General features: G+C 41.1%; 29 protein-coding genes and 1 long non-coding RNA gene across 44 annotated transcripts in view; 14 read left to right on the top strand and 16 right to left on the bottom strand.

The window, feature by feature from the left end:
• Window positions 1–16490: 16490 nt before the first annotated feature.
• tmcc1b (transmembrane and coiled-coil domain family 1b) lies at window positions 16491–31821 on the bottom strand. 4 transcript variants are annotated; one of them, XM_063474064.1, is made up of 9 exons: window positions 31735–31821; window positions 27627–27800; window positions 25415–25458; window positions 22543–23320; window positions 19837–20256; window positions 18145–18629; window positions 17928–18063; window positions 17508–17846; window positions 16491–16888 (listed from the first exon to the last, which is right to left on the bottom strand). In XM_063474064.1, exons 4-8 carry the CDS (start codon window positions 23140–23142, stop codon window positions 17532–17534), a joined length of 1956 nt encoding a protein of 651 aa, XP_063330134.1. In that variant the 5' UTR covers window positions 23143–23320; window positions 25415–25458; window positions 27627–27800; window positions 31735–31821; the 3' UTR covers window positions 16491–16888; window positions 17508–17531. The 4 variants fall into 4 exon arrangements, with proteins under 4 accessions (XP_063330134.1, XP_063330135.1, XP_063330132.1 ...); XM_063474065.1 differs by having other exon boundaries at window positions 16491–17846; window positions 22543–22805; XM_063474062.1 differs by having other exon boundaries at window positions 16491–17846.
• Window positions 31822–36930: 5109 nt separating this feature from the next.
• LOC134627101 (proline-rich transmembrane protein 3-like) lies at window positions 36931–40742 on the bottom strand. Its single transcript, XM_063473032.1, has 3 exons — window positions 40580–40742; window positions 39318–39811; window positions 36931–38988 (listed from the first exon to the last, which is right to left on the bottom strand). The coding sequence occupies exons 2-3, from the start codon at window positions 39793–39795 to the stop codon at window positions 37349–37351; spliced, it is 2118 nt and encodes a 705-aa protein (XP_063329102.1). The 5' UTR covers window positions 39796–39811; window positions 40580–40742; the 3' UTR covers window positions 36931–37348.
• Window positions 40743–42471: 1729 nt separating this feature from the next.
• LOC134627716 (transcriptional regulator QRICH1-like) lies at window positions 42472–50688 on the top strand. Of its 4 annotated transcripts, none has more exons than XM_063474067.1 (12): window positions 42472–42575; window positions 43716–43975; window positions 44059–44127; window positions 47159–47296; window positions 47400–48206; window positions 48572–48731; window positions 48913–49067; window positions 49173–49287; window positions 49769–49877; window positions 49974–50125; window positions 50214–50304; window positions 50391–50688. In XM_063474067.1, exons 1-12 carry the CDS (start codon window positions 42569–42571, stop codon window positions 50578–50580), a joined length of 2253 nt encoding a protein of 750 aa, XP_063330137.1. In that variant the 5' UTR covers window positions 42472–42568; the 3' UTR covers window positions 50581–50688. The 4 variants fall into 4 exon arrangements, with proteins under 4 accessions (XP_063330137.1, XP_063330139.1, XP_063330138.1 ...); XM_063474069.1 differs by lacking the exon at window positions 42472–42575 and adding an exon at window positions 42622–43052; XM_063474068.1 differs by lacking the exon at window positions 42472–42575 and adding an exon at window positions 42622–42814.
• A 348-nt stretch (window positions 50689–51036) lies between these two features.
• On the bottom strand, window positions 51037–55356 carry LOC134627718 (pseudouridylate synthase RPUSD4, mitochondrial-like). Its single transcript, XM_063474070.1, has 6 exons — window positions 54887–55356; window positions 53926–54133; window positions 53746–53839; window positions 53096–53246; window positions 52909–53006; window positions 51037–52145 (listed from the first exon to the last, which is right to left on the bottom strand). Exons 1-6 carry the CDS (start codon window positions 55296–55298, stop codon window positions 51945–51947), a joined length of 1164 nt encoding a protein of 387 aa, XP_063330140.1. The 5' UTR covers window positions 55299–55356; the 3' UTR covers window positions 51037–51944.
• Window positions 55357–55668: 312 nt separating this feature from the next.
• Window positions 55669–59070, top strand: LOC134627720 (WD repeat-containing protein 82-like). The gene is made up of 9 exons (XM_063474073.1): window positions 55669–56062; window positions 56200–56300; window positions 56387–56453; window positions 57556–57655; window positions 57993–58109; window positions 58211–58366; window positions 58473–58542; window positions 58618–58760; window positions 58860–59070. Exons 1-9 carry the CDS (start codon window positions 55902–55904, stop codon window positions 58890–58892), a joined length of 948 nt encoding a protein of 315 aa, XP_063330143.1. The 5' UTR covers window positions 55669–55901; the 3' UTR covers window positions 58893–59070.
• A 21226-nt stretch (window positions 59071–80296) lies between these two features.
• Window positions 80297–86151, top strand: LOC134627721 (twinfilin-2-like). The gene is made up of 9 exons (XM_063474074.1): window positions 80297–80321; window positions 81120–81197; window positions 81299–81477; window positions 82822–82917; window positions 82995–83099; window positions 83455–83580; window positions 83764–83914; window positions 85766–85887; window positions 85984–86151. Exons 1-9 carry the CDS (start codon window positions 80297–80299, stop codon window positions 86149–86151), a joined length of 1050 nt encoding a protein of 349 aa, XP_063330144.1.
• Window positions 82704–86387, bottom strand: LOC134627722 (uncharacterized). The gene is made up of 3 exons (XR_010093932.1): window positions 86344–86387; window positions 85976–86125; window positions 82704–83064 (listed from the first exon to the last, which is right to left on the bottom strand). It is a non-coding gene; the product is annotated as an uncharacterized LOC134627722 (long non-coding RNA).
• A 4574-nt stretch (window positions 86388–90961) lies between these two features.
• LOC134627719 (cytokine-inducible SH2-containing protein-like) lies at window positions 90962–92921 on the top strand. The gene is made up of 3 exons (XM_063474072.1): window positions 90962–91218; window positions 91784–91940; window positions 92055–92921. The coding sequence occupies exons 2-3, from the start codon at window positions 91802–91804 to the stop codon at window positions 92558–92560; spliced, it is 645 nt and encodes a 214-aa protein (XP_063330142.1). The 5' UTR covers window positions 90962–91218; window positions 91784–91801; the 3' UTR covers window positions 92561–92921.
• Window positions 92922–96550: 3629 nt separating this feature from the next.
• Window positions 96551–100699, top strand: LOC134627724 (rho-related GTP-binding protein RhoA-B). The gene is made up of 5 exons (XM_063474077.1): window positions 96551–96651; window positions 97598–97755; window positions 98024–98144; window positions 99722–99852; window positions 99947–100699. The coding sequence occupies exons 2-5, from the start codon at window positions 97600–97602 to the stop codon at window positions 100118–100120; spliced, it is 582 nt and encodes a 193-aa protein (XP_063330147.1). The 5' UTR covers window positions 96551–96651; window positions 97598–97599; the 3' UTR covers window positions 100121–100699.
• A 416-nt stretch (window positions 100700–101115) lies between these two features.
• Window positions 101116–108163, bottom strand: LOC134627723 (transmembrane protein 43). Of its 2 annotated transcripts, none has more exons than XM_063474075.1 (12): window positions 107973–108163; window positions 106166–106300; window positions 105928–106062; window positions 104260–104354; window positions 104128–104177; window positions 103970–104039; window positions 103819–103889; window positions 103598–103725; window positions 103436–103510; window positions 102214–102315; window positions 102008–102125; window positions 101116–101920 (listed from the first exon to the last, which is right to left on the bottom strand). In XM_063474075.1, exons 1-12 carry the CDS (start codon window positions 107988–107990, stop codon window positions 101718–101720), a joined length of 1200 nt encoding a protein of 399 aa, XP_063330145.1. In that variant the 5' UTR covers window positions 107991–108163; the 3' UTR covers window positions 101116–101717. The 2 variants fall into 2 exon arrangements, with proteins under 2 accessions (XP_063330145.1, XP_063330146.1); XM_063474076.1 differs by lacking the exon at window positions 107973–108163 and adding an exon at window positions 107790–107936.
• An 803-nt stretch (window positions 108164–108966) lies between these two features.
• On the top strand, window positions 108967–112642 carry zgc:112334 (uncharacterized protein LOC619199 homolog). The gene is made up of 11 exons (XM_063474080.1): window positions 108967–109118; window positions 109695–109802; window positions 109894–109990; window positions 110093–110227; window positions 110311–110509; window positions 110594–110725; window positions 111400–111499; window positions 111588–111759; window positions 111860–112004; window positions 112087–112141; window positions 112238–112642. Exons 1-11 carry the CDS (start codon window positions 109074–109076, stop codon window positions 112379–112381), a joined length of 1332 nt encoding a protein of 443 aa, XP_063330150.1. The 5' UTR covers window positions 108967–109073; the 3' UTR covers window positions 112382–112642.
• Window positions 112459–118203, bottom strand: ndufaf3 (NADH:ubiquinone oxidoreductase complex assembly factor). Its single transcript, XM_065470852.1, has 5 exons — window positions 118075–118203; window positions 115890–116085; window positions 115709–115775; window positions 114277–114377; window positions 112459–114159 (listed from the first exon to the last, which is right to left on the bottom strand). Exons 1-5 carry the CDS (start codon window positions 118164–118166, stop codon window positions 114040–114042), a joined length of 576 nt encoding a protein of 191 aa, XP_065326924.1. The 5' UTR covers window positions 118167–118203; the 3' UTR covers window positions 112459–114039.
• A 458-nt stretch (window positions 118204–118661) lies between these two features.
• On the top strand, window positions 118662–130028 carry LOC134627726 (NCK-interacting protein with SH3 domain-like). Of its 2 annotated transcripts, none has more exons than XM_063474078.1 (13): window positions 118662–118996; window positions 119871–119983; window positions 120067–120277; window positions 122494–122569; window positions 122703–123295; window positions 125378–125548; window positions 126031–126117; window positions 126997–127135; window positions 127236–127316; window positions 127535–127663; window positions 127866–127955; window positions 128059–128231; window positions 128481–130028. In XM_063474078.1, exons 1-13 carry the CDS (start codon window positions 118826–118828, stop codon window positions 128703–128705), a joined length of 2259 nt encoding a protein of 752 aa, XP_063330148.1. In that variant the 5' UTR covers window positions 118662–118825; the 3' UTR covers window positions 128706–130028. The 2 variants fall into 2 exon arrangements, with proteins under 2 accessions (XP_063330148.1, XP_063330149.1); XM_063474079.1 differs by having other exon boundaries at window positions 122706–123295.
• Window positions 130029–131317: 1289 nt separating this feature from the next.
• On the top strand, window positions 131318–146951 carry LOC134627729 (mitochondrial carnitine/acylcarnitine carrier protein-like). Of its 2 annotated transcripts, XM_063474084.1 has the most exons (17): window positions 131320–131448; window positions 131524–131637; window positions 134825–134917; window positions 135017–135144; window positions 135252–135342; window positions 135511–135628; window positions 137755–137833; window positions 143128–143387; window positions 143495–143530; window positions 143604–143743; window positions 144177–144283; window positions 144957–145110; window positions 145211–145312; window positions 145409–145483; window positions 145601–145666; window positions 145797–145935; window positions 146386–146951. In XM_063474084.1, exons 2-17 carry the CDS (start codon window positions 131533–131535, stop codon window positions 146508–146510), a joined length of 1818 nt encoding a protein of 605 aa, XP_063330154.1. In that variant the 5' UTR covers window positions 131320–131448; window positions 131524–131532; the 3' UTR covers window positions 146511–146951. The 2 variants fall into 2 exon arrangements, with proteins under 2 accessions (XP_063330153.1, XP_063330154.1); XM_063474083.1 differs by lacking the exons at window positions 143128–143387; window positions 143495–143530; window positions 143604–143743; ... (5 more) ...; window positions 145797–145935; window positions 146386–146951 and adding exons at window positions 137921–138030; window positions 138372–138496; window positions 140228–141098 and having other exon boundaries at window positions 131318–131448; window positions 137755–137827.
• Window positions 146952–147767: 816 nt separating this feature from the next.
• si:ch1073-335m2.2 (msx2-interacting protein) lies at window positions 147768–164882 on the bottom strand. Of its 4 annotated transcripts, none has more exons than XM_063474086.1 (15): window positions 164643–164882; window positions 163251–163565; window positions 160444–160917; window positions 160135–160289; window positions 159363–159563; window positions 159065–159216; window positions 158851–158976; window positions 158623–158736; window positions 158420–158533; window positions 158236–158336; window positions 150841–158047; window positions 150484–150549; window positions 150187–150381; window positions 149948–150106; window positions 147768–148835 (listed from the first exon to the last, which is right to left on the bottom strand). In XM_063474086.1, exons 1-15 carry the CDS (start codon window positions 164723–164725, stop codon window positions 148704–148706), a joined length of 9594 nt encoding a protein of 3197 aa, XP_063330156.1. In that variant the 5' UTR covers window positions 164726–164882; the 3' UTR covers window positions 147768–148703. The 4 variants fall into 4 exon arrangements, with proteins under 4 accessions (XP_063330156.1, XP_063330155.1, XP_063330158.1 ...); XM_063474085.1 differs by having other exon boundaries at window positions 160444–160920; XM_063474088.1 differs by lacking the exons at window positions 163251–163565; window positions 164643–164882 and adding an exon at window positions 161644–163237.
• A 1942-nt stretch (window positions 164883–166824) lies between these two features.
• fblim1 (filamin binding LIM protein 1) lies at window positions 166825–173082 on the bottom strand. Its single transcript, XM_063473034.1, has 8 exons — window positions 172891–173082; window positions 172213–172594; window positions 170543–170703; window positions 169691–169778; window positions 169434–169603; window positions 167944–168122; window positions 167658–167778; window positions 166825–167500 (listed from the first exon to the last, which is right to left on the bottom strand). Exons 2-8 carry the CDS (start codon window positions 172568–172570, stop codon window positions 167390–167392), a joined length of 1188 nt encoding a protein of 395 aa, XP_063329104.1. The 5' UTR covers window positions 172571–172594; window positions 172891–173082; the 3' UTR covers window positions 166825–167389.
• A 3197-nt stretch (window positions 173083–176279) lies between these two features.
• Window positions 176280–178032, bottom strand: LOC134628201 (transmembrane protein 82-like). Its single transcript, XM_063474970.1, has 6 exons — window positions 177957–178032; window positions 177784–177856; window positions 177506–177698; window positions 176972–177389; window positions 176499–176683; window positions 176280–176412 (listed from the first exon to the last, which is right to left on the bottom strand). Exons 1-6 carry the CDS (start codon window positions 178030–178032, stop codon window positions 176323–176325), a joined length of 1035 nt encoding a protein of 344 aa, XP_063331040.1. The 3' UTR covers window positions 176280–176322.
• Window positions 178033–178521: 489 nt separating this feature from the next.
• Window positions 178522–188789, bottom strand: slc25a34 (solute carrier family 25 member 34). The gene is made up of 6 exons (XM_063473035.1): window positions 188715–188789; window positions 187559–188320; window positions 184028–184093; window positions 181714–181866; window positions 181483–181617; window positions 178522–179563 (listed from the first exon to the last, which is right to left on the bottom strand). The coding sequence occupies exons 2-6, from the start codon at window positions 188099–188101 to the stop codon at window positions 179393–179395; spliced, it is 1068 nt and encodes a 355-aa protein (XP_063329105.1). The 5' UTR covers window positions 188102–188320; window positions 188715–188789; the 3' UTR covers window positions 178522–179392.
• Window positions 188790–190227: 1438 nt separating this feature from the next.
• On the bottom strand, window positions 190228–197270 carry fbxo42 (F-box protein 42). Its single transcript, XM_063474089.1, has 10 exons — window positions 197087–197270; window positions 195903–196185; window positions 195664–195780; window positions 194955–195089; window positions 193801–193954; window positions 193582–193692; window positions 193143–193239; window positions 192925–192981; window positions 192727–192843; window positions 190228–191846 (listed from the first exon to the last, which is right to left on the bottom strand). Exons 2-10 carry the CDS (start codon window positions 196177–196179, stop codon window positions 190812–190814), a joined length of 2100 nt encoding a protein of 699 aa, XP_063330159.1. The 5' UTR covers window positions 196180–196185; window positions 197087–197270; the 3' UTR covers window positions 190228–190811.
• A 1924-nt stretch (window positions 197271–199194) lies between these two features.
• Window positions 199195–203980, top strand: LOC134627732 (SUZ domain-containing protein 1-like). Its single transcript, XM_063474090.1, has 4 exons — window positions 199195–199644; window positions 201265–201314; window positions 201487–201756; window positions 201872–203980. Exons 1-4 carry the CDS (start codon window positions 199594–199596, stop codon window positions 201981–201983), a joined length of 483 nt encoding a protein of 160 aa, XP_063330160.1. The 5' UTR covers window positions 199195–199593; the 3' UTR covers window positions 201984–203980.
• Window positions 203981–204792: 812 nt separating this feature from the next.
• Window positions 204793–210548, top strand: necap2 (NECAP endocytosis associated 2). Its single transcript, XM_063474095.1, has 8 exons — window positions 204793–204930; window positions 205777–205877; window positions 207768–207872; window positions 208106–208187; window positions 208643–208751; window positions 209163–209307; window positions 209410–209494; window positions 209623–210548. The coding sequence occupies exons 1-8, from the start codon at window positions 204836–204838 to the stop codon at window positions 209666–209668; spliced, it is 768 nt and encodes a 255-aa protein (XP_063330165.1). The 5' UTR covers window positions 204793–204835; the 3' UTR covers window positions 209669–210548.
• Window positions 210549–212149: 1601 nt separating this feature from the next.
• On the top strand, window positions 212150–237371 carry LOC134627735 (rootletin-like). 2 transcript variants are annotated; one of them, XM_063474093.1, is made up of 37 exons: window positions 212150–212285; window positions 217300–217426; window positions 217503–217645; window positions 218908–219099; window positions 219180–219257; window positions 219350–219441; window positions 221789–221954; window positions 222056–222162; window positions 222250–222477; window positions 222709–222799; window positions 222879–222965; window positions 223050–223235; window positions 223483–223682; window positions 223789–223971; window positions 224288–224432; window positions 225251–225397; window positions 225689–225919; window positions 226748–226941; window positions 227021–227148; window positions 227243–227412; window positions 227504–227683; window positions 227884–228018; window positions 228133–228276; window positions 228618–228856; window positions 228940–229099; window positions 229204–229371; window positions 229473–229896; window positions 230165–230328; window positions 230429–230549; window positions 230761–230924; window positions 231323–231538; window positions 232360–232584; window positions 232671–232820; window positions 232961–233161; window positions 233726–233857; window positions 235100–235273; window positions 236602–237371. In XM_063474093.1, exons 3-37 carry the CDS (start codon window positions 217511–217513, stop codon window positions 236698–236700), a joined length of 5856 nt encoding a protein of 1951 aa, XP_063330163.1. In that variant the 5' UTR covers window positions 212150–212285; window positions 217300–217426; window positions 217503–217510; the 3' UTR covers window positions 236701–237371. The 2 variants fall into 2 exon arrangements, with proteins under 2 accessions (XP_063330163.1, XP_063330162.1); XM_063474092.1 differs by lacking the exon at window positions 212150–212285 and adding an exon at window positions 216690–216957.
• Window positions 237372–237458: 87 nt separating this feature from the next.
• mfap2 (microfibril associated protein 2) lies at window positions 237459–243466 on the bottom strand. The gene is made up of 9 exons (XM_063474096.1): window positions 243371–243466; window positions 241617–241678; window positions 240195–240242; window positions 239782–239808; window positions 239622–239687; window positions 239464–239505; window positions 239302–239389; window positions 238590–238663; window positions 237459–238160 (listed from the first exon to the last, which is right to left on the bottom strand). The coding sequence occupies exons 2-9, from the start codon at window positions 241645–241647 to the stop codon at window positions 238057–238059; spliced, it is 480 nt and encodes a 159-aa protein (XP_063330166.1). The 5' UTR covers window positions 241648–241678; window positions 243371–243466; the 3' UTR covers window positions 237459–238056.
• A 1259-nt stretch (window positions 243467–244725) lies between these two features.
• Window positions 244726–249200, bottom strand: sdhb (succinate dehydrogenase complex, subunit B, iron sulfur (Ip)). Its single transcript, XM_063474097.1, has 8 exons — window positions 249070–249200; window positions 248311–248444; window positions 247727–247812; window positions 247150–247286; window positions 245780–245896; window positions 245581–245682; window positions 245371–245493; window positions 244726–245250 (listed from the first exon to the last, which is right to left on the bottom strand). The coding sequence occupies exons 1-8, from the start codon at window positions 249139–249141 to the stop codon at window positions 245170–245172; spliced, it is 852 nt and encodes a 283-aa protein (XP_063330167.1). The 5' UTR covers window positions 249142–249200; the 3' UTR covers window positions 244726–245169.
• Window positions 249201–249294: 94 nt separating this feature from the next.
• On the top strand, window positions 249295–252901 carry mrpl20 (mitochondrial ribosomal protein L20). Its single transcript, XM_063474098.1, has 4 exons — window positions 249295–249651; window positions 249800–249910; window positions 251673–251750; window positions 251832–252901. Exons 1-4 carry the CDS (start codon window positions 249565–249567, stop codon window positions 252003–252005), a joined length of 450 nt encoding a protein of 149 aa, XP_063330168.1. The 5' UTR covers window positions 249295–249564; the 3' UTR covers window positions 252006–252901.
• Window positions 252902–253502: 601 nt separating this feature from the next.
• On the top strand, window positions 253503–260737 carry atad3 (ATPase family AAA domain containing 3). Its single transcript, XM_063473036.1, has 16 exons — window positions 253503–253791; window positions 254301–254377; window positions 255664–255765; window positions 255878–255937; window positions 256019–256088; window positions 256185–256350; window positions 257145–257214; window positions 258039–258194; window positions 258276–258332; window positions 258414–258539; window positions 258629–258753; window positions 258884–258935; window positions 259028–259098; window positions 259235–259402; window positions 259848–259956; window positions 260060–260737. Exons 1-16 carry the CDS (start codon window positions 253596–253598, stop codon window positions 260450–260452), a joined length of 1998 nt encoding a protein of 665 aa, XP_063329106.1. The 5' UTR covers window positions 253503–253595; the 3' UTR covers window positions 260453–260737.
• A 1201-nt stretch (window positions 260738–261938) lies between these two features.
• Window positions 261939–263569, bottom strand: LOC134628202 (transmembrane protein 240-like). The gene is made up of 3 exons (XM_063474971.1): window positions 263484–263569; window positions 262206–262402; window positions 261939–262072 (listed from the first exon to the last, which is right to left on the bottom strand). The coding sequence occupies exons 1-3, from the start codon at window positions 263567–263569 to the stop codon at window positions 261939–261941; spliced, it is 417 nt and encodes a 138-aa protein (XP_063331041.1).
• Window positions 263570–265297: 1728 nt separating this feature from the next.
• Window positions 265298–270157, bottom strand: ssu72 (SSU72 homolog, RNA polymerase II CTD phosphatase). Its single transcript, XM_063474099.1, has 5 exons — window positions 269889–270157; window positions 268917–269060; window positions 266659–266798; window positions 266439–266557; window positions 265298–266227 (listed from the first exon to the last, which is right to left on the bottom strand). The coding sequence occupies exons 1-5, from the start codon at window positions 269966–269968 to the stop codon at window positions 266126–266128; spliced, it is 585 nt and encodes a 194-aa protein (XP_063330169.1). The 5' UTR covers window positions 269969–270157; the 3' UTR covers window positions 265298–266125.
• An 891-nt stretch (window positions 270158–271048) lies between these two features.
• Window positions 271049–273200, bottom strand: fndc10 (fibronectin type III domain containing 10). The gene has a single exon (XM_063474100.1). It carries the CDS (start codon window positions 272806–272808, stop codon window positions 271804–271806), a length of 1005 nt encoding a protein of 334 aa, XP_063330170.1. The 5' UTR covers window positions 272809–273200; the 3' UTR covers window positions 271049–271803.
• Window positions 273201–273367: 167 nt separating this feature from the next.
• Window positions 273368–277021, top strand: part of LOC134627742 (olfactory receptor class A-like protein 4) — a 4243-nt gene continuing 589 nt past the window's right edge. The window contains exons 1-4 of one of the 2 annotated variants that reach the window (XM_063474101.1): window positions 273368–273455; window positions 273579–273677; window positions 276070–276269; window positions 276357–277021. The exon at window positions 276357–277021 is cut by the window's right edge and continues 589 nt beyond it. In XM_063474101.1, the coding sequence (XP_063330171.1) occupies window positions 276183–276269; window positions 276357–277021 (752 nt within the window). In that variant the 5' untranslated portion in view covers window positions 273368–273455; window positions 273579–273677; window positions 276070–276182. The other variant, XM_063474102.1, reaches the window with a different exon arrangement.

Genomic DNA, 277021 nt, shown 5'->3' on the forward strand with positions numbered 1-277021 from the left:
TCCAAAATAGCTAGAATAAAAAAAATGGGTTTGTGTATATAAATTAATGTGTCTATTGTCATGTATTGATATATGGCTATGTCTTAAGGTGATGACTTTTGAACCGGATGTTGTTGTCCGAGGGAGGCCCTGTTAAGTGGCTAGTTGTCAGATGGACGGTATTCAATAAAACAAGATAAAGACCGTGCTTTATGTCCTGATTTAATTCAGAGTGCTCAGCCTAATTTAGTAATAAGGTGGGCACACAACATCTATGTTTTGATGGGTGATTCTGTTGGTTGGTTTTCTTGTGTTTGCCTGTGGTGCATTGGGAGTCATCTGCCGGGTATTTAAGGAGCAGCGTGACAGCTCTCAGGTGTCGGATTGTTGTCTCGGCCTTAAGTGGTAAATCATCAACCGGCTTCTGTGTACTACTTTGATTTGCACGACATTCACGAATCGTCGTGTCTTCTGCTTGCGACCCTCACTGCCGAGCCATTCTCAGTCTGGAGCTATCCTGGCTAAATCTCCATGCTACCTCACTTCATCTCTTCCAGACCTCATCCTCCCTGCTCACCTGCGCTGCCTGGGGTCCACATCGTCCCCACTACAATCTCCAGCCTTAAGTACCTCGCCCAAGCGTCTAGTAAATGTGTGGCAAGTAAGCTCTCTAACTTATTCCTTGTGCAGTCTCTCGTAACTCCTTTGCTCCGTTTCTACAGGTCGCTTAACTGCGTTTCCTCCTTTTCCCCTCCAGACAGTTCGAGTTCTCTGTTCAGACAGAACTGTCATGTTTGTTAAACTGAACTACAAACATTAATTGAAATCCTGAAATTCAGGATCTTTTTCAGAGCCAGAGGAAACACTAAGTGACTGCAGAGATGCGGTTTTCATAAAACACCTATAAAACAGGAAATCAACAAGAATACACAGCAGCCTTTAATAATAAACACATTCATGTAGAAACTGCATCTTGTGACTACTTGTGTTTTCTTTGTCTAATATTTACATTTGTTTGAAAAATAGGAAAACCGGAAGGTTTTTACACCACTGTATGTCTTTGTAAACTACCACTTCTTGGGAAATGACAGCAATTGTTGAATATTAAAAACAGATGAGATCTGTGTAGGACATCAGAGGGTTGTAACCAAGTAGAATATTAATGATTTCATGTCAACCTCAGCTGCAGCCTTGCTCACCACTAGCACATGCTGGGCTCAGTGCAAAACACTGTTAATATTTACAACTCTTACAAAATGGCTTACTAAGAATTTAATCATAGCTGCACTTAGGGCTGCTCAATTATGGCAAAAATGATAATCACGATTATTTTCACTGAAATTGAGATCTCGATTATTTGACGATATTTATTTAACAATAACAATGTATTGAATAATGGCTTTAAAGATGTCAAAAAATAATATAAAATAGTGTGCAAATACTGATAACAGTGCAAATGTTTGCAATATAAAAAATAAATGAAAAATGTAAACATCTGTGTTTAGTGAACTTCAAAATACTGCATAATACTGGTTGTTCACTGTGTTAATTGAGCAGTGGTCTTTGGCGAGGAAAACGTTACCGCGTTTGTGTCTCTGGGAGCTGGTGGGATATTTAGTCGCGTTGTACAGGGTAGCGTGAATGGAAGTCTGTGAGGATGAAGCAGGTGTTGTCAAGAGTTTTTTCTCTATGTTCCTTCATTGTTTGATCGTATGTCACTTTGTGAGCGGTCTTCAAATGATTGAATAAATTTGTAGTGTTGCTCTGTGGTGCAGCTACGACACGTAGCAAAGTTTCCACACTATGTCTACTTGATCCACGTCTGACTCCGCGAAACCATAATGTTTCCACACCACTTAAGTCGTTTTACTTCTCTTTTCAACCAACGGCATTCTTTCTTCAGCAGCCATTATCCTCTCCTCACCAAATAACTTCTGCTTAGCTTTCCGAGCTTCCCTCGGGTCCTCTTAATTGTTGTGACGCGTGTTCGAAACGCAGAGAAGTGCGCTCGATTTCCCACACGGAGCAGCGCGAGAGGAGGAGCTAATAATCGGCTCAGTCATTTTTAATGATCGTTGAAAGCCCAGATCGTAATCACGATTAAAATTCGATTAATTGAGCAGCCCTAGCTGCACTGTGACTTTATTCACATCTTCTGGCACAGCTGCACTCTTATAACCATCACTTCTAATAATTTTGAATTTTAATGGACAAACAGGTTGAAATACAATAAACTGAACAGAAATTCAGTCAAATTAATCAGATCAACTACAAGAAAAGATGGAATAATTATACAGCGACTAAGGCGCACTTTGTAAAAATATGTCAACTTCAACATTCACTAGCAGTTTAATTAATGTTTTATTAATTTCAAAGTAGCATCATATACACTAAAATAGGCTATGTTTCTCTTTGACTTACGTGTCATATTCTTTCTTTCACTGCGAGGTGACAAAGAGTAAGGTCCACTTTCCAAACTGTAATCACAGCTGGCATCCTTTTGTTGAGCACAATGTAAATGGCTCAAAAAATCAGCAACTGTGACATAAAACCGGCAGGACCTCTGTTTGGTTTTTCTGCTGCTTTCCTTCGAGACAGCTTCATTTAAGACCGGACGACTTGCTTCTCCAAAGTACAGATTACATCTTGTATCGTCTTTCACAGATCCAGGCAGAGAGCAAACAATGAGAACAAATTCCCCATCAAAATGCTGAACACTCATCTCTGGTTTTTGACCTACATGAAGATCAATGGAGTGTTATTAATTATCGGTCACGTATTCTGCATGTTTTACCAGTACAACAACAACAACAGTGGTGATAATTACAAATGTCCTACTGTAACAGAGGCTTTCTAAAGATGACGGTGTATTAAATGATCTAATAACAGGAAGAAGAGTCTCTTACTTTGTATGGTGATGAAGGATGGGTCACTGTGCAGTGAAGGAGAATTCACAGATCCATATTTCACTGTGTAAAAGCATCTGACTTTGACCTCAGCAGGTGATCTCTGATGTGACATTAACAGCAGTTCAGTTCCTGTCAGTGTCTGTAGACACGAGTCGCCTTTGTTACCTTGTTGCTCCCCGGTATAAAAATAACAGTGATGAACTGAGGCAGATGCTGGTGCCTGACAGTGTAATGTGACTGAGTCTGTTTCTGAGATCACTGATGTGCTCACTGTCAACGTTGGTGAAGGAAGAGCTGAAAGATTAGAGGTAAAGACATGTATTAAATATTTAAAAGGTTATTATGGCAACACTCTGAATAAGAGAGATTTGTTGTAAACAAACAATGTGTGAAAACTTTGTTCAGTTATTTGCAGACTGTATCAGTTCATATGATGCTAAAAGAACAGTTTGAAATTAAAACTGTAAATTGCAGACTGACCTTGGACTTGATACTCATGAGAGGAAACTGTCAGAAATAACATGTCTAACAAGGGAAATGCATGTGTTAATAACTGGGTATTAACACATATGTAACATTTAAACAATTAAACTGTTAAAGTTTGAGTTAGTTCTTGCTCAGAGTCTGTATAAATGCAGATTTAATTTAATCCAAGGAGAACAATAGTTTCTCGATAAAATAACCTGCATAGAATCACCAGCCATGAAAAATGTAGGTTACAGATTATTTGCAAAGATGACCCTGAGTTCATTTATGGTGAAATCTACAGAGAGTTAACTTACTCATGAGGATGGCAAACAGCAGGTGTCCAGTCATGATGAAGCTGAATACTGCAACTGCCAAATTGAACAGAGTGATTGTCATTTTGCAGCACTTGTTCACACTAAAAAGACAGGAAGCAACAGCACTGAACAACACCCAAAGGCCACAAAGCTGCAGCTTTCAAAAGTATCCATACGTGTTTTACTGAGAAACAAAGAACCACAGCAGAGGGGTGAAAAGAAGCTAATAAGATTAGCACATTTGAGCATCATTTACTTTGAATTTGTGTGGGTTAAAGGCCTCACTATCTGCACACATGCAAACATTATATGCTCATGTTCAGCTGTAACTGTGCAATCATTTCCACAACACTCTGACCATACTTCAAATCTACATTTCATCTCCAAATTTTATTCTCTGATGTTCATCTGTATACGTGTTACCCTTCATGTTGTATTGCTGTATACTCTTGCTTTATAGTGAGCTGTAGCCCTGCCGCTGTGGGTTCCCCATCACACTCACAGTCTGAAACAGTTTTCACACTTTATTTTACTTGTATATTCGACTTAATGATTAATTTTTTTTTTTACACTATATTTTCAGATGTTAGCCAGTCTCCTTAATTAAACATGAGCCTTCTGAGTGTCAGATGCAGCTGTGGCAGTGGGCCTCTCCTGGCACTGCCCCTGTGCTCCACCTCTCTATGCAAACTGCCACTACAGGTGAATTTAAGGTAATAGTGTGAATCGCTAATCTTGTGTTGAGGACTTCAACACAAGATTATGTGATGCATAAATAAAGAGGAAACCAAACTGTTACTGTGGAAAATAACCAGACTTGTATCACTTGCATTTATTTTCAAAGCATTGCAACACATGAAGAGTTCATAAGTTAGTTCATAAGACAGTAAAGCACTCTATATTTTATCTTTTGTATCTGCAGTTACCTGATAAACCTGTTACCTGATAGTCTGCCTCTTTGCTGAGCAGTCTAAATTTTTTTCTTGCATCATATATAGATACATTCAAAGTTTCAGAGATGAGAGGTCAAATCAAATTTACTTCCTGCTCTTTAGCTCTATTAAATAAATGTATTTAAGACAACACTGAAGTCACTATGATGGTTATTACTGAAATAGAGATCATTTTAACACCTCTACAACATATCATGAACATCTGCTTTTGATACAGACAAAAGTGCACACTAAACAACAGTTGAAACGATGTTCAACGTTCTCAAAAGTTGGACGTAGAAAACGACACATTCAGAAAGCGCTGCATTCACTGAAAACACTACATCCAGATGAACAGAATAAACTGAATACTGAAATAATGTTGCAATCATGACTACAGACCATGATCAACATGATTTTTTTTAACCAACTTGCAACCCAGAGACAATAACAGAGCGCTCTACATATCCAACATTTAAGACATCTCAATCAATGGCTCATTGCAAATCATCAGCCGCTGTTTTAAATAATGTCTGTTTGATATGTTATTTGTGTTTCTTTTGTTGTGTCTGTAGACATATGAACGCATGGAGACTATAGTTCATAAGAAGGTGGAGGAGAAAAGATGCAAAATGGAGCCCTCTACACTGTATCTTTTACGGTTACTGGAGCTGTTGTTTCTCTATGAAATAGACAAAAAAGAAATAAAGTCACATAATGTAACGGTGCATGCTGCATGCAAATTCAATGAATGGATGGAGAACTATTAAATGCAGGAGTGGTTAATTAATTTTTCAAGGGACCACATGAGAAATTGGGACTGTTGTGAAGGGCTGCACCGATAAGCTGGACTCAGTTGTGTTTAATACTAATTTTATCCCATTATAAGCTTACCACAACAGTCCCAGTGTCCTGTGTGGCCCCAGAGGAAAATTCATAAAACATACTCTGACTGGAAAACCCATCATGTCACCACTCCATTGTGTTTTCAGAGGAGCCACTGCTGAGTTTCTGAAGTCCTCAATATAAACATATCAAAGCCATTTTTGTTTGTAGGCATTTCTAGACCCAAGGCTGAAGTCAAGCATGAACTCATCCTCACCTCAAACATTTTTACACTCATCACAAGTCTGCCTCTGTAGTCACTGAGCAATCTAAATTTGCTTCATATGTAAATTAGATACAAAGTTTCAGTGATGAGTTGTGAGTACAAATTTAGTTCCTGTCCTTTTTCTCTAGGATGTAATTTTATCTATGAGAACACGGAAGCCACTGAGGTGGTTATTACTAAAATAGAGGTCATTTTCGCACGTCTACAATGTGTGACACACATCTGCTTTTGACACAGACACAAGTGTGCACACTGAGATAGCAAACAATAGTTGTTCAACATTGTGCTATCAGTCTAAATTTGATGAATTCTGCATTGAGCATTGATATTGTTTCTTAATCAGTTTTGCACCCTCGGATAATATTGAGATAATATTAACAACATGACCGGAGAACTTCAGTAGGGGAGACCGGGGATAGTTGTAACGTGGGTCAGTTGTAACACTTCCAATTTCTCCAATCAGGGCAAAGTTTCAAATGATGTGATTCATCTTGTGCATGCACAATTCAGTTCTGCTATCACATGTGAAAAATCAGCACGTTTTGTCAAACACAGACAATTTAACATGAAAAAAAGTAATTTGTATGCCAAAAAGTAAGTTTTTCTACTTTATTTCAATTTCTAATAGCATTATCTGCTTTGCAGTTAAACTCATCAAACTTAAATTATGTTATTTGTATGTCTATGGGGATATATTCTGTGTAGGTCTTTAGTGCTAATGTTTTAGCCGTTGGCTGTAATCTTAGCTAGTTCATGGCTATAGGAGTCTGGGTCAGTTGTAACAGCAACAGTCTGGGTTAGTTGTAACAATAATGCAGATGTTACAACTTACCACACTATTACTTTAACTTATATTAAACAAGTTGGGGCAACGACATCAGCAGAGAGAGGTTCACTGGTTGCCTTTGTATATGCGGTTAATGCCATTGGCAACACAATTCCTCCACTGTTTGTGTTCCCACACATACATTATGCAGACCACTGTGTCAGAGATGGACAAGTAGGAAGTATTGGTAGTGGAAATAAATCAGGATGGGTGCAAGAAACAGATTTCCTCATCTTTCTGAAGCACTTTGCAAACCACACCAAGGTAAGCCATGATAAAAAGTAATGGAATTGCGATGCTGGTGCACAACTACATTTTTTCAGCTTCATTGTTATGTTCAAAATTGGTGCAAGTGTTGTAGGTTATAATGCCCACCGAGCCAATGAGGCCAAACTCAAGGAAGACCAACCAAAATTAATGAAATATTCAGTTGCAGAACATTCCATCATTTGTCTTTTTAGGGGGGTTGGAATATGTTCAAAAGCTAGATTTCTGCATTCTGTCACACACACTCATAGCTACATAAATGGCTCTAAGTGCATTCATGTGTTGAATAAACAAAGATTACATGTTAATGTTTTGTCAGTACCCTTATTTCATTGTGTTACATTTCACCCCAGGACATGTTACAACTAACCCAGACTATGGGGTTAATTGTAACATTTCACTCTTTGTGTTTGAGACCATACCATGCAATGGGTAATTGTGCTGCAGAGAAAATAGCTGCACTATTTAATAGCAGAGACATGTAAATACTTTGCATTACATTTTGAATCCACTACCTTAAAAGAGCTCCAAGCTACAGACAGAAATGTCAAAAATGTTACAACTATCCCCGGTCTCCCCTAATAAAGCTAAACAGCAACAAAAATAGGGCGCATCTCAAACACTGGCTGATAGCAAACCAGGTGTGTGACCACACAGAACTCATTTATGTATTTATTTTTGTTGTATATCTTTATGTCTTTGTTCATTTTAATGTTTTATGTGACCTGGCCTGGGACTACAGATATAAATCATCAGTTTTGTTATAACCTGGCATCTTTTAATTTTGGCATACTGATGTCCATCAACATGCAATTATCCAGTTAGATAAAGAAAAACATTTCATTTAATCAATGCTGAATTCTGACATTGTTTAATCACTTTTGTGGCATTTCAACTCATATTAAAAGGCAAATTACTAACAATACTCAATACTTCAGAGTATTGTACTTCTGTATCTACAGCCAGGATAAATTGTGTAATGATGTTGAAATATATTTATCCTCATTAAACTTCTTATTATTCATTTAACTCGCGTTAAATACTTTTTAGAATATTTTATTTAGCTTGAAATTATGTCTGGGGAATTTACTCCTACCTCTGTGATGTCCTGCCTCCATCCAGCCAAGACTGTAGCTTTGAACTGCATATAGCTAAAGGAAAATTCTCTGTGTAGTGCATTTGCACCAACTACAAAAGAAAATACAAAAACACAATGTGAATAAAGCACGTGAAATTTTAGAAATCTGTCAAAAACTTGTTTAAAACTAAAAATGATTAAATTCACATCTCAAAAGCTAATTTTGAGCATAACAATTAACCACCTAAAACAGTTTATTTTACTATTACAAATATCATGTTAATTAAAGAGGTGCAAATGGTTGCATAAAGTGCCAAATACAATCAGCAAAGATATGAATGTATTAAAGTGCGTTTCAGTCCCGGGGTATCGTCTCTTGGTCATAAATCCGTGACTTTTAAATATTATTCCCAAGTAAAATCTACCAAGATTAAACCGTATTTTTGTCAACGAGAAAATCTCGATCAACCAATTAAAGCATACGTCACTGTTGTCACACCGTTTTAATGTCGTCTTGCTATCTGTGCATTTGAAGCACTGCTTGGATGTTTTGACTCCGGGTGAGGTGACAGGATTCAGTGATAACACATTAAGAGAAGTTGGATGAATCCGTGGTGGCTTTCAAATCCTAATTTACCACACCTGGTGCGATGCGGTTCACCTGGTCTCATTATGCCGGAAACAACTGCATAAAAACGGAGACAGTTGCCAAATAAAAGGAGAGCACGCATATTTTAAGACTTTAGCTTGTCTGCCTTTATTGTGTCCTGTTTTTAAATTTATATTTTAGTGCAATGCCTCCCAAAAGGCCACCAGCGCACTCCACTGATCCGTCCGATTCGTCCACAAGCGAAGCGTCGGTGGATGAGAAGCCGGAAAAGAAATCAGGTCTGTGCGCAAAAGGCGAAAATCTTTAAGATGGAACGAACTTTAAAAATTACATGTAAATTTACTCTGCGTAGATGCTGCGCCTCATCCATCCACGGCGATCATGGTGAAAGAAGCACTTCAAGCGTTGGACTCGCGCAAAGGGGTTTCATCCCAGGCGATACTGAAGTATATCACAGAAAAATACCCGTCGGTGGATTTGGCGAGACTGAAGACTTTAGTTCGCAAAAACCTGAAGAAGGGAGTGGAAAATGGGACGCTGGTGAAGCCTGGAAACTCCAGCGCGACTACGGCCACGAGGAGATTTAGGGTAAGAGGTTACATCTGCAGCTGCGTTCAAACGAAGAGTTCAAATGTCATTGACGGGTTTCGTCTTTATTAAGCTTGCACCGAAGACGAAACCAAAAGCCGAAAACGCAGAGTCCAGTGTGAAGAAGTCTCCAAAAGCAACCAAGGATGGAGCCAAGAAGCCCAGCAAAGCGGGTATGAATGACCGTTAAACCTCGAGTGAGCAGTAATTTGAGCTGTTACTCGGTGTCTAACTCGTCATTTCTTACAGGTGCCACAAAGAAAAAAGACGCTGAAAATGGACAAACTAAGTCTAAAGAGGTGAGCGGGCGCAAGTCTGGCTTTAGATGAGAAGTTGGGGAAGTTGACTCTTCATGTATTTAAGAATGTGGATGAAGCTCATGGTAGTTTACATCTATATTCTAAAGTTGCAAATGTTTAAGATTTGAAGGACCCTCAAAATATTCTGGAAACTGGTCAGAATGTTACTTTTGCAGAACTATAAATTTCAACAGAAATGGAAACGAGGTATCTGTACAGCCTCACTAGAAAAGAAATCCTGGAAAAAATCTGAAATTGCACAATAGACTTGAGCACTTATTTTAAGCCAGATGTAGCAAATTTGGTGCATTTTATTTGCATATGACTTGATTTGGAGTTTGTTTAATAATTTGTCAGATTGTTCATCTTAAAGGGAATTTTCTGGCAATTGCATTACAATTCAGGCTTTAAGGGAATTAAAGGCTTGGTAAAGTGTCCTGAACATGTCAGTTTTCATAGGATCTCTTATTTGTCTGGTAAAGTAGTTTACATTCTCTCCAGTGTTCATAAAATTCTGTCATTCAATCTACCGCTGTCTCCTAAATTCCCCTTTTGCCTTTTTAGGAGTCAAAGCCTCCCAAAAAGTCAAAGGATGAAGAGGCTTCTACATCAAAGGTTGCCCCAGCAAAGAAGCCAAAGGCTAAAAAAGCTAAACCGACTGGGGATGGTGAGAAACCTGCTGACTCAACCAAAACTAAAGCAAAGAAAACGAAGGAGTTAAAGCCTGGAAAGGCCAAGGCTGCCAAAGCTGACAGTGCAGTGGCTTCGAAATCAAGCGGAAAACGAGGGACAAAGTCTGCAGATTGAACTTGTAATTCTAGACTGTTTTTATATCGTTTGCCAAATAAATCTAAATTTTTAGCTCAAGTGCATTTGAGTATATTCTAATGACCTTAATACTTGACTATACAAGAACTGAACCCAAGCATTGCAATTGTATTGAATCTGGTCCCTAATTCACTTCAGACCTGCATTTGTACTACTGAAGGTCTAACATGTCCTACAAAGAAAGAAACCTGACAGATTTTTGCACTTGTGAGTTTATGACCGCAAGTCTATAATGCTGTGTAACCTGGTTACAAAATAAAAAGGTTGTTCATCTGCAAACATTCTGAACTTAAAGTTCAGGTGGCGGCTTTCTGAGAGTGAACTATATTTGCACAAGTCTCAGCAGACAATTGTGTAACAAAGCTGACCTAGTGGGCTCTTCACCAAACTGAGTCACTGTTTCTATTAATCGGTGCATGTCCTCCTGAGACTGAATATGTTGACCATCCTCAGCTGTAGATTCATTCCTGTGTAACTCTGACTTCACTGTATGGGCTATTGCTTTCTGTAGTAAGACGCATACACTAGATTTAAGTTTCCATACACTGCAGTAATAAAGATGACAGAGTGGTGTCTGTATTCATTTTTATTTGTTTCCAAGATGTTAATTGCAGAAGGGTAAACGGTGATACTCTAAAATAACATCCCAGTGCCTCCACAGGAAAGACAAAAGGACCAGAAAAAGCAGCGTGCAAAGCATTCGAAGGGCTGTCTTGAAAAATGGGGCCACCCAGCTGCTCACTGTGGACATCAGCACCAAAAGCACGGTTATAAAGGCTAGCGATACATCGATTAGTTTTTCAAGTACTGTCTGTGCAGTGGGATTGGCCCATGTCTCTGGATGCCCTGCATCCTCTTCTTTCTGCTGCTGCTGCTCCAGCTTGAACTGGCGTCTCTCACAAGCCTCCAGCACCTCCTGCAGGCCAGAGACAAAATTGAGGTTTTCTAATGCCCAAGGAGAAGAAGTACAGTTACAAAGCCAGCGCTAAGAAGATGCCAGGCCCTTAATGTGGTTAAAAAGGGCCTGGCATCTTTTTAGAACTGTCAGAATCTGTTTTGGTTTTTTGTTTTTTCTGAGGTGGAATAGTAAAGAGTAAATCTGGATTTTTTTTTTTTTTTATTTTGTACAGAAAGGAAGAATCAACACATCAGTTAAATACTGGAACAACTTCTCTTGTCATGGGAAAACATTATTTGAAACTTACATAAAAATCTTGTGTTGCATCAGAAGACCGATCAGTACTCTTCTCCGCTGTGGCGGCTAACTCTTTTTTCAAGTTCCAAACGTCATTCTGATACTGCTCTGTCAAGTCAATGAAACGCTCTTCTAAAGATTCCCTTCTGCAAAACATAACACTACATCAAAACAGCAGATGGTTTCAGCCTACACAGCTGTATAGAGTAATATAGTACCTGTTCTGTAGATCTTTAAGGTCCTCAAAGAGCAAAGAGTAGTCTCGTTGGTAACTTGCATTTAAGTTTTTAAAGTGTTCCTCAAGTTGGCTTTGGCTTTCCTGAAGCTTAGCGATGTACTTCAGTACATCATCAAAGGCCTCACTGTGGTCACAGGTACACTGGCTTGAGCTACTGTATAAGATATTGAAAGAGACATTTTAGTCAGATTTTGCACCACAGTTGCTGAATAATTGGACTGAAAGAAGATGCAGAGGCCTCCTGTTTGTTACTAGCAGTATTTGGATAACAGCGTGCTTTCCAGATGACTGCTGTAACCTGAAAATTGGTCTGCCTCAAAGTGGGCCTCTGTGGGGTGACTACATACATGAGCATGCTTTTTCCACTTACAGTAAAAAGCAATGAGCAGTGTGTCCTTACTGATAAAAATCTGTCTTTTACTGCTGTTTAAAATAATAAAACAATTTCTTTTAAAAAAAAGTGAGACGTAAATTAATTAAAGTGTTTAAATTCAATGGGGGGGTTTTTTCATTAGGACAAAAATTCATTTAAAACGATTTATAAGCACTCATTTTAGTGTGGTGTCTGCTTATAATCTACTGTATAGTATGCTTTATTTAAAAAATCCATTATGTCATTGTTAAGTTGTGCTGATAAAATGGGAACTAACCTATTACAAAAATGACTGAGAGAATAAAAATTCACCCAGAACTCCAAACCATCATCACAGTCGATCAGCATCATGCCAGGGCATGAGTAAATGTTGTTTCAAATATCATTTCTAGAGTGCATGAAACATCTAACAGTTGTGAATGTTAATATGCAATCACCAGCCATTTTATTAGGTACACCTTGTAATGGGTTGGACCACTTTGGGCTAAATTCTTCATGGCACAGATTCAGCACAGTGTTGGAAACATTGTGTGAGGCTATCATGTCAACATGGACCAAAAACTCTGAGCAGTTTCAGCTGTATGTTTATGATGGGAATCTCAAGTTCCTAAATAACCTTTCTTCTCATTCTGATGCACTGTTTGAACGTCAGGAGCACGACCTGAACATGTCAACATGCTTACATTGTTAAATTTGCTGCCATGTGATTGGCTGAGTAAATATTTGCTGTGACCCTATTGTAAATCAGTAATCTCGAAGATATTTTTATTTATTACATTTCAAGAAACACCTGGGCTTGTACAGAGCATAGAGGATAGAAACAAAGTAACGATCCTATCACGCTAGTATCAATCCGATACCAATGCCAGCGTTGGTATCGGTATTATCTGCCCGCCTCTCACCGGGAGCTGTCGGCTGCTGCTGCTCAGGGGCGGATCTAGAGAAATTTTCTTAGGGTGGCATGAGGGTGGCAAAGAAATCAAATGGGGTGGCAAAATCAAAGCCTTTTTTTCCCCCAAACACATATGCAGGTGGTTACATTTTTCATATAAATATAGTCTATAACTTAATTATTGTCTGTAGCCCACATAATTACACACTTTAGTTACATAAAACATGTGAGTTTTGATTTTATGTACTCTATAGCCTGTATGATAAATAAATATGTAGCCCAATAAGTATAAAATCCAGAAAGCTACACAACATGGGGCGGTTTACAAACACAGGTCTAACTTAAGTTTCACACTGTTAGAAAACAATCACATTGTTACATGCTTAAATTTCACAAAATGTCAGAAATCTGCACTGTCATGAATAAAAATTTAAACCTAATTTTTCATGATTTGTTGGATCAACCCACTGAGGTCTGAAATACAACCGGCCATTTTTGAATCCTTTTGAGTTTACGTTTGTAGTTCACCCTCAAATTGTTTCATTTTATTTTTTTCCCCTTGCCTTGTTTGGTATCATTCTTTTAAGCCCAACTGAATTTAGTTGTTTTTTCACTGACATACTGCATTAGTATTACTGATCTGAAATCACACAAAGAACCTAAAATCCTAGTAGTATTTTTTACTGTAAAAAAGCCACAGACATGTTGGGTAAATTTTTATAACTTGAAATGCAAATATAAATTGTACATTTGTAAACATATACAACTATTTATCTAAAAATGCAGCCAATACACCTGCCGTTTTTTTCCTTTTCAACAACCATTTAAAAATATTACTAAAACTAAAATGAGAGAACAATCAGGTGTTGCAATAAGATGCCCCACAATTGATGTGTGCCAGTAAAAAAATGTTTGTCCACCAAAAGACAGAGAACAGCACAGGGATAAACCTGCAGGCCTGACAACAGGAGGTGTATCACTCCGCTGGTTTTCTACTTAGAAACAGTGTTTACAAATGTGCCTTAGTGACACTCACTAGTGCCCTCACTGACACACAAAACAAAACGACTACACAACAGAACAACTACACAAGACAACACAACACACTAAGTAAACACTCCACACTAAACGTCACAAATCTCCCACATCTAAAAGCTCTCTCTCTCTCTCTCACTCACTCGCTCGCTCTGTCTCGCTGCCGTTACCGTCACTCCCAAAACTTTCCCCTCTTCCTAAACAACCAAATCCCACGTGTTGACTTTTTTTTAAATTGGTGGCGTGGTACATTTTTCCACCGACAGGAAAGAGGTGGCTTTTTCCCTTTCTTTACTGTTTTCGCGCTGTCCTTAGAAAACGCTTAAAACACACACAAACAAAAACGTGACGACAGTATTTAGAAAAAAGCGTGGCTTATATATATGATCATAACTCTGGATTTACTGGCCTGTAATTAAAATTTAAAAACATTGAAGTCCGAACTTTCAATGTGGGCTGAAATAGAGACTCAGCGTGGCTGCAGCTTGTTGCTATGACAGCTTACATCAGTCATGTGATTTGGAGGTGCAGCGTGTCCGTGGACCACGGAGGGTTAATAACACTCACCTTCCTTCCATTTCCAGAGTGTAACATCCAACCACCTGTGTAAAATCCGAAATTCCCATGGTGTTGTTCAAAATGTGCTCTGGCACAATAATAAGCATCGCTTGCTACTGAAAACAAGAAAAAAGCCGATCCTGCTATGGGCTGAACCATTTGTTACTGGTGGAGGGGGGGAACACTATGGAATATATTCAGTTTTAGCATTTATATTCACTGTTGACTGTAACTACGCTCAAACTGCTATCTTATTTTAATAAACAACACTGTGATATGCAAAACTGGGGTGGTACTTGGGGTGGCAAGGGATCATTTTAGGGTGGCAGTTGCCACCCCATGCCACCCTTCTAGATCCGCCACTGCTGCTGCTGTACCCCGTGTGTGGCCTGCAGACTAACACCTAACACACAGTAACGGTCTGTGCTTACACGGCGATAAAGATCCCTACCCCCCACTTGAATGTAGTAAGAACATCATTTTTGATGACTGTGGAGTTCTTCCTGGTTATATTGGTCGCTTCATGCTCACCTGGCTTCAAGTGACATCGTGGAGTCGTAGTCGGGTGTCAGTGACCTCTCAAGCGTTGATATGTTGAGACATTTGTCACCTTTTTAAAAAAAAAAAAATCCAACTGCTTTGCATGTGTTAAAGTTTAGCGGAATCGAAGCGATAAATGTTGTAAACAGTAAAACGACGTTGGTGCCCAACGTTCACTTTGCTTAACAACATGTAAAACTGTCAGAAACAGAAACGTTCACGCTGATTCAGGTTTGTGAATGTCGTAAAACGATCTGCTATCCGGTGTTTCAGGTTCAGTAAGTTTTCTGCAGTTAAATAAAATCTGTGGTAGTTCAATAAAAGTCAGAAGTTGTTTTGCTGGGTGCAGCTAAAGGTCTGAAGAAGGAGGCAGTTCCCAGCTCAATTTCACCTTCATCCGTAGTGAACAGAGAAAAAAGTTTTTAAAACGACAGCAGATTTAATGGATTGTGTGGAGCATCTGTTGGCTTTGATGTTTTTTGTTTTTCTGCACACTCTCGACCCTTTTATGAGACGATGAGAAAGGTTAACATATAACTGTTGATTTGATCTTCATTGCAAATATCTTATCAGCCAATCACACGGCAGCACCTCACTCCACTTAGGCATGTAGACAGGCTCCATATGAGCTGCTGAAGTTCAAACTGACCTTGAACGTAGCATGATTGCAGGTGCCAGAATTATTTCAGATACTGCTGATCTGCTGGGATTTTTCCAAACTACAGCAGCAGTAGACCACACCGGTGAGGAAACCAGAAACTGAGGCTACAACTCCACACAAAATGTGACAATGGAAGATTTAAAAATGTTGGTGGGTCTGAGGAGTCTCGACTTCTGCTGCGACACTCAGATGATCAGGTCAGAACTGGTCTTAAACAACATGAAAGCATGGCTCTATTCTGCCTCGTATCTACGGGTCTGGGTGGGGATGGTGTATTGGTGTAGGCAGGGGTGTCAAATGGGCCTACTGGCCCACTTTGTAAAATGTGAAGAAAGGCATAGATTTTGGACTTTTAACTGCATTTTTAAAGATATGTGAATCATTCCATGTGTGGTTAAACTTCTTTACACTGGCAGAAGGAGAATTTCACCGGTCCAGCCTACAGAGGGTCAAACACGGCTTTATGTGGCCCACGATGTAAACGGAGTTTGACATCGGAGTTTGACTGACGGCCCCCTTAGTACAGGCTGATCACTGTTTAAACACCACAGCCTACCTGAGTAATGTTGCTGACCATGCCCATCTTCTCATGTCAAAAAGGTCAGATCACCTGAAACCAGTTTGTTGATCATGCCAGCGAGCAAAAGTTTTTTTGTGTTTTTTACCTTAGTATTATTTTGACTATAACCCTCTTTAATGTTAAAGGTGTATGACCCCATAAAACAGATTTTTATAGACAACCGAGGATGAAGAGAAGTTAGACTTTCAAGTTCAGTTTTTAAACAGCAAATTTATTTATCTTTAATTAAAAAATAAAAAACAAAATAAAACCCAACTAAAAGTATTACTATTTCATTGTCACTAATAGAAACAGTACGGAAGCACTGAGTCTTTGAGCACTTTAACCGCTCTTCAAGTATGTTAAATGAGTTCATAGATGATTCCTCTGCAGTGGAAAAACCACCAGGATAGTAGGGTCCGGTTTGCATGATTGCAACTCCAAGCACAAAATTTCATAATAGCAATATTCTGGCTGTGCCGTTACCAGTGTTACTGACTTCACACATCCAGTAAGAAACAAGAACCCACATGTGTCTGACCCAGAGCAATGTAGCTGATGTGCAAGCACCCCGTTCCTTAGAGTGTAGTGAGCAGAGAGAAGAAGTGTTGGTCATAAAAGCTGAAATCTGAAAAGATAGAGCAAAGAGGGGAAAAAAGCAGACGGAAAAAAAACTGAATTACAAGAGCAGAAAAAATAAAAAGTACAAAAAAAGAGAGCTTGGGCGACTATGACTGCAGAACACTGTAGGCTCATTACAGTTAAAAAGAACATAAAAATCCATCAATCAGCTGTATTAAAAATAGCAGTAACTTCAAAACAATACCACTTGAATCAGTTGAAAAGTAATAAAACTCTGAATAATATTTTCTTCTGTGGGGAAACAATGAAAAGTTTTCCCACATGTAAACAAATTCACTCAGAAGAGAGAAATCAAGTGTGCAGTTCCCTCAGCCCCCTCCTTCAACTATGCCCCGTTCACCCTTTTACAGTATGCTCGTGCCACAATTGCACCAGATATAGAAAGTCCATATCAAACATCCAGCCTTTTCTCTCCGTATCCACTCGTATTCTCCTCAAAACGTATTTCATAGAGCAGTAAAGTGACAGACAGCTTTGTAATCCTCCTGAGTGTTTTGAGAAGCTGCTGGAAAAAGAAGGACTGCTGAGATTCATCTCCCCACATGGGCCAGTGTCATTCCTTTATTATCGCTTTCACACCTCCGGTCCCTTCATGTTTAAATTACCTAAATGCACCTTCTCCAGGCCGGTCATCTGGGGTGCAGAAGAAAGCGATGCATATACTCTGAAATGGCATCCCAGTGCCTCCAGAGGATGGCGAGGATAATTACGAGGAGCAACGTAGAAAGCGTGCGGCTGCGGGTTTTCATCAGGGGCACGACGCAGTTAGCCACTGTGGACACAAACACCAAAAGGACTGCCATCACAGCTAGCAGCACATTGATTAGTTTTCCAAGAAGAGTCCGCGCTGTGGCATTCTCCAAACCCTCCAGCTGCACCACCTGCTGTTGCTGCTGCTGCAGCTCCATTTTGGAAATGCGTGTCTGACAAGCCTCCAGCGCCTCCTGCAAGTGAGAGACAAAAGAGTCGGTGACAGAGCTCTAATAAGGAAGCACACGTGTTCTGTTCATCCAAGCGATGTTTACCTGTATGTCTCTCGCTCGTTCATAAGACTGATAGGCGATCTTCTCCTCCATGCTCGCCAGTTCTTGTTTCAAGTTCAAAATTTCATTCTGGTGCAGTTCTGTCAAGTCATTCAGTTGTTCTTCTAAACGTTCACACCTGCAAAGCAGCACATTTCACAAAATGGTACAAGTCCTTCTACATAAACAGACTACACTGCAGAGCACATGACAAATCTACCTGTATCGTTCCTCTTGCAGCCCCTCCATGATCATGGTGTAGTCCCGCTGATAGTGGGCTTTTAAATTTTCAAAGGACTCCTCGAGTCGACCTTGGTTTTCCCGAAGCTCTTGGATCTCGTGGAGTATAGCATCAAAGCCTGAGGCTTGTGCATGATCAAGGGTGTTGCCCTTAGAGCTGGGGGGGCCTCCTGGGGCACCAGGGGTGCTGTTTGCTCCTGCAGAACCAGAAGTAGCACTAGAGCAGTCATCATCACTGGGATACTTTGGGCTGGATGGTAAGGCCCCTGTTCCAAGTGCCCTTGCTCCCCCAGGACCAATGCCCTCATCTCCTTGGGTTTCATCGAGAGAGTCCTTCAGAGCTGCGATGTTATCAGCGCTGCCAAACTTGTTACGGATGATGTTAGCTATTTCTTTCGGCTTGGACACCACGGCTCCAGCTGCAGAATGAGTTGCTTGAGAGAAGCTGGAGAGGCCTCCTGTTACCTGTAGTGAAACAGGATCAAGTCAATACTCAAGAATGCTTTTGTGATATACTGTAAAAAAGCTCTGGCTACATTAAACACCAAGTGTATTGAGACAGTTTGCAGAGCACACACACTTTTCATTGGCACATCTGCAGATCTGTGTATGACTGGGTCAATCACAAATTAAACAAAATTTTGAACCCTTACCTGGTGTGTTTTCAAGTTGAGGTGAGAGGTGATAAACCCTATCCTAACTGACATTGGTTAGAAGATAGAGTACACCTGAACAGTTCAGCAGTCCAGATAATCACAGATAAATCTGTGGACGTATTTTGAATTACCCATTAACCCATTAATTGGCTGTAACCAAGGAACCTCACACGACCACAGGGAGAATGCAGACTCCGCACAACAATTTAATTTAAAAAAAAAAAAGTTAAAAAACTGAAGACTAGTCAATTTTTTTTACTTCTGCAGCTCTAATCTACGTGGCTGATTTGTACAACTGCACTGACACTTCCAATGGCATCATCAAAAATGGCTAAACCAGGTGAAGTGTTGCAGCAGATACTCAGCAAATGGTCCACATGTTCGGTGAAGCCACAGATTAAGATTGTATGATGTTTGTTATCAAGTAAACTGAAGGAAAAAGGCGACAAATATGTTACTGCAACACTATCAGATGGAGAACTTGAGGATTGATGCCACCAGAAAAATAACTAGTCTGTTGTTCATGTTTATGCATTTCAGTCTTAACATTGAGCATTGTCCTCTGTGTGACCTGGGAGCTGCTCTGAGAAAATTCACAAAGGTTTAATATAAATAATTAGTATGGAAGGTAAACGGTAACCACTACCACTGTACTCCTCTACATCGAGTCACATATTTTACCAGTTATTCAACAGAGTTCTGCTTTTCAAGAAAGTCAACAGTGAGAACAACGACTGGCAGTATGTGCAGTAAGTATGTAGTATTTACATGCAGTGATGTATTTCAGGTAAATGCCACAGCACCTTGCAAGAGAGCAGAATGCGGAGGTTTGTCTTATTTGGTTGAGATAATATGAATTTTAGTGTTCTGTTGTCAGGGCACTTTTTTAAGGCATGAGTGCACTACAGGAGAACGACTTGGACAGGATGATTTCAAAGCTTTGAAGAGCTATGAAAAAAAATTACCTAAAACTTTAAATGACGCTTAAAAAAAACAAAAACAAAAAAACCACAGACCTTGGCTCCGACGTCCTTCAGGCCCTGATGCATGTCTCGCAAAACGTCTTTGGGCTGGCGAGGGATGCCGTTGTGCTCCACCTCTCGAAGCTTCCGGTGGTAGTGCTCAAGCTTCCTCTGCAGCTGCTGGATAGTCTGAGCCGACTTTTGGTTCTTCTTCTCGAACACCTGTTTGATGCGTGCACTCTGCTGTTTGTCAGCATTATTGGCCAGTTTCAGGTATTCGGCCACATTGTCGTCACGTGCAGTTTGTTCTATCTTGATTTGTTCTGTGAGCTTGAGGATCTTCTGCTGCAGTTGGGCAATGGCCTGCTTGGTACGCTGGGGGTCTGGGGTACTGTCAACCACGTCATATCCATCTGCGCCGTATGGGAGGGCATTCGGTGATATAGCAGGGCCAGATGCATCGTAACGATCAAGCTGTTCAAGAAAAGTGGAAAGAGGAAAGTTTTTAACCACTTAAAACATAATCAAAAAATTTAAATCACTGTGCCATAGTTAAAACTAACCTCCTCGTTTCATATAGTGTGCTAAACGGATGTGTTTGATCAATTTAGTAAGTCCTGCACTGAAAGTGTAAAAGTATCAACAAATGCACAATTTGTATAAATGGCAACATCATTTTTTATACATTTCTCTAATGTCTCTTGATCACACCATTTCTGTCCAATTCAAAATGACAAAACTGCTCCTGCTGGGCCAATTTTGTAGTTTTAATCATCCTATAAACGCTCAGTAACCTGTGAATCGCTCCTTTTAAACTTGAGATTTAATTTGCAAAGATTTTTTTAGGCCATAAACTGGCAACACTAATCAGCACTAACTGAAGGTATACAAATGACTATTTTCACCTACTCATGCACACACGTTTGCACCCTTCAGAGTGATCTGTAACTACATATTCACAACAGCAGAGGGCGCCTGTCAACAAAATTCCACCTTAACTGTCACTGCCCAGCTCCAAATCCAGAAGGTCCAAGTAGAATAAAATAGGTAAATAGAAGGAAAGAAAAATCATTCAAAAGGCAGCAAGTCAACTCTTTGCAGTGCTGCTATGACAGCAATTTAAATGTTCCCCCTGTGACGTGCTTTAGTTACAAAGTCCAGGACAAGTAACCCGACTCCACAAACTAACACCCTCACCCTGAGGCCACGGGAGAGAGAAACATTAAATCTGAAACAGAAAATCAACAAACACGAGAGCCAACACCCATGACTGAAAACACGACTGCAGCCAACTAAATGACGTAAACCCAAAAAGGTGATGCAAGGTTATGTTATCTAATAACCTGCAAAACAGGAAGACTACTTCAAATTCCAACTGCAGGGTTGAATATACTTGAAATGACAAGGGTGAGGCGTAGAGCAGCTACATAATAATGTAACATCTTCTACAAAGCTCGTGTTTTATGTGTGATCGTAACCCTATTCCCATAATCACAATAATCTTCTGTAACAGCATAAATAAAGTTTTTATATTCATAAATCATGAATTTCTCCTCCTACATGATTTCTGAATCAGTGATCCTGACTGGTGTAGGTTTGTATCCGGCTAAAAAAACGCTTTCAACACACCTGCCGACTATAAAGGTAAAGGACTGCAAGGCTGATGGATGTGATGTTTGGCCACATGCAAAAACTAGCTTTAAATTTACAATTTGTTTATATAAACTTCTTCATCTCAAACGGAAAACTCATCCATTAACCTGAATTTGTGCTTCATTTTTAGTGTCTACTTCTTCTAAAAGTAAAAAACAAAGAGATTGAGAGATTTTTTTTTACTGTCAGCCATAAGCAGACTTTAGCTGAGAGCTGCTGATTACAAGTTACCGGTCCAAAGGTTGTTTTGGGGGGTTTTGCCAAATAATCAATTTAAGAGTTTCCCGCCATATTGAGGTCATGCAGTCTTTCATAACTTTACTTAAATGTCAAACAAACAAGTTTTGAGTTTGTTTAGCCCTGCAAGCCCGCTCTGACCTGAAGTACACTCGGACAGCAAAAGCTAAATTTAGAAAGGCTTAAAGCACATAGTGACCAAACACTCAAAGGCAATCTCTGACCTTCCACCGCTGACAGCTCATCTCCCCATTCAGCAGCTCATCCCTGCGCATCTAAAGCATTAATGGCCTCTTAACAAGTTTGTCCAACTCATTTAGTTTTGACATTCCTGCACACAAATTAGTGCATGAATCAGTTTGTGTTTATTTTTAAAATGTAACTGTTTATTTTTAAATAAGCCAAACAAATTAATCCTGAGTGCAAAGCCTTAGTATTGCACCTTGATTCTGAAGGTTTAGACCTCATCTCTATATGCAGTATAATGATGTCAGGTTTTGCAATGAGAGTTGTACTTCACATCCTGTGCTTTCACAGTACACTGCACATATTTGTATGTGGTTAGAGGTGAGTGTCATTCTGACTTCTGGAACTACAGTTTCCATCCTTGAATCAGGAAATGTCTCATTTTCAAATGAGAAACTAAGTATAAGTAAAGACTCTGGTTCTATTTTTGTCTTTCTACATTACAGTTTGGAAAACAAGCATCTTGACAAGTAATACTACATTAACTGGAGGCAGATCCTGAACCAGCTATAACACACTATTACTGACGTTAAACACTTTTATTTACTGGCAATTATTTCAGTTTAGACTTTTTAGGGCAAACACGCCAGACTTTATCACAAGAATCAAAACTAAGACTCTCACCTTGTCGGGCTCTTCAGTGGAGTGGTAACCAGAGGTCAGCAGCATGTCAGCCAAGGCTGGGCTGCTGGGTGTGTCTGTGGTCGAAGAGGAGCGTGGGCGTCCAGCCTGCAGCAGGGCTTCATGGGTGCTGCGCCGGTGGATCTGTGGGCTACCTTTCTGGGGAGGGTCCCCAGTGCCGCCCGCCTTGCTGCGGCGGCTCTGCAGGCTGGTGCCTCGCTTTATCATTGGTGGACCTCGGATCTGCTGCAGGACACGGCTCAGAGCTGCAGGAGGGGCGGAAGTGGCAGGGGTGTCAGAATCCAAAGGGAGGGCCGAGGAGGCGGGAGTGTCCCCTACTTCTGACCCTACATCAGCAGGTTCGGAGGGAGGGGCGCTTGCGCAGGACGAGGCGGAGTCATGCGGGGAAACGGAGGAGCGTCGGCGCTGTGGCTGGAAGAATTGCTTCAGGCCATGGCCCAACGCTCCCATGTTCTCCAGGGCATTATGGGTGATTTTGGACAAGCCGTGCTCTGACTCCGACGCCCTCCTGCCGAGCTCCGGCTCCGCTCGCCCTCCTGCGTCCGGCTCCTCTGGACTCTGCTCACTACTACCCTGATCCATCTGAGACCTCCAGTTTCACAGTGAGGGTTCTGCTCGGGGTGTGCAGGAGACTAGCTACGCCCCGTCGACACCCCGCCCTCTGAGAGGCAGGTTGAAAGCAGGGAAGCAGAGGGGATGGCGCTCAGTTGGGCCTTTTGAGTGGGCATGCATCTGTGGCTTGGCTCAATGTCATGCTTGTCTACCACAAAAGGAAAATAAAATGTATTATGACATGCAGCAGTGAGTGAGGAACATAATAAGCAGCAGAAGAATAGGAAACAATACTAAGCAACAAAAAACTGGGTTGGCACAGACATGACCTTTTTTTCTGCAGTCAACATGATTCTTAGTTAACTTTTGTTCACAATTTGGATAAAGACAGTAGGTACCCATTTCGGTTCGTGCTGGGCAGATGTACTGGACGTGCTGGTATACCAGTCGTAATTTTTAGCATGATATTAATTTTTTAAAATGCCACTGTTTCGGTAAAAAGACAAAACACCCTCTGTGGCTCATCAAGGGGTTTAAATGTGTTATAATATTCAGATGGGACCTGTGGTGACTGAGCAGCCTTCCTCCTCACAGTTATTATCAATGAGGCACTTGTTCTCGTTGTCCAAAAACACAGACATGCGTGTTAATCTATCGTGTTTTTCTTTTGATCTTATTTGGTGAGATGTCAAATACAGCAAATGGTTCATAAACACTGAACAACTGAATAATTAAAACTTATATTTATTGTTCTTCTACTTGTTCATCATTTTGAGATCTGCTACTAAACTTAATATATATAATTTGTAAGGATTCGTGTTATAAAAATAATTCCCAAATGCTATTTACATTTAGATGCTGATAATCCTGGTGCACTAGGTAGTGTCATCCAGATTGGTTAACACATCCTGGATGCTATGATTATTCTATTAAGATATGATGTAAAAAGCCATATAAGGCAAATATTATTACCCTACAACTAAAGCTACGTTTCCCTGCTTCCTTGTCAAAAGGGTTCGTCACAGCAGGCAGCGCTGCATGTTTGATTTGGCACAGCTTTACGCCGTTTGCCCTTCCTGACTCAACCAAAATAGGAATTTGTGTCTCCAGCTGGAATCGAACAGGTGACCTTTTGTGAATGTGAATGTGTAAACCACTACACTGTGATTAATAATCTGCAACTAATCTGTGAATCATTTACTATTTCTCACATTAACAGCTAAATGGAATGTAATTACAGCTAACCAGGTAGAATAACAGTGTGTGATAGCTGCAAGGGCAATCTGCCACTGGTCAGAGGACGAGAAAATACTAAACTGGAGACACATCAAAGTAACTTGTGACCAAGAGAGACTGTGAATGTTCTGTTTGGATATTTGGTGTTTTAAAAATAAAACTGACAAGTTTGCTGTAATTTGTGCTCATGCTAAATCTCCACGGAGCCGAGCTCATGCAGCTCCTCTGTGTTCAGTAAGGCAAAGCAAACTTGTTATTCGAGGGCTTTTCCTGATGACAGCAGAGCATGTGCCACAAAACTTGGAAGAGTAAGTTTGAATGGAGGCTGTGGCAAAGCTGCACATAACTACACTTCAATGGAAATATTAATGCAACACAAAGGGACATTATATGTAACCTAAAAGCACAACCAGCACCCTGTTAAGGATCAACTCTGTTTAAGTATTTTATTTTTGCAAAGAGATCCTAAAAGTAGATTACTTACGATGATATGTAAGGGGGAAAAAGCACCAGAATCACCACCAAAAAGTTATACCGCATGTTTCATGTCATGACTGTGCCAACCCAGTAAAGCAAAAACATAAAATCTACAAAATAAACAAGTTTAGGTACAGTTTCTGAAATGCTCATATCTGATATACTGCACATGTGCAGATAGTGTCCATTCTTTATTTTTGCCCTTATGTATAAAATCATTGAATTATTACATTTCAGAAAGTGTTCCTTACAGAAATAAATAATCAACGTAACTGAGAATGTTCAGATGATGCTAACAAAGAGACCACAACAAACTAAACGTAAAATAAACATAAATGAAGATCTAAATGGAGAGTGACTACAATCTATTTCTCAACTGAGTAAGGTGCTCCACGATCCACAGCAGCCTCCCCACTTTGCTTCTCATTTTATGAGAAGGCTACATCCTGTAATATAGAGGGCCACTCCAAGTGCTCGGCTTTTAAATGTCAGTTTGTGCTGAACACAGCTCTTTGGGTTTATCAACATGAAACGACACAGTGAGGATGAGAGCAATAGAGAAGGTTAGATAGTTTGTAAGAGAGCTTACCATCAGCCCAGCCTCTCCTCTTCTGACTCACGAATCGGGACTGGCTAAATGAAGCAGAAGCGCAGACAAAAGAAAAAAACATAAATTACAATATTCAAACAACAGGAAAAAGAGAAAAAGAGAGCTGAACACAAGCCACTCAGTCACTAATGAGTGGAATGATGGATATGTAAACCAGCACTGCAACAAACAACTTAACAGCATCCAACATACCGCCCACCGGAAAGCGTCAACAGCCTAGTGGACCTTTGGTTAAAACCTTTAGACCCTGACAGTAAGTTTATGTTTAATACGCATTGTTACTGTTGAATAACAACTACTAGATATACACTACAACAGCAAGACAAGACAACAGCTCATGAATATGAAAACATGAACGCAGCTCAGAACTGCTCCAAGGAGCTGTCACTGCACAGCTCATCTGCAACACATACGAGACGGGGGGATGTAAGCCTTAGCGATTCCTACTTAAACACTTTTTAAATCATTTGTCCTACAAGCTCCAAACCAAACAGCAGAGTTAGCACTACACAGTCTTCTTTGTTTGAATTCATGGGCTTGTTTTGACAATAATTAAACTCAATTATTTTTAAGTACAATTTTCAAGCATGCTGATTTCTTATATCACTAACAGGCAGTTTAACTGGTCTCGCGCCGTGCTTCTGCATGCTTCAAGTATGTGAGATCACGGTCTGTCCCTAATCAGAGTGCTTATGAACAGCAGAGGATTACCAATTAGAGGGTTTGATGTTTTCTAAATCAAATATTCACTTGCTACGTTACGCCTTTAATACATCTTTCAAAGCATAATAACCAAGGGAACATTACAGTCGACGCTGCATGTCACTAAGGCTGTGATGTGGTTTATTTTGCAGCAGTAACTTTATGATGAGCCGTCAGACAGTCTGTTTTGCGAGACACAATGTACCGTCTGTTTCATCGAGCCATAAAGAAAACATCCAAGGCTTAAAGTGATTGAGGACGAGATACTTTGCAGACAAACAGAAAAATGATCCTTTGAGTCAGCACAGCTATGTATGTATCATTTAACAAGTCAGCAGAGCAAACCGGCCCAGAAAACCCTTTGAAATGCTCCATTAGTGACACTGTGACTCATTGCATGCTGGTCCAGCTTTTAGACCTGCAGCGTCTGAGAAGAAAGCTCATTGTTTAAGAGTAGGTGGTGGTGAACAGTTCAGTAACGAAAGGAAGCTCCTTAACCACTTCTTGAAGAAACAACACATTAAAACGCTGCTGTTTAGTTTTAAACTAGTATCTTGGTTCACTCCTGTTGTTGCTCTTGGTTTTCGTATCTGCTGCTTCAGCTCAGAGGAGCTACCTGCTCATAGAGGTATTGAATACTATATTTATCTAAATAACAACATATCCAACAGATTAAAGCATAAATTTCATCTGATATGAGAAACAGAAGCTCTTTGACCACACATTATTACTCTGAATCGCTTAAAAGACTCGTGTGAAGACAAATATTCGACACAGATGTGGAACAACGTCCTACATCTACAATAAAAGTACAAAGGCATCTGAGTCCTCCAGGCTGAGAGCAAAGTGTTCTCTTTGAAGTGGGTCAGCCAACATTCGCCCATCACTCTGTGTACATACAGAGCTGCATGGGCACATCATCTACATGAGGTACGTTTTCACTGCAGAAACTAGCGGCAGGCACGAGGCAGCTCGAGGATGAATGAAACCACAACAGAGGGAACATCGTTCCACTTCTCCTAAATTAGCGGTTTTCAGGAAAGAAAAGGTGGTTAATTGACTTTAGAGAGTTTAAACCAATGCTGCTATGATTCATTTTTTAACCACTGAAACCAGCTGTTGTTGTTTCAACCAGTTGTTGTTTCAAGGTAACCCTGAAACGACCCACAAGTTCCTACACCAGAAATATGCAAGAGGCGTTCCTGTTAGGAGCATGTCAGCAAGTCCTTTTGGAGCTGTGTCTTACTACTGATTACTCTTATTCACACTCATTACCAAAAACTAGGTTGAATGCATTAGTTTATTCCTTAATTTAACTGGGGATAGAGATAGATAAGTGAAAAGATCCAATTAGGATGCAGAAACAAAAATGACTCTATTTAAAAATATTAGAATTATCCAATCTAAACTTATTTTTAAAAACAACTGGCTTCAGACTGACAAAAAGGGCATTCATTGCAGCAGGAGTGTACTTGGTGATAAGACATACCTTCAAATGTGGTCATGAGCAATAGATCTATTCTATTGCCACAGAAAAAGACTCAGTAATCCAGGCAAGTATCCAGCACTGCTTCCTCTGGGTACGTTTTTCCAAATTCAAACTGGCAGAAGAGCTGTCAAACTTCAGTCAACTGTTTCCGTGGACATTTAGAAAGATCACATGCTGCAAAGAAAAAGAAGAAGAAAAAAAACAAGCATTAAAAAGAGACGTAAAAGTGTGTACTAATGTGCGGTAATAATCAAGCAGTTACATAATCTGTATTATTAAGACCACAAGCAGCCATCCTCCTGCACTAAAAGTAGAGTCAATATTTGGCACCAATAATTAATTATAACAATCTTATAAAGCAAAGCTGTAATAGGGTGTTCTTGCAGTGCTGCTGAAATTGATGTATGAGGATTTAAATTAAAAACCACAAGGATTGCCCCTAACAGCACAAACAACAAACCAAGGCCATTTAATATCCGATATTCAATCCACAACAAATGGTTACAGCCATCCCCCCTATGCCAGGAAGCTCATACAACTCTTTGGATGGCAAAATGAAAACATGTAGTTTAATTTTGTAGAGCGCAGGGCCCCCGCCCCCCTGAGGACTTTTAGCTTAATTAACTGTGTAATGTTAATTAATAGTGCTGCATAGCCCAGAGGGATTATGTGCTGGACAGGTTTACGGAGGCAAATCTCAAATAAAATAATGCCACACTGACACAGATGTAAACATCGCTGTCTGTAAGAATAATCTGCCACAATCAAAGCACAAGGGGTGAAAAGGATCTGTGCTTACTAATAAAAAAAAGTCTCCTTTAAATATACTACTGCACCAAAATGACCCTGTCAAGACAAAAAGGCTCAGCTAAATGTATTTATAGCACTAACACTTATTTCAATTCGCTTCAATGAAGTTAAGAGAGGTAAAATCAAACTGTACTGTGCTAATGTTTTTTTCATTTTCTCAACCAGAAAGGTGGTTGAGTACGTTTAAGCTCTACCATGAATTAATAATGGTCCCCGGCATGTTTCTGTTGTTTTTGTTCGTGTAACTGTTATTGATTGATTTATATCACCTGAACAACTCCTCTCTGCACTCATTCTTCATGAAATAAAGGACGGTAGGAAAAGAAAACACCCTGACAAAACCACGTAAGCCGCCCGTCATTTACCCATCACCACACAGCCCCGGCTAGGTAATTACATTACTCGAGGGGTTACAGGTGCATTCGGTGTCATTACATGTGAGGTAACTGTAGTAACGCCTGTACTTAAAAATTGAAAAGGAGATGCTGTGATAAACTAAATTATGTATGTACATACTTGTCTGTATGAGTGCCGTTATTGAGTTACTGCAAATAGTCCGAGCCCAGCGGTTTAACATTAGCCAGAGATAAGAAGAGGATGGAATTAGCAGCTCGCTAGCTTATATTCGTGGGTCCGGGCTTTAAAAAAAAAACTACTGTTGGACATTTTCACAAAACAATCGTGAAATCTACGGCTTTACTTCAGAGTGGTACAAACCGTTGTGCCAGCTAAAGTCAGAAAACATCGCTGTCCCTGAATTGAAGGCTTGGCTGCTCCTCTGGTGGCTAACCGGGCAAGCTAACGTAAGGGAGCCGGAGGGCGTTTATTTCACTCCACGGTGCACACCGGTGTTGGTGTTAAGCGGAGCGAGGTCATGCTTAAAATTCATGATAACGGCACATATCGCAGTGTCAAACACCTGCCCACATCACACCTGAGCTCACGTGAAGCTCTTTAAAATGCAGTCAGTGTTTTACAACCTACATACAGAAGCCGAAGCTCTTTACAGCCACAATATAACAATTAACTTCTCAACAGTTTGTGTTGTTTTTGCCTATTAAGGAGACCTGATTGATTTAACAGTGTGTGTGTATCCTGCAAAGGAACAGAGAGTAGGCTAGCATCACCTCTCACTGCTGCCACGCCTTGTAATGTGGCTTCATATTAAAGTTCACCCAACATCCCTGATTTGAATGTATAAACCAGAAGATGACCGCTGTGTAAGGTGACACGTGTTTATGACAGGCTCTCCAGTGATAGCAGCAGTTCTGCAGGAGTTTCCCGTTTTCAACAAAACATAGCGTTAATGCACATTTAGTAGCTGTTTTATTACACCACATGGCTATTAATGTCATTATTACAGGTTATTTTAGAGCCTTGTCATACACTTACACTCACAAACACAAACAGAAACACAACTTCTTCCCAGAAGCTGTAGCACTGCTGACCTCTGTCACTAACTTATGTACATCTATATCTTGTAAACTTTCCTTTTCACTTGCTGCTATCCTTCTGTCTCAGATCACCCGTGACGTTCATCTCCACCCTGCCTGCACACGTCTTCTTTATCTCTCTTGTGCACTTTCAGGTGCTTTGGATGGTTGACCTCAGGTATTTACATTAACACCTTCACTATCTTTACTCCTTGCATGTCACCGTTCCACCTGCCTTCCTCTCATTCAAACACTGTATTCTGTCTCACGTATACTGACTTTCATTCCTCTTCAGTGCATACCTCCAGCTCTCCAGGCTCCCTGCTCTCACTACAGATCACAGTGTCATCTGCAAATATTATAGTCCATGGAGACTCCTGCCTGACCTCGCCTGTCAACCTGTCCAACACCACCGCAAACAAGAAGGGACTCTGAGCTGATCCCTGGTGTAATCCTAACCCCACCTTGAACTTACCGCACACCTCACCACTGACTCACTGTCCTCGAACATGTCCTGCACCACACTCACATACTTCTGCGCCACTCATGACTTCCTCATGCAGTACCGCGGTTCCTCTCTTGACACCCTCTCATACAATTTATCTAGCTCTGCAAAGACACAGTCCAGCTCCTTATGACCTTCTCCACACTTCTCCAAACATATATATTTATTATTATTTATTATATATATATATATAATAAATCAACAGTATGTACAGTATGTAATGCACTGATGTGCTCAATTTTTGCTCAATTGCACATGTTCATACCGCTCATAAAATATTTCTACGTATTTCTATCTAATTTATGTGCATCAAAAACTGGTAAATCACTCTTTAAAGTGCATTATTCGAATGTTAATAAGTAAATAAGTCATGTTCAGTGCTAACATGCAATATTCTTGCCCAGTCTCATTGCTTACATCCTTCAAAACTACATATCTTTATATACATTGTGTGTACATATATACACACACGTATTTATGTTTTATGCACCATGTGAGGGAGTATAGCTATAATTTCATTATGCTTGCATAATGACAATGAAGCCTTATGCAGCCATACCCAAACAACAAATAGGCTACCAAGATACTGAGTCATGAACACTGGAAACTCTCCTGCCATATGAAATGTTACCATCAAAATCCATAATAGCAGAAATAAACTGACAGCACCAGCACCGGAGAGGGGGAGGCGGGGACGGTCCCGACAGGTGTGAAAATCTCGAACACGTTTAGATTGGAGGTATTGGGTGGCCATCTGTCACCTACTCCCACCAGGCTTTCTTAATCACACCTTCTTGTATTTCATGGTGGCGTATTTAGTCCTCGCAGAGCAGCTTTGCGTTAGCTAATACTCTTTGTACCAGGGCTTGATGGACAAAATCCTTTAGTTTCAGCTAAATGTTATATTCCTCGAATATCCCGACTGTTAAAAAAACATATACACATACATGTATCGTCACTGAATCCGGCTGGGTGTTGTCCCCAAAGTTGAACCCTGACGAGTTACAACATGAGCAGTCAGTTCGCTTTCCGTGAGCATACACATGTAAATACACTCCACATCGCCCACCCTGAACACCCTGGCTGGTAAATCAGGCGCTTATTCGCCGCCTGACCACTCGCAGCTGTCAGTTAGCAGCAGGCTGGCTAGGCTCTCAAAGCTAAACAACATCGCTTCAGCCATGGTTAGCTACAGGCAGCAAACAGGCTCATCGCCAGGCGGCAGCGGCAACCGGATAATTAACCCACCAGCCCTGGAGTGCCTGCTCGCCGGGCGACAGCACGAGGAAACACGTTTCATTCATACGAGGCTTCTCACATTTAAAAAAAAAAAATGTGTGTTTTGCGGGTATCAACTTACATGAGCGCTCAGAGGATTGTGTTGATGACCGTTCATTTCTCCCGATGGTGGACACTCCCACGGTGACGTCAAATAGCGTGCTCGACGTCAGAGCAGTGCCGAGCTCTCTGCCCATCCATCGCGTGTGTGATCCACGCAGGTGAGCAGGTTGACTGCTGGGTCACACGTCCCTGACCTTGCACTGTTCAAGTGAATGTTTTCAGGTGTGGCTGCATATATTTTACCTTAAATTTAACTCAGTATTTTGTTTGGGAATGTTAGGGTCTGTATTTTTACCCTGAATATAAACTTAACACAAAACAGTATAGAAACCTGGTCTATTATTTATCTGTTCTAACAATGCTTCTTTTTAAAAAAAAAAAAAAATCTTACATCATTGAAAAAAAATGTTTATTTCCCTTTAAATGGAGCCAAATTTGTAAGGCAAATACATTTGTGGTTTGAGCAGCAGAGTTTAGTTTGTGGGTTGCATGAAAAGTTTGTCAAAACGTCTCTCCCAGTGCCAAACAGCTTATTCTGCTACTGACTCCTGTTTGGTGTCATTTATTGGATTGGATGATTGAAGGTTGAAGGAAGAGTTTAGTAATTTATTCATTTAACAAACAGGGGCAGAACTGTGGAAGAACCATACACAGCCACAACAGCCTGGCACCTCCTCCTCAGGCTGGTCATTAGCTTGGTCACACACTGCTGTGGGATGGCATCCCATTCTTCAATCAGCATTTGTTGCAAGTCAACCAGTGTGATTCTGTTGCCAAAAATTTGAAAGTAGTCTCCAATCAACCCGGCTCTATGGGGGCAAGAGTTGTCATCTCGGAGGATAGAATTTAATCCCAGACTGTGGAAATGTGCGATTGCCATTGATTGCAGATCAATTACCTCTCTCTCTGCATCTTCTCCACACTTTGACCCTACGATCTAATTGCTATAGGCCGACTCTGGGCTCAACACTGAACATAATGTTCACCCACATGTTCAGGTACAGTGCACATGTTGCCAACAACCAGTCCTGACAAGGACCAGAAGCTCAAAACATTAAGCTGTTTGGTATTGGCACAGAAGTTTTGGCCAGTTTTTCGTGGACGCAACCAACATACTCAAGTCTGCTGCACAACCCACAAATGTATTTTCCTTACAGATGTGTCACCATTTCAGGTAAAATAAACAGGTTTTCCAGTGGCATAAGTTTTATTGCCAAAAAGCATTCTTCTCAAAGAAAGACCAAACACATATTTCCTTACTTTTGTGCTAAATATATTTAAATGTGACTGGTTAATGACAACATAGATGCAGAATTTCAGTTTTGGGTTTAACAGTCAGTTGAACTAGAAGATAAATTTAAGATTATTCCGTTATCAAACAACATTCATGTTGAGAAATAAGAATATAAAGAAACCATACAAGTTAACTTTACAGGAATATCTCCACATCAAAGGAGACAGATGAGGTGGTTAAAACACTCAGGTACCTCCTAATTAAGGCGCCTTGTGTATGTCCTACTGTGAGGGCACCTAGAGGCAGATCCAAGACACGGTGGAGGGATTAAGTCACTCAGGTGGCTTGAGAATATTATGGGGTCCCACTATAAGAGCTAGAGGATGTGGCTATGGAGAGCGAGGTCTGGGTATCTCTGCTAAGGTTGCTGTCCCCCTGACAGGCTCTGAGGTAATTAAGTTTTACTGATTCACAGCAACAGCTGTCTGAAGGTGCTTTATATTGTAAGGTACAGACTCTATTGTTCGGAGAAAACCCCAAGAATCAGACGATCTCTAAGAGCTACCTCTTTGCAAGAGTGGGAAGGAAAAATGTTCTTTTACCAGGACATAACCTCTGGCAGGGGAGCGGCAGCCAGTTGGGGAGTGAGGGGAAAGAGAAAAGAATAAAGGAGAACAAAGTGAGACAAGGGCCAAAATATACTACAGGAGACAAAAAAAATACAGTTTAATGTCACGCAGTATTGGTGTATAAACACAGGCTGGTGTACAGAGGTGAGTGTAGAAGAAGTGCTCAGAGTGTCATAAGAGGTCTCACAGCAGCCTAAATCTATTGTAGCAATTGTTCAGGGTCACCTGATCCAGTCCTAAATGGTTTATCGAAAAGAAAGTTTTAAACTTAATCTTAAAAGTAAAGGTTGTGTCTGTGTTTCAAATTCAAACTAAGAGCTGGTTAGAAGGGAGACGGGCCTGATAGCTGAAGGCTTTGCATTGAATTCTACTTTTAAAAACAGGCCTGTAGCCTGAGAGCAAAGTATTCTGTTGGGATAATGTGGTTCTATGAATCTACCCTGAATGTGAGGGTAAAGATTTTAAATTAAGCTCTGGATTTAACAGGAGTCAGTGAAGAGAAGCCAATATTGGGTAAATATTGTGTCTCTTTCTATCCCTCGTTAGTACTTTCTCTGCATTATTTTGAATTAACTGAAGGTTTTTCAGGTAGCTTGTAGAACAGCCTGAAATAAAGGGTTTCAATAGTCAAGCCTAACTTTTTAACATAACTCATAGATAGGGTGTTTTTAATTTTAGTGATGCTGGTAAACTAATAGCTAATACTAATAACTTTAGTGAATCTCTGTTTCTGCATCTCATACCATCATCAGGTGAATGTTTGATTTGATATGATAAGAGCACTGTGTTACTGTCGCAGATATTAGGACAGGCAGACATGTTTATTAGTTATTAATATTAAGACCAAGCTAAATGACACCATACATGAGTATAATTGTGATTTGTTGTAATTTGTTTTAATTGTACTTTTAACAATTAAAAAGCATCTTCTAGTGACAGGTCTTAAACAAATTCAGTCAATGATTGTGTATCTAGTTTTGGCCTCCGATGATAAAGGAAAGGGCAAAGAGGAAACACGGCAGACAGGCTGATACTCTCTGAGCAGATGGAGCTGTGCTGGTAAGAGGTGTGGCTGAAGGATCAGGAAATACTGGCATGGCAGCCTCACGAGGAACATAATGTCATTACTTGTAAGGGTGTGGATAATAAAATGTTTGAGTCAAAGGCTTCTGAGCGGTGACAACACTGTTGTTGACATGGTAACAGCAGTATGTTGAAGGACACACCACAGGCATCTGGTTAGTCTGAGTGTTCGGGTATTGTGGTGTGGGTTTCTGGATTTACAGGTTTAAGATGCTCGGCAGTTTGAGTTTGATCCTTTGGAGATACGAGCAGTTTGTTAGGGAATGGCAGAAAAGTATATTGAGAAAATACTAGAAACACGCAAGTGGGGAACTTATTGGACTTGTGATCATTTGTGGCCACAGGTATGGTTACAAAAACCACAGTCATGGAGGAGGGGCAAGAGGATGAGGTGGGGTTGTGGGATGGAAAATTCCAGGTCCCACAGGGAATTGTGAGAACAGAGGAAATGGATATTGTGGATACTATGGAGAGGCAGTTCACGTCTGGGAAACAAGACATGAGGCCTAAATGAGAATGCAGAGTAGTGAGATGCAGGCACTTTTTAGTTTACAAAGCTTGCAACAGTACCTGAGGGAAGCTACGGATGTAGTAGGGAATACCATAAACATGTGTGATAGGTAATATTTGTTGGTATGGGAACTACATATTGTGGAAACACTGGGAACTGAGGGTACTGAGTCTGCTGCAGGACCTGACCACTTTCACCAGGAGGTGCGATTGGTGTTGTAGTAGGGTTAATGTTGGGTAGCAAAAGGCAAGTAACCAAAAACTCACCATCCGCTCATAAAGGAAGGAGTGAATATTCTTTATCCTGCAAGGAAATAAACTGAGTAAATGTTTGTTTACAATGTTTGACCACAAGAGGGCCCATCACACCTTGATCTGTGAGCACATGCATCAATTAGAAGGTGCAGTAAATGTCAACTGTTCAGAAAACTATTTAACAATAAATCCACAGATGCTACACGTGTAAACACTCCAGTAGTTTTAATATCTGATTATTAACCATTAATCATTTTTTTTAATCTAGTGAATCTAAACTCAATATTATCAATGCATATTCAATATTCATACACTAAATGAAAAGTGTTTGATTTAGAATAATTAGAATATTAAATATATTCAGACTTTTTGATTTTATTGATGTGGTCTGCTGGGTTTTGTATGATCTATTCCAAATGAATAATTTACATTTTAAAATTAATCATTAACAAATCTTTTGTTTAAAAGTAAACAGTGAGTCAGATACAACAGACTACGATTAGTTTCATGAACATAAACTTTAATAAGACAGATGTGAGATGGTATTTAGGCTAGTGAAGCTTACCATGAGTCTAATTTAAGTCACTCTGATGGTCACATTTGAATGTCAGCAAATTTTTAGGTTAAACTTTAGTAAAATGATCTCAAAGGTAATCTCCAGAACCACCCCCTTTTCAAACTGTTGACCAATCATTCACTGCCATGTCAACCTGTAACGGGAGAAGTCTTTGTTGTGTATGATAAGCATGTACTGGACTAATCAGCTCTGTTATCCTGTTTTTTGTGTTTGTGCACCGCTGAGAAATACGGCTACTGAGAGTAGAAATAAAAAGATTAAAATATTTATGAGAAAAATAACCATCAAGTTTGTGATTTAAAAAAGCTAAATGTAGGTTTAAAAAAGTACCAAATTCAGCAGGAAAAAAAACTCAGAAAATTTCAAATGTTTCTGAGGTTTTTTCTTGTAAATGTACCTTTATTTCATCCTGAATTTACCACTTTTTCTCTGTACAATTTTTTTTCTTGTCAATTTATGACTTTTTGAATATTTTGAGTTCTTCCCAATAGATTCGCCTGTCACAGCGTAGCCTGTTAAAGACATTTTTAATTTTCCACTTTTTTTCTAACATTGGTAGTTATATCAAACAATTCAAGCTAAATAATAACACAACTAAATGCTACTAAGTTTAATTAATTCCCTTTTGTTCGGGGTAATTACCCACACCCATGTCTAAAATCTAATGTTTAAATTCTATTCCTTTTTTCACCTCTTCTCAAAATCTTCTGTTTCTCGGTTTTTCAGCTTTACGTAAACCAGTTTTCAGTGATCTAAACATCTACTAAAAGATTACATCCTTACACCTCCATGCTGACTGCCATTATTATGATTTGAATACAAACACAAACACACACACAAACACACACACACATATTTGAGCCAAAGTCAATAAAAGTAAATTTGGTATGATGTAAAACATGGTTAGCACAAAATTTATTCTTTCAATTTCTAAATTTATTGTTGATCATATTATTCATATAAATTCAAATTGATTTACAAACAAGACAGTAAAAACATCCAGTCACTATTGGTACACTAATCAGATGCCAACAGATAAGAGATGGTAACTTGCTGAATTAAAGGTCATCTGTCCTACATACACAAATAACACTGACAAATAGAACAAAACATATTAGACCTTTATTATTATTAAATACTCATATTATTCACTAGGAGAAAAAAGTCTGACTCAACAGATTTATTTAAGTGAAAGTACCATCATCTTCTCAAAAACATAAAGATCATATAAAAAGTGACAAATTTCAGGTCATACTGACTGTATTTTTGCATTATTAAACCCACCCATGGTAAACAGTTTTTACTAAAAGAAATATGATAGTTTATGTAAAAGAAGTTTATGTCCTTAGAGGTCTGTGACATCGTCATCTGACCAGTAATGCTGATGCATCACTGCAGAGAATTCCTCTCTCATGTATGCAGCAGCTGGAGACTCACTGCTGCCATTATTTTCAGATGCAGCACTGGGTGACTGTACTGGTTCTTTGGCCTGGAAATGGTCTAGAGATGCCGAAATGGACTCCGTGTCCATCCAGCCGTAGCTGATAAAGGCTGGAGGGAAGGGTTTTAGACCACCGTCTTCATCATTGGTGCCCATTGTCCATGAGGGAGGCGGAGGTGTGAACAGACTCCCTGCTACAAGCTGTCCGTGGTGAAAAGCATTGTCAATGCTGCGCCTGAGGTTAATAGGAGATGGGGGCCGCATGTCAAACTCTATAAGTGAAAGAATACACTCACGTTCACCAACTTTTTGCCACAGCAATGCTGCCTGAGAGTCCGAGCTGCTACTACCAGGATCAGACTTGTGCTCTGATATTTGGGTGGATGTTCGATCGTCATATGGGGACATTATGTTGTTGCTGATACCTGCTTTTGACAGATTATATTTGGTCCAGTTATTTGGCATCAGGTCTTCCCAGCTTGTATCTGATTTTTTTAGTGGGACTTTCCACACAATGGCTAACACCCTATCCCAAAAGCTTTTATCCTCCATTCTTTTGAATGCCTCCACTCTGCTCTGCACATGGTCACCCCTTGCGTGACCCTTAGATGGAGTCCAGAAGATCCAAGATCCCAGGACAAGCAAAGAGAATCCCCAGGCTAACTCAAGGAGTCTCGCCCAGAACTGACTCAGCCACCAGCCCCAGCCAAAGCGCCTCCAGTTTCCCAGTAGCCCATAAAGCCAGAAGAGACTATACATCTGAAGGCTGCAGCATAGCACCCCAAGGAAAGCACACCCTGCTATGACTCGCTTTCCACGCCTCTCGGCCCTCTGTGAAGGAGCCCACTGTGGCAAAGAGGACCTGAGAAAGGGTTGCAGATTGGAAAGGGCCTTTGTGAGGATCCCCAAGCAAAATGGGAGGCCCCAGCAGAGGGAAAGGGTCTGTAGCAAAAGAGGGACAGCAGGGGTTAAAGTTAAAGAGTATAGATCGGCTACAAATAATGCAGAGCAATGAAATATACCAAGCCCTCCAACCACCCATGGGTGCTGCAGCTTGAGTGGGAAAAGTAATAAATTTAACCCTTTCAGTGTAACCAGAGCGAGAGCAAGCTGCGCCCACAGAAGAAGCTGCAGAGGAACATTATGTAGCGCTGACAGAGTGGCATGAGACAGAATCTGACGGGTACCGTAGGGGTCAAGTATGAGGAGGATGGTACGCAAAGAGCCACCCATGATTAGGAAGCTATTTGCCAGGATCAGGGTGTAACAGAGGGGCCGAGGAAGCGTACATGCTCCAGCCGTCCCCAAAACTGCCAGGCAAGCCATCAGCGAGAAAAGGCTGGCAGACCCAAAGACGTGCAATTCCCAGGCAAACGCCAGTGTGCGCCTCATGTCATCCCAGAGCAGACTGGTGCCATTAAAGTTTTTAAGAACAATACACGGCCCAACACCCAGCACGCAGGGGCCTCCAGGTTCTGAAGGTTTATAATTTATCATGGAAGTAAACGCACTGGTATGGAAAGGAAGTTTAGGGCGGTCTCCACCTGAAAGAAAGAGAAGATTTTATATTTTTAATTAAAAATAATTTCATGGTGAATTTTTACATACTGTTAGTCCGATTACTAGCATAGTTGCACAGCACGCAGTGTCACAGACAACTACATGGAACCAAAAGATCCAATATCAATCACTTTTACTTTATTTGCTTTTTAAATAGATTTAAATATTATTTTTCATACAAAAATGTGAAAAGACGGATATAATTTTATACTAGATTTCACTGTGACCACCTGATAATTTAATGCAGTTAAAGAAAAACGTAAAGTAATGCACTATGTGTGTTACTTCACTTGCATATCACAGCTTTACTTACGAGTTGGGAAGTTGTGTTTCACAGCAGAGGTATGACTCTCTTGTAAGCGCTCTGCTGTTATGTGGCCGCCTTCCAGCAGAGCTCCCTCTGAGATTACGGGTACACTGGGGTGAGTGTTTCCTGTAATTGAAGTATTAGCTTTGTCAGCTCTTTGGTCCAGAGGCCCTGAGTGGTGCAGGCTGGGTTCTGTCCCCACTATGATTCCAGACCCAGAGTGGGTTTCTTTGCTCAATGGAGTGACAGCCTGATTGATGAGTTGCTGCAACTCCGTGCTGCCAACACTATACCGGCTGCCTTCTACAGGGCTTTCTGATTGAAAGATTACTTCCCTGGCCAAGCTGTCCAGGCTGCTGTTGTTTCTGGCTCCACTTTGAGTTATTTGGACTGAGCCAGAGTTGGACGGTGAATGCGAAGACTGAATAAGGCTTCCAAGTGAAGAGAGGGACACGGTTAGTGTCACAAAGAGCAGACGCCTCATTTTTGACAGCCAAGATCTGTAGAGAAGAAAGAGCGAAAGCACTGAAACACGTTTCCATGCATTCAGGTTCCTAATGTCCCTATCACTAAAATTAACAGTCTAAAAATATGCTTTACAGTTTTTCTGAAGCTAACGCAAAACTTCAGCCATCCAAGATAATGAAAAGCCTCTTTTAATAAAAAGTTCCTCTTTTTTTGCCACACTTTCACAGCAACTAAATAATCAGAAATTCCTTTGGTGAACACAAAAATGTGTACTAAAAATATTTATTGATGTCAAGATGGCTAAAACTTGATTTTACCTTGAAATAAACACTGAAACACTTTCTTCACAGCCATTATGGGGATGTAAATGATTATGATGTTAGCGCATCATGTAGGCGTTAATGGTAGAAATATATTTAGATTCACACAGACGAAATCTTATGTTTCAGTTCTAAATGACAATATTTTCTACGTGTAATCTGGAGGATGTGCACCCTCTACAATAAATGCACATTTGAATCAGCAAAATTACAACACAACTTTGGAAAAACTGTTCACAATATGAGTCAGTCGGACCAAAAATATAAAGTAGCCATTTCAGTAATAAATCACGCATGGTAAACAAGAGGTATCTAAATGCAATTAGAAAGACTAGAAAATGCTGTGAATCCAGAAAAACTCTGAAAAACTGAAATATTTTACCCCTTCATAGTTCAGTTATGATTCAGGCAAACACAAGTATAAAACACACATGACAACACATCATTCAGCTGTTAAATCAGTCTAACTCATTGACTTACCTGCGATCAAGTCTTATTTTCTGCTTTCTTTTTAGTGCATCACGGGTTGTGCTGCATCTCTGGTAAAAGTATGTGTAAAGCCTGATTTCTGAGGTGATACACAAGGTGCATCACAGTGAACCTTGAACATAGTGACTGGCGTGCTCACAACTAACTAACGGCTTATTGCACCTGCTGGTTACTTGGCAACTTTCCATCACTATGTCGCTAGTAAAACAAAGACCTGATTACCATGGCCCATTTCTGGAGAAAAAAAGTTGAATAAATAACTCCTGTTTACTGTTTGCAGTGTTCATAAATGAAGGATTTTAAAATTAAAATCAAAGTGGTAAATGACCGACTGTTAATAACAACCTACAAGCCTTCTGTTTTGTTTTAACGGCAGCTGTTTAAAGGTAAATCCTTCTCAAAAGGATTACATTAAGATTCTTACAGTGGCATAAAGTCACCTGCAGTGATAAGCCAGTAAGTCACGAGCCAAGTAAGCTGTTTCATGCCAACTTACTAGTTTATTATTTTTCCAGAGTATGCATGTGAAAGACTTACGCTTTATGATCAAATTAGGAGAGTGTTAGTCACCACTCAGATGAATCCTGTGGTCTTTTCTCTATCAATAATGGATCAGCTTTCTTTCCTCTTAACATCCACCATGGTGATAGTGTTCGGGCTAGATTTTGCTAAACAGGCAGATTTTCAGAAACTAGAAGATGTTACATTTAAAATGAAGATTCACTGCATTATGACTTTCTTTTTTTTCCATGAACCCTCTTAGGTCCAAGTCATCTTTGCTGACAGCCCCGATTTAGCCTCAAACCATAAACGTAACCCTGTATTTTGGAGAAAAGACAGTATATATTATACTGGGAAAAATAGTTCTGTTGCATACGTTAAAATAATTGTGTCCCCTTACTGCAAAGAATTTGGACATTTTCTTTTTAATTTACATCTTCTAGGATCATTGCTGGTGATGAGAGACCTCACAGGGTTAATTATAATAGAATTTGGGCGTTTTAAAGTTTATAAACAGGGGTGGACATTTAACAAGACCTTATCCTTAACCCTAGATGTGTTGCCAACACCCTGGAGGATGTTAAGCAGTTAAAGAAAAATGTACACATACTGCATAAACGCTGCCATAAGAGAGCCCTTGTAGAGTCAGAGATAGTCTGCAGCGAGTGTGGGAATTAACTCTTTCCTATCCAGTGTGTAGAGGACACAGCCTATGCACACAGCGCATCTGTCTAGGTCCACCTTAAGAAGGGCAAGAGGCAGTTTGTTGTGGAGGGAACAGGGGGAGGCCCTCAGTAGCACATGCCTGGCTCTTTAAGGCAGACTGGGGAAGTTAGAACAAGTTAAAGGCACATGCATTCATGTTTACCAAGCTTCAGGAGAACCATCCTGGAAGAAAATGTTTGTGTTTATTTAAAGTCACGTATCTTGATTTCCAGAGTCAGAGGAAATAAATTAAACAGTTAATAATAAAATAAAATGATTAATCAAAAACAGAGATATCGTAATATAAAAACAGTTTGACCGAAAATAATAATTTTAGTAAGGAATCCCTACTAAAATATTTTTAAACATTTTTTAATCATAATTATTGAAAAAGTGATAACAAAGGCCAATTAACCACATAATGTGGCCAATATCTATCTACCTAATTTAAATCTATACAGATCCTATTTTTCTGTAATATTAGAACAGATACTGTTCTGATAGTATGACAATAATAAGTCATTATTTTGTCTGATTTTTAAATAAATCTTCAATGAAAGGAGTGGTACTGTAAAAAAAAAAGGCTGTCTATTTATTGCGATCATTCAAACTGGCTATCTGTGTATATAGGTTCTATCATTTCAATGCAAATGAACCTGTTTTAATCTGAGAGACTGTGATTATCTTGCACTGCCTGGCTACAGTTGACCCACCGTTACAGATGAGACATGTCCTACCTTTAACTACACAAATGTGGTTGCACTTCTCGTCCAAATGTCATGTAAGTTTTCATAACAGTGCTGCTCTTGCTACCGGGATGGGAGCTGCAGTTATCAGCCCGTTGGTTGGCAGAGCAGTGTGGAAAGCAGCCGCGTTGTTTTCGGGGCCTATACTTCCGTCATTTTATGTCTCACTTGGTAAACAGTGTGTGGGGTTTTGTGCGTGTCGCTGAGTGGTGTTTTTTTGGACATACGACGTGGGATTTCGCCGCATAAATAAACCTGCGCTTTGCTGGAAGTGGTAAACTTTTAACACAGCCCGGAGCTCAGCGTGAAATAAGCAGACGTCAGAGAATCGGCCAATGGTTAAATTTTATCTCCGTGTAATCACGGCATTGTTTTGCGGGATTGCACAGCTGCTAAAATGTGCTATGTAGCCAAGTAAATGGTATGCCGGTGGTAGCTGTTAGACGTTTATCGGCTTTTTGGTTTTAAACACCGTGCCTTGGCGGAAACAAGAGGATTTCATTTTATTTAAGGTAGCATGACAGGATCCAGAGCCGCCGAGCTAGCTCGCTAGCTAACGTTAGCACAGTGGTTAGCCAGCGAGGTGTTGCTGTATTGAATACAGTTCGATAGACTCTATTATGAGTAAAACTATAGCCGTGTTGTTTAAGTTACGGCATAAATTATATTGGTATTCAACAGTGTAGAATGCAGTCGGCGGTTGCTACTCAGTGAACTATCCATATGGGTTGTGGCAAAACAGCGCCTAGCTAACATTGTTAAGCTAGCATGCTAACAACTAGCTGTCACATAAACTGTCAATATAATGAAACGAGGCACTATTGTTGGTGCCTTGCTTCATTACTTCATTGCTATTTAACCCAGTTAATCGCTCATGGTAAACATTTAGGTTTACCTTTCAGCTAATCTGTGATTGCAGTGTTTTTTAATTGTAGGAAAAGTTGATTTAAGCAAAGCACAGTCATTGTATTAGCTCCAAGCCAAATGCATTTAACATAGTAACCCTAACGTTCCCAACCTTACTGACAATCATTTAAACTGCATCATTTTACTTGTATGTAAGAGAGAAAAGCTGTCTCTCATCATTTTACATGAACATTGCAAATGCAGCTTGTTTAGGATGTAATGGATGTAACTGTGCTCTTAGAAGTTTAAAAGAAAAATCTTCTTTCCAGGTCCAGTGACGATGAACGATCAGGAGAGTGGGGTGGTCTCCTTTGACGAATATGTGCGACAAAAGGCCCGCACTGTTCCTCAGCACAGGATGAAGGAGTTCCTGGAGTCTCTTGCCAAGGGCCCAGAGGTGCTGCAGGAGTTCAGCCAGCAGGAAGGGGCAGCCACCAGCACAGCCATGGTGTACCATCAGCAGGGTGCCAACTGTGTTTACACAGACAGCACGGAGGTGGCAGGATCTCTCCTGGAGCTGGCCTGTCCAGTAAGACACTTTATATTGGGTGTTGAATTATGTTGTTACTGTTGTTTGGTGGTTTGCAATTACATGTACATGTTTTATAACAGGTACAGGTGACCTCAACAGAGATGTCACCCCAGCTGCATCAAGGATCTGAACAGCAGCTTCACGTGCAGGTTAGTTTCTTCTTGTTTCAGCTGCTCTTTTTATTGGTTGGATCATCTACCTCCATCTCACCCTATCCCTAGCATCCTCCTCTTTCACACAAACTCTCAAAGTTTGCATCCACACTGCTCAACCTGAACTGGCCCAGTGATATATTCATTTCTAATCACGTCCATCCTGGTCACTCCAAATACAAATCTGAGCAACTTCAGCTCTGTGACCTGCAGTTCCACCTTGTCTTACTGTCAGTGCCACTGTCTCCAAACCGTACATCAGAGCAGATCTCACTACCGTCTTTTAAATTCTTGTTGTTCTGTCACAAATCACCCTGCCACTTGTCTCCATCCACTCAACCCTGCCTGCACTCTCTTCTTCACCTCTGTTGATTTGAATGGTTGATCCTAGAAATTTAAACTAATAGATCATGATGTCATTTGCAAACGTGGTCCACAGAGACTCTTCCTGCCTAACCTCATACAAAAACATAGTGTGTTTAAATTTTATATAGCCGATTGTCCTCTCAGTCCCAGCACACCACAATTACTCACTAGTGTTTGGGTCATTACACAGAGACCAGAATATGTTACAAATTATTAGTTACTGTTTTAAAAAGCAGTGCGTTATTTTTGCATTACTCCATAGCATAGCCTGATACACTGTCACACATATGAGAATGCATCTATGTTGACATTAAAAACCTGAGGTTACTAAGGATGTACCAATCCAGCTTTTTCCCTTTCTGATCTGACACCTTCTTTGACTGTGAGTCTCTGCTGATGTACTGATTTGATCTCAGTGTTAGATTAAAAAGCTGTATTTCTCACTGTGAGGAAGAGATTGAAATAAGGGTGGATGATTATAGATTCAAAATTTATATCGTGATATTTCATCAGAAAATTTGTGATAATTTTGGTGATATAGAAAAAACAATACAATTTTTTTTTAAACACTTGCAGTCAGCAGCTTTTTTTGTAAGTGTAAGTAAATGAAGTGCACTTTCTTACTGAAATGAAATTTGAAATGTGAATCTGTTAAAACAAGGTGGCAACAGCATTACATTCAATGACTCAGCATACGTCAAATGTAATCACAAAAGTAGCCAAGGTAGTGTTTCCATGTAAGTTTGTATAAACATATAAAATAACTGCTTAACATTTGAGTTTCTCAATAACTAAAGTAGCTTAACCTCCTCAAACACCTGCGCAGTATTGTCACATAATAAACCTGAAAACTTTTTTTTTTTTTTTAAACCCGGGATGTTTTTTGTTGTTGTTTTTTTTTCTTGGGTTGAGCTGTTTAAACACCTGCAGGTGATTAATTCGGTAATTTCTATCCACCATTGGCTCTTCCTGTCATAGTGATGCTTAGTTTGAGGCATTTGTTTACTTTTGGGTTACACGTCAGGAGCTGCGAGCCTCTCCTCAAAGTTTGTCCACCTTTTGCAGGAGTGGTTTTCTGGAATATTTGAAAGGTAGCTCCCTTTTTACTAAATCTATCAGAGGCTGACATGTTGCTGTTCCTCTCAGACATGCCTGGGTTTTTCTCCTAGTCCTACATTTGAAAATGTAAGTGTGAGACATTGCTGTAGCAAAAGCATCAAAATATGACACTCTTATAGCACATAAAATGTGTACTGCTGTTATCTTTATCAGCTATAGATGCGAATCATTTGTATGAAATGAGGTCATACTCCACTTACGTTTTCATAAGTTTTGAAAAGGGTTAGGGTTAAAAACAGGTTATAAATTTACCGGATTTATGGTATTTATTATTGAAAAATGACAAAGGGAGGATAAATGCAATGGGGAAAATAAGAAATATATTCTTGTTCATTTAATCTATTTGCACTGGACTGGAGTCATTAGGCTGCAAACTTCATCGAGAATGAGACAGCTGGAGTGAAATGAACTTTAACTGAGTTGATCACATTTTAAATTATAATTATATCATAAGTTTAGTAAACACTCCTAAAAAGTGTTACACAAAACTTTCCATCTTGCATGACTGGACAGAGCATAATGAGAGTGAAAGTAAACAAGAGGAAATTAAGAGAGAGAAAGTGATAAAGTATCACTGTCATCGTGCAGACTTTTCAGTCGTGTCTCACTTTGACCGCATTTTCCAGTTAAATAAATGCTTCTGCAGATGTACAGATAGAAATTGTTGGTGTAGCAGCATGAAATGCCCCCAAACCTTCCTCCATGCTGTGTTAGCTGTGGCGCTAACTGCTGCTGTTATCTGGTAAAGTAAACAGAAAACATTGTAGAACTCAAAGGAATGGATCGGCTCATTGTAACCCATACTGACCCAAAAAGCTGGATCGAGTATTGGACTGATATCCAATCCAAATATCAAAGCAGTGCGTTCTGAGAGGCTACAGTCAGGCTCACTGGAAGGAATCCCTTTCCTACTGAGTACACACAGAAGATCTTTCACTTAGTATTTAAGTATGCATACAGAGCCAACAGGAAATGTGAAAACCATGCAAAGGAGCACTTTACAGAAAAATGTTGTGGTCACAATGATTCTTCAGTAGGAAAAGGTGCAGGTGGAAATGGAGGATACATTTCTGACTGGTTATACTGACTTGTACCATCACATTCTAGTCCTTCTGTGCAATAAAAATTAAAGCAATGTAAATGTATTTAATGTAGTTGGAAAGAGGGTGTTTGCCTGTTGTGCAGATAATTAAAGACCTTGTAGCACAACCACTGAAATATCTGTTTGATTAGTAGCAGAAGTTAGTTCTATGAAGTATCAAAGCCAAAAAAAAGATCAATTTTCTCTCAGGATTATGGTTGCTGTTTCATGTTTGTTCAATTCACATTAATGTCATTAAAACAGGATCGGTCACCTCAGACATGGGTGTATCTTACTGAGACTTTAATGTATAAACTTGAGACCCCTTATGACTTTGATAACTGTTGTGTTGTTCATAGCAGAAATGTCAAAGAAAAGTATTTCAGTGTGTTGATGATACTTCATTTCTTCATAAGGTTGCTTACAAGTCTGTTTGTTTTTCTCACACTCCCTCTGTGCCAGGTTCAGATCCAAGAACAGCAGGGCCAAACAGTTGGCCAGGTTCTTCAGGTGGCCTCCCCCTCTCAGCAGGACATACAGGGAATCTCAACAGCCCAGCTTGTGCAGGCAGGAGAGCTCACAGAGGAGCAGCAGCAGCAGGTAGAGGATTAACTTCAGTTACGTCTATCAGGTTTTACCATTTTTCCTCATTTAAACAAAAGAGAAAAAAAACCAAAAAAAACATGTTTACTGTGTTTCACAGATTCAGGCTCAGTTGGTTGCCGCCGTAGCTGGAGGACAACAAATCCAACTGTCAAGTGGCCAACAAATCCAGTTGCAGGGAATGCAGCATATTCAGCTGCCTGGGGGACAACAAATTCAACTTCAGGCCGGCCAGCAGATTCAGTTACAGGGTGGGCAACAAATCCAGATCCAGACCATTGAGGCCATGACTCCTGCTCAGCAACAGGACTCTACCAGGGAGGCAGAGCGGAGGCCCAGCACTATCCCCACTGTTCTCCAACCAGCCAAGAAGCGTAAGATGGATGTTCCCCTAGCTGTTTCGTATGCTGTTCCACAGGGGCAGCAGGTGGCTACAGTTTTAGCCATCCCTCAAGGGCAGCAGCAAAGTTATGTGTCCCTACGACCGGATTTGCTCACAGTTGACAGTGCTCAGCTGTACAGCACTACAGGAACAATCACAGGTCCCCAAGGTGAGACCTGGACCATCCCTGTGTACTCCACTCCACAGCAGCAGGGTGTAACTCACATTGCTATACCACAGGAGACGTATAGCACAGTGCAAGTAACTACCGCCAACGGCAAGGACAAAATGTCCCCAAATTCCACATCGAGATCTGCCGATGTGCATTCGGCCACCACTGCAACACAGGAAGAGATCGTGCAGACCCTCTTCCCAGCACAGTTCATGAACGGGAACATTCATATCCCCGTGGCAGTGCAGACCGTAGGAGGGACATACAACACTACACAGTCAGTGCAAATATGGGACCCAAATCAACAGCAGAGTCAAGGGGAAGATGGACAAGACCAGCAGCTCCATCTGCAGGTTAGAAAAGACTCAGTCTTTACAGCTGTACTCTGGTCCTTGATAATTATGGCTGGAACTAAATTTGCCCTGTGCAAATCAAACAGAACAGAACTGATAATTGTTGCTTTGGTCATAATCATGATGGTGTTTTCAAAAGTTCATGTTTATTTGTAGTCTTTTTTTTTTCTTACTGAATTAAGAATGTGAACTAGTTTAACTATGACTAGTTAATACTACTAATCGTAACAATACCATGTTACAACATAATAGTATTATCATACTATGAATTACCATCATGTAATTAATAAGGTGTGTTTAACTCTGCTGCCATCTTTCTCAAAAACAACCTTTTTTTTATTTTTTATTTTGCTCTTCTACTGCAGGGTCAAGTAGCCACTGAAGCTCAGGGCGAAGCACCCACAGAGATTCTGGTTCCTGTGTGTCTAAAGCCAGAGGAAGGGCTGGAGGTTTGGCGCCTTTGGGTGAAGAGAAAAAATGCTGAACTAAGCAAACGGGAAACAACAAAGCTTGCGCCCATAGGACGTAAGTAGGCCTGGTACAGTTGTCTCAGTAACAGTGAGCTCTTGCTGAAACCAGAGGAAGTCATAACATTTTGCTGTTAGCACTCTGTGTAGTACGTACTGTTATTCTTGGTCACCTAGAAGTAAAGTCAGTTTTATACTGCTTCTCCAAACGTAGTGTTTTCTGGTATTTCTGCGTTCAGGTCGTCAGCCCCTGCGTTTTCAGGAAGATCTGGTATCCAGTGCAGTGGCAGAATTAAACTTGGGTCTTTCCCTGATGACACAGGAGGCACGAGGATCCGAGGACGAACAGTTTGCTCCCGATGTCCTGTATTATGTTTTCTTGTGTATACAGAAGGTTAGTATCCCCATACTCAACCACAAAGAGGCAGGAAGAATAAAACTAAGGCTGAAATTGCTTAATAATCTTTTCTGTGTTGGTTTTTTTTTTTCTTTTTTATAGTATCTGTCTGAAAATGGACGTGTGGATGATATTTTCAATGATCCATATTACACTCGATTTTGCGAAAGTTTACACAAAATCCTGCACGACTGGAAACCCACTGTGCATCCTTTAGGTAAGGCAGAATCCACAATTTTGTAATTGTTTTCGATATTCAGGCAACATTTACATGTATGTAAACACTCGACAATGGGCATCTTTGACATTTGGGATCTTTTCTGGCATGATTGTCATAGCAACAACCATCAGTCATTCACAAGATTAAAAGAGCTCCAGTTGCCTGTTTGCATTAGCCATGCTAGCTGCACTTTACTAACCTTATACATATATAACGGGCTTATTGCTCACGGCAATGATCAGCTTCTGCATTAGCAAAATTGATTGATTAGAGGGTACTGCATGTGCAATGTTATTTGATTGGCTGACACGTGGTCAGGAACAGTTAACAGCATTTTTTCTTGGCAAGGACGAGCTAAGCAGCAGATCAACGATTTAGTTCGGCATCACATCATCCTGTTCAACGTGACGGAGATGCGCTGAAGCCTGAAACACATGCATGTGAATCCTGCCGTACTCATGGTATGTTTTCCTCTTAGGTTATATCATCCCAAGTCACGTGACAGAGGAGATGCTGTGGGAGTGTAAACAGCTTGGCGCACATTCACCTTCCACATTGCTCACAACTCTAATGTATTTCAACACTAAGTGAGTAACCATTGAATGGCCCTTATAGTCTTTTATCCTCTCTCTAATCGCTCAGAGTCGAATACCGAATATGGTACAATGTCGTATTTGTTGCAGGTATTTCCGCCTGATAACACCTGAACAGCACATGAAAGTAGCTTTCTCTAAAGTCTTAAGACACTCAAGGAAGAACCCAACTAACGCCAAGGACAAAGCAACCAGTATTCGCCTTCTCAAAGGGCAAGGCCTACACAGTGCCGGACAAAAAGGTACTCTCTTGCTCAGGTCGTGATTAGCTCAGTGTTGGATAGCAGTAATGCCCGTTGTTGACCTGTTGCTGTGCACTGCATCATTTAGGAACCGATGACATGTATGAAGAGCAGATCGAGGATCCTGCGAATCCTCTTCGTTGTCCCATCAAACTTTACGACTTTTACCTCTTCAAATGGTGAGCAGCACTTCAGCTTAGTAGGATTTATGTGATGATTACTCTTCAGTTTACACCCCCAGACACATGCTTACTTTCTTTTCCAGCCCACAGAGCGTTAAAGGACGTAACGATGCGTACTACATGACTCCAGAGCCTGTCGTTGCACCAAACAGCCCGATGTGGTACTCCTCTCAGCCCCTCACAATTCAGCAGGTGGAACAAATGCTGTCTCGCATCATCGTGGTCAGAGAGATCCAGGAGATCATCGGTGTTGTTCCAGAAAATTTGAGCTAGATTGAGGACTTGGCTCACAGGAACTTGTTCTCCAGATTGTTGACTATGCAGTATCCATCCTGACTATTATCATCGATGGCCATTAAAATAAAGTGGAACAACTTCTGAGGAGAGTATCATGATTATGCTCATCAGATTCATAAATTCTTCTCTTCTTATTATCTCTGTTTTTGACCGGTGGGTTGGACTTCTCGTTCTCTTGGCTGCCTTTGTAAGATATCACCTCTGTAACTTTTGAACCGGCAAGTGAGCAAGATTTTAGTCTCTTCTCAGCTGGGCAGAGATGATACACGTTCCTGTACAAAGTCAGTCTTATAAATGATTAAACAACTGTAATCTTTTCTTTCTTAACCTCACAGGCTGTTCACATCTTAATTCTCTAGTACCACTAGTAATAATCTTAAGACAGTTACAGGGACCAGTGCTCACAACTTTTTTTTAAAAAAATACATTTTGGACCATGTATGATAAGTTTAAATCTGAAAAACTTGTGCCTGTTTTTTCCAAAACATAATTACATGATATTGCTTGTGGAATAAGTTAAAACTCAATCATTCACATGGTTAAGTGCTACAGATCGGTGACAAATTGAAGGCAAAACCAGTGTGTTTCAGTAAGATGGTTGCCTGTGCTGTGCTGCCTCTTTAACTCAGCTGTAGTGAAGGACACAATTTTTCTTTATCTAGAAGATATCCTCTAAATGGGTGTTTTAACCATGTTAGTGGCCATGTTGGCCCAAACTCCCCCGCAGGGCACTTTTTGTTTAAGATCCGGTGACTACAGAGGTCATAGACTGATTCATTATTTCATCCCCCTCCTGCATCCTGGGAGATGCCACTCGGGTCACTGAAGCATTTTAACATAAGATTGATGTGAGCTGAGACGTACTCCCTCCTTAGCATAACAGAGCCACCTTAAATTGTTGGATTTTTCCTTTAATTTGTCACCTATATCTGTACATTGTAGTCATTCAGGAGATTTTTCTCAGGATAAAACTAACATCTGAAACACCCATCAAGGATTTTTGCCAACGTATTCCTCCATGTATGTGTGTATAGTAGGTTATTAAACAATATATGCAGATGGAATCTTTGTAGTAAGAGTCATGTCAAGCTGAAACATAATGATTATTGTCTTGTAAAAAGAAAAAGTGAGCTGTGGGTCTTTTTAATAATGATGCATTTGAATGGTTCTTATACAGTTCCATAGCATCAGTTTTTTTTCATAATTAACACATCTGTCCACTATCACACGTATTAGCGCTGTAGTTACACATCCTGGTGTTCTATTCCACATTTAAATTACATTCCTGTCACAACCAGACAGGGTTGGACTGTAAAACACTGAACAAAGCAAGGGGATGATCACATTTGTTTTTCATCTGGGAGCGTTATATGCAGTCGGCCCAGTGTTTGGGTGAAGTATTTCGGTAGCGGGCAGGACACGTTGACGTCAGCTTGGCTGCTTCCTGGCATCGTCAGCTGTCGTGCATGTAAATGAAGAGGAAGGTGCCGAACCTTGCTCTGTTCAATCCCAAGTTTTCCCAACACACGTTCTGGTAATTTCTGTGGAAGGAAATGTATTATTTAGTCATCATTTGTGACAAAATAGAAATCAAATTCTTATACATGTTAAAAAAAAGAGACTGATCATCAGCCTACCCAACTGAGGGTCAAACAAAAGCCATGACTGTAAATGTGCACAATAAAACAGTCAAAGAGGATCTGGGAGGTACAGTCAGAAAGCCTCTCAACCCAGTGTTATAGTTAAAATTACAATTAAGTAGCACGAACAACCACTAAGGATATCTCAATGTCATTCATAGTTTTTAGAAAGTGACATTGGTTAAGAACCATATGCACCAACATGTCAGCAGCTAACAGAGATTAAGCTGTGGATCCTTAATCACTATTCTATATTTTTCTCTTCTGGGATTCCCAGCAAAACATGCTGAAAAGTATTTGAATCCATTCGTCACATATTCTCATATTTCAAATTTCTACCTGTGATAGATGCCAATATATTTACGATTTTTCAGACATGTAGAAGAACCCCTGCCCACCATCATGCCCATCTGAGCTCGCGTTATGAAACTTTGTGTAGCATTCAGCTTGACATTATTATGGATTTTTTAATGAATATTATGGATTTAATCACTTTTGCAGTAAAATGTTTTCCTACAAGAAATCATTGCACGTGAGAGATCTTTGAGAACATGACAAACTATGCTGAACTTTGTTCTACCTTCGGTAAGGGGTAGCTCAATAATTGAGGTCCTTTTGGAGGTCTTGCTTCATCCTGTTCTCTGTGGGACTGTAAACATCTTACCTGTGGTGCCAGTTTGCTCCAGTGGGAATATTTGTGGTCACCAAGAATGGGACACCCCAGTGCAAAAGCCATATGAACCCTCATCTGGTGCTTCACTCCTGTGAACACAATGAAGCAGAAAAATACCGAACTTGTGCCCAGGCAGGTATTTGGGATGATTTTATTTTGTTCACATGTGCACTGTTACCTGTAAAAGGCTGGAGCTCCACAAGGCTGCAACCGCTGCTGCTGTCCAGGACTCTGTACTTGGTCACTGCTGGATGAGCTTGGCGATGACTTCGGACTTTGGTTACACCATCACCTTCGTCGTTCAATCTGTACAGAGGACTCAAAGCCATCTGAAATCAAAGATGTTATGAGACTGTGGAAAATGCACACCATTATTTAAACCAGCGGTCCCCAACCTTTTTTGCACCACGGACCGGTTTATGGCTAACAATATTTTCACAGACCGGCCTTTAAGGTGTCGCGGATAAATACAACAAAATAAAACTAGTGCCAGTACCGAAAAAAAGAAGATTTATTCATAACACACGTGAAAAGACCCAGGAAAACCGAGTTAACGATAAAAACGATAACAAAATAACGCTGAAAACCGATAAAAACCCTGAAAACCATACATTTCACACCTGAGCCTCAACTCTCGCGGCCCGGTACCAAACGATACACGGACCGGTCCGAGGCCCGGGGCTTGGGGACCGCTGATTTAAACAATAACTAGTAATTTACTCAAATGCCCTGGACAACAAACCCAAACTAATAAACATACTAATTACTAAACTAAAAGCAGTGCACACAAGGATGTTTACAGTAATGATCATACAGAAGAAGAGGCACCTTATAGTGTGGCTGAGGACCTGTGACCTCTCTCTCTATGATGGGAATATCAATCAGACCTTCAGATGGCACAGGAACACCAACCGTGATAACCCTGAAGAGGAACAACATAACTAACATGCAGTGGGAGTATTAGCATGTACATTATTTATTTAATCCTTATCAGTTTCCCCTACTCACCAGTACTTCCTCTCCACTTTGTTATTTCTATTCAGAGCGAGTACGTGCTCCACCACTTCATCCCTCCTGGCCAGCAGGAGAGTTCCCGTTGAGTCCTTTTCTAGACCCAGACAGGGAATGAGCTGAGAATCAGACTTCATCTTCATCCCATCCATCATTTTGGAGAGAACAGGTAGCACAGAGGTGATGGATGTGACGTCTGAGTTATCTGGGAGACAGCAGCAACATTACATTTGTGGTGCCAGTTAGACATCCCAGCTTCAGTGTGACAGCTGACATTTTTCATGGTCATTCCAGCTGTTCTCAGTAATGATGCTGCATGTCTCCTAACAATAACAATAACAATAATAACAATAATAATAATAATAATAATAATAATAATAATAATAATAATGATACTGAGCCTGTTTAAGAACACCTTAATATGTACCACCATAAAATATGCTCTCACCACATAATTTTTCATACACATGTTTAACTGTTCATTAATACAAATATCTAATTAGATAATCACATTCATTTAGGCATGCAGGCATCAATAATGGTCAAATAGTTCGGAGTCATGATCAGAATGGGAAAGAAAGGTGATTTAAAAGACTAAATGTGGCATGGCTCTTGGTGTCAGACAGGCAGGTCTGAGTATTTTATAAAGTGCTGTTCTGCTGGGATTTTCCCAATCATCTTTCGGGTTCACACAGAACAGTACAAATGGATGATGTCAGATGATGTTTTCTTGGCACACTCTGTGCCCTTTAGTACCATCGTTTAAACACCACAGTCTACCTGAATATTGTTGCTGACCATGTCCATTGTAAAACACCATGTTACAAAGATCTCATATTGTTTTTTTTAACATTACAATGAGTTGATTTTTATTTTTATTTCAAACCGAAAATAAAAACTTTTTCAAACTTCTTGTCAGTGTAATCAGATTAAAGAGGACAGCCCAGTGTTGGTTTACCTGCCACAGGGACACCGTAGGGTTTGTTGACGATCACTACATCCTTGTCCTGGTACAGCACGCTTCTGTGGAGGTGTTTGGCGAGCACGTTGGGGTGCACATTTTGTAACTGTACACTGAACCGTTTCAGCTCCATCACCCTCCTCTGCTGGGCAGACATGGGAGGCGCTGTCTCTCGGGTCTTTGACTTCTCTCCTCGGATCTTACGGGCCAGGTCAACGGCTCTAAGCCGGGGTTTGTCATCTGTGTCGGAGCCTGGAGTATGGTTGGCAGCGGTGCTCTGACCCCGGGCGAGGGACGGTGTTGTCTGCGGACACTGGCGGCAGGTTGTCCGGGGTTTGACCAGACAGAAGAGCAGATCCAGGCCGGAGCTCCGGTCAAACACACGTGCTAGTCTCCCACAGCTGTTCATCACGGCAGTGTGTGAACCTCACAGACCAGACGGCGCACACGAGCTTGAAAACACAAGCATGAACTCTGAAGCTATTAAAAAATTTCCGGGCCAAGCCTTTCAGAATAAAAGCATAATTTCATCCATTCATTCAAATTAAAATAATTCCGACATATTAGACAATATATAGATAAAACCAAACGACAAACGATATAACTATCCGTTTAAATGCTCTTAAACATTAAAAAATACACACTGCGTAAATGTAAAAAAGGATTCCGGTAATTTCCGCCTTTCTCTCAACGGGTGTATTTGTTAACTACGCTTACACGGCCCGCCAGGTCACAACTGCAAAATATTATAGCTTCTGGAAAGCACCGCCCGCCTGGTAGATGAATAAAACTAAGTCGATCATAATATCCGGTTGTTACAAAGTTGCATGTTTTCTGCTGTGAATTTTTGTTGTCGTAATGCAAATACAAGCGCCTTAGTGATCTAATGGACAGAAGATGCGCATAGCTCAACCAAACCGAAATAATGACCAGGCTTCATTAAATCTCAAACAGGAAGCTGATGGAGTGTTTTTTCTCCTAACGTATGCTTTCTCGGTAAAAGCCTGCAGCTATGAAGATCACAGACGGTGTATTACGAAGTTTCAGGGTGGCCAGGACTCATCGAAAAAACGAAGAGAAGGTCAACTGCGTGGACTACAGCCCAAATGGTGAAAATGTGATAACAAGCAGCGACGATGACCGCATACTGCTGTATGACATGCGAGATGGAAAGTAAGTGGCAGCCACTGTAGACAGTATACTGTATATGATAAATAAGATCATTAACGTGCATCAGTGCTCAGTTTTCGTGTCATGTCCGTACAGGTGACTGCATTGTGTTAATTTGTTGTTCTTTGTGCTTTTCTCAGGTGCAAAAGCAACCTCTTCAGCAAAAAGTATGGAGTAGACCTCATCCGCTACACGCATGGAGACACAAATACAGTGGTCTACAGCTCCAACAAACTGGATGGTAAACACTTGACGCCATGCACAGCAATGCAAATACAGTTAGTGGTCCATTTTGGAAAATGAAATATATTTTGGGATATTTTTCAGATACCATCAGATACCTTTCGCTCACTGACAACAAGTACATCCGATATTTTCCAGGTCACACTAAGAGGTGAGTAAAGCAAACACGCAACCTTAATCAACCACAACTGTAAACATGTAGACTGGTATTCAGTGAAAGCAGACAGTTATATAGTATGCACCCTATATGAATACAAGCCTACTAAGTAAATGGACATGCTTTTATTTACTGTAACCAGACTAAATAGAATAAAATGTAGTTCAGTGGAATTCTCATTTTCTACCTTTCTGGAGCTGTTTGTCCAATGTGCTCATAAAAATACAGAAATATACACTCAATGGTGACTTTATTAGCTAAACCTGTTGAACTGGATTTTACTGGAAATATCTAATCAGCCAGTTTCATGGCAGCAACTCAATACATTTAGGCATATAGACATGGTGAAGGTGATGTGCTGAATTTCAAACTGAGCATCAGGATGGGGAACAAAGGTAATTTCAGTGACTTTAATGTGGCATGGTTCCTGGTGCCAAACAGGCTGGTCTGAGTACTTCTGATACTGCTGATCTGCTGGGATGTTCCCACACAACCAACTCCAAGATTTACAGAAAATGATCTGAAAAAGAAAAAAATTCCAGTAAGCAGCATTTCTCTGGATGAAAATTCCTCGTTGGTGACAGAGGAGAATAGTCAGACTGCTTTGATCTGAAAGGAGAGAAATAGTAACTCAAATAACCACTCGTTATAACCAAGTTATGCAGAAGAGCATCTCTGAATGCTCTCCAGACATTTCTGTAGCAGATGTCCTAAAGCAGCACAAGATCACACTGGGTGCCACTCCTGTCTGCTAAGAACTAAAAACAGTGGTTACGGTTTATATCGCTAAAATTAGACAACAGAAGAAAAACATTGCCTGATTGGATGATTCGCAATTTCTCCTGCAAGTTTGAGATGTTAGGATCAAAATTTGGATGAAACAAAGCGTTGCACTCAAATGGCCTCCAGAGTCACAGATTTCAGTCCAACAGAGCACTTTTGGATTGCAGAGAAATTCAGATTCTCATTATGGATGTGAATATAGTGTGCATTCCTGAAAAGCTTGTTCCTGTCTGGTTTTCCTTAAAGTAATTTTGCATTCAATAAAACATTAGCTCAATCCTGATCAGTTAAAACCAATTTGTTTGGGTTTCAGGGTTACTGCTCTCTCCATGTCTCCGGTGGATAACACATTTATCTCTGGGTCGTTGGACAAGACTATCCGGATCTGGGACCTCCACTGTCAAAACTGTCAAGTAAGTAGTTTGTCATTTGATTGGAAATTTTCCATTTCTTCTGCCATTTGTACACATTTACAAATGTGTAATAACAGCTACAGCAATAGAATAGTCCCTGAGTAGTCTTGACCACCAGAGGCCTCCAAATCTCTCTTGGATCTGCTCAGACATAATAAATCTATGGGCAATACCAGAAACATAACCTTGCATAAATATAAGGAGTAAATAAACACCAAATGGAAATAAACACATAAATATGAAAACATGTGATGCAGAAAGTGGTCATTATTGAGGACTCATTTGCATATTTCTTGAAAGTTAAGACTTTATGTTGCACAATCTCTCTGATTTTCAGGGTTTGATAAATCCACTGGGGACACCTCTGTGTTCGTTTGACCCTGATGGGCTGATATTTGCTGCAGGAGTGGATTCAAAGACAGTTAAACTGTATGACTTTCGTGCTTTTGACAAGGTACAGCTGAGTCCATTAAGGGTTTCTGTTTGTGTTCACATGCATTCTTTCCAAAAGCCTTAAATGAAATTCTTAATTATCTGAAAATCTTCCCATTGAAGGGCCCGTTTACCTGTTTTGAAACGAGGTTTAATCGCGTTTGTGACTGGACTGGACTCAAATTCAGTAGTGATGGGAAGCAGATCCTCATATCTACAAATAAAGGGATTATTGGAGTCTTGAATGCTTTCAACGGATCTGTGCTGCACACTTTTTCCGTAAGAGACATATTGGAACAAAAATACGGAATTGCATCTGTTTTTATGTTTATATAATTATTTTTAATTATCTGCTGAAGCCGTCCCTGTCTTTCCTCATTTTAAGGGCTACAACAACAGTAAAGGTATCTCACTGGAGGCCTGCTTCACACCTGACTCGCAGTTTGTCATGATTGGTAAGCTAAAAAATCTCAAACTTTAGATTTGAGCCTTTTCCTTTAAGCTTCCTATTAATACTCTGGTTTTTCCAGGCTCAGAAGACGGGAGAGTTCACGTTTGGAGCACAGAGAGTGGAATGAAAGTGGCCGTGCTGGATGGGAAGCATCCAGGACCCATCAGTGCGCTCCAGTTCAACCCCAGATTCATGACGTTTGTTAGTGCCTGCTCTAACACGGTGAGAGCAAGCCTGTCTTACCAGCGTGTCATTGATCTCCTGCTGGAAAAACTGCTTATTGTGCTCATTTTGACTTTTTAAAATATATTTTCTCAACAGACCTTTTGGCTCCCGTGTCTTGATGACTTGTAAAGGCATCAAAGATCACCATCATGGAGTGAAGTTGGACCCTGATTTACAACCATCATGACCCAGAAATATTTTGGAAAAATGTTATGTTGTTCCTACCATTTTTTTTTTCAGATGTTTCATTTGCTTTTATTAGCCTGTTTTTTTTAAAACAATAATAATAATAATAATAATGTTTTTATTGATGGTTTTATAATAAACTGGTTTAAAGTTATATATTAAAAAAATCTTGTTTTTTAAACTTTGTCCCTCATCCCTTATCAAACTTTTGCTAGGAATGATCTGAATTCATGCAAGTGATTATATTATTATTATTTTCCTCTGTATTAACCAACAATATTAGAAGTATAACGATAAGCTGAGAAACACTAACAAGTGAGAGTTAGCTGGGATATGAGTGTGAAGTCATTTTTGCTTGAAAAAGATTCTTAGTTGATTTTCTGTGTGTGTGTGTGTGTGTGTGTGTGTGTGTGTGTGTGTGTGTGTGTGTGTGTGTGTGTGTGTTTACAAATCCTGTTCTTCTTTACCCTCGCTTAGATCCTCGTGGCTCAAATTCAACAAGGTGCTGGAAACGTTTCTTAGAGATTCTGGTCCATATTGACATGATAGCATCATACAGTTGATGAAGTTATATCAGCTGCAGTTCCATGATGTGAATCTCCCGTTCCACCACATCCAGAAGACACTCTGTTGGATATCGGTTGGAGATGGTTTAAGCTTCATGTCACGGCACATTATCCTGCTTGAAGCAGCCATCTGAAGACTGCTGCTCAGTGCTGTCACAGTCTCCTGCATGGGGTGGGAGATGTTGTCTAACAGGGATGATAGCTTAGCCACCATTCTCCTGTCACTCAGGAGTGGGCCCTCCACTCCTGAAGACCTGAGTCTCTGCAGCAGGTACAGCCTGCTCTGCCCTTTCTTGTAGAGGGCGTCTGAATTATGAGACCAGTCCAGTTTATTGTTCAGATGAACACCAAGGTACCTGTAGCTGTCCACAGCCTCAATGTCCATACCTTGGATGTTGAGTGGTTGCAGTGGGGGATGTTTATACAGGGAGTCATGCTAAATAAAGCTCAGTTTAAGTTAGTCAGCTTTTCTTAAGTACTGCTAAATGGTGATTAACATCATTAATGTTTCTTAATAACATTCAAATTAAATAACGCTCTGAAGCACACTGAATGTATTTGCATGTTTTATTGTATAATTTGCCCCTATAGGAGGAAGATGAGGCTATTCTTGTCCAGGCTCAACTGAAGAAGCAGCAGAGTCCTTCTTCCAGAATAACCCAAACTGCTTTCTCTTCTTTCTCAGAATCAGTTCCTGCACATTTTTGTTCTGAACTTTGAGGTCTGTCATCTCTCTGAAAAGTGCGTCATGCTGGACTTCAGGTTTCTTACACCTTCTAGTTCATTTAGTGTTTTTGTGTTTTTCTTAATGTTTTTCTCCTGCAGTTCTTTGTTTAACCCATGCCTTGTCTCTTTGCTGTTCTTTGTGATGGATGGCTTGTAACTCTTCATGTCTCTTCTGTAGTAATTGAAATGAAGACTGTATGTCTTTATGACTTTATCTTGTCATTGCTTCTCCTGTATTTCCAAAGACAAAGAGGAGTTGAAAAGGGTGCAGAGAGAGTTGAGGGGACTGATAAGGAATGGAAAGGATAGCTACAGGCAGAAGATGGAGAACCAGCTTCAGCAAAATAACGTTGGTGAAGTCAGAACCATCTCAGGCCACAAACATCAGAACTCTCTGCCTGGGAGGGATGTGAGGTGGGCAAATCATCACTGAATCATTTCTTCAACAGATTTGATTCAGCCATGAGGCAGTCTCCAACATCGGCTGCAGACTCACCCACCCCCACTGCTGCTGTTCCACCTCTGACACCTCAGACACTTCACACCTCCTCTATTCACCCTGCTCACTCCTCCCCACCCCCAACAATAGCATCCAATACACAATCAACACAAGGCTCCAGCCTGTCTCTCTCAACCACCCAGGTTAGGAGGGAACTGAGGAGGATTAAAGCCAAGAAGGCAGCGGGCCCAGATGGCATCAGCTCAAGGGTCGTCAGGTCCTGCGCGGACCAACTGTGTGGTGTGATGGAGCACCTCTTCAACCTGAGCCTGAGGCTGGGAAGAGTCCCACAGCTCTGGAAAACCTCCTGTGTTGTACCAGTGCCAAAGACTTCACGCCCCAAGGATCTCAACAGCTACAGGCCGGTGGCTCTGACATCCCACCTGATGAGGACCCTGGAGCGGTTGGTCCTGGCTCAGCTTCGGCGCCTTGTGAGCTCATCACTGGACCCACTTCAGTTTGCCTACCAGCCTGGCATTGGAGCGGATGATGCCGTCATTCACCTCCTACATCGCTCCCTCGCTCACCTGGAGACCGCTGGAAGCACTGTGAGAATCATGTTCTTTGATTTCTCCAGTGCCTTCAACACTATTCTTCCCTCGGTTCTGAAGGACAAGCTGGAGAACTCTGGAGTGGACCATCACCTCACTACCTGGATTTTGGACTACCTCACTGACCGACCACAGTATGTGAGGACTCAGGGCTGTGTGTCGGACAGGGTCGTCTGCAGTACGGGGGCCCCACAGGGAACGGTTCTGGCTCCGTTCCTCTTCACCATCTACACTGCAGACTTCTCCCACAACTCCACCCAGTGCTTCCTGCAGAAGTTCTCTGATGACTCTGCTATAGTCGGCCTCATCACTGATGGGGACGACAAGGAGTACAGAGGACTGACTCAGGACTTTGTGGACTGGTGCCAGCTGAACTACCTCCAGATCAATGCCAGTAAAACAAAGGAGCTGGTGGTAGACTTCCGCAGGCACAAACATCCTCCACTGCAACCACTGAACATCCAAGGTATGGACATTGAGGCTGTGGACAGCTACAGGTACCTTGGTGTTCATCTGAACAGCAAACTGGACTGGACTCATAACTCAGACGCCCTCTACAATAAAGGGCAGAGCAGACTGTACCTGCTGCGGAGACTCAGGTCGTTTGGAGTGGAGGGCCCACTCCTGAAGACCTTCTATGACTCTGTGGTGGCCTCAGCCATCTTTTATGGTGTGGTCTGCTGGGGCGGCAGCATCTCTGCTGGGGACAGGAAGAGACTGAACAGGCTGATCAGAAGGGCCAGCTCTGTTCTAGGATGCCCTCTGGACCCAGTGGAGGTTGTGAGTGACAGGAGAATGGTGGCTAAGCTGTCATCCCTGTTGGACAACATCTCCCACCCCATGCATGAGACTGTGACAGCACTAAGCAGCTCCTTCAGTGGGAGACTGCGGCACCCACGGTGTGGGACGGAGAGATTTCGCAGGTCTTTCCTCCCCACTGCTGTCAGACTCCACAACAAAGACTTTAACTGATCAAACACACACATCCACAAATGTGCAATAACACTAAGTGCAATAATCTTTTCTGGCATCGTTGTATTTTTACTCAGTTGTATATAGCATTTGTATTCTATTTTTATCTTATTGTATATTTTATTCTATTTTATTCTACTGTATATAGTATTTTATTTTATTCTATTCTGTACAGTTGTGTACTGTATTTATTCTTATTTTATTTTATTCTAATTTTTGCTTCATAACTTTTGCACTGTCCACTTCCTGCTGTGACAAAACAAATTTCCCACGTGTGGGACTAATAAAGGTTATCTTATCTTATCTTATCTTATTTCAGTGTTCGCGTACTGGACTTGGTTGTAGAGTGCTTGTAAATGGCTGTTTTTGGTCACCACTTCTTGGATTCGTCACTCTATATCACTGCATATTTTCTCAAGTTGCTCTTTCTCTTCCTCAAGTTCAGTGTTTTTGTCCTTCATGTCTTTGCAAAACACTTGCAACTCTGTATTTTTTGTTTCAAAGTCTTGAGGAATATACTGCATTTCTCTTTGGGTTTCTTCCAGTTGTTCCTTCTCTTTTAGCAGGTCTGAATTTTCTTTGAGTTCTTTATCAATCATTTTTTGCAATGTTTCCATTTTTTCCTCTGTGTCTTTGAGTTTGCACTGCATCTCTTGTGTGGACTGTCTCCTGTTCTTCTTTGTCTCTCAGCATTTGCGTGTTTCTTAGGAGGGCTTCATCAAACATTACTTGGAGGCCTTCATTTTTTTTTTTTCAATATCTTGAAGTGTGGATTGCATCTCTTGGTGTATTGCTTCCTGTTGCACCTTCTCTTTAAGCATTTGTGTGTTTCTTCTCAATGCTTCATCAGACGTCACATGGAGGTCTTCATTTTTCTTCTCTGTGTCTTGGAGCTTGCACTCCATCTCCATGTATTTTTCTTCTTTGTCATAGACCTTGTAAAAATGTCTCTATGTTTGATTTTCCTTTCTTTTTTTTCTTTTTTTTACCTCTTTCTGCAGTTGTATTTTATTTTATTTTGTTTAAGTACAAGAATTACCAGTAAAGTTTCTCTATTTTATCTTTATGTAAGAGTTGTTATCATTGTTTTTACAACAATATAACAGATAATGCAAATAGATATTTGTTTTATAATATATAATTATTAATACTATTTGTTGAGGACATTTTTTAACGAGTATCTTTATTGTTAATGTATTTTATTATTTAATAATCAGTTTTAATTCAAATATCCATACAATTAATGTTCCTAATTAACCTACATAATAAAAACTGTGTCAGCCACTGGAAGTAGTCTTTATTATTTTACATATCTGATGTCATTCCAGCTCATTAAATAAGAGAAACATGACACACTGATTACTGATAATTGTAACATTTCAAATGTGCTGTTATAATGAAATATAAATTCATTCAAATATGTTTTTGTGAAAATAAATAGATACACAAACACAATCACAACAACACAAAAAACATTGTATATAATGAGTCTTAACTCAGATGTACTTTTAGATCAGTTGTGTGTAACTATTTTAGGTCTTCATGCTACACTAACTTGTTATTTAAACACAAAGAAGCAAGTTTCCCTTTTCAGCAGCGATCTTATGACTCATTTTAATGACTGGACACATTTTTATTTTCAGTGATAATCACATCATGGAAACAGCACGTATAGAATCATTAGTCAAATCTGCTGAGAACAGGTAAAATGTGACTTTGCCGCAGAACAAGAAGTTGAAGTTATTGTCCTGGTTCCACTGCAGTAGTAAGTAGTTTCTGAGGGTTGTTCATGCTCTTTTGCTCTGCTTGTGTTAAAGTGGTTCCTGTGGTTTTCCTGTGAAGTCCCTTAAACTGGAACATCAATCTTTACAAAGTCAGACTTTCAGATGTGTTCTGCACAGTCACAATTAACCGCTTCATCATGGCTGGACACCTTTTGTTTGTCATGTTCATGTGTAAGTTAAACTTCTTATAGCTTTTCTATTGAAGATGTTCAATCTATAGGTTTTACAGTTTTAATGGCTGGGGATTTTACGTTGTGCTTTCTTAAAGCAACTTTATTTGTGTGTCTTTCTGGTGCTTCTATTTTTTTTATTTTTAATCGCTAACTAACGTGTGGAGTCCAAAACTAAAACTTTCTCACCAGGATAATTTCCTGTGATCTTATTTGTTTGTATTACTGAGCTTTTAATACGTAATAATATGTGTATTGAGTACATTAACAGATTTTCTTTCCAACAGCTTTTGTTCATGAGATTCAAGCACAAGGTGAGTCATCGATGTTCCACTTTTCACATAGATTTTCTGTGACTGCATATTTGTTTTTTATTTAAACCTAAAATTACATTCAAGTTCATAATAATAGTCATGAAACTGAGTATTAAATATAACAGGTCTTTACCTCTGATTTTTCAGCTCTTCTTCCACCAACACTGACAGTGAACACAGCAGTGATCTCAGAGAGAGACTCGGTCACGTTACACTGTCAGGCACCAACATCTGTTTCAGCTCGTCAGTGTTTTTTCTACACTGTGAGCAAAAATACTTCCAAAGCCTTCTCATGCTTGCAGAATTTCACTGCAACAGAACTGCTGTTAATGTCCCGTCAGAGTTCACCTGCTGAAGTTAAAGTGAGATGTTTTTACACTGGAGACCTTAATTCAACATCTGCTGACAGTGAACCATCCTCCATCACCATACAAAGTGAGAGACTGCTCCTCCTGTGACTGGATAAGTTATCATACAGTGTGTTAGACATATTTATCTTTATAAAGCTTCATGTTTTCTTTCACAAAACTTTTTTAGGAGTGTTGTTCTTACATATTTTCTTACAACACCAAAGACAGCACACAGGAATCTCAACATGACCAGTTACAGTTAATTACAAAATGTGTTGCAGTTCAGCTTTTGTGAACACCAGTATTGTTATTGTTGTGCTAGTAAAACATACAATATTCTTGTATATTAATGGGACTCTATTAATCTTCATGTAGGTCAAACACCACAGATGAGTGTGCAGCATTTTAATGGAGAACAAGTTCAGTTCACTTGCTCTCTGCCTGGATCTGTGAAAAATGATACAAGATGTAATCTGTACTTTGGAGAAGCAAGTCGTTCAGTCCTCACAGTACCTGTCTGGAAGAATAGCAGGACAAAAAACAAGCCGAGGTTCTGCCAGTTTTATGTCTCAATTGAGGATTTTTTGAGACATCTACATTTTGTTCAACAAAAAGATGCCAGCTGTGATTACACTTTGAAAAGGGAACCCAGGTCTTTGTCTCCTCGCAGTGATCGATACAACTTAACAGGTAAGTCGAAGATAAACAGACTTTATAGCACAGATGCTACTTTAATTAATTAAAATGATGAAAATGACTAAAATAAAAGTATACAAAGTATTTTTCTCTAAAAATGTTCTGCGGTTGTTACTCTCAAGATTTTCATTTCGTTTCACTTTGTTTATTTGGACCCTCAGTGCAAATAAATAGAACTGAGCTTTGATGTGAAAAAGAGTACGTCCAGACTTGCAGTCTCTTTGAGCTTTGATGATATTCTCAGCATAATAGCATGCTTACAGTAGAAGTGGGTAACAGATATAAAAATATGAATATGTACTGATAAATGATCAGAATTATAATATTTTTCACTGTCAGATTCAAAATCGAATTGAATCAAATTGATTGGAATCGGGGATCAAATCGAATCGGGACCTTGTGAATCGGACTCAAATCACTTATAGAAATCAGTGATGATACCCAGGTCTAGACACTACTAAATATTTCAGTATGGGAAAAAAATGGTCCCTCGCCTGACACTCCCTTTGGGACAGATTTGACATTTAATGAAAAAGTAAATGTGTTTTCAAAAATTTTTAAATCACTTTTGAATTGATTGCATGAATAACAAACCTTTATTTGTACACAAATCCATTTCCTTTTACTGTAGCTATTCTGGAAAATGAATCACTAAAGATCAACAAACCATCATCTATCATGACCACAGGTAGGACACACAGTACACGTAACTAATAACCCAGAGCATCATCACACATCACTTCTTTATTTCTTTAAAATATCTTTAACATTTTATTAAACATTTATGGAGCAGAATCAAGTCTCAACAAACCGAGTACTTCAACTTCAGTGAACTCACTATCATGTAAATAAATTACTCACGTGCTAAAATTAGAAAATATTTTTTCTGTATTAATGTAAATCTGCTCAAATGAAAGATGAGCTGTTTAGTTTTTGTGTTATATATTATTTTTCAAACGAAATATTCTGAAGACTGGAGAGTGAAACGATGTCTAACAGTTCAAACACTGCTAGAATACTATGTTTAACATTGTTCTCCTTTAAATTATAGAAAAGTTGGCAGACATACACCAAGAAACACTGTTTTTGAGAATTCTTTTCTTTTAGCACTTCATGCCAAATACTTGTTTTCAATAAGGCAAGGAAATAAATAATCAAGAATGTCAATACAGAAAATATGTGGCATTATAATATTTGCTTGATATTTTTCTATCTTAAAGGATTGCCTGCTTTTAATCTGAGCTCTACAACTGGTGTGAACACTCCTGTCAAAACAACTCAGTATAAAACATCAGGAGACAATACAACAGGTGAGACTTCATTGAGTGCATCAATAACACTTAAGGAAGAACTGTAAAAAAAATAAGACATTCAATTCTAGTGTTGTTTTTTTTTTTTTCTTTCTCAAACTGAATGTTCTGAAGACTGAAGAGTAAAACAATGTCAGAAATACACCAGGAAATATTTTTGTGAGTTCTTTTCTTTTGGCATGTCATAACTTTAATTCGATTTTAATACAGAAAAGAAATTAAAAAGCAAAGTGTTGTAGTGACATAATATTTATTTGATGTTTTTCTGTCTTAAATGATTAGCTACTGTTAATCTCAAGCCTACAACTGGTGTGAACACTCCTGTCAAAACAACTCAGTATATAACCTCAGGAGACAGTACTACAGGTGATGCTTTTTTGAGTGCATCAATAATGGGAAAATAAATAGTTGTGAAAGTTTGAAATGTCCCAGTTTTATTACAGTACGTTCGACAATGACCTATTGACCATGCATACAGTGAGTCTGATTAAATTCTCAGCATGCTAACATGATCTGAGTTCTAACTCTAAAATTCTGATGTTTGGTAGGAACAGTAAAAATTCACCATGTTCAGCATCTTAAATAGCTTAAATAAAACAGTACTTTGTAACCAGGGCTATAGCTGATGTTGAAAAGAAGTTACTAACTTTGCTGGCACTTAATTATAAACCTTTGGTCTCCAAGATTGATGCAAATGACCAGATACATTTTATCTGTAGATATTTTTGTGTGTTTAATATTCATTATTCTAATTGTTGCCATTCCCTAATAAGTACTAGTTTACCATTGCATACCAAATAAAAACTAATACAACAGTGCAATGTCAACTGACCAGCTGATGACAACATTAGGACAGAAGTGTTGATTGCATTGCTAAACAGAAAACACACAGTTTTTAGTTTTAGAATGATATATGTTGTGGTGATTGTGCAAATATAAAAAAAAAAGATGCAAAACCGCTCAAATGATCTAAGACATGGAAAATATACAGTGGGTAAAATAACGAGCTCTCTCAAGACCTTCAAATATTGGTGTTCAATAGTTATTTTACCCACTGTATATATTATTTCAAACTGAATGTGCAGAAGCACAGAACCTGAAGAATTAAAACCATGCTTAATCTGTTGCAGCTTTAAGTGATTGAACACAAATATACACCTCTACATACAAAGCTAACAGGCCCAAATCTTCTTTTCCAAACAGATTCAAACAAGAATGATACCACAGTGAAAGTCGAAGGTAAGACACACTGCGTAGACATCCATAATATTACTTATACTTTCACTCACTCCACTGTTACTGCTGTAACTTTGTCAGATAGCAAAGTATCTTGTGTTTGAGTTACAAGTGAAATTTGTTTGTGGCTTTCAAAACAGAGTCATTATGGAATTTGGCAGCAGCTGTGACAAGATATGGAATAATTGTGGGCTTCATCCTACTGGTACTGGGGCTTCTAATATTCAAAAGGAGAACTGGTGAGAAATACGTTAGTTCATGTGTTTAGAAAAACGATTTTTCAGTGTTCAGGTGACACATATTGAAGCACGCTAATAGCATTTTCCATTTTATTTTGCCTTCAGTGTATCAAGCAATGTCAATAAATAAACAAATATATCATTAGATTGCTTCAGAATCATCAAAATTAAAATAAACAACTCAGTTTTACACCCACTACCAGTGTCATCATCAAAACTCAAAGCTTTTGTTAAACATAATTTCTTGTATTATCTCTGTCATGTCTTCTGTAGCAAAATTGCATCTATGTATTATCTAGATCTAGAGTGACAGAACCCTAGATAGACCCTGGATTCTTAAAGATTCTTAAGATCATAATATCAAATCACAACAAGTCACCTCAAGGCATTTTATATTTTAAGGTTAAGACCATAAAATAATTCAGAGAAAACCCTGACAGTCAGCTGACCTACACGGACTTAGAAGAGCAATATAACGTATACTTATAAGACAATATGCATGAACCCAAATAGAAACTTTGTCTTGTACTGTGTGTGTGTGTGTGTGTGTGTGTGTGTGTGTGTGTGTGTGTGTGTGTGTGTGTGTGTGTGTGTGTGTGTGTGTGTGTGTGTGTGTGTGTGTGTGTTTAATGATGAATGAAAGCAATAATTTTTCAATGTTATTTTCTTACCTGCAGTTGAGCAGAGCCTAAACTTGCAACAGATGAAAAATGAAGATGTAAGTGAGACCAGGTGTAGTACTAAATATGTTTTCTATTTGGCTTAATCATTGCCACAGACTTAAAGGACTCTTACATTACTGTCTTTCTCTTCTAGTCTGACATTTACCATGTGTACGCCACCATCTCTGAGGAAACAGATGCACCAGATTCACAGGATACGATTTAGAGCATGCTGGACGCACAGTGAAATATTTTGGTGATTTTGTCAGTAAAGTGTATTTAAAGGGATTTAATTCATGTAAAAGTCAGAAAAGTTTTACAGGTAGTAGATATTTTCTTGCAAATAGCCTTGGACTTAAATTGTTGTAGATACTTTTTTCTAAGGATAATTGGCATGATCATGCAGTTTTCAGCTTTTGCATTTTTAATAAATGCTTTTAGATCTTCATTATTTTTGTTTTAAGTAAATGTAATTTGGAAGATGATAGTCATAACATCTGAGTCATTTCCAAACTTAGAACTATGTATACTGTTGCCATATAATAAGATATGCTTCTTCCAAATTGTCCACCTTTTAAACAATTGCTGTTTTATAAAATTAGCTAATAGACTATGTGTATCTATTTTAATGGTGTCATTTGCATTTCAAATTGTGTTATTCAACAGTTTTTTAAGGTGGGATGTATTTGTTTTGTGTTAACCTTCTAGGACCTGGCGTCCACATATGTGGACATCGCATTTTGGGTTATTTAGACCAAAATACTCAATTTTGCTCTACAAGGGCCTGATATCCACTTACGAGGACATTATACTGCTGCAGTTCTATCAAAATTTTAAATGAATATCCTCATATGTGGCTCTCATTTTTCTTAAAAACAAAATTAAGGTAAAAGAAAAATGTGGTAATTCTTTGTTTTTACATTCATCGGGCCCCAATATGCCCAAATATCAAAGAGAAATTAAAAATGCATGCCGTGGAAGAGTTCAGGTCTTAGGAGGTTAATACAAACTAAAGAAGAAAACAACATATTAAACATGTATCTACAAACTGTCAACTGACAACACAAAATGTTCTTCCGAAATCTGCCTGGAAAAGGTCAAAGGATTTAACTTCATGTCCTTTTCAGTTTTCTCTTGGTATTAAAAAAAAATTCTTGTTTTTTTTTTTAAGGTTATGTTGACACAGTTTGAAGTAAAGTAAATCTTGACTTGAATCACAGGTCTCAGAAATCGTGGATTTGAATGCGCAAAAATGTGTCTTCCATTTAAACCCTGTACTATTGCCATATCACACTTTGGAATGGAAAACCATATTCAGGGAAACAAAAATATTTATTTTGTTTATATAATTTATTAAAAAACATAAATAAACCTACTAACTGTACTCAGTAAGAGACAGAGTTGCTATTTTATTTTGTACCTGTTGTTTCTTAATTTTTTAAATAACTTTCTGCACCTGGTTACTGTGTGTTCATTACATATTTAAACATGTATCACAAACACTTGCTACTGTATTATTGATGGAGATTATACATACAACAAATCTTCCCAGACAATCAGGTAATCCACATCACTTTTCATGTTTACATGAGCAGCCTGAAATTCCTCTTTTAAAACATCTGTCACAGCCAGAGAGACTTTCACCATAGATAATATATAAGAATATGTACAATTTATAATCCTGTGTATATGTTGCTCTATGACTCTTATCTTTAATTTAGTTGTTAGTCTTTTGTTACGTGCTGTGGCAGCCCAGAGGCTTGTAAAAAAAATAGGGCATATGTGAGACCTCACCAACTGCACTTTTTATGGCTAACCACAGAAGACCGTTTTAGGTTAAAGGACATCATAATTAAAATATACAAAGAAAATATTATAATGTAGCTGTTACTACTAGTACTGTGCAGCTGCTGCGGTTTGTTTGCAGGGCACACTTGGCTACATTACACCTGGTACATTATAATTTATTGTATTGTTGTTGATGATACTTAGTAGCAACACAAGTGACAAAGTAATACAGATTCCACAGCAACAGGGAAATAACAGGGGGAAGACCTGACATTTACATTCAGCAAATACAGATGCATTTTTCTGGTTCTGGTTTCAGTTATAGGAAATCTTACTTTCAAATACAGTACAGTATGTAATCTTTAATTTTGCACTTCTCATTCCTGATTACTACATAAACTACCACAGCTGTTCCAGGTCCTGTTAACAAAATCTTGTGGCTGTGCCCCTATAAAACTATAATATATCAGCATGTGTTTATGTTGCTCTTTGACTCTTATCTTTAATAACTTTAGCAGTTAGTCTGTTTTTTACATGCTGTGGGGCCCAGAGGCTTGTAAAAATAGGCAACATGCAACATACAACTGCACCCCACCTCACCAACCAGCTGCAGTTTTTGGATAACCTCACAAGACCATTTTAGGTTAAAGAATATGATGGTGAAAAAATACAGGAAGAATAATGTACTGTAGCTGGTTGCTACAAATACTGCACAGCTGCTACAGTTTGCTTGCAGGGCACATTTGACTATAGGAGGCTACAGTACAGCTGGTTAGATCCAACCAAGGTTTAACTGTTAAAGACACTCATATATTGCCCAATGTCAAGCATACATTAGGTAATATGTGACAAAAAGTAATATAGATTCCACAGAAACAGATGAACGACCTGACATTTACATTTAGAAAATACAGATGTATTTTTCTGGCTCACATTGTAGGAAATGTTACTTTCAAATATAGCAGAGTATGTAATCTTTCATTGTGCAGCTCTAATTCCTGATTATTACACATAAACTACCACAGGAGTTCCAGGTAATAGGCCACAGCATCAAAGATGATATTTAAAGTGTTTGCTGGAGACATAAAGTACGATTGATTTCAGCCTTATAATGTAACACGTTAATGCTAATCCAACATGTAAACCCAATATTACCTTATTATTGAGAGCTTAGTACCACTTTAAAACCAGTATATAAATATTCTCATGCACCTCATGCACAGATGTTTGTATTTTATTGCCAACAGGTTATGGTCTTGTTAACAAAACAGTACAGCTAACGTACCCTACTGGTCTATTTAAAAACTCGTTATGTGAAGGTTTTGTGATATTAGGAGGAAAAATCAGAACTGTGGTATAATCGTGTGACAATATATACACCGTAGTAGTAATAACAAAAAGACTACTGTACTATCAAGTTTGTGTACTGTATGTTGAAGAAACATAATTAAAAGTGAATGTATGCATAAGCAACACAAATTATATAAATTATATAATGGATAAAAACACATTAAAATCAGAAATATTTCTACATGCAAACACAGAGTCAAACACGCGCTCTTTCTTTCATTCCTGCATAAACACTGCTATGCACACATTTCACAGTAGGAGAACCAAAAGATTAAAGAACAGCTAACCTACAAAAATAGGTTTTCAGTAGTCGTTTAAAACAAACCACAGATTCTGCTAACCTCAGCTCGTCTGCAGATAGTAGACAAACATTCTAATCTAGTCATCTTAATTTAACTCCCCCTGTGGTGTGTGATATTAATAATGCACACACAGGTACTTTCAAAAAGCTGCTATTTTTTGCAGCTTTGTGACCTGTATGTGTTGATGAAGTACTGATACCTGCTGTGGTTTTCCTGTGAACAACTTGTGCACAACAATTCATGACCTTCGGCATAGTCAGACGCACAAAAAGATCCTACAAAAAAACACACATGTAAACTAAGGCCTTAAATAAAGAGGGGACAGAACACTCAAGACATTTAACACAGAAACGGTGGTAACACAGGAGAACAGGGAACCAACCTCAAGGAATCGACTAAAAGTAAACTATAGAAGTCAAATATGAATGAAAACAACTTAAGCAAAAGCCTAATATTGGACAAACTCAAAATTGTGAAACTACAACAGAGCAGGTCAAAAACAGATTAACAAACAGCAACTGAAAGTCCAAACCTGACATTTCTGGATTCAAAACCTAGTGAGGATCCACTCATGGCCACACTCTCTGAGGAAGCCGGCACACAAGCCCAATTTGTATACCATTGGGATTTTCTAGGTCCCTTGTGAGCCTTCCAATTATTTTGTCCTTGTTCAAATTTCAGCTTTTGTCCCTGTGGGCTCGAGGAGCTACCTGTTCATCAAACCTACCTGTTTAAGCACCATGGTTGGGCTCATCTCTGATGGAGATGACACAGTGTACACATTGGAGGTAGAGAATTTGTTGCTCAAAAATAAACTGACCCTAAAGATCCTTAAAACAAAAGAACTCAGATTTTATTTTATGCAGTGATTATTCTGTCTTAAATGAGGATACTCCATGTTCCTTCCACCTAACATCTTATTAAATAATTTACAGCCTGGTTATAGTGACTCCTACAGTATTGTGACCTATGAGTTGACCACTTTGTTATTTTTGAAATGCCCAATATTTTTCAAATTGATATTTTGCATGATGACCAAAAACCATTATATTTCACCAGGATCATTCAGTTTGTACCTGTGTTTTTTTTTTACCTGTGTTTGTACCTGGAAATTTATTGGACTTTTCAGAAATGAAATGTATTTTTTATTTAACTTTATGAATTGCTAGAAACTGTGGTCTGTTTTCACTGTGGTCATAAAGGGATGGACACGTAGCTGTAGCCCATCTGTTTCAGGATCCAATGTGTTGTGACTTCAGAGATGCTCTCTGCATCTCTTGATTGTAACAAGTGTTCAGATCATCTTGACCATGCTTGCATTACTTGACAGGCGTGCCTAACAAAGTGGCCAGCAAGTGTATACAGACTGGAACCATTTGGTTTAAATGGAAAATGTGCAAAATGGAGACACAAACACAGTGGTCTACAGTCATCGCTTGTTGCCATGCACAGCACCTCAAAAACAATTAGTGGGCTATTTTGGAAAATGAAATATGATTATAGGATTTTGTTTTTCTAGATACCACCTGATACCTGTCGCTCACTGACAGCAAGTGCGTCCAATATTTTCCAGGTCACGCTAAGAGGTGAGTAAAGCAAACACTCAACCTTTATCGAACATAATGGTAAACATGTAGAGTGGTATTCAGTGAAACAGACAGAGCTACATAGTATGTACCATATATATAAAAACCTTACCTACTGAATACATATATTTATTTACTGTAAGTATTTCAAGCCTGGTGTCTCGATACCAGACCAGATAGGGTAGAATTCTCACTTTCTACTTTTCTGCATCTCTTAGTCCAAATATGCTCATAGAAATATAAAAATATGTAGTCACTGGGGACTTCATTAGGAACACCTGTTGAATGGGCTTTTAATGTAAATATCTAATCAGCGAGGATACAGTTTGCACAACCAAAAATGGACAACAGAAGAAAAAGTGTTACTTGGTTGGACTCAGTTCAATTCAACTTTATTTATACATTTATTTATACAAACACCAAATAGAAAATAATCACATACATATGAAAACACAGAAAGTCGTCTTTATTTATGACTCTTTTGCATATTTCTTGAAAGTTAAGAGTTTATGTTTTGCACCATCTCTCTTTGTCACGGTCCTGGGTCAGTGACCCAGTGTTTTTGTATCATTATTGTACTTTGATTGTTTATCTTTTCTAGTCTTTTGGTTTCTGTTTCTGTGTTCCATGGTTGCTGTTCCCTCCTAGTCAAGTCCGCATCTGTTATGTTTCCTGTTTTACTTTGAAAGTCTGTGTATGTAAATGTATTGAGTTTTGTGTCCCCTGTCTCGTCTTGTCAATTACTCCCAGCTGTGTTCTCCTCCTGTGTCCCATTCCCTCGTTATCCCTCTGTGTATTTAAGCCTTGTGTTTGCCTCTGTTAGTTGCTGGTTCGTCTGCGTTATTTCCCTCTGTTAACCTGTGTACTTCCCTGCATGGTCTCCCCGCATCTCCCTTTCGGGTCTGTTGTTATTAGTTGTTTCCTGTTTAGGCTTCACTCAGGTTCTGTTTCATACCCACTGCATTTCTTTTTATTTCACCTCCCTAATAAACTCACTCACATCTGAAAGCTGCCTGCATCTTGGGTCCTTCATTAAATTCCACAAGCCGTGACACTCTTATTTTCAAGGCTTGTTAAATCTACTGGGGACACCTCTGTGTTCGTTTGACCCTTATGTGCTCAAGAAGTGGATTCAAACACAGTTAAGCTGTAAGACTTGTTTACCATTCTAATAGTGTTAACAAAAAGATCAGGCCTAGATGAACAGATTCATGGCGTTCCTCAACAATGATGCACCATCTGGTGGCAGGTGGCTGCATCACATTTAGGACACAATAATTTACCAGCAATGGATGTCAATTAAAATTTTATAAATTAGATTAAACGACTAGTAAGTCTGGTACCAACTAATGATAACAGTGATGATTCGTTGGCCAGTCAACTTGTTGCACATACCTACCCTGTAGTATTGCACATTATCTTGGGTGGGTGTGTATGTGTGTGTTAGTGTGTGATTATATTACTATTAACATGTTATTACCTTTAGAGTAGTCCAAGTGTTAAAACATTAGCAGCCCAAACAAGAGGCAAATTAGCTGAGGTAGGTTCTTAAAAATCCCATTAAAATACCTCTATCAAAAATCATGTTAGTAAAGTCTGAATCAAGGTAGAGAGGATTTTGAGAGGTGGCCAAAGTGTCATCATTTCCAGTCAGTGCAGCCAACAGACCCCAGGACTCCTCAATCTCAGAAGCCTTTCAAAAACCAAACACAAGCAACACATGATCAATTATTAGACAATTGTTCTCTTAATTGTCTTTTAGGATCATTGTCCTGCTGTGTAATTCAAGTGAGCTTCAGCTTCATGGCACAAACTGATGGCCAGACATTCTCCCTCAGGATTTTCTGGTAGAGAGCAGAATTTATGTTCACATTCATTAAAAGTCATCCAGGTCCTGAAGCACCAAAGCAGCTCTCACCTCAAGTACCAAAGTCTTGGAAATGACTTTGGTACTGACTTTGTTTCTCAGCTGTTTCTTTCGTTTCAGGGATGATGTGTTGCTTTTTGAGATCTTTAGGCCTAATTCATTTTGTCAGACAGATTCTATTTAAGTGATTTCTTGATTCAGCAGTTCTGGCAGTATCCAGGGCTGCCTGTGGCTAGTGACATTTGAACTTGAACTTGAACTCATTATCTGCATGGATGTTTGGAGGACAAAACTGCATTCATTGTGTCAACTTTAGCAGGAGATTAGTATTTACTGGAATAAATATAATATACTTTCACAGACCATGGTGAAGATATAGTTTGTAAGTGCCAAAACAAGACCAAACACATTCATTCAGTAAAACCTTCAGTCAAACTGTGTGGCAACTATAAGCTAAGCAGTTAGCAATAGCAAGCTAACTTCAACTAATTTAAAACAATGAAATGAAACAAATTCAAACACACACTCATTACAACTTTTTTTACCTACCTTCCTGTTTTTTTAAAGAGAAAATGATCCTCCAAAAATTGTTAAAATCCAAGCAGTTAATGTTTTTTACTCATCTTCATCTTTTCCATGACAACAGGGAACATTTGAAGTGGGCTACTGGGCATGTGCAAGCCCAAGCAGTTTTTCATTGTTTTGGCAGCCTGGGTAATGTTTAGGACAGCGGTCCCCAACCTTTTTTGCGCCACAGACCGGTTTATGTCTAACAATATTTTCAACGGCCGGCCTTTAAGGTTTCGCGGATAAATACAACAAAATAAAACCGGTACCGGAACCGGAAAAAAAGAGGATTTATTCATAACACATGAGAAAAAACCCAGGGAAACTGAGTTAACGATAAAAACATTTTAAAAAATAACAATAAAAACCCTGAAAACTCTTGCAGCCGGGTACCAAACGACTCACGGGCCGGTACCGTGGCTCAGGGGTTGGGGACCGCTGGTTTAGGGGACTCCCTCCTTCTACTGCTGAAGTAATGTCATTGTTTCCTGTATTGTTACTTGATTGAAAGTTACAGGACTAAAAAATAACCACTACAATCAACAGTGACTTAACAGTTAACAATGTTTTTTAAAAGCTATTAAAAAAAAACATATATTCTTCATTTCCAAGCAAAGTTAACTTATTAATGTAAGTCAGGAAAGTATGTGTGTGTAGTTGGAGGATTTCCCCATTCACAGCATTATATTTCGGGAGAATATTTAAATGAATCATACAAAAAGATTTAGTATGATTTGCTGCATGCAGTCCAACACGAAATTTAATCCTGAAAAAATGGTATTTTGGTTGTGGGATCTGTGATAGTTGAAATTTTTTATTTATTTGAATTCAGAGGGGGAAATGTTATCAGAAAGAGTGCATAACTGACGGGTGGATGGGTCAAAGCTGTGAGCACAGTGCTAAAACTTTGTTTACTCTTTCCTGTAACTCAGTCCTCACGCTCAGTGATAAGAGCTGTCCCCTCGCTCCTCCATAATAGTACTCGTATTTTATTGAAACTAAGCAGAACTGAACTGTAGTCTGTTTCAGTGTTTTAGTCGCATTTTTATGTATACATCTCTTCATGTCTCAGCAGCGACGCAGGGACAACTCTCGATCTGACAAGAACAAATGTATCTCATTAGACAATTTATTAGGTACACTTTGCTGGTACCAGTTTGGACCAACATTTCCTCAGAACTGCATTAATTCTTTGTGTCATACATTCTTGGAAGGCGCTGCAAACATTCTGTATAGATTTTGTCCATATTGGTGTCACACAGGTGATGCAGTGTATTAACTGCACGTACATGATGATAATCTCCCATTTCAGCACATCCCAATGCTCTAATGGACCGAGATCAGGTGACTTTGGAAGCCATCTGAGTACAGTGAACTCGCTGTCATATTCAAGAAACCAGTTTGAGGCATATTTGAGATCTATGACATGGTGCTTTATTCTGCTGGAAGGAGATGGGTACACTATTGTCATAAACGGACAGACATGGTCAGCAACAATACTCACACAGGCTTTGGCATTTACACAAGGGTCAATAAGAAGCCCAAAGTGTGTCCAGAAAATATCTACCATACCATTATATCACCTGCCTGAACCATTGACACAACGTAGCATGAATGTTACAGCAGAAATCAAACCAGACAAGACTTTTCCAAACTTCTATCAACTAATTTTGGTGAATTTGAGTGAATTGCAGCCTCAGTCCATATTCAGAGTTTTCTTTTCTTCCCAGAGTGATAGCTGGTGTGGTCTTCTGGTGCTGTAGCCCATCTGCTTCAGGGTTCAATGTGTTGTGAGTTCAGAGATGCTCTCTGCATCTCTTGGTTGTAAAAAGTTGATCCAATCATCTTGACCATGTCTAAGAGCTTGAATGCACTGAGTCACTGCTATTGAATTAGCTGATTAGTTATTTGCTTTAATGAGTTGTTAAACAGCCATGCCAAGTTATTATGTCTGCTCTTCTCTTTCTTACTGTCTTTGGACCAGTGAAAACTCTGATGTGGTTCTTTTCTCCCTTTCTAAGGAGTCCTTGGCCCCCAGTTTTTTATGAAACCAAGAAATAATCCAACCATAATTGGAAAGATATATAAACAAATCTATATACTAGTACCAATAATTCTTACTTTTAGTAAGATCGAACTTTCTCTAAAGTAAAGAGTAATAATAACAATAATAATAAGATCCCAAAAGTTGCTGTTTTATAATTAAGTATTGCATTACATAAAAAATTAATTTTCTTTTTTTTTTTAAATCCTTCTGTCGATGTTTATTTGATGTTCATATTGGAGGTTTTAACAGTAATCATACAGCACTATAGTGATAATCTTAGATGTTATTAATCCCACTCTGGGGAAACTCAGCCACACGAGGGACAGGAAGAAAAAGAGATTTAGAGACATATTCGAAAAATAAAACTAAAAAAAAGAAAAATTGTGTACAAAAAAGGCAAATGATTATCATACAAAAACTGACAGGTGGATGGGTCAAAAAAATACACAGATTTTTATGAGTACATAAAGTGCAGTGGGAGAAGAGACACAAACAGATATTTGTGTTGTTACTTTATTGATCTGTGAGAGAAATGCATTCAGCTTTTTTCTGGTTTTATAAGTGGGTCATTTTTTTTTGTGCACATTAAGTGTGTCTCTCTGAAGTCGAGGAGGGGGGGTGGGTGCTGTGTTAAATAATGTATAGATGCTTGGGTTCTGTACTCACCACTGAGTGAATAATGGATGATCCCATCACAGGTAACCTCACAGGTACACACTTATCTTTCTCTCACCCACCTCTGTGTGTGTGTGTGTGTGTGCGTGCGTGTGTGTGTGTGTGTGGGATGCATGTGTGGAAGGCGATACAGAGGTAATAATGTATGATAGTTTAAGCATTTAACACAGTTTTACAGACTTAAACAGCTTTGTGTGTGTGTGTGTGTGTGTGTGTGTGTGTGTGTGTGTGTGTGTGTGTGTGTGTGTGTGTGTGTGTGTGTGTTACTTTGGTGAGCTTGTTAGTTCCCACATCCTTTTGTTCAGACCATTCAGGGACACTTAATATTTGGATCTCTTCATTTTACACCTCAGGATACTTCTGTCTTCTCATCAGAAACCTCATATTCTCGTGTTTTAACACTTAAGGTTGCTTTATGTAGCTGCCCTATTCTCCCTGTTCAGCCTTTCATTGGTTTTTGGAGCTAACCTTGCAGATCAAAGGCACAAAATATACTGTGAACACCTGAGGCCCCCACCCTCTAAATTCTTAGTCCAGGAAACAATGTTGAAGTGTTGCGGTCAGATTCTTGCTTGGTGTCACATTTCTGTGACCAGGTGGCTGGAATTTGAGATCATGCGTCTGCTGCAGCTGATCAGCCGCTCTTTGATCGAGTTATCAGTTGCTATTACATGTGGCAGCATCTGAAAATGCGGCACTGACCCCCGACGTCATGTGTGGTGGGTTTCTGCAGAGCCCTCCCGCAGGGTACAGTACAGGACAGTATGTGACCTGCGAGAGGCTCCCCCGCCGAGACTATTAAAGTTGTGGTCATCGATACGCAAAGAGTTTTAGATCAGTGGTGAGGGTGGCATATCCCCTGACAGGCACGTTATTACTCATCAGCCACAGTTCCGCAGATTGTATTTCAAGTGTTAGGAAGCTCCTGAGTCACCCTCAAGGCGTTTATGTCACTGGTGCGCGTGGGTCCCTCCGTCTGCCATCAGCTCAGCCTACCTGCTGAGCAAGAAGAGCGAGGACACACTGTGACCTGGACCTGGTCCTTGTTGGATGAGAGGAGTGTGAAGCGGTGAACACTTACTGCCAAAAGATGTCTCACCAAACTGGAATTATTGGTAAGTTGTTTATTTTTTTAAATATAAACTGTGCGTTTAAGTTTTATCCCAGTTGTCCCTGAGCTCAGTTTGAAAAGCTTTTTAAATGTTTTTTTATTATCAGACTCTGAGCTACACTGCTGCTAATAACACATCTTCACAGGTCTGCTGATGTTTTTCTGCAAAAAAAATTAAAGATTGTTCTCAAGTGATCGCTTAGCTTCTTTAGGCTAATTTATCCTGTGTTATTATAAAAGTATGTGCTAACATTTTTAATTTGTTTTGAGTCATTTAAAACGTATCTTTACCTTTGTGATGTCAGTGCTAACAATGTTTAGCACATTCAGGCTCTTATAGTTGAATCTCATGCATACATTGCTTTTTATGTGTGTTATGGCTTTTGGTAATCGGAGCATGAAGGTGGGCAGGCTGACGGAAGCGAACCTCTCTCACCTTTCTCACCTTTCTCACCTGCTCTTGCATCATTAATGAGAGCGCTGTGTTTGGTAACCATGGTGAGAGAGAAGGAAAGGACATAACAAACAGCCAAAGTTTGAGTTTTCTGTGATGACGCTCGATCCTTAGGCTTTCCAAATTGGGGGATTTATCGACGATGGTCGATCAGATCCTTCAGTGATTCTTGGGGAGCACATGTTTGCTCTCTGAGTCACTGCAGGTGATGGTGTGACCATCTGGCGGTGGATCAAATTTTTTCCCTGAAGTAGAGTTTCAGGTTGTTACTTGGTCAGCTCTGTCTCACTGGCTTTCAACCACCCATCCTCAGTTTTGACTTGTCTGCCTTATATCTGGTTACTTAAGCAACATCTGAGCTGAAAGATTTTTTGGCCCGAGCGAGGGGAGGTGCCATCAGAATCCTGAAGATTATTATCAGAAACGGTAAAAATTGAATATTTGTGGCATTTTACAGTATTTGATATAAGTGAGCTTTCATTAAACATCTCCAAATCTTGACTTTGTTCACTTTTTTCTCTCTGCAGAGGAATTGGTGCTACATTCATACAAAGAGCCAGCCCGGAGCTGGGACAAGGATTACGACCAGTTCCTGCTTCCTCTGCTCACGCCTCTGGAGCCTTGCTACATCCTCTACCGCCTGGACTCCAAGAACGCGCAGGGTTATGAATGGATCTTCATCGCATGGTCACCTGACCAATCACCAGTATGTGTGCAGCACATTTAAGAAACCATCACTGTAGGCTAACATAAAAGTAGGACGGTGTCCTGTGGAAGAATCAAAATAACTTCATGTTTAGTGGCAAAAATGTCTTAATATTAGTTTAAGTTGAGGCTAAAGTCAGTTTATGCTTAATGTTAGTGAACACACATTGAAAATAGTTTTTTTTTTTTAATATAATTTAAGATCAGTAACATATCTGTGTTGTTGCCTTCTCCAAAAGATATTAGAATCAGAGATATTATGTTTTTTTAGTTTGTTTTTACATTTTGTTTTCAATTCAGATTTATTTAAGGTAGTTAACAGCAATTTCTTGACTCTAAATTAAAAAGGAAAAAAACAGCTCAGAGATCATCTAAAAAGTAAGAGAAAGGCTGTCTGATTTTATTCTCTTTTACTATTACTTTTTACTTAAAAATATATATACAAATAATCATCTTTAGATTTTATTTACATTTACAGTTTCTAATTTAATGTGATCGTGGTTGTGAGCCAAGATCTTAAACTCAAATTTAAATTGAGCACAGAAAGACTTCTTATAGTGGTATAAAGCCTCTGCACATGCTGAATATAACCGTTTGAAATGCCACACATATGTCGGATTTGTAGGTTATTATCCCAAAATTATTATATAATAAAAGGTTGGTATATTTTGTCTTATGGATGTGATTTTTTTCCAGTGGCAGAAACAAGCTTCCATACATGGACAGGATGTGTGCAATATTGCCCACACTATCACTTTGGAGTGCTGCAGGAAATGTTTCACGTTTATCTTAATTTTTAACATTTTTTAATTTCTAAAAATTAATCATAATAAAAATAATAATAAAATGCTAATAAAATGATCAAATAAAAATAATATGATAATAATAATAAAAATCATGTATTATTCCTAAACAAATTACACTATAATTAGTTCAGTAAGAAAAACAGCTGAAAACAGAAAAAAAATCACACATGCTAGTGCAGGACCGCTCTCCCACATTAACTCTGATCAAATCAATACAATGGAAAAGAGTTTGATCGCTCAAGTTGCCCCTGCTAGAGAATAAGAAACTATTTTTTCTAACAATGTAACTAGAACTTGTTAGAAAAAAACAATTATAATATCATTTTATTATTATTATTGCGTGACAATAAAAATGACACCGTTTAGTAATAGATTTCTTTTTTCTTTTTCTTTAATTACAAATTGTAATCAAACTCAGTTATACAGGCTTTTTTTCCCCACTCACAAATGCTTTATTTTTGAAAAGAACCACTGCTACAGAAAACCAGTAAAACTGTGTGAAGGTTTTTTGTCGCTGTGTCTGTCCTGGTGTTCTCCAGGTGAGGCAGAAGATGGTGTATGCAGCGACTCGTGCCACACTGAAGAAAGAGTTTGGAGGAGGTCACATCAAAGACGAAGTATTTGGGACAGTGGAGGTCAGTATGGGCCTTCCTGCATAATAACTGATGGCCTGCCACTCACAACCAACCCATTGGTGTCTCTGTGTTTCTAGGAAGACGTGTGTTTCCAGGGATATCTTCGCCACAGGTCCTCCTGCTCCTCCCCAGCTCCTCTCACAGCAGCTGAGCAGGAGTTACAACGAATTAAAATCACAGAGGTACAGACAGGCTGTCAAAGCTATATGACTCTTATAGTTACGTGAGTTATCTGTGCTCATCCTGTGTGTTTTTTCCTTGCAGGATAAAGTTGTGTGGGTACGTTGATTTTGTTTTCATTATGATAAAAGAATTCAAGTATGTTTATGGTAAAACTTTATTGTATAGTGATTTCAATACTGTTTCTTCTGTCTGCAGGATGAACGCAGACGAATTGGGACTCCGACAGCGAGAGCAAGGGTTTGTGAAGTCTTCGGCATAGACATAGATTGTTTTTTGATTTTGTTTTTTTGGGTGATTTAGTTGCATTTCATGTGAGGAAGAAGCAGTGCAAATATGTTTTTCCCTCCCTTGAAGGTAACAATGGAGTTTGGCTTGGACAAACGGGCACAGACTCTTCAGGGTCTTGCGTTTCCTTTACAAGAAGAGGCCAAACGAGCTCTGCAGCAACTCAAGCATAAACGCATCAACTACATCCAGCTGGTGAGCCCCCATAGAAAATATTTATAGCTCATTAAACAGTGAATATTTACATGTATACAGTAAAAAGTATACAACATATATTTGATAACAACATCTAAGGGTGTGTTTTTGCCAGTGAAACTAACTGCACGTGACTTGACCCCTCAAAAGTAATTACATTTGCTTGCGTATATTGTGTTGCAGAGGCTGGATGTAGACAGAGAGACCATCGAGCTGGTTCACACTAAACCTACAGAAATCCACGAACTTCCCTACAGGATTCCCACAGATTCACCTAGATACCACTTTTTCATCTTCAAACATTCCCATCAGGGCCAGCAGGAGGAAGCTCTGGGTCAGTAAAAACTCACTGAGTTCCCTACTCATCACGCACTGTCTGTGACTTATAAAGCACTAATTTGGTGCTATAAAAGTGAAGGGCAATGAAAGTATCTTACAGAGTTCACACATATTGTTTTAACTATCATCACCTCCACTTTTTTCAGGATGTTAGTCTCTCCTAACTTCTTCTAATTCTTGTTGAGTGACACCATGTGGTTTGCCAACCACAAGTTAAACTGTACATAAAGACTGGCTTTAGCTATTGTGACATCATCAATTGGTTTGGGGACCATTATTTTGAAGCTTTGAGGTCATCCAGGTGAATTTCTTTTAGCTAACACTAGCAAGTTTAGTTAGGCCTCAGTCACACGGGTCTAGAGACTGGTCAGTAACCCCATTGGCAAACTCCAGGAGGCTGGGGAAAAATGCATACTCTCCAACGGGTTGGTTGCTGAGTGGTTGCTGGGTAAAACTGGTCGCAAAGTGGGTGCTACACCAAAAATCTCCTTGTGATTGCTTTGGTCCCCCATAGTTTGCATGAAAGATGCCAACTCATCAACAACCACTACCTATATGCCAGAGTGATTGATTGATTGATTTTAAACACAAAAATAAAAATTACAAAAATAATTAACAAGTGTGCACAGTACACATATAAAAAAGGGCACTGAATTGCCACCAACAACACTGCACCACTCAGTTTATTCACTTCACAAATAAGTGTTTTTATAGATACTGACAAATCACATTTGCTGTGTAATGTGAACTCTGCAGTGTCCTCAGGTCTGTGGGGGATTTTATCATCTTTCGCCTTGTTGTTTGGTTCTGTTGTTTATGTTCTCTGCTTTCACTGCCCTGATTTCAAGTAACAGGCAGCTGTGAAGAAGCTCTGATAAGGCCAGCACCAATAAGCAGACACAAACAGTTAGAATTATGAACATTGATGACCGAGCTAAAGATATAGCAGCTATTTCTGTCAGCGGCTGGGCCAAAGAGCTAAAAAGATTTGAGTGTTAACTTGGATTTGACTAGTCCAGTCTCCATAACAGCTGCAAATGAATGCCTGTTTTGTTCCAGTACACGTGTAAATGAATTACCATTGACAGTGACAGAGGAGATATAAGCTTGTGTGTCTCCTTTTCATGCGAAACCTATTTAAAGACATTGTTTGTTTTATATAATCAGCTGCCGAGCTGTTAATCTAGTTTTAACCTTTTGTACAAGCGATTTTTATACTGAACAAATGAGCTGGAATTATTCATTTAATTACTCTGAAAAGCAGTGTGGGGTTAGCCTCATGTGTGCTTAATTATAGGATGTTCCAGTCGGATCTACAATATGTAACATTTGCAGCTATCTAGGCCTGTGTCTCTTTTTATTTAAGACCCACTATGGTCTTGCGCATTTTCATGTCATGAATGATGCTTATGTACAAATGAGGAAATCAGAGTTTGCACAAGAAGTATCATTTATCAAGAATAATATTTGAGTAACTTTTTTCTACTCTTGGACCTGTATGAAACCAATAAAAGGAGGTATCCTTAATATGGTCACATCTAAAAAAAAAAAAAAAGCACAGAGGCTCCAAACCTGTTTGCAAGAGCCAGCCAATCACAATTAAGTCAGCCTTAAAGAGACAGGAGCTTAACCTTGTTTCAGATAGTAGATATTCCACAAGTCCCAGTGTACGATCAATAAGAATGATTTTGAACTGAGAATCGCACTTCTCTAGTTACTCTAGTAGAGTCCAGCAGTAAAAATATGAGCACAGTACGTCATCTATAACAGAAAGTAATGAAGTAGCTAGTGAAGCTGATTGTGTGAGGCAGAAAATATCAACAGATCAGCTTCATCTTTGTTTCAGTGTTTATATACTCGATGCCTGGGTACACCTGTAGCATCAAGGAGCGGATGTTATACTCCAGCTGTAAGAACAGGCTACTGGACGAGGTGGAGAGGGACTACCAGCTGGAAGTCACTAAAAAGGTACAGCTCTCCCACAGAGACGGTGACAAATAATCTGTAGTACCACTGTCACTGTGTAAACTGTCTAATGACTGTCTACTCTCCATACCTGCTTAGATGGAGATAGACAGTGGTGATGGTCTGACAGAAGACTTCCTGTATGAGGAGGTGCACCCCATGGAGCATACTTTAAAGCAGGCATTTGTCAAGCCCCGTGGACCGGGAGGGAAAAGGGGCAACAAACGCCTCATCAAGGGTGCTGGAGAAAACGGGGAAGAAAATTAGACATTACACACATTTGCATAACACAAGCACACAACACGATATCTAAGAATTGACTTGTTATTTGATTTGAATTTATTCATGTCTAGTTTCTTAATCTAATCATTTTTTTAAAGGGGATGCATCATCATCATGAAACTGTAAATTCTTGTTAAAAGTCATTTTAAATCATGCAGCAGACATTATAAAACTTACATTCCATTGTAGGTTTTCACTGTGCAGCCTCATCTCTGTGTAAAGCTCTAAAAATAGACAATAGCAACATACAATAACATGTAAAAGTCTTGGGCCACACGTCATTTCTTTAGATTTTGGTTGGAAGGAGTCAGGCTTTCTGCAGGTCTTTTAAAGTTTTTTTTCTCTCAACACTGAATGCTTTTTCAGTTATTTTGCGTCCAGTCCTTGACCATTTTCAGGAGATTTTTTTTAACTTATTTGTTAAGACTCTTAACACTGACCTATGAATCATTTGAATCATTCAAATATATAATTAAAAAAACCTAAGGGGTAAAACAGTTTTGTTTTACAACAACAAAGAACTAATTTCTTTAGTTCAAATCTATGAAAGACGTCAGCTTAATAGGCATAAAGCAATCTGATTCTCAAATAGCTTTTAGCCAAAATCTTGGCTTATCTCAACATGGTGTGCAGTGTGTCTGTAAAAACGCTGATAAAGCGGAACAAGTGGAGGATAAATGTGGCTTAAAAACTACTTTAAAACTATCAACAGCAGATGAACAGTCTCTGAAATTAATTTCCTGAAGAAGTGGGAAAAATTCCAACAAAGACCTGAAACATGACCTGAGAAATGCATCTGGCCCTTCAGCTAACCCTTCTACTGTTCACTAAAACCTCATCACAAATGCTCTCAGTGGAGGGACGGGCATCAAGAAAGGATTCTTAAGGAAGGGACACAGGGAGAAAAGGCTGACATATGCCACATTACACAAGAACTGGACAAAAATCAGTGACAACAGGTCTAATGGAGTGATGAATGTAAGTGTAATATTTTGTTCAAATCATTGATACGTAGTACTAATAATGAATAGCATTATGTTTATTGTTATTGGACATGCATAATGAAATTGGATGCAACAGATGTAGAGAGGAGGTCAGGAGAGAAGTACAACAGCTAAGGGTCTACAGCCATCTGTAAAACATGGTGGAGGCTCTGTCATGGTTCAGGGGTGTATTTCAGCCAGTGGTGTTGTAGATCTTGTCAAAATGAATCCCAGAAACACCGGAGATGCAGTAAAAGCATACCTCAATAGAAAAACACAGTGGATCACTGCCGGTCATGGATTGGCCTCTCCAGAGCCCAGACCTGATAATTATTAAAGCAGTGTGAGATAATGTTGACAGAGAACAGAACAAAAGGCAGCCAACAAAGAAAAAAGCTGAATGTCCTTCAGAACTATTTCTGAATACTACTTAAAGAAAATACAGAAAAGAAAAGACGAGAGTTTAGACTGTGCTGAAGAATTTGCAAGTTGGTCACATAAATTATTGACTTTCAAGCTCATTATAATCATACAGACATTGTTTTTGCCTTATATACCCCATTTCCATGTATGATTGCACATGTTTCAAATTTAGATACACAGATTTCCAAGTAAAATATAAAGAAAAGAGGGCTGGCTCGAGATTTTTACATAGTACTGTAAATGTTGGGGGTAGCCTCTCTGACATTGGTCATTTGACTTCAAAGTCTCAGCTGCTGCCATCTTGTTTTGTAGAGTTTTAAAAAAATCTAGATGTGTCAGTCTGAGAGGATATTCCACACTCATCTGATCGACTAACTTGTCGATCACAGGGTAACTACTCCCTACAGCATACTCTGCTTTATCGCCTGTTTTACTCTGCATGTGACTATGAGCAACGTGTAGTTTCAAAGCTTACTGGAAACTAGCAATCAAGATCAAAATCTCATCAGTGGCTGCAGATCAAGAGAGCAGTGAGGTCATTTTCTCATTCGGCTCTCTGTCGCCCCCTGCTGACCATTAGAAACAGTACAGACTATAATGAGCTGCCAGTTAAACCATATCTGTGTTGTTGCATACAGTATGAACTGGACTGCTCTGCTGGTCTCCAGAATAAAGCTGGGGGTTTAAGGGTTAAAATTTTCTTTTACACTCCACTCTTCTCCTGCCTTTTTCTTTCCATCTTTTTTTGATCGCCTGACTAATAATTAGTTCAGCTCATCAAGATCTGTGGGGGAAGTTACATGAATTTTTTTGCTTCAGGGTGGAGTATCCTTTACAGTACACTACCCAGGCATGTGCTGTGCCCACAGTCCACGCTTTAGCAGACACAAACTCATCCACATTATTTACAGTTGCCTTCATCAGTGACCTGATTGAGCTCTGACTAGGATCAGATGAGGGCTGTTCTTTTACAATGGTTCTACAATAAAATGTTTTCTGTATTTTCTAGTGTGTGTGTCCTCATTTCTTACCCTCTAATTGTGCACATGTGTTGGTGATAAAAGTCATGCAGGAAAGCAGCAGCAGGGGTCACAGTTCAGCAGCAGAGGTCAGCTGGTTTTATGTGTATGTGTGCAGCATGTGTGCATGTGTGTGTGGGTGTGTGCGTGTGTGTTGGTGTTTTCCGGGAATGCGCTCTACTCGGAAGCCTTCAGCTGTGCGTTCTGCTGCTTTTGTATCTCATGGGAAACTGAGTTGATTTGAGCTTGTTTTCTTGGAAAACTGGTTCAGAGCTGAATAGTAGCTTTCATGAGGTCATTATCTCTGTACATGGAAACTGTGGGGTACATTAGGATGAACCTGTTTGAAGACATACTAATTTTAAGCACATTAGCTCATCTGCAAGAGGGAAGGCGCCACACCTAATTTTCTTCATGATAACATAACACATTTAGTACATAAATAAAGAGCTGAAGAATTAAATATGAACATGCTGCAATGTTTGGACATAATATTCACCGAGTGTCATACAATAAAATAATAACTACAGTCTGCACACTTAAAGTTGGTATTGCGTAATATAACAGTCTTGCGCAGAATAATTGTAGATAAACAATATTTCCTTCGAGCATGACAGCAGCGCTTATCAACAGCAGCATGGTAAGCTGAACATAACCGGAAGCTTTCAAAATAAGAGGTTGACTTTGTCAATACACGCTTTAATGCAGCCAGTGTAGCATACCAGTGACAGTGTTGGGAAGGTTACTTTTAAAATGTATTCCACTACAGATTACAGAATACATGCCCCAAAATGTATTTTGTAACGTATTCCGTTACGTTACTCAATGAGAGTAACGTATTCTGAATACTTTTGATTACTTAATATATTATCGTGCTTTTTACAACTACATGAATGTACTATTGCTGTGTGATTTATTACTATTACTGGAGGTCCGCGGCTCCTAACCATAGTAAAGGGACCTCTGGCTAATACGTTGGGTTCGTGCTGGGCTCATAGCCGAAAAATAGCTTTACTCTGGGTCAACTTTGCTTGTGAGAGACAGAGAGAGGCGTTGAAAGGCTGCTCCAACGGAACTTATTGTTTCGGAGGAAAACATGAACACAGTGTACAGTCGAGTCTTAATATCTTACTTACAACTGGGCTCGTCAGGCACTCTTCTTGGCTGCAGTGGTTATTATTATATTTACATGCTTCCAGCTCCCGTTTCTGCTCGGTGACAGCTCATACTTTTTCACTCTCCTTTTTCTCCCTCCTCGGGCTCACAGACACATAACGGATATGGTAGTCCATTCTCGCTGCAGCACGGACTACACTGCCCATGAGGCAACATTCTTTAGGGCTATGCCTGTAACACTCTGCCTATTAGCTTAGCACAACAACAACAACAAAAAGGCGCTCTCTCGCCCAGGAAACACGCAGAGAGAGCGGCACCCTGCAACCATGGAAACCATAACGCTGCCGCCTGGAACAACAGAGCGTAGCTGTCAAACAAAACCCAAACAGTCCTGACCCGCGACAATATGAAACAGGAAAATACCGCTGTGTAATCCATTTATTTCAACAAAGTAACTGTATTCTAAATACCACCTTTTTAAACGGTAACTGTAACGGAATACAGTTACTCATATTTTGTATTCTAAATACGTAACGGCGGTACATGTATTCCGTTACTCCCCAACACTGACCAGTGATGTTTTGTTGTAATAAAGGTTACCTTTAAAATAATTTTTTTACTATGTATTATATGATAAGTTCCACAGACTGTGTTTATTTCTCAACATTTGTATTATTTACAAAAAATATTATTTATAATATTATAGGGTATAATGAAATTTATCAATTTTCCATTTAAAATCTACATGTGGTGTTATCTTCTCAGCATTTTGAGTTAGTAAGTCTCAGACCAACCCTAACTCTTATGTAACTTGAAATTTAGAAATTCTAAGTCCATTTTGACTTACGGGCACAAAAGACAGATATACAAACAAATATGTGTTTTTCTAAATAAAGAAAAGAAAACGTCAGTGGCGGAAACAAACTTCTATAGCTGTTATTTCTCAGCTTTTTTTAAATTTGCACCTGCAGTGTTAAAAGATTAAAATTAACTAATTATAACATTAAAAAAAGAATCAAAACTAAAACTAAATCCTGCAAACGTGACAGCAAACAACGAGGCCATTTAACAGCGCCCAGCTCATTGCGGTTCCGATGCCATTCATCCCGTTTTGTTAAGAGTTGAGCGAGTCTTTTACATCTTATTTTGAAAGGTTTGGCGGAAGTTGTGCTTGTTGACGGAGTCCGACGCAGCGGTTGCCAGCAGCGGGCGGCTCTTGCGTCCCTGCGGGCTTTGAAACACAAAACCTTTCTTGGAAACAGATTCCGGGAACCTCGGTGAATCCGGCTGAATCGAGCTGCTGTCTCGTCTGCGCCTCACTCAGTGAGGGGAGCGCTTCAGTCGCACATCCAGTGCTCAGCACGCTTATATATATATTTGAATCATTTTGAAGGACTGAACCGAAAACTTTGGAGGAACGTTTATTATTATTTTATAAATAATATTATAAATATTCACTGCAGGGCTGTTTTTACACTGGTTTCAATCCTTATGGTTTTTCCTGATTTGAGGTAAGAACATTTCTAATATGATTTGGGTAATTATGGGTATTTTATTGCGGTATGCATGATTCTTATGGAACTCTTTGTTACAAAGTAAGGTACAAAATAAGGTGAAGAGACGCGTTATTATGAACTGGCGCAGTATAAATAAAGCTGGATTCAGCGTAACTGAATTGGCACATTTACTTGAGTTGTGCGTGTGTGTGTGTGTGTGTGTGTGTGTGTGTGTGTGTGTGTGTAAATATAGATGGGTGTCTTTTTAAAGGTGCTCTTTAACCCTGCGGTGAGGGGACCCTGTTTGTAACCTTAGAGGCAGGCTTCACTGTAAATAAGCACAAAGTTGTTCTGACTAATCACTTTTCCCGTTGTCCTGATGGGAATGGTCACTTTCATGATTATAATGCTTCCATCAGTAGGGTGGTGGAGTGTCGACAGATCTCCAACCAGCTAACACTACGGGGAGATTTGGGACAGACATATTTGACATAAGCAACTCAATTCGCATTAATTAAGGGAATATAGTTCAGATGGTCTCTTAGTTAACTTTCCTACATGTTCATCATCGTCTCCACAGGTGCGCTGTCGGTCAGCAATGGTTGTACGGGCGGTGACCATTTTCCACCATGAGGAACAAAGAAAGTCATCCTGCTCGGATCCTGCCCCTTCATCCTGGGACCCAGCAGATGACCTCCGCTGCATCACCACCACCTTCCAGTATCTGCAGACTTCTGGTACGCCAGCCGCCTGATTTTATTTCACATTTAAACACTTCCAGTGTCAGTGTCCATGTGGCTATTAAAAAAACAAAACAAAAACACTAATAACTGAACTGTCTTTTTCCCCAGGTTGGTACTGGGGTCCCATCTCAGCAAGTAAAGCTCGGGAAGCTCTCCTCACAAAGTCTGAAGGCACATTCCTGGTGCGGGACAGCAGCCATCCACAGTACATGCTGGCTCTGTCAGTGAAGACTCGCTGTGGACCTACCAGCGTGCGTATAGAGTACAGCAAGGGTTGTTTCTGGCTGGACTCTGTCTCCCCTGGCCTGCCTCAGCTGCAGTCCTTCCCAGATGTTCTCAGCCTTATACAGCACTACACCAGCTCAGGCCACGCAGCACAGGACCAGACATCTAGTGACATTCACCCCCAAATGGAACCTGACCCTTCCCAGCATACAGCTAAAGACAGCGGAGTACCCCTGAAGCTGAAGCACCCGCTTCACAAACTGGAGGTTTTCCCTTCTTTGCAGCACCTGACACGCCTCACCATCAACAGGCACACTAACTGCCCCAACCAGCTGCCCCTCCCAAAGCCTCTGCTCTTCTACTTGCAGGACTATCCTTTCTCTATATAATACCTGCCCCTCAGCGACAGGACAGTCAGACTGGAATATGGTCGCGTTGTTGAGCGGATACTGTGAATCGGGGACTCTTTGATATATTTATGTATAATAAACCACTCTTGACCTCACTGCTCATGAATGAGCTTATTCTTACTGCACTGCTGCTGGTATTCTTCAGTAAATATTCAATTATTTTTACATGTCGACCCCAGCTACTGTGAAATGTGCAATGCCAATATGTAAGTTATTTTCTTTCTTTCTTTTTTTTGATTATGTGGCCCAGTGAGAAGAAAGTAGCTCCTAAACCAGCTGTTTTGAGTGTTCTTCAATAAGGCAGCCTCCACTTATAAATAATAAATCAGTGAAGAAAACAGCTACTCTGTGCTTTGTTGCTCTAGCAGAGATGACAGTAACAATTTGGGGTTTCGTAACTTAAAAACAGTTTTTCTCCGTGCTGGAGCTCAGTGGAAGAGATTAAAACTCCAAAATATACACAAACAGATGTGTAAACTGCAAAACGAGACAAAACAACATGTGAGACAAATAAAGGAACCATGCAGAGTCTGTACCTAGAGTTCTGCTGTCAATTCAGTGTTTGCATATAATGTGATGTGGACTTCTTTAGTGTTCACAATCCTGACAGAAATCTGATATCTTTCATTTCCAGAAAGGAAACATAAACAAATCAAATGCTCTTCAACAAATGCAAAAGCCAACAAAGAGGGACTGTTTGTAGCTTGTAGAAGAGGATTATAAATACCATTTCTGAGAATTAAATCTCGGAAATGTTTGTTTTTCCAACTGTTGTGTGTGTGTGTGTGTGTGTCTTTCCCTCCCTCCCCTCTTCTGAATTACTGGTCACTTGAGCACACAGATAAATGTGAGCTATTACTGTTTTCATGGAAGCGCATCTGAGTTCGTTTCCACGAGTTGGAACTGAGCAGCGCAGAAAAAGCCTCTTATCAGGATTAGAGTAAGCGCTGCAGTTATTAATACACTGCTGCACTACCAGCTCGCGCTCTGTTTGTGTGCCTTTCAGTTCCAACCTGCCGCCGAAAGGCTTAAATCATTTCTCAGGCCACAGTTAAATGATCAGGATAAGCAGAAAAAAAAATCTCTATCGAGATCACGTTTATATTTATCAGAATGAGGCTGTTTCATTAGGATTTACTGCAATATTAAATGAAGCCATATGCCATTTAAGAGCTATACGCTGATACGGGAGGAGAGCTCAGGTTGAAGTAAATGTTGCAGCACCTCAGTGTAAAAATACTCCATTACAATTTAAAATTCTATTTAAATAGTGACTAAAGTAAATGAACTTAAAGGATCAGACCATTAATACTCATGATACAGATAAGTCATGTAAGATGCCCTGTAAACAATATATTCTACAGTAAATTCTTACTGGCAGCTGGATGTCAGTAAATTTATTGTAAAAAGTGACAGTAAAAACTTTACTGTAAACACTTTTTACAGCAAGAAAAACCTTCTGTAAATGCTGTAATTGCATTTACAATAAAGTTGCTGTAATTGGATTTTACAGTATTTTTTCTGTAATTTCTATATGCAGTAAAATTACTCTGATTGAATAAAGATCAGACTTCTACTATATCTTACTCTATAATCTTTTAGATCAGACTTTATAAGATGCTCATGTTTTTTGTAGTCTTTACAAAAGTGTATAACAGCGTGGACACAGTGCTGTCATGAAAAAATGAGACTTCATATCCACTGACATGAGAGCATTGATGGGCTGAACTTTATCTCTGGATCTCAAAGCTGTGAAGCAGATTTATTAGAAGTGATCGTATCACAGAAAACATTTTGGCACGTCACCCTTTTTCCTGATTCAGTTTCATGCTGTCAGGCACGCCTGTGGCCTATTGAAAAGGACATTTAGTCAATGCATTGACTTTCATGGTGCGTACACCTAAAATAGTTTAGGATTATTGAAAAATGTTGCAGCATTACCTATCAAAAATCAGTTAGCAGACTAAATCCAGGTAATATTCTAGAAACAAAACTGAAACCCAGCAATTGATTTTTACTCTAAATCCATCAAAGTTTAAACAAAAATCTAAGACTGATAAGGATACCGATATTTGATCATTTTAAAATTACGATATTCTGAAATATCAGCTGAGATTATTTACATTTCAGACACACAAAAAATAAACAGATTTTCACAACACTTACATGTAGTTATTATTTACTCATTTAGGCCCTGATTATTCTCCTTTGCAGACATGAACACAGACAGCTGGAAACCCGACAGCCAACTAGCCATTATTTATTATACTTCTCTGAAGTCCACTTAAAGTCCATGACCTTGGGTGCATGCATAGTTGATGCGCTGTAATATAAACAAAAAACAGGCAGGTACGCAGACAACCACACTGACCCTCGTACTCACAGTCTGATGAGGAAATTTACGTCATGCTGACTCTAGTGGACTCATGGACATGGAAAGTGTAATCCCGGCCTTACTCTTTGCCCCACTGCTCGGATCACTTTGTTGTCGTTGTTTGCAGACTTCAAAACAGGTGTTTCCAACAGGAAGTTGCCTCTGGTGGACAAACTATGACACATCAACACTCAGAACCAGGTTGAAGGGTGTTTCTCTTGTCTGTCTTTTAATTTTTACAGTTTTATCTATCTGCCATTATACATGCCAATACTGATAGATAGGTAATATCAATCAGTCGAGCTCGAAACGAAACCCCAAGGTTGCCCTATTGGACAGTGAACTGCTTCCTCTGCTTTTGGCTCCTGCCTTTAGGGGTCGCTACAGTGGCTGATCTGCCTCCATCTCACTTCATCCCCAGGGTCCTCCTGTGACATCCCAACCCTCTGCATATCCACCTTGACTATATCCATTATATAGTGTGTGTGTGATCATTCTCTCTGTTCTTCCTACCTTGCATTTCCATATTTATTATGTTATGGAGTCCAATATATTCACTATCCCCCCTTTGCACATGTCCGGAGTATCTCAGCCTTACCTCTAACTTTTTTCCAAAGTGTTCAATCTCAGCTGTCCCTCTGATGTACTCCTTTCTGATATTGCTCATCCATAAATACATAAAAGAGGTAGAGGGAAAATCCATGCAATATAAACTAATACACAATTTTTATTTCACTCCCTCTAAACTTCATAGTATGAGTGTAACGTCCAACGACCTATGTTGGACATGCAATCTAGACAAGCAAACATTAGCACATGCTACTTGGAAATATAAGCAGGTATAGAGCCCAGAAGTTCAGATATGGATAAATTTGATAATACCCTTATCACCAAAATTATGTGTATTGGTAGGCCAATCAGTCCCACCCACAACATCGAAATACAATTTTGTGGTGATAAAAGTAAGGACAATCACAGTTGCAAGAAGAATTCTTAGTGCATGAAAAGACACATCCTCCCCAAACTTCAAATATTGGACCAAAGTTATATTAGAAATTGTATCACATGGAAGAAAATTGTAAGGAGTCGATGATGATAATGACAACTTAGGCAGTTCTTTGTAATAAAATGTTATTGACAATGTTGATGTTGCAGTTTGAAGATATAATTGCAGGTGTGAGTGTCAGTTCCTGCTTTTCTCTTCCTATCACTGTGTTCCTACAGTCATGTAGTTATAATCGGTGGATTTATTGAAAATTTTATAATGATGCTCTCTGGTCAAGTTTAATATAGGAAATGCAAATTTCAATAACAGAAAGTAAAATACGAAAAAAAAACAAAACAATAATTATATGGTAATCTGTCCCACCTTATTTATAACATATGTGTTTAATCTAATATATAAAAAAGCTCTGAACTAAAAGAAAAATGTTATTTTTATGTTGCAAGTATTGATTAAAACAGTGATATTATTATTATTATTATTATTATTATTATTATTATTATTATTATTATTATTATTATTATCATTATTGAGAAGTATGGTGTTATACTGTAGTGCATTGTTGTGCGGTCCCCACCCCCTCACTTCCCTCCTGTTAATCCTTCAGCAGCGGCGCACAGTAAAGAAGCAGCGGCGGAAGCTAACAAAGCACTACTTGGGCTTCATTTGAGTAGATTTTTAACTAATAACTTGGTGAGTTGGAAATATTTTCGAGAATCCTGTAGCTGTTATATTTTCTAACACTTATTGTGGGTAATTATACTATTGTTCTGACTATAAATCTGTGTGTCTTCACCAATATTTCGCCTAGCCTAGCTAGTGAGCTAACGGACCGATAAAGTCATATAGACTTCCGTTATGCTAAGCTAAGTCTAGCTATCTAGCCTAGCAGGCTAAACCGGTACCGGTTTGTTACTGAAAAGAGAAGCAACAATTCCGGCTCAGCAGCTTGAAACAAACAACAAGCACAACCTGAGTGCATTATATCACACGTGTTGTACGCATTTACTGTAGCACCTCCGAGTAATATCGTAAACATTCAAATTGAGCTTGCAGGACACACACACATCCGGCTAAGCTAACGCTCGGTGATTAGCTAGCTTCAGTAAACACAACATCCTCCTAGACTAAATCTGGGTCAAACACCACTGCGGGGGTCCTAGTTATATTTTGCTGACATACATTTGCATGTTAATATGGCCAGTGTTCTTCTAGTGATGGAATAAATGTTTGACGAGATATGTATGTGTATTTTTTTGTTCGAGTTTGATGCCGGGGAGGGTCAGAAACACCGGAGCGGAAACGTAACATCACGGTAGAGGGCTTGACTGTATGAGTCTTAATTTGTAAGCCAGCTATGTCGCGATGGGCCCTTCACAGTATATCCAGTATGGCTGATCAGGGGACCATGAAAAGCCGTGATGGTGATGATATTGTCGCAGAAAGCTGCACAGTTAGCCTCGGTGTTATTTTGTTTGGACTTTGCCAGCACAGCTGAAGGTTGCTGGCAGTTCATCGTTTATCACAGGCATAGTGTTAGAAAGTTGGACAGTGCTTCAGTGTAATAAAATAAAATTACCCACTCTGATATAGATGACGTTCACGTGTTTTAATCATTTTCTATCTCTTTTTCCTGAAGCTATGGCAGCAATCAGGAAAAAGCTGGTCATAGTGGGAGATGGAGCCTGTGGGAAGACCTGTTTGCTCATCGTGTTCAGTAAGGACCAGTTTCCAGAAGTCTACGTGCCCACAGTGTTTGAGAACTACGTTGCTGACATTGAAGTCGACAGCAAACAGGTAAACAGTATTTATTTCTTCCCAGAATCAGTGTTTTGTAACTGGAGGACTCTAGTGGCTGCACTCATGTAATGCTAAACCTATAGACCAGGGTGGGCAGTTAATTTTCACAGGAGACCTACGTGTTAGATCTAGTCTAACCTGCACGAGTTTGAATTATTGAGCAGATTGAGTTCAGCTTATTGGCAAAATTAATTGTCTGACCTGCCCACCTGCTATCGACTGTGCACTGCTCAAAGATATTTCAGCTTCTAAACACTTTTGGCAGGTCGAGTTAGCACTCTGGGATACAGCAGGTCAAGAGGACTATGACAGACTGCGCCCGCTCTCCTATCCAGACACTGATGTCATTCTCATGTGTTTCTCCATTGACAGCCCTGACAGTCTTGGTAAGTAAAAACAGAGGAGACTCAGCAATGTTGCAGCACATTTTTAATTTTAAATTATTATGACTAAACCACCAAAGGCTTTGTGGGAGGGGAAAAAAGACTATTAAAAATGGGAGGGGATAGCTCAGTAGTTAGAGCGTTTGCCCCATGATCAGAAAGTCGGGGGTTCAAATCAAATTCAAATTCAAACCGAACGACTACCCTGAGAAAGGTACCATCCCTGCACACTACTGCCCGGGCGCTGGATTGATAGCTGCCCACTGCTTTACTGAGTGAATGGGTGCAGAGAGTAATTATTAAAGTATACAAAAAAAAAGGTTTACAGAAGGCTGTCCTTGAGTTAAAAGCTCTGGAGCTCGTTTTGAAATCTGAAACTCTTATGTGGGCCACTTCCTTGTGTTTTCATTGGTGGTTAAAGGTGATTTTTGAACACCTCCTAGTTACTTCTAACACCTAGTTACCCCAACTCTATTTAAGGTCTTTGCCTTGTGTAGTACATAAAAGACAAATTCAGGATTCAAATATTGGCCTGAAAATTCAGAGTAAAATGTTCTTTACTTCCCATTTGTTTGTTTTATCTGATCAGCTTCTCTTTTAAATCTAAATGTTTAAATACAAGGGTTTCCATTAAAAAAAACTGTATCAGAAAAAATAAGATGGTAATACAGAAGAGGCAGGAGTTATGCACTATATTATTACTATATACATGTAGTGCCTGCGTTTTGAACCAGTACCAGGGTAAGAAGGAGTATTGACTATAATGTCACAGTAATCTTGCCAGGAATAAGACGAAGTGTACTAGAGGCTACAGGCTTATAGCTGCTCCCTCATCCACATGGGGTTACCACATGGGTTGTCCCGCATGTTTGATTTGGCAGATTCACCGGATGCCCTTCCTGATGAATGTGTAAACCATAACACTATGGAGCCACTATTTTTTTTAAATATATGTATATATTTATTGTAAATAATGGCTTGAGCACTTGCAGTGCCATTGGTAATGAGAAAAAAGAGTTCACTGTAAACAGACCCGATGGAAATTCTTGAGATTTGGTCATAGCTTGAATAATCTAATATTAAGAATCAGAAACATAGAAAACAGCTGCTGGGCACGGAGTCATGTTATGACTGTCTCCCACCATGAGTCTCAGTTTGCTCTCCTCTGTACATCACAGAGGACGCACATTTATCATGTGATCTGTACCATTACAACACACCTTGTCCTCAAGTTTCTCCATCTAAAGTATCTGCTCTTCTGGATTCAAGTCCACACCACCTTATCTCGCATACAGTCCAGAGCTGCAACTTTTACAAGTTAAAAGAAAAGTCACTAGCAGTGATTTTAAGTTAAGACAAATAATCGTTTAATTTCTGCTTGCTGCCAAATGTCAGCATTTTATTTATTTTTGCATTGTTTGCACAGCAAAACATGTTAAATGACATCCTCTTAGCCTATAGGAGTCTGTGATCATTAGTGTTTTCCTGCTGGTTTACAGAGCAACAGTAATCCATTAGGAAAATAATCAACAGCTGTGTGTCTCTGCTTTGAATGCTGCTATATTTGTCTCCTTATTCAGAGAACATCCCTGAGAAGTGGACCCCTGAAGTGAAACACTTCTGCCCTAATGTTCCGATTATACTGGTGGGAAACAAAAAGGATCTGCGTAATGATGAGCACACTCGGAGGGAACTTGCCAAAATGAAGCAGGTAAAACTTAACGCCCTGGGCAAGAAAACAAACAAACTTTGTCAGTGAAAGATTTTTTCCTAACATTGCTTCTTGACCTTTATATTTATTTTAGGAACCCGTTAAACCTGAAGATGGGCGGGACATGGCTAACAGGATTGGTGCCTTTGGATACATGGAGTGCTCTGCAAAAACAAAGGATGGTGTGAGGGAAGTATTCGAGATGGCTACCAGGGCTGCACTACAGGCCAGGCGGGGAAAGAAGAGTAATAAATGCGTCCTACTGTAAAAGGAGGCATGAGGACTGCTTCCTGGAGGGGGAAAGAAGGAGAATTAGGTCAAACCTACCCCCCAAACACACCCACCCAAAAGACTGTTCTCCCCAGTTTTTACTAAAGGTGTAATGCTTTTATTTTTCTTTTCTTTCTTTATTTCTTTTTGGTCTTAAGCAAAACTAGTCAGGTTCTGTCAGTATTCAACTTTGAAGTTATGGAAAATACTTTTTTTGTACTTAAACATAAGTAAATTTGCCATAATAATCAAACCTCCTTTATCCACACGTTCTATGTAATCAAAAAGGTCAGCGGGGGAACCGTGGTGTCAGCCTGCCAACTGCAGTTAAGTGCTTAAGCCCTGCGAGCTGATCAGAGGAATGTTTCCACAGCCAACTAGGGTTGAAGTACCTGCTCACTGTGACCCGTAGTCCTTTAATTATTGACAAACTCGTGCACACAAAGTCAAAATTTGTTTGTGTGCTTCATAAACAAATCTGCATTATGATCACATGCACAATGCGAGACTGGAAAATCTTTTTGCTAAAATGCAAATGGAAACTTAGTGTTTTGTGTAATAAATTACTTTGTAAGAATCTGGATAACTTGCATCACTTGATTGAACACTGAATTAAACTGAACTAATGAATTAAAGCCCTGCCTAGGGACAGAATTCAACTTTATGCAATGGTGAGGAAAATCGAAGGCCAGTCTATGCTTTAGGCTCCTCAGCTTATGGTGAACATTATGGATTAATACGGGCCACTCTTTGGCCGTTACCCTGTGAGTTGAGCCTGAGTGCACACAAGCATGTCAATGAATCCCATTAATAGTTGTTAAAAACTGACAGCCGAGATGTTTACTGATCAGGACAGTGAATGTGAAAAATAAACCTGCCCAGGCTTTCTGGGGGTCAAACTGCCTCTACCTTCACTTTTTGTTCTAAGCACATATCAGTAATCATCTATAGTTGAAGGTGATCTTTTTCCTGAATGAAAACATGAGCCAAAAGTAGTTTCAAACTTTTACTCAACATTTAAAGCAAACACAATTGAGAACCCCACTTCTTTGGTGTCTTTTCAGTTTTACATGTAAGAACTGAATTTTTGATTACAAATAATTTTTGTTATTATTAAACCTATTGAGCTTTATATTAAAGCTATGTAAACAGTGAAAACAGAGGTATGTAACAAATATACAGTTAAACAGTTCATTGGATGCACATAGCTAAAACTACTGCAGTCTCACTTATCAGTGTATTAAATCCAACCTTAATAATGCAAAGTTCTGAAGAGTGTTGAGCACTGAGTTTTGTGCAGGACTGTTGGATTCGACTGCATTTATTTTTAACTGGGTGAAAAACATTCAAGCTAAAAAAAACAAACATATAATGGAAGGAACAACTTTGGTGAAGTAAAAATTAATATATTGCCAGTGAAACTGATGCATCCTGGATTAAATCTATTTAACCAAAAAAAAAAAAAAAACCAATACACTCAATGTTTGTTTAAATCAACAACAACCCTTTGTGCAGGCTGTAACAAACTGGGGAAAAAAATGGCAGCACAAAACATCTGCAGCCCACCATCAGAAAATCTATAATCAGTTCAATAGTCATGCGTTCTTCTTGGCGGGAAGTCCTGAGCGGGCGAGAAATATCGGAAGAACAGCCAGCGCTCCTAGAGCTACTGCCACCAACGGTCGGTAATAAAGCCAGCCGAACCCAATAACGATAAGAGACAGCGAGCAGGAGACACACAAGGCGAAGATCTTCAGTCCAATTGACACGAGCTCTCTAAGAACAGGAACCCAGTCCACTGCAGGAACACAACAGACAGGAAGTATGAATAATAGAAGCAAGGAAGGATGAAACTCACAACTGTACAGCAGCAGAGTTAATTTACCCAGCGTGTAGATGATTTGCATGCTCAGCTGGATACCAAGGAACATGAGGGCCCAGCCTGCAGCCCGGAGTCCCCAAGTCTTCATGCTGTTAAACTGGTGCTCCCTCGCAAACACCTCCTACAGATAACACAGAAATACGCTTTACCCAGATAGACACACAGAAAGAGAATTTAAATCAACAAATGGAAATGAAGCCTATGCTGACCTCCGCAGAGAGCTCCTCCAGATAAAGGATCTCCAGAGTGTCTCCTGATTTGGTTTTAAATGGCAGCAGCTGCTCCCCTCTCTGCATGGCAACAATACTGACCTGAAAAACAGCAGCATGTGAAGCAGAGTTAGAGACTTAGTTTTAATCTAATATAAATACATAAATGAGCAACTCTTTTGACAATATTTGTTCCTGCTCATATTTCATGGTAAACTGAACATTTGCTTGTTTTGGGCTTTTGGTTGGAATATAATAAACAGCACATTTGGCCGAAGAAAATACATCTTTTTCCTCAACAAAACAACTTTTTTTAATAATCCCATAAATGTAAGCAGCATGCCAAAGGAGACCAGAACTGTCCTCGTGTTAATCTACTAAACTTTCAAAAAAACAGCTGTGAAAAAGTATTACCACGATTATTTGGTACTGTGTAAATTTACTCATTTAACAGTATAGTACATTCTATATATGTTTACAGTATACAATTTAATATAACTGCATATTACAATTTATTAATATGCAGTTTTATATTAGTACACGGGTAAATTTTTAGATCAAAGCAATCAAGAAAATATCCCATGTCATTCTGTTATGGATAAAACTTAAAAACAATATTAAGTCTCCATACCTCCAACAAAATATGCTAATAACTACTCATAAACAGTTAATGTTTGAAATACGTGATCAAATATTTGACTATCCAAATTCTATTTGTATTAATAATCATTTAAAACACTACTTGAATGGATTTTTATGCAAGTTAATGATAAAATATTTGATTATTGAATGTTATAAATAGCAACACAAGAACATCATGTAGGTTGTGACCACAGACAGTACATAAAAGATGGACATAGCTGTAGTGAGGTCAACCTCAGGAATAAGGGTTAGAGTTTACTGAGAATATTGCATGCTCATGACTATTATGTTCTACTGAAGATTTGATGCTAACAACTGAGACCATAAACTTATTAGGAAAATGTTTACTGGGTAACAGTGAAATGAAAAGTAGGGTCACTTTTCCATAAACTTCTACACAATCAGACTTTGCTTTTTAACCAGGCGTCTCCCCCTGGTGGCCATCAGAAAGAATGCAGGTTTAAGGCACTGAATTCACTTTTCAGATCCTGAAGGTACATCAGTCTCCTATAAACAGACTACAGTCAAGACCCAGTGGAAATGTAGGCAGAGAATGTGTTGAGTCATTTGTAGCTCGTACCGTCTGAGCAGGGCCGTGGCGTGAGTTGTCACTGCTCAGTCCAGCGAAGGAGAACCTCACCCGCACGTCACCCACCTCATGAATTCAAACAAATTCAAAGTCAACAAGTGTGGAACACATAACAGAGTGCAACACTGAGATTATTTGCGACTAGATGCTCACCTCTGGCCTGCGTGGATTTGGAGTGTGATAGAAGTAGTCATCATGAATAGAGAGAAAAGGGTCCAAGTTAAAGACAGGAAAATCCCCCAAACTCAGTGTCTGGAAGTTATTTATCTGCTCCACCAGGCCTGATGATAACCAGGAAATTAACTGAGTACTAAAATCCAAACACATGAAACACAGCATCTGTGTAGTGGCTGTGTGTTTGCTTAGACACAAACCTTTAGACAGAATGAATGGACCAGTTCGGACTTCAGGAGACACCACCATCACACTCTCAACAGCCATGGCACTGAAACACAAAGACTGAAATGAGCATGGACTGGATGCACACACAAACACAAGACGACCATATTAAATATGTTTTAGTACCTCGGATTCTGGTGACCAATCTCCTTATCAAAATTACGACTGTTCACCAACTCTGACTTCCACTCAGTGTCTACAAAAAAGGAGTTATAACCTCTTTACACAGGCTGTGCTGTTACCAAAGATTACAGACTGCAAAAAAATAAAAAATAGAAACTCACTGTAGGTGTATGTCGTTTCTGTTTTGGTTTCACCGTTCTCCTGGTAATCCCTGAATTAAAACGTACAGTCAGCTGCATTCTAGCCAATATGTCCACACCCAGTCCCACCCTGAGTGCTGACAACAGCCTTACCTGCTCTCATGGTACTCCACCCACTGATACATCTCCACCTGCCGCTTCAGCTTCACTGCATGCACCACCACTTTGTAGTTGGGGTCATACAGGGGCTGCACAGACACACACACATCAAAATTTAACAGCAACAAACCAGACGAAAACACTTACCTGAAGACCACAACACTTCCACCTCTACTAATAATCATTATCAGCTGATTGGTGTATACAAATTCTTAATGATGGATTATTAAGCATGACAATGTCAAAGTCTGACAATGTAATCAGTACAATAATGCATTACTATAAACACAAATGAAAGAATAAAAGTGAAACTATATGAAGCTTCAGTATACAGATTAAAAAATAAAACATTAGCAGAATCAAAACAAGGAAGCCAACTGGTGGCACATTTATGTCCACAAAAAATAAATTAAAAATGGAATCAAATACTAGCAAAAATATTTACATGTTGTACAACTCCTGAGGTCGTGTATTAATTTAACATAGATAAATACAACACTATTTCTCACTGTCTGAGTCTCTCTCAACATTACCTTCTTCTGTCCTCCTCTGCAAAGATATGAGGGTAAACACAGCCAGATAACAGGCACCACCACCTGTTTATCTAAACAAACTAACTAAGGCAGCCCTGAACTTTTTAGACATCACCCGACGGAGATGCACGTGAGAAGGCAAACAGCCAGAGCAGAAACTCTTTAACCTGCCAGCCCCATGGAACAAAGTCTGCGTGATGTCCAATTGCATCCATGCGAGAACAACATACGTAATCGGTCACAGAGTTCAGAGCAAGCGAGCGGTCGTCTGCCCGGGCTGATTCCTCACCTAAACTGAAAGGAGTATGTCCCAACCCGATTCCCCCAACATTGCTTAGTTCTCTGTAATGGATCGATGGATGGATGTTCTTTTACCAAATGTACATACAAAGGTTATTAGATTTCTATCACATATTTAAACAAATATGTAAAATGAGCTGTAGGGAACAAATAGTTAACTGAAATGACAATGAAAACTAGACTTGGAAAAAAAACTAAAGCCAACTAAAATAAAAATAAAACATCTTCCAGAATTGTCCTTAGTTTTAGTCTACTTGTCAGTTTGGTAATATCTGTTATCACAGAGTGCCTGATGGGGCATGAATGCACATGTTGAGCTAGACTCTGGATGACATTACTGTGAGTCAACAAAGAGTTGTGTTTGTGTAATCCCTGCACTAATTTTAATTCATCAAATGAAAAGATAAGAAAAAACACTTCTTATCAGGAAGTGATAAGTGTGTAGCTCAAGCAAATGCAGAATGATGGAAGTTCTTAAAATATCTGGATGTTCGATATCTGAGCACAGTTTCGGAGGCCTGCAGAAACCATAATTTTAGGGGTAGGGGACTCTAAAATTATACAGAAGGCACAAGTTTTGAAGTGCATCTTCACCTGGAATTTTGTCATGCAAATCTGTGACAGTCAGGTTAAAGGCTCCAGGCAAATATCTTCCATATCTTAATAATTAAAAGACTGAAACTAATACAGAACCTTTGAACTGCTCTGTAAACTAACAGAAACTGAACTCAAGAAAAAAAAGCTAAAACATAATAAAAAATATACAAATCAGGGACTCCGACACATACACGCTAGGGCAGACCAATGTTCAAAATACAGGCGAGCTCACCTCTGCAGTATGCAGCTTCGCAGACAGGTGAACTAAACGGCCATTGTTTTGTGTGTCGAAGCTGATATACGGCCCCAGTGATACAACCTGGAGGAGACCTTCATCCAGGGACTTGGCTGTTTGCAGAGCCCGTCCCTGCACAAAGAAACCGTTACAGATACAAAGTGCTGTCTTTAGTCTGCTGTTAAATCATCGTAACCATGATGATCTGAGCTACTTAGAAGGAAATGTTTCCTACCTCATTGGTGAAGAGAACATAAATCGAGAGGAAAAACAGTCCCACACCAACAACTGCTCCTCCTGTAGTTTCACTTAAACGCTCCAGAAATCCAGGGTTGGACTTTGCAGACACTCGCTTGTGTTGGTCTGGAAACTGGACAAACATAAGAACAACCTGAATAAACACGACATCAACAATTAAATCTATAGAAGAAACACGGGTGACAGAACCAAGCTTTGGTTTCTCATTGGTGTGTAGTTATTTTCTATATTCAATCTTTAGTAATGACATGACCATAACAAGACATAACAATAAACTGTCTTTTTAGTTTATATATAATAATACACCAGGTGTTTATCTGAAAACATATACACATACATGAATCTTAGAAAGCGAAGACACACATTCCTCTGATCGATTTATTACAATTAATCCGGTACCAGCCAACTGCAGCTCTGGTGAGAAGTTTATATCCACTCATCATGGACATGAATGTAATTTTGGGCTTTTTGCTATGTATTTGAACTGTTCTGTTTCCAGGATGTAATCATTGTACAACATACATCTTTACTGACTTTAAAAAACAAGGATTGGGTGAACAAAGTTGGAATTTATTTGGGATTTTCTCTAATCCACACAAGGTCAAATATATACATAAACCCCCACCAATATTTGGTTAAATGTCTCTTAGCGTGTTGCACCTCAACCAGACACTTTTGATAACTCAATAAGTTTGTGTTATAATTCTGACTGGGTATTTGACCATGCGTTTTGACAAAATTGGTAGAATTCATTTGAAACAGTTGGTTTCCTGGCATGGACATGGTTTTGGGCATAGTCCGCAAATTTTCAATAGGGTTGAAGTTGGGGCTTTGAGGAGGCTATTCCATAAGATTAATGTTAGCCTGCTTTATACATTCCAAACAGTCTTTGATGTCTGCTTAAGATCATGCAACTGTGTCCAAGTTTAAACCATCTAACTGTTGATTTGAGGTAAAAGTAGCCCTCCTCCTTTATTATTCCATCTACTTTGAACCAGTACTGCTTGCAGCAACATTTGTTGTTTAGAAATTACTTCAAGAGGCCTTCTTAACTTGTGTAAATCTGCAATTATTCTTCTTAGATCATTATCGAGTTCCCCTTTCTTCTCAGTATTGGTCAATCATTGGATCGCTGTCCTTTTTTATGCTGAGAAACTAGCATTTGTAGTTGATCTTGATAACCAGTGTAAAGTTAATAGGCCTTGGTTTATCAATTTAACAGGCACTGAAGATCCTTCAGCATCACTTACTAAAATACAGTGAGTGTATATTTATACTTGAGCCTGTAGAAAATCTAAATTATTTTCAAGCTTGTGCACCCAGTTTTTGTTTTTAAAGACACCAAAGGTGTATGTTGTACAATCACTCCACCCTGGAAAAAAAGAGCAGTTCAAAGAAATCATTAAAAGCCCAAAATTATGACGTTCATGCCCAGGATGAGTGGATGTAAACTTCTGGCAGTAATTGTATGTGTCCCTACATGCAGCCTGTGGTCCCATGTCCCATCATGACTTAGGCATGAAAGTGACACGCCCCTTTCACACTTCCTAATCTAATTTTCATGTCTGGGCGAAAAAAATTAAGACTAAACGGCGACTCACCGCTGTTGCCATTGTACGTACTCAATTAAAGCATTAGAAATGATTCGTCGGATTAAACTGACTGGAAAAAGGCGGCAGTTGAGGTGCTAACGCTGCAGCAAAGTTATGTTAACTGCACACATAAATCCGGAAGGAGTTTACATTTATAAAGTAGAACCAAAGACCATTATTCGAGCCACCTACTGTCTGTGCTGAAGACATTTCTCTACTTTCTCGACCGCCAACTTTCAAGGAACACGAAGATGCTAGCAACCACAAACTGACACGCCAACGGCCAGTACGCTTTTACTTTTACTCTGGAGTATCCCGAAACTCGCCCAGAGAGGCGGACTACGTGAGATAATAAACTGTGGTTCCCGCCCAACTCGCCGGTTGTCCAAGTGATATTAAGCGATTGCTTTAAGGGGGAAAAAAAACCCGTTCCGGCACCGACCCGGAAATCTTTTTTCTCGAGGCTTCATGGGAAATGCAGTTTTTTTTGTGACTGTTATCAATAGAGATGTGAGAAAGAAAAAAAATTACTAGAAATGTATTAGATATTTATTGATATTTAATTTGTTTTAACAGTTCAGAGGAAATAGTGTACTGCAAACATATATAGAATGTACTATACTGTTACTGGAAAGAAAAACAAGCAGGCTCACTGAAACCCACATACATCATAAAGGTAAATATTGAAAAATATTTATTATATTTTAGTTTTATACAGAACATGAAACTTCATGGACGGATGTTGTTCATATTATGACACCTAGTGGTGATAAACAGAAGTACCTCAAGAATATGCAAATTTGTACTTTTTCTCCACCACCTGACATTTAGTCTCTTTTCAAATTATAACCACGACAACGTATCATTAATATAGCTGTTTGTTTGTTGCTTGGTTGTTTTACAGATTGTAATCATATTACAAGAAAGCAGCATACTCTTTTTCCTTCAATAATATAATTTTTAACAAAATAAACAAACAAAAAACAGAAAAACAGACACAGTAATTTGAAAATGTGACTTAGTATCATTACAACAGTGGGATATATTATATGTATAATAATACCTCAATCAGTGACTGAGAAGCTCATAGAGCCAATCTCTCTCTCTATCACACACACACACACACACACACACACACTGCATAGATGGGTCTTAAGAGGATTATTGCAAAGGGGAACACCAAGCAATTGGTGTCACCTATCATCATCACACCTGTTTCTGTCTTACTACACACAGACCCACACTCATAGACTGTGACAGGCTGCAGAAACAAAGCACTGGGACTTAGTGAGGATGGAGCAAGAATATGATATTATTGTGCTTGGAACTGGACTAAAGGTACGAAATTTATATTTGCTGTAAAATCTAAAATGCAATAATCTCTCGTGAATCTCTATATATGATTCTGTTGGTTAACAGGATTTTACGCCTACTTTATTGTCACTCAGAGTACAAAGCTTGAACCCCGTGAACTGAGCAGGCCATCTTTTGTCATGTGGTCTTAGGTGGAAATGTTCTGAGCTGACCAAAACCAGAAACCCCGCTGTGACCAAGATATATATTTTCTGCAAAGTGCTAAAAAAATGATGCCTCACAATAACTGCGACCTTACCAAAACAATTCTCAAGCAGAGGCACAGTCCTTTTACTGAACACTTGCAATCATCACTTCTTTCATTTCCTCTTTTCGCTCTTGATTGAATAAGTGGTTAAAGTCTGTAAGTGAGTGGACTTTCTGCCATGTTTTTGTCGCTTTTACTAATGATCCACATTCAGACTTGTTAAGCTCTTGATGGCTGCTAAAGGGGATTTATGGCAATTACCTCATTAGTCTAGTCCTGATCTGCATACCTTAAACTACCAGCTGCTGATTTGGACACATTTGCCCCTCTGTTTTCTTCCTCATCTCTTTCAGGAATGCATCCTCTCTGGTTTAATGACTTTAAGTGGGAAAAAAGTTCTCCACATTGATAAGAATCCTTATTATGGAGGAGACAGTGCATCCATTTCTCCCCTTGAGGAGGTGCATGCAAACAAATACAAAACACATGAGCATGCATGCATGTACCTTCATTTGAACACTGCTGATAATAAGGTGTTTCCTTTATTTGCAGCTGTACAAGAAGTTTACGACTCCTGGTCCTCCAAAATCGATGGGCAGAGGGAAAGAGTGGAACGTTGACCTCATCCCCAAATTTTTTTTTTCCACCGGTGAAAGTTTACTGTTTATTAGCAGGTGTTTGTGCAATGTCTTGCTGATTGTTTTGATATAAATGAGCATGCTTTAATTTTTGGGTGCTGTGGTTTGTGCAGGTCAGATGGTAAAAATCTTGTTGCACACCGAGGTTACTCGGTATCTGGACTTTAAAGTCGTAGAAGGCAGCTACGTATACAAAGGAGGAAAAGTGCACAAAGTCCCCGCCAGTGAAAAAGATGCAGATTCTTCAGGTGCCAGATCAAGTCATTCCACTTTTTAAGACAGGTTTCCAGACGGCCATACCTTTATAACGCTGAAATATACACATTTTCAGATCTGATGGGCATGTTCGACAAGAGGAGGTTCAAGAAGCTGCTGCTCTTTGCTCTGAACTTTGACATAAGAAACCCTCGCACCCACCATGATGTGGATCCTCACAAAACGACCACAAGGGAATTGTTCCATCGCTACGACCTGGGACTTGATGTCATAGAGTTTATAGGTCACGCCATAGCCTTGCACAACAGTGAGAGGTCAGTTGTAGGAACTTAAGTGAAACAACACTGAAAACAGATTAGTAGGCATGATTTAAACCTGTCCACCTGCCGTCCTCACAGTTACCTGGACCGGCCCTGTGTGGAAACCATCAGTCGGATCAGGCTGTACTCCGATTCGCTGTCCTGTCGAAACACCAGTCCGTACCTCTACCCACTGTATGGTCTCGGGGAGATACCACAGGGTTTTGCCAGGTCAGGTTCTCTCTAGTTCTTTGATTTATGTTCATCAACAGTTTAATTCGTTTAATTCGACTATTTTAATTCGAGCACAAAAATCCTAGATATTTGCACTCTAGGATTCAGTGCAAATATATCATCATCAGCCTCCAGCAAGCATGACCTTTAGTGGATGTTCTTCCACTGAAAGTTAAAAGTGGCCCCTTTTTTAAATTTTCAACTCCATATTATCCGTCAGTCAGTCAGTCAGTCAGTCAGTATGATTCACAATTCAAAGTAAATCTTATCCTATACCAAGCCCCTCAGTTCATCCTTTAACAAAGGCTCCCTTCCACGTCCCTTTAAGAAAACTTTCTTCTGATTGGTTGCTCCTTGCAAACAAAAGGTTTGAGCAGCAGGTGGGTGGGGCTTATCTTCTCAAAGCTAGAGCTGCGGGCCTGAAATGATTACATTAGGGAAATCCAGTCTTAATGACAACATTCAGAGCCAAGAGTGGGAAAAACTTTATAAAACCAAATGTTCAGAGATGCTGATGTCTTTCTTTTAAACTTCTCTCATTTTTAATGTGAGCATGTGCCATTATAGCACTTTTTAGTACACATAAAGAAAAGCATCATAAAAGCTGTTTAAAGGAAACGTTCAGACATTCATGCTTGCACTTATAAGATCCAGTTCTCTTGGTGTTTCAGACTGAATGCAGAGTATGGAGGAACGTTCCTGCTGAACAGGGCAGTGGATGAAATTGTGATGGATAGTGGCAAAGTGAAAGCTGTGAAATCCGAGGGGAAGGTGGAGTAGACAAAATTAAGCCCTGCAGTCACTGTCCAGGACAGCATTTGTACTCCCACTGATGTGGTCTTTTTTTCTCTCCTAACAGCTGTTCCACTGCAAACAGTTAATCTGTGATCCCAGCTACGTTCCCAATCGAGTAAGGAAGGTGGGGCGTGTCGTTAGGGCGATCTGTTTACTAAATCATCCAGTTAAACACACTCATGATGTCAGCTCCTGTCAGATCATCATCCCTCAAACTCAGCTTAACAGGAAATCAGGTAGTAAGTTATACTACCACAATATCTAACATGTACAAAGTTTAGCCCTCTGACCTGCTATTCCTGTGTTTGCTCCTCTACTACTTCCTCCTCCATGCAGACATTTATATATCTGTGGTGTCCTTTGTGCACAACGTGGCCTCAGATGGGATGTACATCGCTACAGTCAGCACAACTGCAGAAACCAGCAACCCAGAGAAAGAAGTGCAGCCAGGACTCGAGCTCCTCGAACCCATCGTGCACAAGTTAGTGACATTCTGAAGATTTAAATCTTACAGTTTTTGTGGTGTGATTTAATTCGATGCAATTCCTTCTTGTTGAATTCAGATTTGTGTCTGTCAGCAATCTGCTAGTTCCAAATGAAGATGGAAAAAAGAGTCAGGTAATGATGGGGTTTCCACCAAAACTAAAACAATAACACGACTGAAAATAGGATGGTGGCCTTAATTTTTTTTTTAAATCTCTTCTGTCCTTTTAGATATTTGTGTCCCGCTCGTATGATGCAACAAACCACTTTGAGACTGAGTGTGAGGATATCAAAGACATGTACCAGCGGCTCACAGGGACAGAACTCAGCTTTGCAGGATCCAGGCACCAGTCTCATAACTCTGATGACGACTGAGGACGGCTTGATGTCAGCAGCTGGGAGGCCGTAAATGTATGTGGTGTATAATCATCATTCATGGATGATTATATGCCACAGCTGTAAAGCAGAGGGTGTGATGTAGGGTGTAGACTGAACTGAGAGTGTGCTACGTAACTGCCTGACGTCTCTTTTGCCTCTTAATTTGTTTGCTGTAATTTCTCTCTCGTGTGAAAATCTGCTAAATAATGATGTTGCTATTTTGTTATGAGAGAAGGTAATACATCACTATGACTTTTCTGCTGGATAGTTTTTACATCGGTTGTTTACACCAGAGTGAAACTTTTTTATTTTATATTACTTATCAAGTTATATTGACTAAAAAATTGAAAATGTTGTGAAAGTATTGAATCTAGTGTCTACCTTCACATTCAATGTTTGTTTGCTCTTCAAGTTCACTTGTGTATGGCTGAATAATTTCTGCACAAGGAAAAGAGGTCGCCTAACTGGATGTCAAAGTTAATTAGATAGATTTTTTTTTAAAGTGTTGATCAGTGAGAGTGTTCATGAGCTGCAACATGCAGCTTGTGAGCGATGAGGGTTTAAAGTGTTCAGCCTGACGCTGGGCATCTTCACCGAGACAGATGATTAGCGATGAATCACAGCGATGAATCACACTGATGTGTAAAGGATTACTGGACTCTCTTATCTGTGGGGCTTATGTGTGAGAAGGACAAAGCCAATAAATTAAGTGCTGCACAAACAGCTTGTCAGCGGCAGCGTGCTGGAGGCAGAGGACGGACAGACGCACAGAGTAAAGAGGCTTATCCAAATGAAGGACACCGGCCACCAGCACCTCTGGTAGCCATATTAAAACTATTTCTTTAACAAACAATCCACTTTAAATGCTGCACAGATCACATTCAAAATAAAAACACTGCATGCTGAGGTGGTCTTACTACTGATTTATTGTAAAACATAAAAATACATTACACTTATGCTGCAGTATGTAAAGCATTTATATTTTTATACAAGCAAAACTTGTGTTTATATATAAGAACATGCTTACACTTTATTACAGTCTAATTTTGGTTTCCTTGACTTGAGTCTTCTTTTAAACTCATGCACACAGAGCTATAAGCAGCTATAAGCAGAATTACAACAGTGATGTGAGACATTTATATGTGCAACCACATGCTGACTGAAATGTGTGACAGGAAACCCAAGATCAGCATTCACTGGTACACAAGCCTCACAGAGATCACTGGGTGAAGGTGGCTGCTACTGTGCTCGTTTACAGCTCTGTATTTATAGACTGTCAGATAGTTATGTTACACTGGGCCTTTGTGCAGCCCTCAGCTGTATGAATTAAGCTTTTAGCATTTTAGCTCCTCACCCTTGAGCTAGCTTCTCCTGACTGGCTGATCCTTCCAAACAGGTTTGAACAGCCAGAGGTGTGCGCCTTAGATGACCACATTAAAGGTATCAGCTCCCACTGACATCATCCAGAGACAAAGTTTAAAAAGAAGTTTTAAATGAGCATCCTCCGGTACGACACTATAAATGTCAGGAAAAGCGTAAAAGAGTCACTTAACTTTGTCTATAAGGAAATAAGTGTTGTAATAAAGTGTTGGAGTTTGTTACTACTGGAGTTTTGTGCACAGGCAGATCTGTTGACCATCTGCAGTGATCACCTTCTACATGTTGTTGTTGTTCCCATGGACTTCAAGTGCTGTGCTGGGTGACGGAGGGATCAGGCCGGCGGCTACAATTCTTCGCTCGCTCATTAGGAAGTTGAAGGTTGCACACGCGTTTGGCTGCAAATCAGAATAAATGAATGAGAAAAGACATAAAAAGAGACAATAAGAAGTATTTCAGTGTCTGTTAGCCCATGCCATACTGTCAGAAAGAGAACAGGACCACTTGTATTTTACCGTGTCCTGCACCTCCACAGAGATGCCTTTACTCTTCAGAAGTGCGAGCACCGAGGGGTCGATTCGTTCCAGTCGTGCGCCTGTGCCCAGCACGAGAATCTCTTCACAAACCAGAAAGAACAGACAATGAGGCAGATAAATTCCCATTCAATGAGGGGCCAATAAAACCAATAAAATAAGGTAAAGAAATTACACCAAAATTTAATGGGGACATCATTTTGTTTAGTGTTGATGATAAAATGACAAATAACATTTCAGTGGACACATAGACGAGAGTGGACACTCTGGCAAGGACATTAATGTACCTCACTCACTGGAACACAAATGATTCTTATGTACAAAGACTGAGCTGAAACAGACTGAGCGCGCTCAGTCTGTTTGACTGTTAAAACAGGCAGACACATGAACAGACGTTTGCCAAAAGAGAAGCGACTGTGCCAACAGTGTGGTGGAGCCATTATACAAACGGAGCTGCACTTTCTCACACTTTCACAAGTCCACATACAGAGTGTTGGTGGTGCTGACTAACGAGCCAGAGCAGACTTTCAAGACGGGAACCATGACAGATAACCCAGCAAATGCTTTGGTTTTTTTAATAACTGTGGACCAACTCACTTCTCAGTATTTAGTCTTGGTTAAAACTAGCTTAGAAAAAAAAAATCAAACAAACAAAACATCTGCTAGTTCTGCTTCGACACTGTTGGTCATGAGATTTTAATTCAAAGCCTTCATGATGCAGATGGTTTAACAGGTCCGGTCCTCGATTGGTTTTCATCACAATAATGAATCTTACCTTACAATACAAAGTGACCTGAGTCAACTGTTGTCGTTGTTGACTGTATAAATAAAATTGAATTGTACTGAATCATACCTATAGGGTAGAAGTTTTTATGTTTCAATTAGTAGTTTTGAAAAACTCCAAAAGTAAAAATTTAATCAGCCTTGGTTCTTTACCTCTTTAACCTTTAAATGTTCCTGTATGGTTCCATCTTTAAAAAAGACAGAATATATTTTCTTATGCAGATGATACATGGTTCTACCTATCATTTCACGTTGATGATAATTTTACTCTGAAAAATTACTGGATGTTTAGAAAATTTTAGAACTAAACAGACCAGACAGAGATATTTGTTGTTGGTTCAGAAAGTCAGAGATAGAAGATTTGTTCACATGAATCATCTCTGTCTCTGAAATGCCTCAAACAAGTCAGAAGCCATGGCATCATTTTGCATTGAACTCAGCTTTGACAATCATGTCAAGGTTACCAGAACTGCTTTCTACCACTTAAAGAATTCTCATCTTTAACTGACTCTGTGAAATCGGTCCATACTTTCATATCAAGCAAGTTAGATTATTGTAATGCTCAATTTGCAGAATTGACAAAATCATCAGTCATCTGTATGTTGGTCTGCTTTAGTGCGTATATTGGTACCTATTTTTGGTTCAAGCATGTGGAAGAGTGAAACACTTTCTTCTGTGATATCTTTCGAACTTCCAATCTGCAGAGAGAGAGAAAAAAAAAAACACATATATAGTTGTTAAAATAAACTACAAAAAAAGAGAATTTCATAAACTTTCACAAACTGCAAGGACAGACTGGAAAGCACTTTCACCTTCCACTGCAGGATAGCAGGAGGCAGCACGGCACAAGGCCCATACACCCTGTTTCCATCGATATTGAATCCTGCAGAACTGTAGCTGTGGATGAGGACCCCATTGTCTACATCCTTCTGCATGACAGAGACTGTGGTGCGCTGGTACAACTCATCATCGGAGGGTTCCAGTCTATGAGCTCGGGACAAAAATGGGCTAAAGAAAGACAACACAACCCCCACAGTAAGTTAGAACCAGAACCATAAACAGTAGCAATTGTTTTCTATAGTACTGAAAAACTGTGGGTGTGAAACAGATATAAATCTCTGCACATTTGCCACCACTTTGAATTTCAAAAAACAGGCAGCACCACGGAGCTGCTGCCCAACGGCCCACTTTACATGCCAACCCACTGATAAGGATGTGAGCCAAAAGCTTTAGGCCTTGTTCTGCAAGCCAGGAGCCAAAATATCTGCTCGTCTAAGGAGCTGCAGCAAATGTTAGCCTGCTGTCACACTTTCTTTCCAGGCTATTCCAGAAAACTGAGCCAGATCAGCACTTCTTTGATTCTGAGCTTCTCTGGTCAGATGGAGTCTCACCAGTGGCTTTTAGCAGTGCGACTGGCAATATAAGCCTGGGAAACAGCATGTATGACAGCTAGGTATGAGATAGTAGTAGATGAGAGGTATGCTGCCTCTGTTGTGTGGAGTGGAGCGGGTGTGATGGGTTGTCCACGTGCAGTCTCTTCAGTGACCTCCTGTCGCTCACTGACTCAGACAGCTCCAGATTCTGACCAATGATGGTTCCAGCCTTGTGAATTTGTTTGTTGATCCTGCTGGCATATCTGGTACTAACGCTGCCAGCAGACAACAGGCTAAGAGAAGAGCTCCAGCATACTGTTGCACAAATTGATCGTACCCTTCTTGCACAAAACATCAGTGTTGGCCCTCCATATGATGAACAAACACAATAAATAAATAAGAATAATCTCAAATTTAAACCTGGATGAACTGCAGTTTAGGTTGATCTAAATTTCCCCATCAGCTGCATAGTTACACTCAAGTCAAGTGGCTTTATTGTCATTTCAATCATGTGTAGTGGTACAGTACACAGTGAAGCGAGACAACGTTCCTCCAAGTCCATGGTGGTACATATAACAGACAATCAACACATGATTACATAAAGTGCAAGTGTGCAAAAATTGCAAAAAAACAAAACAAAGACAGTGCAACACCACCATCATCACATCCCAAAAGTGCTCTAATGGACTGAGATCTGGTAACTGTGATGTTTAAATGATGCTCAGCTGGTACTAGGTGGCCAAAAGTATGCCAGGTTCGACATACTGTGTACTTATAGATGCCTTTCTGCATGCCTCAGCTGCAGTGAGTGGTTATTTGATTTACTGCTGCCTTTCTGTCAACCACAAAGTTAGCCATTCTCCTACAATTCTCCTGCAACCTCTGACAAAAAGAAGGGAATTTCATCCAGAGAACTGCTAGTCAGAGGATTTTTTTTCTGGACCGTTCTTTGTAAACCTTAGAAACGGCTGTGTGGGAAAATCCCAGTAGACCAGCAGTTTCTGAAATATTCAGACTAGCCTGACAATCTGACACCAAGTCACATTTCCTCGCCATTATAGTGCTCAGGTTCAACTTCAGGTTCAGGCTTCATGCAGTGTAACTATAAAATATGCTGCCCTCAAAGGGTCCTATAAAGCAGTCAGTTCATTCATGACATAAGCTTGCATAATTTCTATTACCTTTTTAAAATCATTTTAGGAATGACAAACATTAAGCCGCTAAGCTTCTTTAATATGATGATATGATCTTTTACCTTATATATCACAGTCAAATTAGATATAGATGGTTTGCGGGATAAAAAAAAAAAAACTTCTTAAAGAAACTTAGTGACTACTTGGTGTTGAACAACTAATAATAATCAAAACAATAGCAGGTTGTATGCTCATAAATACTTTGACACTAAGATAATGAGGTCATTGTGCTTAAATTACGCTTTTTCATGGAACAGCGATTTGCAAAATGACAAGACTGATACTGCATACTGACAATAACTTATTTTTATGGAGAATTCTGTAACAAATGCAGGTATTTCATCAAGGTTTCACGACTACAGAGGGAGAAGGAACGTTAAAATATAAGAACTTAATTGAAACGTGAGCCCTAAAACGAAACACCGCCCTACCTCGAGAAAGCGGGCACCGCTCTGGAGGAGAACAGAAAGCCCTGGGTTGATTTCTGAAGGAGAAATCTGGCAAAAACCGCAGCAGTGGCCATGTTAACAGAGAAATGACCCAACCGGTGGCAGGCTGGGGGGCATAACACAGTGTAACACCAGGCACTCGTTTCCGGTGCTGTGTAATGCAAAGTCGAACATCTTTCATTTATTCCTTTTTTGTTTATTCTTTAAAAAAACATCGCGTTATCTTGTTTACATCGCGCATTTAAGTTAATCAGATGCACAATAATAATAATAATACGTACTGAAGGAAAAAAAAAGGGGGGGGGGGCGAAATTAACGGAATAACGGCTAACAGTTGGTTACATACGCATGGAGGTAACTCTTACGTAAAAGTATAGATATTAAAATATTAATGTCATTTTTATTTCCGTTTTTGTCGCCTATATGTCGGGTGTTATCCGTATTTAGCTGAAATTTCAATAAAGTTGATGTAAAATAAAATACCAAGTCAGCTCTGTCTTTGATTAAAATGTCTGGGGGGCGTGTTCGGTGGGGTGTGACAGCGCCCTCCTACGGTGTTTACGGTAACAGTCGGGTCAGATGATCCGAGCTGCATTGTAAATAGACATGCCTTCGTACCCGCTTTAAATCACCCCGAGCAGAGCAGATTTCGGCACTCGGGCACTGCTTATCTCCAGATAACCCTTCTCTGTCGTTATCGGGTCGTTTCGCTGTCTTAAAGTGTTATTAAAGTATGTACCGGTCTTTGTACGCCTTCCGATCCTCGGAGCCCAACTCGCTGCACTTCGCGGCCGGAGAAAGCTTCCTAATCCTGGAGAGGAGCAACAAACACTGGTGGCTGGGGTCCCGCTGCAGCTCGGGGGAAACCGGCTACATCCCCGCCTCGTATATCGAAAAAATCCAGGTAAAAACAACGTTTGCGATGCTCACTTTCCCTCTTTAGTTTCAGTGAATGGCATCAGTGACCGAGCTGCACCCTGGGGTGACGTGAAATCCAGGGAATGCGTAGTAAAGCGGCTGAATTGATGCGATCAGACGGATTCAGTGTACCGCTATATGTGCTGCAGTGCAAGCCATGTTGAGGGTGTCAGGGTGGGGGAATGCATGCTTGCGAAATAATAAGCCATAAATTATTGCAAAGGTTGCAGTATGTAGGGACATGGGATGGCTTTTTTTCTCCCTGCACTGCAGTTGCTGACTGCGACAGAGAGGAGCTTGCAGGAGGATGGGACAGGAAAAGAGTCAGGAAAGGATGCAATATAAGAGGATGACAAGGGGAAATACTGAGTAAGGATGAGAGATAGAGCAGATTCAAGGCCACCACCACCACCTCTGCCACACAGAGCCATTGTTTCTGCTCAGATTAACTAATCTCCTCCTGTGACTGTGTATCATTTTCATTCTGAGGAATTTCTGCTCTCTCGTTGTTTTCAAAAGTAGCTGTTCCTTCCACATAACTTTGGTTCCCTCTCAGTCACACCCAGATGAGCTCAGCAGTCTCCAGACTCATAGTGAACTAGTCAGAGCATGTTATTTAAAAAAGAAAAGAAAAGAAAAAAAAGTGTCTCACAGGAGAGGAGCGCTGGCTCCTGTAATTAATGACATTGGCCTGAATGTGCAGCCTCACTGAGCATGTGTGACTCTGGTTAAAAGGCTGTTTATGTTAGATAACCGTCCCAGTTTGTCTCAGCCTCAGAGCCATATGGCTTGCTCGGTTTTGATCATTTTGTATGCCACTTAATATTTCATTCAGTTTATCCCCCACGTCTCTCTCTCAGGCTCCGGAGCAGGATGAGGTACTGCAGTCCATCGACAGAGCGATCGAAGGAATCCACAATGTGGCCTTAAAGAATGGAGGCAAATACAATCTGGAGCAGCGGGATGTTCTTCAGTGAGTGAAGCTCTTTATGGAGATGGTACAGCTCAGTGTTTCTCTGTGCGCTGTGTTTGAATCGCTGCCCTCCTCTGTCGCAGAAAGCTCATCCATCACAGAAAGGAGACCCTCGCTCGGCGAAGTTCCTCCTCCGCCAGTCACAAACAGGGCCTCCCATCTTCCAGCAGTGAGATATCGCTCAGTCAAACCCCTCCTCCACCCAATGGCCTTAGCAGAGACTATCAACGACAGGGAAGCATGCCGTTATCAGGAAGCATGGACAGTATGCAAGGACAACAGGGTTTTTATCAGGTAACAAGCAGGTGCAGTTTTTCTTACCTCATGCTCCAATTAATCTGTTAATATAAATGTGAATTATTAACATGAAAAAGCCTCGGTGCACGCAAGAGGTGCAGGGCATAGCAATCAATCTGATATATACATATAAATATTATTGTTTATTATTGTCTACTCAGCTGTGATGCTGCTCTGGTGCATGTGCTGCGAAAAGGGAGTTTAAAGAGTGGAGTCAGAGCTGCTCTGTGCCTGTCGGGTTGCATTTCTAAACAATGTTCTGAAAAAAAAATGAAGAAAAGTTTCATACTGGTGTTTGTGTATCATACAGCACTGTGCAAAAGTCTTGAGCCACTCCTCATTTCTTTATATTTTGCTTTCAAGAAGTCAGACGAAGTTTTTTAAGTGGTCTTAAGCAATAGTTCTCCAGGCTTTCTGAAGGTCTTTTAGAGTTTCTCTTTGAACATTTGCTGTTTTGTTTTTATTACTTATTTTCAGTTCAATCCTTTTACCTGTACACTGACTGTGAATCATTCAAGCATACAAAAGGCACCTAACTCAAAGGATGAACCACTGTTGCAACTACATATAACAGACAACACAGGAAAGAACCAGTTAGTGTGTACTTAATAAATATGAGGAAACTGGACAGGTGAAGAATAAAAGAGGAAGTGTCAGGTATTAAAAAAAGCTATCTACAGCTGATGAACAGTATCTGAAAGTCATGGCCAACAGAAATGCAGCAAAGACCTGACACAGTACCTGAACAATGCATCTGGCCCTGCAGTTGATCCATCAAAAATCAGTGGCAACAGTGGAGGGAGCGATGAATCCAAATTCAGACTCAACATTACTGAAGCTGTGTGTGCGATCACTTTGACAGAATGAAATAAAAGGCAGCCAAAAAGAGCTCTGAATGTCCTTCAAGAAGCCTGGAGAACTATTCCTGAAGACTGCTTAAAGAAACTAGAAGAAAGTTTGACTAAGAGAGTTCAGGCTGTGCTGAAGAGGCGGCTGTGGCTCAGGACGTAGAGCAGGTCTTCTGCTAATAGGAAGGTCGGTGGTTCAGTCAAGCAAGATACTAACCCTGAGTTACTCTGTAATGCCTTCATGGGAGTATGAATTTGTGTGAATGTCAGACAGAAAGCACTTAACTGTAGAAAAAAGTGCTTGTATGAATGGGTGTGAATGGGTCTGTGAGTCATGTTGTATAAAGCAGTTTGAGAAACTTGCTGTATAAGAACCATGATACCAAATATTGACTTTCAAGTGCATTTCAAGCACATAACGAATGAGGCGTTCCTCAAGACTTTTTGCATTATAATGCGTGTCCCAGTACCGATCTATTTGTGAAAGGTGATGATATTAGCCAGAGTGTAAATGAGTTTTCATGAAGCTCAGACAACAGGTTGATCTGCTCATTGGTTCCTCCTCAGCATGACCTGCTTTCAGTGTCTGTCTTGATTTTATACACAACATTTTTTAACCCAACAATTTTTTATTATTTTTGTTAGTATAATTGTAAGTACACTTAGTCTTCTTTGTGATTGTGCCATTAATCTTCTTTAGTGTGTGCTGTTCAGGTTTCACAAGGGACCTGAAATGTGGGAGCTTTGTTTGTGAGCCCTTTTTTTTTTTTTTTTTTTTGCTACTAGTTGGTAATTACTGTGACCCATAATTGTTTTGTAATAATAGACAACACGTTAATACCAATAAACTGCATTAGTTATTTTTATTATTCCTGCTCCTTTTCTCACGCAGTGCTTCACCATCTGTTCATGGATAGACTTTGCTGTAAACACATTTTTTGTGAGGCATGTCTGAGCAAAGATGAGCAGCAACATGAATCTGGATCTTTCTCCTCTGTGGAGAAAAGATGAAATGAAGTTAATTTGAGAATAAGAATAATCTGTGCACAAAAGAAAATATCACCACATCAAAAAACACATTTTTTTAAATCTAATTTTATAGAAAAATAGTTGCCAGAAAAATAACTGGCAGTCATTTAGTTTGCACCGCTGGGTGTGCAAAAGAAGGAACGTGAATACATTTTTTCTGTGGATATTTTTGAGTGTTTGATGAGATTATTTTACCAAACAGTGAGTTAATCTAAAAAGATTAGTTCTCTGAGTTCAATGTTAATGCTGAGCTGTGGAAGTTAAGTCTCCATCAGCCAGCTGTGCTCCTCCTGGACCGCGAGATGACATGTTTGTTGTCTCCGTCCCTTCCATCAGGTGCCACCTCAGGCCCGGCGTGCTGCTCCGATCACTCCGCCTCCCCCTGAAAAGCAGAGGAACCACCGGCGTCCAGGTGACTTTAAGCCCTGCACTCGTCACCTAAAAACAGATTACGCTCTCGGTGTTTTCGCTCCTGCAGCTCTATTCTTAGTCATTCCTGTTTGCGCTCTCCTTTCTGTAACTGGAGCTCTCTCCCTCTCTCTCAGCAGAGCCAGAGGTCCCCTCCAGAGTGTCCTCTCTTCCCTCGTCCCCTGCTCCCTCCCTCTCGATCAGCACCACCTCCATAGACACGGGCTCCTCCCTCTCTCCGATCTCCTCTGAAGTCAGTCTGCCGAGTATTTCCAGCACCCCTCCTCCTCCTGTGCCGTCCCGTGTCAAGCCCCCCGGGCCGCCTCCGGACCTGCTGCCCTCTGACTCGTCTCCTCAGCCGGCTCCTGCAAAGAAAAGCCCCGCACCACAGCCCCCCCAGCCTACCCCACCCTCCCAGCGCAGCACCCCTCCACAGCCTGCTGCTCCTGCTTCTCCTGCTGCTCCTGCTGCTGAGGAGGACCAGCGGGAGCCTGAGTGGCCCGTCGCCCCCCCGTCTGTCGCTGAAAACCCTCCTGGCAGCTCCTCGACCTCTGAGGTGGTTCCCATGACCATTGGAGCTGAACTGATCGAGATGGTGCGAAAGAACACGGGCTTGAGCTACGAGCTGTCGCGGGTCGCCGTCGGCGTGGTGGTCGCCCATCTGCAGACCACTTTGCCGCAGGCCTCCTCCGCTTTGGAGCAAGTCCTCATCTCGTTGGTGGAGAGCAAGGTCAGATTTGTTTTCATCACATGGCGTGGCTCCAGCACGCTGGCGCCCGGCCAGTTTAAGAGCAGAACGCCAGAGTCGTTTAGAGTTTCAGCTCCCGCTGCATTTAGCAGCGAGGGCAGTTCGCACAGTATCACTCACTCATCTTTAGATGCAAGTGTCACGTCACGCTTTTCTGTTTCCACTGCTGTCAGGTGGAGATTGTGGTGGAGTGGGTAATGTGACCCCAAATCCCAGTAGCTGCCAACTTGTGGCTCCATCCTGTGTTTACACGCTGACATGTGTGCACACATCCTGTCGAAGAGCTCGAATAGTCTGCGGTCTCTTCAGGTTGTTTTAATATGTAAAACACTCAACTTAGAGCTAAGAAAAAGGGAGCTGGAAAAAGAAAGAAGAAGTTCAAACAAAAACAAAATTAGAGTCAGCCACAGTGTTAAACAGCCTGACTTGTGTTGCTATGGCAACTTCGAACTCTCAGGACGTGAGTAGGGTGCTGTCCTGTGGTGTTTGGCAGCGGATCAGCTGGGCTCAAGGGGGTGGAGCCTTCGTGGGTCTGGTTTGTTCTACTCCATGGCTTTGATTGTGATCCTGATTGGGAATTCCAGAAAGCAGGTTTAACAAACTCTGAATCAAACATTTAAATCTGAGATGAGAAACTTGAGTTCTCAGTTCCAGAAAATCTTATCAGTCAACTCCGAGTATGTTCACCCCGAGTTAAGCACATGCAGGATTCACCATGGCAACAGGTAGATGAAAAGCGTCCAATAGAATCCAGTGGAATGTTAATTTGTGCCGATGCGGACCTTGATGAAGAAAGAGCAGGAGCAGAGAAATGATTCAGTGTCAACACCCAACTTAAATGTTCATGATAGAAGTATTAAAGCCTCAGATATCATTATTCAGCTGAGAGGGACGAAGAACGTGGCAGATGAGACGCAGCTCATGTACCTTTGAAATCAGGAAGACTGATTTTGGTGATTTGTAGTGGAAAGGATCTCAGGGTTTAAAGTAAATATTGTTAGATTTTTTTTATTGTTCTCAACAGCGTTTAAAATCTTTTCTTCCAGCATGTCATCTGTTTTATGATGAAATGCTGCCACAAAGGTTCAGACCGTCTGCAGCCTGGATTCAAAGCCCCACTTTGAACCACATTTCATCCCATTTTAGAGTCTCAGCGCATAAGTGCACAATCTTGACTCAAATATTTATATAAACTGTAACAAGATGCCATCTGTGAGCTGTGATATGAGCTTTGATGTGGACCGTGTGAGTGAGGAAATGAAACTGAATGTCAGACAGATGTTTCAGTTTCAGCAAAGGAGGGGAGGGAGCAGACACAAACCTGCCAGAAAGCTGGTTAGATTCAGAGTTAGCTCAGAGTTAAGTCTCGTGCTGTATCAAAAAAACAAACACAGAGTTTTCACTAAACCTGCTTCCTGGACCAGGACTCACGCCAGTGCCATTACCACGGGGGTATGGGGGTCAGTGCTGGTAAAATCCAGATAAATACCAGTTTAATTTTGTGGCTCATCAGTTCGTGCTGGCTTTAATGCTTTCTTAATGAACTGCAGAGGACAGCCTCTTTATAAGGTCTGGAAAACAACCGTCAATGTGCCCAGCTGTGCTGCCCGCACACATCCAAGATCTTCATCGACTTCATTGGATTCTTCCTTTATGGGTCACCACATCAGGTCATCTGCCTTCCTATCATCCTCCTCTGGCACACCACTGCTCTGCACGTCCTCCTTCGCTGCATCCATGATTCTTCTCTGAGGTCTTCTTCTTTTCTTCGGTGTCTTTTGTATCCATCTCAGCCTTGCCTCTATTTTTCTCCAAACCGCTCGACCTGAGCTGTCCCTCCAATGGACTCGTTTCTAATCCCGCTTAACCTCCAATGAAAATCTTTCAACTCTGCCACCTCTAGCTCGGCCCTGTGTGTTTCCGTTAGCGCACATCCAAGATGATTAACACAAACACCAAGAAAAAACTCTGGTTTTGTCTGTCCTTTAGTGTGAGCCTGTGTGTTCGCTGTAACGGGTTAAACAAACGCAGGTGTGTGCTGATGTTTCTTATCCGTCCCTGTAGGACCTGAGTGCAGCGCTGCCGCAGGGCCAGGTGTGTCACGATGAACAGCGGCTGGAGGTGATCTTCAGCGACCTCGCCCGTCACCGGGACGACTCCCAGCAGCGTAGCTGGGCGCTTCATGAAGATCACGCTCTCATCGCCTGCTACCTCGAGGAGCTGCTGAAGATACTGGTATGCGTTTCTGTTAAATATGCCAACGGGATTCATTTATAAAACTGTAACAAGCAAGAAGACTTCCAAGGAAACTGGAAGGAAGTGGATTTAGGTCAGGAGAGGGAAGCTTTTCAATGTGTTTTTACATACCTAGTAGACAGGACTGATCTGTTGTTATGATTGTGATGTGAACATTTCCTCTGTGATAAGCCTGTGATGCGAACCCAGGACACGTCCAGATGTTGTGTAGTAAATACCAGACGCGTCTGATAGGATCAGAGCGGCTCAGACGGCTCCCAAATCCAGCGACGCACTTAAAGACTGAATCTGGAACCGCTTCAGGCTGCTGAATGAGCTTTGTTGGCAGTTTGTGCTGAGCCACAGTGGGATGCCCAGATGAGCTGTTAATGGCGCTCCTGCGATGTGTGGGAGTCTGATTGTTTGGGGATTATGAAGTTTCATTGTTATGTAATGTGACTGCCTTTGCTTTGTGTCCTCAGACCGATGCAGATCCAGAGGTGTGTAAGAGGATGTGTAAGGCCAACGACTTTGAGAACGTGCTGTCCCTGGTTTCCTATTATCAGATGGTGAGATGTGATGTGAACACAACAAAGGATTTGATGTTTGACTCAAATAAAAATAAAGCATCAGCGGTAAAATGTCGTGATGCCTCAGAAAGAACTGTGGCAAATATTGTGTGTTTGATATTTTTCATATTTTTGGTAAGAAGTTACATTGAATGTCATCATTTTGGGCTTTTAATTATTTATTTAAACTCTCCTTTTACCAGGATGGAATGATTGTACAGCATACATCTTTAATGGCTTTAAAAAACAAGAACTGGGTTCAACAAGTTTGTATTTATTTTGTATTTTCTCTGATCCACAGAAGGTCAAAAGTATAGATACACCTCTGTAATCTTTTAATAAGTGGTGCTTGAAGGTCCTACAGTGCTTTTTAACTTGAAAAGACCAAGGCCTAATAACGTGATTGTATCATGACTGATACGACTGGTAGTTTCTCTTTGCCTGCGTAAAAATGGATTCGTTTGACAGCGTTCGCTGGATTAACTCAGAACAATGGGAAAACCTTCTAGAGAAAAGTTTGATGGTCAGCTGTCAAACATGGTGGTGGTAGCATCACGTTCTGGACTGTTTTGTTTCCAGTGGTATTGGTACATTGCATAAAGTGGATGGAATAACGAAGGAGTTGTTGTTCCAGAAGCTTTTTGATGGCTTCCAAAAGTGTCTGGTCTGTGCTGTACAATCATCTGACTCTGGACAAACAGTTCAAACAAACCATTAAACACCCAAAATCAGCACGATGTTCATGTTTGTGTAGTTGGATATCTCTGTGTGAAGCATCTGTCAGACCCGCCCTTGTTCAGCCTGGCTGACCTCAGTCAGAGCTTTACTATTGTTGTGCATGTTGTGTGATGATCCGGTCTCGTTGTTGCCTTCGTGCAGGAGCACCGTGTGTCTTTGCGGCTGTTGCTGCTCAAAGTTTTTGGGGCGATGTGCAGCCTGGATGCTGCTCTCATCTCCGCCCTTCTCAACTCCATCCTCCCCATGGAGCTGGCAAGAGATCTTCAGACTGACACACAAGGTGAAAATGTCACTCATTGCAGTTCCTCTTGTTTTATAGCTCAGTTAAAGTTAGCCACGTTAGTCTGATTCACCCATTTGTTTTTATGTTTTTCCTTCAGAACACCAGAAGATGTGCTACACAGCTTTGCTGCTAACTATGATATTCTCAATGGGAGAGCAGGTTCCATATCATCACTACGGTATGTCCGCTCTCTCATCATTGGATGAATCTGCTGTGTTGACACAGAGCAATGCTTTGAGTTCAGCTTCCTGGCTGTGCTTTTGTCACCATTTCCAGCACATTATGAGAGGCTTATTCAAGCTAAACACATCAAGAAGTTTGACACGTGTGATTTAAAAGCTCAGCCTAAAGGCTATTGTGTGCAGTAATAAAAAACTGGACTCTCCCTGCTTGCAGAACACTTGAATGCCGAGTTTGTTCAGTTTCTGCTGGGTGTGGTGGAGGACGGGCATCCCTCTGATCCCACAGAGCAGCTGCCTGACATCTTCCTGAACCTCGTGCTTTCCTTCAACCTGCACCACACAGGTGAGAACAGCCTCCACAGACGCTTTTATCAGCGTTTTTGTACAAATCATAGCAGGAACCTGAAGGAGTTGGTTTTATTTGTAATTATAACAAATGGAGCAAGGCCATAATTTCAGTGTTCTCTGGATCATTTTTACCTTGAAATGGGTTTATGTAGAAAGGAGTTTAATAGTTGTTTGTGCTGCATGCTTGTGTCAACCAGTTCCCAGCAACAACGTGATCATGAACGAACTGAAGCAGAAAAACGTCAAGATCCTCACAGAGAAAGTGCTGCTGCTCCTGAACAGAGGCGGTAAAAGAAACTATTTTTGGGAGCATCCTCACTTTTATCCTTCATAAATATTCTTCATACGTCTTCTTTTTTTTACATTTTTCATTTCCTTTCCCGCCCCCAGACGACCCCGTGTGCATGTTTAAACACACTCCACCTGCACCGCACTCGGTGCTCAAGTTCCTGCAGGATGTTTTCGCCAGCCGAGAGACTGCCGACATCTTCTACCGCACCGACATGATGGTGATGATCGACATCGCCGTTCGACAGATATCTGACCTTTCACCTGGTGACAAGGTGGGACACTGAAAGCTGCTGATGTAATTAAGTTGCTTATAAGGAAGTGGGCTTTAGTGGGCCACTGTGGCTCTGGAAAGAGAGAGAGAGGGGTGATTCTGTTGTTTGCTTGTTTGGGTTACGGGATTCAAAGGCAAAACTTTTAAGTAAAACTGTCAAACAAAAGGGGGAAATCATATTTCAGGGATGCACTGCAACCATATTTGTCAGGCACATGATTATTTTCTCTCCTTGTCCCTCCCTGTGAAGCTGCGGATGGAGTATCTCTCCCTCATGCACTCCATAATGCGCTCGACGGACTACCTCGAGCACCGGCACCGCCTGTCGGATCTGCAGGGCACGCTGCAGAGGATTCTCAGGGAGGAAGAAGATCCCGGCGAGGATGAAGGGAGCGCTACGGCGAAACAGATGGATAAGCTGATCGTGCAGCAGATCTACAAGGAGTTCCCGCAGATCTGCGAGAACCAGGACTAACCGGTGCCAGTATCACAAACTGTAGTCTGCTCCCAGCTACTGCGGCGAGGTACGGTAAAGATTAAAAGAGGAAGAGCGGACGTTTGAAGACGACTCGTACCCCGCGCCGGCCCGTGCTGAGAGGAGTCGGTGTTTACTCCAGTGCTGCAGCATGCGTGGGATGCTGAGTGTTATTTGAATAATGAGTGTGTGTGAGAGTGTGTGAGTGTTTAAGAAGGAAGAAATCTGACAAATGCACAAACGGTTTGTGCCATATTTGGTGAATTAGTAAGTGGCCAATCCTTGAAGCTCATCTCAAAGCGAATCCTTAGCAATAATGTCCTTGTGAAGCTTACGTGGACTAACTGCATGCACCTAAAAGTATTGTTGAAATTAACTGATTAATAACCACAGATAAACTCTATTCTAACCAAACTGACTGCAGTTTACAGATTTATAGCAGGAAGGCAAATCAGTGCTTACGGTAGATGATTTGAGGCCACAGCTTCAGCGTGGAGAGAAAGCTTTGAACCTTTACGTGCTTCCCTTTTAGTGGGACCAAACTACTGTGTGTTACTGAGAGCGATATTTTCTCCATAGATCACTGCACTCTTAAAACTGACTTCCTCTTTCATTCATATCCTCCACCCTAATTTAAGACGAGTAGAACAACTTGAGCAAGTTTACTTCTCTGGCGAGAAAAGCACAGTCTGACTCGCGCGTTGCCGATACTAAGCTTTTTGCTGATTAAGCTGCCGCTGCTTATTATCGAGTCTCTCTTCTCGCTCTGGTACTTTCCTCACACTTTTCAGCTTTTCGCTCTGTACCCACAAAAGCGAAGCTCCTCAAGCATCACGTCTCATCGACCGTTTACGGCTTCTGTGCTGCAGTAAAGCAAAATTCTGACAACTGGCTTGTGAGCTGTGGCAGGAGTGTTATTACATTATCAGTGTTGTTGATTTCCAGTTTCTCATGTTCATACTTAAAGTCAAGGAGAAAAACTGTAATGCAGGGCATTTATTTGATCTCATTGTGGTTTAAATACTTTCATACCTTCCCCCTGATTGTTTTTTTCCCCCTCCTCTCAACACTGTAGTGATGATGTTGTTCATTTTTACCTGATTTTTAATCCCTGGCATTGCTTCTCCTGACACGATCCAGAAGTGATATCAGACTTTTAGTGTGAGTGTTTCATTCTCTGGTTGACTGTGTGTGTCTCTTTATGGTGTATGTGCGTTCCTTTGTGCGCGTGCGAGTGGTGAACGTCTCCATGATTCACTTTGTCTGCAAATGTGCTGCGGCTGTGTTATAATGAAACTAATAAAGCTCTATTTTAACAGTGAACTGTATTTTTGAGAGTGTGATTGCGGGGCAGAATATCCTCATTCACAGTCTTCACTGCACTAACGACACAGCAAATGTGAAAGTCAGATTTGGCTGTTTGTTTGTTTTATTCAGAGTTCAGAATCATTTAATTCTTTTATTTATTTTAAATTTATTGTATTCAATTTATTTTAAACATTATTGCACAACTAAGGTGTTGGAAACATTGCTCTGAGATGTTGGTCCATACTGACATGACAGCATCGCAGAGTTGCTGCAGATTTGTCAGCTACACATCAGTGGTGAGACTCTCCAGTTCCATCACATCCTCAAGGTGCTCTGTTGGATGCATCTGGTTACTCTGGAGGCCATTTGACAACAGTGAAATAAATAAAAAACCTGTTTGAGATGATTTGAGCTTTGCTGCATGATGATCCTGGTAGAAGCAGCCACTGGATGATGGGAACACTGTGGTCAGTAACAATACCAAGCCAGGCTGTGGTGTTTAAACGATGCTCAGTTGGCACAAAGGGATCCGAAATGGGCAAAGAACATTTTCCCTACACCGTTACAGCTTTCATGCTTTCATTATATTCTGACCCAACCATCTGAATGTTGCAGCAGAAATCAAAACTCATTAGACTCATTAGACATTTTTCCAATCTTCTATTGTCCAGTTTTGGTGAGCCTGTGTGAATTGTAGGCCGGTTGGTGGTGAGGTAGCTAAGTGAGACAGATCAAAAGACACGCTGTGGAAGAAAAGAGAGCGAGAGGTGGCCACACTCTGTTTCTTCCCCATTCTCACGCTCTGTTTGAACTTCAGCAGGTCATTTTGATCATGCCCACAGGCATGAATGGACTGAGTTGCAGCCATGTGATTGGCTGATTAGATAGTTGAATTACAGAGCATCTGAACACTTGTACCTAATGAAGTGGCAGGTGAGTACACTTAGAAAACACATTTATCATATTTGAGACTCCAACACTTCTCATTTCACTGAAATACAAGACAAGTGTATCATCTTTGATGCATGAGTTCTATATCATCAATGTGAAAAAACGAAACAAATTGTACATTTATAATACATTTTTTAAGGAATAAATAGCAAACATTACACTCAAATTTTGTCAGGAGATTCACTAAACACTTTTTAAGCCATTTTCTGACAATTATTTCTTTAAAGGATTACAAAGATGTCAGGAGCTTGAATAATAAACAGCAGAGGGCAGGAGTACTTGTGTGCATCGAGTAGTCAGTCTGATAAAAACCAATAGAAGAAGAATGCTCAACATTTCCGCCGGACAACAAACAGAAACCCACAGGAGTGCAGCGGTGTTGCAGTCAGATCGGTCCGGGTAAAGTGGGTCAAAGGTCCAGCAGACCGGAGTGGCTTCAGCTCTCGCAGATATCCGTCTCTCTCCCTTAGGAAAGACCGAGCAGGTGAGGTGTTAGCGGCTGGCTCCGGCACCTCTGTGTTTCCTCTGCGCTTCATTCATTCCGCTTTCCTTCCTGCAGACTGTAAACATGTCCAAGCAGCCGCAGCCGATCAGCCCGCTGAAGAACTTCTTCGCTGGAGGCTTTGGAGGGGTTTGCCTGGTCTTCGCCGGACACCCACTGGACACGATCAAAGTAAACAATAAACAGCTGCGTGGGTTTATTTGCCACCGTGCCGCATGTATTAGACACACAGCAAGGGTGTGAGGTGTATGGGACACTTTGTGCAGGCCTCGGGGGTGTTAGTGAAACACAACCGTGAGTTCAGTGTGAGTGTTTCTGCAGCTCAGAGATTACCTTTGACCCACTTTCAGGCTGTGAAGTGACTCAGCTCACCTGGATACATGCAGGAGAGCTGTCACTGCGTCAGCCACTCAAGATCAGATCAATACTGCTGATAAATCATTCAATCCTGTGTGCTGTCCAGTTTCAGTCTGCATGAAGGCATGGCGTGATACATCTGCATCTGGTGTTTTGCTTTCTGTTGTGATTCCTTGTCTGCACACTGTGGCTAAATACTGGTTGTTTTTTTTTACTCACAACACTTAAAAGTGTCACTACTTCATGATGTGTTGAAGCTATTCAAAAGTGGAAAAAACCAAGTGCTACATCTCAGATTTACAGGTCTCAGCTATCATGAAAACGTGTAAAATTCATGAGAGTACAAAAAACACCAAACAAGTATAGCTTGTCTATTTTGTCTAAAAGGACATGGTGATTGGTGTTTGGACATAATGCACCACACCATGTTACAAACAAGGCACAAACACCCCATAGCACCTGTCAGCACGGTGGTGGAGGGTTGATGTTTTGGTGTAAGCTATGTCATAAATAAAGCTTTAGCTCGTATGATGGGCTGATGTCGCGTGCGAACCGTGAACGTCTCCATAAATCAGTGACAGCCCACCTGCATGCTTCCAGGTGAGCTGAGTCACTTCACAGCCTGAAAGTGGGTCAAAGGTCATCTCTGAGCTGCAGAAACACTCTTGCGCCCTTTAATTGGATAAGTGGTTCCTGCAACGGTATTGCTGTCACCTCACAGTAGGTGAAGGTGCTGGGTTTGAAGCCCGGCTGTGTGGAATTTCCTCCAAGAGCTCAGCTCCTGAAGACATGCATGTTAGGTTAATTAGTGATTCTGCACTGGTCATGGAGGGGAAGTAGATAAAGTGCTTAAAGTGTATAGAACAAGGTGATGTTAACATGTGGCTTGTAGTGTAAAGACTAGAAAAGCGCTATATAAATGTGAGTGCATTACATTACAAAATGGATTATCAGTTAAAATCGAAAAAAGTAATGCGTACATATCTAACATTCAGATTCTGATCTGAATGAAAAATCTCAAACTGCCCTAAACTTGCATTTAAATTCAGTGGAAACAGCCTGTATGTAAAGTGTGTAGAAGAAAAATTCCACCCATTGCATGTCCTCCGTTATGCTGTAAATATTTTGGATGTACATCATCTCTTTCATAAAATACATGTTTCCAGGTAAAATGGGTCCTTAGGGAAGTTCCTTTCTACTCCAACATGCTATTTTTGGCTGCTCCTTTATTCACGAGGGGCCGTCACAGCAGGTAGCTTCACATGTTTGACTTGGACGAGTTCACTGTCACAGGCAGAGAAGGGGGGTACACATGGGACAGGTTGTCACAGGGGTAACACATTCACACCTATGGGCAGTTTGGAGTATCCAGGTAACCAAACATGCATGTTTTGGGGAGGAAAAACACACAAGCGCCGCATAGCAAAGACCCACACCCCTGCTTGTTCAAGATTGCACACCACAGCACTACCCTGTCCCAAGTGTTTTTACCAAACAATCACACACAGACTGAGGTGGAGTCCTCAGGGGTAACTCAGGCTTCTTGCCCAAGAATAATTTGACAAGCAGTCGAGGAGAGCCACAAATATGCAAATTAGACTTATTCACATAACCTCTTTCTGTAAAGATATGAAAATAACCAATCACTAAAAAGCAAAACCTTTCATTATATATACCGTCACCGCGCAGAAGGTGACGTATTTGTCAATAACCTTCTGAAGTCTCTTCCAACTATGAGGTCCATGTTCTTTGTTCTGTAGTCACGAATGGGAAAGGCAGGTCAAAGGCAGGGTTTTACTTGTTTCACTTGATAAATGGCATCGTAGATTATTAAGAATGGTTTTGTAAACAGCAGACACTGTAGTTGTTTTGGGGGTTTTTTCTCTCAGGGTGGTGTCCACTCGACCTCCCCGTACAGGATAGAGTGATGGGATCTGAAACTGTCTCCAGTGTTAAATCCAAGTCCTGAGATTGTGATACCCAGCAGAGCTCTGGCAGCAGCGTGCATGCAGATTACATTTGCATATTCAAAAACTGGTCAAACCTGCTGCTAAACCAGAGCCGCTGCTTTTTTTCTAAAATGAAACCCAAATGAGCTTTCAGCTTCCTCATCAGTTCCTTTTAAAGTAAACCAGGCAATTTTAATATTTCAGCTCCCGTTACCATCACGATAGTAAACCAGCACAACTAAATTACCTGGGGTTTGGTGGTGTTTAGTGTTAAATGCCTTTAGTTAAAGGATAAGTCTAATCAAACCCTTTTTAAATAGCTAAAATAATCAGATTTGAAGTTAGGCAGGGCTTTTTCAGTAGAGGGCGCTGTTCCAGCTGAGTGCACAGTGTCAAACTGCAGCCACTGCTGCAGGGGCAGCCAGGTGAAGAATATGACGTGAAACTACTATGAATGAATCAATTTTTTTTTTGTTAATCATCTTTTCAGGTTCTGAAGTGCGCCCTGATCATGATACATGTTACACAAGTGATTTCATTGTTATCTTGGTCAGTGTGTCGTACTGAGAGTTACTCTGTGATTCCCACCTTTTTCTTCCACACAGTATAAGGAGGTTCAGAGGAAGAGGAAGGTCCTTTCTAGTGCTCAGATTTGCAAACGAGGCTACAGAAATATTTATAAATAAAGCAGATACACACCTTAACACATGAGCGAAGTTCACCAGACTGTGGTGATAGAAACGACATTAAAGGAGAAGGTCTGTGAGAAGTGTAAAGTCAGTCAATGACCAGCTACATGTTGTGTACTTTGTGTATGTGGTGATCGTGTTTGGATTAAATCATGCACGCAGTCCATGAGAAGAAGAAAAGAGCACGTTTCCATGGAAACCTCAGGTTATTTGCCTGTTTATCCAGTTTTATCAGTGATTATATTCATCACAAAGACCTTTACTGGGGTTACTATCAGGACTTTGTGCAGGTTTCTGGACTCGGACGTGCTGGTGCTGTAAAATCGCACATTTCACATCCTTTTCTCGCTCCCTCTCTCTCAGGTGCGTTTACAAACGCAACCAAAACCCAAACCTGGAGAGAGCCTCCTGTATGCTGGGACCTTAGACTGTTTTAAAAAAACTTTAGCCAAAGAGGTGAGCATGCACACTGATGTAAACTCTGGCATTTATTAACTAAAATATTGTTTTTGAGTCCTCAAACTGATGTTTCCTCCTCCTCGTCTTTCTTTACAGGGTATTAAAGGACTCTATAAAGGAATGGCAGCCCCCATAATCGGAGTCACGCCCATGTTTGCTGTCTGTTTCTTTGGGTTTGGGCTGGGAAAGAAACTGCAACAGAGAACTCCCGATGATATCCTTACGTAGGTGATTGCTTTGTCACGGGTGGCGACAGTTTGGCTTGATCCTGTCAGACGCTCTGTGGTCGATTTCTGAGAGTATATCAGCCCCGTTCTCTTGTCTCCTGCAGCTATCCACAGCTGTTTGCTGCTGGGATGTTGTCTGGCGTGTTCACCACAGCCATCATGGCTCCTGGAGAGCGCATCAAATGTCTCCTACAGGTCAGAGGTTAAACATGCATCTGATTGCTCTCACTTTGTTACCTGAGTAGTTGATTCAACGTGTGGAAACACACTTGGTATTTCCTTCAGCCCCTCCTGTCAAAGGTTAGAAGTTATTATTTGGAACAAATCTTCAGTAAGTGTAAAATTATGTGTGTGTGTTTGCAGATTCAGGCTTCCACGGGGGAGGTGAAGTATGCAGGACCCATGGACTGCGTCAAACAGCTGTACAGAGAGTCTGGAATCAGGGGAGTCTACAAAGGCACCGCTCTGACCCTCATGAGAGGTGCTGCTTTACTTAAATATTCATTATTTGCTCTTCATTTCTTAGTAGATCAAATATCATTAACACTTCATGTCATGTCTTCACCAAGTTTCTGCTTGCATTTAGTTTTACTAACCAAACCCCTGGAGGCCTGACAAACATGCTCATGTAACCTTTCCCAAGATGTTCTTAAAGCTATTTTAAATCCTCCATTGTTAATGTCGCCGTGTTTGCTGCCACATTGTTGCAGTGTTTGGTTCATGACCAGCACCACCATCAGAAAAACTCATACCACATGACATAGAATGAGTGAAATTGATGTTTTTGCTTTGCCAGCAAGAACAAAGTTGCTTTAGCTGTTCTGTCACACTGTGTGCATCTATCCACTCATCCACACAACATTAAAACCACCTTCCCAGTACTGTGTAAGATCAGATCGACTTTATTTATCCCAAAGTTGGGAGATGTCTCTGTTAGAGCCGATGAAAAAGTATAAATGGATAACATAAGAAGAATGGTATGAAGCCAAGTAAAACTTTTTTTTTTCTCTTTTTTTTAATGTAAAACTTTTGAGATTTAGGAGAGCGTTCTGGCCAAGAAGGACAACAGGACAATCATAAGATGCATAAATTAGTAGCACATACATCCAAATACAAATCCATCCATCCAAATCCAGTTAAGTAAAAGCTAAATATATATATTTTTAAGGATAGCTGCATGGGCAGAGATCACCCTCACCCACTTCTGATGCAAATCCAGTCATTTTGTTCTAAGAGCAAGCCTGAAACCTGACGGAAAGCGCTAGTTCAGAAAAGAGCTTCAAGGTTTTCTATATATAAGCTTTCCTGGGGTAAAGAGTTCATATGGGTGAAAAAAAAAAACAAAAAAACCACAATTTTGGAGATTCAAAGTCAAACTCTTTGGATATTATCTCAAAATTCTGCAGTCATTTTCTCGGTTTGAGTTGATAAGTTTTTCACTTGGCAAAAAAAACTAGATCTTTGTACTGGTAGAAACAAGATTCTATAGCATAATAAGGTAAAAACGTATCAGAAAGATTACAATAATGTAAAACTAAATAAAAGTATAAATGGGGTGGGGGTGTCCCGTGGTGTCTCCCACTGAGGCGTAGGCCTTTGATGCTTCGGGTCCTGTGGGTTGAGGGGTGGGGTATCTGTGGGTCAGGATTGTTTGGGCGCAGCCCACGGATCCTTGATGGGGATGTGGTGTAGGCGGTTTGCAGGATTTGGGCTCTCTGTTGTGCATTGTTTATGGTGTGGTGAAGTGCATTGTCCTGCTGGGTGTTGGTCTGCGACAGTGTTTAGATGGGTCGCGTTTGAATGCCAACGCTCTATTCGTGAGATACTTCTGGAGCATGCGGAGAAGCAGCTCGAGACCACGTTAGCGTCTAACTCGCACGAAACTGTCAGCAGCTGAGTCTCGCTGTGAGTGACACGGGCACCATGTTTTCATGAGGAAGAACAAACCAGCACACTTGAGGACGTGGAATTTAAAAAAAAAACAAAACAAAACAAGCACATTATGGACTGAATCAATTTTGATGCTTTAAAAACTGATCTGCAAACACAAGAAACTATTTTCTTGATTCGTGCTGCAGAAGTGGTTCATAATGCTGTGCTGTCCTTTTATTCTTTTACCTTAATCTGCAGTTTTGGATTTTGGTTTATTTTTTTTTTTACTTACTTCTGTATTCAAGTTCAGTGAAACTCATTCTGATTATCATCATGTCTTTGATGTGTAAAGATAAAAACCATCACAGGGCGATCTCTGCCTGAACGGCTAACTAGGGCTACCCTCAAAAAAAACCCTAGATCTCTTCTAGTTTTGGTCAAACCACATCTGAAGGGTCAAAACTGAAGGAAAGAGTTAAACAGCTCTTACAGGCTTTCAGAAAATGTCAAACACTTGATCTTTAAATTAAAGTAATTATGACTTTAATCCATTTAATTATATATTATTGGGTAAAGCAGCCATATTTAAGTTCAAACAGTGTGTGTGTGTGTGTGTGTGTGTGTGTGTGTGTGTGTGTGTGTGTGTGTGTGTGTGTGTGTGTGTGTGTGTGTGTGTGTGTGTGTGTGTCTTTTTTTTGTATATGTGTGTGTGTCTACGTTTGTTTTGTAACTCAGATGTTCCAGCCAGTGGGATGTACTTCATGTCTTATGAGTGGTTGAAGAATCTCCTCACACCTGCAGGAAAAAGGTTAATATTTGCTCTGCCCTGCAGCATTTGCAGCTGTGTGTCTATATAAAACAGGCCGTCTGAGCACTTGGATCTGTCCTCTTGTCTTCGCAGCCATAACGAGCTCAGTATTCCCAGCGTGCTGTTTGCAGGAGGGATGGCCGGCATCTTTAACTGGGCTGTCGCTATTCCCCCCGACGTACTCAAGTCTCGTTTCCAGACAGGTTGGTGTTTGTGATCAGTATCCATCCTGGTTTAGTGCTGAAGATCCTGGAGTTTTTTTTCAATTCTGCTGATTTATATTTGAAGATTTTTGCACTTTTTGTATTTTAAGATCATCTTCAGTTTAATTCTGTTCAGTGATTTAAAATAAATAAATAAATTCATGTTAAATGAAAGGATGCTGTGTAGCCTGTGGAAAGTTTGAAGCTGATTTTTCCATCAGTCAGAAAAACTGAAGATGAGTCCTGTTTCTCTGTCCGCTCCCTGAGCTCCTCCTTGTATAAGCAGCTTTGTCTTTTAAAACGTTGTCTGTGACCAAGTTAATAAAGTGTCTTTCTCTCAGCTCCTGAAGGGAAGTATCCCAACGGCTTCCGTGATGTCCTGCGGGAGCTGATCAGAGAGGAGGGCGTGGCCTCTCTGTATAAGGGCTTCAACGCTGTCATGCTTCGAGCTTTCCCTGCAAACGCGGTGAGTCTGCTTCACTTATTCTTCAGCTCTTTTGCACACTGAGGTACATTCAGATTTTCTGTAGGGGCAGCAGGTTGATTTGGCAGATTTTTTTTCCCCCTTCCCCAAAAGCATTTGTGTCTCCTCCCATGATCCAACCGGGGATCTTTTGCTTACTAGGCAAATGTGTAAACCACCTCACTAAGGAGCCAGTCAGGGATGTCAAACCCATTTTGCATCATGGGCCGTGAAAAAGTCACTTTGATTTTTAAGAAATTTAGATTTTATGCAAATAAAGTAAATCTTGTCTCAAGCATATCTGCAGTACTCGTATAAAACAACAATAACATCTGAGGGTTTCTTGTCGATGGTACAGTGTAGGGACGACTGTTTGCCCATATTTGGCTGCTTTGATAGGACAAGATCATGCCTCTGCCGCCAAAGAACCTCAGAGGGAAGGCATGATCGATGCAAAAAGAGATAAATTTCACTGGAATGGAAATAAAATTATTTAAAAAAAATGTAGAACAGCCAGTTTGTGCGTGCTACTCTTGTTTGTGCCGTTTGTGCACTTCAGCCTTCTGCAGAGGCGAAGTGACAGCAAGCAAAAGCTGAAGCAGTCAAAGCAATGAGAAGTTTTCACTGCAGCCACTGTTTGTGCTTCTCATGCAGCTTGTTTGATCTTCGTAAATCATGGTGAACTCCTCCGTCACTCCCTTTCCTGTTCGGGCTCCCTGTGGAGCCGTGACCTGTTTTTCAGGACAACTGCACACAAGCACATCTGCTGCATACCCAAAGTCCCTCATTCTTCATACACATTCATAAACACGTTGCCATCAGTCTGGTTGTTTAGTGCAAGGACACGGGCTGCTGTTTTTTTGTTTTTTTTAATTGTTATTTATTTGGTTTTTACCTCAGCTGTAAGAGGCTGATGGGGTATTGTCAAGGACATCCAAGTTTGATAATGCGATAACTGCAATAAACTGACAAGTTTGAATCTCAGTGACCTCAAGGTCAGAGGTCAAATTTTCTGAAAACACTGTGAATGTGATAACTCGAGAACAAGGTGACGAAGGATTTTGAAATTGATAGCCTAGATGTGTCCACTGGGAGGCTGAGGTGGTTGCCAGTATTTTTCTACATATCAGCCTACTGCATCGTTTTAAATACAGTTTACAGTTTAACTGTTGGACCATAAACAAAGCCAGATTCACTGTATTCATTTCCAAAACAGCAAATCTGCAAAATATCTGCCTACTGGCATCTTTAAAGATGATTCATTGGCACATTTTATCTCATACATGGAAAAAATAAGTCTGGATACGAATACTTCATATTTTGTTTGTGATGTTTGTTGGGCTGTTAGAAGATGGAAAACCAGGAACTTTTCTGACTTCTAATTGTTTAGTTATTACTTGTAGTACGAATAGCCTTTGGGGAGGTCCTTATCAGCAGGAAAAGTTGTAAAAGTTATGAAAATAGAGTTAAAGTTTACACCCTGCTTCACATTTTCCAATGCTAACAAGTATCGGCTTACATGCAGATGACTGCTAAAAAAGTGACACCACTTTAAAGTACACAGTAAGCATCTGGTGTTAATTTCAACAGGGGAAGCACAGCGAGCCTCACTGTTCCACATAAAAATAACACAAATAAAAACCAGCTGATTATTTATGCGTGTCTGTTGTGAGCTTTACTTCCTCCCCGCTTTGTAGACTAAACAGTTTTTGTTTCTCGTCTTTTTGTTACCAGGCTTGTTTCTTAGGATTTGAGCTCGCAATGAAGTTCCTGAACTGGTTGGCACCAAACCTGTGACGGACACTCGGCGTCACCTCGTTTGTGATCCCTGGGAAACGCACGCACGAATCTGAAGAGATTTTAAAGATTTTCTAACTTTTTGATTGTTTCTGAAACATTTTGGTACAGTGCAACACGTGGATGGTTCAGACCTGCTGAGAGTCGATTGCAGAAATGTTGTGATGGCCTGGCTGTAACCATGCCAACACACACACACACACACACACTCAAACAGTCGAATGTTCTCACTCCTTTTGTTTTACTTATTTTTTTTTTTTAATTGTTTTTATATTTTTAAAAAATGGAGTGACGTGAACATGTGCCTTACCTTTTATCTGCGAGCTGGTGGACGTATCAGGGAAAAGGTGCATTCTCTCGTGCTTTGTGTGCTGGGCTCTCAGCAGCACACGCCTCTGAACTGTCTGCATCCTGTACGGTCACGCTTCACTCAGTGATCGATAACACAACCTTCACTTTCTGTCTGACTAATGTGAAATTATAGGAATAGGCATAATGGCTGTGATCGAACAGCACATGAATGGCAACATCTGTAAAAATAAATAAATCAGAATCCATAAACAGAAAAAAAATCCCGCTGTTTTTTTGTTTTTTTTTCTGTCATGTCTCCAGTTTTTTTTTTTTTTTCCAGTTTTTACCAGTTCAGTGTGTGATTACTGTAGTTGGAGATGATGGAAAAGCCCCAACTGCTCTCCTCCTGTCTGCATGTCCTTATTCAGGCTGGCTGCATATCATCAATTTCAAATAATCCTAAATAAGCAGTTTTGATATTTTGGGTTTTTTGAGTTTTAGAGACAAAGGAAACCAACTTTTGTGCATTCAAATTAAAATAATCCAGGGTCTTATTGTCAAATTGTTGCTAGACTCTTAGTAGATATTTTTGTATATACAAATATGACTAGAATGATTGTGATTTGATTTTCTCCTTTTCTTTTTTTGTGGTTAGTGTGGCTGTTCACACGTATGTAACTCTTCTTCGGTCCCCATAGCCTTAGAGTTCAAATTTTAAAAAAACAAAACTCATGGATGAAAACGGACATTTGCCAGTGTGCGGACAGATTTGTTAGAAGTCAAATGAAAAACGTCTTTTTTTTGGTTTCTATTTATACACAGGTTTGCTGCTTTTAAAGTGTTCTGGGTAGCTTTATAGCCACCGTCAGAGTGGCCTTGTATGTGCTAATAGATATATCTCGGAACAAAAGCAACATGGTTGCTTAAAAAAATAAGGGGGGGGGGGGGGGGGGGGGGTTACTGAGGTGGGGCAACTTTTATGTCCTTAAAATACATAAATGCATACAAATCATTTTTTGTCTCATTTATACCTAAACGTTGTCTTTGTTTTCTTAGAAGAGATAATGACACAATAAATAGTTGCATGCAGTAACACTTAAACACGAGGACGGGGGCAGAAGAGTTCGAGCAGCCTCAGCAGAATAACTAAAGGCGGGTTTAGGGTCACCTGATGGAGCCAGAAGTGTGAACTTTCTAACAAAGAGAAGTTTAAGCTTAATCTCAAAAGCAGGGAGGCTCCAGTGTATGAAAAAATGTTTCCCTGCTTTTCATAATTTTGCTTTAAAAAACATCACGATGCTGCTTCAACTACAACAAAAGCAAAGCACAAATATAAATTACTTATAATCATTGAAACAAAAGTAAACAAGTAAAAAAAAATATGAAAGTATTATAAATCATCTTAATTAGTAATTGGAGGTTTTTCTTTGCAGTACCTGCTGCTTTACGTGTAAGATTCACCATCTGAAATCATATCAGCTTTGACTTTTGCGACAGGCACACCCACAATCACAGTCCTCAACTTAAAGTGTATTTCTCCCTGGAGCAGAAACTCCTTGAGCCAGAAATGGCTGCACAAAGTGCCAGATCAAAATTTAAACAATGATTTGCCTTATCATCTTCAGCAGCTGCAGAGTCCCTTTAAGAGGTTAGAATAAAAATAAAAACTTCAGGCAGTTTTTTCCAAAAATAAACTCAGTGTAACTCTAAATATGAGTTTCCCTTCTTCCTTCATCCGTTTAAGTTATACATGCAAAAAGTTCCCTTTTGTTTGAGTCATATTACCAAAACCATTTTGTACCATAACAGGGTTATGTGTTTGTACCGTGATACAAAAGGAGGACAGGAGGAGGAAGATCATAAGATCATCAGAAGATCAGAATCATGTATCTTGTAGAATACAATAGTCAGTGTTGTAAAAGGAGGACAGGAGCAGAAGATCATAAGATCCTCAGAAGATCAGATATCAACCTCCACCCCCCCACAAACACCCTAGCCCCATCACCCGGGGAGCAGAGGAGCACAAAAGGCTAATCAGTGTGTGTGAGGACACTTGCAAGTTATTTTGTACTGTGATAGTTACATTTTCTTTTCCAGCGAAGTACTGCGTTCTTCATAACTGTGCTATATATTTATGAATATAAATATCGACATTTGGACGTGAACACCAGCCTGACTTCCAGGATAAACAGTTAAAATCACTCTGCGTGTGTTGTTTCTTTGCCAGATCATCGTGCTCTGAGGCTTGATCCAGTGGACAGCCTTTAATTACATGTGATGTGAAAAGGCCTGGTCAATACTTTCCGACAGGCTGTGCTAAATAAAAGAATCAATACAGGGCAGACTGGGAGAGGAGGAGGAGGAGGAGGTGGAGTCACTATGCTCCAGTAATGATGCTTCAGACAGAAAGTGTGTTTATCACATGCTGATTGCTGCATTTTGTTATTCCTGCCATCGTAAACTGAGGTTAATGGAAAAGAAGCTCTTATAGACTTTTTTTTTTCCTCCATTAAAGCTCCTGACCTTTGAACCTGAATGATGAGCACTGTAGAGATACCAGCTGGTTTGAAAGAGCTGCTGCAGGGATACACGGTGGAAGTGCTTCGTCGCAGGCCTCCCAACTTGGCCGAGTTTGCCGTGCAGCATTTTACACGTATTCTGGAGAGCCAAAGAAATGACCAGCAAGCCAAGAAACCCAACACTGAGTCTGTGCAGAAAGAAGTCACTTTTGAATCAGACACAGATGAACCCAACAAACATGAGGAAGAGGAGGAGGAAGAGGAAGAGGAGGAACCGGTCCCCGTTAGTGAGTATCTCACTATTAACACTTCTGGAGCTGTTACAGTGAAGTGTGCTAAGCCCTGGCTTTAAAAACTTTCAGTGTAACGCTCTGACCTCTCTCTCTCTCTGCAGAGCGCCCCTCTGGAAAAACCAATCGCAGAACTGCAGGTCAGTAAGTGGAACAGCGTGAGTCAATGTGGCTACATGACTCCACTTTGTTCATTTGTTTGTCTCGCTGTAGTTTGTGCAGAGGCGTACAACCCAGATGATGATGAGGATGATGACACAGAGCCTCGGGTTGTGAATCCCAAAACAGACGAGCAGCGTTGCCGGCTTCAGGACGCGTGCAGAGACATTTTACTGTTCAAGACATTAGAGCAGGTACAGCAGCTTGAATCAGGTTTTAAAAGAAGACGTGGTTCCCCTTGTGATGATCACAGACAGAGACCTGCAGGAACAATGTCCAAGACCAGAAAGTGCTGCAGACCACAGCACTCAGGTTTTAAATGTCGTGTTACTGGCTTCCTGTAGGTGACAAAGGGATTTTATTTTTTTTTTAAAAATGCAAAAGTCTGCTTCATCTTTAAGTTCTTTCAAATCAAGTTTGGCTTTTGTTCTCTATAACTTTGGCTTCACATCCTACACTGTGCCTGCCCTTTACTATCTTCTCTCAACTGTTCTTATATTTAAGCTTAAGCTTCACTTTTTAAAAATATTTTTATATATGTTAAATCAGCTTCAAATGCCTTTTTAAATATGAATTCTTAAAATGTGTTTCATAAAAAGAAACCTGTCTCTCTTTGTTTTCCTCCAGGAGCAGTTCTCTGAGGTTTTAGACGCCATGTTTGAAGTGTTGGTCAAACCTCAGGATCACATCATAGACCAAGGAGATGATGGGGACAATTTCTACGTCATAGAGAAGTGAGCGAGGTTTACCTTCTTTTCAATATTTAAACTAAACCTGCTCAAATCAATTTAATTAAGGTTATAATGCCAAGTCACAAGACAGAACTTTATTTTATAAGGTAAAGAGCTTACAATATTACAGACAAAATCCCAACCATCAAGCACTTGGCAACAGTGGGAAGAAAAAACTCAGTTTTAACAGGAAGAAACCTCTGGCAGAACCAGGCTCAGGGACAGGCAGCCATCTACTTTAACCAGTTGGGGTTGAGGGGAGGAAGAGAGGATAAAAGACACTGTGGAAGAGAGCCACAGATTAGTAGTAATTAGATTAATCCTGAATCCAAACTGGGAGCTGGTTCCACAGAAGAGGGGTGTGAAAGCTGAAGCCTCTGCCTCCCATTCGTCTTTTAAATATCATAGGAACCACAAGTAAGTCAACAGTCTGAGAGTGAAGCGCTCTAATGATGTGATACGGTACTATGAGGTCTTTAAGATAAGATGGGGCCTGATTATTCAACATGTATGCTATGCCTTCTATGATAGTACCTAATGTATAATATATGCATAATGTAAACAGAATTGGTCCTAGTACAGAACCTTGTGGAACTCCATAATTAACTAGTATGTAAAGAGGACTTCCCATTCACATCTGCTCCCTCTCTCTCTCTCTCTGTCCAATCACTTCCAGAGGTGTCTACGATATTTTTGTACAGAAGGACGGTGTGAGCATTTGTGTTGGAAAGTATGACAACAAGGGTAGTTTTGGAGAGCTGGCTCTCATGTACAACACGCCTCGAGCCGCCACAATCGTGGCGACGCAGGACGGCGCCCTGTGGGGCCTGGTGAGTCTGACAGAAGACGATGACCTTCATCCTCCATTGCATTGTGCTGTATGTGACAGAGTGCGTGAAACAGGTTGTTCTTTGGTTGCTTCCCTTTCAGGATCGAGCCACATTTCACAGACTGATTGTGAAAAATAATGCAAAGAAGAGAAGGATGTATGAGGCCTTCATTGAATGCGTTCCTCTTCTGAAGTCTCTTGAGGTTTGCCGACACACACACGGCATTTAAAAAAAGACAGCAAGATATAAGAACATAGCCACCTTTTATTCCAAGTTCATTTCACCTGCTTCGTTTTAGGTTTCTGAGAGAATGAAGATTGTTGATGTTCTGGGAGCTCGAGCATTTAAAGATGGAGACCGCATAATTACACAGGTATAGGCCTGCTTTATCTTGGGTTGTTTTTAGATTCAAGATCAAGATTCAAGTTTTTATATTAAGAACACTTTAGTTAAACTCTTTAGTCTTTTCTGCTGCTTTTTCTTTTTGCAGGGTGACAAAGCTGATTGTTTCTACATTGTGGAAACAGGAGAAGTGAAGATTATGATAAAAAGCAAAGTAAGCGCACTACTATTGCCAGGCCTCTTAATTAACCCTGTTTTATCTATTAATTTTTTAATAATATCTGAGTTAAGTTTTACTGTATGTCTCAGATGTATGAAATGACTGACAGGTTTCTTTGTTGCAGACAAAGGCAGGCCAGCAGGATAACGCAGAAGTGGAGGTGGCTCGCTGCTCCAGAGGGCAGTACTTTGGGGAGCTGGCGCTGGTCACCAACAAACCTCGTGCAGCAACAGTTTACGCTGTGGGAGAAACCAAATGTTTAGGTACATTAAATGCCCACAGATGTCGGTAATGTTAATTGAGTTTAGCAGGCATTTATTTATGCACAGCTCTCTTAAGGTCCCATCACAGCAACTTTACAATACTTTAGTATACAGACGAGTTCATGGTCAACTGAATGACTGCAAGGTGCTCAGGCCCTGTGGCTGAAAAAACAAGCCCTTCCACCACTGTGCTTGATAGTTGATATGAGGCGCTTGCGCTGATATGGTGTGCTTAGCAGCACCTGGTTGCTATATACTTACTACTCGATGCCTGTGGAAACAGTGAGTTTTCACAGTGCGTGACGGTTTGAGATCTGTGAAAACGTACTTTTTCCAAACATGACTCTGGGAAGAATGATGCAGCAGCCTGACACACACATGTACCATGTAAAACGCAAAAATACGAAAATGTCTGTGACATGAATCAAAATGGTTTTTTTTTTCTTCCAGTAATTGACATCCAGGCTTTTGAGCGTTTGCTGGGTCCCTGCATTGACATCATGAAGAGAAACATCTCCCAGTATGAAGACCAGCTGGTGGCGCTGTTTGGCTCCAGTGATGATTTGAAACAATAGTACACATTTAAAGGTGCCAGTGTTTTATAAATCAAAAATAGAACCAGTGCATGTGATACTTTTATCTTCCCCTCGAGGTAAATATGGCCGCCTCAATTTGAAGTCATGTTTTGTTTTTGTTTTTTAATGTGTTCAAGTTTAAGATTCACCATTTTTCATGTGTGTTGATCTCAATACTTGTCCAAACAAAATTTGATGGATAAAATAAGTCAAGATTCAGTCAACTGACTCACGAACAACCCGTCAGACTGCAGCCTGGCTGGCGGATCATCTCTGTGTTGGTCTGATTGACATGACCATACAGGACACGTCCCAGTAAGGAAACGCATGTAAATAAGTACCTGAAGGTAAATTCACTGCTTTCTGAACCACTCTTGATGTTATTAGTAACACTGTGTATTTGCTATGCCACAATATAATATTAAAAAGATGGGAAAACTTCTTCTTCACTTTGTTTTATCTAAAGTTATTTTCAGCATATAATCAGATTAACAGGTGGAAAAAGTTTTTTCCCCCACCTTTGTTGGATTTGAACAGTGAATACTAGAAAAATAGGGAGAGATGGCGGGGGATGATGTGAAATCAAATTTAAATTATTTGATTAAACAATAATTCTTTTTTTTTTTGGCCTTCAGACAATAATTCTGATTGATACAGGCCAAAAAAAATAATTCTAATAAAAAAAAAAACCACCTTAGAATTAATCAACTGAACCATTATTTAATTCTTCATATACCCCAAACTTGCATTCACTCAAGATTTCAGCTCCTGCAGGGCAGTTAGATTTTCATTTAGTGAGCTCTTCTTTTCCTTTTGTATTTTCTGTGTAATTGAGCTCATTGTTCAATTGAATTTTTCATCTTTCTGAGCCTTCTTTGCACTGCTATGTGATATATTCATTTTACTAAGCTATGTCATGTTCTGCATGTCATTTAGCTCATATACCTGTACCTGTTTCTGCACAGAAATGCATCTTCCAATTCAACACTGACAAATGAAGTGTTAAAATGAAGTTGTGCAAGCAGCCAAAAAATACAGGAAATACAATTTCAGTCTCAGAGTTGTGATTAAAACTCTCAAATTTACTCATCCGATTTCTAAAGTTTTAGGTTGTTTTTATGTCATGAAGTACAAATGAACCCAAAAAAACAAACTCTTGAGGTCTTCAGTATTAGAAGAAAGTGAAACACTTCAACCAAACTGAACCTCTTCAAGGCAGAGCATGGGGGGGGGAAAAAAAGATACACATCTTAGATATCCATGTTTCCTGGAGTTTATTTGAGTTACAAAATATGAAGTGCCATTAGCAGACTCCACTCACAAGAGCTTGCCAACCTTCTTCTGTTACAAGTATTTACACCCAAAAATTAAGAATCTGTCCATCTACATTTCCACACTCTGTGTTCTGGTACGTCCCAGAGTCCCAGTCTCTCTGTTAAGCTGTCCATGTTGGGTCCATGTTTTTTTTAAATTCCTTTTAAATATTTAAAATATTTACAAAGTCCCATGTTCAAAAACTCCCAAATCAAACTGTAGCTTGTTCAATGCAAAGGCAGGTGACAGAGGGGTAAACTGCTTCAGTAGTGTGAGAACATGAGCAGAGCTGGTGGAGTTAAAGGAGCTGTTAAACGAACAAAGTCTTCTACAGGGTTAATCCTCCTTCCTCTAAAGAAAAGGCCTGGGCGAGGAAGTCTGTACAGAATTATTTAAAATTACATGCTGAAATGTGTGAGGTACCTCAGCACCAGATCAAAGATCCTAATTTCTGAACCAATGAATGACAATCAATCAGGACAGATGAAAGAAACAGGCCCCTCAGAGAGTCGTTCATCAACCATCCTGACTTTTTTTTTTCTTCCTTCCTTCTTCAGAGCATCTCCGAATATTAAAATAAAACTCCAATAAATAGAAATACAGCAGAGAAATGGTCAAGTAAGACTCATTCTGGTTTGATCCATCCCTGAGTTCTTTTGAGAAGGACAAATATACCAGACAGGAGTGACAAGAGAGGGGGAAAAAACATAAAAACAAAAGAAGAAAAAAAAAAAAAGACTGATGAGGAAAGAAAAAAACAAATGTGTTGATAGGACTTATCCTACACATTCCCACTGTGTCCAGGAAAAAAAAGAAAAAATATTCCTCTGGCTTCCTGAGGCTCATCAACAAGAAGATCCATCCTCCCAGCAGTGGACGTCACACAGAGGTGATGACTATCATGAGATGTGGCGAGATGCTTGAAATCCTGTTGAGAAGGTCGGGGGCGAGCTGGGATAAGTGGCTCTCTGAAAACTCGCACGGAGGGAAAATCTGAAGCACATAGGCGGGCTGGGAAGTACAGAGACACATATCAGTTACATGGAAATACTGAGATGGGCACGACTTTTTAATATTCAAGTGTCATTCAGTAACAAAGAAGTCAAATAGTTTTTAAGATTTTCTGTCTCAAAGAGTGAGTGTGGGACTCAGTCCCCAGGTAGGCAGGGGAGTGGGCCACAAAAGTTTATTTTTTAAAATTAAATTTGTTTACAAAAATTATTCAGTCTTGTAAGGATTTCAAGATCTATTTATATCTATTTTTTAACAATCACCCTTGTTTAACAGACACTGTCATATTTGATCAAACAACAAAGAGATCCACAGGATACAATTCTTAGAGAATGAGTAAAGTCATTTAAAACTTTAATAGAAAAAAATCTATTGGACTTTTCAGCAAAATTTTGTACGAAAAAAACAAATAAAAAACCCCCACAAAAAAAAAAACAACCCCAAAATACGAAATGTTTTAGGATAGAGGGTTGCTGTAATACAATAAAAAGCCAATGATTTAAAAAAAAAAAACCCGCTACAGGGTGTCAGAATTGTGAAGTGTGTACTAGAGATGCTGCTTTATTAAAATGAAAAGAAAATCTGTGCACTTCAACTCCTTCAGGTACAATATGAGAATGGGTAATGTGCAAACGGCACCAGGTAAAGACAGTATGGCACAGGTCATGTGATCAGTCATTTCAGAGCTGTGTGGGGCAGTTTCTGTCTGATAAGGATCCCTACAATAAATATTTTTCACGGCCTGTGAAAGTCCCATGTGAGTTATGCATATACACAAATGCACTTCCAAAAAAGCCTAAACCCTTTACTATATGGTAAAGACTCCACAAGCACTTTGGCCAAATAAATTTATGCCATCAACCCTGTAGAACCAGTTCTGTGTTTAAAATGAAGCCATCAAATGGTATTGAAGATCAGAAGATTATAAGCATCAAAACCTGTTTGTTTTCTCTGTGCTGCATACTCCAGGAAAAAAAATTAGGGAAGATCAAACCAACGGCCTGATATGCAGCTGAGAAGCCCCTTCTGTGTATTTAATACACATAAACCAGCCTTTAAACTGTTGTATAAGCCACATCAGACAGACAATTATTAAAACAGTGATGACTCACCTGATTGGAACCTGGGTTGGGGATGTTGATAATACCAGCAGCCAACTTTGTCTGCAAGTAATTGATGAATGCTGCCTTAAGAGCTTGGGTCTGGTTCAGGACGTCATCTTGATCTCGTCCACAAGGCAGAGCAAGGAGGAGACAGTAGTCGGTGTCTCCCTGTGGAGAGCAAAAGGTTCATGTTATTAGCAGACAGAAACTTGCTTAAAACAGGGAAGTAAAGCAAAAAACGCACGTACAGTCATTCTTCTGGCTACACTCTCCAGTTGTGAAGCCTCCAGTCTCATCCTCTGGACAATCCTCAGCAGTGCACCTCCTTCTTGTAGGGGGAGTGATCGATGGGCCAAAGCTTTGTTGCCACAGACGAAATGCAGCTGGACTGCAGCTGTGTCGTTTTTAAGTGCAAGCAACCCTTGCCACACAATAGGGTATTTCTATTTAAATGAGGCAAAAACAAAAATAACAAATGAATGAGACGAGGCCAGCTCTTGCTCAGACCAACCACCTTGTTTAACCTGTGGGGAGATTTGCCTTACCGTGAGTAACTGCACCATATTAACAGGCTGTGTCATCTTGCCATCTTTTGCCTGGTGGTCCACAACCTACAAATTCAAGAAAACACAGTTAAGAACAACAGTACAATCCTGAAACTAATCTTCGCTTTAAAAATGTTTTCGTTTAAGGTTCAGTTTTCTTTCCTTTAGTTCTTATTTTAATTCATAATTATTCTGAAACCTGCAGTTCATGACAATGTTAAACTGCTTTCTTATATTAAATGTAAAAGCTGTGCTTTTATTGTATAAGCCAACTGCTAGTTATACACGTCCTTTGTACCAACACGGATTTGTCAATACTGATTATGTTGACTGGCATTTTAAACATCATGCACTCACCGCAGCAGGTGTGACATTCATTGGCGGCTGGGTAAGTCCAACAGCAGACGCTTCTGGCATTTGAGAATGGATTCCTCTCGGGTTTGAGTACATCCCCGGGTAGTCTGTGAATGAACCACTAGGTCCAGGTGGCATCAGCTGAACCCTCTGGGGAGATGCCATTGCTTGTCCGGATTGTCTCATTCCCATCATTCCATCCTTAGGAAGTGGAGAGTGGGGCCTCTTTGCCTCTAAAGACTTTGTTATATCCTTGTCGGACACACCTTTAGACAAAGCATGTGCTCTTGGAGATAGAGAGGTCTCCTGAATGTGTCCAGAATGAGAGTCTGCGGTTGAACGATCCCCCTGTTGATGCAAAAGAACACGCATGTCTCTCTGTGCTATGTATGTTTTGTCCAAATGGCCACTACTCCGCAAACTCCCACGAGGATCGGGCTGCAGAGTGTCCAGTTTCAGCTGTGCAGAGGATGGTCTGCCTGTCTGGTGGAAGTGTCTTGATTCTTCCTGTTCCCCCTCATGACTCCTCAAAGAACCTGGGTTTACTTTGAGAACCTTGTCTCTGCCAACAGCCTGAGGTGAGGTAGGCCGTGGCTGCATGGCACCAGACCAAGGGGAGCTGAGCGACTCACTGTGCATGCCGTAGCTCATCACAGAAAGAGGTGGAGTATTGACTCTGACATCTCCCTGGACCAGATGCCCCACTTGAATTGACTGAGTAACACAATGTGGAGACATTCGTCCCAAGCCTCCAGGCACACTATGAGGTGGCATGATAACTGACTGCTCGGGATGATGCACGCCAGCAATAAACTGTTGCATGGCAGGATGGCTAGTGGATAACATAACTGGAATACCCTTGGGTGATGAGGAACCAATGGGTGAAGACACAAATGGAGAGTGTGGGTGCCCTGACTTACGTGGGGACCGTGGTTCCTGCTTGACCCCACCGAGATGTGAAGGAGTTCTATCACTAAAACCTACGTGGTTTCCAGGTGGAGAGGGCAAATGGGGGCTTATTGCAGGGCTTACGGCAGAGGTCCAAGGCGGTTTGGTTCCATCTGTACCATGAGGATCGGCACTATCCATTTTCTTTGGATGTTTTAAAGGCATGTAATCTTGATGGTAACCTATTACCTGCTGGTTGCTTGGTGGCAGACGCTTCACTACTCCTTGAGGTCCAGATTGGTAAGCGGAATCCATCTTTTCCAAACCAGTGTTTTCTTGTTTGATTGAAGACAATCCTGACTGGTGTTTACTGGGATGCCCATGATCCGTCTGTGATGAAGGCCCTTTTTGAAGCCCTGACTGGGAATACAAATCCTGCTTGGGCATGGATACCAGTTGCTGAGATTCCATCTCACTTGGTGTTGCTGATGGGATCTGACTTATCTTTGCACTAATTCGCTGGGGTCCCTCTGTTTTTTGACCGGAATGGCTCAATACCACCACTCCTTCAGATGTATTTACTCTCAGACCTGGGCAAGATCCAGTGCTAAGAGTGGGGCTCTCAATAATGAAGCGTGTAGCACTTCCTCCTTCATCACCAGCAGGCAGCACAGGATATGACCCAGTATCATCTTTGCTGGGCCTATAAGTTGGTTTGGCTATAGGCATGTCAACAATGTTCATGTTCACCTTGTCCTCAGGCTCAGAAGGATTGCAAATACGGCTGATAACAGATGTGGCAGTGGATGCAATAACAGAGATCACAGACTTTGTCTCAGGAGTCGTTTGTGGAGGTCTAACATTAAGTGGGGCAGAATGCACTGATATTTTACTATCAGACAGTGATGACTTATTTGACACAATGGCTGTGAGCTGAGAATTACTTTCAGATAGGTTGTGATCTCGAAGGTTTGGCAGATTACTTGAAACAGAACTGCTGCCTGTCAGTGAACTAGTTTTAGGTTTCATTAAAATCTGTCTCAAGTCACTTGTGCCATGATCAATATCCTTGTTTTCAGACTCTGATGGTAAAGGCTGGTTTTCCTTGGTTGGTAATGGCATGATCGGTAAGGAAGAGGCACTGGTATCTTTAGACTGATGGCGCCAGTCTGGTGGAGAAACAGGATTTCTGCTTGTTTGAATTGGTCTGACATTTGGCTTATTAGCTCGTGGTGACAGAGAAGGGGAGTTGCACTCAGATGGCAAGTGCTGTGGCTTTGTGCATATTGGACTCTTGGACTGCGGGTAAAGAGACTTAAAATGCTGAATGTGTTCTTCTGAAGATGACTCTGTCTCTGTGTTTACATCTGTAGCTTTGACTGCTGAGGTTTCAGGTTCTGTCTTCCAAGTAGCAGGAGTAATAACTGCTGTAGTTGCTGCAGCAGCAGGTGTCTCAGAAACAACCTTTGCATCAGAAGCTGTACTATCTGCTAATGGGGCTGCCGGTTCCTCAGTTAACGAATGTCCATCTTTCAAATCCTTTCTTACTTGCTTCTGGTCTTTAGAACGTTTAGGTGTTTTAGGTCTTCCCTTGGGGCCCTTTTTGGGTGTGTTTGGGAAAGTGGGTTCCTCCTGGGCAGAAGATGTATTTGTTTCATCTTCTTTAATGTGCTGAACCAAGTCTTGAATCTCAGGTTCTGAGACTACATCTAGATTTGCTGGAGGTGCCTGGGTTATTGAATCAATAGCAGCCATCAGTTCTGACTCACTGGCAGGATTAGATGGTTTTTCTTCCTCTGGGTCACTTTTTACATTTGTATGAGGGACAGGCGGTGTTGGTTCTGTTGGAAAGGTTGGATCTGTTAATTTAGCAATGTTCTCCACAGCTTGCTCCAGTTCCAGCTCCTGTGAAATTACATTTTTTGATGTTCCCAGGAGCTCCTTTTGGTCTGAAGCTGTATTTTCATTTTCTTCATTGCTGGAGCCTCCTTTGTTAGCATTTGTGCACTTTAAAACCTGTTCACTGTGGTCACCATGTCTAAGCCTTTTTGACGAGTCTTCTGGAGTCGCAGGCTCTTCTTCTCCTAACTGAAGAAGGTCTTTCACCTCTGTTGCATGCAGTCTGATTTTGAGGTTCTTGAGGACTGGTGACTTGGAATTCCTTGCTTTTCCTCTAAGAGTTTTATCTTTTTCTGACATGGTTTTCTCTTCCAGGCTGGAGGCATCTGTCTCTTTTCCATTTGATTTGTCATCATATACCTTTTCATGGAGAGCATCTTTACCTTTGGGCAATTCTATGCCTTGTTTGACCATCTCCTCTTTCTTTTCATCAATTTTCAGTGATGGATCTTCTTTACCTGAAACTGATGACTCTTGCAAAGGCGAGGTATCTTCATACGTGAAATCATTTTCCTGACCATTATCATCAGCTGCCTCAGTTTTGTCCCCCTTCCTTGTTGATCCAGATCCTAGTGATGTGGGCATCTGATTTGATGAACCCTTTGTGTCATACGGTGGTGTTCTCCCTTTTGACATTCTTGGAATACGTTCACCACTTTCTGATTCATTTGAATCCGTGTCTTTACCATCCAGTTTAGATTTTTCTACTTTAGCAGTTGCAATATCATCACCTTGCCTGCGATTCTTGGGAGGGCGGCCACGTTTATTTGCATGTGTTGGAGTTGGTGGATCTGGTTCAGTATTTTGCTGTATGGCATCTTTGTCTGTACCACGTTTTCGGGCAGAGCGTGGCGACTCTGCAACATCCTTTCCGGAACGAACTGGTGTATCATCTTCAACTGGGGTGGCATAGACTGATTTAACGTTTCTTCGTCTTGCTCTGCTTACTGGTATGCTGTGCTCAGAGGTATCGGGATCTGATCCATGGATTGGAGATTTGCCTGTGGACCTCGACTCACCTCTCGGGGATGAGCCACGTTTCAGCTTCTCTCTGTCAATGCGCTCACTCTTGCGTGTTGCTTGTTTCTCAGTACCTGGTGCAGACGGTACAGGAACAGAAGCAACTTGTGCAAGAGACTTATACTTCTTATTTTTTATTTCTTTTGTTTTATTTTCTTTCTGAGATAAGACTGGTTCATCATTTCTTTCACTGTCAACTGGTACCTGTACTTTACCAGCTTGAGATTTTATATCACCTTCATTCTCTGATCCTAATTTACAAGTGGATGGAGTCTCTTTCTTGAATACTTCCAACTGCTCAACAAGACTAGGCTGTACTGGACTACTGGCTACAGGTACTTCTGGTTGTGTTGCCTCAGGATCCAGCTCTGGTTCAGAATTGCTAACAAGCTCATCGTGAGACTCGTGGCAAGGTTCTGTGAATGTAGGTTTTACATCCTCAATAACAATATCCAGCTTTGCCTCAGATGGAGAATGTCTATCTCTATTCGCTGAATAGTTGGATTCAGATGCTGTAATGGGTACAGGCAGAGAATCTGATGTCTGAATTGGTGGGTGCTGCATGGAAACAACATGTTCCTGATCCGTTTCTTGTTCCTTTTTGACAGACACAGGGGGACATTGATCATGGGGTGGGTTTAGTAAAACACATATGTCATCAGGTGGAGGAACGTCTTTGATCACAGTTTGAGTGACAGAAGCTGGTTCGAGTTTGGGTTCAGGAACTACATTTTCAGCAGGGGTGATTGGTTTAATTTCTGCCTCTGTGGTAGTTTCTGTTGTTTCAGGTGACTGCAGAGGTTGATGCTCTTGAACAGGAGCTTGTTCTACTTTGTTTTCATTTGTGGGTATAGTGTCTTCTTTTGCCTCCTGCAGCTGCTGAGTTTTATTTTTCTGTTGCTGTAGTCGTGTTAGTTCCAAAAAACGACTATGGAAAAGGACAACAGGCCCTGAGTCAAGTTCACCATCTCCTGCTGCTTGCTGACTGTTTTGCTCAGGTTCCTCATGCTTGCGTTCCAGGTGCTGAAGTCTTCTCGAGTCCAGCTCAAAGACAGCGCTGTGAAGGAATCGGGAGGCAAATAGCTCCCTGCGTTCTTGTTCCTCTGGCTTAGGTTCCTCTTTCCTGTCATCAAGTTTATCTTCCGATCCAATTCGAGTCTTTTTCTTTTTCATATACCAGGAAGGTGTTGGCCTTGGTGCTGCTTCCACCTTTTCAGTGTCTTTTCTGTTGCGTAAGTTTACAAAATGAGAATCGTAGTCTAAAAATGACCAGTTATCTTCTCTGGAAGATGACAGAGATTTTGCACGCTCAAGCAGAGCCTTTGTGTCAGGTGTGATAGTCTGGTCAAGTGCAAAGGAGTAGAATTTATTCTTCTCAAGCTGTGCTTGTTTAGGGTCTGAAAATCTGTCAGCTCTTGGTCTTTCAGAAAAAGGCATAGATGTGGAGGGCACAGGAGAGTGGGGTTTGGGCTCTCTGTCCTCTTCGGAGTCAGATCGTACTTCCCCAGGCTCCAAGTCATGACAAATAGCGTACTCCAAACGTTTGCGATTGTGAATGTTTTTATTTATATTTCGAGAAAAGTTCAGGTCAGGTAACAAGCCTTGTTTAATTCTGCTCTCCCATCTCTTTTGCTTCTCGTCCTCCACACTGAGTAAAGGAGTGCTTGTCTTGTTAACTTGTGTGTTATGTGTCCTTTTGACTAATAGCTCCAGATCTGAGTGAGATTTTTCATCATTTCGGCTCAACTCTTTCTGAGGAGGATCCGCAAAGTCCTCATCTGGATGATTTGAGAAATGTCCTGGAGGGGAGCTGGTGTTCCAGTCGAGATCTTCACTTTTTTGTTTAAAGCTCCTGTACACACGCTCTCTCTTTATCCCTGACTCGGAGTCAATCTGGTCTGGTTTCTTTAGTTTGTGGGACGGAAAATTATCTGTGACATCCTCAGGGGGTTTACCAACTTCATGCACGAGGCTCCGATGCTCTAAGTCCTCTGTTTCAGTTCCTTGGGGACTAGCTGGTTTGTCAGTTTTCTCAGACTCGCGCTGCTGTTGCTGCTGATGCAAACGCCTGTTTTGCTCCATCTGTTTGCGATAACTTTGAGAGGTATCAATGTCAATGTGGTCTTCTTTATTCTTGGCACTTTTGTTAATTTCAGAATTTTGACCAATTTTTACAGAAGTATGGTGGTCTGGTTCTCTTGTACTGTTTTGGTCTGCAATACCCTCTTGTGAAAATCGTCTGGAGGAAGGGTGCCCTAGATGTTGTTTGGACTCCAGTGGGTCCAAAGATCCCTCTGATTTCTCTCTTTGTACTTTAAGGTCCTCTTGACCATCTTTTGGAGTTCCACTTTTTTCATTTTTGGGTCTTGAATCTTTCCTCTGGGAATCTTTGTGTTTGTCTGTATCCATTTCTTTCAAATATGTTGTACTTGCACCAAAGTCAGAAGACTGATTACCATCCTCCTCCTCATGCCTGCTTCTCTTCTGACGAGCAGTCCTTCCTGCTCCAGAGTCACCAAACCGCCTTTTTCTTGCAGCACGGCGATCCAAATCTACTGCAGAATCTTTTCCATCAGTTTCAGACTTAACATGTTTCTTGAGTCGATTCCTTCCATCCAAGTCTGAACCATCACTTTTACTCATGTCAGATCTTTCACTTTTTACTAACAGAGTACTAGTAAGAAGGTCGCCATCCCCTTTACATTTCTGTTTTTCATGGACATCCTGGTCTGATCCTCTTCCCCTTCCAGACCCTCCATCAAAACCAGTCTCAGGCTCTGTTTCAGGTAGTGGATTTGATGGGGATTGCCCCTTTGCTTTTCTTGATTTGATCTTTTCAGCTTTGTCGCCTTTCTCTTTCCGTTTCGCACGTTTGGTTTTCTCAGTTCCAGATAAACGATCTGACTGATTGCTCTTCTCGCTCTTGGAGGGATGTTCTAGCAGGGTCTTTTCAGATTTATCAAAATGTGGTGGTGACACTGAACTCACGCTGTCACTTCGTTCAGAGGACTGGCTGTAAACTCGTCGTTCTGAGTCTCTAGGAACCCGCTCAGATGCTGAAGGTGATACTGTTGGACTAATAGGTCGCCTTGGATGGGAAGGGCTCCACCTGCTGCGATCAGCTTCAAAACGTTCTCGCTCCCTTTCTCGTTCCCTTTGAATATATGTGTACTTCCGGATGTCTTGCTCAAAGGGGTCTCTGTAATCCCTGTAGTCTCTTGGGTCTTCATGATAGCGTGGGTCAAAATGATCCCCTTGATAATGTTCAAGTTCAGGAAACCGGTCTCTGCTGCGGGCAGCATACTCTCTTCGAGTGTCCTCTGTATAGAGGCCAGGGGTTCGTATATTCTCATAGTAAGCCCTTTCTGCTGCAAATTCATGATACGGAGCTCTGCGATCCTCTCTGTAGAATTGAGGAGAGAACACAAAGTGTAAAGTAATGAATCTAAATAATTAATTTGTAATTGAAATATTGTCACTAATGGAAGAAAGATTCAAAATATCACCACTTTCACTAGCAGCAAACATTTTCTATCTGCTTAATTAAACAGAAACAACAACTGTATTCAGATAACAATACTGGTCGTTTACCGTCGTTCAGGAGGGATTTCATAGAAGTCTCTAATGTCTTGACCGGATGCCTGCATGGATCGGTAGAAAGCCATCTGACTCTCTTGACTTGCAAAATCCACCTATCATAAGTGAATAAAACACAAAAAGATTTAAAAAGGGGGCAAAAAACATTAGGATTACATTTTATTAGTTAAACTTTTACCTTTATTTTATTGCCACCAATCTTCCAACCTTTGGTCTCTCTTACAGCTGTCTGAGCAAAGTCGGTGTTGTTGTACAAGATGAGGGCCATCCCCTTCAATCTATCAAACACCACCTGCAAAAAATAAAAAAATAAAATCATATTTATGGGAGTGCTAAAATCAAAAGTATCAAATCTTAAGGAAGAGAAAAACATCACTTTACCTTAACTACATGTCCGTAGCGGCAGAAATGCCGCGTGAGGTATTGCTCTGTAATATTGGCTGATAACCCATCAAGCCAAACACATGTTGTAGGCATACTCTTTCCAAAACCGAGCTGCAAGGAAACAAGACACAAATATAGATATTATAAACACACTAATCTATAATTTTGAAAATATACACATACGCAGATGAGAAATGGTAAGATTGCTTAGTGTACAAACACTACCTTTAGTCTGTTGGCTCCCAGATACTCTCCATCCATCTTCTTTATAGCCTTGCAAACACTGGCAATATCAGAATACTGGACAAAGGCATACTGGGGAACTCCATTTACTTTCTTGATGTCAATGTCCTTGAGACAAAAAAGAGAGCAAATACAAAATGTTAAATGTAAAATATACAAACTTACTTGTGTAATTCAAAGTCAGATGGATGCTTACCACAATTTCACCAAAGCGCTGGAAAATGTCAAGAAGCTGTTGGTAACTGGTGGTCTTTTCCAGGTTCCCTATAAACAGTGTCCTTGTGGCCTTTGGATGGAATTCATCTATTCGCCCATCCAAAGGCCTGAACTCATTTTCACTTTCTGTTTCTGGAGGAAGAAACGGATTTATCATTAATATTACTCACATGCTATTTGAATTTTGGTTTAAGCCTGCAGAGGGAATTAATGTGTCTGCAAATCTGCCATATTTATCAGAAAAAACACAAATTTCTGTGACTTTTGTTGCAGCCTACCTGGTCCATTCCAGGCAGTGACTTCAATAAGCATGCCGAAAAACAGCTTTCCTTTGGAGACACTAAGGGCTTTTTCTTGATCCTCTTGCTGTCTGAAGAATACCAACCCATAGCGGTCTTCTGATGTTCCATGGATCTGCACTGAAGTCACTTTCCCATGTTTCTTGAATTCATGGAAAAGTCCATCTTTCAAACTCGTGTCTGCATTGGAAAACAGAATTACTACAACACTACTAAAAATAACAGAATTCCCAACGACCTAAAGAAGAAATGACTCCCACTTTAATCTGTTGATAGGAAGAGGCTTTCATCTGGCTCAAATTATTTTTATTTCACAGCTTAGTTTGGTTTACATGCCACGAGCATGCTAAATGTGTAATTAAAAATAAAATTATAAAACATCTGTATGTGTGGCTTCAGTTTGCAGTAAATGAAACAATAACTAATAAAGTGATCAATCTCTGTCACCACAAATCTATACAATGCCCTGCAGCAAACAGTAAAGGAAATAGTAACTTTATTTCATTAAACAACCACTCTTTACCATCAGAAACTCCCCTTTACAAGAGCCCAAAATTAAAGTTTTTAAACATGGCTACATTTAACTACCTGCAAATTTGATGAGATTCATGTTTCGGATCATGCTGCCTGTAGGAAAAGTACTATCTAATGCCACTGAGGCAATAACAAATTCAAGGATATGGCAAGGTTATTGAGCAGAGAAAAGACTTAACTTGGTCCACTGAGAGGTAGGCGAACATTAAAAACTCACCCGTTGAGCGTACTGGTAGATTTTGCACTTTAATGCCAAAGCTCCTACGGGGCTCTTCAGAGTCAAGCGCCATAGAGGACTGAGGTGGTGCGTGTGTAGCTGATGACTGAACAGAACGAGCCTGCGATCCATCACTTGAGCTGCTGTTTGAATCACTGTCAATGAAAGGGGAAAACAATTAGACACTTCTGTTTACACAAGTCTGAGTAAACAGATTATTTACAAATTGTCCAACAATACTCCCAATGCTTTGTCCATGGACAAATATTCATCCATCATTTGTAGATTAAAAAAGAAAAAAATTCCCACCTGCCACTGCCTGTGCTGCTTGTGCTGCTGACTGAATCAGAGCTTGAAGATCTGCTGTGAGATCGAGACCTCGGGCCTCTCCCAGGGGACAAAGGTGCTTTTTTAGGGGAATGAGGAGTTTTGGGGGGTTGCCCCGTGGTCCGCTGAGGGGAGGGATGCCTTGACTGTGAGGAGTGAGACGATCGACTCCGACGGTGATGGTAAGTCCGATCGACACGCCGTCCTCTGTCATCTCGGTACAGGTCACGTCGTGAAGAGTTAGTAAGAGTAAAAGGGTCTCGGATTCTAGAGTCAAAGTGTGGGTCTGACGCCTCAAAGCTTCCCCCAACAGAACTGCTGCCTGGGCCAGCAGCAGTAAACACAGAGCGATCGCGGTAATAATCGGCGTTGTAGTGACGCTGTCTGTCAAAAGTACCACTGCGGTCATGATGTCCATATGGGCTGTGATCATATGCACGTTCACGGCTTTCTGAGCTACTGTAAATTAAGAACAGGACAGACATGAAAATAAAAAGTATTAATCAGACTCTTAACAAAAAAAGGAAAAAAAGCATTTCACTTAAAAATGCACTACAGCAATAAATGGCCCAAATACTGACACTGTCTGTAAAAACTCCGAACAAAAAAAAAACAAACAGATGACATTTGTCACGCTTCTCCAAATCTAAGCCAGAACAAATCTAATAATCTATACATCTATGATGTAAATTCACAAACAGTCACAGGAAAACAAGCTGCCCACAAACTTTCAGAACTTTATTTCAGATTTAAACTGTGTTGCTCTTAGTCTCCAATTGTTTTTACTGGCACAGCAATAAACACCGAGGTTTTAGAGGTTGACTGTTCATGAATTATTATGAATATGGGGAGAAAATACAAAGCTACATAAAAAATTTCTCCCAAGTATTCAAGTGGACATTTGTTCTAATGATCTATGTGGTATGGAGAAATGCCATGCAGGGTTTGGATCAGTGCATGAACTGTAAATAACACGTCATAAAACTCAAAAAAAAAAAAAAAAGAAAAAGAAAAAGGAAAAAAAAAAACTAAGCAAATACATACATTTCATAAAATTTACTTTTTTTTCCTTTTGTAGCTTTTAAGTAATGAACTTCCCTAAAAGCAGTGCAAAACTATGATTAAACAAAGCACGAAGGAAGATTAGGAAAGAAAGTATGCAGAGGGCAGAGAAATACCAACCTTTTAGAAAAGAAGTTACCGAAACTAATCCAAATAAAATCTAGGTGGTCAGAATGTGAGAGACCTAGGCAAAAACGCTTCACGTATTCTCGCATTGCATGTTATGTTCATGTACTGAGCACCAGGCCAGTAGATTGTTGACGTATAATCCACAGTTAGGCTTATTTAATTCTCTTCACTGGATGGAAAAAAGGAAGAAAAAAAAAATACACAGAAATGGACCTTTATGAGCATTGCAACATGTAGAAAAAAAAATCATAGGAACATAAAACCTCAATAAATAAATATGGAATAAAAATTTTTTTTAAAAAAAGATGATGAGCTTCAGGGTAATCGGCAGATTCCAGGCTGACTACTCGGTAAGTTGGAGCCTGAGAGAAAAAATACATCCAATGGGATCGGTCTCGTTTCGCAGTAATTTTTTAAAAGTTTTATAGTGGCAGGGGAAAAAAAAATATTCCATGGGTTAATGTTAAGTTATTTAACATCACGCAGGTTAGTAGACTCCAGACACGTATCAGAGTAAATAAAATCCTCCTGGACTGGTGGGCCGGATACAACTCCATAATCAGTGGATGTCATCTTTGTTTAGTGTCATGTTACTTAAAAAATGTCTTCAGCTTCCTCTAAGATACTCGGAGGGCTTTTTCCTGATTGAGGTCTCAAACTGCTACATCCATACTTGAGTAATCCAAATGAATGGCAGCTACACCTATCCACATCAGTACATCCAGCACAGGGTATCATATTGCGTACATCCAGGGGGTTACATCCCAACTATCCACTCTTCATGTCTTCATGGCAAAAGCAAGCATAGCTCCACAAACGTTGTTGGTGGCCAGGTGGTTGGATCCTCTGCGTTCTTGTGAAATCTTCTCGTGCAGCGTCCATATGCGGGACAAAACCTGTTTTTGATTAAGTTAATCTCATCCTAACATGACAGTGATACCTTGGAACTACACCAGTCTTTCTTCTTATGTGTAATGACTGTAAGGTTTCTTCCATCCACTCGGCCAAAAGTTAAATCCAGAACAGGCTGTATCCACAAGTGCAAAGCGCAAAAAAGAAAAAGAAAAAGTAATGAACAGTCCAGCAATTAGTCGTTGCCTTGAGGAAAAAAGTGATATCCCACGATGGAAGATTTCTTCAAGTGAGTGTATACCTATATAGATACTTCCAAAAAACGTGTATCCATCATAATAGTGATGTACTTCCAGCTTCAAGTGATTCCAGATATTTTTTTTAATTAAAGATAGATTCCATGTTGATTATAAAAAAATATCCGCAAGCTCCCCAAGGTAGACTCCCACAAAATGTAATAAATCCACAACTCACCAGGATATTCCACACAGATGTAATATCCACATCAGATGTCAAACTCTCAATATATAGTTACCTTACCAAATGATAATGTGTAGTTAATTTACTTAGATCCAATGGGCAAGGCGAGTCAAATAGGATGAAAAGTGGAACGATCCCTAGATTACCTTTGTGTAACCCCTTGAGGCTTCAATCCCTTACGGATACCCCCCACTATGTGTTTAGGTTTAACACCTGTGTGATACCTAGATTTCCCTGGATTCGAAGGGGACGCCGTGTCCACTTACCCATCTATTCTCCGTTCATAACGTCCCTCTCTGGAGTGAAGGGACACAGGTGGCCCAAACACTGGACCAACCGTTCCCCTAGAGAATCCTGTAACATCTCGACTGCTCGAGGGAGAGCTGTCTTCCAGGCCCCGAACAGCACTTGGGACTGACCCGGGTTCATTGTAGTCAGTCCGAAGGTCTCTGTCCCCCATCTTGTTGACAGCATTGTGAGCCTTCTGTGCACTTTTGATATCCACAAAATCCACAAAGGCTGCAACACCCCCCTCTGAACCGCGCTTTCGCAGAACTTTAACACTCTCCACACGGCCATACCTGAAATGCAGACAAAGAGGAAATTACGTATACACCGGCCAAGAATAGAGAATGTGCCAGTTTTTAATCAGCAAGCTTGCAAATGGCACTGACTTTGAAGGCAGGACATTATGATAACGAACCAAAGGCCACAAATCAGAGGTGAACTCTCTGAACTTAAAAGTGCTAGCAACTGATTATACTGGATGATCACATTTGGGAATACTTGGATAAAGAGGAAGTTCTAAGCAGTGAAGTATTGATGACATTTCTACAGGACGTAGGATATGTAAAAACGCACCATGTTTAAACAGCAGACCACTACCAGGGGTGTGCAGCAATAAATCCCATTAGCAGGAATGTTTGTTTTCCAACTACTTAAGTAGTGTTTACGCCGCGTAGCAAGAGATTAGACACCTAGTGTTAGCTACAAAGCTGCAAATAACTCTAATGAACCCCGGAAGGCAGTTTGTGGTGTTGGTTTGTTTTACATTTAAGCACTAAAGGATAGGAAAACCTGGTTTACAGTTTACAATTTCACAAATTAACCCCAACAACACTGACTAACTTAGCTTAGTTTAAGCAGCTACACTTATGGGACCGGGCGTGAGGCAGCTCTCGTAAATTTCCTTCGATTAGCAATCGGTATATAATACTCTGACGACCAGATAAACAACAGAGTGTGAGGTTTTTTCCAGTGGCTAAACTAACCGAAAGCATTTAATGCTACTCTGTGGTTAACGATAGCTGCCGTTAGGCTTGTACACATCGTGAAAACGTCTCGACTTCCCACAAAATGGTTGGTTGGGTGGAAGCTTGGTGGCTAGCGAATCCAGCTAATTGCTCCTTGGCGTTCACAAAAGTTCGAGGGATGTTATAAATCGTTCACCTTGAGGCCCGAGCGGCTCTGCTTCACATATATGACTTCAATTTCCATCACCACGCTGCCAATAATGTGCATTCAACACACGAGAAATAGCAATACTAGTAAAACGTAAAATGCTAACATTAGCTGTGTTAGCATTGATAGCAGCCGCCTACCCTTCGTAATGTTAGTGAGACAGCTAGCGCGCGCTGTTTGGAAAACACGTAACCTACCGTTTAAAATGCTCCACGATTTTCTCCTCTCGAACGTGTTCGGGTAAATTTCCCACCCAGAGGTGTCTGGTTTCCCGAACCATCTTGCGCTACTCTTTCCCCCTCCACACACATATGATCTCGCACGTTTCTAATCCCTGCCGGTCGGAGGTCCGCCTGAACAAAATGAACGACCCGGGCCCGATGGCCCTGCTAAACGTTTAGCTTTAGCTGCTGCGTCCTCGATCTGTCTTGCGTGGACGCGCATCAACCTCGCTCTGGATGATTTTGGTTGCGAGACGCGCGTCCCCGCGATCCCTGTGAAGCAGACGGCAGGCAGCGGACGATTTTCTCCCAGGGATTAATTAAAACAGCGAAAAGTCGAATTTTTAATCACTTTGACGCGTTTATTTAAAATTTTGTAACAGTTGCTGAATTGTTGAATTGAGTCAGCTGACTTGTTAAACGAATTCTGTAATAACTACTATGTGAAATAGAAAGTCACTAGTTTCATTCTTTGCAGCGCTCTATCGCTCTGCCAAATCGACAGATAAAGGCAGTGAAAAAATACAGTCTGCTTTACAATGCAACTCCTTGTGAGTCCCATGCAGTCAGTGTTTTTCCAATTATTATTGGAGTGTTTAGTGAAAACAAGGGCAACGCTAAAAATAAATTAATCTATTATATCTTATCTTAATCAAACTACTGTTTTGACCGTAAAAGGCCCAGAGGGTGCCAACAGAGGAAGTACTGCATGAGGAAGTCAGGACTGGCAGAGGAATATGCGAGGATGGTCCTGGACATGTATGAAGACAGCGGGACAGTGTGCTGTAGGAGTGACAGATGGGTTCAAAGTGGAGGTGGGATTATATCAGGGGTCTGCTCTTCTGGTTTGCTGTGGTAATGGAGAGGTTTGGTAGGAGTCTCAGTGGACTATGATGTTTGCAGACAACATTGTGATCCGTAGTGAGAGCAGGTAGCAGGCGGCAGAGAGCCTGGAGAGGTGGAGGTATGCTCTGGTGTCAAACAGATTGAGATCCCCTAGCTCATCTCTGTTCAAAAGTGGACTAAAAGGACTAAAAGGACTTAACATCAAGCCTTTTTATGGGAAAAATGATACAGAATGTTAAAACGGAGTTAAATGGTTAATCATGCTTAATTCTAATCAAATTCTAATCAAGAATAAATCCTTCTGGAAGGAGGTACTCACAATAAACTCTAAGTAGTCACTGCACATTGCTGATCCATGTGCAATATCCACATTAAGTGGAATATCCCCCTAAAGTGCAAAGTGCAACAGCTAAAATACCTCTAATTTACCTCTTTCGTGTCATGTCTGTCTATTCCTCCACGTACCCGTACCACTGTTAAAGCTGCTATTCTTTATTTATGATAGTGTAGAACATATTCTTTTTATTCTTTTGTTGTATGACTGTAGTATGACTGTTTATTTGTCTGTATAAGCCAAGTTCAGCTGTACTTCAAATTTCATTTGATTCAAATGAATTGGAAGACTTTGTATGGAGGACTGCTTCTTTATTGAATTATATCAACAGAAATAAGTGTGCCAGTGGCCAGAGTGTGCCCATTCTCCTCTCTCATTCCTCCCAAGATCAATATTAGAAATCAGCATTAGCTCAAAGTACATTAATTAGTAGTATAAGTAGTATAATTCAAGTGATTTGATTATTATTATTTGATTCATATTTTTGCTTTGCTCCTGCTAAACTGCTTTAATAAAATATCCTGCATTCAAAAAGTCTAAATTGTGGAAGTTCCATTTTTAACCTTTTGTGAAACAGTAAAGGTAAACATTGTGTAAAAATATTGCACCTAGTTAAGGGTTCTTACAGGTTTCTCTAGCCTTAAAGCTTAAGAGGTCCTTGAGGTCTATTTTCCAGCCACTTGTGGCAGATGACTGCCCTCTCTGAGCCTGTTTCTGCTGGAAGTTTCTTCCTGTTAAAAGGGTGTTTTTCCTTCCCACCATCACCATCACATCTGATTGTTAGGCTTTTCTCTCTAATATTGTACAGGCATTATCTTACAATAAAAAGCACATTGAGGCAACTGTTGCTGTTATTTTGAGCTGTTGTTGATACCTGCAACATATTGTAGCCCCTGATTAAAAAATGAAGAAAGTGAAGTGATAAACAGAAACAAAAATAACAAATATGTTTTTCATAAAACAATTTAATACATGTGTACGAGATATGAATTACAGCAAGGTTTTTTTGAGATAGTGACTATAAATAAAGCAATTTCACTGGAATCCAAATGAGACTTTGATACTATGCCGGATAACTTTGTTTTATCAAGGCAGAAGACAGTGTTAAAAACAGTCTGCTTGACGATTACTTCTTACTTGTTAGTGGTTTGTCTGCTTGGTTTGATGATGTAGATGCAGTTTGAAGGTGAATAGAGATAAAAATATATTAGATTACTTTTCTATCCTTTTTTTCAAGTTAAAGTTGATTGTTTATATGTTTGTATAATGACTGAGAAACAGCATACTGACTGGGGTTCCATTTATTCTCATACATTTTTTGTAAAGTGAGTTGCAGGAATATAATTGTTGCTTTTGTAGATTGTATTAAGTGCAAAATGATGAAAAAGAAGAAGATAATCTTCAGAAAGCATGATATACTGTAAAAATATAGTTTTTCTCTAGTGAAGGAAGCATTTAAGGCATTTGCACATTCATTCTAAAGGCACAAGCACAGTCTCCCATCTCTTTTTTCAGTTTTTTCTTGGTTGCTGTTCACGTGGGATTAGTGCTGACCAGAAGCCAGGTTCAGGTGGCAGGGCTTGCAAAGCATCTTCCCATCTAAAGGATAACAGCCATGCTCGTTCGGTTCAGGAGACAGTTGGATGGCGCAGACCTGCACACAATATGAAAAAACTTATTGCTGGTACTGAAATAATATCTGTCTCTGTGTTTGTATCCTTGTGAATGTGTCTGTGTAGTGAAATGTTTCAGAATCAGAATCAGAATACTTTATTAATCCCTAGGGAAATGATGACACACAAAACACCAACCTCACATCTGTAGCAGTTCTCATGGTAGGAACGCCCCAGACATTCAACTGTATAGCTGTCGGTACCATCTTCTTGTGGAATGATAAGCTGGTTACAGGCACTACACTTTGGAGCGTATTTCCTTTACAATGTTAGATGAAAAAGAGAAGTTTATTACACTTGTAGACAAAGGGGTGGTTTATAATGCGACAAAAGCATTGTAATAACATGTCAAATCAAGTGGAACACAACTGTATATATTGATCCTTTACCTAAACCCTTCAAATAGTTTTTTCCCCCTTCATACCTGTAATAGTCTTGAAGGCAGTAAACTTCTCCAACTTCTCCCTGGGCAAAAGCTTGCTCTCCAATTTGCCTCTTACATGTTGTGCAGGTGAAACAAGAAAGATGGTATGCTCGCTCGAGTGCGCGGATTATGTGATCTGTGATAGCCTCCCCACATGCCCAGCAGAGCTCCAAACTGGCCTAAGACATGGAGAAAGATACATCGTTAATTACTGTAAAAATTTACGTTTTAATCTGCTTTTTTTTTTTTGCATTGGGTCTGTTTCTGAAAATGTTTGAGGCATCAAATAGTGCAAGCTTACCAAGCTTGGTTGTTTTTATGAAAACATGAACCTGGACATAGATCTAGTTATTTGTCTTCTCTCAGACCCCCCCTGCCCTCTGCACATTTTACTCGCCACATGTGATCATTTCAAGTGCTTGAGCATTTATTTACATGTTGTAAGTATGAAAATCCCATCTGATCTGAATTGTTGGTCCAATTTGGGGCTCACGATGAGGGGCCACACAGATATCCGTTTGCATGTTTCGTGGCTTTTTTATTGCTCTTCAGTCTGTTGTAACACATCACGATGACAGATTTATCCAGCATTTTATGGGATTTTATGAAAATCTGGAGCCATTTTTGTTTGAAAGAAACTTTGATTTAACTTGACTTTCACAGACTTCCTGGATTCCCTCTCTTACCCACTGTTCTAAGGCAACAGGTGTATCATTATGCATGCGCAGTAACTCTGCTGGTTGATTAGAGAATCAGTGGTCTCAAGCTGACTGGAGAGGAAATAGAGCAGGGAAATGGTTGCTTCAGCAATGAAGAACTTGCAAATAATTTGTCTTCACTTAAAGTTTTAATGAATGTAGTGGAGAAAGACATTCTACTTGAATGGGGCGGCTGTGTCCAGCAGGTAGAGCAGGTTGTCTACTAACTGTAGGGTGGTGGTGGTTTGATCCCCGGCTCCTGATGCATTCATCAGAGTGTGAATGTTAGACAGAGAGCACTCAGGCTTAGAAAAAAATGGGTGTGTGTGTGAATGGGTGAATGAGGCTTGTAGTATAAAGAGTAGAAAGGCGCTGTATAAGAACCATTTAGCAGTCCTGTGAAACATTACATTGAGCTTAAAATATGCATGCACAAATGTAAAAAAACAACAACAAAAAAACATGGCTATGAGCTTTTTTTTTAACCACCTGAGACCCTGTGTCCTCATATGGGGACACATTTTGGGCTTTCTGCACCTTATGCTTCATTCTGCTCAGTATTTCAACACTTCAAAAATGTTCAGAAGCGGTGACATTGCTGTAAAATAAACCAGTTTTTAAAAAATCCTTTCTGTTCAACGGTGACGTTTAGTTTTTCTACTCATCAGGTCCAGCTAATCTCAAAAAGCTAGAAGAAACACAAAAAATTAAACCCAAAGAAGAGCTCAGGTTTCAGGAGGTTAAAGTTTGCATGTATATTCACAGCTTGGTTAACATGCTGCATTGCGCTACCTGGTAACAGTCTTCGCAGAGCGGGATCCCGGCCTTGTTGTAGTACTGTTTACCAGCCAGGGGAATGTGACAAGATCTACACTGGAAGCAGCCATCATGGTAAGTCCTGTTTAAGGCCTCTATCGCAGGTTCAGAAGGAGCCACTGGCTTTCGACAGAAGCCGCACAGATCTGGATTGTTCACACACACAAAGTCAAACCAGGTTATAATAATGTGGCACGCAGAGTGGCAAAATGTATAAAAAGAGATCAGGTTACCTTTGCTCTCTTTGTCTTGGCTGTTTTGGTGGATCCTGTGGATTTGATCATCTGAGCTTAACCCACTAGATGGTGTTCTTGCTTTCACCTTAAATGTAAAGCACATTATTAAACTGACAAGTTGAGTTTGGCCTACAGAGGCGAACTGCATAATTTAGCAGCGCTTGATTTTGAACACATATGGGAGTTGTTTAAAAGTGGCTCTGAATGTGACAGGCGTAAGAAACATCAGCGTCATCCACAGCACATCATCAGAACCAAGCCACACAAACATTTTAATTTCACTGTGGTTTTAAGGTTTGGTTTTAATACTTCAAACATTTCAGTTCTACTGATTTTAACAGATTATTTCTAACCCTTTTCACCAGTCACATAAAGACTTTACCTTCTTTCGTGTAAAGACTTGCTGGTGATTCAAAGATGAGTTGTTGAGTTTAAGCGTTTTTAAAGGGAAACCTTTCAGCCTTTATTCAGTCAGTAAAATTCTCAGAAACTGGAGAGGAAGAAAATAATTTAGCAGCCCCCCCCCCCAACTGATCTTTGTCTACACAGACATGGAGCAATAAAGTTTTTGTTTATTTACGGGAGCAGTTTGGAAGTTGGTGATTTTGTGAAAGCAAGTGTGCACACTTCTTTATGTTTTGGTGATGGCGCTTTACAGCCACTGTGAAAGGCTTGTGGAAAAGCTGTGGAAAGCTAATCCTTCATTGCAGACAAAATAAATACTCGTGTGTTTAAAATAATTGAAGGCATTTTTTTTAAAGGAAATTTGGCATCACGTTTTTGAAGCTGCAAACTGAAAGATTTTAAATGTCATTTGTTATAGTGACACTGTAAGATAAGTCTGCATACCTCTGGGTTGTAAACTGGCTGCTGGCCTGGGGTCACGGGGTGGGGGAAAGACTCTTGGGCTGGAGGAGGTGGTGGAAGTGCTGATTCTTCAGAGAGCAACTCTCCCGGACGTAGAGGCGGTGCATGAGAGGGAGGGGGAGGAGGAGGAGGGGGGGAAAGCTCTGTTTGGCATGAGAACACAATTTTAGATGTTTTGTAGCAGCATAGACAGCTGATTTAAAAAAACAGACTAATGACAAATTAGATGAAAAAACTGAATGTTTAATCACATGTAGTGAGGGGATCTGATGCACTGTGCTGACATAGTTTTGATCTACTTGTCCTTTCAGAGTACATGTTTTAAAATCGAGACCCTCATGGCCCTTCACTGATTTTATTCTGGATCACTCATCACTTTAAATTCCCCATGCATTTTGGCCCTCCTGGTTGATACTGCAGTCTGCACAGTGACTTTTTGTTTACTGGTTCAGGTGTTACATATTTGAGAGAAGATATGTAGGACATGCATTTTACCTCAAGTTCAAGCGTATCTGTATAGTGTATATTTCCAGCACCTGATGTCAGTTTGACACTCTTGCTTTAGTAACCTGGGTCTAACGATAAAATATTTGTGTCCTGATGGGAGTTGTCTCTTCCAGGAAAAAACTGTCCTTATCCACGGGGCAGGAGGGTGTAAAACATGGTTTGATGAATCATGGTTTATGGCCTACACGTTCACCTTATGTCATCCCAATTTCATATCTCCATGAGAACCACCATCATAAAAAAGAAATAGATACAAATAGGGAACATCTTTTAGGAGAATCTGTTTATCCCTTCAGTAGAAGTCAAAGACTTGGAGGATCAATGCCAAGGATAGCTGCAGCTGTTCTGGGGCCTCATAGTGACTGAAACCCTTACCAAAACACATGGGCTCAGTTTCCCAGACATGAATTAAGCCTAGAAACTTTTCTGAGGAGATCCTCATTGATTTTTTTTTCTTTAAGTCTAGGACAAGGCTCAATCCCTGTCTGGGAAACTGGCTGGTAATGTTAGCTGTTCCTTTAATTTGTCACCTGTCTCACCTGTCTATACACATACACATGGTGACAGCCTGCTCTGTGTGTGTGTGTGTGTGTGTGTGTGTGTGTGTGTCAAAAAAAAACTAAGCACAATACAAAGCAGAGAATCACTTTACACCCACATGAGTGAGTTTCCGTAGATTTACCATGACCTTCCTAAAATAATCTCGCCTCACAATGAACAAATTAAAAATGTTTATAATCCTTGCAGCTGGATTGAGGGTTTAGCTTGTTGCCTCTTCTTCCTTTTAATGTGTTTTCTGTACACACAGAAAGTAATGCAGTCAGAGGCTGCTGTTTTTTCAACTTCATACTCGAAGATAGAGTTCATCTTACTCATCGTCTTCAGCCTGAACTTTCACTGACTCCAGTGATAGAAAGTTAGAGTTAATTTAAGAAAACCTTTTTGGCTCTCTTAAAAGTCTTTTAGATGTATAAAATCAATATTTTACATTTTGGGATCAGATATTTTGAAATGCAGGTCAGGAAATACATAAATTATCATTTTGATCTGGGGAGGATCCAATAAAGGGCCTTGCAGGGCCATTTTCTAATATTTTATAGATAGTCTATTTAACTATGGAAAAAAATCAAATATATAATAAATACCTGATGAACTCCTCTGGTCATTTTTTTCTTGAAGCTGTGTTTTGCCTGGTTCACGTTTGGGGGGATTGTGGCTCTGTGGGCCTGAAACCAGGGCCGAGGACCCCACATTAGTCAAGCCTTTGCTCTTTAGGCCGCCATAAGACTCTGACGGAGGTGACTTGTCCTCTCTGCTGTGCCTGAGGGCAGGTATGCTGTCACCTGGGCTGACTCTTACAGCAGGATGCAGTTTCTCTCTAGCCGGGGCACTGTGGGCTTGAAGGGTGGGCTGCTGCTGTGGGGTCACGGTGGCTCGGTGAGGAGAAGCCAGAGTGATGAAGACAGAAGAAACCACCCTTTTTGGTGGAGCTGCTGATGCCATGACTGTACAAAAGTCTCACGCAGCCTGAAAGGAAGACAGAAGAATAAACTCATGACTGCTTGCGACAGAGAGAAACACAGCATAAACCACAGACTCAGTTTGTAATATCAAGCAACACTAAACTACAAGAACTCATACTGAAGACAAAACAGACATTTATTTCCTATCATGTTGATCTAATTTAATCTAGGTATAGTTGCACAGCTGTATTCACCCGCTTACAGCTCTCATTAACCATAATGAATGGTACTAGAGTCAGAAAGCACAAATGTGAATCATCTGTATGCTGTAAAACCACTCACACTGGCTGTGTCACATACCTGGAAGAAAATGCACTTTCTCTTTGCTTCTTTCTTCTTTCCCTTTCTGTATCTCCCAAATCTCTGGTTTATTTTCCCTCCTATGAACTGCCTCAGAGAGAAGACTTTACTCCGGTAGAGAGGGGCTGCTATCTGCAGAAGGCCACTCCTTTTCCTTCTGTACCTCCCTCCGTCAGTCGACCCCTCCTCCTCCTTCTCTGGCTGAATGACAACACCGCCTCCCGCCCGACCGTAAAAGGTGAACAGTTAATCTCGGACAAAGTGCAGTAAAAGACATGACACATTCATCTACTATGAAAACTTGGCAGGCTGCACACACACACACACACACACACACACACAGACAAGAGTGCATGAACGTAGACACACACCCACACTGAGTTATGCAACATGTGTGCACTCATACCAAAATCACACAGCCTTTTTTTTCTGTTTTTTTTTAACAAATGCAATACACAGTGCCATAAAGTTCCTCGTAAGGTTTTTACTCAGAAGCAAGCAGGCAGGCAGAGACACACACACACCTACACACACACAAGCAAACTCCCAGTTCTTTATCTCTCTGCATGCCAGCAGGATGTGACTGTACCTGCCTTTTCCAGCAAATTTCTATCTCAAACTGCCCTCTTTTTCTCCCCTGTGCAGTTCTCCCTCATTGTTCTGTCAGCTTTATTTTCCCTACCTCCCTGGTTGAGTCTGCCTCCCTTTTTTCTTCTCCCTCTTTCCTTCGTCCCTTCCCCCACAACATTATATCACTTAAGCCCTGACTCTCTATCAGTGTCTCATGGCACTGCTTCCATTTGGGACGGACAGAGCAGAAAACACTGTCCGATAATAGGTGCTGGACTTCATCGGGAGCTTTTGTGTTCAGCTTTCCAGGACCAGCGGCATTACGGTGCAGTGAATCAGGGCATTGTGCAAGAGGAGATGTTGGTATATTAGGAGAAGGGGGGCGGGGGGGTACAGAGTGATGTCTGTTGGAGCTATGAAGAAGTGCTTTGTTGTGTTTGCTGTTCGCCATCACAGTCAGTCTTAGTAATATCAGATGTGCTGATCAGCAAATATTATGATTACTCTCTTGAGCCAAAGCGTGTCAGGTCCCTCCTAAAAGTCAAACAGGAAGATGGAGCAAGAGACCGAGCGCTGAATAAAACTTTCCTGATTGATATGGGTCAGCCTGGAAGAAGAGAGGGAGAGGGAGGAATGTGCAGAGAGGGTTAACAGGAGATGGCGATGCGGAGAGTGATGGGGGTCTCTGTTGTTCCAGCTCTGTGGAAAGGAATGCTGCAGTGATGTCACGGCTGCAGGAGGGAGCATGCCTACTGATGACACAATCCCCAGACCTCCACGCTCCGCCTTCCAACAGCCCAAATCCTCATTAGACCCTCTGAACCATCTCGTTGCTTTCAGCAGCTTGACTTTTCAATTTAATCACCAACACCGCAGTGTCATTTTTATGTTTATGTGATTTTAGAGGGGTGGATTTTGCAGAACAGCAACAAAAGCTGAAAAGAATGAAAGGAAGTCAAAGGAACAGGAAGAAACATACAGATGGGAAAAAACAATTGCATGCTCTAAAAAATACACTTTACACGCACACTGACTTTGTAAGTGTTAAGGCAGAAAAGTCAAGCTTTTACTCAGTAAAGATTACTTTCATTAAATCTAAATAATGTTATGGGAGAGACAAAAAACGAAGCAGGAGACGGCAGCATAATCGGGCTGTTAGTCCTGAAGGGTAAAACTTCAAAACGACTGATTCCTACAGTATTCACATTAATCCAGTTGGATATAGTTTTCTATCACCACCTCCTATGTGTCTTCTTCTCTCTCTCTCTTTCTCTCCTTTGACAACTCTAGTTTGCGATGTAGGATTGTTTTGTTTCCAGATTTTTAAAAATCACTCCAGATTAACAGAACTCTGATCTGACGTTTGTGTTTGCAGTGCTCGTTTAACTTTCTGAGGCCTAAGTCATAACTGACAGTGATCCTAACCCTATGGAATCAATATGTTGGCCCGAGACTCAGCAAAAGTCTTGGTTCACCCCCAGTTTCTTCATATTTTGCTTCCAAGGAACTAGACTTTTATTTTTAGTGGTCTTGAGCAATGTCTCACCAGGATTTCTGAAAGTATTTCAAAGCTTTTCTTTGGACATTGGCTGCTTTTTCACTCATTTTCAGCCCAATCTTTGTACCTGACCATCTTCACAGGACTTTTTAAAATCTTTAAACCACTGAACCTATAACTCATTCAAATATTGAAAAGACACCTTACTCAAGGAATGAAGCAGTGTTGCGTTTACACATAACAGATAACTTAGCAAAAAAAAAATCTTTAGGCACTTATTTGACAGACATAAAATAGTATTTTTTTTGTTTGTTTGTTTTTATTTTAACCAATAAGGTGATTTCCAAAAAGCTATTAGCTGAGCTCTTGGAATATCTCTACACTGTGTGTGGTGTGTGCTTGAAACATCTGTGGAAACTGGACAAGTGTCAGGTCTAAAAACTATATTGAGCAGCACTGTATTTCTATGTTTGTTTGCACATTTCAATAAATTGCTGCACCCATTTTCCATTGTCCTAACAAAATCTAAAAAAACCAAGATGTGACTCAGTAGTTTTGCATGTATATATATATATTTTAAAATTGTACTTCAAAGTCTTGGTAATCAGGGGACAAAACTAGCACACACTGAATACTATTTAAACTAGTTAACTTCACTGGGTTAATGCCCTGATTACAGCCATCCTTTAATGAATACATCACCAGTTCCTCTTCAGTTCATATAACAATAAAATGTAAATATCTGAATATTTTATGAAAAAAATCACAGTAAACTTCACAGACTGACATCCACAGTCCCCATCCTGTCTTACATCACTAGATTACTTAAATTGTTGTACAGACGTGTGTCAATGTTGAAGACCATCATCCTGAATACATCATTTCTGTTATGCAGCTTGGAAATCTTTTCAGATATTTGGCTCCCATCATTTAAAACACATTATGGGTGGCACAGTGGTTACCACTGTTGCCTCTCTTTATGTGGAGCTTACATGTTCTGTGCCTGTGTTGGTTCTCTCTGGATTCTTCCCACAGTCCAAAAACAAGCAAGTAGGTCTCTCTGTGTTATCTTTGTGATAGACTGGCAAGCTGTCCGCCTCTCTCCCCATAAAAGCTGGGACAGACTCCAGCTCCCACACAAGCCCGACTTGGCTTAGCGAAAAAAATAAATAAATAAATGGCTGGACATTAAATACTAAATCAGCTTATTTTTTATATTATTTCTGTTTAATATAAGACCCCAAAACAGCAAGAAGTCAATTAAAGCCTTTAAGCACAATATTATATTACAACACAAAGTAATAGTGCATCTTTACAGGTGAGACAGTCAATGATAATCATTGTGGTGGAGTTTGAGTGCACCGTTATCTGCCACGTGATGATGTTTTAATTGTGGTTCTTTTGTGACTTGAGCGCTCGTCACATCTGCTCAAGCTTGATTCCTCTTCTTCTTCCTGAAAAGGAAACATGAGAATTCAACCTCCTGTCGTGTTATTTTCACAACTACAGCAACTAAAATTAAACGAGGCAAAGACCAGACCTTCAGCAAAGCCTGCAGAAGATCCCGAGAAGGCAAGAGACAGACTGCTTCTCCCAGGAACGCGATGAGGATTTGAAACACATCAGACCAGTATCCCATTGCAAGCATGAGGACCAGCAAGGCTCCCAGCCGCATAACTACAGAGTGCAGGAGGGCCGCTGTGCCTGTCTGCCGATGCTCGTCCTCTGCAAGTACAGACAGAAAAGTTACACAATGATGCCAAAAAGCCTTGGCCTTGTGCTTACTGATTTTATAGGCTGTGTTTTTGCCATCAATTCTAAGTTTTTAATTCATATATGTTGCTTTTTACATTTATAGGGCTTCATTTCATCACTTATAGCCTACCTTTATTTCTTAAATCCATATAATATTATTTAAATCGATTTAAATATTTGTATTATTACTTAACACTGCGTGGGTATTTTCCTCTCTGAGGATAATTAAGTTCCACTCTCAGCAGTACTGACCATCACCTTGAATATACACGAGCAACATAATGTAACAGAGCGTCAGCAGAGTCCAGAACTTCATAGCATCCTTCTGGGACAGGAAGTGGTCATAAACCGTAGCGGTGGAAGCAACACTTGCTACAGCAAAAGCCAAGACAACCGCTCTTTGCAGTGAAGCCAGTATGGTGTGTCCGGAGGTTAGAAGAGTGATGCACTTCCCACAGTAATGTTTAGTGCTGTGCAGCGGGTAGAGTCTGGCCACATGGATCCACAGACTGTGGCTCAAGCTTGCCAGTTTCCAGCTGAGAGCAGCTGCCAGAAATAAGCTGAGGGAGCTGTGTGGAGCCCCCTGTTGGAGGAAGATCAGAGTACCGGTGAGGCTACAACCCAGGGAGAACTGGCTCTGGATTAGGATCATGTCTAGACCTCTGCCACTGGCATCCTGCGTTGAGAGACGTGGATTAGAAATGTGTAATGAAAGAACACTCTAAAGCAGATACATACAAGCATAAAACAATGCATAAATATAGCTGCAGTATTTGTTAAGGAGGCGCTCACCAGTCCAGCTGACGCCCAGGTAGAAACAGCCCTGAGGGAAAACTCCAGCACTATCAGGGAGAAAACCCTCGAGCCCATCAGAGAGAGGAGGACAGTCAGAATCCAGAACTGGAGGGCTGATCTCCAGTTCCCTCTCAGAGGCGTGCCCAGTGAGGATGACCTGGGTTTGCTTCCATTTCCAGAGTCAGAATCACTGTGTGCAGACAAAATAGAATAACTCCAACGCTCTTGAAAATCAAGCCATGCTTTCCCTTTTTCCTTTCAAAGGGTGAACTCACTTGGAATTTTGAACAAAATTGTAAACTCTCAGCAGGTTGTACAGCATTGATATTCCACATGCACCCACAAGCCCTTTAAAAAAACACAACCAAAAATAAGCCAGTAAAGAGGAGACATGACATTGAAAAGTGCTGAGAATTTAACCATAATCAGATAAAACATGTTTTCAGACCTTGAAGAAAGCAGTCAAATGGTTTTGAATCAAAAGGTGTCCATCCAGTGGTTCCCAGGATCAAGGAGAGAAACATCTTTATGATGTTCTTGTGACGTTTCAGCAATAACACTCAAAGTGGTGCTACAAATGAATGACTTTGCCCTTATTTCTTCGAGCTGATCAGGTTTTAGTAAGCTCCATCCACCCAAAGGTCCAAAGGTGAAACGTGATATGGCTACAGCTTTTAGTCCAATCAGTTCTTGATGAAAGGGGTTTCAAATCCTCTCAAAAAGAAACCTTTAACCCCAGTCAATTAAATCATTTCAAAGAAACAAAAAACACCACAGATTACAATGGTTTTAAAGCAATGTATTCAAAAGATTCACCACCTATCCTGAGAACAAAAACAAACCAGACAGGTTTCTTACAAAAAATCTTTATTAGGACTGTTCATTGCTTTTAAAGTTTTAAGTACCAGTAGGTTAAATTTCTGCACATACAAAATTGAAATTACAAATGTCATTCTTGGCTTTAGTTACATCAGTTCAAGTCAGTGAATTTAAAAAAAGAAAATCCCATCAGGTTTTGTTTTTTTTTTTTTTTAAAATACAACAGACAAGGCATCTAGACAGTGTAATAAACATGGCAAGCAATTGTTTGCTTTAATGATGATGACTTGTTCTTCAGGTAAACCGCACTCACACACTGATGAGTTAACAAGCAAATTCCTAGGAGACTTAAGCTTGAGGTATAAAGAAACCCTGATCAAAAAATTTATACACTCGAGACATATTTTTAGAGAAAGATGTCTTCCAGTATGTGCATAACATGCCAGTCTTGATTAAGTGCTTCAAGTGTTCATTTTCTGTGCTAGATGGGAGAGAAAAGCTTGTACTTAAAGCAATAGTTTGAAATTTTGTTCATGTTTCTTTCTGGAAAAGAGTAAGATGAGATGTTTGATATGGCACCCAGTCCGTTGGTTAAATATAAAGCCACAGCCAGCAGGCATGTGCTTAGCTTAGCATAAAGACTAAAAATGAAAGGCAACAGCTAGCTTGTCAGAGCTACCAGCAGCTATCAGTACCTCTAAAGTTTACCGGCATTTTATATTAGGTCTGCGTGTTTAATAAAAAGTGTTGAAACAACAGCTTGTTATTTTATATGCAATTATTATGCTTCTAAGGAGTTACCATTTACTATTTTATTAACTTTGACCAGAGCTAAACTAGCTGTTTTTATGCTAAGATAAGTTAACCAGATGCTAGCTTCATATTAACCATAAAAACATCCATGAACCCTCTCATTTCACTCTTGGAAAGAAAAGTAAATAAGTATACTTCCCAAAATGTCACACAGTTGCTTTAAATTCAGTGCTTCGTTAACTGAGAGAGCACTCTGACAGCTGTAGCAGAGCCCAGTTGTGCTTTCGGTGTGCAAGTATAGGTGCTTCAGCTCTACTTATCCTTCACTGCTTGTTGCCTCATCAGATCCCAGAACAGCATGCTGAGCACCGTGTGCGGGGCCAGTCGCAGGAACACGGGGCCCATGCCTTTATACAAACCCAGCAGGCCCTCCGCTCTGCACACCTTCAGCATGCAGTCTGAAAATCCATGATACAGACGCCCCTACAAAACAGATGTAAAAAAACACAGCAAGTCTTTAGTGAACTGAAATAAACTGAGTTCCTTTATTGTCACTGTACACAGCACAATAAGATTCAAAGGCAGTTTCTCCTTAAATACAGGTCCTTCTCAAAAAATTAGCATATTGTGATAAAGTTCATTATTTCCTGTAATGTACTGATAAACATTAGACTTTCATATACTTCAGATTCATTACACACAACTGAAGTAGTTCAAGCCTTTCATTGTTTTAATATTGATGATTTTGGCATACATAACTCATGAAAACCCAAAATTCCTATCTCAAAAAATTAGCATATTTCATCCGACCAATAAAAGAAAAGTGTTTTTAATACAAAAAAAGTCAACCTTCAAATAATTATGTTCAGTTATGCACTCAATACTTGGTCGGGAATCCTTTTGCAGAAATGACTGCTTCAATGCGGCGTGACATAGAGGCAATCAGCCTGTGGCACTGCTGAGGTGTTATGGAGGCCCAGGATGCTTCGATAGCGGCCTTAAGCTCATCCAGAGTGTTGGGTCTTGCGTCTCTCAACTTTCTCTTCACAATATCCCACAGATTCTCTATGGGGTTCATGTCAGGAGAGTTGGCAGGCCAATTGAGCACAGTAATACCATGGTCAGTAAACCATTTACCAGTGGTTTTGGCACTGTGAGCAGGTGCCAGGTCGTGCTGAAAAATGAAATCTTCATCTCCATAAAGCTTTGCAGCAGATGGAAGCATGAAGTGCTCCAAAATCTCCTGATAGCGAGCTGCATTGACCCTGCCCTTGATAAAACACAGTGGACCAACACCGGCAGCTGACATGGCACCCCAGACCATCACTGTCTGTGGGTACTTGACACTGGACTTCAGGCATTTTGGCATTTCCCTCTCCCCAGTCTTCCTCCAGACTCTGGCACCTTGATTTCCGAATGACATGCAAAAGTTGCTTTCATCCGAAAAAAGTACTTTGGACCACTGAGCAACAGTCCAGTGCTGCTTCTCTGTAGCCCAGGTCAGGCGCTTCTGCCGCTGTTTCTGGTTCAAAAGTGGCTTGACCTGGGGAATGCGGCACCTGTAGCCCATTTCCTGCACACGCCTGTACACGGTGGCTCTGGATGTTTCTACTCCAGACTCAGTCCACTTCTTCCGCAGGTCCCCCAAGGTCTGGAATCGGTTCTTCTCCTCAATCTTCCTCAGGGTCCGGTCACCTCTTCTCGTTGTGCAGCATTTTCTGCCACACTTTTTCCTTCCCACAGACTTCCCACTGAGGTGCCTTGATACAGCACTCTGGGAACAGCCTATTCGTTCAGAAATTTCTTTCTGTGTCTTACCCTCTTGCTTGAGGGTGTCAATGATGGCCTTCTGGACAGCAGTCAGGTCGGCAGTCTTACCCATGATTGCGGTTTTGAGTAATGAGCCAGGCTGGGAGTTTTTAAAGGCCTCAGGAATCTTTTGCAGGTGTTTAGAGTTAATTCGTTGATTCAGATGGTTAGGTTAATAGCTCGTTTAGAGAACCTTTTCATGATATGCTAATTTTTGAGATAGGAATTTTGGGTTTTCATGAGTTATGTATGCCAAAATCATCAATATTAAAACAATGAAAGGCTTGAACTACTTCAGCTGTGTGTAATGAATCTAAAATATATGAAAGTCTAATGTTTATCAGTTCATTACAGGAAATAATGAACTTTATCACAATATGCTAATTTTTTGAGAAGGACCTGTACATGCCTAATATAAGAAAAAAAATGAAATAATATATCTATAAAAATATATAAATTAGATGATAAAGGTCAATACAAATATATAATATAAATGAAATGATTTCATATTGCTTTTTTTAATTACAGTATGCTTTTGTTTTAGATTGTGAAACTAATGAGAATGAGGACAACTGTGTTGAAGACAGACTCACTCTACGCAACTCATCCACCGGCTGGTTGTAGAGCCGAGTACTAATGACATCAAATGGTGTCATGGTAATGGCCACAGCAACTCCACTGACTGCAGCTGCCATCAAAACTGCGAGCCAGCTGTTTGGACTGAACCACTGAAAGGACACAAAGAAAGATGATCCGACTTTCAACGGATGGCAGCAGCTTGGTCACATATGACATAAAACCTTTGGCTGTTTAGATAACATTACCTGAGAATGTGACACCCATTCCTTAGCTGAGGTGAAGGTTGCCAGCTGAGCAGCTGATCCCACCATGACTCGAGGCACAGCCCCATTCACACCCCTCCAAAGACCAATTAAACCTTCTTTTCGATAGATGGTAACAAAGGCATCAGACACTCCCTGGAATAGAGGAAAACAAAGGCACTGGTGAGTAGAAGCTACAGATAATAACACTCAAAACTTTATAACACAGCTTGCAACTAAGGGTGTAATTCCCCTGTAATTAAATGGGATTTAAATTATTTTATCTACAAAAATTATTCGTAATTGCATTTACCTACAAATATTCAAAGGTAGGTACACTAGAATAAGAGGGTAACAAGTCAGGTTTTTACAGGAAAAATGAAATAATTATTCTGTAAGTTTATTCCTTATTTATTCTTTATTTAAAATCTCTTTTACTAAAATTTGTGAACAAGAATTTGTGAAAACGAATACCTTAGTAAAAGTATTTGTCTAAAGCCAGAAATAAAGGTAATAATATTCAGGCAGCCTGAAGTAACTTCATGCAACCCATTTAAAATTGCCTTGAATACATTAAGTCAGACCAGCTCTTTCCGTTTTTGTTGATTCTGCAGCTGATTTCAGGAGGAATTTGCTGCAAATTTGAACATAGAACATGTATGTATGGAGCTGTATTTATTAACCTTTGATAATGCATTCACTTTGGCACTGTTTTTGATACGCTTTTTATTTCCATCCAGAATTGCCTTTGTTTCTTCATTTTTTTCTGCTGTTATGTGTCGCACTTCCTGAACCATTCTTTCACAGTTGGAGCCTGATCAATCCTGGCATTGCCAATTTAGAATACAAGACATGCCACTGATAGCTGAACATGGCCATTCAGTATATTCAGGTGGTCAGCTGACCTCATTCTTTGGGCACATATCACTGGTGTAGACCTGACCAGCTGAAGCATCTGCAGATTATAACACTGCCCCCTGCAGGTTCTTGCAGCAGGCCCTGAGCAGGCATGATGGGTGCATCACTTCATCCGCCTCTCTTCTTACGTTGAAGGAGACATCACTGGGGAAGAGGATAAATCTGGACTCTACAGACCACACGATCTGTTTCTATTGTTCCTGCCTTTTTTCCCTGATAAGCCTTAAAGAGATTCAGCGATTTGTTTTTAGTCCACCGAGTTTGCTTCACATCATGTGTGTTTGCAAATGTACTTACTTTCAGTGTTAGACATATCCATGACTTGTGCTGATGATTTTTTTATGATCTGATTTTACCAGATGTTTAAAGGATCTCCAATCACGATCACTTTTTTCCAACCACATTTCTTCCTTTTTTGATGATGATTCATCTCTATCCTCCCAGGTCCTTTCGTAACAAGCCCCTTTAAAGCCTGAACCATGAAATAACTGCCTGAAATTGCATGGGTTTTTTTTTTATTTTTATTTTTTAAATTGAGTGTTTAATGAACCTTCTGAATAATAATAAAAAAAATTAATATCAATTAGCATATTTCAGTTTTAATTTGCTAGCTCTGGCATTTCGGACAGCTTTTATCCTGGTTTTGGTAGTTTCAGTAATCGCCTTAGTTGTTGTCTTTGCTTAATGAAGGCAAATAATTTAACCCATCTTTTCCACAACCACATGATGCGTCTTCTGATATGGTTGTTTGAGAAATGAGAAGCAGCTCACTACATCAGTTAGGTTTAAATAACCTGTATCCAGCTAAACCATATTAATTACTGCAGTAAATATCCAGTGGAAGGCTCTTACTGGTTTGCTTAAGTAAATATAGGTGGAGCCTTTTTCTTTTGGCCGGGCAGATTATATGATCTGATGGTTAAAGGGCAGACACGTACTGTTTAAACAGCATGCGTCTGCAGTTTTACTGTGCTTCTCTATAATTTAACTTATACTTTTAGTTTTATACTCTCACCACACTGCATTTTAGAGAAAAATATTAAATACACGTCAAATACAAGTTGTATCCATTTTTTGTTGAAAACACAGGTACATAATGTTCCTGATACGCAGTGTTTATAATGACCATTTTCACTCTTCTCCTCAGGTGCCAACAATTAACGTTTTTATTATCAGCTTTCTATATTGGTATGTTATATTAATGGGAGTGTTATGGGCTTCAAATTTTAATTACCAAATGAACACCTGATAAAAAAAATACACAATTATTATACTATAGCACATAGTTTACACCATCCTGGCCAGTTATTGTACTTTAATACACCTGTACTGACATCATTAAACATTGAAACAGCTTGTAAGCTATTCTTGTGTTTTATGTGAAATGTGTCCGTCTTACCAGGTGGTTATGCTGGTGACCTACTGCAATGGCTGCCACAGTCTGAGCCTGCAGATGGGTTTTCACCTATGAAGAAAACACAGCAAGCAAGTTTTAAAATGCATTCAGGCTTATGGTTTGTTTTCAGCAGCGAGCTTCACTTAATGCTTTGCTGAAACAGAGCTCAAAGTGCACAGAGCACCAGACTTGTCACCAAGTCATTTGTTAGAATGAGTTGTGTAAGGATACCCGATAACCCTGCTAATATTCACAGGAAGGAGTTACACAACGTGCAGATTGTCAGGAGCTGGTCAAATACTGGTTCGGTGATTCATTTGCACTTTCCTTGTAAAGGAAGTTTTTTTTCTGCTTGTGAAATCATAACGCATTTCATGTAAAACAAAAACACCTAAATAAAAAAGGAGAAGAAGACTCATCGTTTCCTTCTTGATATCAGATATGGTGTCAGTAAAATAACCTTCACTGCCTGCCAGCAGCACACAGAAGGACCCACAACATACTGTATAGGTTTGGCAGCAGCAGGCGGAAAGAAAAACATTCAGGATATATTTAGTGACCGTGATATAAATACGTCATCAGACAGTATCATCTTTCCATGACGGTCCAGAAAGCTTAGATGGACTTGGATGCATTGACTGGCAGCTGAGGCAGAAAAACAACAAAAACAGTGGTACAGTTTAGAAATGCAGAGGACATAAATCGAGTGATGGTGAAGTTTGACGCTGGTGTGAAAGTGATGTTTTTTTGGAGAGCATTTAGACGGACTGCTAACAAAATGCACACTTGGATTTAAACTGGAGATCATACTGCATTTTGAAGACTTTCTAAATGACCTAGATCTATGACTTTATGCCAAACATCTATGTGATCTAGCAAACACTGGGCAAAAACAGCTTGAAGACCTTTGAGGTGTCTTTGAAAATGGTCTGGGGTCTCTTTCTTTGCCCTTCAGTTCAAATGCAGACAGATGTCGGGTTTGTATTTTAGCTTTTCTTTTCTTTCAAGGTTATTTCATTTTACTGTCCTTTCATTAAGCCACTGTAATTTATTTTCCCCCTCTTTAACTTTCCATTTAGTCACATTTTGTCAAGTTAGTCTGAAAGCGTTGCTGGTCTCTCACTAACCAGATTCCACCACACGATTTCAGAGGGGAATTTCCAAAGTTAGTCTTTTTGGAACATAATTCCCTAGTTGTATAATTATTCTGCTGCAGACGTTCAGGAAGGAAACAAAGGGTGGAGGGAGGGGGCAGATTTTATACTGGAAATAGTGGAAGAACAATAACTTCACATAATTTCAAACGCGAGCTCCTAGAAGTTTGAATTTTCTTCGAATAAACTTTACAATATATTGTACACAAATGCCAGCAGACTTGATCCACAATTTTTGCCTTGCAGGAAAAGAATTTCTGTGGGGTCTCTATGAGAAAAAACAATTATTACAGCAACCGAAAATTGCTCCAATATAGACTTACTAGCCACTTCAAGTACACCTTGCTAGTACTGGGCTGCAAACCTGTTTTGCACCCTTCTTGCACTGCAGGGAGCAGGCATAAGAACATGTGTACACTGTGGTCATAAAGGGATGGACAAGAGAAGCAACAACACGCAGGCAGGCTGTGGTGTTTAAATGATGCCCTGTTGGTATATCCTCCACACTGTTACATTACCACTAGGTAGGATGAATCCACGCTTTTATGTTGTTTGCATTAAATTCTGACCCTACCATCTGAACATTGCAGCAGAAATGCAGTCTCAAAGACAAGGCAATGTTTTTTCAGTCTTCTGTGATTCAGTTTTGATAAACTTGTGTGAATTGTATCCCCAGAGATGCTCTTGTGCATATTTTGGGTTTAAAAAGTGGTTATTTGAGCTATTGTTGCCTTCCTTTCAGCTGAAACCGGTCTCCATTTTCACACAGAGAACTACAGCTCACTGGATATTTTTTTCAGACCATTCTCTTTAAAGTCAAAAGATGGCTATGTGGGAAAATCCCAACAGATCAGCAGTACTCAGACCAGCTCGTCTGACACCAATAACAACATTCAAAGCCATGTAAATCACCTTTCTTCCTAATGCTGAGGATCAGTTTGAACTTCACTCATCTGAACCACATCTACACATACAGACCATATGATGTATTTGAATGTTGAATGTGACTATTCCTTTAATGTAGAAATATCCTGTTGTGTAATTAAGAAGTGAGCACAAAGGATGGGAGTTCACTTTTGTCTCTTCTTTTTTAATTCTATGGACGAGTAGATGGTAAATATTTGTCTCTCTCCCTCTCTCCCCATATATGTAATTTAAAATCATTACATACATTTGCAATGTATGTGATTCTGCTTGTATTTTGTTTGTTTTGTTTTGGCTTTGTGCTAATAATGAATAAGAACTGTTGAATATCAAAAAAAAGAGAGAAATATCCTGTTGTAACATATTACTTGTGTTTACGGAAAATCCTCTGTGTTACACTGTGATACAAGTTTAGAAGAGTGTTGGTTTTTTTTGCTGCGGATCACAGTTTAGCAATGAGTGACCTAGTTAGTCCCTGAGAGTTTGTCATCCAGGCCACACATCTAGTGGGAGATCTAATGCTTCTGTTACTTCTGCTTTAACATGATTAGAACAAACTGTTTTCAGTCACTTTGAATAAAAAGACCTTTCTGGAAAAAATATCAGATGACTGAATTGTCTCTCTGCATTAGCACTCTTGTTTTCTTTTTGGGGGGGGTTTGTTTTTGGGGGTTTGTTTTGGGAGGCGAGGGGGGTTGCTCATGCTAGTTGTCCAGCTGTTAATTAAATAATCTGGTTCTGAGGTTGGGTGTAATCTAATCGCGCTCTGTGGTGCATGAGGTTTCAGTTTCCCGTGAGGTTTGGTGTTTGACCTATTGAACACACAGACCTACACTGTACAAAAAAATACTGATGTAGCAGCCAAGTCTTTGTAAAATATTTATATTTTAAAGATTCACAAAGACTAGGCGCACAAGAGGCGAGATATAGAGCATGCCACAAATCACTATTCTCAGAAAGATTAAATAAATCTTTGAGATTACAAGCTTAACACCAGGGAATAAAAAGTATTTAAGAAAGTGCCACACATGAAGCAAACATGATTGTTTCTTCTCTTAATTCTCTCATATTTGGCATCAGATGCCCAGACCACCTCAGCATTGGATGGATGGATGGATTTGGCATTTTCTTTTCATGTGTTGAGACTGCACAGATTTGTCTTTAAAAATCATTAATGCAAAAGATCCTAAAAAGTAAATTCATTTACATTAATACATATTGTAATGAGGATGCTCACAGGTAGACACTTCATTTGAATTAAAAGAGTCACAAAAAACACTTAACCAAAAAAAAAAAAGCAGATAGAATTGATTTTAATGATGCACAAAAGCCAAATCAGTGGCAGACCACTAAAGGAGTTTATGTCTATGGAGCTTCATGTTGTCTTGAAATACCTTCCTCTGGAAACAATGACTATAGAAGATACTATAAAAAGGAGAAACTTTAGTAAACTTACCAGATAGGCAGGAGAAGCTATGAAGGCACCCAGAGCTCCAGCACCTGCCCCTGACAGCAGACTCCCCCCGTGGAAAGAGGTGATCCCCAGAGCTTCACAGTAGGAGTACGAGCCCAGCCTCACGCCGTTCATCACACCCTGGTAGATGAGCCCGACTGAGAGCCCCTTCTGCAGGCCCCGTAGCCCATCCGTGCGGCCCACCACCCAGAGCGCCTGCAGGACCCCACGGTAGTGTCTCTGGTAGGATCCCCGAGCACAAAGCTCCCCCTGTAGCTGCAGACGGGTTTTCACCACCTCCAGAGGATTGGTGAACACACAGGCTGCGCAGCAGGCAAGAGCGCCCAGGGCGAAGTCCAGTGGAGGCCAGACTGCAGGAGGTGGCGGCAAGGGGCCAAAGACCCCACAGGGGACTGTCAACACAGTGGGTGAAATCCTCTGGGAAGGCTGTGGAGCAAACACAGACTCTTCGGGCGAAGTGTTCAGCAGCTGAGTGCTACTCATCGCTGAGAAGTGATCTTCACAGTTTGCCTTAACAGTACTCATGATGGCTTTCCTCCCCTTGCCTCAGTGTGATAGGGAGCAGGGAAAGTGCTGTACTTGGTAGAGTACAGTAAAGTCAGAGACAGAAGCTACCGACTCCTGCGATTACTCATTTAACATCTGCTTTACACGTTCGTCCTGTGACTCGCAAGCTCACAGTGTCCTCCTGGACTCACTTTCATTAACTTTCTTCACCGTCATTCTGTTCTAATGAGGCACCATCTGCAAGAGATCATGCAAACATTTTAAGTAAGCTTCAGGTATGCCATCCAAATCCAGCCTTGCAAGTCAGGAGAGTGACTCTCCTTTTTTTCCAGGAAAGAAAAAGCTGTCAGATATATTTAGGTTCCTCCTTGCAGGACAAACATTGTAAAAGCCTCTCTCTTGTTTTTTGACTCTGGGAGCTTTCAGCACACTGAAGTTCATTCATTCAATACTACAACTGACCCAGAAACAGATTTAAGAGTAAACACACCAGATAATCTGACATTCATAAAACATACAAGCACACAAAAATGCTCAGAACAAGTATCAGAGACAGCCACGTGGAAATATAAAACTTTTCTGAGAGTCTTTTTCTGTGGTTATAAAAATCTTAGTTGATAATGACACTCACAGTTCTCATTGATCCCGTGCAGCTCCATTCTTCTTCTCTGCTCCATTATTGTAAACATGTGTCTCAGCACATTCATTGTCACAGTCCCCGCCTTCTGATTCTGGTCAGAGCCAATAACGTTTCAGGCCTTTGTGCCACCTCACCATTTCCCTGAGTGCGCACGAATGGGTTGGCTGTGCTGTGAACTGCCCCTGCTCTGGTCCTATAGGAGCTCTCTGGGTAAAAGGTTATTGTTGGTCAGAGAGAGGGAGAGGTGAAGCGTCCGAGGCCCGGGAGAGCAAATGCTGTGTGTGAGCTATCAAAACAAGGTTAAGCTGCTAAAGACCGCATGGATAATCTTGGAAGCAAAACAAAGGGACATGTGCACTGCTTTTACTTTTGCGCTTCTTCCATCTTATATTTATCTTTTTATTTGTTTTAGAAAGTTTTTCAGTATTCAGATTTATTTAGTAGAGGAAAATTGATGTGGTTGATCGCTTTAAAATCGATGAACCCTCTGAAAAAGAAAAGAAAATGAGCCGTAAGTGCTAATTGGAGAAAGTTTTAAATCAATTATCTGCCGACCTTTTTGTGCTGTATGACAAAAAAATCAGCCACTAGAGGTCGCCTTTTTGTAAAGTTCAGATCAGACACCTGAGGTGGATCCAAGTTCCCTGTTCATCTTAATGAACCACCTGCCACCTTTAGTAATTTTTGGACCTTTTGTTTACATTAGTTTATGTAGCTGTCGGAGAGCTGCAGGCTTCTTATTATAAAGGCTAAGAAGGGCCATAATTTAGAGGTTGTGATATAAAACCCACCTTATTTAGATGTGAAACCACTACTGAATTCATAATGTTGAAATGTATACCACTATGTTTTTTTGTGCACCCAACAGACACTTTATCAAGTACACCTTGCTTGTACTGGACTAAACCCCACTTTTCTAGCCCAGTACAAGCAAGGTGCCTTTATCATCTTTGATATCAGGCAGGATGGATTAATGCTTTCATGTTGTTTTCACCAAATTAAAGCCCTACTAATCTTAATGTCCCAGCGTAAGCCCACAGTCAACAGGCCAGGTAGTGGTTTTTTTCCCAATTTTCTATTGTCCATTTTTAGCGAGTCCATGCAAACTTTTGCCTCTTCTTGGCTGACAGGAGTGATGCTCGGTGTGGTCGTATGCTGCTGTAGCCCATCTGCTTTAAGGTTTGTGCATTCATCATGTGTAATCAGTGGCTATTTGAATTACTGTTGCCTGCCTATCAATAGAGGAAAAAAAAGTTAAAGATTCTAATTTTGCCTCGACTTCTACTTAAAGTGAAGAGGTATTTAACTATTAGAAAAAAATATTAAACTTCACATTAATGGTTTCAGCTGTTTCCTTAGGTTTGTGTAACTTCAAAGTTTATTCTTCAGTTTGATGACAACTGCTGAAATGATCAAAAGCTTCAACACAACTATGACTGCAAGCTGAGCTTGTTTAAGCTACAACAGCAGCAATGTTTAAAGACAAACAAGAATTTTGAGACTGTCACTGAGCAGACATGGAGGCCTTTATTGTTTAACTATATTCATAGTACAGTGCCACATCTCTCATCCACTGTAGCCCCCGTCACACACATTAGTCAACAACTTTTAACCACCATCGTGCACACACATACACGCACACACTCACACTGTTTTCAATGTAAACATTGCAGGCTTAAAGAGTGATACAAAAAGCAGGTAGTCAGACAGTTTCTGTCAACAGCGTCCGCTCTTCCAGACGTACTCTAAGAGTTCAGAGGATGATGACACAAAAAATAAAAATTTTCTGGTTGTTCTTCTAGGGAACAAAAAAAAAAAAAGTCAAATTTTCTCCCATCACTGTGATCTCACACTCACACACTCACAGGATTCTCATTCAAGCAAATGGTTTTATCAAAGTGTACTTAAAGTGTTTTCTTTTGAATGCTTGCAGTAGGCAGAAGGGGGAATAGTGAATTTCTGAAGTGAAACATCTAGCAATGATTATGTTCTTTATTCATAATCCTTCCTACAGGAAAAAGGCCTTGTGTGTCAGTTCCCTTGTGTGGTCACAGGATGAACATCTTCTCAATCCCGTCTGGAGCTGCATTACCTTTTAGCGCGTACAAAGTACAAGGCGTTGGTTTTAGGGTAGTATTTCACATTCTGTTTTTTGTCCATGAGGCCCCCAAAGATGATGAGCTCTCCCCTGCCCTGTACCACAGTGTGAAGGCTGGTCTCCGGTGGTCCTGTGACTGCAGGTGGAGTCCCGTTCCCATAAACTCTCCAAGACACTACACCAGCAGACTTGGCTCGGGACACATCCAGCACGTACATCTGCATGGGCTTGCAGTTGAGAGACTGGTACAGAGGTTTGCCTACGTTCAGGCTCTGCGGCGGATGATGACCGAGACGCCTCGCAATAGGCGGGATAGCATGTCCATCGGCTCCAGCCACCTGAGGAGGACTGGAGGATGATGACGGAGGGGTTCCTGGAGGACCTGCTCCACCTCCAGGAGAAGGCCCCTGTGTCTGAAGGGAAGACGATGATGATGAAGAAGGTACAGATGAGGAAGATTTGTTTTTCACTGCCTCCAGCCCTCGTCGTAAGGCAGCAGGGGACACTGCACCTGGTGGGGTGCACGGGGAGCCTGAGGGAGGCGTATGCAGGCCGTTGGTGCTGGGGACCTCAGGATGGTGAGCAGCGGAGGGGGGAGACTCCCATCCATAGTCAGTGGAGGAAGGCAGGTGAGGACGAGAGGGAGGAGATGCAGCCTGGGCTGGGCTGGTCCGGGGGGAAGGGGAGGATCCATTTATTAAGGGAGGAAGAGGAGGGCTTTCTGGGCCTTGTGAAGGAGATGGTTGCTGAGAGGAGGACGGGCTCCCATCTCTGGCACCACCTCTCGCTGAAGGCCGAGGTCTCAGAGTGCCCCATCGGCCATTTACACACGGAGCCTCTTCAACAGCTCCCAGAACAACACCGGCAGCACCGCTCCGAACGGGAGACTGAGAGCGCAGGGAAGGAGGTTCAGGGCCCAGAGGGGCAGGCGTGGCACTTATGGGGGAGGGCCGAGAGTTAAGACTTGGGCTTAGCGGTGCCCGCCCAGATGGAGCCTGTGAGAAGACCACCACACACTGGCCCACCTTGTGTGTAAAAAAAACAAGTTGGGAAGAAGAAGCATTAGTGAACACGGTTTACAAGTATTCACAAAACTCAGGAGTGTACTATAAAGAGACATACTGGGTTAGGGAGGTATTTTGAAGGTAAAGTCAAAGAGTGACTTTATGTTTTTTGTTTTTAACCTGGTCACAACAGTACCTTAAGATGAAGGCAGAACTGACCAGGGAAGGTTTGTTTTAGAGTTTAAAAAAAAAATCAGTTTCAAATGACTCAACTTTAACCAATTACTTTGTCATCTTAAACATACACTGATTAGGCATAACATTATGACCACCTGCCTAGTACTGTGTTGGTCCCACTTTTGCCCTGACCCACCCACAGGCATGCACTCCACTACACCCATCCTTTAAGTCTTGTAAGCTGTAAGGTGGGCCCCCATGGGTTGGACATGTTTGTCCAACACATCGCACAGATGCTCGATCGGATTGAGATCTGGGGAATTTGGGGAGCAAGTTAACACCTCAAACTCGCCTTTTAGCTCCTCAAACCATTCCTGACCCATTTTTCCTTCGTGGCAGGGGTGGACAGGAGTCAGCATGAACACATTGACTGGTCTGCAGCTATACAGCCCCATACGCACAAACTGTGATCCTCTGTGTATCCTAACAACTTTGTCAGAACCTGCATCAGTAACCATAATATTATGCACGATCAGTGTATGTTATACAGACCGAAACACTGAATTAATTCAGTTGGTAATGTAGAAAGATCAGAAGGAACAAGTCCATGGAGGGTTTATATATATATATATATATGCCTGCCTAGCCAAGGAAGAAACCTAGCTATGTCGAACATGCTTTGTAACACACACCTTTAATTGATGGCTAAGTCACACACACTCACCCTACATGCTGGGTGACACCACAGCTCTGGGGCTCCATGGTCCTCATTTTCCACCTGCAGCTGCTGCCACCTCCATGGTAGTGCATCCATGTGGAGAAGCCAGGCATCTTTAAGAAGCTATGATTAGGGAAAAAAACAAATCAGTTCTCATGTTTCAAGGATCTGTTTTAAAACTGGAAAGAAAGAATAAAAACTTACTGCATTCGGACCACCACATCCTCCCAAGATGAGCAGCGTCTGATCATCTATCACAATCTAATGAATAAACATTTGAAGAGCATCATTTATTTCACATATAAAACATAGATGGACTTTTCTGGCACCTTTAGTAAATGCACAAAGAGACAAGTCAAAGTCAAAACTTCCACAGGCTGTTAAAATGATTAAGCATCCCTGTTTAAATACTGAAGCCTTACTTGTGACTGGCCACCTCGTGGGTGTGGTGATGGTCCAGATATGGGCGGTTTGGACCAGGACCACTGCTCCAGGTCGAGAACCCACACTTCATTACTCCTGTCATAACCAAAAGAGGACCAGTGGAAATTTTCATTCAGTAATACATCCCTGTTCATAACATCTAAATCTAAAAGGATTAGTAATCTACATTGAAATATAATTCCTGAGAGTCGAGTGTGGGAAGATTTAGTGTACTTGGGAACAGTGATTACTGCCGTCTAAGATCACAGTCTGTGCAACACATTGTTTCAGATCTATTTCATTTGTTTCACATGTGTTAACCAACCAAGCGAAGCCTTTGCAATGGCAACCTATTAACACCACTGTAGTTTAAATAAGCAAAAATTTAGACTATTCTTTCTAATTTCATGCAGTCAATTACAAATAAAACCTTCTTACATCTGACGTGCTCCTAAAGATCCCCCGAACACTATCATGTTGTTTCCTATTACAGATGAAGAATGGCCTGCCATAGGTGGAGGTCCATGTGTCGTTACTATACAGTTCCACCTGAGACATCAGAGGAAAAAACAAAGTATATGGAAAAAGAAGACAATAATAATGAAATGTTTAAACTAGTTCATATTTGGCCACCATGTGTCAGTCACTCCTTCTCACCAGTTCTTTGAAGGAGAGTAGGTGTGGATTTCATCAAAAAAACGTTCTGGTTGGTGTAGTGGATAAGGGCTGGGGCGAGTCCATCCCCCAAACAGCACTAACAGATCTTTGTGCATCACTAGAGTCGCTCCAGCTTTAGGAGATGGATAAGAGCCTGTTTAAAGGAAATAAATACAACAATTAATGGAAAATAAGTATGCCAGATTTTTAAATAAGTCATCAATTACACATACATATCAGAAACTGTTTCCTCTTTGTTTTAACTCATACATTGTATAATTAAATCTGCTATTAAGCATGTGACTATTGTTCTCTCTAGCATGTCCTGCTGAATATGGGTGACTGGTCTTCAAAGATTTTTGACAGAAAATTGTGAAAGAGTGGAGTTTGACCCAAACCGTGAGATGAGATGTTATACCTCAAGGATGTAGCATTAATTATACAATAATTACATTTAGGAAAATAAAACATAAATATAAACAGGCAGATCTGTAACCTAAACTCATCCAAACCTCTGTGTGGTCCACCAAACAATTTACCTGGCGTCTCAACATGAAAAATCAGTTTTAAGATTAAAAATATGTTAACATAATGAGAATTATTAGAGTAGTAATTATGAGAAAATTGGCACCATGGATGGGATTAACAGTTTTGTCAAACTTTGTGCTGTAGGGGGGGACACTTTAAATGACCATTAAAAACATGTTGAACTGTTTACTACACTCTATAAACCAAGGCAGAACCATTATGTTGCCATAGCAATACATCAAATAGGTAGGTTGCACTTTAGAGACTGGTTGGAGAACTATCCCCGTTCCCCACCCACCCAAATCAACAGTAACCAGACAACTATATTGGATATCTAGGTAAACCAAACTGTAACTACCCAAATGTATCTAAAAATCATAGCTTGTCTTCCCCAGGTTGAAAGTCTGACCCAATCACATTTTCACCCAGATGTTGCTGACTTTTTCTCTTTATACTATCTCACTCCACTTCCTACAAGCCTTTTCTCAGAGAGCCAACTCAACCTTTCAAGGAAACTGTCCCCACACAGCTCCACTTACATAAGAAGCTACTTGTTTCCAGAACAGTTGTAAAAGGGGTTACAACCTCTGATTTGTGTTGTTCTTACCAGCCTGTGAAATTGTTACCTGAGGCCAAAGGGCGGATCCACTCCTTGCTGTTGAGGTCAAGTCTCCATAGGTCATTGAAGGCAGCATTGCAGCTACTCTGAGTGCAACCCCCAAACACATACATGGACTGATTTGAGTCATAATAACATGCACCTGCAACCCGCAAGAAGAGAGAATAAATACCCAGTGTGTATAGTTAAAGTCTCTGCACACAATGCTTTAAGGATCATCCTGTTCTTTATGAGATGGCACCAACAGCTTGTCTTGACACTACATTTAAACCACTGTAATTAAAAGGGTTTATATTTGTATTACTCCAACTGGCCTATTATGACAGTGACATAGCACAAATCAGCATTTTAAGATTTCAAAACAAAAATGATGAAAGAACATTTCACTTCAAATGCAGCTGGTGAAGAAAGAAAATGAAAAAAATGAAGTTGCTAATAATCTATTTTAAGACCAGCAGTAGTCCATACGTGGATTAAATGTCTGATGCTGCTCTTTTCATGAGTCATCTACCACAGACTAAAAGCCCTTTTTTAATTGCTGTACATTAAACTTATAATCTGATCCATACCTTAAATTACATCCAAACATTTATAGGCTTCAGATCCATAAAAATGAAGTGGCATTTTATTTTGACTTGTAGGAAATAGACACACCAACCTATAAGTGGGACAAAATGCTTTTGACATGAAGCATGGTAAAAGGGTCATATACTAACTGTGTGAAAAGCGCTGAGTGATGGGAGTGCCTGGATATGGGTATGTGCGACTTTCCCACTGGATATTACCCTCCTGGACAGCTCTCAAAAATCCATGGTAACACTGATAGGCAACACCTAGTTAGCAGAGAGAGTGTTTAAGAAACAGAAGGCAGAAAAAGTGGAGAAAGCAGATTCTAAGCAAAGATAAACAAGCATCCACCTTATGATTAAATATTATGCAAACATGAGCGGCGTACCTTTAATGAGACGGTACCACTGCTTACAAACGAGTGCAGCGGTCTTGTGCTCCTGGTAAGGTGAGAGGAAGGACAGAATATACTCTAGAACTTCCTCCGGCAGCTCCACCATTGTCCTCCCTTCTCCTTTGGCACCACTGTCCATGTTCCCTTCTTGACAGGAGGACCCAATCTTTGCTTCCACTTCCTCCGTTATCCCAGCAGGCTCTGAACCTTCATCCTCTGTATCCATGGCAACATGTCCTCCTCCATCTTCATTGTCAGGGGAACGGGACATTATTGTCTGTTGAGACATTGGGAGACATGCTATTGATGCTAAAGGGACTATTTTGAATCAACTAGATTTAATTGTGCTCTATACATTCTTACTGGAATCCACATTTTACAGATGCCTGTATGATTGATTCACTCAGCCTAAACATAGAGAGGGTGAAGGCTTTAAATTGGAAGAGATCTGCTCCTAGCCAAGAAACCCAATGACACTGCAAAGCTGCAATCAGCATAAAATTAGCGCTCGACGACCTTAAGTGTGATATCCACTGTTTAGAACAGGTGGAGTCCTTTCTTTGAATATCTGGTCTGTCCAGACCAGACGTTTCATTTATATCATTAGCTACATCTAATTAGCTGCCGTTAGCCATCACATTATAATGCAATACTGGGTAGCTAATGCTAATTATCGCCTAAAGCTAACTCACGCTACTGGGGGAAGTAACGTCATAATTCATAAGGCTAAATGAGCTTTGAATTTGCTACAAACCGCAATTTATCCAACTAATCAACCGGCTAATGGTACCGTATTGTGACCAAGAAAAAATATTTTGTGCTAGCTTTGGCTAACGCTAGTCAACTTGTCATGAGCATCCACGCTAACGTTAGCTAACAGAAAAAGAACCTTTTGGCTAGCGGTGTCAAAGAAAAGGTGCATTTTCTCGACAACACCTCTGCTTTAAACAGCATAAAATCGCTCACTTCTTAGCTGTCTTGTCGACACGACATCCTCTCAGGTCAGCAGCCTTATCTAGTGTTACCACCCTCCTAACTGACGAGCTAGTCGAAACCTTCAGTCTTCTGCTAATAATCTTTGCTAACGCTAGCTCAACCACAGGCTGTGTAATGTCAGTTTCCCTCTTTATTATACGCTGTCAGCTTCACTCGGTGACTACGGCAGAGTTGTCTGGTACCGTTGTTTAAGACGTATTCTTTTCAGGGCTCTGAGTGTGAAGCTTTCCTCTCCTCCTCCTCCCCGTTATCAGCTCCAAAGATTCCTCTGCAGCCTCCAAACAGTCGCCATCTTCCGCTGTGAACAGCGACCTCCTCCGCAGCTCAGCGACGCTCCGGTAGCCGCTAACCGTCTGTGGTACCAGGGTGGGTCCTCAGCCCCAAACAGCCGCCCAGGGCAACACGCTGTGTGTGACCGCTGTATGGAAGCCTTTTTCAGCCATTCAATTATTATTTACTTTTTTTTAAAAAATTAAAAGCTAAGTTGAAATTTTGAGTAATTAAGTAAGAAAATGGAGATCCATAACTACAAAAGTCAAAAATTTAAAATGCTAACTCAAAATGTAGTCTTTAGTCTAAAAGAATGTTCAGTTGCAGAAAAACCTTTCCATACCACTGTTAAGTTTTTTTTATAGTTGTATATTTATGTATTTTGTATATATATGTATAGTTTATTGAAGCAAAAAACAAAACAAAAACAAAAACAGAAAACAAGAACAGAAGTCTTACCAAATAAGCCAGACATTCATAACAGCAGCATTAATAAATACACGACATAATGTAAGAAGATACCCAAAATAAAGTTTGAATTAAACATATCTGGGGGAGATTTTCCTCAAGAGAAAAATAAATATATAAATATATGTTTATTGCCAAATTTTAGTTGTTTTCACTGCTTTCCAGTTGCTGGAGGCTGTAATAGTGTTAAGATTTGAATTCTGCTGTAAAAAAAAAAATTAAATAAACGTTTCTTTTTGCTGAATTTACTTTAATGAAATGTTGCAGCTTGAATGCATACCATGTTTTCCTGAACTTGAGCTTTAATTTTATTTATTTAATTGGTTTTTTTTTTCCTGCTGGTACTGGCTGGTCTGAAGGTTCAATCGACCCATTTTTCAGTCTAGCTTTCCCCTGTGCATCTTCACACAGGATGACATTTTTCTGTGGGCTCGAGAAAGAACAACTCGTCTCACACATCTGTAAAAAAAGAATCCTCCCCCCCAGGGTTTATACTGTTCACTCCAATGCAAGAGTTTGGCAGTCTTCGCAATCTGGGAAGCTTAGTTGTTTTGCAGCACCTATTGTATCTTGTATTTATTTAAAACAGTGAAAGGATAAAATGTGTCCTGTTGTTGTGAGTAGAAAAATACATTTATATCACCAAAATACGAACATTTCTGTATTAGTTATCAACACATGTAACCTGAGTACTTTTATCCTTCACAATTCACAATTAAACCTTCTGTATCTAAGGTACAATTAAAGTCACTGAATGACATTAAAACATCTGTCATAGGAAACTAAAGATCTGTCATAGAAAACAGTTGATACCATTCTCTATCAGTAGAAGGTGAAGGCATAACTATGCAGCAGTACTTATGCTGTCTTAGGTCAGCATTAGTACTGCTGTCAAGGCAAAGTACTGAATCATCCAATGAATAAAGAAATTGGCCTGTTCTTGTCTCAGGGTGATTTGGGGCATATTTTAAAGATATTAGGTGTGGAAATGTCTGCCTTTTCTTGAATGTAATGGAAATAAATGTTTTATCATGTTCTGTTTTCTTCAGAAGACTGAAGGAGATGGGTGTAGTTTAATAAAAGAGAAAATAGTTCATATGTTCAAACAAAGATGAAAACAAAACTTTACCAAAAGCAGTCTGCACTTGGCTGATGAGGCTTTGATTGATGTATTTATTGAGACTTTGGATGTCTATAAGGCTGCGAGTCACTGTTATCATAAAGGCCTTTTTATTGTTATGTATGCACTTTTCTTCCCAAAACTTTTCCAGAATACAATATTAATTAATAAAGACTGAAACTAAGACTATAACTAAAAGAAGCTAAACTAAAACTAAACACTTTCAAAAAGATAAAAACTAAAACAAGCAAACTCACCCTGAAAACTAACTGAAATTAAACAGAATTAAAAGCAAAAAAGTCCAAACGATATAAAAATAAAACTAATTATGAATTACAAAATCATAATAACAGTGGTACAGACGCCTTCATTTGTTAAACCACTCCATTTGGAGGCAGCCTGTGGTTGACGTTACCTGTAGCTGACGTTATGGCGTCATTTCCCTTCTTCGATTTGACGGTTAAACTTGAGAGGTGTAGTGAAGCTAAGTATTAAAGCATTGCAGGGACAGCTGTTTATAAAAACATAACGTCCAAGGGTGTTTGTTTTCCGTGTGAGCGGCAGCGGTGACCGGGGTTCATTTACTGAGGATTTAAAACAGCAGACAGCTGGTGGGGTTTGCTCCGAGTGGAGCTTTAAGCTAGCAGGCTAACACGAGGCCGGGGTAAAGGTTTGGGAATTTGTTTTTATCTGATCATAAAAAGGGACCCAGTGGCGGAGCTCCCTGTGGTTTGTACTTGAGCGCTTGCCGTCGTCTCATGCCCACTGTGCGGTACATTTAGCCGGTGAAGCGAAGAGAGCCAACCAGCCACCCAGCAGTCCCGTTTAAACATGGAGGATGAAGAGGTTGCAGAAAGCTGGGAAGAGGCGGCGGACAGCGGGGTGAGAGACGCTAACATTGCACACATACTGTGCTAAACAGGGATGTAACAGCACCCCGGCTTTAGTCTGACAGCCATCCAGGCACAGTGCAAGAGCTGTCGATAGAGTAGAGGCTTCCTGCGCCCAAAAACATTAGCGTTTTTTTTTTATTTTCAGCCGAACTTCCTGGTTGAGTCTTGCAGGCCGTGCTGACACGGGACTAAGCCCACCTTTACATCATTTAATTTATCCAACTGTGGAAAAATCTGAGTAACGTCCTTGTAGAAACAATATCGCAACATGTTCAGCTTTTCCCTGCAGCCCCCCCACTGTGCCCTGAAATGAACCGTGACAGCACCTTCCTTCGCAGTCTAGTGTGTGCCACTGATTGTAGAAAATAGTCTTTTATAAACAGCCGCTGGTTTGTACACATACACATTTTTCTGTGTGTTTCCAAAAAAAATGAACCCTGCTAGATTTGATTGTGCTAAATTGTAATGTGTCACTTGTGATCTAATTTGAGGTTCTCTGCAATAGCACCTGACTAAGTGTCCTCGAAACACTGAGTTTGTGACTGTAGGGGGGTTAAATTAGTTTAGTGGCTTTTTTAAAAGTTTTTTTTTGTTTTTATCAGCTAAACACTACATATGGATCTCAGCTTTATTGGTAAGCATTTTCTTGTCTTGTTGAGAAGAGTTTTCTGCCCCACTTTTGCATATTTGTTACGCTCACGTAGAGTGTAATTGAGATCAAATAATTTTTTAATATTAGACATATTCAGAGCTGGAGTTGCTTGTGTATTTTGGATCATTGTCTTGCTGCATAATCCAAGTGAGTTTGAGCTTCAGGGCATGAACTGATGGTGGGACATTCTCCTTCAGTCTTCCATGTTTGACTGTTGGTGTTGTGTTCATTTTAGGAAACGCTGTTAGTTTTATGGCAGATGTAACAGGACTCAAACCATCCAAAAACTGAACTTTGGTCTCTGCAGTACACAGAATATTTTCCCAAAAGTCTTGGGGATCGTCAAGATATTTTTAGGCAAATGTGAGATGAGCCTCTTTGCATTCTTTTTGGTCAGCAGTCATTTTTGGGGCAATTAGGTCACAATCAAAACTGCAAGACAACATATATATGCATATATTAAGACTATCTTTAGGTTCTCCTGTACTGTTAAATACACATCCAAATTTCAGTTATCTCCTGTGCACCAACATGTTTTGGATACTTTCACATTTGTGTACTATGTCATCTGGTTATGTGTGTATTTAGTTAGTTTATAATAATTATCATACTGCCAACAAAAAGCTAAAACACAGTGCACATTTACTATAGCAACAAAGACTTTCCCAGCATAAGTTATCTGATCAATCGCATGTGAGGCTGTCTTTGGTAATGAAGGTTTAATAAAGTCTGAAACGCACAAAAACGTTTTACCTGCTGTGCTGCTGCGTTTGGTTGTCACTTAAGAGTGATTGTAGTAGGGTAATTGAGCCAGGATTGGAATGATATCCGGTCCAAATACCTGATAGGATAGGTGTATCTCTACAATGTGAACATGTTTGGTATACAGGATGATGTGAGGACAAAAGTAGAAATCGAGTTAATTATTGTATATATGTATTATATTTCCTCCTTCAGGAAATTGAGAGAAGACTTGAGGCAAAGCTGAAAATAAATCAGGAAGCAAAGTAAGTAACCAGAAGATAAAGCTACTGCTTTCTGCTTCTTTTTTTCCCAACAATATCTTTGTGAATATTTTTTTTTTTAAACTTTAATAGCAAGACTAAAACTAAGGAAATGAAATTAACTTAAAAGATGCCCAGACCTCTTCAAACACGAATGATTTTCTCATCTTTGCAGGAAGTCCAATTTGAAATCAGCCAGTTCACCTGTACGAACTGCTGTCGTAGTCCAAGATGACTCTCTCCCAGCAGCACCACCACCTCAAATCCGAATTTTAAAGCGCCCTACAAATAACGGCAACACAGGAAACCCCGCTGCCTCGTCTCGTCCCGCTCAGCAGATGAAGTCTCTGGCCCAGAGAGAGGCAGAGTATGCAGAAGCCCGAAGGAGGATTTTGGGTAGTGCTTCTTCAGAAGAGACGCCTCAGGACAATCAGTGCCAGGACAGGTGAGTTGTAATGTCTGCAAAATCAACTGTGACAACAAAATGTTTTGAAGAAGACACCTAAAAGAGAAAAACACTGTTTTGTAATGCATTCAAATTTTTCTCTTACCATTATTAGGCCAGCTTGTATGAGTGCGCAGCAACCACTGGAACCAGTTCGTTCAAACAATCACGTGATCCGTCAACCCAACGGCCCGGATGGCACCTCAGGCTTCCGACTGTGCAGATAGGCAGGAGCTGCCTGATTCAAGACACGGCTGTCTTCCCGAGAGGGCACAGAGGGTGCAGTGAGGAGTGTTGTGTGTGGTATGAAGAGCAGAGCGGTGGGACGAAATAAAATTTGACAGACGTTAGACATTTGAAGATGTAGCATGGATTTAGATGAACTTCTCCACCCTCTCTCTTCTCTGCTTACTGGTGTGGTCTTTGCCTTTTGCCTTGTCTTTTCCCTCTGTGGAAGCTTACAAGGGGCTGGCAGAGATCAGCCAAAGATCCGAAATCCTTTGTGTTCCACACTGTGAGCAGGCTTTCGCCTCACATTCCTACACACTGTGTTACTTTGACGTACCATGAGGTGCCCTGTGATTTTAGGTCTGATTGGCCGGCCGAGTGCCAGGACATCAGGTGTCTGTCTCTTCAGGGAGAATACGGAGAGCTTGCAGATTTGTGGGACCTCCCCAGAAAAGGCAAGCACACGAGGTGGCCTTTCCACTGATGAAGCGTGGGTCATGGCTGGGTATCCACCGGGGTACTGGCCTTAATTTGTCGGGTTCAGTTGGAATGAAATGCTTGACGGTGCCATACATTTATTGCGTGTTCAGCAGCTTGAGTGAGCAGCAATAAAAAAAATTGTACTGATGGAGCCTTTTGGTGCCTAGCAGTGTGCTTTTAATACTGTAGTCGATGGCAGTGGCTCAGGCCACAAGTGTCCACAATCCTCTGTAAGGCACGAGTGGCCCTTAAAGAAATGCCCGGTGGGCACACAGCCTGTGGCCAAAAAGAATAGAGCTGAAGGACAGTATCACTAAATCTAAGCTTATCTAAGCAATAATGATGAAATTACTCCCTTTTTTTCTTTCTCTTTTAAAATGTTGCCCATTTTCTGTGCGGTTTCTTTTTGTTCACATATGGTTTTAAACAGTTCATATTGTTCATGTGTTTCATTTCTGACACATATTACGTATAAGTCAGGTGATCTGTAGTGTGTAAGAGCCTAGAAGATGTAGTCTGCATAGTCGTGTCATATTCAGTTATATCTAATTGGCAGAAGTCATGAACTGAAAGTTTAAAGTGTGTTTTTAAAAAAAAAAAAAAAAAAGTTCCTGTGTTGTTCCTTTGCTGTTTCGGAACAGCTCAGCTCTGGAGTTGATGATGGATGATGATTTTGGTGGGTTTTCGTACCAGCTGCAGTTTGCTGATTTATTACCTACAGTTAAGAGTTGTATTAATTATTCTGAAATAATTATTTCAAGCCCAGCCTAGATGGGGATATCATCTAAAGCTTTGTGTTGGCAAATATTCTTCCAGGGCCAGGAAACCTTAAAGAAAATGGTGTTCTTTACCCAATATCATCTTACAGTGTGGTCTGCTTGTTCAGGACCAATTTAAAATAAGAGTTTGCCTGCAATAACATGATAGTATAGGCAAATCCTGATGAATAACCAGTGCTGACACTTGTAGTAAACAGTACATGAGCCTGCAGCAGGTTTTCAACCTTTCCACGCTGTTATGCCTTAAAAGATAAACAATCCTCGGTCTCCATCACACGCTCTCCAGCAGGTAGTGCTCATACATATTTGGAGCTTTCTGTGAAAGGTTATTTATGTCACAAGTAAACTGCAGCACAGCACAGGAGCACATTTATCAACATGACTGGAAGTGTTGCATTTGTGCCACTTATTCCTGCTTCAAAAAGTAGAAGTTTTTGTTTTAGGAGATTATCTACAATGAAAAGGAGGACGTTTGGACCTACAACATCTAGATGATGTACTACTAATACAGCGTTCCCTGGGATCCTATTCAATTATTGTAACAAAATCAGTTTCTAATCAGTTTAAATTGAAAAGGAGAAATAGTCATCCTGTACCTGTGTGACCTACCCATGATGCTTTGCTGAAGTCATTCATAGCCACCTGTCTAGTGTGAAGCTCATTTTATGTCATCATTGTTTTGAAGCTTTAGGGGAAAAAAGCTCATTAAATTTGAATACCCTTTAATAAACACACTCAGCGGTACAACTTGCTTCATGTGTTGTTATTTTAGATAACGCAGTAGTCTTGCATATGCTGCTCAGAATAATTAAGGGGGCACTGGATCAGTCATATGGACTTCAGGGACATCAGTCTGCATGTGAGGAGGCATCAACAATCCATGATCAGATCCATGATCTGTTTATAACTATCCACTGCATCCTGTGAACTTTCGGGAAAACATGCAACAAACGTGACTTTTTCTGCTCTAGCCTTTCACCCTCAATGGAAAAACAACCCAGATGAAAATAATTTGCTACTATGACTGTCCCCATGGTGACAAACGAATCTAATCTAATATTAGAGGGAATGCAGGAAAATTTGCTTAACACTTCAAAGATTGGGTCACCAGTTTGTCTTCAAACAATCACTGAAAAAAGTTTAGTTTGCTGTAATATTTCCCATTTGTACTGGGCATGAAGAGATGAAAATGATTTTTAGGACAAACCTCACATAATGCATATTTTGTGTTATTTAGTACTGTGTAGTAATGTATCAGGAAGGAAATACATGAATTCACTGGCTTCTAATACATTTCGCACAGTAAGAAGGATTGAAATACGATATGTATCATTTTTTATAAGAGGAGAATAATTTCAGTGTTCTTATGGAAAACTTCCTGTTCTTTCTCTATTTATATACATTATACTGTTCTTTCTAGGTTATTGTAAGTTCTAATTGACAGACCGTGACGTACTCTTTAGGCTTATACATCCTGGCCGGAGGTGGCGCTGTTAGGGTCCGGTTAGCCTGGTTCAGCAGGACAGAGCCGAGCAGGCGAAGGGTCCATTGAAAGTCGGAAGTTGGTTTTTGGGTTAGTGAAACTTGACAAGATGGCAGAAGACAACAGCTACGAGTCAATGCTCTGTGTAAAGCCAGAGGTCCATGTTTACCGGATCCCGCCGCGGGCCTCTAACCGCGGATATCGGTACGTGCTAATGTTTTTAACTGACGAGAGCAGCCAGACTTTTGATAGCGGGCTAATTTTGCAGATATGCGCCCATTATCGGACGGCAAGTTTGTCAGGATAGTTTGTTAGGTTTTTGTCATTCGATTACTGGTTTTACGGGTAGCCAATATATACTTTTAATAAATGTCATTGTGGCCAATATTTTGATAATTAGATGGACATTTCCGAGACAAATGAGTGTCGGCAAGTAAACTGGTGAACTTAGCTATTTCGAAACAGCACTTCGCAGCTGTATCAGCTCACGGAAATGGGACTTCAACATCCTGTCGTCTTACCTGCGACTTGCACCTGTTGGCGTTTAAAAGCTTACTTCACACGTCGATGACACGCAGATGTCACGCTGTAGCTTAGGTCTGATTGGCCGGCCAAAATGTTGATTTTAAGTATCTGTCCGATAATAGATGCAGATGCTCAACTTTAACGCTAGTAGAAAATTATTCTTGTTTTTAGTGTCTTAGTTTGAAATGTGTCGTTTGTTTTAGTGGAGTCACGTCTTTGCTCCTAAACAATTTGTTGGAAACGTCTTCTTACAAGAGGGAAAATCACACATTAAGTTATTTTCTCAGTTAATTAGTTGTATAACTACACCGTTTTAATGCCGTAGACACAACAGTTAACAACTACATTTTAATGGCTTTAACATCTGTGAGAGTAGATGGAGCTCATGTCTCATTTTAGTCTGACTTGAAGCTTTCATTTCCCTTCCTCCTCCATCAAAAGTAGCAGCGGGCAGTGACTGGGTCAGCTGTTTTCATAGAGGATTACACCACTTTCACAAGTAGATATGTTTCCTGTTTTTTCTAGTGCTGCAGACTGGAAGTTGGATGAACCTGCGTGGAGTGGAAGGATGAAAATAACTGCCAAAGGAAAGATGGCCTACATTAAGTTAGAGGATAAAAATACAGGTGGGCAGAAAAAGGACTGCTTTAATTAGTGAGTTAGAAAGAAGACTAAGAAGGAAAAAAAATTGGTAGTAAACCCCAAACTAGACTGTAGTAACTAGTTAACAGTTAGGTTTGTGTCTTCATAGTTGTGTCTTACAATCCGTTGATGGTTTAAATATATGGTTCAAAACCAGTATTTAAAGTGGGATTTGGCAAAGGGGATCTGGTAAAGTGTAACAGCATGATTCACCTAGAAAGGAGTCTCATAGTCACTATAGTTTTCTATGCTGAGGTCCTGTAGGTTTGTTTTCATTGCCAACAGGCTGTGATTAGCTGACCTGTCCTGCTTTGGCTCTGACGTCTTCTGCTCTTAGTGGATTTAGCCAACTGCATTTGACGATATACACTTGTGGTCACAAGTTCACGTACATCATGAGTGCTAATATCATGGTAACCTGGGGCATTTAATGATTTCTTTGAACTGTTCGTGTTCCAGGGTGGAATGATTACACAGTATACATCCTTAATTACTTTTAAAAAAACAACCTTAGGATGTGCAAGCTTGAATATAATTAGAATTCTTTTAAATATGTACATGCACCCCTACTAATAGGCTTGACCTCGGAGCTTTGGGAAAATCATTCCAGAAGCTTAATGTTAGCCTGCTTTACCAATTCCAAAACCAGTTTTGATGTGTGTTTGGGAACATTGTCCTTTTGGAACACCCAACTATGTTCAAGTTTCGACCCTCCGGAAAGAAGGGTGGAAACTTGATCTGATCTGAAGTGATCCAAGATAAAGTTGAAGAATTTGGAGGTAGTCCTGAGACTTTTAAGGTAGTCCTTAAAAGTCTCAGCTTTACTCCTCTAAACATAACTCTTGTCATTGTGGCCAAACAGCTCAGTCTTTATCTCATCTGACCCCAAAACTTTTCTCCAGAAGGCATTTTACTTGTCCGTGTGAGGAGCTGCAAATTTCAGTTGAGTTTGAAAGTGCTGATTTTGGAGCAGGGGCTTCTTTCTTGGTCGGCGCCCTCTCCGTGGTGATGTAAAACTGGTTTCACTATGGACAGCGATGCTGGTGTTCCAGCAGATGTCAGTTCATGGTACGTTTGAACATTGGGGCTTTCTGGGTTTTTCCTGAACATCCTCACCAATTTCCTCTCATCTGAGGGTGAAAGTTTGGATCTTCTTCCAGTCCTTGGCAAAGTGGTGACACATCCAAAAAACTATTCAATTGCACTTGCATACAGTTGTTTAGTAGAGACCTTCCCAATGTGTGTAAATTTAGAATCCTCACATCTTTGCTGAGTTCTTTGGACTTTCCCATTATTCTGAGTATTGGTCAATACAATGAGTCTATAAAGGTTTATGTTGTACAATCATTGCTGCCTGGAAATGGAACAAGTCAAACAAACCATTAAAAGCCATAATTACTGTGATGTTCATGGCCACAATGAGTGTGTGTGCAACCTTCTGACCATAGCTGTGTGAACAGATGTTACTGACTATCACGGTTGCTTTGCGACCTGTAGCCAATGAGTGTCAAAAATGCAAAGGAGTAGGTCCTGTTATTCAGAACTAGCTTGTGTCTTTGAACTATTTTACTTAGATCACCTTTGTCTTTGTTGCGCACTGAGATATAAAGCTGCACGTATAGAACCACAAATTACATCCAGCAAAAATAATTTAAAGGGTTTTGGGAATACATTAAAACATTTTGCAGTTTCAGTGACTGTTACCAGGTCAACCTTTTACATTACAGCATGACATATTGTTACAGGGTTATCAAAGCTCCTTTTCAGAAACCTTGCTGTCTTGTTTTGTTTTATTCAGTCATCTCAACTTGACAGCTTGTTGGTAACAGAAAATAACCCTGGGGCTTTGTTTGGTGTAAATTTGCTCTTTGCAGGAGAGCTGTTTGCACAAGCTCCAGTCGAACAGTATCCAGGTTGTGTCGTGGAAGCAGTAACAGACTCCAGCAGGTATTTTGTGATCCGGATAGAGGATGGCAACGGTAAGACAAAGTATTTGGAACGGCATCTTTTGTTTCATTAAGGGCATGCTCCACATTTTGTTGAGCTTGACTTAATCTCAGTATTTGTTTTGTACAACTTAACTTTTGTAATCTCATAGTCCCAGTTTCCTGTAAACTGTGTGCACTGTAGTATGTGCGTTGTGATTTATAGATGTAAGGTTGAACCCGTGTGAACTAACTGTATAAATATCCTTTTTTTTCCCCCCTTAAAGGACGTCATGCTTTTATTGGTCTGGGTTTTGCTGATCGTGGAGACTCATTTGACTTTAATGTCGCTTTACAAGACCATTTTAAGTAAGTCGCCATCTATTTTGTTAGCTTTTTATTTTAATTTTATTATCCAGTTTGGGCCAAGCTTTAGGTTTATTTGAGTCTAGAATGTTTTGTTGAGTTCCCACATCATCACCCCTCTACTGCCGTGCTTCACAGTTCAACTGAGGTGTTTGATCTGTTGCGTTTGGGGGTTTTTGCCACACAGCTCCACTTGTGTCTCTTATTTCCAGCAGACATTGTTCCAGAGGTATTGGGGTTTGTTTAGATGCAACTGTACAACCCCAAGCTGTGTTACTAAGTTCTTTTTAAAGGGAAGAGTCTTTCTGACATATCTGACATTTTAACCCTTTTTGACTGAAATGGTTCAAATGTAACTTGAAGTTAAGCATCTTAAGTTCTGGTCTAATTTTTGCTTATGTGTATCAATAACCAGATTGATTTAGCAATAATAATTGTTCTGCTTTCAATTTTTAAAGGTGGGTCAAACAAGAAGGTGAGCTCGCAAAACTGGAAGCTTCTCAGAGCGCAGCACCTAAACTGGACCTGAGCTTCAAAGAGGGACAGACCATCAAAATCAGCATCGGGGTGAGCACACAGCGGAACATTACAGAATTAATGATGACACGACAGGTTTCCCAGAGATTTAAAAAAGTTACATTCATTAATGTAAACGAGTATCAAACCTCAGCTAATGCCTCAGCATTCAAACAGGCTTTTAAAGCACTGTAGGGGAAAAAGTCAGATTTGTCAGATTTCAGATTAGTTTCTAGATTATTTCCAGTCTTTAGAAATCAAAGCTGCTCAATTAAATGAAAAATCATAAACTTGATTATTTAACTCTGTGTATTTTAAGAAAAATAGTACTTGTTGTACCTCACAGACTTCCGTGTTTCCAAACAGATAAAACGGTTTTACTACTTTTGTTAATCAAAGTTTGAACCTTGCACAACTGAGTGCCTAAGATGTCAAATACTTAAAAAGACGACTCTGTTACAGAACATCAAGAAGAAGGACGCAGGTGGTGCCAAACCACGGCCCATGGCTGGTGGCCTGCTCCCTCCTCCACCTGGAGCAAAGGCTGGAGGTATCCTGCCACCTCCGGGAGGAGCACAGACAGTCCCGCTTGCACAGGCGAACACCGGTGATCACGATGCTTCTCAACCGCAGCAGCTTTTTACACAAATACGTGCTAACCGTAACGATGCTTATACCGACACGGATTTCTTTTTGTCTCCAAATCCAGCTCCTCTTCTAGACTTCGGCTCGCCCGTCCCTGCACCCCAGCCCAGCTCCGACGTGTGGGGAGATTTCACATCCGCGGGTTCCAAGTAAGACATCACCTACACCTCTGTGTGCCTCAGCGTTACATCCATCCATCTTTGTTTGATTTTCTTTATTTTATTTCTGTGTGTGTTCATCAATCTCCCATCCTTTACCCCACCCCTCTCATCCACAGCTCCAGTACAGATGCTGTCAAGTCAGGATGGGTGCAGTTTAGTTGAGCTGTAAGAAAACGTGCAGACACTCAGGTTCCAAACATTCCACGGACAGGACGATTGTGGTGAACGATTTATAATCTTTCAAAAAAGAAAGTAAGAGGGGAACTGTTAGGAGACTCATTTGCTGCACTTACTCTCACTCCCTCTGACAGCACACTCTGGAAGAACAAACGTTAAAATGTGTATATTTTTACAATCTCCTGTTTCCCCACACTCTGCTATGCAGTAGGATCGATATTTTTAAATAGACGGGTAACCACTGAAGTGTAAATGAAGTGTCCGAAAAGGCCGTCTCTTCACACTAACTTGATCAGCTGTTTCTCTATAGCTTTAAATCAGATGCTCCCATGTTTTCATCTTCAATCTGTCTATAATTATGAGTAGATTTGATTGTGCCTACGTGCTCTTGCGCTGTCCTTTAATGGTCTGATTTCACCAGCACCGTTTAGCTTAAGGTTTTTTGTTTTTTGGTGGACATTTGAGAAAATAGTTGGAATGTCCATGTTTTGTTTAGCTGTTTACAAAAATATGTGTTGTTTTTCTGCTTATAGCTACTCCCATCTTTCTGATTCTTCTTTTAGTACACCTGTTGAAGCTTTATTGATCATTTATAATTAGTTTTACATTAACTTTCCTACCCCCTCATAATTTTTTTAATCATATGTCAGGGGAAAAAAAGTCATTTCTGTCTGTCGTTCAAAGCGTCAACGTGTCTTGTTGGTGTGTTTGTCCTCCGTGTGTCTTTGCCTCACGTTTTAAATTGTGCCTTTTACCCAGCTGAAACTTCCTTACCCCTGTTGGCAATTGCATCGACTGTTTGATTAAGTGCCTTCCTGAAAAAAGTATATTGTATAAAATATAAACCTATGTCTTCTTGTAAATAAACTATATATATTTCAGTGGTGTTGAGTTTTTGATTTTAAATAGGAAGGTTGGTGGTTCAGTCTCTGGCTGCTCCAGTCTCAGAGCCTGTGAATGACACATGCTGTATAAAGTGTTTTGGGTAAACAGGTAGAGTAGAAAGGTGCTTTATCGATGAAGTCGAGACCACTGTCAGGGTTAGGGATAGTTGTATAATTTTCAAGATCTACAATCAAGAAGCGCTTTCATGTATGTAAACAGAGGATTTACATTAAGCTCCAAACCACTGTTTACACTCGACAGCAGGAAGGACAGATAAGACTTTACCAGAAAACGCATAAAAGAGCCCGCACAGTGCTGAAAATGGATAAATCACTAGATGGATGAAGCCAAGATTAACTTGTGTCAGAATGACGGGAAGGAAAAAAAAACATGGACCAGACTTTACAGACACCAGACTGAAACGGATTCAGCTGAAAAACATTTAGACTTTAGACGTTTCCTGTGAAGTAAGTGTGATCGGGATTTATTTACTAGACTACAGGTGTCTAATATCAGGACTGATTGGTTTTTCTAACGAAGTCAGAATAATGGTTTTGCTTCTTTCTGCCATTGTAACAAGAATGGGGGGTGTCTCACAATTTCAATTTCATAACTCGTAATAAAATAAAGATCCTGAAGATTCACCTTGTATGCGTTTTAAATTTCTCCCTGAAGTACCTAACAACGACCAACCTTTATTCATCACATACACAATCATACAGAATAAAACATGCAGTGAAATCCTTGCGTCCGAAAGGACAGGCTGCAGACATGACCGCGCCATCTCAGGGGTTGGTTTTAGCATGGGGGGCTAGCCAGGACCCTTACTGGATTCCACCGGCAGGCAGGAATCGAACTTGCAACTCCTGCTCCAAAGGTGTGCAGTAACTACGCTATCCAGCTGCTTGTTATTTTATATGTATTTATTTTTGTTATTAAATAGTAGATGAATGGATGGATTGGATGTTAGATATTATTTTGATGCTTTTAAAAGATAAATATCTCTCATTTTGTTTACTGAAATGGTTTTTAAAATATTTTATTTAAATAATATATTGTTTTTATTAAATATATGGCAAAATGGATATGATTGGATGTTAGATATTAAAAATGTGAACTTAAAAAGTAAATGTCTTATTATTTTGTTCATTTAAGATGATTATTTAAGAGAGGTTATTTAAAAATATTAATTTTATTCATTTTTTAATTAAGCATTGGATATGATGATATGACTGGATTTTAGATATTTAAAAGTGTTATTTTGTTCAGTTAAAATGATTATAAGATATTTTGAAATAAAATAATGAAGTGTGTCGATGCTTTAATTTAACATTGGATAAATGTATATGCTCGGATTTTAGATATTATTTGAAAGATAAACATCTGCATCACTAAAAATATTTCAATTTTTACACATTTCACACTTTTTTTTTTTAAGATACTCGTTTATTTGAGTGAATAACAGCGTTTATTGACGTGTTTCATTCAAAATGTCAGCACGTTATGGAGCTCGGTGTGATCGTATGATAGACCCGCCGCTGATCTGTATGAACTGGAAGTCCCTCCCCGGAAAAAGCATGGAGAAGATTTCGAAACAAGGCAACCCTGCGTGCAGGGAGCCGACGGTCCGTTTGTAAGTGCCGGGATGAGCTTCGTGCCTGCTTTTGCTGTGTAAAAAGTCCACGCAGAGGAGAAATGGAGAGACGGCAGGAAAACGGTGAGCAGACCGAGCAGCCGAGGAGAGATGTTTATCAGACAGGGAAGCGGATGTTTTCACTGCTAAAGCTGCAGCAAACACGACATGATGTAGGTGTAGATGGTGTTTATATTCAGCCTCTTGTTTCCACAGCAGTCACGATCTCCTCCTCTGATGCTTGGGGAGGCGAAAAAAGTCTCCGTTTAATTTTGGTTGGATGCTGCGCGGCTTAACGTGCAACCATCTCCCTCCTCCAACTCCTCCAACTCCTCAGACTTTTGAAAACTTGGGCGTGTCTTTGTGGTTTCTGTGCTTAAAGAGGATGTTGGCGATGAATCGTTTGGCCGTGTTCTCCTTTATATGCACATAATAAACGAGAAGCGCAGAGGGATCTGCTCAGGAAATCAGTGATTTAAGGTCGGTGCAGAAGAAGTCCTGTTTGTTTAACGTGTGGCGAAGAGCGGACAATTTGGGGGTGTGTTCGCATTTGGAGATTCAGGATGAACAATTGCGCAGATCGACAGATTTTTAAGGTTTGATTTCACTGAAGTCAGTACCAGTTATTTCCTGTCACACCAGTAGGGGGCGCCAAAGATATGAATAAGTTTAAACTGAACTTTTCATTCCTGGGAAATGAAAATCTTTCATTTATTTCAGATTAGAATACTATGGTTTTACGCCAGCCACTTTATTAGGTACACCCTGCTTGTGCGGGACCCCCCGCCTTTAGAGCTGCTTTAATTCCTGGTGATCTTAGCTGACAGCAGTGTCTCCTGTCTCCTTCTGCGTGTCTTGGTTGGAACAAGTGGTTATTGGAGGTACTGTTGCCTTCCTGTCATTCACCTCCGAGCTCTGGCATCAATGAGGCATCTTCTCCCAGAGAACTGCTGCTCATTGGATATTTTCTCTTTTTAAATCCCAGAGATGGTTTTAAGGGAAAATCCCAGGAGATCAAAAGTTTCTGTCGCCACATCCAAAGTCACTGTAATCACCTTTGTTCCCCATTCTGATGCTCCGTTTGAACATCAGCAGGTCGTCTTGACCGTGTCTATGTGGCTCAATAAACTGAATTACTGTCATGTGACTGATTAGACATTTGCCTTAAAAAGGTGTGCCTAATGAAGTGGTCGGTGAACTGGTGTCAGGAGTGACAGCATGACTGATGATGTCACAACACTAGCATCAGTTTTTTGTTGTTTATTCCTGTAAGTTTAAATATCAGTCATTCAGACATTTAAGTCAACATTCACCAAAGTCATTATAGTCCAATGAAACTGTGGTTAAAAAAAAACAAAATAACATTTTAGTTAAAGGAAATAAAATCAAAGCTAGAGATTTTTTGAGGGGGAAAAACCATCTGGAACAATGTTATTACCGTGTTATTACAGTCTACTGAGCATTGGGATGTCTAACACACTAAATCATCATCCTTTGGGAAGTGCTGTTTGTATTGCAACATCTATTCAGAACTTCTGAAAAACATGCCCCTATCAAATACTCTTAAAATTATAATAATGAATTTACAAAATTAAAAGTAAGAGTCAAATTACTAAAAACTAAACTAAACAAAAAGACCAACTCTGAAATCTAACTCAAACTAAACTGGATTGAAAATAGAAAAAACTCAGAAACTTGGGGAAAAAATCCCTATAATAATAATAAAACTGTAATAACTTTGAGTTTTGATGTTTATTCCTGTAAGTCCTTTTGTATTGGGACTTATTAAGGACATTTAATCTGGTAGTACTCGCTCCCCCAGGGCCCTGTGTGGTTTCAGGGGTTATAGGGTAGAGGGATGGGAATGTGTACTGTAAGAGAAAGTACTCACAAGCATAGAAATGCAAATGTGAGTGTGAGCGGGAGAGCTGGGTTAAGGCAGGGTGGGGGGTCTGGTATTGACACAATGATCCTCTTGTCTGTAACCTTGACAATTCAAACACCACACAGTGCAGCACACACCCCGTCATCTTCAGTGCCTGTGTCACAAAGCAAACAACAAAGCAGATGCTTTGTTTAGCTTTGTGCTAAAGTTGCTAATGTATTAAAATTAAAAACGTTTAAACGCCAAAAGAAGAAGAAGGAGAAGCAGAAAACAAAGTCAAGTGTAAAGATACAAAATATTTGTGATTTTTAAAACTATCTTTGGAAACCACCGAATTATTCCCATTACAGCTGCTTGAATATAAAGATATAATAATGGAGAAGATGTCACCTCTTTGCTCCCCCAAAAGTCCTGAACAGAAACAACACCCTTCCCACAGAAATATATTTATCAGAAATGAATAAAGTGAAGAAAACCGTGGATACAATATACTGATGTTGTTACAATTCGCATATTCAGTGGGAGAAACGTTTCGTCACTCATCCAAGTGACTACAATAAATAAATAAATAAAATAAAGTAGATCTGCGACACAGTACTTTAGTAAAGTATTTGAGTAAATGTATTAACTGTGTGCATGCTCTCATCCAGTGCACGCTGTGGGTTTTACAGTCTTCTAGTCTGACTGCATTGGTGGGAGGGGGGTATCAGTAAGATTCAGTCATGCTGCCCCCTCTGGATGTACCCCTGCCCTTCAGAAATGAAGAAGTACCCCAAACCCCAAAGGAGTACTAGTTTTACACTAGTGTAAAGCTACATCAAGATAACATTTTATACCTTCCCTTTTTTGTTTTTGCAAACACGTATTCATAGTTTCATGAAGCAGATCCAAACTGTGATGATAGTCATCACCCTAACACCAAAAATACTGAACAGCACTAAAAGGAAAACTGAAACTGACTGAGGCAGCATGTTTGGTTTTGTCTTGACTTGTCCAAACACATTTTTAAAACTACTGACTGAAATATGTTTTATGTCGTGTTTAGACTACTTCACTGCATTTCAGAGGAAAATATGAAACCATTTAAATATACTCCCATTTAAGTGACAGTCACAACTTTTCACAGACTGGGCGATCGTGGCTCAAGAGTTGGGAGTTCGCCTTGTAATCGGAAGGTTGCCGGTTTAAGCCCCGGCTTGGACAGTCTCGGTCGTTGTGTCCTTGGGCAAGACACTTCATGCGTTGCCTACTGGTGGTGGTCAGAGGGCCTGGTGGCGCCAGTGTCCGGCAGCCTCGCCTCTGTCAGTGCGCCCCAGGGTGGCTGTGGCTACAATGTAGCTTGCCATCACCAGTGTGTGAATGTGTGTGTGAATGGGTGGATGACTGGATGTGTAAAGCGCTTTGGGGTCCTTAGGGACTAGTAAAGCGCTATACAAATACAAATACAGGCCATTTACCATAAAAAAAAGTCACACATCCATGTGCAGAGCACTTAACATGTAAAAGTATATTACAAGGGTAAACAGATAGATCTTATCCTTTTTGTGTCATTAAAACTAAGAAGTGGCACAAATTACCTGGATCAATAATAATAATAAGAATGATAATATTAATATGATTGCAGTGACAAGATGTTGTTTGTTATAACTGCTTCTTTGGCTGGCAATAATTTTGTACTTTTAATTAACCCCTTAAGCTGGAGGATATTTAAAAAAAATTATTTTTTTTTAGATATTAATTTAAAAAGATCCTTAAAATCACTCAGTAACAGCTGCACTGCTGCACTGCCACTACTTATGCTTAATCGAAACAGGAAATTAGAGAGTAAATTCCAGCGATTTGGTAGACACTTATGCTCTGTTGTTTTTTGTTTGTTTGTTTGTTTGGTTTTGTTTTTAAACCCTCATATTCAAAAAGTGATTGCTGCTGTTTCTGTGGTTGTTGTTTTTTTTAAAGTCCATTATCTTTGCTTGTATTGGTAAATAGACTGTAGTCAACATGATTTATGAAAGGCTCATATACAAAATAAAGGAATGACCTGTTTTGCAAGCACCCTCATGATTCTGTTATGGTAGCTAGTGGACCCAGCCCTTTTTCACCACTTAAAGTGTGTTTTAGAAATGTCTGCTCCCCTCTTGGACAGGTCACTCTGAAAGAACTTTTTAGTCTTAATGAGACCTTTGACCTGGATAAATAAAGGCTATATAAAAGTTACCTAAATGAGAGAGATGTTTCACAGATTTTGGGTCAACAAGTCAATTGTAACAGACGGTCTGTTGTTTTTGGCAGATGATCACTTTTTGGCACGACGCCGTAAAGGAGTTTAAAGATATCTGCTGCTTCTCTCGGTGGGCTCAGGAGTGCCGTAACTATTTGAATCAATATTAACATACTGACGTCACAAAAATCAGGTTAATTGTTCGGTATCTTCTCCTCTCAACTGCGAGGCTCGAGAGTAGCTGGATATCAGTGACGTGTGGAGGGCTCTGAATGTGAGAAGTGGGAGTGTGGTGATAGTGGTGGAGGTGGAGGAGGTGGGGGTGTGCATTTTAAAACCTGCTAATCCTGCTGTCCTCAATCTCTACCTCCCGGAGGAAGAGGAGGAGGAGGAGGCGACGGGACGGTCGCGCACTGCTCCTTTGCGACTAAACTTTGTCGGCTCATACCAAATAAGCAGCTAAGGCTCACAACTGTTTCTTTTTCCCGCTCCTGCTGCAAAGCAACAGACCATCGCTGACACCGTGAAGACGTAGAATTTATTCGGAGTTAATCCTGTTACCCGGAGGCTTTTAAATACCTGCCGGTGCGATGAGCGCTGCGGAAAACTCCGCAGAAAGCGACTCCAGCAGTAAACTGGAGTCTGTGATCCAGGTGAGGCTCGCCGGGCCCGCTCCAGCTCACTTGATCATTTCATTAAATGACGCAGGTGTGGGGCAAATAATAGCGGCTCATCTGGGGCGTGCATGCGCTTGTTTGTGTTTGGGAGCAGTTTTGTGTATCCATTGCGCAGCAGTCGTGGTCCTGTGCCTGTCGTGGCACCGTTGGGTTTGTGGCACTTTTCAGACACATTATTGTGATCACTCGGTTTCTGTCATGTGTTGTGATTTTCTGTGTTTACAGCCTTATTTCATATTTTCTCAGCTCTGTGTTGCTGATCTTTCTCTAAACGTCACAAACTAAATAAAAACGGCTGTGCCTGTCCTCCTCAACCAGAGGCTGGAGGAGAGCGTTCTGTCTGAGGAGAAGAGGCTGACAGTCCGGGGTCCTTCACCTGATGCCCCCCCTACATGTCTGCCAGCACGAGTGCGAGAGATTGTGACAAAGAACCTCAGCGACAACGGTGAGTTGCCACAGTCCTCTCTCCCTCGCATCAAATCAGTGCCGTCTTTGCCTGACTTTGGCTTTTCTGTGAGCAGCAGGGGCCATGTCCTCGGTCATGTCCCTCCAGGAGGAGAACCGAGTACTGCAGGGGGAACTGGCGAGGTTGGAGGACCTGCTGGCACACAGCAGAGCCGACCGAGACGAGCTCGCCATCAAGTACGGTGCAATCAGTGAGAGGGTAAGGCAAGTCTCCAGGATGCCTGCAAACAGCACTTAGTGGTCAGATTGGTAGAATAGGTTGAGAGGTGGATGGAATCATCATAGCCTGTTAATCTCTTGCGACAAGTTCAAACGCTCTTCAGGTGCTCTGGCTTTACACACATTTAAAGCTGAGGACCGGGCCACATTCCCTTTTCCTCATTTATGTGTTTTTTTGGGTCCTTCCTTTGTCTGAGATTTGCTCGTCTCCCAGGTGATGGGGGCTGGAATCAACTGAAGTGGAATGTTGCCATGGCGTCTGTCACCCTGGGTGACTGTAAACAGGGGCTTCAGTGGCGAGGGGAGATGCAGTGTGGGTGGGTGGGTGAGTTGGGTACTACAGCTCATTTGGGGTGGGTTGAACATTACAAAAGGAATAACTGCAGCCTGCTTCCTAAAGCACGAAGAAACTGTGCTGGAGATCGTCCAAAGGAATCTTTTCTCTTTAAAGAATAAATAAATTTATATATGTATATTTTACTCTTGTAGGCTGTTGAGATGCCTGCTGCTTTAATGTCACACATAAAACAACCAGTTTAAAGGAGAGTGTCCACCTTTTATAACTTAATGGACTCATTTCAAAAGTGTATTTAAAGCAATAACTGGTCTCCACTTTGGGATACAGACACTCTGTAGTACTGAGCAGCTGGGATATATGTTAGTATGTGAGTCAGCTTTCTCTTAAATATAACAGAACTAAATGGCATTCACCCTGTGCTGCTCTAAGTGCCAAAAAACGATTTATAAACTCAACAGATGTCTCTCTGTCCAGATGTCACGATCAGGTTACACAAAATAATTCAGGAACCTTCTTGTGAAGAGTTTCATTTAAGAGTGAACATCTATGCAGCATAGAAAGAAAGATGTGGCTGAAAACAAAGTTAGTATTTCTTAAGTACTATGACCTCCATTTATGTAGTTTAAATGTAGTATTTTCCTTCATTTTATGCATTCATGAGAGGTTTCACAGGAAATGATCAGGATGTGTTTTGTACCAGTGCCATCAGTGTACGCACAAGCTGTCCAGAACAGCTGCTAAATGGTGAGATGGTTTGGGGAAATTCTGTTTTAAAGTCTGGAAAATAGTTCCCATCTCAAGTACTTAGCTCATTGGGACTTACAGAACACGTATACAGGTATTTTTGGATGCAGTCCAAACTTGGCAGTGCCATGCAGATCTGTCATGAAGAAGTGTGAAATTAAACCCGACCCCTTGCCTCTTACCTTTCATTAAAACCACAGCTGGAGCAGGCGCTGCGTTTTGAAACAGGGGACGGGGACCACGATTCACCAGAGTCACGCAGCCTGGCTCAGCAGAATGTGGATTTGCGCAGGCGGCTGGACGAGGAACAGGCGGCCTACAAGCGCAAACTCACCGCATACCAGGAGGGGCAGCAGAGGCAGGCGCAGCTCGTGCAGAAGTTGCAGGCCAAGGTGCGTCTGTTTTATTTCCCTCTTCTGCTAAGTTGCTATTGATGAGGTGTGACTACTGGTGTTATTTCCTGCTCCTTCAGGTGCTTCAGTATAAAAAGAGGTGTGGTGATCTGGAGCAGGCGCTGCAGGAGAAGTCATCAGAGTTGGAGAAAAACAGTGTAGGCGACCTCGAGTTTACTGTAAACATAACGAAGCCGATTTTTATGCACAGGTTAAAAATAATATGTCCAATGTCATCTTTTGATTTTAGGGTCAAAGCGAAACATCGAATGGTCGCCATCAAGATGAAGCAAGCAGCAACCTGGAGGATGCTTTAATCCGTCTGGAGGAGGAACAACAAAGGTGATGCATCATGAGAGACGAGACATAAAATGATTTAGCTGCAAACCTGTAACGTCCTCAGACTGTTGAAAAGTATCAGTGCAGACAAACCAGAGATAACTCAGAGAAAATTCAATATTATTTATATAGTGCCAAATCAGAACAACTTAGACGTGCTTTATATTATAGGGTAAAGATCCTGCAATATTAGAGAGAAAAACCCAACAATCAACCAGAGTAAACATCTGGTTAGACACCATGCTTTTAAGATTTTTAGGGTTGAGTACAATAACCTCAGTTTTATCTGAAATTACAAGCAGAAGAGGTCATCCAGATCTTTGTACCTTTAAGACATTCACACAGTTTAATTAATTGGTGTGTGTTATCTGGCTTCATGGATAGATAAAGTTGTGTGTCATCTGCATAGCAGTGAAAATGTATGCTATACCTTGCCTAAGGGAAGCATGTATAATGTAAACAGAATTGGTCGTAGCACTGAACCGTGTGGAACTCCATAATTAACCTTAGGGTGTGAAGAGGACTCTCCATTTACATGAATAAATTGGATTCTATGAGATAGATATGATTCAAACCACCTCAGCACAGTACCTGTAATACCTACAGCGTGCTCTAATCTCTGTAGTAAAATGATGTACAATATTAAGCTATCAAATCAGAATCATTCATAACCTTCACTAAAGCTGTTTCTGTGCTGTGATGAGCTCTGAAACCTGTCAGGAACTCTTCAAATAAGCCATTCCTCTGCAGATGATCAGTTAGCTGTTTTACAACTACTATTTCAAGAGTTTTTAAGATAAAAGTTAGGTTGGAAATTGGCCTATAATTTGTTAAAACAGCTAGCAGTGGTTTAATAAGTGTCATTGTAAAGAATTGTGGCACGTAGCCCATAAATAGAAACAGAAACATTAAAACCTGCACTAACACCATTTTTTGTATGTCAAACTTTTTTTTTTCTTTTTTTTTTAGCAAAGTCTAAGAGGAAATTATTTAACTGGTATTTATATAACACGTTTACACTGTGACCCACATTTATGACAGCTGTGGTTGTGGGGATAGAGTGAGATGTCTGCTAATCAGAGGGTCAGGGTTCAGTCCCAGTGTTGAAATGTGTCTAAATTAGTGTGCGATAAAGCTAGGTAAAGCTACTTTTGTCTGCTCCTTTATTCACAAGGAAGCAGCTTAGCAGGTTTCTACGCATGTCTCATTAGGCAGATTTGTTACACCAGACGCCTGTCCTTAACTCAAAATGACTTGTGACTCCTCCTGGGATCAAACCAGGGACCGCTGCACTATAGAGGCACTGTGTGTGTCTGTGTGATTGTTAAAAAGTGTTTAAGAGAGCAGGACAAAAAGCTGTATTAATGTAAGTGTGGCCTATGATGTAGCAGCACTTTGAGTAGTATGAGCAGAAGACGACTGTATAAGTCTGTTTACCACAAGCATTCATACAGTGCTTTATTCTGTGCACTTCAAGCGTGTTGTCTCTATCACACTCACACTTCAGTGGCTGTATCCAGGACAGTTTTCGGTTCATTTCATCATCTTGCCCACATCTTGCCTTCCAATTATTAGTTGAACCTCCTGAGCCACAGCTAGGGTTGCACTGCCTCTATGATACTCTCAGTGCAACTTGAGCACCGGCAGTTTAGTGGGAGAATTTTATTTAAAAAACTTAAATTCAGCAAGGACGTCCTCTGAGATCAAATTCTGCTTTTGGGAACATCACACTATGATAGCTCCCTTTGAAGCTGCAAATAAATGTATATGGATTTATTACTTTAATTTTACATATGCAACAGTCTTTAAAAAATGAATTTAATCAACTTATTCTTGTTTTGTTTTGTTATTGTAAGGATCGATGGACAGAATTGATATAGATGGTATTGCACTCATGCAGGAAAAGCGTATTTTCATGGCCTATGTATAGCAGATATAAATAGTTATCTAACTGCCAACATAAGCTGTTGGCCAGTTTGTCCACTGAGTTGTTTTTTTTTAACTCTTTTTATTTAGGGACTGAAGATTTTTGTGAGACATTTTTGCACTTGCAGCCAAAACTATTTTTACAGGAATGAGTCATGAGCTCATCTGTGATTGTGCTCCGTTGTAATTTGACTTTAACTTTTACACCAAAAACATAGGAAATATGACAATGAGCAGCCTTTTTTTTTTAAACCACGCAGACTCCAGTTAAGGAGGATTTCATGAATTCAGTCATGTATTATACCACACATGTGCAGGCCTGACCAGTCTTCTCCTTTGCGTTTTATTTAACCACTTTCTTTGTAAACAGCTCCAGCCTGAACTGCGTGTGTTATATTTGAGTGTTTTCATGTTGTGACTTCAGGAGCAGCAGTCTGTCTGCAGTGAATGCAATGCTGAGAGAGCAGTTGGAGCAGGCTGGTTTGGCCAACGAGGCTCTCAGCCAGGACATCCGCAGGCTCACTGCTGATTGGACAAAAGCCAGAGAGGAGCTAGAGCAAAAAGAGTCTGACTGGAGGAGAGAAGAAGAGGTGGGAGAGGGATGCTTCTCAAATATTAAAAGGAAATTCAGGAAAGTATAAATTCGGAATAATCATTTACTCGTTTCAATTTCCTCTGGCCTCCGGTTCAGTCTTTCCACAGCTACTTCAGCAGCGAGCACAGCCGACTGCTGACACTGTGGCGACAAGTGGTTGGGTTCAGGAGGCATGTCTGCGAAATGAAGAGCGCCACTGAAAGGTAAACTTTGTTCTCCTCAGTCTTATTTTATCTTTTGACTCGTGTTTTGTCTCTCACTCCTTCCCACCTCTCTCCAATCTCCCGCAGGGACCTGTCAGATATGCGTAATGACCTGGCTCGGACGTCCCACTCTGCTCAGGTGTCCTGGGCCGGGTTGTGTGCCACGCTGCAAAGTCGGGAGGGAGGAGCAGTTCTGGCTCTGGAGCAGGAGAAAGCTCTGAGGGTTCAGCTGGAGCAGCAGCTGAGAGGTCGAGTGGCAGAGATGATGAGCTTTCAGAGCAGGATGGACGCAGAGAGAAGCGAGCTCAACGTCAGGTCAGGGTGCCGAGCCGTCCTGCAGGCTTAGAGTCGTATAAGTTGTTTTTAATCGAGCTGTCCAACAGGAGGAGCTAGTTTAGTAAAAGTCCCCGTTGTGTAACAGCGGGAAGACTTCCAGCACTTTTCATTTAAAACAACAGGAACTGACTCAAAGTGCAAAACTAAAGGTCCTTTTTACCGTCCGTGAGAGTTTAATTTTATATTGTCTGTTTTCGTTCTCATTTTTAGGTTGTCAGATTTGGTGCGAGAAGGGGAGAGACTAAAGGGACAAATTGAAGAGCGTGACAGAGAAATTGTGACACTAACGAGGAAGCTCGAGGTGAGACACCAGTCACGGAGGCCATAATGGTTTCATACTGGTCCGCTTCATGTGCTTCATGTGAATCATTTCCCTTCAGGAGCAGAGCGGCAGTGATGAGACTGACATGCAGATGATGAGGACTCACACTGAGACGCTGTTAGACACACTGCGGGACATCGCTCAGGTAAACAACGCACACATTTTTACATCGGCTGATTTCTCAGTGGGAACCCAGATGGAAGGGCTTCATTTTAACCTGCGTTTACAGACGGTTTCAGCAGACGGAGAGTCGTCATCGTCAGAAGCGGATCAGGACAATTCTGGTGCTCTGATTCGTGACTCTTTCCCTCGAAGGCCGTCCTCTCCCACTCGACCCTCCTCGCTGTCTCCTCTCCCAGAGGCGGCGCTGTCTGCTCTCCGCTCTGCAGTCACAAACAAGACACTCCAGCTGCAGGTGACATGTTAATCTATAAACACAAAGGACCGCACACAAACATGGAACTCTCTGACAGAGGTCACCGATTTTATTTGCCCCCCTTTTCTGGATGTTTAAGACAAGCTAAACGACTTAAAAATCAATGAAGCTCAGACATTAAGTGCTAAAATCTGTGGTGAGACTTTAAAATCTTTCATGTTGTAGGTGCTGTATCCTTGTAACATCATCATCATCATTCCCTCCACTTGTCCGTTTGTTTTTGCAGGATGTTCGAAGCCGTCTGCTCTCTGCTCAGTCGTCTGTGCAGCAGTTACGAAAACAGCTTTCTGAGTCCGAGTCGGCTAAAAGAGACGCAGAACAGAGAAGCCAAACTCTGCAGCGGGAGAGGGACGCCGCTCAGAGAGAGAGAGAGGCCGCGCTGCGAGAACGGGACCGTGTGAAGCAGGAGAGAGACACGCTGGCCAGGTTTGCCAAATTTCACTTACAAAACCTGCCTCAAGACCCAACAGTGTATTTATCCTCAACTCTGCATTATATTCTCACATGCACACACATGTGGTGAATGTTGCAGCGAGAAGGTGAACCTGGAGAAGACGGTGCAGGCAGCACAGAGCAGCAGCCAGCTCCTGCAGATGGACTGCGAGAAGCTTCAGCTGACCGTGGCGTCCGTGCAGCGAGAGCGAGACCACGAAAGGGAGGAGAAGGAGGCTGCCGTGCAGGAGAGAGACCGGGCGAAGGCAGAGACGCTGAGGGTGTAAGCTGGCTAATTCGTAGAGATTAAGTGAATGTGATGTGGGCACTAATCCACATGCTGCACATGCTCACAGTGTGCCATTCAAAAGATCTGCATCAGCTTCCTCTACATAAGCATCTCAGTCATTAACAAACTCCTCCCTGTACAGCCCCAACATCTCATTTACAGCTTTTGTGTAAAAGTTTGACTCTATTCACAACTATTGTGCTGTCCAGTCGTCCCTTCCTGCAATAGAACAATAAGCTTCACACACTAACAGATACACACCAAGAGTCCTGCCTGATTTTCAGTGAACAACACGTGTTGCCTCAAACAGACAGAAGCAGTTGGATCAGAGCGAGAGTCGAGCCTCTGCTCAGCGTGGCGAGTTGTCTGCAGTGAGGGAGACTCACCAGCAGGGGGAGGTTCAGAGGCAGCTGCTGGAGCAAGAAAAAACACAGCTGTCTGAGGCGCTGGCTCGGGTAAGAAAATAGTCATAGTCTGTGTATTTGTCAGAGGTGAAGCGCTACTAGAGTACTGCCAGAGTGCAAGGGAGCGACACTCTGTCACTATTTTGTTTTGGATGTATTTTTGAGAGGAAATTAAAGTTAGTCCATTAAAATTCAGTTGTCAGTTTCAGGGTTTTTCATGCGAGAAAGTTAATGAAGGCAAAACGAGTGGTGGAAGTGTTCATGATATTAAGGTGCAGATTTAGTAGCAGTGTCCCAAAAACAATAGAGCATGCTTCTTTCAGCGCTAAATGTAGTGTTAGACTGTGTGCTGCAAATATCAGTAAATCGAGTATTTTATATATTTTGCCTCTGATGTTTTGTGAAAAGGAAAATCCTACAAATACATTAGCAATAAGGTCAGCCACTAAACAACCTGCAGTGTCTACGGCTTTTAGCTCCAAAGCTGATGCTGCACGTCTTCAGACAGCAGCTTTGTAACGCCAAAAGAGGGAGTTATACAATTAGTTTTGCAGCTGACCTCATAAATATATTTTTAGGAGTTTCCTTTTTGAAGCGCCGACTGTACAACTGTACATGTCATCTGTGACACAGATTTCAGGTTTTTGAATAGTTTGTCATGAAGCAGCACTCCTCTGGATGACTCCTGCCTCCACCTGAGCTGTCCGATGTAACTAAAACTCAGAAGACTTTATGTTTTTAAGTTTAGTCAGACATTTTATTCAGTTATTCTTGAAAACTTTCAGATAAACTTGTGGTGCAATAGCCCGACTGATGCGCTCGGCTGCTTAAACAAATAGCACCTGTTTGACCATGATTCTTCCCTCCAGGCTGAGAGCAAAAACACGGAGCTCTCTCTGCTGCTTAACAAGCTCCAGTCTGAGGATGCAGCTCTCAGAGACTCTCTGGCAAAGATGGGCAGCATGAACGAGGGTCTGGCACAGGACAAAGCAGCCCTGAACACCTACATCCTCAAGGTAAGGGAGCTGCAGTGCTATTTAAAACCTCCAAATATGTAGTTTCAAGCCCATTTGATATGAAACACTCTTGTGTCTCTGTGGACGAGGGTTAATGCCAGTGTAAACAGAGTAATGTAGTTGTTTTGAGATTTAACTTCAGGTGTTGCCAAACTGTGATTGGTGTGCGTCATCACTCATTTCCATCCCAGCCGAGTAAAATAAAACTATGTAAAATAAACAAACCTGTTCTAGATTTTAAAAGATGTTTTCAGGCCTTTAATGTGACTCGCTCTCACCTCTGTGTCTAAGCTCGAGGAGGAGAAAGCCGTCCTGCAGGCTCAGAAACGCGACGCTGAGCAGGAAAAGCTGACCATCAGAGATGAGCTGGTCCGGCTGGAGCAGGACAGGCTCGAGCTGGAGTCCGCCCGCATCACACTGCAGCAGTCGCTGCAGGACGCCGAGCTAAGCCGCGTGGGGATCGAGGCTGAGCTCCAGAGTCTCAGGGCTGAGAGACTTAAGCTGCAGGAGAAAGTCACCCAGGTACAACTACACATTACATCATTTCCACTCTGAGAGCACTTTAAACATGCCTTGAATGATGAATGCTGCATTCCTGTGCACATTGTGTTGTAAATAAGAGAACACAGGAAGATATTTCCTGTTTGGAAAACACCAGTATTTTACCAAAGCTTGGTGAAAAAGCAGTCGAAGCAAACAGAATTCAAAATCTGGCATTTTAACTATGACTGTTCATTTTTATAAACCCCAAAAGACGAATTAACGCTTTAGGCCCATGTTGCAAACAACATGGGCCTAAAGCGTTATTTTGAATGACCCAAAAATAAAGGCAGATAATACGACCACATGGCTGATTTCTCGCCTCAGTTATTTTTAAAAATCATTTAAAAATGGAAAGGAAAGTTTTTAAATCAAACAAACTGTTGGTTAAACTTTGAAACCCAGAAGAAAGCAGCAGAGGAGAGACGTGTGTCTGGTGTGTGCAGGTCGGTTTTTGCAAGGTTGATGAGAGACCGCTCACATATGACACTGTGACATGCAGTACCTTTTCTGTTTTTGAATCATCATGTACTTCACACTAATTATAAATAAAAGTGGGCCTTGATATAAACCATGAGGCTGTCTGATATAACAGTATGAAGGTGTTTCAGCTCCTCTCTTTTTAAGGCTTTTGAAAGCCGTTCTCTGATTGGCTGAACTTTGAAAACAGAGCTGTGGGCCTTAAATGACAGTGACAAGTACATCTCTTATAACTGACATAACAGAAACTGGGTGTTTATAGGACTCTGAAGTCTGAGCTTTTGGCTCACAGGGGTCACTTAACTGACCTCATCATTTTGTACTCAACAGCTTTGTGGTGAGGTGACTTCTTTGGGTTCTGAGTTAAGTCTCGCTAGAGGAGAAGGCCAGAGGAACGAGGTGGCCTTGGAGGAGGCCGGCCGCAGTCAGGCAGAGCTGGCCCGGGACAAAGCGGCCCTCGTGGTTCAGCTGACAGCATCTGAGAGGGAGAACGCCATGCTGTCTGAGGAACTGGCTGCTTTCAGGCATGTTTGGTTTCAGACTTGGTTAATTACTCAAAAGTGCTCAGCGCACGTGTGTGTAAGTTGTGGTTGTAACCTGCAGGTCGGAGCGCGAGTCCCTGGAGACCAGCCTGTTCGAAGTGCAGCAGCAGCTCGTTCAGGTGGAAACTCGCAGAGAGCAGCTAGAGACAGAAAACCAAACCCTGAGAGTTCGCTGTGAGACGGCTGCAGGTGAGAGGAGACGTTGTTTTTTATAATTAAAGATAATAAAAGTTGGTCAATAACAGCAAAGTTTTGTATTTGTTTTCCTGATTGTGATTTCCAGCTGAACTGAGGCGCGTTCGCTCAGATGGGGAGATTGCATTGGCCCAGGCTGAGCGGGAGAAGCAGACTCTGAGTCAGACTTTAAATGCGGCACAGCTGGAGGCGCAGCAGGCCTTGCGCAAGGCCTCCTCTGAGCATCAGGAGGAGGTGGAGAGATTGGTCTCAGAAAAGGTGAGTGGGTTCAGTGGATCACTGATTAGTTTAAATGCTATTTGTATGAATGTTTTTACACTTGGATGAATGTCATCATGGTGTTTTGCAGGAAGTTGTGCGGCACAGCTTGCTGATGGAGCATGAGGTCACGCTGAGAAGGCTCAGGCAGGAGATGGAGGATCAGCTCAGCAGAGCAAAGAGAGAGAAAGAGGAGCTGCAGGATGAAATGCGGACTCTGCAGCACGATAGAGATCAGTGTCTCCTCCAGGCTGAGACAGAGAAACAACAGGTCTGATCCCGGCCTGAGAAACTATTCAGCATCTAGAGCTGTATTTATACATCAGATAGCATGTGTCATTTAAATCTTTGGTTTAAAACAGATTTCTGAAAATAATTTCTTTGTTAGAAATGCCAGCATGGCTCAGGCTGTTCCTTCCCCCCTTTTTAAACTTTGTTTTAGTGTTAACCAGACATTTTCTGTCCTCCCAGGCTCTTTCTTTGAAGGAAGCAGAGAAGACGGTTTTGTCTGAGCGGGTTTCCAGTCTGCAGGCTGAACTGTCAGCTGCAGCCCTCGAGACCGAGCGAGTGGCCAGAGAAGCAGCTCATTACAAAGAGCAGGAACAGGTGACGGGAGGAAACGTGGAGGGTTTCACTTCCTGTCCTGATTTGTATTTTGTTGCTGTTGTCGAGGCACGAATGAAAGATTAACTACAGCATCACCCTGTTTGTTTTCCTCAGATCAGAGTCGGTGCTCTGACCAGCGAGGTGCTGGAGCTTCGCTCTCAGCTGGAGGATGCAGCGTCCGCTCGTGAGAGGGAGCTCCACAGTCTACAAGAGACCTGTACTGATCTCCACTCGCGTGCTGACATCGCTCTCAAAGAGGTAGATCATCCTCTACAAGAGGCAAAATGCATAATATCAGATACCAACATCGTAACATACCTGGTTTCCACTGAACCAGGTATGACTTGATGGCCCACATTTGAACAGATTTGAGAAACAAGAAGTTAGAAAATAAATTGCTATAAGAAGAAGATCAAAGTGAGGAGAATCTGCCACTGACCATCATTGGTTCCAACTTTTTGGCATCTGTGGAAGTGGTTGTAGATATGGGCAGAGGTCAAATATGAAAACATAAAACAGTTTAATTAATTTGTTTTCATGCTGCGAACAAGCAAACATTATGTCCAGTGACCTCATTTCATCTGATTTTCACCCACCAGCTGGAGCAGTGCAGAGCCGCCCTCTCAGCCTCCGAGGAGAGCCGAGACCAGCTGAGGCGGGACTTGTTGGAGACTGAACGCCGCCTGAACCAAACTCAGGACTCAGCAGAGAGCTACAGGAGAGAGGGCACAGAGCTGCGCCGTGGCTTCAGTGATGTCACCAAGGAGAGAGAGGCTCTCAGCCAATCAAATACTTACCTGAGAGAAACTCTGCGAAGTGCAGAAACTGAAAGGATCAGGTATGCATGAGATTGGCAAAGTATCCTGGGACAGAGACACAGAGTAGATGAGATATGTAAGCAGTGTGTGTGTGTTTTGTCAGTGTGAAGCGACAATGTGAGGAGAAGGAGCAAAAGCTGTCTGTGCTGGAGGAGAATTTGTCTTCCACTCAGAGGGAGGTGACAGAGCTGCGGAGCTGCCTGAGAGAAGTTGAGCGATCACGACTGGAGGCTCGGCGAGAGCTGCAGGAGCTCCGCAGACAGGTCAGACATGCAGTCATCTCCCCCTCACACCTGAGCAGAACCTGGGAAATATGTTGCACACAGTTTTGCCTCTAAATGTAAATTTTCCTTTTGTCTGGCTCCAGCTGAAGGTCCTGGATGGAGAGAAGGAGCAGAAAGAGAGGGAGGTGGCAGAGCTGCAGACTCGCCTGTCGCTGGAGGAGCAAAGAGACGAGGAGAGAGGAAAAGAGGTTTTCACCCTCAAACAGAAGCTGGCTGAAGCCGAAACAGCCAGAGAGTCCCTCAAGAAAGAAGTGAGAATGGAGCAAAGTGAAGAAATTTCCAGCTCTTTGTTAATCTTGCTGTCTTCAGTGCGTCACTGCTGTCTCTTCTGTCTTTTTTTATGTTAATGCAGCTTTCCGTGACTCAGAAGCGTCTGCTCGAGTCTGAGTCGGGCTGGCGCAGCTGCGAGAGAGAGCTGACTGCTCAGCTGCAGGAGGCTCGAAGCTGCGAGAAGAAGCTCCAGGACGAAGCTAAGAACTTGTCCCTGCGCGCTCAGACGGCCCAGGACTCCGCCGCTCACTGCAGCCTGCAGCTGAGCGAGGCGCAGGGCCGGCTCGCCGCCACCGAGTCGGAGCTGACCCGAGCCGAAGCCACGAGGAGGGACCTGGAGTTTCGTCTGAGCAGCCTGCAGTCGGCGCTGACGCGGACGCTGGGCATTGGAGCGAGTGGCAGAGGACCCAGGGGGAGGAGCCCAGGAGGGAGCTCCACATCACCTGGCAGCATGTCACGCCACCACAGCGTCTCACCTCTGCGCTCCTCGCTGTCGCCTCCTAAAGGTGAGAAGCAAACACGAGGCCTTTGTTTCATTATTGTTGCAAAGTTTATTTAGCTCCGAGACAGGATGTTTCATCACTCTGATAACAAATGACTCCAAGACTCTTCAAATTTTAGCATAATTATAGAAACAAATTACTGCTTACTGACACCCATAACAAATAACATGAGGAATTACTTTTTGCTGGTCTTGTCTCTGTAGCATTATAAGAACCCTCCTTCACTCCTTCAGCTATCTCAGCATAACATCTTTCTGTTTCTCCTGTACAGAAATTCGAGGAATCACCCCTGACAATACTTTGGGCTCAGGCGCTGTATCTCCTGAGAGAGGGGATACACCGGTGCCTCTTCCTCAGTCAGAGCTGGACTCCGAGACTGTGCGAAGCGGTCTCAGAGACTTCCTCCAGGAGCTGCGTGATGCACAGAAAGAGAGGGTAACGGGGCTGCGCGGCACGAAAATGACAGTACATAATAACTTGAGGATAATCTCTTTGTTTGTGTAGCTCAAGTCTTTGTTTATTGCTAATTTTGAAGGATGATGTCCATTGCCAGCTGGGGGCCGTGCAGCGGGAGCTGGAGGAGCTGAAGGTGGAACGGGACTCTGCTCTGAGTCGACTCACTCAGCTGCAGTACTCCATACAGGAGTACCAAGAAGGTTAGAGAGTTTACCCAAGTTGTTTAGAAAGAAGGAGATTTTAGATGAGCTCAGGGAAACTTTTCGCTTTCAACAGTCTGCTTGTGTCAAACTCTGAAATAACCTTCATCTGCACAATGAAGGCAAGCTGCCCAAAACCCATTTCTGAGTAGAATTAAAATTAAGTCCGATAATCTACTGCAGGCTGTGTTGTTTGGATGTCTCATTATAGGGAAGCGTGGACTGGATGAGCGCCTCACCACCACCCAGATTTTGCTCCAGCAGCAAGAGGAGGCGGTGAGGAGAGGAGACAGAGAGCGGCGAGCTCTCAGCGACCGGGTGAAGGATTTAGAGCGAGCGCTGCAGGCCTCTGAGATGGATAAGAAGCACATACAGGTACTCCATGTTTTGTGTTGTCACTCACACAGCAGTGATCCCAGCTCGGCTACAGTCAACATATGGTAGCGCAACAGAAGGACAATAACTGGAAGCTTGCACTGTCGACAAATGTAATAACAACAGATGCTGGCGCACACTCAGTGTTGCACCACCTGTGGTGTCTCCTGCCAGCTCTCCATATGTTTGTTTTTAATACCAGCACCTTTCAAAATGATTCACCTTGTGGGCTGTGTGTACTACAGAGTGAATCTTTTATCTGTTGTATTTTTTAGAACAAACGTATTGAGAAGACAAGGAGATTATTGAGCTGTGGCTCCTCTCTGTTTCTAATTGTCTGTTCAAACATAAGTGAATGTAGACTTAATATGACCCCTCTCCTCCATCCATCTCTGCAGGATCAGTTAAATAAGCAGCGTGCTGCCGAGATCCGTCTGGAGGTGGAGAGGAAGCGCCTGCGGGAGGCGCTAGAGGCAGCTGAAGCTCGAGCCACCAGGGTGGAGCTGGGGAGGCGCAGTCTGGAGGGGGAGCTGCAGAGACTCAAGCTGAGCCTGGGAGACCGAGAGGCTGAGAGTCAGGCCTCCCAGGAGCGCCACAACTCTCTCCTCAAACAGGTACAGATACAGAGCCGTTTATTTATGACTCATGATCAGCTTAATGCGATTAGTTGGGCCTGAGAATTTCCTTCTAATACAGGAGATTTAATGTCACTGATCAGCTGGTGAACATTTAATATTGATTTAATGCTATTGTTTATTCTTATAGTCTGCCATTTAGCCAAACTGATGTACACTACAGTGTTTACATATACAAATAAAACAACGACTTAAATACAAAAACATCAGAATTAAAAACTTAAAATTTAAAGAAACAAAGCAATCAGCGTCACTAAAAGTTACCTTGAATTCATAAAAGTCCCATGAACTAAATAAAAGAGATATAAGATGGATTTAGATTAACAGATTTTACAGAAAACTCACAAACAAATCTTCGAAACAGTGCTGCTCTGTCTCCTCAACCATAGTCGACATCAGGTGAGATCTGCAGCTTCTTTTTACAGCTTGCTGACCTGCAGTCGTGCAGCCGGGGCTGATGTCCTTGAGATAGAAAGCCTTGCTGTGGGGGGCAGCCGCTGCTCTGTCGCACCGTGGATATGTGAAAAATAGTTTCAGTTAATCCACCACTCACTCCTGGTTTCTGTTTCAAAGGAAACATTATTAGTTGTAGTGATTATTCACTAAAATAAAAGCATTATGCATTAGATCAGTTTACACTGTGGCTACAAACAACACAGCAGCTGCACTTTATAGTTGCCGTCCTGGTCCCTGCACTACATTTGACAAAAAGCAGCACTGAAATCTCCCTTTGTTTAAAAAAAAAAATCAGGTTTTTGTTTGTTTTGGCCTGAAATAAACTGGTTTCGTACTAATTGCAGGTTACTGAAGGAGAAGCCCGCGTGGCTCTGCTGCAGAGAGAGGTGGAGATGCTGAGCCAGGCTCTGCTCAAATCTCAGGAAGGTGAAACTTTACTCAGAGAAAAAATCACTTCTCTCAACCAGACGATTCAGGAGGCGGCGGCCCTTCAGAGCAGCACGCAGGGTCGTATGGCTGCCCTGCAGAAGACGCTCAGCATGGCTGAACAGGACAGAAGGCTCCTGCAGGTGAGAGAGAGAGAAAAAAACAAAGGGCTTCAAACAGCGTTGCTCAGATGTGAATGTTGACGTGAGGATTATTCTGTGCTGTTAAGGAACAAATGGATGCATCCCGAGCGACATTAGCTGAGGCGAGGAGAAACACGGCCACCCTCACTGAGCGCGTGCAGAGCCTGCAGAGTGAGCTGACCGAGAGTGAGCTGCGGCGAGAAGAAGTAGAGTCTGAGCTGAAGAGCGCTCAGGAGGTTAGAGACAAACAGATCCCCAGAGACACTCGTCCACCTGCAGGGCTGCCGATCTGAAGCTGCGCCAGTAAAAGAGTAGATTCTGCACAATGCTGAACTCAGGCCGGTGTTCTTGATAGATTTCTGTCTTCCTCCGTCAGGCTCTGCGACAGCGCTCAGCCAGTCTTGCGGAGGCTCAGCGCAGCGCCCAGTCGGCTCAGACAGAGCGGGCCGCTGTGGAGGAGCGGCTACGGGCGCTGCAAAGAGCAGTCGCCATGCTGGAGACGGAGAAAAAAGATGCAGAGAGGCAGGCTGTGAGGCTGGAGAAAGATAAGAACGCACTGAGAAACACACTGGACAAGGTCAGCGCTGTGTCAACACGTGTTTGTTTCTTTGTTTGTTTTCTTTGTGACCTTCTGACCTTAAAGATATTTGATTTATATGCCAGTTAAGATTAAAAATGGCCTGCAGAGCCTTGTAGCTACACCACACACGCTGATGCATTAAAATTACTTTCAAATAAAATATCAGAACAGCCTGAGAGAAATAAAATGTTAAAAACGTCAGATAAGTACGAGCTCCTCTACAAAATTGCCTCCAAGCAAATTCTAATTGTATGATATAATTTATATATCATACATTATAAATACATGAAAAGTTTATTCTTATAGTATTCTAATAAATGTTTACTATTTACTTCCCTTCATTTAAATAAATGTTTCCAGAAATTCTGAATAAGATATGACATTTACATACATATAAAGTGTTTCCTTTGTCTCTTAAACTATAGGACTGCACAAAAACACCGCTCACATACTGTGTTCACCATCTCGGATGAGTGTTTTAGTCACCACACCAGCTCGCGTCCCTGTTTTGAACGGCTTGCATCGCCGTTGTTACATGTCCACGGTTACATTTTTCATCAGGTTGAACGTCAGAAGCTGAAGTCTGAGGAGGGCACGATGCGGCTGTCTGCAGAGAAGAGTCGCCTGGATCGCTCTCTAAACACAGCCGAGCAGGAGCTGCAGGAAGCACAGCAGCAGATACTGATGCTGCAGGTAGGGAACGGCCGCTGATGGAGGCAAAAGACGACCAAACTGCTGCCGAATCCTGCTGAAAGATTTTGTTTACTTAGCTGTGGCTGGACACGTCTACTGGAAGTGAGGGTTTGTGCAGAAAGAGCGGGCGAGAAGAAAGCCAAGCAGATGTTTCACAGTGAGAAAATAAACCTGAGTTCTCGACTTTTTGACTTGAGCAATGAGCTTAAAAAGAGTTTAAAATGATTTTTTTAACATGCAAAGGTGACATAAATGTGTAATAATCTACATTTTTTCCGTGGATGTAAAAAACACAAGATTAGTTTTAATGTTATATTGTCCATAAAGTGATATCTGAGTAATTTTCACAGATAACCAAACGATTGGACCAAAGCCACGAGATAGTTTTGGGAAAGCTTCATTTTAATGATGCTAAAGTCTTAACTATGTTTCCTATTTACCACAGACATGCCAAAAACAAGCAAATAAATTAAGCTGAAGCGGGTTTTGGAGGAATTTTGAAACGCTCATTAAAGTTGTTTATTTCAGGTCGGTTTAACATTTCAGACTTCTCCTCTTTTCTCCTCATTCAAGCCAAACTTTTCCCAAGCTGCAGAAATGTGCCTTAACCGTCGCAGTAAATCCCAAAGCTTTAACGTTCGCTGCAGAGTTTTAAAGACTGTGAGGCTAACGGCCGTGTTTGGAGTCTTTTTTTTGTTGCGTATTCTTCAATTGCTGAAGTCTTAAAAAGAGGAAAACACTTTGTGTTGTGTGACCTGATTCCTGCTGGAGGTTTGTTTACGTGAACTTTAAAAGTCCCAGGTGTCACTAGATACCAGATAATTTCATTCTTTGAATTTACTTAAACTTTATCAGGTTCACAGATCTGGAATCAGATTTGGACATGACTTTATTAGACTATTATTTATCTGACGTCTTCTTTCATTAGGATGATTCACTTTTCCCGCATTTTGTCTTGCAAATAACACACAGCTTGTTGTTGACCTTGTTGGACAGCTGTTTTACATGTTCTTAGACAGGCTCTAGTTCACTGCAGCGCGTCCAAACAATATGCTTTATTATCTTTTTTTTTTGCTCTGTTGTAACTCCGTCCATAAAACTCCAGTCGTGTTTGGCTTTCCTCCAGACGTTCTGTTCCTCTCCTTTTACATTTGGTTGTCTTCCCGTGTGTGTGTGTGTGTGTGTGTGTGTGTGTGTGTGTGTGTGTGTGTGTGTGTGTGTGTGTGTGTGTTTCATGAGTAGACACAGCTGGCTGAGATGGAGCAGTCTCACAGTTTGTGCGAGAGTTTGGTGAGGCAGCGCGAGGAGGCCCAGCGGGAGGCGGAGAGGCTGAGGACGAGCTTTCGGGATATCGAACGGACGCTGGGCACTAGAGAGCGCGCTCACCGGCACAGAGTCAAAGGGCTGGAGGAGCAGGTGCTCACATTGTGCTGTGTTAAAAGCTTTTCTTCTCTTTTTTACCAAGTTCACCTGTAGACACACCTGATGCTGGTGTTCCTGTTGCTTTTAACAAAGTTGTTCAGAATATATATAATCCATCCATCTGCTTCCACTTATCAGGGTCGTGGGGGGTACTGGAGCCTATCCCAGCTGTCATAGGGCGAGAGGAGGGGTACACCCTGGACAGGCCGCCAATCTGTCACAGGGCTAATACACAGAGACAGACAACCATTCGCACTCACACCTATGGGCAATTTAGATTAGTCAATTAACCTATCCTATCAAACTGCATGTCTTTGGATGGTGGGAAGAAGCCGAAGTACCCGGAGGGAACCCACGCAAACACGGGGAGAACATGCAAACTCCAAATGTTACTTAGCTGGATCCAAGTTTCATTGGGTATAAGTGCTTGTGTGGATCATATCTGTGGGCACAGACACATCTGTGTTTCTTTCAACATCAATAATGTTGCTTCAGGACAATCAGCACAACTGATTAATCAGTCTCATTGTTTTTTACAGGAAAAAAACTAATAAAATGATAGTGTTTGGATTTTTTCACCAAAACTTCATCTTAAAATGTTGTGCAAACACAGATGGAACAACACGATTGTTAGTATGTTGAGGTGGGAAGTAACAAAAGGACAAATATCTGTAATTTCTGCTTCTTACTTTTTAAAAACAGGCACGCTATTTTATGTCTGAAGCATCGGAGGAACATATTGTTTCCCAGCACCGTGCGACTTCAAAACAAGAAGGAAAACATATAGTTTATGTGTCATTTTTTGCACTATACTCAGTAAGGTAAATTAAACTAAATTAAAAAGTAAGTAAGTAAATACAGAACCTGTATTGGTGATACAGGTGCATCACTTCCTGAGCAGCTTTTCTGGTGTGGAAGTGTTCCTGAGCCCATGGAGTGATTTCAATGACTGAATCAGTTTTGAAGTTTTGATCAGTTTTGATTCCTCCAGATTCTTCAAATGTTTTGATGATATTATGTGCTGCAGATGATATTTGAAGGTTTATGTTGAGGAACATCACATTTGCATTCTGAAACGCTCTTTTTATACCCAGTGACATTAATAACCTGTTACTAATTAACCTAATCAGCTGCAAAAAAGTTCCTCCAGCTGTTTGTTTTTAGCATCACTTAATTTTCCAGCCTTTTGTTACTGCCTTCAAAATCCCACTCTTCTGTCCACGTCTGTAACCTGCAGACTGGATTTAAGATTGAATCATGTCATCAGATTTAAAAATTACATGTTTAACTTCTGTTTGTTGTCACCTTTATCACTACTGCAGGTGTCTACTCTAAAGGAGCAGCTTCAGCAGGAGATGAAGAGGCGGCAGCCGTCTCTCCCATCCTCTGTGGTGTCGGCAGGGAACCGAGACGCAGCTTGAAACCAGAAACACCAGCAGGAAACTCCACTCATCTTGAATGTCTCATAGCAACAACGCTACTCCACAGTTACTGTACTGTTTCAAAGATGTTTTATTTTGTGACACTGAATGAACACTATTGTAATTTTGAAGCCTTGTGTTTTTTTTCTTCATTTTGACTCAAGAGAGAGGAGGTGGAGCATTATTATTCAGCCAGCTGTGCTGAAAACACCAGCGGCCGGCCTGATTACTGGCAGCCATCTGCACTCGATCTTTGTCCAGCATATTCCCAAATTTCTTGTTCTTATTCAAGAATCACCGCAGGACTCTCCTCCAGACAGGCTGGAATGAAAATCTGCAGATTCCTCCACGTTCATGTGAACAGATGAGGACAGAAAGGGAGGACTTAACTGCGCAAACGTGCCAGGAAACAAACAAACTGAGCATAATGAAGGAATTGTACTGTATGTTCTCTCTGAAACAGATTTTACTGATTATCTGATATATATATTTAGACACTATTTTACCACTGAAGACTGAGTCCTGCAGTGATGGTGCAGTTTTTTTTATTAGGTTAATTTTACTGCTTTTTACTTTATGTATAAATACTGACACTGGTGATTAATAAGGGCGGAGTCACTCATTTGGACGAAGGGAAGCCATGTTTCCTGGAAAATAAACTTGGCTGTGTGTCCTAACTCGTGTCTGCTCATTAATATGCTTCAACACGCTGAGCTGCAGCCGGGAATCACACCTGAGTCAATGACACGCTGATCAGCTGTAGTAAAAAAACAAAACAAAGTTTATTTTTTTTTCTCAGTCTCTATAGTGACAGTTTTACAAAGCAGTAGTACAGAGGTCATTTGTGAGGTCAGTCCTCACTACCTGTTTCATCACATATCTCATGATCTTCGATAGCGAGACAGCTGGTGGCTGGATATCGATTAGTTTTGTCTGATGTCAGTGCACTGCGGCCACCATTGATGAGCTAATCATGACAATGACTGCTTTTCAACACAAATACAGTAACGTACCAGTAAACACGAGAAGATTAATGTGATACGATATGCAAAAAATAAAAATAGAGGATGTTCTGTGGCTTTATGTGCACCTCTAAAAGTTTTATAGCACCAGTGATTTATACAGTCATCAACGTCCTTTGGATTATACGTATCCTTACACACAGGATCTAGTGAGCAAACACAGATGTGGAACATTTTAGACGAAGAGAAACATGCTGAAATGCAGAAGTGCTTTTTTGCACAGGGGTAGCGGGGGTGTACAGAGGGAGAGGAGGGAGGGAGGAGGGCAAAGTAAGACAACGTGATGAGGGAGGTGTAAAAGCGGCAGTATCTGGGCGGGTGGTGTCCCTGATCATCAGCAGCTTCCGCAGCTCTTCCCACAGCTTCCTCCTAGTGATGCACACTGGCCACTCAGCGCCGCCACTCCACAGCGAGAAAACTGATCACGACACAGGTCCGCTAAACACACACAAACACAAGCACACACACACACGGAAAAGTCCGTTAAAATCAATCTCATGATTCTTTCTCATATGAGCTATTGTCCAACACAGACAATTAAAATCATTAGAAAGTTATTTTCTATAAGCAGGCTTGTAGAAAATTTTAGATAACAAGCCAAATTTATACCATCACTTTAGAATCTGTGTTTATTTCACATGTGTTTCTCTTTCATATATATTTATATTTATTTATATGACTTTGAAGATTTGGTTTTATTCATTAATTTATTAACCTGCCAGATGAAAATTAGCCTGTTCAGCTAAACCTGGCATATTTACAGGATGGGTTTAAGTGCTTGTGTTAATTAATATGCACTGCCCCCTTTAAATTAGTACATAAAATATCAAGGAGTAAATGCATGAACACAGGTTACGCGAATCCCACCTCTGAGCAGCTCCTCGTGTGCGCACACAGTCCTCACACAGACCTCCTTGTTGATGACGTACACCCGCCGCAAACTGAACAAAAACACATGTAGAGGTCACACGCGCGGAGCCAGGAGCAGCTCACAGTCATCATGTCGGTCTTATCAGTCACAACTGCATCTACAGGCAACAGTCTATAGCCGATCTATACCGATTCAAATCCACTGTTGCCTATTTAGTGAGACACTGCACTTCATGGTGTTTCCTCATTACTGCTGAAGTTTGAGTCAGCACCACATACAAACTCATAAGAACTAAATGAGGGTTGAGCCACAGCTGGATATTGTTCCCAACAAATACACTATTTAGCCCTGTTTGAATAATGGAGTCTTTGAAATGATTGCTGAGAACAGGCCGTACAGTCTTTATCCGGTAAGTTCTTGGAGAGCAGTTTGGCTCCTGGTTGCCTTTTTGTTAGACACCTTGAGACATCTGCATCATATAAAGCCTCATTCCTTTTGTTTTGGATCTGCATAAATGCACTGTAGTTCCAGCACATTGTTAACATCAGAATTAACTGTGCTTCAGTGATATTTACATTAGAATAACAGACCAAAACTAGCACAGTGCCCATGAGGTAAATATCCATTCATCAAGACGAAATGAAGCCATGCAGTATTACTCGTAATCACTGCTTTCTGTTGCTATTGTGCTCCTTTAAAAGCACTTACCTGTAGAAACAGAGGCTGTTGAGACACTGCTTGCATGGCTTGTGAACTGAGTAGAGTCGGGTGCAGAGGTACTGCTCCTCTCTGCAATCTGGGAATCAAACAACAGAATCATTTCTCCACTCTACGTAAAACAACTGGTTTTCTGTTCTCCGAATCACTTACCGAGAGGTCCAGGCTCCGTGGGCTCTGTCAGGAATTCGGGATCTGTTTTTTTTTTTTCAAACATTATGAGACATGCGGCAATTTGCATTCATTCATTCAATCGTGACAGCACTGGGAGTAAATCTGTGACTGACAGGAGGAGAGCTATGCAGACGTACCTGATTTTCCAGGACGGATCACGGGGTTGAGCTGAACCTGCTGCTGATAGCCTCCGCGAGGAGGGTCTAAATAAGAGGAGAGAAAAATTTTCCCACTTATACACTTGGCATAACATTTAGAAAATGAGGAAACTGAAAAAACGAAAAGTAAATGTCTCACCTGTAGTGTACTCATACTCTTGGAATTCTTAAAACAAGCAAGAGAGAAAAATGTTTAATGAGATCAACTGTTAGTTAAAAAAAACCCCACAGAAAGCGCTGCACCATATAACGTGAACCACCTGCACGAGTTCACAAGCTTGTGAGTCAGTAATCATGACTTCATATGCAAGATGTTTAAAAATAATAAGATGCAGACTGGTCAAAGTGCTATTTACACTGCATTGCAGTTGCTATGCGAATGACAAACATATGAATCAGGAGAAAGACAGAGAGAGAGGGGGAGGGCGAACTCCTCGAGGGTGGGTGATACAGCAGAGGATAACGAGGAATTGAGAACAGATGTGGAGAGCTCTGATGTAAACCGATGCTGAGCAGGAACAATGTAGGCCAATATTCCCTTAATTAACTTACCGTTAAAGATATATGGATCCTGGTACTGGGGCTGGCTGAACAGCACAACTGTTGACATCGTAGACAAATAGAGGAATCACAAAGACGGAATGATGAGAGAAGTGCAGTCGGTGAAACACAAATAGCTCTATCGCTGGTGTTTTCTAAGTCTTTTAAGATCACACTCATCTCCTTTAATAAGGCAGTTACGAAGTATGAAACGTTACAAATGCTGGAAATGCAGTCGCACCTGATAATTATGTGGTTTTTACATCTTCAAGCTTTAGCTAGCACTACTGCAGGACCATTATTGCAAATGACAAGTCACAATCCCATCAAGCTCGGGAACGTGGGGAGAAAGACCGCACATGGCGTGAGGGGTTTGGGCAGGAAGCCTTTCTGCTTAAGCCTAACCAATATTGAGTGAACACTGAGAAGAATAACACCATTACACCACTACCAGCAGCCTGAACAAGGATCCATGGATTCTTTGTGTTCATGTTGGTTATGCCAGATTCTGACCCTACCCTCTGACTAACACAGTAGAAATCGAGACTCATCACACCAGGCAGCGTTTTCCCATCTTCTCTTGGCTAATTTTGGTGACTCTGTGAGAACTCTAGTCTCAGCTTCAGCCATGGCACGTTCACCTGTCTTTCTCATTCTGATGCTCGGTTTCAACTTCAGCAGGTCGTCTTGGCCAAGACTACATGCCTAGATCCACTGGGCTGCCGCCATTTGATTGGATGATTAAGTATTTGGGTTCAAGCAGTGGAACAGGTGTACTTCAAAAATGCCAAGTTAGACTTTGTGCTGCTCTATCTCACTATTATTCAGAGCAGCATACATGTGTTATCTTTGCAGCTTTTCTCAGTTTGACTAAATTTTGTAGCTATTCGAGGAATAGTGAACATAGTGAATAGGAATAGTGTGTCGCCCTTAAACATTTTTTGATCTTTGTTTTTTACAGTGGGCAGCAATTTTCTGTTAAAGTTTGAAAAGTTTCGGGAGGTTTTCGGCATTTTTGGTCGAGAGCAAGGAGTGTGTGGGACTAAACTGGACAACGGTGATAACAGGTGCTGTTGGGGCTGTTTTGTTGTTGAGGTCTGAACATGAAATGAATAAAGGAATAAATAAAGGAGTAGTTTGACATTTTTTTTAAATGTTGGTAATGTTGTTGTTACCCTTAGACTGAACTATTTATCTGTCATTTAATCATATTTAAGTTGTTGATCGAGGAGCTTTTCATGCATGATACAGACATGAGACATGTTCTCACTCCCAAAGTGTGACATTTCATCTCCTTACCTAACTTGAAGCAAGAAAGCAAATAAATCTATTATACCAAAATGTCCAAACATTTAATATTGAGCCTTTGGTGTTACAGAGAACCGATTTGTTTTTTAAGCTGTTTCAGGTCATAGATGCCTGTGGTGCAGTTACCTGGCATGCAGAGTAGCAGGAGGACTCTCATGGTCGCTCTGGGAGGTAGACTGACTTTAACACTGGAGGGAAAATGAGAGTATTAATCAAAACAAAACAAGATGAGGGGGATAAAGTGCTCAGTGCTGGACACTGCTTTGGTCTCCTGAAAACTCGTCTCTTCTCTTTCCCCCGTCCTCCGTCACCTTTCCACCCCCCCCCCCCCCCTACTTCTGCCCCCCTTAAGCCATCATCCCCACTGTGACCAACACCACCACCTCCTCCACCGGGGAACTGTGGCAGCAAGAATGTGGCACGTCTTCCTCAGAACAAACTTTCTGTTTTACAGCTTTTCCTCGCTGCAGCACACAGTCCGCATTCCAGGAAAAGAAACAGAGGACCCCTCGACCCCACCCCACTCGCTTTCTCTCTGGGTTTTCTTCATCCCTCCCTCTTTATGCCTCCTCATCCTTCATTTCCCTTCTGTCGCTCTCACTGGTCATTTCCTCCAGCCCCCCCACCTCCTTTTCCCCCTTTTCTTTCTTCTTTACCCCACCAAGCAACAGAGCTTTTTTAAAATGTGGATATTAAAAAATGATGACTGGTGTTGTTGCACAAAAATAAAAAATAAAAAAACCCCACTCTGAATCCGTCAGTAACATTCATGAAGTCACACTGTTACATACAGTAAAACTCATTACCTTACACTGACTAAAGTACTTTTCCACTTTGTGGAAAGTATGAACGCTCCTCCTCCACAGCTGCTGCTGCACTGTGGGCCACTTCATGCACTAAACCTGATTGTGTGGTACATACACAAAACCCACTCTTTTCTTTTCTCTCTCCCCTTTGTTTGTGTGTGTATGTGTGTGTGTGTGTGTGTGTGTGTGTGTAACTAAATGCAGATTTTCTAGGTCACATTTGGACACAAAATCTGTGAGTAAAACACTTTTTGCACAAGTTCTGCATGTATGCCAAGCAATTTGTGCATCTTTGTGTGACACTAAAACACACACACACACAAATACACACACACACACAGTTCTTGGTGTGCATCACAGTGGCTTTCGGAAACCATATGTTTTCACAGCACACATCTGGGAGCCATTAGCCCCCCCCCCCCTCCCCCCCCCGCCCCCCATCTCCCGGTTATACCCCCCCCCCCACACACACACACACACATACACAAAAAAAACCCACAATCAGGAGATGTTCTGCTGTCATCCATTTTTGCACCATTTGGGTTTTTTTTCATATATATATATTTATAGTTAAAAAAGGGAACACTAATGAATCATTTCTGCATATGCCCTCATCGACCCCTATTCTCTGGAAGCAGCTCAATTTTCCCCCCACTCAATGACAGAGAGAGGCTGGAGAGAGGGTTTAGTTTTCACCCTCTCACCAGTGCCATCGCTGCAGTCCCTCCTCCTCCTCCCTCTTCTTCTCTCCAGTGAAAACACAGGACCACATGTCAATTCTCAACAGCCATTAATATACACCCAGAATATCCTCGGCTATTTTTGGTTTGCATTAAGCAGACTGATAAGCGCCAGGAATGCTTTGAAGTCCTTTTAAGACTCACCGCACTGCATGAAGTCTGTGCACAAAAAAATGTCTCCTGATTTTTTTCCCTCCTCCATAACCTTCAGCATAAATGCAGCAGATCAGGTAAACTCTATAACTCATTTCATGCGTGCATTTAGTAATAATAATAAAAAAGAAACAAGAAAGTCAAACTAAACCGGTCATGCGACTTTTTTCAGAGCTCTTACCCAACTTTGACTCAATTCGCTCCGACTTTCTGCTGCTCTCATGTGTCCTGTGAGTGCAGGAGGACTTCCAGCGCCACATTGTACCACCCCGCATCTGCAGTCTCCTCCCCGTCCAGTCCAGCCCCGGCCTCCAGCAACGACCAGCAACAACCTTGTCAGTGAAGAGCTATGCAGAAGTGGAAGCTATGCTATGAACTTTATGAAAGTATGAAATCGAAGGGTAAGTTTACATGATCCGTAGTGCTAATTTCCAGCTCCGTGTTTTATTTTTGTGCTTCCAGGATAGTTTAGCATGATTTACATTTCTAAAAATAATCCTCATTTTTCTTAATATGGGCACTGGTGCAGCCCTTTCATGTAGTTCATCTACTGCTTGAAACAGCTATCTTCCCATATTATTTTTAGATGGCTTTCTTCTGATTGGCTGGCCTGTGCAAACAGAAGGTCTTGACAGCGGGTGGGTGGGGCTTCTGTGCTCACAGTCTGTGATGTCCCCCTTTCACTGATAAAACAAGTGATAAAAGTACAAAAAAAAATCACCCAGAGCAACTAATTGTTTATTACCTTGAACCTTTGGCATCTTTAACGCACATGTGAGCACACACAAATGTACAGTATAACACTCCTAACATATCAGGGTTGAGTCACACCAGTTTTTTGGTCCTTTTTTCTGGCATTGATGTCTTGTATTTAATGTCAGCGCATATAAATAGAGACAGACACTCTCTAACTTTTTAGATTTTAAGCTTTTTGGTAAAGCTTACAGTCAGGGCTCGATCAGGGGACCCTGCTGCTGCGATAGGCTCAGGCTGCTGGCAGACTTCCCATGATGCACTCTACTCCATTTTTCTTTCTTCTCTCTCCCACAGTTTGTATCTTCTCTGTCCCATCATCCCACAGCTGGTCTCTTGCAGATGGCTGCCAGAGGCTTGTTGGGGTTTCACTCTAATATCACATTGTATGAATTTGCACTTTATAAAGCTGAACTCCTTTCTTGTGTAAATAGACTCCAGTTTATGCCAAAATTAATTTTAAAATGAGGTTTGTGGGCAGCGATAGCTTTTTCTGTCTCTGTACATACCCACAGCACTGAAAGCAAAGCTCTGCATTGAGTCCTCCAGAGATTAGTCTGCTGTACAGATGACAAACTCCATTTTACAACATTAAGCAGGATTTTAGTGCCCCTTTAATTACAGTCAACATACAATAAGAGTTTTATTGATGGTTGAAAAAGCTTTGAAAATCTTCAGATGGTTCAACTCATTTGGCTCTGCTCAACAGTGACACCCAGAGGACACCGAGTCAAGGTAGTAGTAGGATGACAGGAGAAATAATCACGAGTGAAAGACGGCAACCAGAATTTAAACTTATTTATTTCCATCAAAACAAAGACTGATGTCAGTTTGCTGGAAGATCTGAGGGAACTTGTCTGTGAACCAGCTGCTAACATGAAAAGCAACGAGCTAAAAGACACACAAAGAAACGCCTGGATTTTACTCTGCAGCATCAAGTACACAAACACACAGTAGAGTTGGAGGTAAACACCTATTTTATGGTACATGTAAGACTCAGACGCTCTCTCTCTCTCCTTCATTCATACTGTACATGTGCGTTTATGTCACACCAAGTTCTCCAACCACACACACACACACACTTCTGCTACAGCTGACTGCAGGATGTAGTGCTGCTGGTGGTGGAGATACATGGTGCACTGGCCCAACAGACCTGAAGAAGCATTTTTTGATCATTATATAATTTAATCATGGAGGGATAAGAAGATCCAGAGGATAAATGAGGTTTCAGACAGCAGCTGCCGTCTTCTCCTTGTATGTGGCCATCATCTTCTTGATCTCAGCGATCGCTTTTCCTGGGTTCAGGCCCTGACAGGAAGAGCACAGAAAACACAAAAGCTTATTCACACATCTGAGTAGACTCTGTACGATGCTGCTCAGATGTACCTGAAGTGTCAGCAGTGATGTGTTTGTGTGCTGAGAGGTTACCTTAGGACAGGTCTTGGTGCAGTTCATGATGGTGTGGCAGCGGTAGAGCGAGAAAGGATCCTGCAGCTTGGACAACCGTTCTTCTGTGTACTCGTCTCGTGAGTCAATCATCCAGCGGTACGCCTGAGACACGACAAAGGTTTACTACACAGCCGTGCTGATTCGGACTATAACAGACCATCCCGCATACTAAAGTGCTCAAACACACACCTGCATGAGCACAGCAGGCCCGAGGTATTTGTCTCCGTTCCACCAGTAACTTGGGCAGCTGGTGCTGCAACAGGCGCACAGAATACACTCATACAGCCCGTCCTACATGGGAGAGAAGCAAGTAAAGATATTTTTCCTTAATGTGCTGGAAGACTGAATGTTATGGGACAGTGAAAAAAACAAACAAAGACAAATGTACCAGCTTCTGCCGGTCCTCCACAGACTGCAGGTACTGCTCCTTCCCTTCCTTGGACTCATCCTTCTTCTTCAGGTAGGGTTCGATGGACTTGTACTGGGCGTAGAAGTTACTCATGTCCTGCAAACACAATGCTACACTAATGAATCCACCAAACTGAACCGTCTACTCAAGTGGCTGCGGCTCAGATGATAGAGGTGGTCGACTACCAATCAAAAGGATCAGCTGATCGATCCCAGGCTCCTCCAATCCACGTGTCAAAGTATGTGTGCGAATCACTCACATTTTATTGTAATTATAATTTTGGCTTCCAGTGACTGTTAGAGCAAGATAAGACCGATCAAACGATTATTATCAACCTAATTTTTATTTTCCTATCTATTTAAACTTTTTCTAAGTCTATCATCTTTAATAATCATTGAAGATCTTAAACAATGTGAAGGTGCAATTATGATTTCTTGCTGTAATAAAGCAGCCTTACGTTCAAATGCTAAAAAAAAAAAAAACTAAACAAAAAAACTGATCTGCTGTTATTAAACAAAATCTGCCTCAATTTACATTTTGCTGGATTTTAGCTTCCACAGAGAAGCAGTGAGCAGTAGCTTCTTCACACCAAGACCCAACAAGCATCGTAAATTAATCAGTTCAAAGCAACATTTAACCGTCGGGTCTACTGATCATTAAAAAGGGATGCCCAGGATTAGTCGACCACACAATTAAGCATTGCTGTCCTTGCTAGCTGGCGGCAGAAACACTAGTTGGTTAAACAAATTATTCAGATTTTATTTGTGCATGCTGCTGGTTAATAGCAGGGTTTTACATTCATCCAGCCACCCGACAAACAAGAATCACCCCTCTCCATCCCTCCTCCTCTCTGTGTTGGGAAGGTGTTAACAAGAAAGACGGAAAGTCAGACAATGCAAATTCAGCCCCTTTATTAATCTTTTGAGTGTTTCTGATTTTTAGAACAGTCTGATTTCTCCTTCTCCTGTTTAATCATCTAGAAAATTAAGAATCAGGAACATCCGCATCACATAATCTACAGCACCAACACTCCTAAAAAGACATCCACGCATCTGATTTATTAGATCTGGTTTAAAGAAGGTTGGAAATAAAACGAATAAAGAAAAATGTAACGGTTGTCATGAATGCTAATGTGTTTTTTCACTGTTAAAAAACAAACAGTGTAACATTTGTTACTTCAACACTAAATTTTGCACATGCAAAATAAAAAAAAGCAACCAGCTGTTAATGACTTTAAAATCTTAGCACTTGTGTGTGATAATGTGATGGCTGTGCTAGCTTATAAAACAGGACTGTGAAGTAAATGCTTCGTTCCAGATGTTCACAGATGTTCGGTGAAGCTGACTTACAGGTACCAGGTCCTTGACGACGTACATGTGTGGCAGAGGGTAAATCTTAGTCGGCTTGCTGAGGTTGGAGTCGATCTTGTTGAGGCAGGCGAGTGTGTTTCCTCCATTGATGTTCATCGCACAGGACCCACAAATACCTGGTTAAAGCAGAATAAAAATTATAATAATAGCATTTATTATTGAGATTTAACTTTCGAGGACAACAACAGATGTGGTACAACCGGTCTGTGGGCAACTCTTGCTCGTGGTGTTGTTGCTCGTCAACCAAACAGTGAAACTGAGTAATAATGACAATGCTGTCTGTGCTTTTCATACTGTATTTCTTTTTTACCGTTAATGTTTTTTTGGGGTTTTTTGCACTTCTTAATTTGAGTTGAACTCCCTGCTCTGGCCCACCTGCTAGCCAATCAGCATCGACACTGCATTCAGCTCAAGTATAAAGTGCTTGAGCTGAATGCAGCTGGGCTTCTTAAAGATGGGCTTTGTCAGTCTTCAAGAGTATAAAAGCTTTGACTCAGGTGCTCTAGACTCTGTAAACCCCTTTTAAAGGTGTAACTCCAGCCCCTGTGTTACTGACCTTCTCTGCAGGAGCGACGAAATGTCAGAGTGGGGTCCATCTCATTCTTGATCTTGATGAGCGCATCGAGAACCATTGGGCCACAGCTGGATGAAGAAAAACAAAACACAGTAAGTAAAAAAAAAAAAAACATTCTGTAACATGAAATCGTGAAAGCAGCTTGTCTGATGTGTTTACTTGATCAGCTGAAACCCAGACAGATCATACAGCTGAGCAGCATTACTCAGCATTGAGCAGTGTCACGCTGACAAACATGAGCTGAGAGTTTAATAAAGCTGATTAGAGAACAGGTGAAGGAAGAGGACTGAAAATATGCCAGGCTGTCAGGGCCACCTGTTACTGAAGCCACCAGAGAGCATTAAGTAGTCCATTAACAATGTCCTTTGTTTACACCCGAATATATTCTCAGCAACATCCTAACCAACAAACATCCTAACCTGTGAAAAATGAAGACTCTGCTGGCATATCTGGGCTAAAATGGAAAGCTGCTGGACTGTTGAGTCTGCTTTTAATAAACCTTTCTCTAATCAATGACAGGAAATTGCTCTGCCTGGATGCCAGATGTCCAAATCTATGACACTCACGTGTTGAGGTCAATCTCATAGGTCTGCATTCGGGGTTTGTCCCCTGGAGTGTCTGGATCCCATCTGTACACCTGGAACTTCTTTACCCTGGGCTGTGCTGCTGGAGCTGCTGCTGTCTGTGCATACCGTACCGCCTGATCACAGGGAGGACAGGCGAGAAATCAAATATAATAATAATTTAAAACAAACAAACACAAACACACACACACACACACACACACACACACACACACACACACACACAAAACCACCCGCTTTGGGACACAGGTATGCAGTACTGATTTATTAGTGCAGAGTCTATGATACTTAAAGTCCTCTTCAATCATAACCAGGATGAAGTTCCTGCTCCAATCACTAAATTTAGCTTTGTCTAAATAACCTTTAATCAATACTAATAAAATATCCTGTATTAATAGCAGTCAGACATTGTTTCATAAAACACAAACTTCATTCCAATAGAATAATGCCATCATTTTTTCGGATTGTGTCTTTTTAATATATTTTTCTGCACAAAGTTCTTATATTATTCACTTTTAGTGTCTTTTAGACATACATTCCAACACATTTAGCGTTAACCAGCCGAACCATAGTTAACATAAGTTTAGCTAACAGCTACGCTATGTAACCCAGACTTCAGAACATAGACGGAACCCTCACGTAGACAGCTGTAACCGGTCTAAACGCTGACACCGGGCCGGCTGATGACAGCAGCGGTTCGCGATGAAACTATTTACTTTTCCCTAATAACCATCAACATACCAAGAGTCCTGCGGGAGAGCGGAATGCCAAAACACCGCACCGAGTCAAGGACGTAAAACTGGAGACCGACATTTTGGATCGTCTCTCCTTTGACCTCCGCAGCTCGCTATCCCAGCATTCAATTCAGTGCGTGCGTTTGTTTTATGCACCGACGTGTTGCGCACTGAAGCAAACACGTCCTTTAGAAAGTGTGTATTTTTACGGATCTGTAATCTAATGTTTGACATTTTCTTTTCAGGCTTTTGTTCTGTTTTTTGTTCTATGAACCGTAGCCGTCTGGTGCAACTGATGAAGTTGTTTGTGTTAAATTAGCCCGCGCGCCGCCTCTGACCGAATTTTAAATTGAACGTACCCAGAATGCGCCTCGGTTTGTCGATGTCCGGCGTGCGGAGTTATTGAGCTCTCATAACACCGAGAGTGCTTGGTTGGAGGTCACTTATTACGTGTTTATTCTTTTAAAAGTGGACACTGCGGTGAGGTGACGGGAGGACTGAAATGGTGTTTCTGACGCTGTCTTGTTGGATCAGAAGCCGAGGACCCGACAGATACTGGAAGGTCCAGGAGGTCCTCAAGCATGCACGGGTACGTCTATTGGCTATTTCCTGGAGTGATAGCTGCTAGAGCTCATTCATGATGTTTGTAGAAGCTGTGGTGTTTTGTTTATTGCATCCTCGTCGTGTTAAAGACTTGTAACGTGTTGTTGTCACTTCTCTGTCGGTTCTTCCAACAGCACTTCAGAGGCAGGAAGAACCGCTGCTACAGCCTGGCCGTGCTGGCTGTCAGGAGGGCGTTCGTGTACGCCACCAAAGCTCGGAAACTCAAGAAGCGCAACATGAGGACGGTAAGAAGACCCAAATATTACTGCATGGCATTTGGATTTTTTCCTGATAGTAGCAATCGTAGTCTAAGTAATAGACTTTTCAGCAGATTCTATGTGCAAATATATTTAAAACAAACACTACTGATAGCTTTTTGCTTATCAAATGATTCCTGACTGGCGTCATGACCACCTAAAGGATCCCCAAGATAAATCAGGTGCATCACAAGATGACTAAATGAAAGCATGTTTCTCAGATAACTGGTTATATTTTCTTTTATTTTTTGGTCGGTTTGAATCAAATACTTGATATTTTCACTCCATTAGTCCGCTATATAATAATTAAATAGAAAATAAAGCTTTGGGCTAGTTCAGCAGCAGTGTCTACATCACTAACAGGCCACTTCATTAGGTACACCTGTTCAACTGCTTGTTAACGTAAAATACTAGTAAGCCAATCACGTGATAGCAACCCAGTACATTCAGGCATCTTGACATGGTGAAGATGACCAGCTCAAGTTCACACTGAACATCACAATGAATGAAGGAGGGTGATTTCAGTGACTTTAAACATGCTGTGGCGTTTTGTGCCAGACAGGCTGGTCTGAATATTTCAGTTGAGCTGCTGGGATTTTCCAACACAACCATCTCTAGGGTTTACAGAAAATGGTCCAAAAAAAAGAGGAAACAATTCAGTGAGCGGCAGTTTTCTGTGCGAAAGTCCTTCGCCGAAGGTGAGATTAACTAAAATAACCTTGCATTACAACCAAGGGTTAGAGCAGGGGTGGGCAACTCCAGGCCTCGAGGGCCGGTGTCCCTGCAGGTTTAAGATGTGTCCTTGAACCAACACAGCTGATTTAAATGGCTAAATTAGCTCCTCAACATGTCCTGAAGTTCTCCAGAGGCCTGGTAACGAACTAATCATGTGATTCAGGTGTGTTGACCCAAGGTGATATCTAAAACCTGCAGGACACCGGGCCAGGCCTGGAATTGCCCACCCCTGGGTTAGAGGATATCTAAATGAAGACGACCACAGGGGGTCCTGTCCGCTAAGAGCAAGAAACTGAGACTATAATTTGCACAGGTTCAGCAAAATTTCACTGCAGAAGATTGAAAACGCCTGGTCTGATGCATCTTGAATTCTGCCATGACATTTGGATGGTAGGGTCAGAATTTGGTGTGAACAACTTGAAAGCACTCCTTCCATGTCCACACATGCACTGATAAACACAGTTCCACCCCCCATTTCAAGGATAAACCACCACTGTGCAATAACCCAATTTTTTTTTATACCAGATTTTTGTACACTGTTATATATATATTTTTTTTCCTGTAAACACTGTTCATATGTATATAGTGCTGCAGAAACTGTGCACCCCCCCCCCCCCCCCCAATTATACATCTGTATAATGACAATAAAGGCATTCTATTCTATTCTAAAACCTCAGTTCTGCTCCATACTCAGTCTGCTGTCTTGCCTTAGTGTTGACAGGGGATGCTGACTTATTTTGATTAGATTGGGAGAATTTGAAGTCGGGTCAGCACTTTGGGCTCTTTGTCCTGTTCATTGAGCTGTTCCTGAGCAATTTTTGTAGTGTGTTGGGGTGTGTTCTCTGGCTGGGTGAGGCCGCTGCTGTGCATTTCCCAGCAGAACTTTGCAGTATAACAGGATGTTGTTCACTTCCTCTCTTTGGATTTAATATTGCAGCTGATTGGTGTGTGTAAGATTAGAAATCAGTTTACTTCAGTATAATTGATCCTGTGTGTTGTCCCCTTGATTCATCAGCTCTGGATCTCACGGATTGCTGCAGCAACACGAGAGCACGGCATGAAATATCCTGCCCTCGTGCACAATCTGACTAAGGTTGGTTTTGCTAGATAGTTTTGCAGCTCATGTATTTTTAAAAATTCTGTTGGCTCACTCTTCCTTTTTCTCACCATACAGAGCAGCGTCCAGCTCAACCGTCGCGTCATCAGTGAGCTGGCCATCACAGAGCCTCGGTCCTTCCTCTCACTTGCAAAACTGGCACGGGCTCGGCAACAAGAAGGCTTCAGGGCAGCACTGGGTGACGGCAAAGAGCCTTCTGGTGTGCTCTCCCGTGTAGTTATGCTGCAGTAAAGGACTTGCCACAGTTATAGATATCTGGTTGTTTTTTTCGGAGGGGGGGGGGGTTAAAGAACAGCGTTTATTTAAAAAAAAAAAAAAAAAAATCGACCTGACACAGACACCTCATTTTACGATTTCATCAAAATGTTTCTTGTATGATTCGTTTAAAGACTTGTATTTGTGTGTGGTGATTCTGCATGATCGCTTGATCAGAGATCCGGCTTGAAATCGAGCTGTAACACGAGTCGTCTGTTTGGGGGAAAAACTGAGGAATTTTACAGGCCGATCAAAAAGTGATCGTTTTGTGACACTTCTGCTGGTCCTGTGCTTCTTGTTGGCTTTATATTTGAACAAGTCATTATAAGGAGTCTCGTGTTAAAGAGCTTTCCACTGGTCTCTCGTAGAAATTATTTTTGGAGAGATTTTTAAAATGGTACCAACAAAGTGCATCATTCCTGAAGTAAACTTGCCTACAGCAGCACAGATCATTGTGTGCAGTATTTTAATTCCTGAACTTCGAGATCAGTGTCTCTGATTGTGTTCTTCATACAAAATACATGTATAAAACCCATAAATCCAACTTTCACTGGTATTTATCAATGGCTGCACAGAATCCCTGGCAGGAGGTAAACTTCCTAAAACAGGAATGTGTTTCCAAATCCAGACCTGCTTCAGTCCAACATGTGGTGTCACCTCCTGATTACCTCCAGTGTCTTCACACATGGTCTTGTTATCATTTCCATAAACCTGTTTATCATATGCAACCTTGAGTTATGACTGAAAGTTTTTCTTTTTGTTTGGTTTTTAAGGTTGGCCTTTTTTTTTGTCTCTGTGTAAATATGTTTTACCACCTTTTGTGGGTCGGTTGTCCTCTAAATGTTTAGCTCATTAAACATTTTTGATATATATATCGTGGTTTGCTGTCTTTCATCAGATTTTTTTTTAATTTTAAGGATTTTATTTACTTTTGTACTGATCAACAATAAGCTGAACTCAGTTCTGCTCAATGTTTATTTCATCTTCTTACAACTTATTGGTGTGGGCCTGCACAGCAGCTTCTCATGTAGCCCCTTGGGGACATAAATTGCCCACTCTTGCTCTGGAGCATGAAGATGTTGGAAAACAGAAGGTTAAAACTGAAGTGAGGACATTGTTTTCAGTGCAGAGTGTTTGCTTTAAATTTCCAGATTTGAAGTTTAAGTAAATCAAAAATAGATTTGATATAGAAAACCTGGAAACAATCCTCTGACACTTCAATGACTTTCAAAAACAGAAACAGCCTGATGAAACCGGGGGTAAACGTCCTTTCGAGTGAATTGTATGCTTTATGATCCTTCGCGGCTACCGTATCGAGTGTGGGCGGGGCTACGTCAATGACCTCTACTGAGGACTACTACGTTGAGCGCCAATCAGAAGAAGAAGTACTTGTTCTGAGCCAATCCTGGCTGCTGTTATTCAGCTAAACCTTGCGCTGTTTGGTGCGCATGCGCAGAAGCTTTCGGCGTGACACGCGTGTGGAGGAAGCGTAGTGACAGACCTGTGCGGCTGCTATCCTCTGTCCAACAGAACCGGTTTAACGGTGCTTTATTTGTTCTCGGCGAAATGTCGTGGCTGTTCGGCCTGAACAAGGGACAGCCGGAAGTGCCTCCCGGTTTACCGGCACAGCCTCCACCGCCGCCACCTCCGCCGGCCGGGGGCTCCAGCGGCGGTGGAGATAAACCCAAGGACAAATGGAGCAACTTCGATCCTACCGGGCTGGAACGGGCTGCTCAGGCGGCCAAGGAGCTCGACAAGTCCCGTAAGTATTCAAGGGCTTCGGGTGGGTCTCCTTAGAGGAGGTGTGCACAGATTATACCAATACGGCTGCTCTTGGAGAGCAGAGCTGCACCAGCATCTGCTGCTCTCTGGCTCACGGTGACGGTGGTGGTCGCTTCAGTGTAGCTGAAGAGGCCCTCACCGACATCCAGCACCGGTATAAATACCAAAGGTTTAACTCGCGTGAAGTTAGGCTTGCAGAACTGAGCTGCATCCACCTTCATCCAGAGAGAGGACAGAGTTCAAAGGTCACGGACGTTGCAGTCCGGCTCAGAACATCCAGACCTCACCCTCTAACACACACACACGTGCAACACATGCTATTATTTGATTATTGATAATGATTTCATTCATTCATTCATTCAGGGCTGTTGTTTGGTAGTTAAGACTCAAAGGTGGATACAGTCAGTCACAGAGATCAGCAAAGACAGCAGGCCTCACAAACATAACGCTTTGAAGCAACTACATGCATCTTCATCTGTGTGTGTGTAGGACATGCCAAAGAAGCTCTGGAGCTGGCTCGAATGCAGGAGAATACCACTCAGCTGGAGCACCAGAGTAAGATGAAGGTACAGTGAACACCTTTACTCACTACGTACTTCAAAAAAATGTGTTCATCACACAAATGTTAAACCAAGAAGCAACACAACCAGAAGATTAAGTCACACAAGTAAAAAATGAAAAAGAAAATCGGTTTAAATAAATAAATAAAAGCATAGCAGTGGATCACTCTGCATCTGCAGCAGGACACTGGGTACATCAGTCCGTTTCTATCAGCTTGATCATTCCTAGGTATTATAGACCTGCATTAGATGAAGCCGCAGTAGCTGATCACGCAATGATAGTGATTCTATCTGATGACTATTCATGTCGATGAATTGTAGGACTTAAAATTAAACAACAAAAAAGAGGTTTGGCATAAATATTGGACATTTTAGATGGGGTCAAAAGACTTTAAATTGCTCCACATCTTGTACAGTGCTGTGTAAAAGTCTTAAGCCACCCATCATTTCTTTATGTTTTCCTTCCAAGGAGCCGTATTTTTCAAAAGTGGTCTTTATCAAAAGTTCTCCGGGTTTTCCAAAGCTCTGTCAGAGGCTGCTTTTTCAGCCTCTGACAGAGATTTTGACAGACATTAAATGGTATTTATTGTTTGCATCGTTGAGGTGATTCCTAAAGAGCTATTAGCTGAAAGCTTGGCATATTACAGCATGAGTCAATAGGTATGGAGAAGGTCAGGAGGGATTAACAGTGAATGTGTACAACCGTCTGTATAACATGATAGAGGCTGTGCCATAGCATGCACAGACTCTGTATTTCCATGTATGTTTGCATGTTACAGTGAATTACTGCACTTTTCCTAGTAAAATACAAAGAACCGCGTGGTGTTGGCTTAAGACTTTTACACAGTACTGCATAAGAACTTGACTCAGATATTTACAAAGCTGAGTAAGCACCACTGTAATGACCTTCCTGAGTATGTTTAGGTGGAATAAGGCAGGGAGACCAGCACAGAGCAGGCATCAGTGATAGCAGGTGAGACACTGATTAACTGTGAAAAAAGAGCTGTGGTGGAGGTTGGTTGTAAGGGGGCTTGCACCATAAAGATGAGATGTTTCAATGTGATGACTAGAAGAGTAGTCTCGAACTGGAACTGAAGTCATTTGATTGGGCCTTATAACAGCCGTGCTCTATGTAAGTAGGCTTAAAATGTTACATTCTAGCTCACCTGACACTGCTGCATGTATTCTTGCTCCTTTGATACTCGAGGACTTTGGTGGCATCTGTGTTCTGTGCTGCGATAAATTGTCGCTGTTCTCCAATGACCCAATTGTGCTCTCACCTCACGCTTTAGGAATATGAAGCAGCAGTCGAACAGCTCAAAGGCGACCAGATACGCATCCAAGCTGAAGAGAGGAGGAAAACTCTCAATGAGGAGACCAAGCAGCATCAAGCTGTAAGAGGGGAAAAACATGAGCTCCTTTTCGTTTTCTTTAGAGGGAAGAGCACGGTGAGTATTACAGCAGTGAATTGTACCAAATTGTGTTTTTGTGGTTGTGTCCCATCAGCGAGCTCAATACCAAGACAAGCTGGCCAGGCAGCGATATGAGGACCAACTGAGGCAACAGGTGAGTTCATAACCTCCAACTCCAGCTGTAACGTGCTGTGAAGTGGGATACAGTACTAAATGTCTTCTGCTTGTTTAACAGCAAGCCATGAATGAGGAGAACCTTCGCAAACAGGAGGAGTCTGTACAGAAGCAGGAGGCCATGAGGAAAGGTAAAGAAACGAGCACGGTTATTGATGGGATGCTTTTAAATGTTTGACAAGATGAGCTGAGGTTTATGTTTTTGTTTTTTCCTCTTTGTTGTTTAGCGACCATAGAGCACGAGATGGAGCTGAGACACAAGAATGAATTGCTCCGTATTGAGGCAGAGTCCAAAGCTCGAGCCAAAGTTGAGAGGGAAAACGCCGATATAATCCGAGAGCAGATCCGCCTGAAGGCTGCAGAACACAGACAGACCGTCCTGGAGTCCATAAAGTAAATTGTTTATAATGGTGTATCGCTGGTTTTTAAGGTCATGAATGATAATCATTTTTTTTAATGCAGTTTCTTGTAAATCCATTTTCGCACCTGCACTGCAGCCCTGAGCTTTTATATAATTTACTCGACTGAGCTGTATGCGAGCACACAAATGTCTGACACGGCTGGATCAGGCATTAAATTGTCTTTAATATGTCAGCTTGTGTGTGTAAAGTCCAATTGTACCGATGTGAGAGGAGTTCAAATGAATTCACTGCTAGCGTGCGGCCGTCTGTATCACATCTACAGACTGTATAAAAGATTGAATATCTGTTTGACTCAGAAGACCCTGTCGCCATCTTTGTTTTTTTTTTTGTTTTTGTTTTTTGTTTTTTTGAAAAAGAGAGAGAGAGATCAAAATGGGGAAGAATTCAGTGTCACGTGTCTGCAAAACTTCAGTACAGCTGGAAATCCTTTTGCAACCTGCTCCCTGTTAAAAGAATGCAGTTTTAATGCACTTTTCAGAGTTGGAAGCTGCGTCTGTCTTTTATAGTCTATGTTCCTGCTTCCTGCACGCGCTACTCGAGCAGCACCCTCATCTAAACCAAAGAGAGTATTTACAGTAGCGCAAATTTCACTGATGCTGACTCTGTCCTGCTGTGTGCTGAATGTGAGAGAAGCAAATTTTCCTCCATTTTCTGGAGCTCATGCGTGAAAACAGCTTAAGTTCAGTAAATGTTTAACAGTGTCAACATCGGCACTGTGACAGACTCTTAAAGGCGTGCTCACAGTTAACATGTGTTTGCTTTCAGGACTGCAGGTGCTGTGTTTGGAGAAGGATTCAGGGCCTTTGTGTCAGACTGGGACAAAGTGACTGCCACGGTGAGACACTCTGCTCCCATTCAAGGGAGAATTTGTCACTGAAATTCCAATGAAAACAAACATGAATACGCCTAAGGAGTAAACTAAAGCACAGTTAGTTATGCTGTGTTCAAGTAACATAAATCAAACCTTAATGTTTCTGTAGAAGTCAGACAAACAGGATTTGTTTTGCTTCTTAGCAAGATGGCAAAACAGAGCAATACTTTTTTTTGTGTGTGTGCTGTGAAATGCTGCTGCAGCACGTGCATGGATAGAGCCTGGTCTGTGAATTATTTGCCATGCCCCAAATACATAACCATGGCAGTACACGTTACACCTTTTGCAGTTTTACTACCGTTTATGTTCACTGCCAACATCTCTGGTGGTAAACTCGGCATTCACGGGGCTGCTCCGACTTTCTGAGTTGGAAATCCAAGTTTAGGGGTTATTCCAGATGAAGAAACTTGTAAATACAGATTTCTGATTTAATCTGGAACGCAGCATTAAAAGGCCGGACATATATGTATTCACAGATGTGCCAAACATTTAAATTGACTGTGTCCTTTTACTCCGTTGTATATACATCACAGCAAATACTGCTTTTATGACACCTGTGGGTTTTCAAACACTTCCATTCTCAGAAACTCTATCTCAAAGGTATTTTTTCAAATTGTTTCTATAAATGTTTTTGGCTATAACTATGAAGATCTTATATCCCAGATGTTACCTCAACTATAAATATTATCTTCTGGAAAAAAAAATGCTCTGCCTATCTTTGCTCATAATAGAGTGTGAATTTAGTGAATTTAGTCTCCTGATCTATAATGGTTTCCTCTCTTCACCAGGTGGCAGGGTTGACCCTTTTGGCTGTGGGAGTGTATTCAGCTCGAAATGCAACAGCAGTGGCCGGACGTTACATTGAGGCCAGGCTCGGAAAGCCATCACTAGTCCGGGAAACTTCCCGATTCACTGTCGCAGAGGCAGTCAAGCATCCAGTCAAGGTAGCTAATGATGAATTCATCATTTTGCTATTTTTAAGCTGCAAATTTTGTTGTACTAATAACTGCTTTGAAATGATTTAGACGACCAAGCGGCTGAAGAGTAAACCTCAGGATGCCCTGGAGGGAGTTGTGCTCAGTGTAAGTGGACATGTGGTATAAAAGTGCAAATCATTGCCATTTTGTCTCAACTTGAAATAACAGCACTTTCCCATCTCTTAGCCTTCCTTGGAGGAGCGTGTGCGTGACATTGCCATAGCAACAAGAAACACAAGGCAGAACAATGGCCTGTACAGGAACATCCTCATGTACGGTCCTCCAGGGACGGGCAAAACGCTGTTCGCTAAGGTACGCCAGAGAGCTAAAGCATGCTCAGGTGTCCAAAAATATAAACCAGTGCTTTGTCTGACTGGAGGATTTCTGTGTATGTGGAGTAGAAGCTGGCAGTGCATTCTGGGATGGATTACGCCATTATGACCGGTGGTGATGTAGCGCCCATGGGCCGCGATGGTGTCACCGCCATGCACAAAGTGTTTGATTGGGCCAACACGAGTCGACGCGGGTATGATGCTCAAAATATGTCACCTAACATCTTTATTATTCTCTTAGCTTTTGTATTCTATTTTCACCAATATCACAAAGTGCACCAGATGTAGCAAAACACGTCCTTTCTGCCATGTTTCCAATCACAGACTGTTGCTGTTTGTTGATGAAGCCGATGCATTCCTCCGCAAGAGAGCCACAGTAAGTCTGCGTTTATTTCATTACTCAAAAAAACCTGCCGATTACATATGAAAGAAGCAACTGTTCATTACCTTATTTTGTTTTTACAATAGGAGAAGATCAGTGAAGACCTCAGAGCCACTCTCAATGCCTTTTTGTATCGCACTGGAGAACAGAGCAACAAGTAAAAAGTTATTTCACACGTTCAAAACCGAACTTTCTTAACCAGACCTGCACACCACTGTGATTTTACTTCCTACCTTTATTAAGCTGCTTGACTCCTGTGTTTCTTTTTCTTCTGTCTGTGTGTTTTTATGCAGGTTTATGTTGGTGCTGGCCAGTAACCAGCCGGAGCAGTTTGACTGGGCCATAAATGACCGTATAGATGAAATAGTGAATTTTGCGCTCCCGGGTCTTGAGGAGAGGGAGAGGCTGGTGCGGTTATACTTTGACAAATATGTGCTGGAGCCGGCCACTGGAGGGAGACAGTGAGTACACAAGAATAGAGCTGTTAAAGTGGCAATAGACAAGTCTCAGAGTAGCGTGTTGGTGATGAGAGAGAGAGCAGAGCGTGAAAACGAAGCTGTCAGGTTACCTCACCTATTACAGATACAAACAGCAGAAATTAGCTTCCTTCAAAGGGTGGTGTGGCTGTCTTTTATAGTTGGGGTTAGAGCTTGATCATTCCGGAGAGGATCAGAGTAGAGCGGCTACTCCTTCACATTCAAAAGAGCCAGTTGAGCCATCTGATTCAGAGTAAGATGCCTTATACTGGAGGTGTTTCTAGCATGTCCACCTGGGAGGAGGTCCTGGGGTAGAGCCCAGACAGTGGAGAGATTACATGTGTCGGCTAGTGTAGGAACACTATACTGTGTAACAGTGGAAATTTCCTTCATGGCCTTTTCATGCTCTTATTCTGCTTTGTGTTTACAGGAGGCTGAAGCTGGCACAGTTTGACTACGGGAAAAAGTGCTCTGAGATAGCGAAGCGGACAGAGGGCATGTCCGGAAGAGAGATCTCCAAGCTGGGCGTGGCCTGGCAGGTACGAATCATCATATTATCTTTGCCTCCATAGCTGAAACCTTGTCATACCACTGGAGAGTGGATCTTAATTTCAAAATGAAAATGTTGTTGTTTTCCTTCAGGCGGCAGCATATTCCTCTGAAGACGGCATCCTGACAGAGGCCATGATCGACGCTCGGGTCGACGATGCTGTCAAGCAGCACCTTCAGAAGATGGACTGGCTGCGAGGAGAGGAGGCGGCGAAGAGCCTTACACCCCCACCAGCTGGGGTGACGAGCAGCGGAGGAAAAATGGGTTTTAATCTGCCCCTCAGCGAGACGCCTCAGGCCCAGGAGGTGATCGCTCCTGTCCTTGAGATTAATGAAAAGCAGGCACCTATGAACCTCTCGGCAGAGGGCCAAAGTGCCGAACGAGCTGGACACAACAGCACAGCAGAGAGTTCAGGTCAACCTCCTGCCTCCACTGACGGCAAGATGAGAGAAGACTCTCCTCCTAAAGATGGAACTCCAGTTTGAGTTCATTTTTTCCAGTGGTGCTACCTGGATAGGAAAATTTTAGCTTTCTGCCTCTTTAACTAGAAAGTTTCAATCTAAAAGCCTGTTGGGACTGTCTTTACGACAGAAGATGAGTTTCTAGCGTTAACCAATTAACTACAAAATACAAATGACGCCTGAGACTCTTTCGGTCTTATGCATCATGTACACAATGTAAACGTTTACTTTACATGGAAACCAGTCGCTGTGTCTGTAATTAAACTATATAAATGTACTAATTAAAGTGTCTCTGTTGAAACAATGAACCTGATCCATGTTTTCATAAAAAGTAAAGATTGTTACTACAATTGATGATTTGTGGTGTTTCTCTCAGAAGCCAGAGACCTGAAAGGCTAAGAAAGAGTCGTACTGTGACACCTCAAGCTTTATATATAGCTCTGAAAGGCAGAGATGTTAGAACCACACAATACATAACGGATAGAAGGGCAATGATAAGACAAGTGGGTAGTTGTGTCCTATAGGAATCCATCTGGGATTTCAGTATTTCACTATAATAACCGAGTTCCCATATAAGCTTCATATTCAAAGGAAAGTCGAGGGCATGAAGCTGTCCATGGTTTGGAAAAGGCTGCATGATTTAATCCCGTCACATCTTATGGGACCCTCTTATGTACCGTGATGTGCAGGTTTGCATGAGTAAGACATCAATCTGGCATTCCTGACAGGGAAAGTGAAGGTTGTTTTAGAAAGATGGGGATATGTTTGACTGATTAAAAATAATAATAATAAAGCCATCAATTAATAGACAGTGTTTATATGATCACTTGAGATGTCCCCCAATTATTCATTAAAGGAAACTTCAATTTTACACATAAAAATGAATTATAACATCTGGTTAAAGTCTTTTGTAGTATCATGCTGGGAGAGCTGTTTGAGCTACTTGCATAAGACCTGGTTGACCAGAAAAGTGGCCTCGAGCTCCTAAGAATGGGCTTAGATCACATAAGCTGACTCCTTACCTCTGCATATTCCTCATATAAGCATTTACTACTACAGCTGTGCGCTGCGTTGAGAATGCACTGGGAAGAAGGTGACCCTGTGAATGTGATTGTTATTGTGCGAAACCAGGATGGAGTACTGACATGCAGTCTTCGAGCCACAGATACTAACTAATAAAAATGCTAAAAGCATTTAAACCTAAGTAACAAGCACAGAAAAACACTGACAGTTGCAGAGGCAGTGTATGGCAACCAGTGTACAGTACATGTGTGTATAACTAAGGCTTCTTAACCCCTTAAATGTTTCCATATCACAGAAACAGACTTTGCAAACAGAGAAAACTGAAGCTGAGAAATGGCAGATCTGCTTCTACAAGATTTCCCTGAGGAAGTGTTTTTTGTTTTTTTTGTTTTGTTTTACATGCTGGTGGTTCCAGTCGCCGCTAAAATATCATTATTACAACTGTTATCACAGTCTGTTATATTTCAATCAGAACTACAGTTTTATGTCAAGTGCTTCCATTAACTTGTGGCTCTATCTGCACCATGTTCCCGCTGGATTCCTCCGAGGGTTCAGGATGTGGACGCCTGAACACGTTCCTTATATTTCTGAATTTTGGCATCCATGAATGGAAACAATTACCTGGAGATAAAAAGATAATAATTAGGAGTTAACACACACAGTAAAAATTTAACAGCTTTTTTCAAACTGAGAGACTTAGGTCTCTGGTTGTGTTGAGTTGAATCGTCACAGACGAAGGTTTGCGATTACTCACTGGTGAGCTGGTTTGTCCTCCAGCAGTTAAGCGCCCTGTGCCAAACAGGATCCAGCCACATCAAGACCCAGCTGATGCAGATACCCAACTTTATCCCAGCTATCAGATCCATCTCCTGCTGGGTCATGATGTAGCTCCCGTAGGAGCGGTCTATGGACATGGCTCTGTGATATGGAACAACATTATAGGCTTGTTCACTGTGATAACAAAGAAAAGAAGCAACAATGTCACATACTTTTCAAGATTTATTTATTTAGCACTTTGAAATTCGAGACAATGTTTGAACACAAATATCTCAAAAACGATTAAAGATAAATGCTTGCAATGTTCACCGGCCATTCTCATGAACAAAATAAATCAGGATCTGGAATTTGGGACAAATGCATCAAAGAATGCCTGAATACTGTCTGGTTAATATATATATGTATAATTGTCCTGTAAAGTCCAATATTTGTACACACACTAATAAAAAAAATTCAGATTGCCGAAGATAACTATCATTATATATATGTTCAAATATCAAACCTTAATATTTTCAGGCAAAATCTATGCAAGCTTATACGTGCCACTGAAAATAAACGCTTAAAAAACTGCCTTAAAATTTTGAGTTAAACGTCTCCTGAGTAAGGAAACATTTTAAAATATTTAACTCTAAATTTCAAGTCACTGAGGCAAATGTAGTATATAGATAATAGATACTAGTCCATAATTTTCACTTATGGACAGCAATTCTTTTTCTTCTTCTTCTTCTTTTTTTCCTTTTAAAGTGGCATAAACAAACTTCCATACTTTAGAGATGGTTGAGTAGAAAATCTCTAAAAATTGGATGATTTGAGATGGAATGACCTTTTGTGAACACTACTATAGCATCATAAATGGTTCACACAAATACAACCTAAAGGATTATGTGAATAATTAGTCTGGATGGAGTCAAAAGGATGTCATTTGACTTTTCAAATATCTCAGTTAGCCTGCTCTGTTATCTTTGAAACAAGCTTTGTTAGCGATTTAGAAGAATAAATAAATAAATATACGTGAGCTGATAATTAAAAAGAAAGAAGCCTGTTTATAAAATACATTAACTACATTCTTACACGGTTTTGCACATAGATGCAAATAGAAATTGGCGCCCTCACTGCTTTTGAAGCTCGCATTACCTGACAGGGTGAAAGTTACAGAGGGGTAAAAACGAGTTCGCCGTGGCAGCAGGACCACAGCCACAGAGAGCCAACAGTAATAGAAGAAGAGCTGAGGCTCAGTGGGCTGTGTGGATGTTACCTCCCGCAGAAGCACTGGCAGACATGCTCGTGCCCCCGCAGCAGCGGCAGGAAGAAGTTGTGAAAGTGGCCAAGAAGCGCGTTCATGTCCGCAGAAATCACACAGCACTGAAACCAAACAAGGACCGAGTAAACAAACCCAAACACACACGCGAGCTATCCGTTTATCACTCACACCAAACTCAGGTATTAGCTAGATGTTGCTTTCACGGACCTTCATATGACAGAGGAAAAATAAAGAAACGACTCACGTCCAGACTCACGTGCGCTCCGAGGTGGTCTCGTGCCTGTAGATCAGTCCTCTCCTCTGCTCAGGCTGTGGGTGAGTGAAGCCCACGGGTCGCTTTGCTTTCCTCCAGCTGATACTAGTTTAGAGTAACCGGTCATCATGGTTACGGTCAGCATGCAGCTGAATATCAGCTGGACCTTATTGTCTTTCAACACTGTGGGCAATCCTAACATTTTTGTAATATTTATATTTTCTTCCAAAACTCACAGAATAGTTGAAATGCGACTGTCATCATCCGTTCATAATCCCTCTTTTATATTTTCACTGATGAGCAGGGGCGTATCTAAAATGTGTTTGGCCCCCAATCTGACTGTTATCCTCACAGTTTAATTATTTTTTTAAATCTTCATCCACGATTTATTCATCCATGTGTCCATGTCCTTGTATTTGCTGTATTTTGTTGCTTTATTTTTTATATCTACTGAACTCCTTTATCCTCCTTTTTTTTCCCTAACTGAGCTCTTACCTACCTGAGCCATTTAATTCTGTGATAGTGCATTTCAGTGGACTCGTAACCCTACCCTTAGGGCTAGGGATTAGGGTTAGGCCTCCAGTGTGGGCCGGGGCCCCCTGGAGGGCCGCAAAGGTAGTGCAGGTGGGTCGCATTAATAACAGAAATCCAGTTTGAAATTACTCACATGTATGTACAGTTACATTTATATATATATGTATTTATTTATATGAAAAGTGAATTAAAACAGGTGCTTAATCATTACATTGACCGATTTTCTAAATGCAATTTTCAAGTAAATTTATGAGGCTCTCTGTTTGACTAGAGCGCAAATTTAAGATTAGGTGGATCCTGTGAGATTTTCTGGTTTCAGTGGGTTGCAGTACTCTTAATTTTGGGAACGTGTGTATTATTTTATTTTATTTACCTACTTTTTTAAAGGTGGTGTTTTGGCTTCTTTAACATGAATTTTCCCAAATATCCCAGCTTCTGTATTATCTCATATTACCACTGGATAAAAGAATAGTAGTTGGATGTACCCGAGTGTGTTAACTTCAGTACTTTACTCAGGTACACCTTCATTATACTTTATATGTTATGCTGCTCTCTACTTCACTATATTTTGGATGCAATGTTTGTACTCCATACCATTCATGTTTGAACTTTATTAGCTTTTGCAGATTTCTAATTATAAATATACCAGTATTTCTACAGATCCACCACTGGGAGTATCCTCACTGTAGAAGCTGCACAGCTGCCATGCTGAAAGACCTACACCTTCAGCATGTGGTGAAGACATGCCCACCCTTCCAAATAGTATACAACCCACTCTACCACCTGAGCCTCTCCATGTTCTGTTCTGATATTTTAATATATTGCTTTAGTTTTAGTCAAACTGAATCAATAATTCAAATCTAAATAAAGATCAGCCCATATTTTAAATCCAATTCTAGTAATTTGTCCTCGTCACTCATAAAACAGTCCTAACGCGCTGTTAGTCTTCTAATACCCATTTTGTAATTAAATAACTCAGCAGGAACTAAATACTGATAAAGTCAAAAACAGGGTCATGAACTATTTCTTAGAGAGGCTTCGTTCTTTAGTAGATTCATATGTACATACAGGAAAAAAGAAATATCAGGCACTCTGAGCCGAGCTCGCAGTTTGAAAATAAGTACAATGCTTCAGTTCAAGAAAAAAACTCAAAACAAAATACTGTGGCCAGAAATACAGCATAGAGTTTAAATATCAATCAACACATATCTGAAACACACCCGATGAAAGCCTCAGAGGTCTAGGTTTGGTTATTCATTATTAATTAGCCCACCCACTTAAAACTTAATCCTAACTAAATCTACAAACACATGGTCGCACAGAAACAAGCATACACGTCAATTAATTCTCCTCCAGCATGTAAACACATGTACACCCTCCCAAATATTAAATAAATCTGGCATATATGCTTGAATTAATTATAGATCTAAGAAAAAAAAACATTCTGTGCCAAACCAAAATGAAAGTAACTGGAGGAGCTGTTGAATCTGGCCTGTGGGTGTTGTGGCTCTCCCTGAGGAGACATAGTTGAGTGATCTGACTGGACCTGTGATTTTTGGAGGGAGTAACCTTGGCCTGACCTTGATCTGGAGGAATGAAAGGCAGAGCAAGAGCAGCGAGTCCATCCTCTGCTTAGAGGAAAAACCCATTATCAACAATATGTCCAACAGCAGCCATTTGTTAGGTCCTGACCCAAAGCTATTCATATGTGTGTCTGTGGTTGTGTAGGCACACAACCTGTATGCACTGAGTCATGGATGACTGAGGAGTATGATGCATGTGTGTCCATATACTTCTGTGTGATTGCTTGTGATCTCGGTCTGTGTTTATTGCAAATTGTTGCAGAGTCTTAGTAGAAGCAGACAGTGTGAAGGAAAGGCCTGTTGCTTTTGTCCTCAAACTCTTGTAGGAGCTCGTCAATTTCATTCTCCATATCGTCGGTGTGCTGGATCTGCAGGGGCGCACAAGGAAAAGCTATGAAAACACCACCTGTGCACACACACGCCTCATTTCCACCACTCAAAGATCGATTAACCTTTCTTTAGATGCCAACTGAAATAGTGTTGCACATTATTTACGTGTATATTTATTAGTAATTTGTTTAAAAAAAAAAAATTGTAAGAAAACGCCTCCTCAAGGAGTTCTCAGATGCTGTCACTCACACATTGGCACAGCTCACAGATGAGGAAGGCGCCCAGTGTGGCTTCCTCGTGGTTATCCTGAATGTCTACATTGATTACATGCACGGGCTGCAGCGTCTCCTGCTCTCTGGAATTCAGATCTAGGAAACACATTAAAGACCAGGTAAAGGCAGGTAACAATTGGAGAAGCAGCAAAGCGGTGGGTTTGTGAATGACTCCGAGTAATGTTACAAAACCTCACCCTCCACCACTTGGTCATAGACTCTCTCTTCACAGGTGATGACCAGGTCAAACTTGTCCTTGCAGTTCTGGAAGCGCTCTGGCTTTGATTTAATCCGCTTGTTGCGGTCCAGCATGTGCAGGATGCCGTTTTGTGTGTATCTGAAGAGCGAGGAGGGTCAAGGAATACACAGCACGAGGCAAGAAGGGGAAACCCCCCCCCCCCCCAAAACAAAACAAAACTGATCAGAGCAATCAGAGAGAGGATTTCAGTGTGCACCCAATTAGACTGAACTCACTGGTCCAAGCAGCATTTATATGAAGTGCATCTCAATCAAACTACACAAGGGGGCAGGATGCACGCTTCAGTGACGTCTAGTTAGCATGAACTACATCGCCCTCTAGTGGTGCAGACTATTCACCAATGAGGGGTCAGTTAGAAAACAAGCTGAAAGGATGGATTTTCAGGTACATTGTTGACTTTTCTTTCTTTTCTTTTTTAAACAGCATTAAATCCAGAGTTTTAATATTAACAAGCCACACTGGTACTGCCAGGCTGATGCAGACAATGTCACCATTGTTTTTTTTTTTATTCTTTCAAAAAATTTGATTTTAAACTACACAACCCACTCACTACAAATGGGAAGAGATTGTCTAAATAAATAAATAAATAAATAAAAGTAGTTGTTGTGCACTACATCAGTGAGAAATCCATGCAAAACAGCAGAAATTAAAGAAAAAAATACAAGCACAGTGTCTTAAGTTAATCATACAGCACGGCTGTGTCACAGGGTAATTTTCTTATTTAGGATAACAGATTTGTTACTTTACCTTAATGCAGGCTGGGAAAAAACACCTACAACACAGGACCATCAGCAGCAGCACAACAGTAAATGACACCTCAGTATAAACTTGTCTGACCTTTGAACATGCAGGCCTCTATAACCAGATGAATTAAAGGCACATTAAAAAAAAACAAACAAAAAGAAAGAAAGAAAAAAGTTGAACTAAAACAAAGGAAGGCTTAAATAGAAGGACCATGATTACTGGTTACTGATAGAAAATATGTGAACTTTATCATTAAAGTAAAAATAAATAAATAAAAGGAAGTCCTGTGCATGCACAGTTAAAGTGCAGCCACTGAAGACTAACACACTTGTACTCTTTGTTGAACACCACTAATTATCTAATGTGTCTGAGTGCCTTGCATCAGCATAAACATACCACATGCTAATGAGGAGAAACTGATAATCTTTAACTTACCTTGGGGCACTCAAGCCTACAGCTTAAAAAACCTCTTAGATTCATGGTCCTTATGCATTTTTCCCCCCTCTGGGGTTAGTGGGTGTCATCCACTTGGGCAAACTCAGCTTCTTTGCTAATAGTTCATATTCTGTCCTTATCAGGTTTTACAATTTTGATAACTGAGACAATACTTATTCTCTACGACTAACTACAAAAGGCGAGTCAGAAAACATCTCGTTCATGTGACTTCAACAGTACAAATACTCTGAAAGTATTGTTAAAATGCAATAATTGCATTAATCATTACACAGTAATGCTAAGCAGCCTCATCAAATTCACAAAAAACTGGTGTTTGTGAGGTAAAAAAACCCAAAAAAACGAAACACCCCCAAACTTTTTAGTTAACAGAATTTAAAATAAAACTGAACCAGTTTTATTAACTTAAAAGCTAAAGTAAACTTAAAAAAGAAAAAAAATGTATACACAGGCAGACTGAGTTTTGTCTTTGTCAGTTTGGTAAAAACCTGCCTGATGAGGCTTCGCTGCACATTTATTGAGACTCTGGATGTGAGTCAACCCTCCTCAAAGTGCTGGGTTTGCATTTTCACACCAACTCTAAACTTATTTAAATGTTGCCTAAAACAAATATTACAATAACTAAAAGATTGAAACTACTTGAACTAAACATTGTAAAAAATAAACAGAAACAAGCAAAAACTGGAAACTTCAGTGAGCCAAATTACACCAATTTCAAATAAAAAAAATCCTAGCTCTTACCAAAGCAAACTTACTGTTGCACCGCTGCTGTATTGCAAGGTGTTTCTCCACACCCTGCATGTTAAAGATTTAAAAACAAACCTTTTTACCATCATGTTTTTTTCTTTTTAAATCCCTGCATGTGGTTTCATCTCCTTGCACTGCCCAGTGTCCAAAACTATCTAATCAAGACAGATACACAGGCCACGTTTACTTATCTGGCTCCTAGTATATGTGAGTGTAAGAATGTGTGTGATGTTGTGTGTGGGAAGGGGATACAGTTCCTTGTCCTTGCGGACCAAGTCGTTGTACATCTGTTCATATGTCGTTTTGAAGTCATACACATTTGGCTTATCCGGAGCAGGACCGGGTAGCTTCACATGAGACCCTGTCCCAAATGAACGCACATCAAATCCACGTTTGCTGCAGAGAGGAAAGGACAAGAGAGTGAATTATGCAACAACTTTGAGAAAACATTACGAATGCACAAGGAAATAAGTCTTTCCACAGCAGTCACGTAACCTGTAAACCCAGCCCTGTAAAATGCCTGCTCACATATTTAGACTTTATGAAACCTAAGACACCTCAAAATACCAATTTCCACCCCATCTGCAATCCATCAGCTGACCATTTTAATTTTAAAAAATAGATTTAAAAAAAGGAAATTAAATATTAAAAAAAATAAAATGGGTGACAGTTTGTCAACCTGGTCTGTAGATTTTTTTTCCCCAGCCTGTTTTTCTAATCCAGTGCAGTTAGTAAGAATATATCTAAAGAGGGCTGAAAGGCTCTTTTTTGTAGTGACATCTTCTGTGTAAGATCTGATCGACACAACACAAAACTCCATAAAATGTGGTGGATGAGGCAGCTGATCGGAGCCTGCCGTCGCTGTGAAACCTCCAGACGCTCCCTCTCGGAGGATTCCCTACAGGGGGCGCTCTTGTTAAAATGTGGGGGGAGAATACAACCCAACAACTTGGGCCTTGGTGTGACTTCTCTAAAAATCAGTTTGACAGCAGAATCTTAGTTAAGGCCATTCTAGGCGACCCTAAACCTGTGAAACACGGTCAGAAAGCTGCGTTTAAGTCGAGCTGCAGCCTCGGTGTGGCGCTCTGAGCTCGAAGTCCATTGTTAAAAAGCGTCGAGGCCTGACGGGCTGTCACGGCATCGACACGGCTCAGAAAGCCGCGCAGATTTCGATCACTTTGTGGCCGCCTTCCTTCTCTCTTCTTCCAGTCGTCTCATCTTTACCTGAGGATATTGTGCGCTTCCATACTGCGGTTCTGGTTGCTCGAGCACACAACCGCTACACGCAGCGGGTGGCTCGGCATCGCGACTCTCCGGCTGAAACTAACCGATATGAACTCAAAACCTAACTGAGGCTGTTACTTTTATCTCTATGAGAGAAATAAACAATAAAAAACCCGTTGCTGGGATCAACGAAAACGCTTTTCGAGTGTAGATACAGCGCGACAAGCTCGTCTTCTTTAGAAGCAGGAAGTTAAAATGGCGGAGCGGCACCTTGCCCTGGATACGGCTTTAAGTGATGTCATGTTGAGGGCGGAGCTTCGCAGCTCTCAGCGCAGTGAGGCCACGTAACGTCAGTAAGGAAAACATGCCGGAAGAGCTCGGCCTTCCCTTTTCGCTACAGTAGAAGTGGCTAAAATCTCTCGTACCATTAAAATCTTCAGTAAGCAGACACAGTCAACGGGCTTTTAGCAGCAGTGCATACAAACACAGGGACCATTAATTCCATATTTCACGTCTTACAACTTTTACTTTGTATTTAATATGTTCGTACAGTGCTGTGTTTTGGCAAGGCACAAGGTGGTGCTGCTGTCTACGACATTGCAAGGCTATTTCCAAACTGTTTTAAGGCCATCATTCTACAGCAAGATAAATCATTCACAAGTGGAAAACATTGGAAACTGCCGCCAGTGTTCAGGAGTGGACTTCCCAGCAAAATCATTTCAAACTCAGATATGTCCAGTTAAAACAAAGACTGAACAAGTATGGGCTGCTTGGGAGCATTACCGAGAAAAAAATGGTCATGACTTAGGTTTGTAAAATTGTATCTGAACAAGCCACAATAATCCCAAACACAGCAGCAAATCTAAAATAGAATAGCTGAAAAAGAAATCTGTCTGCCTGTCTCTCTAAACATGAAAGAATGAAACTTAATAGCTGATCTTTTTGTAATGTTTAAGTCACCATCTTGTGTTTTTCTGTAGTTTTCATGCATTGCAATGTTTTGTGGGTTAATTTTATTTTTACTTTTTTTGGTTCTTATTTTGTATGTGGACGCACGCACACACACACACACACACACACACACACACACACACACACACACACACACACACAGAAAAAGAAGAAGAAAAAGGACAGCTTCTCATTATTAAAAATGACCTCATAGTACTTTATTCACTGGCAGCAGGACAGAAAGGTGGTTTAACTGAAGATGTTTGGCACAGTATTTGGAGATTGTACACCAGATTGTATTGCCCTTCAGAAAATGACAAACAAAGCAAAAACAGTGCTGTTGTGACTGACTCGAGTGGAGAAATGTGTTAACTGGTAAAGTTTCATTTTTCGGTGTCCCATTAAGGACACTTTTACAGGCTGCACATTTAGCAAAACTCTTGTTTCTCATGTACTCAGAGCCATTTCATTATTGGTATTGCTGTAGACATGCTGCCCGATTCAATCCCCAGACAGCCTTGAACGGAAACGTGACACAGTAAACTGCCGTATTTACAAACTGCAGATAACCAGTAGGCTAATTTTGGTTCAGTGCATCCTCGCAAGGTTCAGAAGGCGTGTTATTAGCAGAGCCACAGTAGATTGTGCTTCAGTTAGATCATAACAGGATGAGTGTGTCATACTGGAAAAACGGAAAATAGGACTACTATAGATATTAACTATGACTGCGAGATTTATGGAAACTTGTTTCAGCAGCTGAGAAAACTCTTTTTGCCACTGAAAAGCCAAAATTTTGGGTTATTTTCGCAAAACTGACTCAAAATTGAGAAAATAACTTGAAATATTGATACATGGATTACAAAAAAAAAAAAAACCCGTTCATTTTCCCCCCAGGGGCAGAAACAAGTCTCCACAGAGATAACACATGACCGCGGTGCGCGTTCATGTGGGTCATTTTAGTGCATCAGTGATGTGAGTGAGCGCGGTAGGAGTATGTGTGCTGTGCCGCGGGGCTCATGATGTTTTCCGTGATGTACGCCACCAGCAGGCAGATGATGACCAACATCACGCAGATAGCTCCGCCCACCGTTGTCATGGCGATCACAATGTCTTGCATCCCGGACGGCGGCAGCGTGAACTCCACGCAGTCCCGCTGCTCCGGCCTCTCGGCTGGCTCGGAGCGGCCCAGGTTGCGCAGACAGATGCGGTACGGGATGTTCTCGTGCAGCTCGGTGAGCAGAAAGTCCCTGCAGCCCGACCCAAGATGGACACCGGCGCACTCAAATTGAGTGTAGCTGCCATTCCACCAGCAGCTTACCTCGTAGCCCCCGCGTCTGTGGCGTCGTCCCCTGAAAACAGAGTCTGATCGCGGAGTTTCCTCCTCTGTCGCATTCGTCCCAGGACTGCTGGCCTCTTTAGTCTTTGTGGATTCGGACTCGTGGGTCCACTGTAACAGTACGCTGCCGTTGGTGAGAATATTTGCCACCAGCCTCCCGAAAGACACCGCACTCCTGCACTCTCCCTTAGAGCACTTGTACCCAAACAGAGTGTGCCGAAAGCACAGCTGCCCCCCAATGCCTCCCTCGATCACTCTGTAGGCGCACACCGGTGATGGCACGTCCTCTGGGCTCCATCTCGGTGCCCTACCAGGGCTGTCAGATATCACAGTATTATTATTATTATCATTATTACTATTGCCTCGACTTGTGTTGAACGAGGAGCTCTTCACGTGGCTTGTTACATCTTCATGCTTTGATGGTGGCCTGCTCTGATCGCTGGGAGTCACGTTAGTCTGTTTCAGCCAATTTTGGGTCACATTATTTCTGTCTCTCACCTCTGATGAGGACGTCGATAATGATGATGATGATAATGATGAGCTGTTGAGCTGATGAGAGCCAGCTGTCTGGGGTAGCGTGCAGAGCAGCAGTGCCGATAAGGCGAGCAGGGATGGTCGCTGTGGGTTTGTCATCTCACCGAGCTCTCGTCGAGTTATTTCCTTTCACAGTGGATCAGATGGGCGATGGCTGAAATGTCTGCCATAAGATGCGATCCAATTCAGTGCACGCGAAGAAAATCCGCGTGAAACGGGATCCATGGGCGACAGAAATAACATTGAGTCATGCGCCCCGTGCAGTTGGTGAGAGATCCGAGGGTGACCTTGCAGGATGAAGTTAATGCAGCAGAAACGGGGATAAAAGTGGCCTCAGTGCAGCTCGTCGCTCCCGGACAGTTCGGGTGGACCGGAGGAGCAGGCTCGTGCCATCAGATTGGATTTCTTCTTCCTGTCTGGCTTGACGTAAATGGCTTTGATGCCTGCTGTGTTAGAGTGCACGTGCAGGAGCGCGCCCCGCGGAGTGCTGGGCAGCGTGGGTGCGTGCACAAAATATTTCTTGTCATCAGTGCTCGGTTTGTGAGTCATCAGCCCACACAGCGCTTCAGGTAGCTGTCAAGTCACCTGTGCGGACTCCCGAAAACAGCACTGATGGAGGGATTGAAGTCTGCCCACCTGCGCTGAGTGTATCCTTTATGATTTATGGTCAGGTCGCTGGAAGCAAATGTGCCCAGTTACAACGTTACAGCATCGATGCTCTTTTCATGGCTTCAGCCTGGAAAATGGTCAGATTGTCTAAGAAAAAAATATTAGCTCATCTTTTTATTTGATGGTAGTAACACATATAAAAAAAAGCAGAACAAAGCCACGTTTATCACTGTTTACATCCGCTCTTCTGTTAACAACAGCCTGGAAACATCTGGGAACTGAGGGGACCAGCTGTTCAAGTTTTGGGAGAGGGATGTTGTCCCATTCTTGTCTGATGCAGAAGTCTAGCTGCTCAGCAGGTCTGGCTCTTCTTTCTCATTTTTATATATATATATTTTTGGTTCACAATGAGCCAGATGTTTTCAGCTGGTGAAAGGTCTGGACTGCAGGCAGGCCCATCAGCACTCTGACACTTTTACTATGAAGCCATGCTGTTGTAATAGAGGGATGATACAGTTTAGCATTGTCTTGCTGAAATATTTGAGGCCTTCCTTGAAAAAGATGCTGTCTGGATGGGAGCATATGTTGCTCCAAACCTGTATGTACCTTTCAGCACTGATGGTGCTTTTCCTGATGTGCATTAATGCCATTTCCACTGGCACTAATGCACATCCAGACTATCACTGCAGGATTTTGAACTGACTCTTGATAACAAGCCCAAAGCTCTCACTCCATTTTTTTTTTAGGCCAGATGATACAATGATAGAGTTTTAACCCAGATTTGTGCATGCAGTGATTCATGACAGAATCATCACAGTTTGTAATGCAGTGCTTCCTGAGGGCCTGAAGATCGTGGGCATCCAATATTGATTTTCAGCCTTGTTCCTTGCACACAGGGATTTCTCCAGATTTTCTGAATCCGTCGATGATATTACACTCTGGACATGACGAGATATTCAAAGTCTTCACAGTTTTACATTAAGGAACATTATTTCTAAATTCTTCCACAAACATTTGGCTTAAACCTCTGCCCATCTTTACTACAAAACTCTGCCTCTCAAAGACTCTTTTTATGCCGAATGACATTAATGACCTGTTGCTAAGTAACCTAATTAGTTGCAGTGTGGCTCCATAGTGCTTTACGCAGTTGTTAGGCAAGCAAAAGGTTGCTGACCTGGTTCCAGTCAGAGATATAATTCCCTTTTGGCTTGAGTCAGGAAGGACATCCAGTGTAAAACACTTTGTGATAAGGGAGCGGCTCAAGAGTAGTTAGATGCAGACTGATCCTCCAGCTGTTTCTTTTTAGTAACACATGTTTTGCCCGTCCCAATTAGGGCATCAAATTCAAGTAAGCTGAAAATTGTCACACACTAGTAAAATGTCAAAGTTTACATATTTATATGTTTTCTGTGTTCTATTATAGATAAAGTGTAGGTTAATGAGATGTGCAAATCATTACATTCTGTTTCTATTTACGTTTTGCACAGCTTGCCAACTTAAGCTAACATAAGAGTGCTTTTGATTGCATCTTCGTTTGTATTTAAATAACCTACAGCTAAAATTTGTTTGGTCCGCGGTGTACTCGGGTTATAAAGCCACAGTCCAGCAATCTTATCGTTCAGTATTTGTACTGTAATTATATACTTTGTAGTATATAATTTACTGTTGCTGGTCGCAGTTTTTGTCATATGAAAGAGCAGGAAGGCATACACTTTGCTCAGCATTAGCTGACATAAAGCTGGGATATTTAATATTTAAGCACTTTGCATGTCTGTAAACTGACGAGTTTACACCGAGACTCATGACATGACACTCATGACACATGTTGTACTGATGATGTTCGAAACATGAGTATTAACAGGTTCTTCAAAGCAAAGTCACTGCTGCTGATTAAATCTGGTTCAAAATCACATTAATGCACTTTGCATGCGCTCATAACATGTTGTTATATCCGCTTGTGAGTTTGGACTCTGTTAATGCACAGCTATACTCTGATGCAGTCATTCTTCTGTGAGAGTCTTAATGTTTGCTGTTGTTGAGACTGGTTCTGGGAGTTTGATGAACAACCTTTTGGTTACTGAACATCTGACCTCCACATAATACAAGCCCCCCCCCCTCCCCCCAAAAAAGAACTTTGTGCAGTCTACAGCAATATGCAGTGTAAATACAAAACAAAACAAATACATTAGTATTTTTGGAGTTTCATGGGTTTTCTTATGAAACTCTCCTGATGATAAAAAACAGAAAACAAAGTGGAAAAAAATTCCACTGCTGATTCATAATGATGATGTTCGGTTCTCAGTGTACATTTATTAAGCTGTGCTTAGCTAAGAGTAATTGACTTTTCTCAAGAGATTAACCGGTAAATAATTAACACCAAGGGAGTGAGTGTGAATGGCTGACTAAAAGATTTTAAGTGCTGAATCACTTGAACGTTTTCTTTCTGGTGCATTTGGTCACCTGTTACTTTATTGCCCTTTAGCTAAGCTTATCATGAGACAATAAAAACAAACAAATAACACCCAGGTCAGATTGCTAATCCATTACAGAGTTATGTGCTGTGGTTAGTATGAACAGTGACTTGCAGGTGTTCGTGTGTTGATGGGCAGCATGTTGAACTGCTCTGTGACGCACGGATAGCTGGAAAATGCGTACCTTCCTGCTCTTGCAACTTCTAAGGGTCAGATTAAATTGACCTTGAGACTGATCAGCAACATTTGTTCATGTGTGATGAATGTGTTTTTTTGTCAGTGTGCACATGTATAAAACACAATGAGAACTGTGAGTAGAGCTCTTCGAGCTCACAACCCAGCCTTTTGTTATGAAGAGAAGGAGAAGTACGTTGCCATGCAGAGGATGATGCCATGTCAAAGGTCCTCACTGTAGAAGCGATTTTGTTTGGGCTCTTGGTGTTTTCTGGCATTTTGGGAAACATCCTGGTCATCTATGTGGTGAGAAAGCACACAGTATTTGGAGTGTGAAGTGGGCTGAATGTTTTGGTTTGAGTTGTTCTCAGTCTGTCTCGTTTTTGCTCTCAGGTGTTTCAGTCAGTCACTAAGACTCCACCTCGGAGACTCCCTCCTTCGGACCTTATTCTGGTGCACCTGTGCCTAGCAAACCTGCTGAGCTCACTTTTCCGCACAGTGCCTATTTTTGTGTCAGACCTGGGCTTGGATCTGTCTCTGTCCTCCGGATGGTGCAGAGTCTTCATGCTGCTGTGGGTGTGGTGGCGAGCCGTGGGATGTTGGGTGACCCTGACGCTGAGTGCTTTTCAGTGCACCACACTGAGACGCCAAAATGTGGCCTTTGGACCTCTTACTGTCCAGAGGGAGAGGCGGCGGCTCTGGGTTGTCCTGGGGGTGGTGTGGGGGGCGAACCTGGCTTTCTCTGTTCCTGCACTGGTATACAGCACCCATGTTAAAGGCAATGCCACAGTGGAGCTGATGGTGATCAGTTCCACCACCAGGCCTCTGCTAGGCTGCGTCTGGGAGTTTCCATCAGAAGAACAAGGCACGGTCTTCGCCTCTACTTCGCTGGCAGTGAACGAGGTGTTGCCGCTGGTGCTGATGGTTTGCACCAATGTTGCCACACTGCACGCTTTGGCCAAGCACATCCGAGCTGTTGCCTCAGGAGGGACCCACACTGAACTCGACAAACATCTGTCTAGTGAACGTAAGGCAGCTCAAGTAATCATGTCTCTGGT

This window comes from Pelmatolapia mariae, linkage group LG5, assembly GCF_036321145.2.
Source record: "Pelmatolapia mariae isolate MD_Pm_ZW linkage group LG5, Pm_UMD_F_2, whole genome shotgun sequence".
NCBI classification, from domain to species: domain Eukaryota; kingdom Metazoa; phylum Chordata; class Actinopteri; order Cichliformes; family Cichlidae; genus Pelmatolapia; species Pelmatolapia mariae.

Coding starts and splice junctions, on each gene's coding strand:
- tmcc1b (XM_063474064.1), bottom strand. CDS start 23,142: ATGGATCAGGGTAGTAGTGAGCAGAGTCCAGAGGAGCCGGACGCAGGA. Junction 18,630..19,836: donor TGAAGGACGTCGGAGCCAAG/GTCTGTGGTTTT, acceptor GTTTCACTACAG/GTAACAGGAGGCCTCTCCAG. Junction 18,064..18,144: donor CTGCAAGAGGAACGATACAG/GTAGATTTGTCA, acceptor GCTGCTTTGCAG/GTGTGAACGTTTAGAAGAAC.
- LOC134627101 (XM_063473032.1), bottom strand. CDS start 39,795: ATGAGGCGTCTGCTCTTTGTGACACTAACCGTGTCCCTCTCTTCACTT. Junction 38,989..39,317: donor GAAACACAACTTCCCAACTC/GTAAGTAAAGCT, acceptor TCTTTCTTTCAG/GTGGAGACCGCCCTAAACTT.
- LOC134627716 (XM_063474066.1), top strand. CDS start 43,309: ATGCTAACAACTAGCTGTCACATAAACTGTCAATATAATGAAACGAGG. Junction 43,418..43,715: donor AACCCAGTTAATCGCTCATG/GTAAACATTTAG, acceptor TCTTCTTTCCAG/GTCCAGTGACGATGAACGAT. Junction 50,126..50,213: donor ACACAGTGCCGGACAAAAAG/GTACTCTCTTGC, acceptor TGCATCATTTAG/GAACCGATGACATGTATGAA.
- LOC134627718 (XM_063474070.1), bottom strand. CDS start 55,298: ATGAACAGCTGTGGGAGACTAGCACGTGTGTTTGACCGGAGCTCCGGC. Junction 53,007..53,095: donor GGAGCTCCAGCCTTTTACAG/GTAACAGTGCAC, acceptor TTGTGTTCACAG/GAGTGAAGCACCAGATGAGG. Junction 52,146..52,908: donor GGAGCAAACTGGCACCACAG/GTAAGATGTTTA, acceptor TTCCTTCCACAG/AAATTACCAGAACGTGTGTT.
- LOC134627720 (XM_063474073.1), top strand. CDS start 55,902: ATGAAGATCACAGACGGTGTATTACGAAGTTTCAGGGTGGCCAGGACT. Junction 56,063..56,199: donor TATGACATGCGAGATGGAAA/GTAAGTGGCAGC, acceptor TGCTTTTCTCAG/GTGCAAAAGCAACCTCTTCA. Junction 58,761..58,859: donor TTAGTGCCTGCTCTAACACG/GTGAGAGCAAGC, acceptor TTTTCTCAACAG/ACCTTTTGGCTCCCGTGTCT.
- LOC134627721 (XM_063474074.1), top strand. CDS start 80,297: ATGTCTCACCAAACTGGAATTATTG. Junction 83,100..83,454: donor AACGAATTAAAATCACAGAG/GTACAGACAGGC, acceptor CCTCCCTTGAAG/GTAACAATGGAGTTTGGCTT. Junction 85,888..85,983: donor AGCTGGAAGTCACTAAAAAG/GTACAGCTCTCC, acceptor ATACCTGCTTAG/ATGGAGATAGACAGTGGTGA.
- LOC134627719 (XM_063474072.1), top strand. CDS start 91,802: ATGGTTGTACGGGCGGTGACCATTTTCCACCATGAGGAACAAAGAAAG. Junction 91,941..92,054: donor CCAGTATCTGCAGACTTCTG/GTACGCCAGCCG, acceptor CTTTTTCCCCAG/GTTGGTACTGGGGTCCCATC.
- LOC134627724 (XM_063474077.1), top strand. CDS start 97,600: ATGGCAGCAATCAGGAAAAAGCTGGTCATAGTGGGAGATGGAGCCTGT. Junction 97,756..98,023: donor TTGAAGTCGACAGCAAACAG/GTAAACAGTATT, acceptor CACTTTTGGCAG/GTCGAGTTAGCACTCTGGGA. Junction 98,145..99,721: donor TGACAGCCCTGACAGTCTTG/GTAAGTAAAAAC, acceptor CTCCTTATTCAG/AGAACATCCCTGAGAAGTGG.
- LOC134627723 (XM_063474075.1), bottom strand. Junction 102,316..103,435: donor GCCACGGCCCTGCTCAGACG/GTACGAGCTACA, acceptor GCTGTTTTTCAG/GTCAGTATTGTTGCCATGCA. Junction 101,921..102,007: donor GCAAATCATCTACACGCTGG/GTAAATTAACTC, acceptor GTGTTCCTGCAG/TGGACTGGGTTCCTGTTCTT.
- zgc:112334 (XM_063474080.1), top strand. CDS start 109,074: ATGGAGCAAGAATATGATATTATTGTGCTTGGAACTGGACTAAAG. Junction 110,228..110,310: donor AAAAGATGCAGATTCTTCAG/GTGCCAGATCAA, acceptor ACACATTTTCAG/ATCTGATGGGCATGTTCGAC. Junction 112,142..112,237: donor AAGATGGAAAAAAGAGTCAG/GTAATGATGGGG, acceptor CTGTCCTTTTAG/ATATTTGTGTCCCGCTCGTA.
- ndufaf3 (XM_065470852.1), bottom strand. CDS start 118,166: ATGGCCACTGCTGCGGTTTTTGCCAGATTTCTCCTTCAGAAATCAACC. Junction 115,776..115,889: donor CTGCTATCCTGCAGTGGAAG/GTGAAAGTGCTT, acceptor CTCTCTCTGCAG/ATTGGAAGTTCGAAAGATAT. Junction 114,378..115,708: donor CATGCTTGAACCAAAAATAG/GTACCAATATAC, acceptor TGGTTTGTGAAG/AGATTCTCGTGCTGGGCACA.
- LOC134627726 (XM_063474078.1), top strand. CDS start 118,826: ATGTACCGGTCTTTGTACGCCTTCCGATCCTCGGAGCCCAACTCGCTG. Junction 120,278..122,493: donor GACAACAGGGTTTTTATCAG/GTAACAAGCAGG, acceptor CCCTTCCATCAG/GTGCCACCTCAGGCCCGGCG. Junction 127,317..127,534: donor GGTTCCATATCATCACTACG/GTATGTCCGCTC, acceptor CCCTGCTTGCAG/AACACTTGAATGCCGAGTTT.
- LOC134627729 (XM_063474084.1), top strand. CDS start 131,533: ATGTCCAAGCAGCCGCAGCCGATCAGCCCGCTGAAGAACTTCTTCGCT. Junction 135,145..135,251: donor ACTCCCGATGATATCCTTAC/GTAGGTGATTGC, acceptor TGTCTCCTGCAG/CTATCCACAGCTGTTTGCTG. Junction 145,484..145,600: donor GAGACCGCATAATTACACAG/GTATAGGCCTGC, acceptor TTCTTTTTGCAG/GGTGACAAAGCTGATTGTTT.
- si:ch1073-335m2.2 (XM_063474085.1), bottom strand. CDS start 164,725: ATGGTTCGGGAAACCAGACACCTCTGGGTGGGAAATTTACCCGAACAC. Junction 158,737..158,850: donor TGGGAGCCAACAGACTAAAG/GTAGTGTTTGTA, acceptor GTTTCCTTGCAG/CTCGGTTTTGGAAAGAGTAT. Junction 148,836..149,947: donor CCAACCCAGGTTCCAATCAG/GTGAGTCATCAC, acceptor TGTACTTCCCAG/CCCGCCTATGTGCTTCAGAT.
- fblim1 (XM_063473034.1), bottom strand. CDS start 172,570: ATGGCATCAGCAGCTCCACCAAAAAGGGTGGTTTCTTCTGTCTTCATC. Junction 169,604..169,690: donor CCAAGACAAAGAGAGCAAAG/GTAACCTGATCT, acceptor TGAACAATCCAG/ATCTGTGCGGCTTCTGTCGA. Junction 168,123..169,433: donor TCTGCGAAGACTGTTACCAG/GTAGCGCAATGC, acceptor TCCATGTCTTAG/GCCAGTTTGGAGCTCTGCTG.
- LOC134628201 (XM_063474970.1), bottom strand. CDS start 178,032: ATGTTTCTCTCCTTGATCCTGGGAACCACTGGATGGACACCTTTTGAT. Junction 177,857..177,956: donor ATTTGACTGCTTTCTTCAAG/GTCTGAAAACAT, acceptor GTTTTTTTAAAG/GGCTTGTGGGTGCATGTGGA. Junction 177,390..177,505: donor CCTGGGCGTCAGCTGGACTG/GTGAGCGCCTCC, acceptor CTCTCAACGCAG/GATGCCAGTGGCAGAGGTCT.
- slc25a34 (XM_063473035.1), bottom strand. CDS start 188,101: ATGAGTACTGTTAAGGCAAACTGTGAAGATCACTTCTCAGCGATGAGT. Junction 184,094..187,558: donor TAGCTTCTCCTGCCTATCTG/GTAAGTTTACTA, acceptor TTTTCTTCATAG/GTGAAAACCCATCTGCAGGC. Junction 179,564..181,482: donor CGGTGGATGAGTTGCGTAGA/GTGAGTCTGTCT, acceptor TCTGTTTTGTAG/GGGCGTCTGTATCATGGATT.
- fbxo42 (XM_063474089.1), bottom strand. CDS start 196,179: ATGTCCCGTTCCCCTGACAATGAAGATGGAGGAGGACATGTTGCCATG. Junction 193,955..194,954: donor GATCCGCCCTTTGGCCTCAG/GTAACAATTTCA, acceptor TCCTTTAAACAG/GCTCTTATCCATCTCCTAAA. Junction 193,240..193,581: donor TCTTTAGGAGCACGTCAGAT/GTAAGAAGGTTT, acceptor TGGTTATGACAG/GAGTAATGAAGTGTGGGTTC.
- LOC134627732 (XM_063474090.1), top strand. CDS start 199,594: ATGGAGGATGAAGAGGTTGCAGAAAGCTGGGAAGAGGCGGCGGACAGC. Junction 199,645..201,264: donor AAGAGGCGGCGGACAGCGGG/GTGAGAGACGCT, acceptor TTCCTCCTTCAG/GAAATTGAGAGAAGACTTGA. Junction 201,315..201,486: donor AAAATAAATCAGGAAGCAAA/GTAAGTAACCAG, acceptor TCATCTTTGCAG/GAAGTCCAATTTGAAATCAG.
- necap2 (XM_063474095.1), top strand. CDS start 204,836: ATGGCAGAAGACAACAGCTACGAGTCAATGCTCTGTGTAAAGCCAGAG. Junction 204,931..205,776: donor GCCTCTAACCGCGGATATCG/GTACGTGCTAAT, acceptor TGTTTTTTCTAG/TGCTGCAGACTGGAAGTTGG. Junction 208,188..208,642: donor GCTTTACAAGACCATTTTAA/GTAAGTCGCCAT, acceptor CAATTTTTAAAG/GTGGGTCAAACAAGAAGGTG.
- LOC134627735 (XM_063474092.1), top strand. CDS start 216,895: ATGAGCGCTGCGGAAAACTCCGCAGAAAGCGACTCCAGCAGTAAACTG. Junction 222,163..222,249: donor ATGAAGAGCGCCACTGAAAG/GTAAACTTTGTT, acceptor AATCTCCCGCAG/GGACCTGTCAGATATGCGTA. Junction 229,372..229,472: donor GAGAGTCCCTCAAGAAAGAA/GTGAGAATGGAG, acceptor ATGTTAATGCAG/CTTTCCGTGACTCAGAAGCG.
- mfap2 (XM_063474096.1), bottom strand. CDS start 241,647: ATGAGAGTCCTCCTGCTACTCTGCATGCCAG. Junction 239,390..239,463: donor CACGGAGCCTGGACCTCTCG/GTAAGTGATTCG, acceptor TTTGATTCCCAG/ATTGCAGAGAGGAGCAGTAC. Junction 238,664..239,301: donor AACAGCCTCTGTTTCTACAG/GTAAGTGCTTTT, acceptor GTTTTTGTTCAG/TTTGCGGCGGGTGTACGTCA.
- sdhb (XM_063474097.1), bottom strand. CDS start 249,141: ATGTCGGTCTCCAGTTTTACGTCCTTGACTCGGTGCGGTGTTTTGGCA. Junction 245,683..245,779: donor TGGAGGACCGGCAGAAGCTG/GTACATTTGTCT, acceptor TCTCCCATGTAG/GACGGGCTGTATGAGTGTAT. Junction 245,251..245,370: donor GCACCAAGACCTGTCCTAAG/GTAACCTCTCAG, acceptor TCTTCCTGTCAG/GGCCTGAACCCAGGAAAAGC.
- mrpl20 (XM_063474098.1), top strand. CDS start 249,565: ATGGTGTTTCTGACGCTGTCTTGTTGGATCAGAAGCCGAGGACCCGAC. Junction 249,652..249,799: donor AGGTCCTCAAGCATGCACGG/GTACGTCTATTG, acceptor TTCTTCCAACAG/CACTTCAGAGGCAGGAAGAA. Junction 249,911..251,672: donor AGAAGCGCAACATGAGGACG/GTAAGAAGACCC, acceptor TTGATTCATCAG/CTCTGGATCTCACGGATTGC.
- atad3 (XM_063473036.1), top strand. CDS start 253,596: ATGTCGTGGCTGTTCGGCCTGAACAAGGGACAGCCGGAAGTGCCTCCC. Junction 257,215..258,038: donor GGGACAAAGTGACTGCCACG/GTGAGACACTCT, acceptor TCTCTTCACCAG/GTGGCAGGGTTGACCCTTTT. Junction 258,754..258,883: donor GCCAACACGAGTCGACGCGG/GTATGATGCTCA, acceptor TTCCAATCACAG/ACTGTTGCTGTTTGTTGATG.
- LOC134628202 (XM_063474971.1), bottom strand. CDS start 263,569: ATGAACGCGCTTCTTGGCCACTTTCACAACTTCTTCCTGCCGCTGCTG. Junction 262,403..263,483: donor TGCCAGTGCTTCTGCGGGAG/GTAACATCCACA, acceptor TTGTTATCACAG/TGAACAAGCCTATAATGTTG. Junction 262,073..262,205: donor GAGGACAAACCAGCTCACCA/GTGAGTAATCGC, acceptor TTTTATCTCCAG/GTAATTGTTTCCATTCATGG.
- ssu72 (XM_063474099.1), bottom strand. CDS start 269,968: ATGCCGAGCCACCCGCTGCGTGTAGCGGTTGTGTGCTCGAGCAACCAG. Junction 269,061..269,888: donor GAAGCGCACAATATCCTCAG/GTAAAGATGAGA, acceptor TCCTCTCTGCAG/CAAACGTGGATTTGATGTGC. Junction 266,558..266,658: donor CTATGACCAAGTGGTGGAGG/GTGAGGTTTTGT, acceptor TGTGTTTCCTAG/ATCTGAATTCCAGAGAGCAG.
- fndc10 (XM_063474100.1), bottom strand. CDS start 272,808: ATGACAAACCCACAGCGACCATCCCTGCTCGCCTTATCGGCACTGCTG.